This window comes from Panthera leo, chromosome C2 (genome assembly GCF_018350215.1).
Source record: "Panthera leo isolate Ple1 chromosome C2, P.leo_Ple1_pat1.1, whole genome shotgun sequence".
Taxonomy (NCBI): Eukaryota; Metazoa; Chordata; class Mammalia; order Carnivora; family Felidae; genus Panthera; species Panthera leo.
The window spans coordinates 89185778-89474135 of NC_056687.1; the positions used below are offsets into that span (position 1 = coordinate 89185778).

Genomic DNA, 288358 nt, shown 5'->3' on the forward strand with positions numbered 1-288358 from the left:
AGTGGGGTGACTTTTCAATTCCTTGTGTCATCAGCTGGGCTCACTTGATTACATGCAGCTGACAGATAAACTGGGCTAGAGTTTCCAACACAGATTTATTCACATGCCTGCTGCGGGTGGCCAGAGGAATGGACTTAGCTGGAATTGTCCAACAGAACACCTACAAGTTGCCTCTTAACATGGCAGCTTCAGAGTAGTAAAACTTCCTATAGGATGGCTGGCTTCCCCAGAGCAAAGATTCCAAGAAACCCCAGTGAAAGAGTCTTAGGACCTAGAATTTCCTTGGAAATCCAAACACTATCATGCTGCCCACATTCTAATGGTCAAGCATAACTAAGGCCACACCAGACTCAAAGGTGGAGAATGAGGGCCCACCTCTCATTGAGAGGAATAGCAAAGAATTTGTGACCATGTTCAATCTGTCACAGGCAGATAGTTTCCACTTATGGCCAGGATGAAATATATGCAAGGTCAATATACAAAATCCACTTGCATTTCTATTAGCAACAAATAAGGAAATGAAATGTAAATAACACCATTTAAGGTAGCATCAAGACACACAAAAATACTTAATGAAGTATATGCAAGACTTATATTTTGAAAACTATGAAACTGCTAAGAGAAATTAGAGAAATCCTAAATAAATGGCCAGATACACGATGTTCATGGCTTGCAAGACTAAATACCATTATGACGTAAATTCTTCCTAAAATCATTTACAGATATAATGTAGTCTCAGTCAAAATTTTAGCAGATTTTTTTGCATAAATTGATATACTGATTCTAAACTTACATGGAAATGCAAAAGACCAAGAATAATCACAGCTATTTTGAAAAATAAAATTGGAGGACATACACCACCTGATTTCAAGACTTACTATAAAGCAAAAGTATGATATTGGCATGAAGATAGATGTAAAGATCAACAAAACAAAATTGGAAGTCCAGAAATAGACTTAAACCTATATGGTCAGTTCAATTTTTACAAAGGTGCCAAAGCAATTCAATAGGGAAAGAATAGTCTTTTCAACAAATTTGCTGAAGTAATATTTCCAACTGGGAAAAAAAAAAAAGAACCTTGAATGATTCCTTGCATCATACACAAAAAGCACCAACCATCAAAGAAAAAAATTATAAATACTTCATGGAAGTTAAAATTTTCTATTCTTCAAAAGACAGTGCTTTTCAAAAAACACTAAAAACTAAGAAAATAAAATAGTTAAGCCACAGATAGGGAAAAGCTATCTGCAACACGTATAAAGGTCTTATAACCAGAATCTTTAGAAATCAATAAGAAGACAAATGAGTCCATTTAAAAATGGACAAAAAGGTTTGAACAGGTATCCCAAGGAAGACATATGAATGTCCACAAAGCACACAGAAAGATACATGACATCATTACACATTTAGGAAATGCATGTTTAAACCATAATGAAATACATGCCTATAGGTAAAGTTTAAAAGCCTGAAAATAATAAATGTTGACAAGGATGTAGAGCAAATGTAACACTCATACATTGCTGGTATGAATGAGAAATAGTAGAGCTACTTTGGAGTACCATTTGGCAGAATCTTATAAAGTTAAACATGTATTTACCATACAACCTAGCAATTTCACCCCTTGGTATTTACCTAAGAGACATAAAAGCATATATCCACAAAAAGACTTGCAAGTGAATGTTCATAGTAGCTTCATTCATAATAACCCCAAACAGGAAACAACCCAAGCGCCCATCAAATGATAAGGTGATAAAGAAATTGTGACACATTCATGTGATGGAATACTACTCAGAAATAAAAAGGAACTAACTACTACTATATGCAACAATACGGATGAATCACACAGACATTATGAATAGCAAAAAAAAAAAAAAAAAAAAAAAAAAAAAGCTAGAGGGATGCCTGGGTGGCTCAGTTGGTTAATCGTCCCACTCTTTGATTTTGGTTCAGGTTGTGATCTCACAGTCATGAGATCAAGTCCCACATCAGGCAGTCCCTACTTAAGATTCTTCCTCTCCCTTTTCCTCTACCCCTCCCTTGTTCACTCACTCACACACACACACACACACACACACACACACACTCTCTCTCTCTCTCTCTCTCTCTCTCTTAAAAAAAAGCTAGATATAAAAGACTACATAGTGTATGATTCTACTTATGTAAAGTTCTAGAACATGAAAAATGAACATGTATTGATAAATTGCAGATAAATGGTTGCCTGGTATGAGGAGAATGGGGGAGTATTGACTGCACCAAGGAACAAGGAAACTTGGAAGTGATGGAAATGTTCTATATCTCAATTGGAGTAGTATATATCCTATACACATGAATGTATGTTTGTCAAAACCCATCTGCTTAAAATACGACTGTTTTGTTGTATGTACGTCATACCTCTATAAAGTTGAGTTTTAAAAAACAAAAACCTTTATTTTCTAAATAAGAAAAGTGTATCTTGGGGCACCTGGGTGGCTCAGTCGGTTAAGCGTCCGACTTCAGCTCAGATCACGATCTCGCGGTCCGTGAGTTCGAGCCCCGCGTCGGGCTCCGGGCTGATGGCTCGGAGCCTGGAGCCTGCTTCCAATTCTGTGTTTCCCTCTCTCTCTGCCCCTTCTCCATTCATGCTCTGTCTCTGTCTCAAAAATAAATAAACGTTAAAAAATTTAAAAAAAAAAAAGAAAAAAGAAAAGTGTATCTCTGAAATTAAAAGTTCAATAGGGGAGATAAATATGGAATATAGACTCAATCGAAGGTCAAATCAGTGAAATAAAAGATCGAAATGCTTATTAGCCCAAAAGTTCATGGAAATCTCAAATATTATAGAGTAGCAGGATATTTTGGAAAACTAAAAGTTTCCAGCAGTCATCAACAGAAGTTCTATAAAGAGAAAATAGGAATAATTTTTTTTGAAGAAAAATACCATTTCCCAGGGCTGAAGAAAGTTAAGAGGCTTCACACTATAAGTACCACTGGCTGTGGAGAAATCAGGACAAAGGAAAAAAAAATATTTTTTAATTCCAACATAAATACTGGTGAAATTTTAGGATTCTCAGGAAAACAGGTAAATTCCAAAAGCTTTTAGACACAAAACAACCTACAAAGGAACACAGATTGATGGGAATCAGATTTCACACTGGCGACACTGACTGTTAGAAGACAACAGTATTCTGGGGGAAAAAAATGATTTGTAGTCTAAAATTTCGAACTAAGTCAAACCAGCATCCACTTAGGAGGATAGACTAAAGATATTTTCAGACACACAAGAACTCAGAAAAGTCACCCTCCTGAGGCTTTTGCTGAGTATCTCAGATCTTTCCACTTATTTCCATTTCCCCTTGATTTATTGCTGCCTAGTCTCTCTGCCTCTGGTCCTGGCCCATCCCATACCTTTTTCACTTTGTAGCTGAGATGATGTTTTTAAAAGGCAAATTTCATCATTTACTCCCCTAATAAAACCCTTCACTTAATTTCTTCTCCACACTCATCTCCATCCCCTCTCCTTTTTCTCCAACTACTTTTGATCTCCTGGGAGCCCTTTCTTTTCCCCAGTTCTCTCTGAGCTATAGTCCCTGAGTCTCTAGAATGTACCATGTACCTTTGATTACCTTTGCTGGGGAATGCTCTTCCCCTGCCTCATTCCTCATCTTTCTTCAGGTCTTTCGTGGTCTTGAAATTAGAAAAGGGTTCATGTGCTCCATTTTCTCAGAAAAGTCTTCCATGCACCCTCACTCCCATCTCTGCCCCTCCAGCAGATTACATAGTGATCCTAATAGCACCTGTACTTTTACTCATGATCATATTAATTATATAATATAGCTATAACTAAATATGTATTTGTATAATTATTTAATGTCTTTTTTTCTCCCAATAGACAGTAAGCTCTACTGACGTAGTCTCATTTTCCTATAGTTCTATGGGTGAGGATGCTGTCTGTCCCTAATACTCATTCTTCCTTCACTAGGAACAGACTAGATTTTTCAGCCTCCCTTGGCTATGTGCCTACATTCTGCCTAATGGGATATGAGCCCAGCCTGTGGGTTGTACACTTAAAGGATACAGGTTTGATCTTCACTTCCCCATTTCTCCTTTCTGCTTGCTAGTAAACCATCATAAACCTGACTAAGGTCAAAATCTTGGGGACAGATAATCAACAAGGCAGGAACAAGTATCCCTGACTCTGAGGGTCACCTTGTACCAATCCTGGAATGATAGTCCTAGACTGTTACATGAATGAAAAAATAAAAATACTTGACTAGATTGCCAGACCCCAGTCTGAAAAGTACCACTCCTTTTCCCAAACAAAAAAACTCTAGAATTGCCTCTCGTTTCACTTATGATTTCTTATACACTTTCTCCTCTCACTCATGAGTACCATAAATATTTATTATATTCAATGATCTATTTATATAATCTCTCAATTTTTTATTATCCAGTTATCTAGATGCCCTCTATAAGACCCACTGCTTCCACATTATCAATCTTAAATTATAATGGGGAAAGAGGATGTAACAGCAAAATACCTTCTTATAAGTTAGATTTGGAGTCCTAAATGTGTCCTCACCTCAATGAGAGATAGGCTAGCCATGCCAAAACAAGAAAATTTGAAGTCAGTATAGAAAGGTCTTGGGGTGCCTGGGTGGCTCAGTTGGTTAAGCGGCCGACTTCAGCTCAGGTCATGATCGCGCGGTCCGTGAGTTCGAGACCTGCATTGGGCTCTGTGATGAGAGCTCAGAGCCTGGAGCCTGCTTTGTATTCTGTATCTCCCTCTGTCTCTGCTCCTCGCCTGCTTGTGCTCTATCCCTCTCTGTTCCTCCCCTGCTTGTGCTCTATCTCTCTCTGTCCCTCAAAAATAAATAAATGTTAAAAATTTTTTAAAAATGTCTTAGCTGTATCTTGAGTTTCAAAGGACATTGGCAAGGACACACTCACACATAGATGTGGCAGTTGTTTAAGTGTAGATATCCATGGAGGATTGTACTAGTTCCTTAAGTGATCTACCTACTTCCACAATGAACACTTCATATCTGTATGCCAAAATGATCTTTCTAACTGAAAATTTGATCATGTCACTTACCCTGCTCAAAATCCTTCACTGGATTTCCATTGCTCTTGGGATAAACACCAAGACCCTCAGTGTGGTTTGCCAGTCTCTGTAGGATCGTCTCTCTGCTTCTCTGATCTTCATGCCTCCTTCTCCCTTGCTCTCTGAGTGACAGCCACATTTGCCTTCTTCAGTTCCCTCCAAAGCATCAAATCCTTCCCCCTGAAAAGCAAAAAGTTATTCCTTTTGCTTGAAATGTTTTTCTCCCTTGTGCCTCCCTCCACTGATTTAACTCCTACTTAGCTTACTTAACTCAAATGCCACATTTTTAGGAAAGCAAGCCTTGCATAAGTCTTGAGTTACTCACATTCCCCCATACTTTTCATAGAACTTATAGAATTTGGATTATCTACTCATAAGCATATTTGATTCAGGTATTTCTCCTTTATTGGCCACAAGACTCATGAATGCAAAGGCCATGTCTATTTGCATACCATTGTATCTCATGGCTTATGAGGGGATTTAATCAATATTGGTTGAATAAACTGAACAAATATGTGATTTGTAAGGTAAGGGTAAAGGCAGTCCTGCCTATCTTTTCCATCAGCCTACTATTAGGGCCTAGAATTCTCTCCATTGTTTTAATATAATCTAACATGCATTAAGGGTTTCTGAAATTTAACTATTAAGACTGAAATACATGCTTCTAAGTCTCTGTTTCCACCTGTAACTGCCAACAAGAAATAATGTGAAAGAGCAATGCCCTTGGAAATTTTAAGCAAACCCCTACTTGCATACATAATGCTCTCGGGTGCAAACTCAAATGTGGAAAGGGGAAGGAGAGGCTTACAAGAGGAGAAGGTACCATGGGGCGATGGTTATGAGCTCAGACTCTGCAGCTAGACTCTTTGGTTTTGAATTTCTGTCCCATGGCTTATGAGCTACTAGTCGTAGGCAGTTTTCTGTCCTCATTGTGCCTCAGTTTTCTCAGTTGTAGAATGGAGCTAAATATTATGTGCCTTGTAGGCTTATGAGGATTCACTGAACTAGTATTAATAAATTTCTTGGTACAGTGTCTGACAGAGGGTAAGTGTTATATAAGTGTTTGTAGGCAAAGCATATTACATGAGAGATTCTGCTCTCAGAGTAAAGGTAAAGACACAGTGCTAGTCACAACAATCAGGTGCAACTTCAGAGGATATAGGTCAGGTCTACCCACTTCTCACCATCCTCAACATGTTGCTTTGGGTGAAAGAGTTGAGTCATGTAGGCATTTTTTATTATACACAGATGTCTTACAGGAACTATAAATGGAGAACTATTTTACCACAGCCAGTCTTCTTAGCAAGGTCCAAGTACAAGGCATAGGAGGATATACTTTAATAAACAGGGGTTGGAGAGAAGTAGTTAATTTAATGCAGCAAGTATTTACTGAGAATGGCAGAGACTAGCTAGTTGTTGCCCACCACCCATGTTCTTGCTGTCCTTGGCACAGTGCTGGCCTGCATGGCCCAGGCCCATTGCAGCTAGGAAGGGAATGAAGAGTTTTCTTCAGTGGATTGTGAGCAAAGCAATGAGTGGTACTTTAAAACCATGATGGTTAAAAGTAGGTGTCCCACTCACCTTTCCCCAAATCTGAGAATCTTCTGGAAGACTCCAATATACTGCCTGGAGTAGAGCAGCTCCTCCAATTCCAATGCAATGTTTCTCTTTGTTATGTGAGTTTAAGATAGAGCCTAGGAGTTATTTCAAGACAGCTTCATTACTGAGAAGCTTGATGAGTGGCTTTATATTTAAAAACTATAGCTTACACTACAGATTCATATTAGACTATTATGGGAGCAAGAGATAAATTTTTATTGTTAAACCACTGAGACTGGGGGCCATTAGTCACGGCAGTTAGTGTACTCCAATACCCAAGGAATAGGCCAGGTACTCCAATCCATTTATGTAACTTAGTTTCAACTAAGGTTTCCATGACCATTATAATCCAGACATGCTATTCAAGTCTCAAGTGTTCCCCCAAGATTTCTGGGATATCTGTGAAGGTGTAGTCTTTTTTTTTTAAGTAGGCTTCATGCCCAGTGCAGAGCCCAACATGGTGCTTGAACTCAAGATCCTGAGTTCAAGACCTGAGATGAGATCAAGAGTTGGACGCTTAACCAACGGAGCCACCCAGGCAACCCTGAGAAGGTATATTCTTATGCTCACCTCTGGCACTGATCTCTTGGTTCTGCAGATTTAGAACTTATTCTGGCCATTTCTCAAGTGCTTTCTTTATTCTCAGTAGTGTCTAACATAAAATTCAACCTCTACTTAATGTCCACCTCCCTCCCCTTGCAAATTCCACTCTCATGATACTTTCATATCCAGCTGACTTTACTGAATATGGGAGAACAGTGAGGTAGTACAGGCATTTACCTTGTACTATCCACAGAGCTTCAAACAGAACAGCAGACATTCTGTTTGACATTCTCTTGAGCTCTACTCCACCCAATGAAACTACGAGAGATAATCCTCAAACTCACTAGAACCTTTTTATTTCTTAACACTGCCTTTGACTGCCCCAATTGTGAGAACATCAATTTTTTTTCCCCTGGAGTATGTACTTCAGCAGTTTTAATTTCATGAAATTCATTTCTAAAGTCTCTCAGGCCCATCTTTGCAATGCCAAATTCATTAAGAATTCAAATTCTCACTGCAAGAAGATTCTTTGTGTTTCAAGATCCTTTGCACAGAAACACCAAAAATACATAATCACTCCCACAGGAGGTTTATGGTCTCATGGAAAAGAAAAACACAAATAATTATAAATCAGAGTATATGATTACACTTCACAACCAGGCTACTTTGTTCATACCCCACAGGATTCTGGGAGGAAGGAGCAAAGCTACCATGGCTCCTCTCCACTCTGTTCACTAACATAGATCTCTGAGCTTTGGGGGAATTAAAAATCATTTCCCTTCACAAAAGGAGAAGGACCTTTGGCCTACAGCTTTTTAACTTCATGACAGTCTTCCCTCTCCCCATGGAAAAAGAATTAAATTGTAACTCTCCACTGTGACTCCTCAAATAGTAAATTGAGGCTATAAAGACAATTCCATTCAAGGTTTCTTTTTGTAATGTGAGCTTAAATTGGAGCCCTGGAGTTATCTTAATGATACTTTCTTTGCTGAACAGTATTGTGAATGGTTTTATATTTAATACTAGCTTTGTTATTGAAGTGATAGATAAATGACTCTCAGTAATAGTAACCTTCGGTGCTTCAGTTCTGGTATCGTACATTTTAAGTAAAGTGCAATGCAGAAAACAACTCAGCACCGTAATAGTTTGATTTCAGTGTATTGCTGATTCTGGGCCAAATGGTTTAGTGCATCACATGACATAAATTAGAGTCAGAGTGCAGAAGAGAATATTGAGCACTTATAATCACCCATTATAGGGCTGATAGTTGATAAAAAGCATTAATTCATTTTCATTGTAAGTAGCCCCTGAAAATGCTATCACATCATAGGAGTATGATATAGATACTATCATAGTAATGTGATCTCTGAATGAAAGGTTCATATTTTTATTAGAATGTCATGGCTAAACATGTCTTAATTGATAAATTGAAATAATAAGGCTTTTTCCACTTAAGATGATATATTTTTAGGTCTCAAATGCCTTGTTTTCTCTTTTATCCTTTAAAATTAATAGATAAAATCTTCATTTTACTGTAGTCATAAAGAAAAGTTAAATTCTATTAGTATTTACTTTTAAAATAGAACATAGACTCTAAGTTTTCTCTCTGATTCACTGGCTTTATTTCTTTTAAGTGGAAGATGTAAAGATTTAATACAAAACTGAGGTGAGTTAGAAATATTTTATCAGCACTAATATTTAAGGATGAAAAATGAAAATACTACATATGCTTTCTCAGCCTTCTATATTAGCCTCATTGAATTGATATTCAAAAACAGCTGAAAACAGATCTTAGATGAACTGTGTGTACTAAATTATTATTGGTTGACAGTACCTTTGAATCAGTATATTATGTTTTACTCTCCCTGAAAGAGCTGAATTCCAATAAACTTTTTATGTTAGCATATTCCCCATAGAGTTAGAGAGCTGGACCTGCCAACAGTGTGGATATTTTTCTAGCATCTATAAGACTATCTGGAATAAAATCATAGATTTTCAGAACCACAAGTGACTTTGGACTTCAGTTATTACTTAAACAGCCCACTTGCCATTTGCCAGATGGCATCTGTTTGGACACCAAGAAAAATTTTAATCAGGCTTTGAAAAAGAATAAAATGGAATTTTTAAGCCAACATTTTGATAAATTAAACAATAGGTAAGTCAATAAGAAGCAGCAGAAGTGAGATTATTTTATTATCTTGGTTTAAATATGCTTTTTAAAAATGATTCAAGAACCCTTGTTTTTTAACTTACTGAATTGCCCAGTTTTTCTTGTTATTACGCACAAACTGCCTAGATGCCGAAGCAACTGCATTGGGACCCCAGGGAGATAAGGAGGGGAAAAAGGATGAAGTACCTCCAGCAGAGGAGAACACTTGAAAGGTAACCTGGTTTAGTGGGTTCCAGTTTGCAATGCATCGGAAATACTCAGAGAGTTTCTGAAATGCAGATTCCCAAGTCTTGCTCTGAAGATCTAGATTCAAAAGTTCCAAATCAAGACCCAAAATATATATTAAATTTCTCAGGTAACTCATGATAACTTGACTTGTTGCACCTCATCTTAGTCCAGTTCCCCATTTTAGAGTATCTGAAAATGGTTTTTATACAGTAATTAAAGTTGTAATTAAACTCTCTCTATCCCACGGATAATAATTATTCTAACTAGCAACCAGAATTGAGATTGAAATCCATATACCATGGATTCTCACATCCATGTTCCTTTGATGTTATTGTGCTTAAAGAAGAGAGGAATGAAGGTATCATGGGCTAAACACCAAGCACAGATGTCCCAGCTACATGTTTGACCCTTGGATAGTCCTAATATCTGCTCTGGAGGATTTGATTCAGCCACTAGGATTAATGAAAACAGTGGCAAATTGGAAACATATTAATTAACAAACAACAGGATATTTGTCACATAAATTATAGTACAAAGTTATGGTACGAGGGAAAATATGTATCTTTAACAAAGATAATGTAGATGCATACTTGGCACATAAAAATATATTTACAAAATATATGCATACACAGAAAAAATCTGAAGGGTATACCTAAAAATATTGACAGTGATTTTCTCTGAGTGGTTTTCTCAATCAGTGGTAGTAAAATCATGGAATTTTTTCTAGAATTTGCTAATCATAGTTCACATATTTTGACAACAATCACATATTGATTGTAATCAATGTACACACAAATACAAATCCAGAGGTTTTATGGCTTTAAAGGCAACATGTCATAGTTCAGTGATTCTGTTGAATCAAAGTTCAGTCCAACAAGAATAAAGATGATGAAGAGGTTGCAGATTTTTTCCACTTTTCTGTGGGCTGTTTTGTGTATGTGTCCTGTAAAAGTGAAATAAAATTATGCATAATGTATATATTTAAATTAATCGTGTATTTGTTGAGAGTCTGTGTTTATGTGAAGACTGTTTCACAGTTCCTAACATATAAATGTTAGCATCACAATAAATATTAGTTTCCCTTTCCCTTAGGGATTTGCTCGGTGGTTTAGAAGGGGCTATAATGTTACAAATGTATAGCAGTTTTTTATAGGAGGAAAGGAGAGAGATTCTGTAATTGACCTAATATTAGATCTACAGTTCTACCGAAGACCTTGCCTTCTACTGTGTTTATTAATAATTTAGCTATCATGGTGTACAAAGGAAGTGGAGTGTATTTACAGAGAAAATATTGAAACCTCCGTTGAAGATAAGGTTATACAGTCTAGCAATAAAAACGTGTGCATGTGTAATATATTACTATCTTTTCCGTGTTGATTGCAGCTCTAGTAAGTCGAAGGTGGCTATTTCTTCCATAAAACAGGGTGTGATGGAAAGAGCATTTGCTGATTTCATGATTCTTGTCTCTGCTACCGACTAGTTCTGTGATCTTGGGTAACAGATAAATGTTAAGTTCAGAGTTCAAAACAAATCTAACACCCTCCATAGGAAGTGCCACATTTAAATGTATGTGTTTCTACACAGTTGCAAGTATATGTTTACGTATGCAGTATGTATCCATAAGCTAAACACACAAAGTTCTTATAACACGTTCTTTGATGTTTGTTTTATTTCAGTAACATCTACACCTAACATGGGGCTCGAACTCATGACCCTGAGACCAAGAATCGCATGCTCTTCTGATTGAGCCAGCCAGGCGCCCCTCTTTTAACATATTCTTAAACTGAGAATTTCAGAGCCCATAAACTAGACTTAGCGCTCTTTTATAGGCCATCTAAAAATAGATCATTATCTTTGGTTAAGTCAGATGCCCTGGAACATTAAAAATTAAACATTAAGACTAGAGGGATGACAGCACAAGGTGCTTTTCATAATCCCTACTTCTTATTGCTTTAGGCCTTTTCCGCTAGTTTTCTGATGGTAAGTACACCATGCTGAGGCATGAGGCAAATTGCTAGGTTGGGGCTGTGATGTAGTGGTGTGGGTTCCATATTCTGAGGGTAGAGCTTTAGATACCCCAAGGCACCTGGGTGTATTCCAGGCCCACGGTCCCAGTGGTGATAATAACTAATATTTATTGAGTGCTTATTGTTTGTCGAATCCTGTGCTAAATATTTTATATGAATTAACACATTTACTCTTAATTTTCTTGATGAGAAAATGAGGCAGTAAAAAGTTAATTAAACTGCCTAAGTTTACTCAGCTAATGAGAGGCAGAGCCAGGATTCTACCTTAGGGCACCTGAGTCTAGAACCATACCCTTAACAGTTTCCTGCACAGCCTCTTCCGTGCACTTTTTTATTTTTTAATCTTTTTTAACATTTATTTATTATTGAGAGACAGACAGAGACAGAGCATGAGCAGGGGAGGGGCCGAGAGATGGAGAGACACAGAATCTGAAGCGGGCTCCAGTCTCTGAGCTGCCAGCACAGAGCCTGATGTGGGGCTCGAACTCACAAGGAGTGAGATCATGACCTGAGCCGGAAGTCAGACGCTTAACCGACTGAGCCACCCAGGCGCCCCACTTTTTTTTTTTTAAGTAAGCTCTAGGCCCAGTGTGGGGCTTGACCTCATGACCCTGAGATCAAGAGTTGCACATGCTACTGACTAAGCCAGCCAAGCGCCCCCCGCTGCACAGTTTCTTCTGATATTACTGCCAAGCTCCAAAGGCCGGCTCTTATATTCTCATTTTATTCACAAAATCTGCTTCTGGATATGTACTCAACAAATACACCTAAATAATGAATAAATGATGTCAGTGTTTCTCAAATCAGTTGCAAGGTATTTTGCAAATGATTTGTTTCAAATGATAAAGTACCAAAGTTTCAAACTGTCAAAAAATAAAATAGAGCAGAATCAAGGTTGAATGGGGAAAAAAATGTTGTCATTCTTTACTGATTTGCCTTTTGATGTCATAATAAACAAACCCAAATGTCTTGTGGCTTAACACGTAAGAGTTTGTATCTCACAACATGTCCAATGTCTAGTTGAGCAAGTCAGCAGGGCATCTGTCCTCCATACAGGGCCTCACAACACACACCGCACAGGCTGCTTCCACACGGCCCCACCAGCCCAATGTAGGACTCAGAAGAAAAGCTGCTAGGTCAAGCAGGGCTTTACACCTCAGCCTGAAGTGACATCTAAATGATATGCCACTTCCACTCAGAAGTTATTGGCCAGAAATAGTTACACAGCCCCAACTATCTACATGAGGTCTGATAAGTACAGTCTTCTGTGTACCCAGGAGAGAACTGGATACAGGTGAGCCCAATAATGTCTTCCATAGAGAGAAAGGAATGGGTATTGAATAGGTGCTGGGATTGCTCATAACCTTAGAAAGGCCTGTTGAAATGGGTCACACTGACCAGTGTTGCCTTAGTGGTAAGAGAGAATAAAGAGTGGGGAGACATAACTAAAAAGGCACATAATTAAAAAGGGGAGAGGATGTAATCATGTCTTCTGAGTTGGAGAATTTGTACATAATTTGTCCTACATACATACAGAATGAAGAAAATTAACCTCACTGTATACAAACAAGACATTTTCGATGGGTTAAAGAGCTAAATGTAAAAAGAAATCTATACAAGTAGTTGCAAACATACAAAAACATAGAAATGTTTCCTTAGGCTAGAAAAGCCTATCTTAAGCAAAACAGGGTACAAAACCTATAGAGGAAAAAGACTGGTTTTTAATCACATGAAAATTAAAACTTCTCTTTGACGGAAGATACTGCCAAGTTGAAAGAAAATTGATATACAGGAAGAATATATTTTTTTCAACCTGTACAACAGAAAAAAGAATTAATGATCAAATTACACAAGAAATCCTAAACACAAAAAAGACCACTAACAACACCACCATTGGAGAGGAAATGCCAAGTGCCATTAAACTTATAAAAAGATACTTTACTTTAATAATAATCAAGAAAAACAAATTAAAACAGCAGTGTGATATGTTAAACTAATCAGATTGGCAAAAATCAACATGATTAGTAAGAGTCTAGAAACATTGTACAGAATTATACCTTTCTGTATAATGTTAGTGGAATGTAGATGGCAGTACCTTTCTGAAGGCTACCACTAGTAGTCATTGAAATGTACTGTCCCGGGTGCCTGGGTGGCTCAGTCGGTTAAGCATCCAACTCTTGGTTTTGGCTCAGGTCATGATCTCATGGTTTATGGGTTCCAGCCCGGTGTGGGGCTCTGGGCTGATAGCTCAGAGCCTGGAGCCTGTTTCAGATTCTGTGTCTCTCTCTCTGTTACTCTAACCCCCTTCTCTTTCTTTCTCTTTGTCTCAAAAATAAACATTAAAAATATTTTTTTTTTTAATGTACTGTCCTTTAACCCAGAGGTTCTACCTCTAGATTTTTATCCTTTACAACTTTGCATGTACACAATGCTGCACAGGCAAAATATTCATTCAAGCATTATATATAGTAAGAAAAAAAATGAAAACAACTTAAATGTTGAGCAATATGGGAACAGGAGATATATTATAGTGCATCTCTGTCATAGACTATCACACATAGCAGTGAAAAAGAGTGAGATAAAGGCAAATAGAAACACCAAGAAAAATAAAACAGAACTCCACAAGAAAAGGTCTGACGCTAATATTTTTAAATGTGGCATGATTTTGAGCAGTTGGTAGACTAGACTAGGGAGAATTCAACTGTAATATTCTGTCACCAGTGTTGTGACATTGGAATAGTAGAGAAGGAAATACATAACATTGTTTATCTCTGCAGTGAACAATATTTACAGTCATGATAATGTAAGCCCTGTTTGTTACTTTTCATCTCTCAGAATCACCCTTTGAAGCCTTAAACACTTCATTAAGGTTTTAAGAGATTTAAAAAGTTACCAACAAAAATTGTTACTAACCATAACACTATTACATTAAAAGTAACACTGGCATAACGTGGTTGGTGGAAGTGGCTAGAAGCAAGAGGATGGCAAGTGTCAGGCAGGTAATGTCCTCTCTCTCAGAGGAGAAACACTGTCAGAAGGACTTTTGCTTGGTCTGTATTTTCAAATTTTTGTAATGTGAATGTATCATATATTCTTCTGTACTTAATAATAAAATTAAAATTTTTAATTTCAGTTTTTAAGAAAAAGAAAACAAAATGTGGGAATAATTTCTTGAAAGCCCTCAAAGACCTATTTAAATATCTAGATATATCTGCGAGTGTATTTTTTATCTAATTATTTGGAAAATTCTTTCTATTTTCCACATTAGAGTACAATCATTGTTGAAATCCAAAGCTTTTTAAATGTCTCCTAATATATACATATAAAGAATCCAAAGTATCATCTTTAATTTTCCTATTTAGATCAATGTGTATTAAGTAACACACTTGAAATTCCTATCATATTAATAGCAAATGAAAAAACTGAACAGAATCACCCTAAGATGATTTTAAAAGCATTTAAGGGGCACCTGGGTGGCTTAGTCAGTTGAGCGTCCAACTTTGGCTTGGGTCATGATCTCCTGGTTTGTGAGTTTGAGCCCCAAATTGGGTTCTGTGCTGACAGCTCAGAGCCTGGAACCTGCTTCAGATTCAGTGTCTCCCTCTCTCTCTGTCCCATCCCCGCTCATGCTCTGTCTCTCTCTCTCTCTCAAAAATGAATAAACTTTAAAAAAAAATTTTTTTACTAAATAAATAAAAGCATTTAATTATCCAATATAATTACCTTTTAAGCCCCAATTATAATATATTATATATTATTATGTAACACATTATATAATAATATGTTACATTATATATTACAATGTATTATAATATATTATTATGTAATTATGTTTATTATTTAAAAAAATTTTTTTTACATTTATTTATTTTTGAGAAACAGAGTGAGACAAAGCGTGAGCGGGAGAGGGGCAGAGAGAGAAGGAGACACAGAATCTGAAGCAGGCTCTAGGCTCTGAGCAACCGGTCAGCACAGAGCCTGATGCGGGGCTCCAACCCACGAACTGTGAGATCATTTCCTGAGACCAGGTCGGACGCTCAACCGACTAAGCCACTTAGGTGCCTCTGTTTATTATTTTTATATTTATAAATATATTTATATTACAAAGTGGTAATTATCAAGACAGTATGGTAGCGGCACAAAAACAGACAATTAGACCAATAGAATAGAATAGAGAACCCAGAATTGGACCTAAAAACATATGGCCAACTAATCTTTGACATAGCAGGAAAGAATATCCAAGTCTCTTTAGCAAATGGTGCTGGGAGAACTGGATCAGCGACGCGAAGAATGAAACTAGACCACTTTCTTACACCACACACAAAAATAAACTCAAAATGGATAAAAGACCTAAATGTGTTATAGGAAACCATCAAAACCCTAGAGGAGAAAACAGGCAACAACCTCTGTGACCTCAGCCACAGCAATTTCTTGCTCCACATGCCTCCAAAGGCAAGGGAATTAACAGCGAAAATGAACTATTGGGACCTCATCAAGATAAAAAGCTTCTGCACTGCAAAGGAAACAATCAACAAAACTAAAAGGCAACTGACGGAATGGGAAAAGATATTTGTAAATGACATATCAGAAAAAGGGTTAGTATCCAAAATCTATAAAGAACTTACCAAACTCAATACCCAAAAACAAATAATCCAGTGAAGAGATGGGCAGAAGACATGAATAGACACTTTTCCAAAGAAGACATCCAGATGGCCAACAGACACATGAAAAGATGCTCAACATTGCTCATCATCAGGGAAATACAAATCAAAACCACAATGAGATACCACCTCACACCGGTCAGAGTGGCTAAAATTAACAATTCAGGAAACAACAGGTGCTAGAGAGAATATGGAGAAAGGGGAACCCTCTTGCACTGTTGGTGGGAATGCAAACTGGTGCAGCTGCTCTGGAAAATGATGTGGAGGTTCCTCAAAAAATTAAAAATAGAATATGTATAAATTAAAAATTGAATAGTAGAGAGAAGACTGATGCTAGTTGGACAGAGGTGGGGAGGGGCAAGGAAAGGTAGAGAAAGCCAGACCTAAATATGGAATGAGTTAAATGGATATTTACTAGAGATCTATTATGGCCCTTAACCAGAAAGTTACATCATTAAAGCAGTCCTTTAGGAGAGTGATATCACTGATGTGATAGAAAAGACTTTGCGTTAGCGTGTTATGGGAGTGGAAAGCAAAGAGGAAGCTAGAGACTTGAAGTAGGGAAACCTTTTAAAAGACAATTTCAGGAAATCACCAGTAGGTTTAGAGAAGTTGTGGATTAGGATAAAAGTGGCAAGAATGGAGACAACAGGGCACATGTGAGAGATATGGCCCTTGGGTCCAGAAAGAGAATCTAGTCCCCAAGAATATTCTAGTGTTCACAGCAGCAGCACACCACCTGACTCATCTGTGCCTCTAACCGCTGTTCCCTGGTGGTGCCGCTGGCTGACGGAAGAGTCTGCCCTCAGCAACCTCACAGCCTTACCAACCAGTCCATCAGTACATCGCCCTTTTCTAAGAAGGATCCATGTTTGCTTTTGCAATTTTTATCTCCTTTCCCAATTTCTTTGGAGTAGTTAGACTAAATATGGAAATGAAATAAGATGAGCTGAGGAGTTGCATAATGTTTCTTCTCTCTCCCATTGTCTAAAAAAGACTCCAATCTCTCTTGTCTCAAATCCAACATTCTTACAACCAACTAACTGTATTTTCTATTCCAATGTCATTGGAACACTGCTTCTGTCAGGCTGACCTTACCATTCATTCATTCACATGCTCTTCGGTCAACAAATATTTACTGAGTAGCTACTCTGGGCTAGGCCCCACTAAAAATTTAAAAGTTAAAACAACAACAACAAAATCTCTGCATCATGGATCACATAGTCTAGCAGGGAGAAGTCAACAAGTAAAGTACTGCATATGTTAAAAGGTCAGTGCAAGGAAGACAATAGAGCAATGACCACCTTCATGGAATTTTTTTTTCCCCGCCTTTCTAAATCCAGCCTACTTTCCAACATTCAGAGCAAATTTTCTTTCTACTCTGTGCCTTCCATAACCCCTTCAGCCCACAACAATCTCATCTCACTCAGTGTGTCGTATTGTCTGTCTCATGTCTTTGTGTACTATTCATGCATACAACATTTCCCACTTCTGAAAAGCGCTATATAGAATAGATGTGATTACATGTAAATGCAGGAGCTTGAGAATTTTTCTTTCAAATGTTCAGTGAGATCACATAATCTCTATAGCAGGGTGATAATGTTTTATGAGAGTTTGATTGATGTGTCTGAAGTAACAAAGTAAAACTTGAAAGAAAAATACATAATGACCTGTATTGGAAATTGAGGTTAGGCAATAAAAGGGAGGGATGGGGTCAAGGCTGGACTGGGATAGGTTTATTTATTTTTATTTATTTTATTTAAGTTACTATAAATTTATTTAATAAAATGTATTTTCCTTACTTTCATTTAATCAAAATTACAAAATATGTTTTAAGAACAAGTGCCCTCCTCAATGCCCATCACCCATTTTCCCTCTCCTCCCCCATCACCCCTCAGTTTGTTCTCTGTATTTAAGAGTCTGTTATGCTTTGCCTCCCTCTCTGTTTGAAATTTTTTTCCCTTCCTTTTCCCCATGGTCTTCTGTTAAGTTTCTCAAGTTCCACATTGAGTGAAAACATATGGTATCTGTTTTTCTCTGACTGACTTATTTCACTTAGCATATACCCTCCATTTCCATCCACGTTGTTGCAAATGGAAAGATTTCATTCTTTCTCATTGCTGAGTAGTATTCCATTGTATATATACACCACATCTTCTGTACCCAATCATCAGTTGATGGACATTTGGACTCTTTCCATAATTTGGCTATTGTTGAAAGGGCTGATATAAACATTGGGGTACATGTGCCCATATGAATTAGCATTCCTGTATCCTTTGGATAAATTCCTAGTAGTGCTTTTGCGGGGTTGTAGGGTAGTTCTATTTTTAATTTTTTGAGGAACTTCCACATCATTTTCCAGAGCAGCTGCACCAGTTTGCATTCCCACCAACAGTGCAAGAGGGTTCCCCTTTCTCCATATTCTCTCCAATATCTGTTGTTTCCTGAATTGTTAATTTTAGCCACTCTGACCGGTGTGAGGTGGTATCTCAATGGGGTTTTGATTTGTATTTCCTTGATGATGAGCAATGTTGAGCATCTTTTCATGTGTCTGTTGGCCATCTGGATGTCTTCTTTGGAAAAGTGTCTATTCATGTCTTCTGCCCATCTCTTCACTGGATTATTTGTTTTTGGGTGTTGAGTTTGGTAAGTTCTTTATAGATTTTGATACTAACCCTTTATCTGGTATGTCATTTACAAAATCTTTTCCCATTCCATCAGTTGCCTTTTAATTTTGTTGATTGTTTCCTGGGATAGGTTTAAAAGAGATGAAGAGGTCCTTGCAATGAACTCATGGAGACAGAGGAAACAGGGTAAAAGGAATTTATCTAGCACAGAACATTTTGAGAAGAACATTATGAGAGGCATATGTAAAAGAAAGAATATGAGGACATATAACTCTGTTAATATAACTCTGTTCATGACAATGTCCTAAGAAGCTGAATATTTATAAGCAGAGCAAGAATAATCAGAGATATCCTTTGGATCATCAAATTTGTTTGACAAGAAAAATCTACTGGTGTACGAGTATGTGTATGTTTTAATATAAATTCCTGACTCTATCTCCAGACCAACTAAATTAGACTTCTGGGGAAAACCCAAGGAATTCTGTTTAATATATATTATAAGTGATTCTTTTGATTTGCTAAGTTTGGAAAACACAGGTTGAAAAAGCCCATGACAGTGGGTATCAGATTTTGCTATCTACAATACTTTCTGGTTGTCATTAGCTTTGAGAGGAACCATACATAATAATAGTCTAGGTCCAGGAAAATGTTGGCAAAGCTGGTATGCCAAATCTTACTACTTCACACTGGAAAGTTGCAGTAAATGCTGATGGTTGGCTAACCAAGAGTCATCCCAAGCTCCCTTGCCATTTTCACTAAATACCCACCTTCCCAAATACTCTTGGTGCTAGACATGTCCATGTGACACATGCTGTCAATTAGATCTAAATTGAGGTTTCCTGGGGTTTCTAGGAATGCTTTTGTTTTCTTGGTCTGAAAGACAGACATGACTGGTACCACCCCATGCTTTCTTCCTGGCCTGAAATCAGATATGATGCCTCTCTAACCACAGCAGCCATTGTGGGATTGAAGAGAACTAGCACAAAGGACAAGTCAAGAGAGACAATGACCCTAATATTGTGGTTCTCGATTGCTTGTTGTGAAGAAGAAGGAGGAAGAGAAGGGGGAGAGAGGGGGGGAGTTGGAACTCATTTTCTCAGGAGCCGAGAAGAAAGAAGAAGAAGGGGAAGGAGGAGAGTGAGAAGAATAAAAGAAGATTTCTATTTTTAAAAGCCATTTTTAAAGTTGGTTTTCGGTTACTTGCAACTGAAATCATTCCTAACTGAATGAAAGGAAAAGTGCAGTAAGCCCAGGCCTGCCTCAAGAAAGGAACCCCCTCATCTTTAGAAAGATGCTTGAGGTAAAGAGTAGGCTCACTTTCTCATTCGGGCTGGATGAGCACAAGAGTACAAGGATTTTGAACCCTGGAATCTGAGGGACAATTCCAGAAAGGGAATAATAGAACAGAGAAAGTTGATACTTTATGCCTATGGTATCTCAATAACAGGATATTTGCCCAGGATAAGGCAAAATTTGCCTTGACAGAATAGATATTGTAGCTTCACATTCCTTCAACAACATGCAAATCTGGCCCAAGCAGGGTATATTGCAAGAAAGGGGGCTTCAGCTCTCAAGCCATCTTTGGGAGGGTCTCACTGCTAAAAGCAAAGCATCTGATAAATTAGCAACATGTTTTTCTGAAAATTTCACCTCTACCAGGGTAAAGGAAGCAACCAGATGAATTGCTACTTTGTATTTAATTCTAACCAAAAAAGAGATAGAGAAAAACAAGTTGTAGACTGGATGTAGAGTCAGCGAAGAAAGTGCCCAGGTCACCCTAGGTTCTGTGATTTCAACTCTCCATAATTCTTATGCTCAAGGAATTTATACTCTGTGGATGGAGGAAAACGAGGCAAGGACTCAAATGCACAGCTACCATTTATTGAACATCTACTGTGAAGAACAATATGATTAATAATTTATATATAATATTTAAAATATTTACAAATGCTCTGCAAGGTAGATATTATCCTCAGTTAACAAATAGACTAAATGTTTATAGTGGTTAAGTAAATTATTCAAAGCCACACAACTCATGAGGAAACAAGCTCCAGTCCTACTCCTCTTGCATTTACTGGATCAGCTTGATTCCAGGATCTAGTAAGGAAAAAGGAGGCTTTGCTCTTTCTGCTTTCTCCCATGTATGTTCAAGAACACCAAGAGTTCCTCTGTATGGATTTGGCCCCTAAAACTAGCAACTTTTTTAATGTTTGTTTATTTATTTTGAGAGCTAGAGAGAGTGTACACATGTGTGCATGCACAACCCGGGAGGGGCAGAGAAAGAGAGAGAGAGAGAGAGAGAGAATCTCAAGCAGTCTTCAAGCTATCAGCACACAGCCCAATACCAGGCTCATTCTCACAAACTGTGAGATCATGACCTGAGCTAAAATCAAGAGCCGGGCATTTAACAAATTGAGCCACATGGGTGCTCCTAAAACTAGCAACTTTAAAAAAAAATTTTAATGTTAATTTTTTTTTTTTTTGAGAGAGAGAGAAAGAGAGAGAGAAAGAGAGACATAGCATGAGCAGGGGAGGGGTAGAAAGGGAGGGAGACACAGAATCCAAAGCAGGCTCCAGGCTCTGAGCCATCAGCACAGACCCTAATGCAGGGCTTGAACTCACAAACCACAAGATCATGACCTGAGCCAAAGTTGGACACGTAACTGACTGAGCCACCCAGGTGCCCCTGTAACTAGCAACTTTTAACAACTGACTACAGAGGAGCAAAATTAGTTCCACCTTTGAAAAAGAAATATCTGCTAAACTTCTGGTAGAACCAATTCCTTGAATGAATGACCATTATCAGTCCTTCTATGTTTTAAAAATATTTCTCCTAAATTGTCAGGAGCATTAAAATAGAACTCCTTGGTGACAGAATATGTAAACAAGCTTTATCTTAACATTCTAAGAGAACTTAACATGTTAAAAAAATAGATCAACTCTTTAATGTTGAAAATAATTTAGTTGTGCAATGTGTTTAAAGCCTAAAATGTTCAGTAGATAAAATTATAACTTAAGTTTTACTTTAAACATTTAATGAATTATATCATAGATTAAATGGCTGACTAAATAATGCTGAAGACTTGACCAATTATATGCTGATCAGTTTGGGCATATATATTTTTTTTCCAGTTTCAGTGAAACTAGCTGAATACCCACTTTCTTCTCTTATAGCAGTTAATCCTTGATCAAATTATTTACACTCCACATTTATTTACCTATGTAAATTCAACTTACACGTTTTAGTTACAAATAATAAAGCCAGTGAAATCATTAGATGTAAGTAGTCTAAGAAACACGTCTTGAGGTTGACAGACTTTGGTTAAGGTACCAGCAACAAGAGGTAGTTTCAACCAAAGATCCTCACTAGATTCAAAGAGACATATAACTATCCACACCCTATTTCCTGTATATTCCTAAAAGGGGAAAATGTCCAATAAACCGAATGTGGAGATTACATTACAACATTTAACGTACACGACACCAGCTCTCCTGAAAATTGAGGGAAAAGTTGTCGATGCTTTTCTTTTTAGTGGCAAAAAAGGATTATGTTCAGAAATAAATAATCATAAGATCTGAGCCATTCACATTTCTCTATATGCACAGAAATTAGAGAAAAATCACAAGGCACTTTGAATCAGTTATTTGCTTTGTACAGAGACACACATATATAGAATATTTCACAATCTTCTCACTGCCTGTCAGGCTGCTGTGTTTTTGGGTAGGGCCCAGCTCAAGTAGCAGGACTGGTGGTTAACACATAGCTTGCCCCTCTGGCCACACCCTGTACCCTAGCACAGTGCTAGGTTCCAGCAGAGGATGGTGTATGCAGTTCTAATTGGTCCACCCAGAGGGAGCACAAAGGACCTGCATATGCTGGCTGGGTCCCTCAGTGACCCTGCTCTCATGAATGAGAAGGACCAAAGAGGTAGCCCAGAAAGACTTTCCTATGGGGCATGAGAATGAAGGTATAAATGTGACTTCAATGTGGCCCTTATGGGCTCTGGGTATTCTGGACAGCACAGATCTGAAACTGCAGAGTACAGGGCCACATCCTTGGCACTTTGGTAAAGGGAGTGGGATGGACCTATGCCTGCACATAAATGTGCACTTCTCAGACAGAGGGCATTCATATGATCCTGCTGGTTCTCCTTATTTGTCTGCTGAAAATCTGATCTCAAATAGACCCGTGGCCAATATTATTTTATGGCTCTGATGGAAAATATTCAACAATTTGCTCTCTTCCTACCGCCTTATAGTTTCTTTTTTCCCCTTGACCCTAATTACTCCTTGACCTAGAATCCCAGGGTGTTAGAAAGTGAAGAATCCTTTGAGATCAAACCCAGCAGCCTCTTGCTTTCTGCATGATAGAACTGAGGCCACTTTGTGCTTTCTGCCCCACTTAATTCTTCTGATATCTGCTCACATTCTGCATCATTCACAAGCTCCTGGAAAATATGAGCTAGAAAAATATGCTCACTGCAAATCTTGTCTGCCTAGTCCCAAGCCAAAACTAAGGAGCATAAGAAGAAAAGGAAGGAAAACAAGAAACCTGCATGCTTTGAAATTTAAAGAACTGTTCACTTTCATTATATTATTTGTACCCCATATAAAGTTTTTATTTCATTAATTAAAAACTTCTTTGAGAGTAGGGGCTGTGTCTCTTAAAGTATCTTCTAATATATATGGAGTCTAGCACAGTATCATGAATGCCCAAGAGTTTAATAAGTATTGCTTGTTCCTGATGACCTGGTCTATCCCCTTAACCAACTAGCAGTGTCCCACATAATCGTCCCAGACAGGTGAGAATCCATCCTGCTTTTAAAGACCTCCAGGGAGTGAGAATCTAAACCATCTTCCATAACTTATTTCAGTGTCTAATAAGGCTTAGAGTCCACTGGAAAATTCTTCCCAAGAAGGTGGCATTTGGGAATGTTGCATAGTAAATGCTGGATTCCCCCTGGAAGGCACTGGATCAGTCACTTGAAAAGGAACTTTCCTGGGGGATCAGGTTAGGGATCCTGGGTGGTTGTTGGAGGGGAAGGTAGTCATATGAGGAGAAAAAAGGGCAGAGATTAGGTTTCTTTCCTGTTCAGAGGAAGTGGCATTGTTCATACTTGTTATTAGAACTGCCCAGTGTTAAAGGGATTTGGAATGGGTAGAAGTGAGGAAGTTGGGGATGTAGGGAGAGCTCTAAGGATGATGGTGGAAGACAAGTCTGCCTTTGGCTACCTAGCTTTTTACATCTCTCCCTAGAGCTGTCTGTGAGGATAAAATTGCCATTACAATTCCATGGACATCAGTGTTAGGTCCTGTTCATAGAAAAGAAATCTTCATAGCTGTGCTACAAATGATCTGAATATTACCTCTGCAGTATGATTGTGTGTGCGTGCACACACGCACACACGGATATAAATGGAGGGGCTTGTGGAGGCAAAGGGCTGGAGATAGAGGTGAATGAAGAAAAGGTTAATAGGAACCTAGTACCCTCTCAGCCAAAATTGGACTCAGGCAAGTGGCCCAAGTCTGGGCTGAAAATGCAAGCTGATGCTCAAACAGAGGAACTGCAAATTTGGTAAAAACCTGGAAGGGGAAAAGGGAAGGCAGAATTAGAGGGAGAATAAAGACAGAAGGGAGGCAGTGCAGATCAGAGAAAGTAGGTCTGCTGAGATACCTGCCCTGGAAGGGATGAAATAGAGCTGTGCCTCCAGGAAAATGGGTTGGCAAGATGCAGTTGAGAAATAAGTTTCAGCCTAACAGTTGGGGTACATGTCAGGGCTTCCATCCACCCTGTGCCCATGTGCTGGACTGGTGGGAGGGCAGTAGGAGTGCTGTGATCCAAAGACCTAGGCAGGAGGAAGGCAGACTGGTGGCCTGGCTTCTCTGCCCGGGGCTTGGAATGAAATGCAACCGGATGAAGAGGAAATATTCAGATCGGGAAAAATCAAGACAAATTTCAAATCCTGTTTTGCTCTGATTGTTTGAAGGGGAGAACATGGCCTGTGCCTAGCTAGAAGCTTGCTTTGAGGTGGCTGAGACCAGGCGAGGTTGGGGCACACAAGGCCAGCAGAGGGAATTGGTACATCAATGGTGACCAAGTAATTAGTCACTTAGGAGAATCTAGGTCAATTTGGGTGACAAATGGTTTGATTCACCATGTCTTAGCCAGCCTTTCTAAGGGTCCTCACAAACAGAGAAGGTAGTTGCTTGGAGAATGGTAGGAGGCGGTGGAATTAAAAACCTGAGCTAACACAAGAAGCCCTACGTGGTATTAAGAGCATAGAGAGGAAGTGTGGGTGGAAGGGAATGAGTCACAAACAGTGGCTTAGAAGCCTTCTAAGGACTGTCAACCCCTTGGAACAGAACAAAGTCTCCGTGCACTTGTTCCATTCCCTATTTCTTATTAGCCCCCACGAGTCATTTTCCATAGCTCTGTGGGAACCTGATGTTAGTTTGTTCAAATTGTAAATGATTTATTTTATGAATGCTGAATCACAGGACCCTGGTTAAAGAGAATCATCTCCACACATAAGAAAAGAATCCCTAATCTATTCCCTAAACCCCTAAACTCTTTTCCTCCTCACTTGTGTGTGTGTCTACGTGTGTGTGTGTGTGTGTGTGTGTGTGTGTGTGTGTGTTGATTGGGATGTCTGTTCCAGATTTCAGCCTTGTCCTTAAAGCACAAGTTTTGAAGAGCTTTCAGGTCAAAACACTGGAATTTAGATCCAAAGCTGGCAGAGCCCTAAATACCAGTCCTGCTTTTCTTGGCATTTTCCAATTTCTCTGGCACACATCCATGAAAAATAATGAAATACCACTTATTAAATTTTTTGGTTATAGTGGGCCTTTTATACACTTTTGCTTATGTGTTATTATGTACCTGTTTTACATCAAATCAAGCCAGGCAGCTCATTTAATGTGTTTACTAAATGTAAGCCTGATCTGTCTATGATAATACTAGGATTTCTACAACAGTCTATTATAAATTGGGGAGGTATTTATATATGTAAAGCTGAAACTATGCACCTTAGAAGACAATGTTTTACCACATTCTGATTTAGGCTTAAGAAATTGTGAGGGTGTGGCATGGATCTTGCTTATTACTAATATTCCAATCTTGCATTTTAATAAGATTAGAGAAAAAGGGATCCTGTGTCCATATTTAGGATGTATTTTAGAATCCTCTCTTTTAAGCACTTGTTAACATTCCCACTATGCTACACTTAATGGTGCAACTCGTGCCCCTATAGGCTGGTCAAGGTGAGAAATGCGGGGTGGGGTTGTCTGAAGAACATGCCCTAAACGCTCTGCCCACAGTTCAAAGGTCTTTAATATCTCTTTGTCATGCTATAAAAATGCCCCCCACAGTACCCCATGAATAAATTAACCCTTCAGAACAGCATACCACATTTATCTAATAGCTTTGTGTTTCTGTTTACTTATCAGACTGAGTACTTCAGCACCATGCTTAGGCATTGGTTAATTTGTGTGTGTGTCAATTTTGTAAGTAGTAAACTTGTAGATAGCATCCCCAAACACTCCAAACGAAATGTTGACCTACTGTTCCAGATGTATGTAATGATAGCTCACCTTGAATGCTTACTCTGTGCCTTGTACACTACTAAATAAAACAAGCCTAATCTTTGGCATCAAGAAGCTCATGGTCTAGTGGATGAGACAGACTGTAAATCAAATAATCAGACAGATACATATACAATGGCCACCGTGTTAAGCACTGTAAAGGAGAAGTCTGTTGTAAACAGATCATCTGAATAACAGGGAGATTTGATCTTGTCCAGGGGTTAGGAAAGTTTTCCCAGGAAAGTGATGCTTGAACTGAGATCTGAAGGAGGAGTAAAAGTACAGAGTTCATTAAGGAGAGGGAATGAGGTATGGGGAGAAGTGAGGGGTTGGGTCCCAAAACTTTGTGGTAGGAGGGAGCATACCACATGTGATAAACTGGAAGAAGCTCAATGTGGCTGAAACCCAGGGCCCAGGGCCAGAAGGGTGCATGTAAATGGAGCTTCACAGAAGTTTGGGCAGTCACGGTTTTTCTAGTTTTGCTTTTGTTTTTGTTTTTGGTTTTCGTTTTTTGTAAGTTTACTTATTTATTTTGAGAGAGACAGAGACACTGTGAGTGGGGAGGGGCAGAGAGAGAGGGAGACAGAGAATCCCAAGCAGGCGCCACACTGTCAGCACAGAGACCTCTATGCAGGGCTCAATCCCACGAACTGAACCATGAGATAATGACCTGAGCCAAAACCAAGAGTGGGATGTTTAACCAGCTGAGCCACCCAGGTGCCCCAGGCATTCAAGGTTTTTAAGCCAGTTTGTGGGAACATTTTGGAGGAAAGCAGAAAGGAAGCAGAGAGTTAGGAGGTTATGGCAGATGAAAGATACTGCTAGTTGGCCTAGGTTTCTCTATTTATGGATTTTAAATCAATTCATAGAATTTAAAGAGACCTCTAAGATAAAATTTATATCAAAGCGTCCAAGCATTAATTTCCCCAGACCACTCCAAGGAGATAATTGTTTATAAGTTTAAACCTCTGCAGAACAAGTTCTTGAAATTTGTTGTGGGGCAATTCTAACTGTTTCTTGGTTAATACGTAGTCTAGTTGGCCTGCCTTGGTCAATGCAGGAACCCTTATCAGGGAGATCTCAATGGGCTGCGCAGGCCAAAAAGTGTTTTAGAAGTTCCCTCCCCTTTCCCTACCTTCCTGCTTTAAAACCAAGGCTTTGTTGTTAATTTAGAATAGATTTAGGGGCACTTGGGTGGCTCAGTCGGTTAAGCTGTTAAGCGTCTGACTCTTGATTTCAGCTCAGGTCATGATCTCATGGTTAGTGAGTGTGAGCCCTTCATCTGGCTCTGTGCTGGCCGCCCAGAGCCTACTTGGGTTTCTCTTTCTCTCCCTCTCTCTGCCTCTCCTCTGCACATGCAGGCTCTCTCTCCTTATCTCTCTCTCAAAATAAATAAACTTATAAAAAAAATTTAAAAAAAAGAGGGGCACCTGGGTGGCTCAGTCGGTTAAACATCCAACTTTGTCTCGGGTTGTGATCTCCTGGTTCGTGGGTTTGAGCCCCGTGTCAGGCTCTATGATGACAGCTCAGAGCCTGGAGCCTGCTTCGGATTCTGTGTCTCCCTCCATCCCTCCCTCTTTCTCTCAAAAATAAACATAAAAAATTTTTTTTAAAGTTAAAAAAATTTAAAAAGAATATAGTTTCAGTGGCTTGCAGTTCGAGTTCAAAATAAGGAGAGAAGGCTGTTTTGTGTCAGATAGTTTTGGACAGATGGGAGGACAATGAGCTATCATTCTAATAACAAAATATATAAAGCTGCTTGTTTTATAGGTGAGCTTCCTTATTGTATAGCTAGTCTCTAAGGGATACATTATAACTGAGAGTCATGTTTATTAAAGAGTACACTTTCTTGGGGCGCCTCACTGGCTCAGTTGGTAGAGCATGTGATTCTTGATCTTGGGGTTGTGAGTTCAAGCCTCACTCTGGGTGTAGAGATTGCTTTAAAAAAAGGTCCAGTTTCTTCCTGCTGAGGGCAGGCTTTTCCCAAAGACATTGAGATATTCCATTTTGGGGTACTGAGTGGGAAAGGTTGCTACTCCATTTTCCCTGAAATAGAGTAACACTGAGGTCCATTGCTTTGCAATATTGTCTTGGGCATAAGTTCCCAAATGGAATGTGGCATGAAACAGAATTCTTGCATAGTTGCTCATGTGTGCAGCTGTGCATGGCATAAAAATCCCCAGAGCAAACCTTCAGATTGCCAAAAAGAGTTAGTCCTGAACCTCCTCAGTGGAACATACTTCAGATTTCACAAAGCAACTCTAGAATCAGAACTGCATGCCTTTTCCTCACCATAGCATCTCTCCAACTCCTTGGGGCCCTGATTCAGGGTAAATGGCCAATGCTGGAGAGGAGCACAGGGTCAGATTCAGGTAAAATGGTGAGGTTTACAGACTATTTCTTTAAAAAAATTTTTTTTAAATGTGTATTTTTGAGAGAGAGAGAGCATGAGTAGGGAGGTGCAGAGAGAGAAGGGGAGAGAAGGATATGAAGCGGGCTCTTTGCTGACAGCCTGCTGTGGGGCTCGAACTCAAGAACCGTGAGATCATGACCTGAGCTGAAGTTGGAGGCTTAACTGACTGAGCCACCCAGGAGCACCACAGATGATTTCTTTAGAGCAGGAGTTGGCAAAACTATACCTCGCAGCCAAATTCAGCCACAGCCTGGAGGTACGAATGGTAAAGACATTTTTAAAGATATGGAGGAAAAAAATGACAATGACGACAAAGAAGAATATGGTCCACAAAGCCTATAAAAATTATCTAGCCCTTTACTGGAAAAGTTTGCCTACCCAGTTTCAGAGCTCTCCCATCTCCCTTTCTCTGCCCTCCTCTTTGATGCCTAGCCCGCAGCTCCAGGTTTATTTACTCAGCAATGAGAGCTGATCCTCCCACCCAAAGGCAAACCTGTTGAACTGACCGCCTTTTCCCAGCTGGAGGAAGACTTGCTCCCCAACTTCTTCCTCTCCTTTTCCTCCTTCTCATTTCCCCTGGCTTCCACCATATGCTGTGGAAGGGAGGTGCCCCTCCTCAGGCTGCGGGCACAGGTTTCTCTGCTAGCTGGCCAAAAGTAGAGCACTCCCATGAAATCCTTCATAAACCAAAGTGGCATAAAGCAAAGAAACAATCACCATCAATTCATATGGAAAAAGTTTTGAACATTTCCAGACCCTCCCCCCAAAAACACCTTTCTTAGGTTCTTTAGGGCATGTTAGGTACGTGAAGGCACATCTTACTAACGGATTCACAAAATAAATCGAGATAGAGCCCAGGTGCTCACCAACACAGTGCGACATGGCAGCTTGATGCTGAAATGCTAAGTGTAATTCCCGGGGAAGGAGCTTGGTGGGGCCGCTCTTCCTGCTCAGGATATGAACGGCCTCCACAACAACTTGCTGCAAAACAAATGGTGAACGCTGTTTCTGCTTTTTGCCTTTGTTGTAAAAACGAAAATTCTCTTTGGATTTCTTTTGGATAACCAAACATTGTTTGGTTAGTGAAGACAGGTATGAATGTAGGTGTTTTGTAAAAGCAAAGAGATGTAACATGAACTTTTGAAAAGTGAAAGATACCTCTACCCCAGTTCTTAATGCATGGAGGCAAGCATTCTTGCCAGCCAGTAGCTTCTGGAGACCGAGGGTCCTGTGTATCCTCTGGAAAAACAGTGAAGAGGTCTGCTCCTTGGGACTCCCTTGAGTTATAAAACCTGTGGTCCTAAGAGAAGCTTCCTAGGAACTCTGAGCTCAGTTTGTGACCCATAATGCTCTCTGGCGGCCAGCCTTTCAGCGCTTTGCTCCCTTGCCAGTCTCAGATCTGTTTGCTATATGTAGTGGTGGTTAAGAGCATGAACTCATCCACCTACATGAAAATGAAACTGATACGTACCAGCTAGGAAACCTCAGGCAAGTCACTTAATCAGCCTGTGATTCAGTTTCCTCATCTGTGGACAGGAGATAATAATGGTTCCTCTCTCATGTGTCTGTGACTAGGATTAAGAGTTAATCTGTGTAAAATTGTTTTGAACAAGGCCTAAACACATGGTAAGTACTCAATAAAGTGCTAGCTCTTACTAGTATTTGGTATTTTGAGGTTAAGCTGTGTCATGGGCTGGTCTGGGCTCAGGTCTCCACTTTCTCAGGCTGTTGCTCAAAGTGCTGTCTGCTCTCAAACTTAGTTGGTCCACGCCCCGGGAGGGTATGCAAGACTGTTAAACAGGTGACACGTGTTTAAGAGTCTTCCCATCTCCCTTATTTATATCTTTATTATATAAGATAATAACAACTAAAAATACCTTGCTTTTGTATGGAGGTTATGATCTGCTTTCACAAACCTATTTAAATTAGATGCATGCAACAGCCCTGTGAAATTGCTGGCACATGGTGGGCACCTCTAAATGTTGACTGAGTGAAGGAGGTGAGCTATGAGGCTGACAGTTAGCAGAATGATCTGGCATGGCTGATGGGTCAGTGGCCATGTAGAACTGGTTGATAAGTAACTTGAATATCCACTCTGGGGCAATGGTGTCAACGTGGTCCTTACTTTATCAGCGAAGATGGGAGTTTCTGAGCTGGTTGACGTCTTGTCTAATGTTACACAGTAATGTGAGTTAGAGCTGCATCTAGAACCAGGTTCCTTGGGCCTCCAAACTAGCCCTGCAGCTGTTATACCTGTCACTAAATATGTGTAAAATCAAATTTGTCTTATTTGATTCCAATAATAACCTGGTTACTGTGTTGCACAGCCTTCCTGGTTTGTTGCTCAAAGAGGATTGCAATATCAGAAGGTTGTATAAGGGAGGGGAGCTCCCAGGCCCCAAGGGAGAGGTCTCTGCAGGGCTTTTCCCCCAAAGGACAGGTGTGGGAAGGAAGTGAGCACAAGGTACTCAGCGACTTCCTCTGTCTTTTTGGAGGGGACTTGCCACAGGACACAGTTTCTCTCAACCCTTTACCCCCTGGGTGTGCAGTAGTTTCCCCTGCAGGGAAGGGCTGCAACTGTTCAGTTCTGTCTGTGGCTGGGTTGGGCAAGTTTAGGGGAAGAAAAACATTAGGAAGCCCATTTGGTTGTATATCTGAGCTTTGATCTCCAAGAAGTAAAAAATAAAACCTCAAGAAAGAAAATAAAAACATTATACCAAATATGAATACAATTTATCAGCGTTTAATAGAATGCTAGCTTTGCCAAATTTGAAAACATACATCTTTTAAAAAGAGATTCATTGGGCTTACAAGATTTTCATGCTGCAAGGTTTATCAGTCTTTAATATGCTAATGGACATTGCAAATCTCTAGAAGATGGATTTAACATGTGAGATATCCCAAACTTCCTTAATATTGGAACCTTTTACTCCCCAAAGAAAAGGAAATGTGCCCATAATGAATGGAACACAGTTTAAGAAATCTTGACATAAGGAAATGATAGCAGCTATTTTTTAAAAAGAAAAAAAAAAAAGGCTGTACCTGTCGCAAGGCATTTGGGGCATTCTGCTTGTAAAGCCACATCTGCTCACTTTCCAATGGCTGTAATAAGGTGGTGTGTGTGGGGGGCGCCAGGGGGCTTGGTGAGTTAAGCATCTAACTCTTGATTTCAGCTCTGGGCAAGATTTCACAGTTTGTGAGTTCAAGCCCCACATTTGGCTCCATGCTGCTGGTACAGAGCCTGCTTGGGATTCTCTCTCTCTCTCTCTCTCTCTGCCCCTCCCCTGCTTGTGCATGCACATTCTCTCTCTCTCTCTCTCTCTCTCTCTCAAGATAAGTCAACTTGAAAAAAAAAATCCCTATGAATAAATAAATAAATAAATAAAATAAATAAAGGTGTGTGTGTGTGTGTGTGTGTGTGTGTGTGTGTGTTTGGAACTGCAGAGCAAGGCACAGACATGAATGTGAGCACAGCTAATTTCTATAAGAATTGTAGCCCTGCCAGAAAAGAAAATGAAAACAATTCAGAATAAAATGAAGTGGTAAATTGTTTGACTCCAACTGTGTGTGTCAGCAATTTAAGAGTAGGGTTACAGATTTCAATTGTTTAGAAGAAATGAGCATAGTCAGGATCTGTGGACATGAACTATGGCAAGACCACTCATTTGAGAGCAAGAACTTGGAGTTCGCACTTAAGGAGGGTTCAGCATGTCTCTCATAAGTTGTGAATAAGCCACTCAGCCCAGTGGAAAGACATCCCAACTCCCCTGGGCCAGAATTATTTATTTAAAGCATAACAACTTTCTTTTAGCTCCAGGAAAGCTTCAAGAGATAAAGTAAACTCATAATACTATTATTTTTATTTTATGTTTGGAAATAATTTCTGAATATTTGTGTTTGGTATTTTCAATATTTGTTATGTTTAAGATAATTTGAGAATTTAGAATGGCCAGCACGTTATTCACGTGATGCCAATGCAAAACATCTACATGGGATCTGTACTTGACTTAGATTTGTGATTTCAAGTGAAAAGATATGAGAATTTCATTAAATCAGTAAACATTTTCACAATGTTCAACAGAACTTAAGATGCATCATATCTTATAATTAGTTTATCATATTTATAAGTATTACTTACTTGTGATTCTTTTGTTTCTTGAGTAACTAAAGTATTTTAAAAAGAAAATTGAATACATTAAGTGTATAAATGCAGCTTAATAATTCAAGGGAATTTAATTAATCAAATTGTAAACATTTCCTTAAAAGGAAAGTTAGACATAAAACGTGCAATTCAAAGCTTAAAGGAAAAGTCGGTTTTCAAATTCAAAATAAATGAAATTGAATTCTTGTATGTTGTCTTCCTCACCCACAAAACCTGTCTTCAAGAACATTCCAGACCCAAGTTGCCCTGTGGTGTGGGGATGCTAGGGGTGGTGATGAGAGGTAGGGAGTGAGTGGGACAAAGATCTTTCCTGTGAAATCAGTAGATACATTAATGGTATCAAAGAGTGAATCCAATTGATTACAACCACATCTACATTCAATAAACATTTTTTGAGATTCTGATCTAGGAAATGGTGCGTCATATAAATATGGTAAGACATGGTTCCTATCCTCAAGTAGTTTCTCCTTCTCACTTTGCATTTCTCTGTTCTCCTCACCTATTGAAGGATTTTTCAGCAAACACTTGCACTTTCTGGCCTTGATCTGCCTCATTTCACTTAGTGGAACAATAGACGTTGCAATCAGCGTTGAATTCAAATCTTTGTTTTGCCAATTGCAGCATAATGCAAGCTCTTTGGTCTCATTTGATTTCCTCATGTATCAAACTGAGATAATATTATTTACTGTTTCAAGTTGTTGAGAAATTTGGAGACGACAAACATTACACTGCTTGGCAACAAGCTCAATAAATGATACCAATTAATATCATCTATGGTTTCCATCAACATCCTTGCATAGATAGAATGTCACCTTACATTCACCTAAAATATTTAGGTTTCTGACCCTATTAAGAGCAGAGAAGCATTGATAATAAGAGAAAATATTTGGGACAAGAGCCAATTGAAGGCAATAGAGAACTCTTCTTTACCAATAGTCACCCTCAAGCCAATGATATCTAGGTTTATGATTTAAAATATCATTACTTTACTGACAAGTCCCAAAATTATATTTCCAGCTTTGATACTGAATACCAGATTTGTATATCTAGCTGCCTAGTCAATATTTTCACTGAGGTGTCTGATAGCCACATCAAACTCCAAAACAAAACTCTTGATTTTTCCCATGAGCTTTCTCTTCTCCCAGCCTCTTCCATCTCAATAAATGGCAATTCCATTCTTCCACTTGATTGGTCTAAAATCTTGGGATCACTGTGGACTCTTTGTTTCTCTAACATGTCACAAAATATACCCAGATTCTCTTGTTTAAAATGTACACAGAGTTTAGCTTCTTTCACCTGTTCCTGCCACCATCACCCACATTACCATCCCCCCACTAGGACTTCTGGACTGGCCCCCAACTAGGTGTCCTCTTTCCACTGTTGCACTGTTGCAGTTGATCTTCTGCACAGTAGTCTTTTTAAAACATCTAATGTGATGGCAGGAACTAGAAATGCATTCTTAGATCACTAGGTAGAAGATGTGTGTTGAGACAGCAGAGGTATCTGGGTCCTTGATACTTCATCAGCTCTGGAATGCTTACATTTGAATGGATACTGAAGAGAATAAAACGATCATCTTGGTTAAGGCATTTTTATATTATCTTTGTTATAGAAGTCAAACTATAGCCTAATACAATGTTCTTTGAGCATCTGTCTGTCTTTCCAACCCCTACCTGACTCAAGATTGGCATGTAAATTCCATTAGAGTAGGGGCTGTGTTTAGCTCACTGTAAATAGCTTCTTGAACAGTGTCTGGCACACTAAACATTCAATAAGTGTTTGTTGAATGAATGAAAATAGCAAAACCATCAACATAATGCAGGGCCTTGTTTAGTGCTGCCCTGAGGAAGCTGGTCAGTATAAGTAAGTGATGGGTACAGCAATATGCTCTGTGTGTGGTTGGTTTTCTATTCTGACTGAATCACAAAGGCAGGATACAACCTGCTATTCCCATTATCTGAGAAGCATAAATACTTGTAAGATGGCTGTGTGTTGCTTTTGTAATTTAAATGAAAACTCCCAAGTAAAGTTCATTGTTGTAATGAAATCAGGTCACAGAGTCATGGAAAACTGTGACAAGGTTCACAGTGATGAGGAAAGGTCACAAGTCTCATGCTAAGCACAGATGGAGAGAAGAAGCTTGTATGCTGAGATCTTGAGATGTGTGGCTGAGATGTGCATCAGTTCGGATGGCAAAAGCTGATAGCTGGAAGAACCACAGACAAAGAATTGCACAAACTGAGTCAAAATGAAACAGAAACGTATCACAGGGTATCGGTAAGATGCTTGGGGGTAAATGCTGCAGACAGAAAGCCACTGAGTTCCCGGGTGAGTAAGAATATAAAGAGTTATAGTTACCAGGATAATATTTTTGGTATCAAATATCTTTTTTTATGCTATTGTGTTTTGATCACTTTAATTACACAGATCAACTAACGCAAAAAATATATAAACATATATAGTAATGAGATACTGTAGACCTGGGATTAAACCACCTTAATTTAGAAATGTTCTATTTCCTGAGTGATGGAAGTTGCAAAGATTAGGCTATCTTGCCATACAACACCCCCTTGGGTGTGATATTACTGAAATAAAACAAGTCAAGATTTGTTTAGTCATTTTATAATATATATGTAACTTCTGGTAATAGTTACTGGTATGAGGTTTCTCTTTGTTGAATAATTAGCTAGAGAGTTCAAGGGAACTTTCTTAATAATTTGTCTCTTTGCTTTAAAATTTCTCAGTAACCATAATTTCTCCTTTCTAGAAACATACTAACATTTATATTCAAAGCACAAGGGACAGCTTTAAGATTAGGACAAAGCACTGAAAATTAGTAACAACAGTTACTTCTCTGTCTTGTGCCTAACTATTGCTTGAATTTTGGTGAGGCCTCTGGTCATGTGTACTAGCTATGTTGGAATGACTGGAGGGTGGGGTGACAATACATGTGACCTTTTTACGGTGGCTCACTTATCTGAACATTTCATGTTGAGGCCACACTATCATTTCAGATAGGTTCCAGGATGTATTTCAAAGGGATCAGAATATGGTCTCATAAAACTCCTTCCCTAGGGGAAATCAAGGCTTTTCCCATTTAGCACTTTTTTTTTTTTTTTTTTTTGTCCAAAGGTACTTTAAGTAAAGACTATGGCACAGGTCCCACCTTTGGTGAATTTTATCATGTTCAAATAAAGTAATTTATGCACAGAAATAAATACCTCGTAAACTACAAAAATGTAAAGAAACATACAGATTATTGTGATAATAACTTCATTAGAAAAGGAGGCAGCTTGGTGTAGGGTATAAGAATTTCAGGCTGGGGGCGCCTGGGTGGCTCCGTTGGTCTCTTGGTTTCAGCTCAGGTTGTGATCTTGGCTCTGAGCTGAAGGGTGTGGAGTCTGTTTGGGATTCTTTTTCATTCGGCCCTCTCTCCCCCTCCCCCGTACTTGCACTATGCGCTCTCTCGCTCTCTCTCGCTCTCTTGCACACACTCTCTCTCAAAATAAATAAACAAACAAACAAAAAAAGAATTTCAGGTTGGGGTGGGTAGGGAGGCCTGGCTGGCTCAGTGGGAAGAGCCCATGACTCTTGGCCTCCGGGTTGTGAGTTCAAACGCCATGTTGGGTGTAGAGATTACTTAAAAAAATAGATAAACTTTGGGGCGCCTAAGTGGCTCAGCTGGTTAAGCATCAGACTTCCTGCTCAGGTAGCCATCAAATGATTTGTGAGTTCAACCCTGCATCTGCAGTCAGCACGGAACCTGCCTCAAATCCTGTCCCCCTCTCTCTTTCTGCCCCTCCCCCGCTCACTCTTTCTCTCAAAAATACACATTAAAAAAATTAAAAACACAGATAAACTTAAAAAAAAAAAGAATTTCAGGCTGGAAGTCATGGACCCTATTATTACATTAAGAAGAAGGGTGGGCCCTTCCCTGGAGAGGGAAGGATAGAGGTCATTTTGAGGGAGGATAAACCAGAGGCTCCAGGTATGGAGATGAGTATTAAAAATCAGCATAGTTGGGAGGTTTCATTCCCTGGAAGAGTGGTTTGATTTTATAATAACTGCTGCCTAGAGAAGATCCATGCATGGTGGCACGAAGTGAAACTTCAAAAACAAGCTAGGACTATACATTTGTTTCATTGGGTGGCTCAGATAAAGAACCCTAATTGTACTGGGTTTACTTACTGAAGAGAGGATTATGCTTAGTGAAATACATATGTCATTAATCAAAGCTTAAAAATATTAAAATAAAAAAGGAAGATACTATACTCTCATCATTTCTGAAATAGAGTCTTTGCCAAGGTGTCAGTACTGCAGAAAATAAACCTCAGCTTAGAATCTTCCTGAAATGCAAAGCGTGCTTTCTTTGTGCTGTTTCCCTGTACACTCAACACAGTGTTTTGGAAAACTTCAGTTATCTAAATTCCCATCAGGTGACATTGTTTAATCTAACATTCCCTCTTTCGTATACGAAAACAGCTCTAAGGACAAACCGCAGAGATGCTTTGAACTCTCTCTCTTCTGGTGGTTGGGAGGGAATTTCCAATCTCACTCTCTTTCCTTTGCCTTCCCAACCCCTCCCCCTCCCCGCACCCCCTACCACAAGTAGGTGAGGAAAGGCTTCTGGCTGCTTTCCTCCAACCCACCCCCGCACTCCCTACCACAAGTAAGGGCTCACCAGGGGAAAGAACCTTTGACCTTGGTCAAGAAAAGTACCTGTCTAATCAGTGAGCTTATTAGGCCACCAGGAGTCCACATGTGTAAAAGTTAGTTGGAATGAACTTTTTTTCTTTGGTGTGAAAATTTAGGTCTCTGGTATTGGGAGGGAAAAAAAAGACTGCTTTAGAATAATACACCTATTTCAAATATTGTCATGAAAGCATAAAAACAGAACCCTTCTTAAAAAGGCTGCAGAAAATATGATTTTACTTTCAAGACAGCAATAACTGAAAAAAACAAAAAGGTTTCTTTCAGGTCAAATCTTAAAAAGGTCCTAGGCTTATACAAACGTCTAAGACCCCAACCCCTGCTTTCAGAGGGCCTTAGAAAGATTAACACATTTGTTTTAAAAGCTGGTGCCCCTCTTTTCAAAAAACAATCCGTTGCACTCCTCTCCTCATATTGTCACATTATCACTCATCTAAGTTATACTTTATAAACTGCTTTGATGTGGTACACACATGCAAAAAGTATACAAATTTGATAAACTTCTACTGTCAATGCTGCTGTAGAGGTATATATTTAGTAAACATTTAGTTACATTATTTTATTTTTGTGAAATGAGAACTGATCGACCAAACCTTTCAAACAGACCCACCAGACGATAAATACCACCATATGTTTGATTCACAGTACATTTGGGCATAAACACTTCAATTACAGCTTTGTGTTTAGTATCAAAAACCTTTTCTTGTGTGCGTGTGTTTTCTCTACAGATCCCGTGCTCTGGATTACATTTTGAAAATCGCTTATTACAGATAAAGCCCCTTTCCAGGTACGTTTCCGAGAAACATATGTATTTATGCACACAAAGGTGTGTGCAGATCTTTTCACAAACAAATGTCCATATGATGCCTGAGCCGCGCTCCCCTGCACATGCCCACCGCGTGGTGTGCCCAGCCGGCCACCCCGCGCAGCCGGGGTGCCCACAGGGACAAGCTGCCCCCGAACACGCGGAAGCCCCGCGGGGCCTCCCCAGGAAAGTTAACCGGCGTTTTCACACCAGCTGCGGCGCGAGCCTCCCCGCCCCCACCGGGCCTCGGGCTGCCGGGCCAACACCCAGGCCTCCCCGCACCCGGCAGCGTGCGGCGGTGGGGGCGGGGCGGCCAGTGCCCCGGTGGCGCCTCGCAGCGCCTGCGGGTCTTTATTTTTAAAAGACTGCGCCGCACTCGTACAGCCCCCAGCGCCGCCAGGGCGGGCGGGAGCGAGAGGAGCGAGGCCGGCGGAGGCCCCCCCGCCGCGCCGCCGCCGCCTCCTCCCCCGCCCCCCCCAGTCCGCGGCGCCCCTCCCCCGCCGGCCCCTCCCCCGCGCGCCCGCCCGGCGCAGGCCGCTCGGGTTTGTTTTGCTGCGCGGCCGCCGCCGCCGCGGGCCTCGCGAGCTCATTTGTGCCTGGCTGGTCCCCATTCCTCTCTCCCCAGTGTTGAGTGTCTGAGCCGTTGGCTGCTCCGAACCGTTTGGCTCTTTCCCTTAGTAACAGCTTTTACCTTCTGCCTCAATTCCTCTCCCCGCTCGCGCCCTTCCCCCGCGCGCCGCCTCCCCCCGCCGCCGGCCGCGTGCGCCCCCGCCCCTCCCCCCGCGGCGGGAGCACCTCCGCTCGCCACCTGGGGACCCGCGCCGCGCTCCCCGCCCCCGCCCGCCCGGCGCCCATCCCCCGCGCCCTCCGCTCGCCGGGGTTATAATTGCCTCTCACCCCCCGGAGGGGTTATTTTGGGGGTGGTTGGAGGCGGCGGCGGCGGCGGCGGCGAGGAGGGGAATTTCCTTGTGCCTCCATTCCCGGGAGGGGGGAGCGGCGTCGGAGGCCACCGTTTCCAGGTAAGCGCTGGGGGCCGGACCCCGGGGTGGGGGCGGCCGCGGGCCGGGGCGGGGGGCGCGGGCGGCGCGGGCTGAGGCGGCTGGGGGGCGCTGGGCCGCGGGGGGATGGGCACAAGTGGAACATGCATTTTTCAACTTGGCCCTTTGGCGAGCTGGGGTTTTGGTGGGGGAGGGGAAGGCAGGGAAGGCATTTAGGGTGCCCCATCCCCCCTTTTTCCTCTCAGGCTTCTTTGAAATGCTCACGTGCCTGCCCACCCCCTACCCTTTCCTGATCTCGGGGATCCTCACCCTTATTATGTTGTTGTCCCCGAAAATGTGCGCCTCGGCCTTCTCCCTCGCTTCCACCCTTCGTGCATTTACACCCCCTTTTTGTGTGTGTGTGTGTGTGTGTGTGTGTGTGTGTATGTGTGTATGTATGTGGGGGGAGGCTTTCAGGAAAGAATTTGCAGCAAATTGAATCAAGGAGCCATCATGAGGCCGACTCTTTTATAGCCTATTTTTAGCAGAGGAGAGGGATCTTTTCGGTGCACGTTATTCTGTTGGCAATGGAAATCTGCTCCCCTCCCCAGGCGCGTCCCCGGTGCAGGCGCGGCGACCCGGGTTGGCGTGCTAGGGGCTGCGGGCGGCTGTTGGGGCCGCGCGTCCCGGGCGGGGGCGCCGGAGGGGGAGGGGCGCGCGGCCGCGGGGCCGCACTCCCGGACGTGTTTATTTGTAACTTAGTGCCTTTTATCGTCTTAAGGAGGTATTTGCTAGAGCCTCTTTGAAGTTGGGTTCAGAAGTGTAGAATTGGCAAAGTTATTGCCAGCTTCCTGGTAAGTTTTGGGTGGCACAAAGTCACATTATTTTCTGACAGTGTAAAGGCCACGTTGTGAGGGTGGTTTCTCGGTAACTTCCTCTTTGCAACCGATGTCATTTTTTTTTTTTTTTAAACAAGCCGACTTTTATTCAAGTGAAATTATTAATCTTAAATGGCAGCTCGAGGGAAACCATGCATGTGTTAACATGTTCAGTATTTTTGGAAGTTCCTAATTTGCCGAAAGAGGCATCACTTTGCAGTGGCAACCGAGATTAAATTTAGGTTGTGAAAATGGTGTTTCATGTAAAATTTCGGTTGAAATGGCTCTTAAAGAATGCTCCTGTTACTAAGTTACCTCATAACATTCTCTAAAATAATTTGGTGATTACAAATGACAAGTGCTGAGACCTAGTTAAAAGCTATATTTTTCTCAGTGTCTGGAGTTTACTTAGAATCTTGGACTGTGCACCAAGGTGAAGAGTTTTAGTACCTATGTCATTTACGGTTGACTTAGGGAAGTTTACTGTTGGCTTCCTTGTTTTCCATACAAGAACCTTATGCTGATCTAAATAAGCTTGTTAGTAAAATGTGGTGGGTGAAATGATGGGTGATTTCTAGTCTGAATTGCCTGACCTCCCCTCCCCCCATGTAATTAAGTAATGGTTTTTCTCCTCCATTTTTCCCAAAGACTCCTTTATCAGATTGCATAGTATAAGGCCCCTGTGGTGTTTTCATCTACTTACTAAACCAAATTATAAAAAATATAGTAATTACACATTGAAGATACAGTGAGTGACTTTTTGGCTTTCTCAGTTTAGTTCATTTTCATTTTTGTTAAATAAGACCTGTGCTACATTGGTGTTTGTTAGTAATCCTTATTTCCTGAGACTGTATGTTCTCACCATTTTAAGAAGTTTGTAGTCTAGGGAAATAGGGCAGCTTTGTCTCCATGAAAACAGTGTGTTTGTTGGGGTGTATCATGGGAGTTCATGGCAAGCAAGCTTGAGAAATCATCATTGAGGGTTCTAGAAATAGTTAGCATTTACCTGTGAAGGAAGGGTGGCAGAAAGAAAATATGCCTACGAGTGGTTAGGCGTGAGATGTGTGTTTATACTTTTTGCTCTGAAATTGTGGTTTTTCTGCCTGTTTGGAATATGATGTTTTTTTCCCTGTGTTGCTATAATGCATTGTGTGATCTATGTAACCACAACCATTAAATCCACAAATAACTACTCTTTTTTGCTATTTGAATAGTTAGAATGAGATCTATAGGGCAAAATGGTACACTGTATGGAGGATGAAAACCATATGTAAGTGGGAAAAGTTTCCCTTACTGTTACAGAACTTAATGGACTTGTTAATGACTTAAAAATTGTTGCAAAGCTCACCATCAGTTTATAAAATGCTTTTCTTGCATATACCAACTTTAGTTATTAATTTGGGAGATGTGGTATATGTGGAGTGGCCCCTTGTGGAGGTTGTATTTTTGCATTGGTTGTCTCAAAGAAGTGTTAGACATTTTAATAACTTTTTGCGTGTCCATGAATTTTTTTGTTACTTGTGTTTTCAACATCTAATTAAGGTTTATCATGATTATCATGATACGTGCCTACCAGGAAAATAAGTAACTACTTCCTGAGAGCCTTTCAAGCTAATAAGCGGAAAGGGCAAAAGCTTAATATAAATATAGGGGTTACTGATAAAAAGAGATGTGACTAATGAACCTTTGTAATGACAACTTGTTGAATAAATACATGTGTTCCTACATAGCGATGATGTTTAAGTACAACCTGGTCAGCTGAGTAGCTGACACAGGAGTTCTATGATTTACTCCAACTGTATTACTACAGAGAATTTCTGACTTAATGTATTTTGATGAAGTTAGTAGAAATAATTTGTTGGGTTTACTCAGTTCCTGTGTCTTTTATATAAGAATTGAGAGGAAGGGTGCCTGGGTGGCTCAGTCAGCAACCGACTTCGACTCAGGTCATGATCTCACAGTTCATGGGTTCGAGCCCTGTGTCAGGCTCTGTTGCTGAATGCTTGCTCGGAGCCTGGAGCCTGCTTCGGATTCTGTGTGTCCTTCTCTTCTACACCTCCTACACTTGTGCTCTGTCTCACTCTGTCTCTCAAAAATAAATAAATGTAAAAAGAAAATTAGAAAAAAAAAGAATTGTAAAGAATGTGAGTGACAGTAAGTCAGGGGAGAGAGATGGCAGAAATATTGGCACTGTGGGACTGTATTTTTCTAGTATATGCGAATTTGACTTATTTCACAAATAACATTTGTGGTTTGTCACTGAAATACAAAAATCAGCTAACAGAGCCATTTATACATCCCCATAGTATAGAGGGGTTAGGACCCTGGGCTGTGTAGTAGACAGTTAGTAAGAGTATGGTCCAGTTTGGAGACCATCATGGTGGTATCGCCTGTTCTATCACCAACAGAAACTTGAATTAAAAAAAAAAAAGCTGATGCTGGAGAGGTTTACTCTCCACCACCTGCAGGATTAGACTCTGTAAGAGTACAATTAATTGCCCTGTTATGAAGAGCCAGAGGAAAGAGACTTTGCTTGGGTTATGATCTAGGAAAGGTGTGAGGTGCTTTCTCTGTCATGTATACCTCAGGCTAATCTTATGAAGTGGGTAGTACTGGATCTGTGGATGATGAAACAGAGGTGCAGGGTTAATTCCCTTGTCCTAGGCCACAGAATGATCAAATGATGCATTAGGGTTCTAATGTAGGTAGGTCTAAGTCCTAGTCTGTGCTCGTTCTGGATGAGTGTAGCTGTGCCAGATTTTTCCAGCTGTTTTGTCAGATGTCCTTGGAAAAAATTAGCGTTTATAATTCTGTAGTTGGGCATCTCTATTAACTGGGTCAAGTAATTGCATGGATAAATGAAATTCATAGGAGTCCTACCTACATCATTGTCTTTAACTCTCTAGAACCATTTAATAAGATGCAATCCTCTTGCCAACTGCTCTGTTTCCTACCTTTAAGATGGACAGCAGTGAAGTAGCCTTTCCAAGTACTACCAGTAGAAAAAAGAAAATATGGTTCCATGCCTGAAATTAAGAAGGAAAAGCAAGTAAGAGTATGTTTAACTATCCTCATCCTCAGAGTATGTATTCCTCAAAACTTGTGTAAGAACGTCACGTTAAGTCTTTTTGTGTAGCATAGTGTTCCATTGGGGGTCTTTGAGGCAAACTGCCTGGGTTCAAACTCCAGCTCCATTCCTTACTGCTTATGCAACCTTAAGGGGAGTAACTCCCTCTTTGTTTCCTCTTCTGCATGATGTGGACTGTCAGCTTCTAGAGTTGAAAAGATTGAGAGAATTGTATGTGTAAGGTGCTGAGAATAATACTTGACATACAAGTATCATGGAAATGTAAGCTGTTAAACATGATGATGTTGGGTTTGGATTTGAAGTTTGCTTCTTTGTATTACATTTTATTTGTTCTTTATTTTAGTGGGGCCGTGTTATAGAAAATATTTAGTAGTTTTATTTCCTGAGTTTCCTGGGTAAAATATTTGAAATAAACTTAATGTATTTGCTCTTGAAGTTGTGATTGAAGACTTAACCTTGAAGAATTAGATTTGATTTTAAAACTAGGAACAATATCAAGCATTGTATAGTGACAGTGCTAGTGCTGGGTCTTTTGCCTTTTTTTTTTTTTTTTTTTTTTTGAGAATGAGGGTATGTGCCTGAGCACCCACCCAAGTTAGGGAGGGGTAGAGAGAGGGAGGGAGAGAATCCTAAGCAGTCTCCACAGCCATTGACAAGGGGACTAGGGGCTCCATCTCATGACCCTGGTATTATGACCTGAGCTGAAATCAAGAGCTGGATGTTTGGGGTATGGAGGCGCCCCCAGTGTTGGGTCTTTTGCCTGACTTTTATTGCTGTTCTTTTGTTACTTGGACTTGGACTTTTTAAATCTCCCACCATTTGGAACATTTTCTAACTCTTTAAATAAAGGAATTTTGTTTTTCAGGGCTGGATCTGGCAAGTACCTAGGATCTCCTTTTTAGATTGGAGTGATGACTTTAAGTGGATCATTGTTTTCTGTAGCCTTGACCTTTCACCTGTGTTCTTGTTCCATATTTTCAGCTGCTGTCAAGACAGTTCTACTTGGAAGTTCTGTTGCTCTGATACATCTCTAAGCATTGTCTTATTTTCACTTCCCATTTTTACTATTAATTCAGCAGTGATGTTAACTACTAATAGAATTTATGTGTCAGGACCACACAGCTGCTTTGACAGGGACTTGGACAATCTGAGTGGCTGATACCTTGATTTTAAGAGTGAGGAAGCCAAGGCTCAGTAGTAAGGGGCGCACAGAGGGGTTTAGGCCCCGTGTGTCTGATTCTAGGCCAGTGTTTTTAGCTAGCAGTCTACTGCTTCACAGTGAATGAACGGAAGACAGAATGAATGGTTTTAGGTCTGGATTATTGCATTAATTTTCTAGTAGGTTGCTCTGAGCAGGCTTTCTTCTCCATTCTGTCTTCTGTAACTGCTTGGCAGTGTAATTTATTTAAAATACTGATTTCATCGTGTCAGTTCCTTTGCTGTGGAGAACCCATAATGGCTTCCCTTTGCCAACTGGATAGGGTTCATAAGCTTCAGTCTGGCTTTTTAAGGCTCTATTTTACCTATTCAGCTATAGTTCCCTCTCTTCTCCCAAACTGTGATTCTGGCCTGCCTATCAGATACTGCAGTTTTGACATACACGTTACTCTTCTGCTTTTCACTCATGCTTGTCCTTCCCTTTGTCTTTTTTATAGTCTAGTTTCAGTCCACCTTCCCTGAAGCTGTTTCTGGCTATCTCGACTCAGGATATTTCTTCACTGAGATACCATCGTGTTTAATGACTATCACAACCTCCATAATTATTATTTCATGGGTTTGTTTATCCTAGCCCCAACTGCATGTTACATTTCTTGAAGGAAAGGGCCTTTTTTCTTCTGGTATTAGCAGAATTTTTGATTTTTGTACCATACTGTCTTCATATTACAATGGATTGTTTCTTTCTACAAGTGCCCATGGTAAAATAAGTGGTGATGGGTCCTGTACTACTGTTGATGTGGCCGAAGCTTCTGTTGGACTTAGGCCTTCAAAGTTGTGGTGTGCTGTAGCAGCACTTAACTGTTAATTTGAAAAAAATCTTGATCCTGGAATTGTAGCCATGATTTTGGTGAGGAACCTAGTCTAGTTGGGAATCCTGTCACCCTAAGTTGGCTTTATTTGGTTGTATTTGTGGCAGTTATAATGAAACTTAGGATTTTGTACTTATTTTCTTAACCTCTCTGGCTTTTTTGCTCATTATTTTCTCTGTAGTGTGCCTAAATAAGATTGTGTTTTTAGCATCTTGACCACATTGGAATCTCATTTGAGTCATTACTGTGAGGGTATTAACATTCAGTGTAGAGTGTGTCTATTTTATGGTGTAGGTGGGTTCAGTCTACCAGAAGAAAGTTATCATAACCGTCTCTTCAGTAGGTTTTTATGGTAAGGCTGGGTGCCATATTAGTTCTTCACAACCTGGGTAATTTATTCTAAAGCAACTAATTTGGTATTATATCCTGTTGAATTTTTTAATATTTAAATAGGTTCTCAGCATGATTTTATTTGCATCAAACAAAATGAGCTGCTTGTCCCCCTGCTTTCTAAGAGCTTACACTTTTTTATTTTTTTAATTTCTTGAGAGAGAGAGACAGAGCACCAGTGGGGGAGGGGCAGAGAGAGAGGGAGGCACAGAACCCGAAGCAGGCTCCAGGCCCTGAGCTGTGTCAGCACAGAGCCCCACGCGGGGTTCAAACCACAAGATCATGACCTGAGCTGAAGTTGACACTTAACTGACTGATCCATCCACGCACCCCTCTTAGAGCTTATGTTAATTTAGAATTAATACAAACTGTATAGGTCGTGTTGAAAGATCAACAATTAAATTTCAGTAAATATACAGAGTATCCAGATTAAAGAATGTGAGATGAATACTTTGAATGAGGAAGAATAGGTAGTGAATGTTTAAACTGAGGAGTTTGCCATCTGTTTTCCTCTTAAGCAATTGTAAGTTTTTTTCAGGTGGTAGAACAGAGGAGAACATGGAAAGCAAGGGTCAGAGATGGTGCTTCCAGTCTCTTAATAGAATAATTCTTTTTCATATAAAATTGTACTCTGGACTCTCAAACATTTTTTTTTTTTTTTTTTAATGAGACATTTAAAATTTTAAATACCTTAAAAGTAGTGAATAATTTTTACTTTTTAGGAACTAGATACCAGTGTACTTCTTGATATCTAGTTTGTCCGAGTTCAAAGGTGGTAATTAGTTCTTTTCTTTCATTTTTTTTCATTGTGTCCTTTCCAGCACATTGTGTGATAGGACATTGTAATGACATAGATAATCAGTTAAGTGGATGTTTGCTGCTTTGTTGTTACTGTTATCCACTTAAATGGTGGCTAGTATTTTAATATGGATTCAGTATTAAGCAAATAAATTTTTATCATTTTTTGCAAAGCCATAGTTACAAGGGTAAATCATTTAGTTTTTAGAAATGCAACTGAAGAGGTTCAAATGAAGTGTTATGTAAAGCTAGTTCATCCTTTCAAGGAATACTTGTATAGTCAATTCCTGTGTTAAAATTTGGAGATTCTGTCATTTATGTAATTTTTTTGAGGGAGATCTACATGGAAAATATGCTTAATGGCTAAAAATCTATAACCTTACATAGAATAATAGAAAGCATTTGGCATTAGCATAAGCAAACACCTCCAGAGAATTTATAGTAATGGTATAATTTTGCTAGTTACCTTCAACTGCTAGTAGAATACAGCTTATGGGTTAGTGAGAGGTGTTTTATGCTTTCCTCTTAATTTGAACAAGCTAATTGGGTAGAATGTATACTGATTTTGTTCCATTTCTATTTTTTGGCTATCAGATGTCATTAACTCTCAGTATAAGGCAATTGGGTCATCTGCTTTGGGTTTCTGAAATAAGGTAATGGAAATAGATAATGAATGAATTTCCTTAATGTCTTTTTTTCCCTGTGTAATTGTTCTTTTATGGAATAGAATTTATCATACATGTGTGAATTTTTAGATGCTATATGTAGCTTTAGTATAGTTCTTAGGCACCTTTTATACTTAAGTTTTCTCCCACTAAAGTAATGGGTTTTCTTTAAATCACCTTTCTCTGTTTTCTTTAGTAAACAGTGTATCTTTGTGAGATCCTAGACTGAGTTTAGGATTGCAGTCTGTTAACTGTGTCAGGGAAGTAGTTTTCCTATTCTGTGAGAACTAACAGGCCCTCATGGTTGGGGGATTACTTCTTTGACCTTGGCTTTCCTTTTATCCTGCTAGCAGAGGTCACCAGTTTTAACATCTGTTGAGAGTTGTTTTGTGTGAAGTGTTCCTTTACAGATTTGTTTAGAATTAATGTTTATAACTTTCTTGTTAGTATTTATAGGTTCTCAAAGATACATTTAAGTGAAAAAACAGGCAGAGGATGTTGTAGTCTGCTGCCATTTTAGCTTGCAAAAGGGGAGAAGGGCAGTGAGGAGGACACAGACATGATGGGAGAGTGTATGAGTTGTGTGTATGTATGTTTGTTTTACGTGTTTAGGATGACTACAGAAAGATACACAAGAGACTAGTAACAGTGATTTTAGGGGGTGAGGTTGGGATGGGGAGATCATGTGGTCAGATGTGGGAGAAACTTATTCTCATGTATAACCTTTTGAACTGTTTGAATCTTGCTATGTCAGTATTACCATTTTAAAAAAAGTATTGATTGTGAAAAATCAAGGCATCCGGTTAAGAATTCTTAATATTTCTATTTCTTTAATTTGGACAGTCAGAAGAAGAGAGAAAACTTAATTTTTCCTATGCTTCTCAGACAGTTCTTGAAGAGCTGGAATTGTGTATATTTCTGCAAACACTTAATTTGTCAGATTTGTTGGGAAAATTAGAGCCACTGAGTATGATTAAAAAGTGTTGGTCTGTTCCATGATTGGGTCAGCAGACCACTTGAACTATTTAGTAATAGTGACTTGGTGATTTTCAAGTCCTATCCAAGGTCCATAATTAGAAATTCAGTGCAAATATTAGAAGGAGATACTGGTTGTACAGATGTATGTAGGTGTTGTCTGATTTCAAAGGTGTTTTGCCAAGGGTTTGGAAATCAGGTGAAAATTGTATTTCTCATAGTTTAGTAGTTGATTTTTAATAATTGTGATAGTTTTTGGTATAATGGGATTTGTAGAACTGGGTTTTGATACTACACAATCCCTGACTTGGGAATTTACATGTATGTATAAGTTGGCGTCACTTGTAATTGTTCACTGAATGTTTAGTTTATTCTAAAGGGTGTTCTAGTTGTGCTCCTCATTTTCAACTTAAGCTGGAAAGTCTCAGAGAAAGGTAGCATCTGTTTTTGTGCCTTTAATTCTGCTTCACTGTGACTTGACAGTGTGACCTGCCTCCCTGGGAGCAGTGCTTCTCTCTTTAGTGATAAGAGAGCTAGGCAGGGTAGGTGTCTGATCTTAGGCAGTTAACTCTTACTGTAGTATGTTGCTGTGGCGAAGAGCTCGGTGTCTGGAGTCGGGCATGGCTGGTTTGTCACCCCTACTTATTAGTTGTATGACTCTGGAAAATTAGGTAATTCCAGTTTCCACTCTGAAAAATGGAAATAAGGAGTAATTAATACATGCGTCATAGAACACTTGTGAGGATTCAAGTGTGAATATGTGTAAAGCAGTTACCATAGGCCTGGCACATGGGAAGTAATGCTTGCTACTACTTGGTGGCTTTGTTAAGTGCAGCAGTAACAGCTGTAGGGAGAGGCAGAAAAGTGACACTCCCCCTTGTGAACCTGTCAGGGCTTCCTGTGGCAACAGCAGAGAACTGGATGGCCAGAATTCCCAGTTCTGTATTTTGTGACTGAGCTTTTGTTGCTCACTCTTCTTTTTCTTTTTTTAATCTGGAAGCTATTTTATTTATTTAATTTTATTTTTTATTTTTTAAATTTACATCCGAATTAGTTAGCATATAGTGTGACAATGATTTCAGGAGTAGATTCCTTAGTGCCCCTTACCCATTTAGCTCATCCCCCCCTCCCACAACCCCTCCAGCAACCCTCAGTTTGTTCTCCATATTTATGAGTCTCCTCTGTTTTGTCCCCCTCCCTGTTTTTATATTATTTTTGTTTCCCTTCCTTTATGTTCATCTGTTTTGTTTCTTAAAGTCCTCATATGAGTGAAGTCCTATTATTTTTGTCTTTCTTTGACTCACTAATTTCACTTAGCATAATACCCTCCAGTTCCATCCATGTAGTTGCAAATGGCAAGATTTCATTTTTTTGATTGCCAAGTAATGCTCCATTTTGTGTGTGTGTGTGTGTGTGTGTGTGTGTGTGTGTGTGTATGTGTATATATATACACACCACATCTTCTTTATCCATTCATCCATCTATGGACATTTGGGCTCTTTCCATAATTTGGCTATTGTGGATAGTGCTGCTATAAACATGGGGGTGCAGGTGTCCCTTCGAAACAGCACACCTGTATCCCGTGGATAAATGCCTAGTAGTGCAATTGCTGGGTTGTAGGGTAGTTCTATTTTTAGTTTTTTGAGGAACCTCCATACTGTTTTCCAGAGTGACTGCACCAGCTTGCATTCCCATGTTGCTCACTCTAAAATGAGAACTTGGGGGCGCCTGGCTGGCTCAGTCAGAGGAGCATGCGAATCTTGATGTGAGGGTCTTGATGTTGGGTGTAGAGATTGCTTAAATAAAAATAAAACTTAAAAAAATAAAAAGAGAATGTGTACTGTGTGCCTTTGTTATGTCTCTAGTACATATATATATATTTTAAGTTTATTTATTTGGAGAGAGAGAGCACAGTGGGGAAAGGGTAGAGAGAGAGGGAGAGAGAATACCAAGAAGCAGGCTCTGTGCTGTCAGAGCAGAGCCCAATATGGCGCTTGAACTCACAGAATTGTGAGATCATGACCTGAGCTGAAACCAAGAGTTGGACGCTCAACTGATCGAGCCACCCAGGCATCCATCTGTATATGTTGTTTTACAGTAATTTTTAAATATTTTTGGTCACCTCTTGATACTTAGAGAAAAAAAAAGTTACTGCTTTTCCTAAAAAAAAAATAGTCTTTTTACTTTCTGGAATGGACTCTCCACTCCTTTTCTGTTCTCTGGCAAATGAAACACTCCTCTCTGGCTCCCCAGTGGATGTTGCTTGTATGGATCAGTTATTTCAAATATGCATGTTGCATGTTATGCAGACTTGGACTTTCACTGAGAAGTATATAAGACATAACAGGATATGTATATGTGCAAAAATACTGAAGTTTTGCTTTAATAGCTAGTATAGGCATTTTCTATAATCTTTCATTTAAAAACATGCTTCTATAAATTTATGAATTGAAAATGATTTTATTTACCAAATTTAAAAAATACTGGTTTAAAGTAATGTAGAATTATAATTCTCTAAGTTTTATGGATTTAGAATCAGTACTAAAAATTAGAATCAAATTGTCGTTGTGAATGATAGAGCATAGGTAAGTCACATTTATTGGTGCTGATTTTTTTAGGTAGTTTTCTGAGGCTCTATTAGGATTCTGAAGTTCTAATCCCCCAAAGTGTGCACTCAAAGTAAGATACGAAGAATAAAGACATTTGATTGCTAATAAATGTGAATATAAGATTTTTGGGAGGATTAATCTGCCAGCATCTCTGGATTAAGAATCCTGACTGCTTTTCATAAAGAATAGTAACAAAATAATAACCATTATAGTAAGATTTTTCTATTTCGTTAGAGAAGAAGTTTGTATAAGATTGTCTTATAGTGTTTAAAAACTGACATACCACAACATTTTGGCTGAATGAAGTTACACCATCGGATTGAAGGTTAAACTTCTTTCTGTGACAGTCTTAAGTTGACGTCCTGGCCTGTGACCACTAATCATCTGCTTCTAGCACAGATCTCCCTTTGAGTTACTTGTTGAGTCCTGTCTCACTAGGCAAAAGCCTTCTTTGGGAACAGTTGTGTTTCACCCATCTTTATCCTTAGCATCTGGTAGGTACAATGCTTGACACAGTATTTCAATGATATTTTAATAAATATTTGTATTTATAAATGTTTTAAAATTCATCAACAGATTTAAAAAGTTACCAAGGTGGTGCATTTAAAAGATAGTAATTTTACTTTTCTCTGAATGTTGTTGAAACAGGCAAGGTATTATGAAATGAAAAGAACAGAGAATTTACTTTAGAAGCTTTTGTGTTTTTTACCCTTTGTCTACTCATTTGTAGGAGAGTATTTTTTAAGTAGATAACAATCTTTTGTATCCATGGACCCTCTGCTTCTTGAATGTGGGTATGTTTTCTAATTTGGTGCTTCTCTACTTGCTTTGTTGCCTGTTTTTGGGTCCTATACTCATGAATAGCTGACTGTCTTTATTTCATCTAGTCTCGTTTGCCCTTCTTGCATTTTATTCTAGATGACTCATGTATGTTCTGTAGTAGATAATATTGGTTGGTTCATTTGGTCTGACAAATCAACGTAGAGGTGATTTCCTACAAGTGAGAACTGGTAGTAACAGGAAAAGTGACTTTTTTTTTTTTTGATTGTAACAGCATACTAATGACCTTTGATAAGTATGATTAAGTGCATACAGTATAATTTACACAAATGCATCTGTTGTTTTGTAGCATACGTGGTGGAAACATTCTTATATGCTGTTTACTTTGGCACTATGAAAGATGCTCACTAAATGTCAGTTTTCTTCCCTATACCCTATCCTGTGGGTTTTTCTTCACACTCAGGGTGAAATCCAAAAGTCCTTCCTTAGCTTGTGAGGAACCCCCCACCACATAATCTGCTCTGTGACCACCTCACAAACCTTCTCCTGTTTCACATTGCCTGTCTTCCCCTCGTTCACTGTGCCTAGCCATACCAGCTCCATTCCCACTGAACAAGCTTGTTCCTGTCTCAGTGCCTTAATTGCTTTGCTCTCTGCCTCAGGCTTTGCCCTGAGATTGTCATATGGCTAATTTTTTTATGTCATTCAGATTTCACTTCCAGTGCCACCACCTGAGAGGTCACACTGAAATAGCTGCTCACTCCTTAGCCTTTTTCAGTTGCAGGACCCTCGTATTTTCCTCATAACATTTAGTCTCTCTGAAATAGCCTTGATCATTGTTTCTTTTTGTTTGTTTTATTCACCTCTGGAATTTACACTCCATGAGAACAGGGATGGGTTCTGTCTTGTCACTCCAGGACAAAACAGGACTGGTAGGTGTTCAGTAAATATTTGAGTGAATTGTTTGCTCAGAAATGCTTTTGTAACCAGCTGATAGCTTTAACTTGTTTCCTCCTTACAGTAGAATACTGGAAATAATTCATTAAAAATCAGCATTTAGGGGAGGGTCAAAAGAGGCTTATTTATTGCATTTACTGTTTGGAATCCCAGGGATGTATATGTGAGTGCTGTATGCTTTTCTTGGAGGAACTACTACAGATGGTATTTGAATCAATCTGGAAAAAACAGGTAAATGGATAATTGATGAGCAAATTTGAATATGTGCTTCTGTTACCATAAAATGTTAGATTTTAAGAAGTTAACACTTTCGTTTTAAAATACATATTTCATTCAAGTTATGTGATGAGAGCTAGATATTCCTATTTATGTTTTTTACAGGTTAAAGAGATTCTTTAATTTGCTTTTAATTCCATTTACCTGTGCTATTCTGTTGCGATTAATCTAGGCTAACTTCACCAAGTTGGTATATGAATTAGAACTCGTAGGTGTACAATAGACAGTTCAAGTTAGCTTAAGCCAAAGAGAGGGATTCCTTGGCAATAGAATCCCAAAATGGATTGAACTGTGGGAAGAGCATGGGCTCTGCAAGGCTTTAGGCACAGCAAGAACTAGAGCCATTTGAATATCACCAGAAATCTCTGTTGACAGAATATATGTGTGTGTGTGTGTGTGTGTGTGTGTGTGTGTGTGTGTGTGTGTGTTCTGGTAGGTTAGTTTCATTCTTTGAGAAGATTAACTTTCTTCACACAGTGGAAAATGTCAGTGCCAGAGTTTTTATCCGTTGTTTTCCCCTGCTGTAGAGGAGGGACTACCTATTTATCTCATCAGGAAAGATCTTGAAGTAGTGATGAGCTTGGTTTGGGAAGGTGCCCATCATGGCCAGAGGCCATTTAGAAACAATGGCTGCCACTTTCCAGTAGAGCAGTGGGAATGACATTTGAGTAAACCAGGGAGCCGCTGGACAGACAGCCTCTCTTCCCCTCCCCCCACACCAAAATGTGCATCCATTTATAGTTGGGAAGGTTGTGCATTTAATCCATGATGGACTGTGCCCATAAAATTCTCTTTCAACCAGAACTGGCATATATTTTGTTGTTCTCAATGTTTTAAATATGTATTGTTTTTTAAAATGAAAAGTTGGGATTCCTCATGTGGTAGTATTTATAATTTTATGTACGCTGTCTATAACTAATATGGGTGTTCAAATGAATTTATCTTCTCAAAACGAGTTACATACTAAAAAAAATTGATGTTATTTATTTTGGTTTTGTTTTTCACATTATTTCTGCTAATTTTACAGGTAACAGAAGCCCAAATTTGAGGGCAAGCATTAGAAAATTATCAACGGGTTAATTATATATTTTTAGGGGATATTTTAAACCTTGAAGAAGATAACTACCCTTGTTTGTCCTAACCAGATACTCAAATTTAGCATATAGCAAAATTAATGAGTTGTATATTCTGAAGTTATTTTGAGCAATACTTCATCAGTTCACTTAAAATAAAAATTGTTAGCCTTGTAGACAAAGCTTTTTTGTGACCTAATAGAAATTAATTTTCGTGGACTTCAGTTGCTTCATCTTGAGAACATTGAATTGGGTCTCTGAAGTCTCTTCTGCATCTAATATTCTTTGATCATATGATTGCACATATAATTTAAAAATTAAGCTAGGGGCCTGGGTGGCTCAGTCGGTTAAGCCTCCGACGTTGGCTCAGATCATGATTTCCTGGTTTGTGAGTTCCAGCCCTGCGTTAGGTTCTCTGCTGTCAGCGCAGAGCCTGCTTCTGATCCTCTGCCTCCTTCTCTCTGCCCCTCCCTGCTCATGTGTCCATTCTCTCTCTGTCACTCAAAAACAAACATTCAAAAATAAAAATTAAGTTAGTGTTCAGTCAAATTAAATGGGAAATGTACAGTGCTGATTTTTTCAGGTTATTTATTACCTGAATTGGCTTTTTCTAATAACATTTACATTTCTCTGATGTCTTCTCAGTTTTGAACAGATTATTCTCAGAGAAAATATTTTTTAGATATCTGAAGAAGAAACGTCTGTTTTTATCCATTAATCAGAGTTCAGGTGCATTTGTTACATCCCATTTCACTGTAGTGAAAACTAAAAGGAATAGCAACAAACATGTTTACGGCAGTTTTTTTCTTTAATGCCCTTATTTTAATTGTATGATTTCTGAATGTTCCAGTCAGTAAATTTTTCAGCAATTTAGGTTTTATCTTTGTGTGCTGTACATTTTTGAAATCGTACTAAAGATACACGTCTCTGAAGTGCAATGAGAAAATGCTGTATTTTGAGTAATTTTTTTAACTACTGAAATACGTTTCAAGTGTCGCCCATATTAACTACTAATTGAGACGCTGTGTATGTTAAAAAAAATTTACAGCGAGGGGCATCTGGGTGGCTTAGTCGGTTAAATGTCTGGGCTTCAGCTCAGGTCATGATCTCGCGGTTTGTGAGTTCGAGCCCTGTGTTGGGCTCTGTGCTGACAGCTCAGAGCCTGGAGCCTACTTCTGATTCTGTCTCCCTATATGCTCCTCCCCTGTTCACGCTCTGTCTGTCTGTCTCCCTCTCTCTCTCTCTCTCTCTCTCTCTCTCTCTTTCTCTCTTTCTCTCTTTCTCAAAAATAAATAAACATTAAAAAAATTAAAAAAAAAACTTACAGCAAAAAACAGATATGTGAGTGGTATGACAGGAGGGCATTAAAGATGCCAAACAAGTTGTTTTTTTTCTGGAAAAGTTTTGTTTATGTGTAGCATATGGTTTGTAACTCGTAGAGTGGTGAGAACAAACAGGAAAGGCAAGCAGGGGTCGTATCATTAAGTGACATGTTTGCTGTGTTAAGGGGTTTGGACATTTCTTCTGTGACAGGAAACTTGTGAAGGACTTTAAGGAGAACAGCAGAATTATGTTTTAGCCTCAGATGATATAGAGCATGAAGGGTGAGATGATGGTTTGAGAGGGAAAGGGGCTGAGCTCTGGTTGGGAGAAAGTTGAGCTGATAGTATGATGGGTGAGAATGACACCACATAATTCCGAGAGTATTGAAAACTGGACTGCATTTGTGAATTCTGAAAGGAAGCATTTGGAAATTCAGGAGAGAGTCAAAAGAGCTAAGCATCCAAATTTTTTTCTCTCTGGCTTGCTCCTCCTCTTGTGGAGAACCGGGGTATGAAGAATGGGGGTCTGTGGAGATGGGGAATTAATTTGACAATCCAAATAGCTAATGGACAAAAGCTTGAGGGCAACACAAGGAGGGAGAAATTGCTGCATGGGAATGGGAAATCCCCTTGTCATGATATCTTAACCAAATGGTAATTAAATTAGATGCTTATTTGAGAATAGTCACAAGAAAAATGGATTGTTATAGTGTAACTAGTTCATTGGGTGTAATTTTTATGGAGTTTTAGGTTAATCACTTTATTTCATAATCACTTTATATATAAAAACTTTCCTAAGGATTTTATGTTAATATAAAAGTCATAAGAATCTTGGTTTGATAACTTTAGAAAGCTGATCTGAAGTACTGTTTAGTTACAATTACATAAATAGTTTTTCAAAAAATTAGCTATTTTAAAATAATTTTAGATTTATGGAAGAGTTGCAAAGATAGTACAAAATTGCTGTGTGTACCCTTCACTCTTAAAATCTTACATAATAAGATTACATATGGTACATTTATTAGCAAATTTAAGAAATTAACATTGGTATAATATTAAACTAAACTACAAACTTTATTTGGATATTCCCAACTTTTCCCATTAATGTTTTTTCTGTTCAGTATCCAATCCAGGATCCCATATTGCATTTAGTTGTTTCATTAATCTCCTCCGATCTATGACAGTTCATCAATCTTTCTTGTTTTTCATGACCTTGAAGAATACTGGTTTGTATATTTTTAATGATGGACTGAAGTTATGGATACTTGGCAGAATAATGCCGCACAGGTGATGTAGGTCCCTGTCTCATAGCATCCAGGGGTACATACCAGTATTTACATATAATAATACTGTCAATTATTACTGGTGGTGTTAATCTTCATCACTTACTTACGTCGTGTCTGGTAGATTCCTTTACGATGAAATTACTTTTTCTATTTTCCATATTCTTTTCATTAGAAGTGAGTCAATAATTTCAACCCTTATTCAAGGGAGGGACATTAAGTTCCATCTCCTAGATGGAAATGTATCCGAGAGTTTGTGGACATATGTTAAAGTTACCACAGTAATAAGAAATTTTGGGGAGGGATGTCTGGGTGGCTCAGTCAGTTAAGCATTTGACCCTTGATTTCAACTCCGGTCATGATCTCACCACTCAGCCCCCTAAGGATTCTCTCTGTTTCCCTCTCTCTACCCCTCTCCCTGGGTGTGTGTGTGTGTGTGTGTTTGTGTACGCATTTGCACGTGCTCTTATGCGCACTCTCTCAAATAAATAAACTTTAAAAAAAATCGTAAAAAAATACTTTGGGGAGATACTCTGAGGCTGTGTAGGTTTCACTCAGTAATTTTAGCATTCATTAGTGGGATCTTGTTTGCAGTAGTGATCACTGTGGTGGTGGTGGTCTAATGGGGATTTTCTAGTTCCTTCATGTCTTCTACATGTATTAATTGAACTTTTTTCCATGCAGATTTGTTCCTTTCCTTCATTTAATTTTTCAATTATTTATGTTAATTGTGGACTTGTGGATTTTTATTTTGTTCTTGCTCAGGGTGTTCCACCATTGGCCACTGGGAGCTCATTCAGTGGGCCACTGGGAGCTCTTGTGTCCTTCTGACATGACCCATCCTGTGTATTTGTAATCATGTTCTTTCTGATACACAGAATGCTCCAGACTCCTCTTGCATGTTCCCTCTCCTAGCCTTGGCATAAGCCACTTCTCCAAGAAGCCCTCGCTTCCTGTTATTAAAATCACAACAACATTTTTTTTCTAGTGTGGAAAGTAACGTCTTAAGAAATTTTTTTTAATGTTTATTTGTGAGAGAGAGCGAGAGAGAGAGCGTGAGCGGGAGAAGAGCAGAGAGACAGGGAAACACAGAATCCGAATAGGCTTCAGGCTCTGAGCTGTCACCACAGAGCCTGACGTGGTGCTTGAACTCACAAACTGTGAGATAATGACTTGAGCTGAAGTCAGATGCTTAACCGACTGGGTCACCCAGGTGCCCTGGTAGTAATGTCTTCGTATTTTACAAAGTATCCATATTGGCTTGTGGTTCTGCAACAAAAATTTCTTAAGGATTCTGAACCCCATGTATTCATTTAGCAAACTTTTAAAGGTGTGTATGTGTCAGCATTCTTAGACACATAAGAAGACCTTTTGATACCAAGGAGTCTCGATAGATATAAGAAAGACAGATTTCTCCTCACTCCCAACATACTTTATTGAGTGCTTATTATATGCCAAGTACTGTGCACAGGTCAACAGGGAATAATAAGAACACAATCAAGATTACACAGGTTTTTTTAAGGAACATATGGGAGGGAGTACTTAACCCACTGTTGGGCCAGGTAGAGTATAGAGTGAGTCTTGAAAAATGACTACATCTTAGCTAGATAGGGGGTTGAGTGGGGAGGTAGAGGAAAGGTAGGAGGAGGGGAAGCCGTTCCATGAAGAGAAATAGCAGTGAAAAGACTACTAGGGTTGATAATTTATGAATTAGATCTATAGGTAAACACCTGACTATGCGGGGTGGTGGTGGAGGGGATGGGAGGAAGTGGTGGCAGGATCAATATCATGAGAGTCTTGTGGGTAAGCTAAGGCTTTGGAGAGTTGAGGGACCTTTTGAAGGAATTTGAGTTGGAAGGTAATGTAATCAAGCCATCCTGACAGCACCTTGGAGGGTATGTTGACTTCCAAGAGGCTATTGCTACGACAGAGTTGAGAAGCGAAAGTCTTAATTAAGAACTGTGACCGTGGTTCTCAGACTTTATGTGGATCACCAGGAGAGCTTATTAACATGTTTTAACATTGCTCAACTCCACCCCCAGAGCTTCTGATTCATTAGATCTGAGTTGGAGCCTGAGAATTTGCATTCCTAGTAGATTCCTAGGTGATACTGATGCTGATATTGCTGGTTTGGTGACCACACTTGGCATTCACTGCGCTGTCAAAGAGAATGAAGGGAAGTGATAGGGGGAGGGATTTGAGGAGGTGATCACTGGATACTTACACCTCCTGATCTTTCTGTTCATCGCTCATTCGCAATCTTGATCTTAGTCTCTTACATCTTTTAGAGCTGCTGGCTTTTTTGACTAGTGAGGAAAGGGCCGGGATTAGTTTTTGGAAACATACATGCAAATACAGGTTCTGTATTTTGCCAACTGAAAAATTGTATGCTCACTCCATTACTGGAAATGTGTGTCTTTCTCTGTTGACATCCAGTTACAACAGCTCCTGGTTTTACAGTGGTGCTGGCTAGCGTATGTGCAGCGCGTAGTTTCCAAGATGTGTTAATGTGGGAGAATTGTTCTGTTACAGTTGTTTATTCAGCCTATGTGCACGACTCTTTAGGTTTGGCTCTTTAATGATATTTCTTGGAGAAATGTAACTGAAAGGTGAATTTGATTTTTTTTTAATAACTTAATTTTGAACACATCAAAATAGAGTTGTTTTTTTTAAAGCATGAATAGTTAAGATTTAGAGATTTAGCTATTTTTTGGTTGTAGGGTGGATGTAATTATTTTTTCTTTAGACTGATGATTATACAAGGTATAACTAGATTTAAAGTCTTTAAGGAAATTACTATCCATAAGATTCAGTCCTTACTGATGTTTGTACATACTGAAGTGGTAAATCTCCATTTTTTTCTCTATCGACTAATGATCAGTATTATCCAAGAAAATAATAAAATGTAAATACCATCACTGCATTAACAACTGAAGTGAAGTTTTCATTTTTTTAAAGGACATATATAATGTGTATATATGTAAACATGCATTTGAATTTCAGGGATTCAAGAATACCAAAATTAATAAGGGAAAGTAAATTGTCAGGGGACAGAATGATTAAAAGCTAATTGCTTAATTTAAGATGAGTAACTGGTTATGGGGATAGTTGGGTATTTTTTTTTTTTTTTAATTTTTTTTTAATGTTTATTTATTTTTGAGACAGAGAGAGACAGAGCATGAACGAGGGAGGGTCAGAGAGAGAGGGAGACACAGAATCTGAAGCAGGCTCCAGGCTCTGAGCTGTCAGCACAGAGCCCAATGTGGGGCTCGAACTCACGGACTGTGAGATCATGACCTGAGCCGAAGTCGGCCGCTTAACCGACTGAGCCACCCAGGCACCCCTAGTTGGGTATGTTTTTAGAGGTTTATGTCTTAACACGTATATGTCTTTTTCAGGCTTGGACAAAGTGCTGAATATTTACTGTTCAGTTGTAATCACTTCAGACTATTGATACTTTTTAAAAGTTTTTTTTTTTTAATTTTTTTTTTAATGTTTATTATTTTTGAGAGAGAGAGAGAGAGAGAGAGAGAGAGAGAGCGCGCTCAAGTGGAGGAGGGGCAGAGAGGGGGAGACAGAATCTGAAGCACGCTCCAGGCTCTGAGCTGTCTCGGGACTCGAACACATGAGCGGTGAGATTGTGACCTGAGCTGAAGCCAGACGCTTAACCGACTGAGCCACCCACGCTCCCCAGACTGTTGATACTTTTTAAGGATTAAAAATATAACAACAAAATAACTTGAATCTAGATTTAGGTACTTTTTTGGGAGAATCTATGATCATTATACATTTTGCACTTTTATACAAGTATGTCTTTGTGTGTATAACAAGTGATTGATACATGGGAAGTGAAGCTGATAACTGCTTCAAAGATGATTTGACTAGGTAATACATTCACATTGTTAAAAAAAAAAAAGTCAAAAGTATTTTTTCTCCTTTTGTTCCCCCAGTCCCCCTAACTATTCAGTTATTTTCCTGGAGTCATTCGGTGTTACTAGTTTCCTCTGTGTCTTTCCAGAGAAATACTGTATACTATGTAGAAAGCCAGTAAGTATTTATTTCATACCCTCTTCTCAATATTGTTTTAAACACAAATGGTAGGATACCAGTCACTCTGTTCTATCTTCCTTTTTTTTTCTTTTTTTTACTAGTTACTGTGTATTTTAAGTCAACACATAAAGAGCCTTCCTCCCCCCCCCCCCCCCACTCCCACCCCTGCTTGTTTTAAAATGGTGGCAAGGTATTTTATTGTATGGATATACCATATTTTTTTAAAATCTTTTTTTAATGTTTATTTAATTTTGAGGAAGAGAGATGAGTGTGAGTGGGGGAGGGGCAGAGAGAGAGGGAGAGACAGAATCTGAAGCAGGTTCCAGGCTCTGAGCTGTCAGCACAGAGCCCGACGTGGGGCTTAAACTTATGAACTCTGAGATCATGACCTGAGCCTAAGTTGGACGCTCAACTGACTGAGCCACCCAGGCGCCCCTGTATGGATATACCATAATTGAGCTGGTTCTCCTAGTTGATGGATATTCAGGTTCTTAAGACTGTTGCTGTTACAAACAGTGTTGCAGTGAGTCACCTTGGTACATTTATCATTGTGTATGCATGCAAGGATATCTGATGATAAATCACAAGAAGTGGAACTGCTGGATCAAAGGATGTGTATGTTTGCACGTAGGATAACTACTGCCAGACGGACTTCACAGAGGCTGCCCCAGTTTATACTCCTGCTCCCAGCTCAAGTCTTTTGCCCACACTCTTGCCAACATAGTGTTGCCAAATGTTTTGATCTTCCCTAATCTGATAGTAAAGATGATATTTTAGCATCTTTCTAAAATTATTTTTTAAGTAAACTCCGTGCCTGACTTGGGGCTTAGAACTTAACAACCCTGGGGTTAGCAGTTGCATGCTGAGCCAGCATGCTCAGCCAGCTCTGACTGGCTGAGCCAGCCAGGCGCCCCTGGTTTTCTATTTTGAGTGAGATTGAGCATCTTTTATATATTTGAGTCATTTCTTCTATTGAACTATTTTTTGGATTCTTCTACCATTTTTTATTGTGGCATAAGTTACATAAGGTAAAGTACATACATTTTAAATGTATAACTCTGTAAACTTTCTTTTAGGTGAAGTATAATTTACTCTCAATAGAAAGATTTTAAGCGTACCGTTTTGGTGAATTTTGACAGCTTTATATGACGATATAATTCATCCCAGTCAAAATTTAGAGCGTTTCCATCACCCAGAAAGAAGTTCCTTCAGGCCCCCCCTCCATTCAATTTTCCTTTCTCCCCACTTCAGGTAATCACTTTTCTGATTTCTCTTACCATAAATTGGTCATGTCCATGAATTTTTGTTGGAGTATACATACACACATGTACCTACCATGAAGATCAAGATACAGAACATTACCTGCCATCTGGCAGACACCTTTGTACTCTTCTTCCAGTCTCTCTCCCACCAAAAGGAACCAATCTGCTGACCTGTATTCACCGTACAGAGTTTCATAAAGCTGTGAGCCATCATCTCTGTGGTGTCAAGCAGTAGCCTCCCCCCACCCCCCAATTGCTATCTGTATGGATATAACACTGTTATTTTTTTGTGGTGTGTGTGTGGAAGGACAGACATTTGGGTTTTTCACCTTTGAGCTGTTTTGAATAAAACTGCAGTTGATATTCCTGTGTATGTGTTTTGGAAGATTTGAGTACCTGTGTCTTTTTTGGTATATTAGAAATGGAATCGATGGGCTATAGGGTATAGGTATATGTCAAACTTTAGTAGATACTGAAAAACAGTTCCCCAAAGTGATTGTATGACTCTGTACTTCTACTAGCAGTGTTTGAGACTTGCAGTTGCTCTGTATCTTTGCTATCACTTCGTATCTGTCAGTCCTTTTAGTTTTAGCCATTCTGGCAGGAGTGTAGTGGTATGTCATTGTGGTTATAATTTGAATTTTCTTGGTGACTAAATGAAGTTGAGTGCCTTGTCATGAGTTTACTGTTGATACATATTCTTTAACTGGGTGATGGATCTTAGCATGATCTGTAGGAGCTTTTTTTTAAATGTTTATTTTGAGAGAGAGAGAGAGAGAGAGCCCTCATGCACATATGAGAGCAGGTAAGGACATTGCAGGGGATGGAGAGAGAGAATCTCAACCACGCTCTGCACCAGCAGCGTGGAGCCTGATGCAGGGCTTGAACTCAGGAACCGTGAGACCACGTCCTTAGCTGAAACCAAGATGCTGACTGGGTCACCGAGGTGTCCCAGGAACTTTTTTGTTTTTAAATATATTTTGATAACACCTATTGTGATAAGAGTTTGCAGTTTTGTTTAAGGTTTTAAGTAATCCCTATACCCAACGCAGGGCTCAAATCTGTAACCCCAAGATTAGGAGTTGCCTGCTTTACTGACTGAGCCAGCCAGGTGCCCTCCGGATGTTTATTGACTTGCTATATGTCTTTTGATGTCCTGGCAAAAATTCAAATAAACCGACTTTATTATTTTTTATGTTTGTTTACTTTGAGAGAGAACGAGCGAGCATGTGCATGCATCTGCAGGGGAGGGGCAGAAAAAGAGAGCAAGGGAGAGAGAAAATCCCAGGCAGGTTCTGAGGTGTCAGTGCAGAGCCCGATGTGGTGCTCAGTCTCACGAACTGAGATCATAACTTGAGCTGAAATCAAGATGCAGACACTTAACTGATGGTGCCACCCAGGTGCCCCCACATAAGCATACTTGAAAGGAAAATTTTTGATCAAAATTTCTGTTGTTTCCAAATTGTTTTCGAGTTTTGTGGTGTACTTTGAAAGGTCTTGCTTGTTCATTCTGAGGTTACCATATTTCAGTGAATCTAATGTGCCACCAAATGTAAGATATTCTGTTACTTTGTGTACTCCCACAAAATAGGAAAAATATTGTGAAACTGACATGAGGTTTTTTTTTTTTTTTTTACCACTTAGAATCTTTATCTTAAACTTACAGCTTTAGTTTTTTCTAATATATACTATACTTCCAGATAAATGAGTAGGAAAATATAGATGAAATAAATCAAGTATTTCCCCTAAGTTTCCACATTTCGAATAGGACTCCTGGGTCACTTTTTGACTTCTTAGTGTGTTTTTCTGTTGTCTTCTTTGCCTGAAGAATGTTAGTGGGGAACATTTTTTTTAAGTTTTTATTTAAATTCCAGTTCATTAATGTACAGTGTAATATTAGTTTTAGGTATGCAATATAGTGAGTGATTTAACACATCCAAGTGGCACCTGGCACCGGTGCTCATCACAGCAAGTGCCTTTCCTTAATCCCCATCACTTGTTTTATGCATCTCCCCACCCACCTCCTTTTGGTCACCATCAGTTTGTTCTCTGTAGTTAAGAGTCTGTTTCTTGGTTTGCCTTTCTCTCTCATTTTTCTTTATTTCTTTGCTCATTTGTTCTGTTTCTTAAATTCTGCATATGAGTGAAATCATATGGTATTTGTCTTTCTCTGATTCATTTCGCTTAGCATAGTACTCTAGCTCCATCCATGTCATTGCAAGATTTCATTCTTTTTTTATGGCGAATAAGCTGAATAATACTCCATGGTGTGTGTGTGTCTGTGTGTATGTGTGTGTGTATGTGTGTGTGTGTACACCTATACACCATATCTTTATGTATTTATCAATCACTGGACACTTGGGGCTATTTACAAATTTGGCTGTTGTAAATGATTCTGCTATAAACATTGGGTGCATGTATCCCTTTGGATTAGTATTTTTGTATTATTTGGGTAAATACCCTGTAGTGTGATTGCTGATCATAGGGTAGTTCTATTTTTAACTTTTTAAGGAACCTCCATACTGTTTTTCTTAGTGGCTGTACCAATTTGCATATGGTCGGGAACATTTCTTAAAAGAATCCAGAGAAGAACTAAAAGCCATTGGTGCTATGCTCTTAAACTGACTTTGCAATTAGGTTGACCAGCTTATTTTTTTTTCTTTATAGCTTAGAGTTTAAAAGAGTGACCTTATTGTTTCAAGGTTTTTCTAAGTTGCTGGATTTGGTATATAAGGTTTAAAAGAGTGGCTAACTATTGTTTCAGGGTTTTTCTCCCAAGTGGCTGACTGCCAGTCTACAAATATTGATGCTGGTTGCATACATACAAGCTCGGACAGATCCGCCATGATGCTAGCTGGCCAACACTAATGATAAGACAAATCCTGGTTTTACACTGTGTCTTCAATCTAATGAATACAGTATGAAATCAAAGAAATGCATTTTTTCTAGGTTGATCTGTTTGCATTCTTCCCCTAATTTAAATAAATCAGCATATTTTCCCTGTTAAATAACTGTAGTGTGTGTGTGTGTGTGTGTGTGTGTGTGTGTGTGTGTGTGTGTGTGTGTCTGTCTACATGTATGTGTAAAATTTAGTTCCCAGAGAGGGGAACATAGAGGCACCTGGGTGGCTCAGTTGGTTAAGCATTGGACTCTTGGTTTGGCTCAGGTTATGATCTCATGGTTCTTGAGTTCCAGCCCCACATTCAGGCTCTGGGCTGATGATGTGGAGCCTGCTTGGGATTTTCTCTCTCTTTCCCCGTCTCCCCCTCTTTCCTCCTCTCCCTCTCTCCCTTTTTCTCCCTCTCCCTCTTTCTCCCCCTCCCCCCCCTTCCCTGCTTGTGCTCACTCTCTCTCAAAACAAACAAAAAAACAACTTAAAAAGAGGGGAAAATAAACTGCTGTATATGTTGCTTGAACTGTTGACTGCCTTTTGGATATTCATGGCCTTGGCCAGTGGAGCTTGGGGGAATCAATCTGGTGTTGTCATTTTACAATAATTATCTTTTATGAATGCATATAGATGCTTACTACTGAATTCAAAGTCTTTGACTTGTATTTTATTAATTGAAAATGGAATTAACCTAACATGTTCATAAGGTACATGTGAAGTAGATGCAGGAAATAATGTTTGCCCATTGGTAGTAGAAATCTCTCTCCAGCGAGGGTTTTGGGGAAAAGAAAACCTAAAGGGCACATAGACTAGCTAAGATAACCACATGAAAAAGAAAGGCAAGAACTGGTTTTGGGTTATCGAGATAATAGGAAGACAGAACAGAAAAGCAGTAAAGCATAACTTAGAATATAGCAAATGGAAAATTATGGTGTTAAATAAACATTTATCAAATTAAAAAAAAAATCCCTAGATGGGTTTGTGTATATGTATGTATATAAGATGTATGTAAGATTGTCGTTTAACCGTCTTTATTTGGTACTTAATTATACATTTATAATTTTATTAAGGATTCTAGAATGTTGCAGACTTTAGACTTGTTTGACCTAGGACTCTTGAGTTTTAAATAAAACGCAGTACTTGAGAGGTTGATGAAAAGGAGAATTTATTGGAAAGTGTCTCATGAAACTTGGTGCAGGGTTATAGCCTGGAATTAGAGACACAGTGGGAACTAGGGACTCAGTGGAGATTATGCCAGATGTTATTTCATTCTCCTTTTCTCTCTGCAGACCAGATAATCCTCACCTAGTCCACAAATCATTAAAACAAGTCTTCCAGCAACTCTTTAATTTATGTTATTTGTGTAAGCTCCTAGAGAAAAGCACTGTTTTTGTTCCTCCCCTCTTCATATTTTTTATCTTTCTCAGATTAAGTAATGTACTCAAGGATCACATGCAAATATGGCTCTCTAGCCAGTTCTTAACCACTACTTAGTATTCTTAAGTTAACTTAGATCTAAACTGTGAGGTTAGATATGTGAACCCTTGGGGTAATATCAATGACCTTGACTACTGGTAAAGAGATACACATGCTAAATTTTACTGAAACAGAATATTGAGTCCTTATGAAGATGTATAACTAGTGTCTTTGAAACTCAGCAGCATAGCCAACTGAGTTTGGGGCAGCATAGTCTGTAAAAGCTTGAATGGTCATCATCCGTCTGTGCCAAGCCCTCTACCCCAAGGTGGCTGCAGGAGTGTTAATTGGTTAGAGAGGACTTTTTTGGTATCACAGGAGCTGGTACTTTTTCTTATATTTACCACTGATTGTAATTCTGCGTTTACAGGGGTGACTTTTTTTCTCCTTTTCCCACTAGAATGTTAAGGACTAACGTAGCTTTGTGCTCAGAAGGAGTGTTATAAATGTTTACTTTAAGAAAGTAGAGAATGGATGTAAGAATTCATGCTGTTAAAATGTGATGAGAATTTTATGTCTTCGTGTTTTCAAGAAGTTATTTTGATCAGACTTGTCATTTATATGTGTGTAAATTATATATATTGACTTTATATAGTTTTTCTTCTTAATAAATCATGCAATTCTCATAACAGCATTGAATGTGCTCTATTTTAAAATAGAGGGTCCTTATTTTCATAAATTGGTGCTCTAAATTGTACTGTGAGTGGTAAATTACTTACCATTTTAGAGGGAATCTTTTTAGCATTAGAGAATTGATATAATTTCAAGAAGCTTGTTCATTCAGTTTTGGAAGTGAGCTGTTTACTTTCCTCAGTAGCAGGAATCAGGCCTAGCATTTTAAACCCATGATGGAAACGGATTTCTCTTTTTTTTTTTCCCTTTGAGAAAATCCAACTGAGTGCTGCATAAGTAAAATCATCCTTGTCACTACAGGAATTAAAAAAGAATTTTTCCTGTTTTTACATTTTAGAACAGGGGATCTAAAGCTCTAATAGGATATCTCCACATTGAGGCTTTTTGAATGTTAATGATTTTAGAGACGATTTTGTGTTTTTATAGCTCTTACAGTTTTGGAGTTAGGAAGGTAAGTCCTTTCAGTGGTCTCAGTAGTTTAAGTGTGGCCCATAGGGTGGATGTTCTGTTCATGACTTACACTGAGTTATGTGTAGAAGAATAATATTTGGTATTAAGTTACATTATTTTGGGGGTTGACATAACCTGGAGGTTGTTAGTGGTTGTCTAATTTTCTTTAAACTAGTGGTGTTCCACCAAAGTGTTTGAAGTGCTGCAGATGACTTCCTAATCACACCTGCACACAGGTTAGTTGGCTTCTTAGCCCGTTAGTTACTGCTTCTGAACTGTCTCTTAAAAGCAACACCATAGCAACACACAGGATTCTGAGTCCTCAATCTATACCAGGTAATTTAGGAATTTATCACTGCCATAGTTGTGGCCTTGTTATAAATTCCCATATTTGAAATGTAATTTGCAACAGGTTTTTCTTGAGAAATAACATATAAAAAGTGTTTAGTTCTCTAGTGGTAAACATTGTTTCTTCCCTAGTCATATAGAGTATTTTACTGAACGTGCCATGGTGGGAACTTAAGGTATATGAGAAAGAAAGGTTGGAGAATTGAGGTTATGGGCAAACCTGTTAAAGCCTTGCGGGGGGGGGGGGGGGGGGGGGAGGGGGGGGAGGGAGGGTGGGAACGTAATGAAAGTAAAATACCTTGTATGCCATATTATTTATGGCTTTTGGAATAAACTGTGTTGAGGTATACTTTATATACAGTAGCATATACTAATTTGAAATGGTTAATTCACTGAGTTCTGATAAATATACATACCTGTACAACCACCACAATTCAAGGCAAGGCACATGTTTGTTACAGAAAAATGTTTCCTTGTTCCCAGCTGCAGTCATTTCCACTCTTCACCCTCATCCCAGGCAACCACTGATCTGCTTTTCAATGCTCCATATTAGTTGTGCTTCTTTTAAAGTTTTGTATAAATGGAATTCCATTCCATTTTATAGTAGGCAGAATAAAAGCCCCTCAAGGGTATCCATACTCTAATCCCCAGAATCTGTGAATATTTTACTTTACATGGCCAAAAGGGATTTTGCAGATATGATTAAGGGCTTTGAGATGGGGGAGATTATCCAGGTGGGTCCAGTCTAATTATTTGAGTCCTTAAAAACCATGGTCTGAGAGAGGAATGCTGAAGAATGGTCAGAGGGATGGGTTAGCAAAAAAGTAAGGCTGCCTCTGTTAGCTAGAAGGATCAAAGTAAACCTCCAAAGAGGAATAGGGTCCTGCTCTTACACGTTTTGGTCCAGTGAGACCTGTGCCATACTTCTGCAGAATTTGGCATAATACATTTGTGTTGTTTTAAGCCACTCACTTTGTGGTAATTTGTTGCAGCAGCCATAAAAAGTAATATTCTATGCTGTTTGCTTTTGTGCCTTTTGTTTTTAAAGATTCATTATGCTTTTGCCTATGTTAGTAATTAGTTTTTTATCAGTATAGTCCCTTGTATGGATATATCATACTTTTTTTTTTTTTTTTTAAATGTATGCAACTACTGATGGAGGTTTGGATTGTTTCCAATTTTGAGCTATTAGAAATGAAGCTGCTTGTGAATATTTCTGTTTGGGTCTTTGTATGGACATGATGTTTTCACTTCTTTTTACCTTGGAGTGGGATTGCTAGGTCAAGTGGTAAGTATACATTCAGTTTTATAAGAAACTGCCAAACTGTTTTCCAGGTACCAATTTACATTCCCACCAATAGTTTCTCCACCCTAGAATTCTTAGCCTTTTATTAGTTTAGTTTTGTTTTGTGTTAGAGCATGCAAGGGGTGGGGGAGAGTTTCAGTGGGGGGTGGAAGAGAGAGAATTTTAAGCAGGTTCCACACCCACCTTAGCCACCCAGGTGCACCCATTTAGCCTTTTTAAATCTTAGCCATTGTAATGTGTGTGTAGTATATTCCTGTATTTTAATTTTCGTTTCGTTGATGATGACATTCATGTATCTTCTGTGAATCGTTTAAATATTTAGCTCATTTATTTGGGTTGTATGTCTTTATGTAATTGTGGGGCTTTCTTTGTATATTCTGGAGACAAGTACTTTGTCAGAACTGCAGAGAATGTTTTGTTGTTGTTGTTTTTTCCCCCAGCATATAGCTTGCTTTTTCATTCCTTTCATGCTTTATTTTTTGTAGAGTAGAAGTTTTAAATTTGATCAAGTCTAGATTACACATTTTCTTCTTTCATGATCTGTGCTTTTTGTGTCCTAAGGAAATTTATCCTGTGTTGTCTTTTAGAAGTTTTGGGATTTTAGCTTTTACTTCTAGGTCTGTGAACATTAAAACACTTTGATTTAATTTTTGTGTATGGCATGAGATAAGTTCATTTCTCTTTCCATGTGAATACCCAGTTGTTTCAGTACTACTTGTTGAAGAAGAATATCCTTTCACAATTAATGACCTTATTAGCACCTTTGTCAAAAATCAGGTTTTTGGTGGTTAAGGGGTAGATTTCTTATGGTCTTCTGTGTATGTGATCATGTTACTGTGAATAAAGATGATTTATTCTTCTTTTTGATCTGTATGCCTTTCTTTCTTTCTTTTTTTAACGTTTATTCACCTTTGAGAGACAGGGACAGAACACGAGCTGGGAAGGGGTAGAGAGAGAGGGAGACACAGAATCCAAAGCAGGCTTCAGGCTCTGAGCTGTCAGCTCAGAGCCCAACATAGGGCTCAAACTCATGAACCGTGAGTTCATGACCTGAGCCAAAGTCATACGCTCAACTGACTGAGCCACCCAGGTGCCCCTGCCTTTGTTTCTTTATTTCAATTGGGTAGGGCCTCCAGGACAGTGTTGCATAGGTGTTGGTGATAATAGGACATTCATGCCTTGTTCTCAGTTTTAAGGGCAAAGCATTCTTTCACCATCAATTATGTTAGCTGCAGGTTTTTCATAGATACTCTTTATCACATTGACGATGTTTTTCTTCTATTCCTACCTTGCTTAGAATTTTTAATGGGAATGTGTATTGGATTTTGTCAGGTTTTTGCTGCATCTTCTGATATAATCATATGTTTTTCTCTGTTTTGTTAATATAATGGATAATATTGATTTAACATTTGAAATTTTCCTTGCTTGTATTCCAGAGTCATGATGTACTATCCTTTCTTATATATGGTTAATTTGGTTTTCTAATATTTTATTATGAGGGATTGATTTGTGGTTGTGTTTCTTTGGGGTTTTTTTTGGCTAGTTTTTGGTTTTAGCATTGGGGTAATGCTAATTTAAGGATATGAGAAATGTTTGCCTTCTGTATTTTTTCAAAGTGTTTATATAGATTTTTTTTTTTCTTTAAATGTTTGATACAATTCACCAGAAAAGTCATCTGGACCTGGAGTTTTCTTTATGGGAAGGTTTTTAATAACATATCAGATTTCTTTTATAGATACAAGACAGTGTAGATTTTCTCTCTTTTCTTGGGTCTTTTTGGTAATTTGTGTATTTCAAGATTTTTTTTCATTTTAATTTCAGAGCTGATTAGCTTAATATCCTTGCTCTTTCAATGAATATGGAATCTGGTTAAGTAACCTTTCTCATTGTTCATGATTAGCAGTATGTGTCTTAATCAGTGTAGGGAGATTGATTTATTCAAACACGTGTTTCACTGGTCTTCCTCTATAGTATGTCCATTTTCTTTTACATTGATTTCCACTTTATTTCCTTCCATCTACTGAATTTAATTTGTTCTCCCTGCTTCTTAAGATTAGATCTGTGATACCAAATGCCAGCTCTTTTGTAATACAAAGTATTTAGTGCTGTAAATTTCCCTTCAAAGTGGTGTTTTAGCTGCATCCCACATTTTCATTTAATTATGAGTTCTAATTTTGTGATTTTTTTAGAGCTCTTTGACAAATACGTTTTAGTTTTTAAAAAAAAATTTTAATGTTTATTTTTGAGAGAGAGAGAGAGAGAGAGAGCGAGCATGAGCAAGGAGAGGCAGAAAGAGAGGGAGACACAGAATCCAAAGGAGGCTCCAGGCTCTGAGCTGTCAGCAGAGTCTGATGCAGGGCTAGAACTCCCAAACTGAGATCATGAACTGAGCCAAAATTGGATTCTCAACCAGCTGAGTCACCCAGGTGCCCCTCTTTGTGATTTTTTTTCTCTTTGACCCGTTAGTTATTTTATGCATATGCTTTTGTTTTCCAAATATTTGGGAACTTTGTACATGTCTTTTCTTTATGGTTAGTGAAAATACTCTGTGATTTAAGTCTTCTAGATTTGTATCTCTTTTGTAGCACTGTATGTGTCTATTTTGGTCATGTTAACTGTTTGCATTTTGTTCTGTTTCTGTTGGGTGGTGTTTTTTATAAATATCAGTTCAAGTTGGCTAGGTGTTCAGATCTTCTGTATTCTTGTGATTTTTATGTTTGTTTTTATTATTTATGGAGTGAAGAGTGTTAATCTACAACTCCAAATGTGATTTATCTGTTTCTCCTTTAAGTTCTCTCAGCTTTCATATATTTCCAAGTTGTGTTGCTAGGTGTACCCATTTAAGATTTATATGTCCTTCTGATGGATTAACCACTTTCTCATTATGAAACATTCCTTACTCCTTTTCATTAAAGTACTTGTTTGATATTACTGTAACCACCATAGCTTCCTTATACCTAATGTTTGCATGTTATGTTTTTTCCAATTTTTTTTACCTTTAATTTGTATATTTTTATAGTTACAGTGGATTTTTTTTAAAGCAGCATGTAACTGGTCTTTTTTTTTTTTTAAAGTATGTTGACGATTTGTCTTTGAATTGGATTTAGATCATTTACATTTAATGTAACATTTAATGTGATAGAATTTAAGTATGCTACCTTGCTATTTGTCTCTTTTTTTTTTTTTTTTACTTGTTGATTTAGTAGTTTTTAATGTTTCATTTTGTTTCCATACCTCTTTGTTTACTTAGTGGTTACTCTGCAGTTTATTTTTTGCATACTTTCAGTTTGTCTTCAAGTAAAATTATAGCACTCCACATACAATGTTACAATAATCTGCTTTTCTCCATTTTTTTCACTCATACTCTACGTTTTATTTTCAGAGGTGTTACAAATTTGAGGATATATTATTTTTGCATTGAACAGTTTACATTAAAGAAAATTTTTTTTTTTTTACATTCCATGTGCAAGCGTGCTTGTGGGGGAGGGGCAGAGGGAGAGAGAATCTTAAGCAGGCTTCACACCCAGCTTGGAGCCCAAGGGCTTGATCTCATGACTGTAAGATTATGACCTGAGGGGCGCCTGGGTGGCTCAGTCGGTTGAGCAGCCAACTTCAGCTCAGGTCATGATCTCGCGGTCCGTGAGTTCGAGCCCCGCGTCGCGCTCTGTGCTGACAGCTCAGAGCCTGGAGCCTGTTTCAGATTCTGTGTCTCCCTCTCTCTGACCCTCCCCTGTTCATGCTCTGTCTCTCTCTGTCTCAAAAATAAATAAACATTAAAAAAAATTTAAAAAAACAAAAAGAAAAAAAAAGAAAAAAAAAAAAAAAAGATTATGACCTGAGCTGAAATCAAGGGTTGGACACTTCACCATCTGAGCCATCCAGGTGCCCCTGAATAGTTTACATTTTAGAGGAAACTTTAAAAAAGAAAAATTCTTTATGTTTGCATGCCTATTTATCAGTTCTGGCATTTGTCATTTTTTTGGGTAGATCAAAGTGTTAACCTGTGTTCTCTCTGTTTAGGAACTTTTTCAGCATTTCTGCTGTCAGATCTGTTGGTAAGGAATTCTGTCAACTTTAGTTGTATTTCATATTCATTTTTGAAGAATATTTTCACTGAAAATAGAGTTATGTGTTGTCATATTTTTTATTAGAGCTCTTTAAAGACATCTTTCCATTATCTTCTTCCTTGCATACTTTCTGATGAGAAGTCTTCAGTTCTTCCTGTGTATTTAAAATTTTTTTTTCTTTCTGACTGCTTTTATGGTATTTCTTTTCAACACTGATTTTCAACAATTTGATAATAGTGTGTATAGCTTTCTGTGTGTAATAATAATTGTGTAGTTTTCTCTTTATTTTGCTTGGGTTTATTTGAGCTTTTTAGATCTGTGGATTTATACTTTAATTAGAATTTCAAAAATCTTTGAGATTTTTCTTTTCCACCTTACCTCTGCAACTCCACTTACATGTGTGTTTGACTGCTTGTTATTATCACACAGATTACTATAGCTTCACCCCCCCATTGAAAAAATATGTAACTTCTTTTCAAAATCAATTTAAATCTTGCAAAATTGTGGCTTCTGATAGATGCTTGGTATCACTGTTTTCTCCTCAAATTTAAAATATTATGTGTTGTGTTTGAGAGTTCACTCTGGCATTCTAGTGTGCTTTAGTGGTCTAATTGGGAACGATGAGCCTGTATCTGTGTTCAGAAATTTTATTTTCCTTATTTTCTTTATTTTTTTTATTATTTTTTAATTTTTTATTTAAAAAACTTTTTTTTAACGTTTATTTATTTTTGAGACAGAGAGAGAGAGAGCATGAACGGGGGAGGGTCAGAGAGAGAGGGAGACACAGAATCTGAAACAGGCTCCAGGCTCTGAGCAGTCAGCACAGAGCCCAACGCGGGGCTTGAACTCATGGACTGCGAGATCATGACCTGAGCCGAAGTCGGACGCTTAACCAACCGAGCCACCCAGGCGCCCCATGTGTTCAGAAATTTTATAAAGGTGTTGAGGTCTACTACTCACGTGTGTGAAGGACCTCTTATATATAAATTTTATATTATTGAAGATGCGGTTCATTATGTACCAGTGTCCTTTCTATAAGGATTTATGACAGAAATGTCCTTAAGGTTTTAGGAACAGGAAATTGATATATACTCTTCTTGTGGCTGTGAACTTTTGAACCTTTTAGTACATGTAGATTCTTCTGCTAGAAAACTTGTTTTTTGTAGTAAAATAAATGATATAAAATTTACCAATTTAACAAGTTTTAAGTATACAATTCATGGCATTCCGTAAAATCACTGTGTTGTGAATTATGACCTGTATCCATCTCCAGAACTGGTTCATCACCCTAAACTGAAACTATGTATCCATTAAAGAATAATTCCTATTCTCTTTACCCCCAGCCCTAGATAACCTTTATTATACTTTCTGTCCCTAAGAATTTGCCTATTCTAGGTACTTTACATAAATGGAATCCTAATATTTTTCTTTTTGTGTCTGGCTTATTTCACTTAGTATAACATCCTCATGGTTCATCTTAAATCTTGTAGCACGTATTAGAATTTCATTGCTCTAGTTTTTTAAAAAAAAATTTCCCCCAGCTTCATTGATATATAATTGACTTAATATTGTATTAGTATAGGATGTGCAACATAATGGATCAGTATGTATATGTAATACATATATATACATAATATAGTAAAATTATTACTACAGTAAGTTAATGTCCATCACCTCACATAGTTACAAACGTTTTTTTTTTCCTTGTGGTGAGAACTTTTAAGGTCTACTTTAACAGTTTTCAAATCTACAATTCAGTATTGTCATTTATAGTCATCATGTTGTATGTTTCATCCCCAGAACTTATTTATCTTACAACTGGAAGCTTATTGATCATCAATGAAAAAAGTACTTCATTTCTTCTTATGATTGAATAATTCTCCATTGTATGTGTATATACCACATTTTGTGTATCCATTCATTTGCTGATAAACACGTGTTATTTTCACCATTTGGTTATTGGGAATAATGCTTCTCTCAAAATTGGTGTGCAAATATGTTTGAGTCCCTGTTTTCAAATTTTTTTTTTTTTTTTTTTTTTTTTTTGTCTTCAGTTGTTTTGAGTATATACCCGGAATTGCTGGATCAAATGAGAATTCAATATATCTATATGTTTTCCACAGTTCGTATACTGTTTTGCATTTCAGTGCAGAAAGGTTCCATTTGATCCACATCTTCACCAACACTTGGTATTTTCTGTTTGTTTTTTTTTTTTTATAACTTAAAATTATTTTTGTTACAGTAAAATGTCAAATTCACCATGTGTACTTTTTAAGTATACCTTTTAGTCATGTTAAGTAAATTTACATGGTTGTGCAGTCTACAGAACTCTTTTCATCTGCAGAATTGAAACTCTATATCCATTAAATAACAATTCCTTATTTCCCTCTCCCTCTAGTCCCTGGCAACCACTCTTATAGTTTGTTTCTATGAATTTTGAGTACTCTAGATACCTCATAAGTGGCATTACATAGTCTTTTTGTGACTGGCTTCTTTCATTTAGTATGATCTTATTCAAGGTTCATCTTTGTTGTAGCACGTGTCAGAATTTTTTTTTTTAAGGCTGAATAGCATTCTGCTGTATGTATACAGTATGTTTTGTTTATCCATTCGTCCTTTGATGGACACTTGGGTTACTTCCACCTTTTGGCTACTGTGAATAATGCTGTCGTGAACCTGACTGTACGGATGCCTCTTAAAGTCCCTGCTTTCAGTTCTTTCTATTGCTGGAACAAATAGTTCTATTTTAAATTTTTTGTGGAACCCATATACTGTTTTCCATAGAGACTGCACCATTTTACATACTCACCAATACTGCACAAAGGTTTCAGTTTGTCCATCTCTTTGCCAACATGTTGTTGTTATTATTTGATAATAGACATCCAGATGGATGTGAAGTGATAATGTGGTTTTGACGTATAATTGCCTAATGATTAGTGATGTTGAATCTTTCTATATGCATATTTTTCATTTATCATATTTGTAGAAATATCTTCAAGTCTTTTGTCCATTTAAAAACAAGATTATTTGTGTTTTGTTGTTATTGAGTTGTAGGAGTTCTTTATTACGGATGTCGATCTCTTATCAGATATGAGTTGCAAATATTTTCTCCCATTCCCTATGTTGCCTTTTCACTCTGTTGATGGTATAATTTGATGCACAGATTTTTTTTTTTTTTTTTTTTTTTTTTTTTTTTTGTTTAATAACAGCCACCCTAACAGGTGTGAGGTGGTATTTCACTGTGGTTTTGATTTACAGTTTTCTAATGATATATATCTTTTTTGGGAAAGCTTAAGATTTGAGCAAGTGTTTGTGCACCAGCTTCATTCCTGCTTCCGTTTACTTTTCTGTTTCCATTTGTATTATTCATTAGTTTAAAATTTTTATTTGTTTAATATTCTATTCTTACATCTAAATTATTTTGAAACCATGCTGATATAATTATTGGTAAGATGAATTCTTGGTTGATGAAGAATTACACAATATTAGATCTTGATCTTGCCATTGATCAAATATGAGGCACTGGGCAGGTCAGTGTACTTTTCTCTGGGTCCATAAAAGGCAGTAATGATACAGGTCTTGATTGCAAACCAAGTCTTCAAGCAGTGTGGTTCTGCAGGGTAGCTTCAGCTGAATAGGAATGTGAGAGTGGGAATTGTAAACAGCAAGAGTTGAACAGACTTCTAGGAAAGATGTATGGAAAACAGAGGGAGATGGAAGCAATAGTAGTTCGATTGGGGACTAATCAAGAACAATAAATGGGATGTTCAGCTCTGAGCATAAATGATGACTATAAATGATGATTACAGAGATCTGTATAGGAAATATAGAAATATATAGAACCAGGGTCAACATTGCCTGACTGGGTGAGGGAAATTAAATATGGATAAGCTTTCTAAGTTTTCTGGAAAAATTTAGAGTAGAATGGGGCTCAAATTAATTAATCATTTGGCTCTGGAGAAACCGGAGAGAGGAGGGATCGTGGCCTAGAAGTGAGAAGTAAGGTGTATTCATCCAGAGTGAGTATAGCAACTTAAGTTTTGTAGACTGGGAAAGAAGGATGACAGCTGGGAGCATCTTTGGAAGAAATTTTGCAGCACAGGCTAACTGAAGTGAGTTAACCTATAAGTAAAAATAAACTTTTATCTGCTATAATTGTATTTTTATTCCTGCAATTTCCTCATACTGTTAGCTATTTGAATCAACTTGGAACAAATTGTATTTAGCAATATTTAGGAGAAAGAAGTACTGTATTTAATGGGAAAACTCCTTTTAGGTGGTGAAAAATTATTCTGAGATTTCACCATACCTGAAACTGGGAATATATACCACAGGTGTTCTGGAGTATAGTTGGTTTCATGCTCAGCCAATTTATTACTTTATGCAAACCTTTAGTTAAGAGAATATAATGCAGTTTTTTAAATACTGTTTCTGAGACCCAAAGTTAAGCTATATTGAGACATATGTACTTAAAAAATATTTCATAAGTAGAGATAGTGTAGTCTGAAAATGCATGGTTTTAAGACTCCTTGCTTTGATTTTAAATAGCTGGGCAAGTGACCTAATTTTCTCTTCACCAGACTTGCATGAGCTATAAAGTAAAGGAGTTGAGCAGCATCTTTAATCAGTGCATCTGATTCTGTGATCCTATTTTGTTTGTGTTATTATTTTTATTAATGTTGTTATTCTTCTCCTTGTCATCATTGGCTTTTCTGAGCTACCTTAGGAACAAGTACATTATGTATAACCTTATTTCTAGGACAGAATGAGTTTTAAGTTCTGCACAACCAACTCACATTCCAAATCTTTCTTCAGTGGTGGACTTATATGGTGAGGTCAAATCTGGATTTTCACAAGTTCTTTCAATTTTGTGTCCTAATTTTTAAAATCAAGGTAAAATGTGACAGCTTTGAGTGTTTCTCCTTATTTATTAATACCTTTCTCTACTCCATTGTCAGCCTACTATAACTAAGATTATCTCAAAGAATCCTTACACAATTACTTTGTTGGTTGCTTTCCTCATGGCACTTGAACAAAGACTTTTATATGGCTTACACTTTTCCACACAGAACCAGTCATTTTCGGGGTTCTGGATATCAGAGCTGGGAATACTACCAGTAAATGGGAAAATTTTTTCCTCAAACATTGTTAAGCTGTACGACAGGGAAAGACAGTGTCTGCTGAATCTGAGTACTTCTGAGGGTCAGATGACTTTTTTTTTCATGCTAGGTAACTATAGTTGCTGAAAAAGGAAGAAAGAATCGGGGACTGGTCAGTTTTCAATTTTAGCAACTTAGTGACTTGAACTCTGGATTTTGGTATGCAGAAAAGGCACCCTGCTATGATCATTTCTTGACAGATGCATGTTCCAGTCCTTTATCTGTGTGTTTCCTCTTCCGTTGGCTCATTTTGCCAAGTTTTAAGGAATTGAGGACTTTTTAGCCTCTGCTTAAAATGTCCTCTCCTTTGACACTACACTTTTTTCTCCTTTTCTGAATTATCTCAACCTGCTCCCCCTAAAAAGAACGCTCAATTGTTTTTTAAAAAAATCTCCCTGTTGCAGGCTCCCCCTCCCTGCCCAACTTCTAAAGGAGATGAATAGTCGGGCACATTGGCTCTTGGTTACCTGCTTGTCCTGAAAATAGCCTTTGTGAACTAACTTTAGTCTCATGTTTTCCCTTGCAATGGAAGAGGTAGGTGAAAAAAAAATGGGATTTTCCTGTTTAACTTTAATTATGGGGTAAATTGTGCAGTGCTTCATGTCTCATGTTCTCAAAGTAGGTAATCAAAGATGATAGAAGTGCATATATACCTATTTTAAGATTTGTCTACATTGGTATTTCCTCAGTTATTTAGAATAATTTTATAGCAGAAGTTGGCATGCTGTTTCTGTAAAGGATCAGCTAGTAAATATTCTGGGTAACTACTCAAGTCCACTTCTTTGCATTGCCATAGATATATATAAATGAATGGACAGTAAAATTTTACTTATGATAGACACTGAAATTTGAAGTTCATATAATTTTTCCATTCTTCTCCTTCTCCACCATTTAAAAATGTAAAAACTATTCTTAGCTTGTGGATTGTAAAAAAAGGAGGTTTGATTTGGCTCTTGGGCCATGGTTTGATAAGTCATGTTTTAGAAGAATGATGTTTGTTTCAGTTCATATCCTGTACTATTTAAATAATTGTAAAATTAGTATAGTATGAAATTAGCAAAATAAGCTTTCAAATCTAAGAAATCTGTTACCAGTGTATTACCTACTCATCTTAAGCCTTAGTTTCCATATATATAAAATGGGAATAATATGAGTGTTATAAATTACAGTTCTTATAAACAATGGCCCACCCTGGCTGTTGTTAGCAGAGTAGGGAATTACTAAAGAATATTAGGTAGCTCCCAGAGTCATTGGGGAATGCCAGAGGTACAGACTTGAGTCCAAGCTTCTGGGAATTTTTCTAAACCCGTACAGCAGAACGAGGGTTGAGAGTCACTGATGGTGAGCAGTAAATGTTAGGTACTCAACTTGATGACAGATGCTATTACTGTTGGCTCTGATGCTTTTTCAGTGACAGGAACTCTTATGTTGTATGTAACCAGATGGAAATGGTTGACTTGCTGCTGCCACCATCAAAAACCAAGTGCTCACGCTTTGGTCATGAGCAAAAATGGAAGTTCTGTGCATTGCTTACTTGTAAGTCAAAGTTTTTTGGAGATTAGATATTAGAGAGAGAATAATATACTATGTCTCTTTGGGAATTGTAAATTCTAAGTACTGCATTAGAAATTGAATTAGTAAATTAGAAATTACATGAGTTCAATAGATGGTAGACCATAAAATGTAGAAATATACACAAATTAAAAATCTGTTTAAACTTTTAGTATTGATGAATATGGTGGATGTCCACAACAGTAGGTACTTCAACTGTCCCCCATTAGCATGTACATATACCTCCATTTGTACTTAAACTTCAAAAAACTGTAATAAGCTCTTTGCTAAAAACTATAATTTATGAAAGGTTTGTCTTCTAAGTTGGTGTGTGAGTTGGTTATGTAGAGCCTAAAACCTATTTTCCCTTCAAAACAAGAAGGTTCTAGATAATGGACTTGTTTCCAGTGACTATTTTCCTGAGTGTTGTCAGCTTGCTACTACTAGGTGGCTATTTGTCTGTTGTGAAATAAAGTACTCGTTGGTGTGGAGGTAAGAGGCACTGAGTTACTGCTTGTGGTAGGTTGTATTATTCCAACACATTTTCTTCTCTTTTCTTTAGTGGGCTTCTCTCTGCAGAGTTCCTACCTGACAGAAGGAGTACATCTTCACATTGACACCAGGCTTAGCCTTGGGACTTGGCTTTGGTTAATGGAAGATGAGAAGGGAGATTTGCTGTGTTTAAGTAGAAGCTTTAGGAGCCATTTTGTGTGTTGATTTTTGTTTATTTTCCTCTGCCATAAGAAAAACACATGCCAGATAAAGGCTGTTTCTTTTGCCAGGATCCCAGGATGAAAAAGATACCTGTAGCCAAACCAAAGCCAACAGAACAAAATTGAGAAACACATTTTTGTTCTAGTAAAAACAGTACTTCTCAAAGTCTATTGAACCCAAGACCTTTAAATACTAAATTTTAATAATACTAGGCATCTTTTTAACTGTGCTGACATTGCATTATGGTTAAGTGATAGTGGGGAAAACTGGTGCCTTAGGAAAGATCAATAGTTGCTTCAAACCGTACCTTTTATCTCCACATTTTTATAGTAAACAGAGTTTTACCTAATGTCTTCAATGAAGCAGTAAAAGTTATTAATAAAAAAACTTTAATCCTGAGTATGCGCCTTTTTACAAGTCTGTGTGCTTAAACAGGAAATGAACCTGAAGCACTTGTGCATGCTGAAGTATGCTGGTTGTCACAGAGAAAAGCACTTGTGCAGTTGAGTTGGGAGCCGGGATAGCCTCTGATGGAGTATCATGTACCCCTGAGACATTGCTTCACTAAGGTTATTCTAACATGAGCATTTGACAGATGTTTTCTCAGGTGAACAAAATGAACCTTTTACTTTGAGGAGGAGAACTGGCAGTCTCTGTTGCCAGTAATAAAAACTGAAATTTCACGTGAAAATTAGAATTTTGGAAAATTCTCAGATAATGTGAGCTTTAGAGCCCCCAGGTGCTTAGACTTTTTCTGATGAGCTTGGTAGTGATAGTAGTGAATATAACTTTTAAAAAAATTTGGTAATGTATAATTAAGTGCCAACATTTGAGAGATCTGCCTAACTCAGTGGACCAATATTTTATGATTGATGAATGATGTTACAAAATTATGCATGGATAAATGATCCATTCATGTTGCCAAACCAGTGGATTTTAATGTTACAATATTGAAAAATTCATTGATAGGGTTGAAGATTCCACACTTCAGTGAATTTTCGGGGCCCTATCACTTGTTGAGTTTTGGTGTAGAATCAAATAATATTCATAACTTTGATTGTACACCACAGCTCATTTGAAAAAGTCGTGAAATACTCCTTTTTCAGCTGCATATCCATGTGAGAGTGAGGTTGGATTTTCTTCATACATTTCAGTCAAAATGACATTGCTGCTGATTGGATACAGAAGCATGTGTGATAACTGGTATGTTTTCTTAAGGTAGACCTTAAAGAGATTTGTAAAAGTTAATGCTTCTCTTAGAATTTTGTTACTTCTTTTGGAAAATGTCATTGATTTTAAATTAATGTTAACACAAATTTTAAAAGTTATTCATTTTAATTTCTGACATAGTATATGTAGCTAAATTTTTTTGAGATCTTCCATTTTTAATAGTAGAAAGAAGTTACAAGTCCAAAACATTTATGAACTAATGTTGTAAATGATTAAGATTTGTAGGGATTGTTTGGTACATCATAACCTGGTACATTGGCAGTATGGTTAGGTCGGTCTTACTGAGAAATACAAGTTGGTACAATTTGTTGACATTCTGTTTTGTTACTATGGCTGTTTTTTTGTTTTTTTTTTTTTTTTAATTTTGAATTGGTTTCTGATCTTTATTTTTTCCTCCTGTTTAAAAAAAATTTTTTTTAATGTTTATTCATTTTTGAGAGGGACAGCACGAGTGGGGGAGGGGCAGAGAGAGAGGGAGACACAGAATTGAAAACAGGCTCCAGCCTCTGAGCCATCCGGATGCCCCTTAAATTTTTTTTTTTTTAAGTGTTTGTTTAATTTTGAGAGAGGCAGAGCTTGAGCCCAATGTGGGGCTCGAACTCCTCCTGAGCTGTGAGATCATGACCTGAGCTGAAGTCAGACACTTAACCAACTGAGCCACCCTGGCGCCCCTACTATGGCTGTTTTTTTCCTGAGACCATTGATTAGGCATTGATGTTGCTGGGGAAAAGATTTGATTGACTTCCAAAAAATGGGTTGTACTATCTTACATAATTCCACATGATTATGGAAGTCTTCTCTACAACAAGGACTTGTGGGGAGACTTCACATGGGACAGAAATATTTTCACATTTGGTCAGTCCATCCATACAGCTCTTCATTAAATTATTCTGCCTACCTGTTTCTTGTGAGGACCTGACCTGGAAATCTAGGCATATGAAAACTCTTCATTTAATAGTTGGTATGAATCTCACTGTTTCCCTTTCTTGACAATGCAGACAATGAGATGTGTTACCCAGTGGGTGGATTTCTCTTTTTAACTTTCCATAAGAACTACTTCAGATGGTTGAAAGAATCCATTTCTGAGTGATAACCAGCATATAATGCAAAGTCATGTGTAATCCAGGCTTATATATTTTTTTCTCTCAATTAGCTAGTCCTAGAGAATCTCCTGTGTAGTGGATAGACCTTGTTTGAGGAAGAAATAGCAGTGAATGAGGAGTTAGTCATACAGAATATGAACCATCTGCTCATGCTTTGCAAGCATCCTGAATCTTGTTCGGAATGTACTACAACCACTTGATGATAGAGTATTTCTGTCACATCAGCTTTGACTTTGTGGATCAGATGATGATAATTATTGATGGGTAGCTCAGGTTTCATAGTTACCTGTGGCTCGATGTTAATTCTCTACCAGTATAAAAAGTACAGGAATTATTTTCAAAAGAGAATCTTGGTTTGATGAAGAAGGTATGTTTTTGCCCTAAAAACTCCTAAGAGGTTTCCGCTCTGATTCTCTTAGAGGGGTTTGCCAGTAGCTTCTTATGACATTGGTCTGTTGACACTCTGAGCACCATTGCAATCAGAGTTTCATTATGGTCAAGTGGCAGAGTTACTTGTACTTGCATCCTGGATTGGCTAGAGAATTTTTCTCTTCCTTGGGGCCATACTTAAAACTGCTGCTTTTCAGATCACTCAGTAAACAGCGGTGCACATATATTGGTATATATTGTTTCCAATGAGGCCCACCAAGCTTTCTGCTTCTTTGTTGTGGAAGTATAGGGTTTCATTTTGGAGGGAATATTTTGCCTTGCTGCACTCCATTGGCTCCTGGAACTAAATTGTGGTGGCAGGACCCTGTTTTTCCTTGGGACTTTTTTTATTGATCTTTTGGTATATGTGTTTTGTTAGGACATCTAGAGTAATGCTATTTCTACCTCACAAGGTCTTATTGACTTGATTTTATCAGTGTAGTGGACCAGCGTGATGTGTAGTGGTGTGGTGAAATAATTAAGGTCATATGAAAGCTAGAAACTTGACTTAGCTTGAGGTAATATAGTGACTGTGTATTACTGTCCCACCCAAATGATAACAAATTACTTCTGGAGTTCTTCTGTTTGTAGAAGTAGAGAAACCATTTGCCAGAACTATAGCTGCAGCTATAACAGGAACTGCAGGTACTGCGCTAAAGAGATCAAATTTGGATTACCAGCTGTATTTCTAGTCATTACATTTAAAATACACTCATTCTCTATGAACATTTGTGTGTTCTGTGTTAGCCAAACGGTTGTATTAAATGATTATCTGCTAGGGATTGCAACCCTTGCATCTTTTAATTCTTTGATAATTTGCACACCACTCCCCTCCCACCCTACCCCCCCACCCCAGGGCAATATTTTGTTTGGAGGGAGTGCTCCAGGGGTCTATATCTGAACTTTCCTGACCCAGTATAGCCCCATTACTCCATTTGTCATAGCATCATTGTAGGATTTTGTTACTTGGTAGTCCACTGGAACTACGTTTTTCAGCTACATATTCAGCACCTGGGGAAATACCTATAGGTTGGGGGATTGATCCACTCTGTATAAATGGGCTTGGCCCAAAACTTAATATATTATTTGAATGCTATAATCCTTTTTCCTGACACATACGTCATGGTTGGTGTTATGTAAGAAGTCCTCAGGGATTAGTTTAAGAGTTAGATTTTTATAGTCCCAAAAATTTGGGTCAGGGTATTTCCCTCTCCCAAGTACATAGTTGCCCTGTTAAGTGGCTGTTGTTCTTCCATGGAAAATAACAGTACTTGTGATATAATCATAGGGTCTTGTTTGAAGGATTCTTTGCTTCATTCTAGAGGCTCTAGGTCTAGGGACTTTGAGAGGCTGTGATTTTCTATGTGGTGGCTTATGTCTCCTCTGTCAACCTCTGTGTGTCATACCTAGAGTTGTTTATTTGTGTAGGTTTAGGGATCAGCAAACTTTTTCTTTTTTCAGCCCACGTATTAAATGTTTCAGGGTTTGTGTGCTATGGTCTTCAAAAAATCCATCCAACTCAGCCATCATAGTGTTGACGCATACATAGATAATATATAAATAAATGGGCATCTCTGTGTTTCCATAAAACTTCATTTTCAAAAACACTGTGGGTCATATTTAGACTGCACGTTGTAATATCTGTACCTCTAGTATAGATCTTATAGGATTATGGTGGGATGTCCTAATATTACGATTTTAGGGATTTTCCACAATTCTTGCAGACAAACCAATTCGATAACCACTAGGTTCCTGTTTCTTTAACCTTGTTTGGTACTACTTGATGTTATAATTAAACAGCCAGCAAAATCTAGAGTGTGCATTTTGGTCATAACAGCTCTAGAGCAGGAGTTGGAAAACCATAGCCTACAGGCCAAATGTGGCCTGCACTTGTTTTTGTTGACCCACAAGCTAAAAATGTTTTTCACGTTTTTAATTGATTGAAAAAAATAAAGGATAGTGTTCTGTAAGTGAAAATTCTATGAAATTCAAATTTTCATATCATGTATAAGGATTTACTGGAACACAGCCACATTAGCTTGTTTACATATAGTTTATGGCTGCCCTCTCTTCACAGCAAGAGTTGGGTAGTTGTGACAGAGACATTGTGGCCTTAAAATAATGTCCTATCTGGCCCTTTAGAGAAAAAAAAACACCCCAAAACAACAACAACAACAACAACAAAAACATTTGCTGATCCCTGCTCTAAGATTGGAGAAAAACTCTTTTGTGTCACGATCAGTAACGGACTTGTTGTTTGTCAGTGCTTTGACTCAAGAATTTACATTGTGAATATGTTGCTCTCTATATTTGAATTCTCCAGTTAGAAGCTATGTCCTACTCTACTGTCCTTGTGTATCCACCTCATGTCTTCACAGCTTCACACTACTGTCTCCGCTTGGTCCCCAGAGCCTTGTTTTAAAGCACTTTATTACAGATGACCGCAGTTGGTAATTTAATTTTGCCATAGTCTGAGTATAAACTATCAGAGACCCATCTTATGTGATTGTTGCCTTACCCCAACTAGATTGGATAACATCCTCAGCTTCCCATTACCTTGAAGGTTCTCCCAGATTCTCATCACCTCAGTGATTTCAGAATTTAATGATATAAATAATATTAGCCAATGTTTTATTCAACTTTTACTGTAGGCATGCATTGAGCTAAGCACTTTTCACACAGAAGTGCTTACTTAGTATAGTGTCTGCCACATAAGTATTCAAAAAAGGTTAGCTGACATTTACTTATTTTTTCATTTAGATATAAATATCCCTCCCCCCCATACTTCACGTGTGATTAAAAAAAAAAAAACCTCCTGGGCCATTAAAATTTTAAAAATCACGTTAAGTTTAAATTAGAGTGAATGACGTAAATTAACATTTTTTGCCTATAATATTTTTCCGTTTTAAAAATTTATAGGTAAATACAGTAGGTTCTCATTCACAGTAGTTATGTTTATAAGGTTGTTGTGAACACTGAATTAGCACATAATGAACCATTGCTTCTGGGGGAAATGCAGGATTAGATTCCTGTGAACCTCTGGTCACATTTTCATCAAGTGATCAATAATAACCTTGTTTTCTGTGTTTCTGTTTAAAGACCACCCCTTATTTTATATATATTGTTGATTCATTAACATTTCATTAATGGCTGACAGCATCATAACTCCCTAAATGAATTAAGCCCATCTATCACACATGTTTTCCATAAGGCGTGTCACAGGAACACTAGACAAAACTTCAGCACTATGCTTGGTGCTATTTTAAATAGTGAAATCACCAAAAATACAAAATACAAAAATTTGGCACTAAATGTACCATACAAAGGATATTTGTTTATAGAATGAAAGTTGAAACAAGAAGGCAGAATGCTACATTATTGGCTGGGGGTATACAACAAGCACCTCAAGTTTTTCACTGTTCTGTACAGGACTGAGGATTACAAAGGCACTACAAGTATTGATGTTGGGATTACATATAAATTTTAGCAAGTAGGCAGATTTCACAAATATGGGATCCATGAATACTGAGGATTGGCACTATCTCCTCAGATGCCACAGTTTTTGATTTTAATTTTTCTTTTATATTTTAATGTTTTCACTTATTTATTTTTAAGTTGTGTTAAAATACATATAAGCTTATAGTTGAGTTGTGTTAACTATATTTACATGGTTGTGCCACCAATCTCCAGAACTCTTTATACTCGTGAAACAACTCCCTGTTTCTCTCTCCCTCTATTCCCTGGCAACTACCGTTGTACTTCTGTTTTTATGAATTTAAGTACACTAGATAAGTGGCACTATAGTATTTGTCTGTGACTGGCTTCTTTCACTTAGTATTATATCCTCAAAGTTTGTCTATGTTATAGTGTGTGTCAAGACTTTGCTTTTTAAGGCTGAATAATAATCCATTGTACGTATAGACCCCATTTTGTTCATTCATCCTTTGATGGACGCTTGGGTTGCTTCTACCATTTGGCTCTTGTAAATATTGCTGCTATAAACACAGGTGTGCAGATATCTCTTTGAGACATTGCTTTTTTTTAACAATGGTTTATCTTTTATATGTTACACATATATATTGCAAAAATGAATGAGCTAACAACAGGTGTTTATTACAAAGCAACAGGTAAAAGTTGTCAGTTTGACTTCGCCCCATTCACCAGTGACAGCTGTTATTTACAGTTTGGTGTGTATTCTTTCATATGTACACAATTCAAGCATATATATAAAATATGTGAAGACTACTGAATATGACTTATTAACATGTATAGTATAGTAGCAGTTGGGATCATATGAGTACTGTTCTATATATTGTTGATATTTCATGTAAATATGTATATATCTTAGTCTTAAATACTATCTACTATTCTAATTTCTGTCGCATACTTTTGAAAAATCAAAATCAGGTTTTAAATTTAAAAGTAATGCATACATATGGTAGAAAACTCTAAACAGTACAGAATGGTGTGAAGAAAACTAAGAATATCTGGTCTTCCTTTATTTTTTCTTATTCCCTCCCAATCTTACTTCCTGGAGGCAGGCACTGTTTGCTATAGTAACTTTAAATAATAAATTATACCAAAGATTCTTATTTCTTGATATATTAACCGTGAGCCACATCTAATATGAAGGTTTTGAGGAAATTAGTGCATTTACTCTTCTTTACACTTCCTTTTTCCAACTTTCTGAATATTATTGCAGAGTACAGAGTAGAGCTTGCAACTACTTAGTTCTATACCTCCTTTTTTGCTGTATGTTTTAGAAACTGAAAAAGGAGTAATTTTTAATGATAATTACTATGTAATATTTATGAGAAAGAAACCTAATACTGTGTTATTAAATTTCTGTTCAGCGAGAATCTCCCACTGTCAGTGATGAGTATCCTTTTTTGTTTTTGTATTTGTTATTTGTAGGTCCGTCATACTTAGCTGCCACTGTTTTTTCTATCTCACATTGTGTTTCATCGGGTTCCTTTTTTCTTTTGTTCCTGTACCTTTTCAGTTTTGCCATACAAGTAAAATTTAAAGTTTTTATTTTGACTCTTGATGGAAAATCTGACTAGTGAGAGCAGTGCTTTTATGTCATGATATGTATATAGAAAATGATACTATTTGGTGGGTGGAGCTGCCTGCAGCAGAGGCCTCTGGTAACCCATTTATTTGTAGCATATGTGCTGGGGAAACCCTGGGTTATAATAGGAATCCAGTTTCTACATATTTTTCTCCTAGAACTTGGAGGACACTGGTCTGCTGTCTTCTGTCATCCAGTATTTCTGATAAGAAGATGAATATTTCTCGATTGTCTTTGACGGCTTTCTTTGTATTCTGGAATTTTACCAGCGTGAGTCTGTCTAGTCATGGGTCTTATTTCATTTGTTGTGTTGTTTTTGTTTTGTTGAGTCTTTTCACTTTGAAGATTGAATCTTTGTCTCTTGGAAAGCTTATGATGTGTTCCCCTCAACCCATCACCTGCTTTTGAGAATTAATTTTACTTCACCTCTGTTTTCCACTTTGGGATGTTTTGTGTAAACAGATCTTGGACCCCCTAGATCTTAATTCATTTTTAATTTTTTTCTTAGAGATTCACCTTTGTGTTTTGGGGGTTTGTTTTTCTTTTTTAAAGTTTATTTATTTTGAGAGAGAGCGAGAGCGTGCACGCCTGTGTGTGCAGTGTGGGGAGAGGGGGTGCGGTCGGAGTGAGAATCTGAAGCAGGCTCCATGCTCTCAGTGTGGAGCCTGACGTGGGGCTCCATCCACGAACAGTGAGATCATGACTTGAGACGAAGTCGGACGCTTAACCAACTGAGCCACCCAGGCACCCTTAAATAATTTGGTATTTAATCATGACCGTTTTCTCCTGGATTTTGGTTTTCTCTGTTAACAGTTCTGTTTATCTTGTTCTTCTTTCATGCTGTTAGGTTTCCCCATGTGGTTAGTGGATCTTGGTTAGTATTGGCAGTTGAAGTGTGTCTGCTCTAGTATGTAGTTCTTTACTAGGGCCTCTATCTTGAATGGTAGTTTTGGTGTGGTAGGTTCTGTGAAGTTGGATTAGGTGTGGGCCAGCAGACCAGGCCTCCTTCCAGGGAGGATGTATGTGTGGGTGAAGTGGCACCATTCTAACTTAGGTTAATTGTGGTGTCTTCAAACATTGCAGGTGGGGAGCGTTTTGGTATATTTCACTTGGCTAGTATTAAGAAACTGATCCCTTTCTCCCTGTTTTTCCCTGCTCAACCCTCCCCCTTTATTTCACTCTTTGTGTTAGAAGTCTGATGTGCCCCGCCAACTTCCTGCTCTGCTTTTTTGTCAAGCCTGGCTACTCTCACAGTAAGGCTAACCTAGGCAGAAATGCCTACTTCATAGAGATCAGCTCTTTGGCTTTATCTTAAAGGCAAAAGCTGCCACCACCATTGCTCTGATTACCAGTCAGAGGAGGAGGGGTCATCTATCCAGAGTAAGGTAATGCAGCACCCTTATGAAGCACCTTAGTTGTTTCCTCCTGCTTGTAGTTGTGATTAGTTTGATTGATATTTAGAACTTCTCTAGCATGTCCTTGAAAAGATTTTGGTGCCTTAATGTGATTTCCTCTATTAATCCAGTCTTTCCTACTTTCTATCTGCCCATGTTTCTTTAAAATTTATGATTGGTCAGTGACATCTTTTCTTGTTTTGCAACAGTGCTGTCAACTCATTTTAATATAAATCTTTTCCCTGCCATTTCAGGGGGGACCTTGGGAAGGAGGGGGGAGAGAGAGACAGAGACAGAGACTGAGAGAAATTTATTTTGTCTGCTACCTTAAGCTATAATTGACTAATTTGTGACTGATAAAAGGTATATAAGTTCTCAAACACCTTTTTCTTCTTTCGTGCCTGAGAAGAATTGTTAAATCATCTTCTTTTCCCCCTAGTAACAACATTTTAATCTTCAGTCTATGCCATATAATGCTGACTGCTGTTCCTGGGCATATGGCTCTTTGTGGAAGAGAGCATGCATAACCATAGTGATGCTGCCGGTCATCCCCTTCTGGGTGGATCTTGTATGTATATGGTTACATGTGTGAGTGAAGTCACCGTTTTTAAGAAACACTATATACTGGATAATAATTTATTCAGTCACTCATGAACATGGTCAGAAGACTGATAAAATTGTGTTGTTACCTCTAGTGAAGCATAGCAAAGCAGAGAAACGTTTTTGAAAATGATTTAGTAAAAGCCTGGGGGAAGAGAGTGAAAGAGCAGCTAGCTCATCTTTGTGCTTTACGATCTTCTGTGGATGTGCAGGGTAGTTTTAGCACAAACTTTGCTGGAGGGGGGGAAATATGGCACTTTTGTCCCAAATACCTTTTCACTTAACCACCTTGTAGACCTTGTTTGTTTTGTTTTTGTAATGTCCTGAGGATATTAGGTGAAGGGTTTTACTGCCTAAATGTTTTTAAACTTTAGGCCTTTGAGGAAAAATTGAGAAGATATGTCAGTGCATACAACTGTAATAAAGACAGGTGTTTATATGTACGTGGCTTTCAGACTTTTTTGGTCTGTAGTCCACAGTAAGACATGCATTTACATTGCTGCCTTGTTACATGTGTGTACATGACACCGAAATTAGAGTTCCGTGGAATAGTATTTGCCTTTCATAGGATATACTTGTATTGTCTCTATTTCATTAGAAGAAAAGGTATGATCCACTAACTTTATAATCCACTAATAGGTTGTGACCTGCTGTTTAAAAACCCCTGATTTAAATCCTGATCTGTTAGAGTACTGAGAAAAGGGAAGGATTTGGATTCAGGAGACCTAGGTGGTTCTAGCTAGCTTTATGGCCTTGGGTAATTTCCTTCTTTGCGTTTGTTTTTACAAGTGAAAAATGGGAATAATAATGTCTTGTTAACTTGATAATGAGGATTAAAAATAAATGCAAAGTGCCTAGCAGTGCTAGGGATAATGTAGATATTTAAAAATCAGAAGGTTTTTATTATCTTCATTAGTTTTACTGTATGCCACCTGTCATGTTGAGTAGGCACTGAGATGAGATTCAAACGTTCTTACTTTTAGGGAGGCAGGTACAGAGACGTGTAGACATAACTGCCTTACTGGTGAACAGGATGTAAGTTGAGTATATAAGAGGAATAGTAACCTAATAGAGGAAGTTAGAGTTGGGCAAGTACAGGGGTGCCTTTTTTTTGTTTTAAAGTTTCAGGGAACAGGGTCCCTCAAATTACCTCTAGCTAAATGGGGTTTTACTTTAAGGCTACATAAGGGAGGTAAGGAAAAACAGCAGTTATTTAAAGCTGCAGAAATAGATGTTTCAGAGAATTGCAGTACTGTTTTGACCATAACTAATTGTTTTCATTGTCTGACTTCATGGATAATTGGCACATCTTGTGGAATATAACAGAATTCTCATGTGTTTCCTTCAGTAGCAGCAATACTAGGTACAGAATTCTGTCATCATAACTCATTTCTGTCTCTCACTAGCTCACGTTCTACTCTTCTTTGCTTTATGATTTCTGTTGGTGTGTGATTTCTGCTGACCCCTGTCACACTCTTGGTTTTTTTGACTCCTGGTATTTTGGTTGCAAGCAACAGAAGTAGATTATAGATAGCTGAAGCTACACAGAGGAAAGATGTGGTGGTTCAAAGAAAAAAAATTATCAACAGATCTAGGACATAGAAATCAGTGAGCTGACTTGACAGTGGTTAATAATCAGTTCAAATTATTTTCCTCTATGGTTTTTCTCTTTATATTCCGATATCTAGGATGGAGTCTGATTTCCGGAGCTTGAGTTACGTTTCTGTCCTTTGGCCAGGGGTGGAGAGGACACTCGCTTAAATTCCAGCCAGAAGTCTGCAGTAGAAGCTGTGTAGAGTGTTGCTCCAGAAGGGACACTGGGTACTGGCAGCCAACGGTGTGTCCAGTTGCAGTGTGACTGTATGTTGTGTTTGTAGAGGGGGGGGGTGTGTGTTTTACTCAAACTGCAGAAAGCCAATATGTCTGGTCCTTAATCATTACCCTGTGTAGAGTGTGTTAGTGGACACACATCTGGTTTAAAAAGTGAAAGAACTTAGGAACAGTATGTGACTAGGGCTTAGGGCACATATTTTGAAATTATGTGATATGAGAAGAGAGAGATAATAAAGATAATGTCATCCCAGGGATTTCTGATTCATTTATTTTAAGCTGTGAAATTATATGACCATATTTATCTTTTAGAAAGTTTACTCTAGAGGCATAAAAAGGCTGAAGTTAGGGCGAATGGCTGTGTGAGCAGATAGAGGCAGCAAGGCCAGTAGGAAAGCTGTCGAATTAGTTGAAATCCAGATTTATAAGGCCCTTTCTGATCTGTTCCCATTTACTGCTGTGATTTAATTTTCTGCCATTTGTCCCTTGCTTACCACTCCCTGGCCATACTTCTCTTTTGATCCAGTCAAACTTGTTCTCTCCTCAGAGCCTGTATACTTGATTGGAATTCTCTAATCTCTGGTTGGCAACTCGCTTGGGTTCTCCTCATATATACCTCAGTTCATAAAGTCCCTTCCTTCTTTCCTGGCTATGTTCTCTGATCCCATTGCCTATATATTTTTTCACTTTCAGATTATTCTGTTTTATATTCTCCATAGCAGTTACTTAAATTTTTTTTCCCACTAGTTCTGCTAACAGTGGTAGGGACCCTACGATTTGGTTGCTAAAGGAGACTCCTAGGATCCCCAAATACAGTGCTAGTCAGTCTGATTTATTGCTGAAAAAGGATGCCGTACAGCAAGTGCCTTGAAGTAAGGTTATGCATCACAACCAAAGGTTGCCTCCCAGCAGCGGACCTGAAGAGGTTGAATGTGAACTCCATTTGTCTTCCCTCTGTAGGGTCATACTGGACATGTTTCCTCTCTCTGACCATGATCACTGATGTGTGCAAGAAGCACCTTGCTGAGAGCCCACAGTGAAGTCTCGCCTCTTATATTCTGCAGGGCACATAGGCTTTTGATAGAGACCTCTGGGGGTCTCACCACAACCAGGTGCAAACCATCAGTCACTGTTAATAATAAACAGTGCTGACAAGCTGGTACAAACAGCCCAGACTCATTGGACCCATGGTTTCAAAGCAACATTATTAATTAGCATGTTTGGGTTTTTTGTTTGTTTGTTGTTAAAGTTAATTTATTTTGAGAGAGACAGAGACAGCATGAGGGGAGGGGGAGAGAGAGAGAGAGAGAGAGAGAGAGGGAGGGAGGGAGGGAGGGAGGGGGGGAGGGGAGACAGAGAATCCCAAGCAGGCTCCATGCTGCTAGTAGAGAGCCTGATGTGGGGCTCAAACTCAAAAAACCACGAGATCATGACCTGAGCTGAAACCAAGAATCGGACACTTAACTGACTTAGCTACCCAGGCGCCCCCGTTAATCAGCATGTTTTGTGCTTTGACTAGGTATCCATATGTGCCATGAAGGTGGTACTTTTATTTCAGTGCTTGACTCAGGCCATTTTCAGGCCTGCTGGAATTTCTGTCAGAGTGCTTTTTGCTTAATGTGTTTATCTTTGTCTTCCACTAGAATGTAAATGTCAGTAGAGCAGGAATCTTGTCTGTGTTGGAAGATATCAACGATTTTGTTAATGTATGTGAGATTTAACAGTGGATATTCAGAATGACCAAAAGTATCTTTCCTATTTAGAGGTGGGTTTTTTTTTCCCTCTCTCCCTCTTTCCTTCCTTCCTTCCTTCTTTCCTCCCTCCCTTCCTTCTTTCCTCCCTCCCTTCCTTCTTTCCTCCCTCCCTCCCTTCCTTCTTTCCTTCCTCCCTCCCTTCCTTCTTTCCTTCCTCCCTCCCTTCCTTCTTTCCTTCCTTCCTTCCTTCCTTCCTTCCTTCCTTCCTTCCTTCCCTCCCTCCCTCCCTTCCACTTTTAGGTTTGAAAGGACCAGGTACTTTATGCAGTGTTGAGGTCAGGAGGCAGTGAATGTTCCCCTTCTTGTTATTCCTTCATCTTTTCTTGATTCCCCTGTAAGGGTCTTTATAATTAGGCAAATGAGGTAGTTTCCCTTTTTTTTTATGTTGCTATGTGTCTTTGAGGAGTTACACATACAAAAAATTCTCTCTGAACTTTCTCCTATAAAAAAAAACTAAGAGTATTTTTATAAGCAGGTGAGGCAATAATAGCTACCTTTTTTGGGTGTCTTTATTCACCAAACATTGTGCTAAGTTTTTTTTTTTTTTTTTTTTTAACATACACTATTTGTAATCCTTATGAGGACAATACAAGGTGGACACTAATATCCCTATTTTAAAGAAATATAATCTGAGGCTTAAAATAAAGTACTATGCTTAAGGCTGTTCTTGGTAATAACTTGGAAGAGGTAGATGTGGACCAAGGTCATTAGAGTTCCAAAACCAGAGTACTTCTCATTATACCATGTAGTAGAAGTAGAAGATGACAAGAACCTTACAGTGAATGCTAGTGACATAACTTTGCAACATATGGTAGCAATGAAGATGAGAAAAAGTCAAAGTTCTGCCCCTTACAGCTTGCTGATTCCATGTTAACCATAACTTCTGGTGCTTTGTCTTGTCTGTTTCTGTTTCCGTTTTTACTTACGTATTTAGAACTCTCTCATCTCTTTTATTGGATTCATGTGAAATAGATATCTTGAAATGGATGCCCCTGATGTGCCAAATAAGTTCTGCCTATTATATTCTCTGAAACGTAGTTTTCTGTTGATACTGAGTTACTGATCACACAGTAAGCCTCAGTAATTTAACTGCTTTTACAGAATATCCAAATCCCAAATATTTTGGCCTTTTAAAACATTTCTAGATTGTCCTTCTCTGAGAGATTGTAAGCATTTTTATAAATCTAGGATCTGATCACCTCTTTATGGGTCTCTAATTTTGCTTTCCTTTCAGGTGATTATTTTTTTAACTCATTATTTTGAACATTTGAACATCTTAGCATGGCTCAAGCTTAAAATGTTACAAAAGTATATACTTGAAAAATCTTCTCCTATCTGCCCCCTACTCTGTTGGTTCTTCTCCTTGCAGCATTCAGTGTTATCTTTTTTTCTTCTGTATCCTTCCAGAGATATTACTGTATGCAAACAAATAATGTTTTCTCTCAAATTCCCCCCCCCCCCCCAATATTATACATTAAACATACTGTTTTGCCTTTTCCTCCCCTTTGTACTTTTAACCTAACAGTATATCATGGTGATCATGCCCTTATCAGTACCTGAAGAGTTTATTATTCTCTTTTTTCGACTGGATAATATGTCACTATTATAGGCTCCTATTGATGGACAGTAGTTTGTTTCATTCCTTTTGGGAATGCTGCAAGAATATCTTTGTATGTAAGTTATTTTGCATGTATGCAAGTGTATTTTGAAAAATAAATTCTCCACAGTGGAATTTTAGGAACAAAGGATATAAGCATTTTTACATTTCATTGCCAGATTGTTTCCATGGAGGTTGTAGTAATGGACACTCCTACCAGTAGTGTTTGAGTAACACCATGAAGTGTTACAGCACTCTTTATTTATTTATTTATTTATTTATTTATTTATTTAATTTATTTTTAGTACTTTTTATCTTTACCAAACTAGTAGATGAAAAATGCTATCTTGTGTTTTTAAAAATTAAAAAAAAAATTTTACTTATTTATTTATTTTGAGAGAGAACATGCATAGGAGGGGCAGAGAAGAGAGAATCCCAAGCAGGGTTCATGCTGTCAGCGCAGAGCCTGACATGGGGCTCCATCTCACAAACTGTGAGATCCTGACCAGAGTCTAAATCAACTATCTTGTATTTTTTAAAGGTTTCATTGTAGTATAAGGTTTCATTGTAATAAAGGTTTCATTGTAATATAACAGATAAAAATACATAAAAAATCACAAAATATAGCTTGATGAGTTTCATAAATTGAACACACCTGTGTAACCACGCCCCCAGTCATTGTACAGTCCCCAACTTCTGGAAAGATAACCATTATCCTTACTTAGATCATTGATTATTTATTTTTGTACTTCATATAAATCATAACAGTATATGTCCTTATTTATGGCTTCTTTGCTTAGCATCGTATCTAACAAGTTGTATTGGAAATTCTCAGTGAAATATTAAATTTGCACACTTCTAAGGAGAATCTTTTCATGTTTCAAGCCTTAAAATTTTTATTTTCTGTAAACTGTTTTTCTGTATCCATGGGTGGATGATCATTCTTATGGATCTCTTTATATAAAGGAGGTTAATCCTTTACATGGGATATGAGTTGTACCTGTTTTCTAAAGTTAGTCATGCCTTGGGGCGCCTGGGTGGCTCAGTTGGTTAAGCGTCCGACTTCGGCTCAGGTCATGATCTTGCGGTTCGTGGGTTTGAGCCCCGCTTCAGGCTCTGTGCTGACAGCTCAGAGCCTGGAGCCTGTTTCGGATTCTGTGTCTCCCTCCCTCTCTCTGACCCTCCCCCGTTCATGTTCTGTCTCTCTCTGTCTCAAAAATAAATAAACGTTAAAAAAAAAATTAAAAAAAAAAAAAAAGTTAGTCATGCCTTTTGATTTGGCATATAATGGTTCTTACATGAAGATTTTTTTAAATTAAGTAATTTTTTATGGCCATTAAATTTTTTTCTCCCCATTGTATTATTTTCCTCAATAGGTCTACTGTTTTCTGATCATCCAATAACTTTTGTTCAAGCACACTTTAATGTCAGTGAAGATGAAAGTATAATAAGTGAAAATCGATAATGCTGACCATGGTATTTGAATTAAATGTGAATGAGGTATAAGAAAAGGTGCCTGTAAGAAGATATTGCCACTGTCCAGGAGACTCTAGGTATATGCAGCGAAAGAAGTATAACAAACTTTATGGGCAAAATGAAGAAAGTGGTTGTGGTGAAAAGGATGATGTTCCACAGGAAGTGATGCTGGCAAAAAATTTCCCACTAAAGGAACTTTCTGAGATATTCCATGACCTTGAAAATGTAAGAGTTAAAATGTTAGAAGCTCTATGACAGTTCCCTGTGGTGTATGAAATCTAAAAGATGCTCTGTACTCTTAAGTTATACCATGAGAGAAGACAAACGTCAAACTACTTGTAAGTTATTTACAAAGAAATAAAGTACTTTAATTCATAGTGGTTCTCATTTTAAAAATTATTAAAAAATATTATTGTATTTTTTATTATAACATTTAATATGGTATATTAGAAAATATTAGTTTTACTGTATTTTTATTATAGAACAGTTTTTAATGTTTTGATAATTTTAAACGTCACAGAACAGGTCCCACTGAAGAAGGTCACTTCGCTTGGTTTCATCTTCCATTATCATTTCTATGACCACACTACCATACAAAATGGGGACTGCCTGTGTGTGTGTTTGAACTAACAACTGCCCCCCCCCCGCCCCCAGCTCCTTAAATTGACCTAATAGTTTTAGAAAATGATCTCTTCATCGTCTGTTCTGACCTGGGAGTCCATCATAGATTAGGTACAACTGAGAAAATGGTATGTTTTTCACGTACTTAAGGACTTGAATTTTTGGAGGTGCTCTGGATTTCGTTTCTTCCCCAAATTGCCAAGTGTGGATCTTAACAGTCTCATGAGCTTTATGAAGACGAGTATGCAAGGTCATCAAGGACAACAGTGGTTTTGTGTGTGTATTCAGAACCTGTTCTGTACTAGGCACTGTGTAAAGGATGTACAGATAGATAAGAGGTAACATATTGGAGTTGTGTATAAATATAGAAGAATTAAAGTTCATGATACTGAAACATGTTTAATACTTTTATAGTGTTGTTGAATTCTTTGCTGTGTTCTGTGATGTTGGTGATGCCACAAGAGTGATTGTTGTTTTCAAGGAAATTGGTGGGAACCAGATTGAGCATCTTTATATAGGTCAGAAGGCAACATGTCTAACTCATGCCATAAAACAGATATTTTAATGTTAATAATACATTGTCTTATTGGTGATACAGGTGAGGACTTAAGTTCAAAGGAGTAAGAAGTTATTTCCAGCTAGGGTATTCAGAGCAGGCTTCATGGATGCAGTACAGCTTTTCAAGGGCTTGAAAGATACCTTGTGGGCATGTTTATTTATTTGTTTATTTAAAATTATTAATGCTTATTTTTGAAACAGAGCATGAGTAGGGGAGGGGCAGAGAGAGAGAGAGAGGGAGACACAGACCTGAAGCAGGCTCCAGGGTCTGAGCTGACAGCACAGAGCCTGATGCGGGCTTGAACTCCCAGACTGTGAGATCATGACCTGAGCTGAAGATGGACACTTAGCCAGCTGAGCCACCCAGGCGCCCCTGGGCATGTTTATTTTTTTAAGTTATTTTTAAATTTTTATTTGTTCTTTTTTTTTGTTTTAATGTTTATTTTTGAGAGAGCACAAGAGGAGCGGGGGAGGGGCAGAGAGCGAGGGAGACAGGACTCAAAGTGGGCTCTGTGCTGATAGCAGAGAGCCTGATGTGGGGCTCGAACTCAGGAACCATGAGATCATGACCTGAGCTGAACGAAGTTGGAGGCTTAACCTACTATGCCACGCAGGTGCCCCACTCCTGGGCATGTTAACAGAAGCATGTACCAATTGGAGCAGACAATGCTGGGAAAGTCCTAAAGATAAAAACCCTTGTCTGATTTGTCTTAATTTTATTACATAACCCATTTTGGTTAATGATGTTTGACTGCTGATTGTTGGATTATTAATATTACTGATTTTTGTTCTCAAAAGAATGTTGCTGTATGATTCAGGATTGTATAGTGTAGTAGGTCTCAAGGTGTGGTCTCTTTGTAACCTGTTAGCATTGCAAATCCTTGAATCCACCCCAGACCTAGCAGTTGGAATGGAAAGAACAGGGGTGGGACCCAGCAATCTGCTTTAACAAGTCCTACCTTGTTTTGAGAGGACTAGGCATTTATTGTTCATTGTTACCCTTTGAAAAAATCTGTATCATTTTTATTTGATAGAGCATTTTTTTTTTTTTTTTTTTTTTTTTTTTTTTTTTTTTTTTTTTTTTTTTACATAATCTTTCCTAGAAGCTAGTAATGATTAATCACCCATTTGGTAACTTTGATTAAAAGTCATTGCTTGGGCACCTGGGTGGCTTAGTCAGTTGAGCATCGGACTCTTGATTTCAACTCAGCTCATCATCCCAGGGTTGTGGGATCGAGCCCCATGTCGGGCTCACAAGCATGCACATGTGTACTTTCTCTCACTCTCTCTCTCTCTTTTTTTAAAGTCATTGCTCTGCAACTTAAAATCTGGAAATTATTTAGGGGGCTGTTTTAATTGTGAGTAGTAATTATAAAGAAAATTGCTAGTACATCTCCTTGGCACATCAAGTATACTTGCTGTTTTATTGTCACCCAGAATTTAAAACTGAGGTATTGTGGCCATTGGGTATGTAGAAAGGAAACATGTTCTAATACTGTTTTTGACTTTTATGAAATCTTTTAATGATACCTGTCAGTTTTTATACTAATTTGTTTTGGAATTGTAATAATTCATTATTTCTAATTAAATTCTAATAATTGAGGGACTGTTAGGCTTTTCCAAAGGGGCTGGACTGCACTTTACATTCTGATCAGCAGTGTTTGAGGGTTCCAATTTGTCTGTATCCTCAACAACCATTATTACTGTCCTTTTGTTTTGATAGCCTTCCTTGTGGATGTGAAGTGGTATCTCATTGTGATTTTGATTTGCATTTCCCTGATGGCTAATGATGTTGAAGGTATTTTCATGTGCTTATTGGCCATTTGTGTGTTGTCTTTGGAATATCTGTTCAGATAATTGGCCCATTTTAAAATTATATTGTTTGTCTCCTTATTATTGAGTTGTACTATTCATATATTCTAGACACAAGTCTCTTATGTTTTGCAAAAATTTCCTTCCATTTTGTGGGTTTTCTCTTCTTTGATGGTGTGTCCTTTGAAGGGAAAGAGTTTTAAATTTTGAGGATGGCAGTTTGTTTTTTCTTTTGTTGCTTGTACTTTAGGTATCCTAGCTAACCATTGCCTAATCCAGAGTTACTTAGGTCTTTGATCCATTTTAATTTTTTTTATATGGTATGAAGTACGGTTCCATTTTCATTCTTTTGCATGTGGATATCCATTTGTCCCAGCACCCATTTCTTATAGTGACAGATTTTTGTGAATTTTTATCTATACTTCCTAGGTCTTTTTTTGTGCTTGAAGAGATTTTGAGTTTTACTGTCTACACCCACCCCATTGTCCAAGAAAGAATAAATTTACTAACTGTTGAAAAGACGCTGTGAATAAAGCACTGTGTACTGTTTTAGGAGTCCTAATTTTAGAAGGACATAAAGTGGAGCAGATTTTTGTTAATTGTTAGGTCACAAATTTTTAAAATGGGAAATAGAACACTTGGGAGTAAGAGACTGGAAGAAAGTCCTTCCAGTTGCTAACTAGTTTCATTTAAAGTAGAGTTAGACTTGTTTTGTATAGTTCAAGAAGCTCTGAGTAGGAATTACAGGTAAATACATTTGAATCCTAGAGAAGAAAGAACTTTGAAAACAATTAGAGCTGTCTAATAATTTACTAAAAAAGCACCTTTATGCAAAAGCACTCAACATTGGAGAAGCTCAAGCAGAGGTTGAATGATGGGTCATTTTGTCATTAAAATTACAAAATGAGGGGCTCCTGGATGGCTCAGTTGGTTGTGTCTGACTTCAGCTCAGGTCAGGTCATGATCTCCTGGTTTGTGAGTTCCAGCCCCACATCGGGCTCTCAACTGTCAGTATGGAGCCGCTTCAGATCCTCTGTCCTTCTCTCTCTTTCTTTTTCAAAAATAAAACCATTAAAAAATTTTTTTCTTTAATGGTTTTATTTATTTTTTTGAGAGAGAAAGTGAGTGGGAGAGGGGCAGAGAGAGAGGGAGACACAGAATCAGAAGGAGGCTCCAGGCTCTGAGCTGTCAGCACAGAGCCCAGTGAGGGGCTTGAACTCAGGAACTGCGAAATCATGACTTGAGCCAAGGTGGGCGTCCAACTGACTGAGCCACCCAGGCGCCCCCAAAATAAAACATTTAAAAAAGCGTTTTAAAAAAAATTACAGAATGGGTTTCTCCATGGAATGAAGTTTGTTGAAGGTTTTCTATTTCCTATTGTTTTCTTTCACAGTTGTGAAGGGTTTTCTCTTCAGGGTTCATCCTATTCCACACTTTTGTCAAGTAGGAGAATGAGGGTGAGTGAAAATGGGCTATTGTCTTGAAGGCTTAAATAATAGAAGTAATCCAGTTTTTGATTAGCTAACATTGTTGTGCATTATCCTGAATATTAGCTCACCGCATGAGTAAAGGTGTGTTTTTGTATATGTATGTGCACTCCTCCCCCCCACGTAAACACACACACACACACACACACACACACACGCACACACATGTCTCTAACCTTGTTGTAACACATAGTGAACAGTGGGGATGAGGCACTGTAGCAAGAGGGAAAATTGGGATGAAAACTAGTATTAGTCTAAGGTCAAATTTAGGCATGGTTGTGGATTGTTCAATGAAGAAAAGCTGGCATAAATGCAGGGAAATGTAAATTGTGATAGTATAAATTTTCCTTTCGGGAAATGACCCTTCCTGATTCAGGGAATTTTGCTCTTTATAAATGATCTCTTAGAAGAGTACATACTGTTAAAAGGAGAAAATGTGCTAGTGTAGATTTATCCTTTTGTGATAGGTGTATTTGAATCATATGTTTTAAGGTTTGAAAAAAACCCTGATCATTATATAAGCTGATTGAGACACATGAATTTGAATACCTGGCCTTAGGCAAAATAATTTAAGGACACTTAGTGATAAGATTCATACTATATGCTTAAATTAGAATTGGGAACATGAAAAAATCCGATGCCTTCATTTCTTTGAAGTGAGATTTTGGAATGAGCTTTATAGAAAAATTTCTGAGCTTAGCCTGTTCCATGTATTAAACATTTATCTTGTTTGCTCAATTTTAGGGGTGTTTGTCTATTTCTCTCTTTTTGTCTTGCCTTGCCTTTCCTTTCCTTTCCTTTCCTTTCCTTTCCTTTCCTTTCCTTTCCTTTCCTTTCCTTTCCTTTTCTTTTCTACACCCAACATGGGGTTTGAACTCACACCCTAAGATCAAGAGTCACATGATCTACTGACTGACCCAGCCAGGTACCCCATTATTTCTCACTTTGAGTATACCCTGGAATCCTGGTTGGGAATGATTGGCTTCAAACAGAAGCTTTTTTTCCCCCCTTTTCTGTGATGTGGTATAGTTATGCCTTAACGAGCAATTGGTATAAATATATTAAAATAAACATGTCTTTCTGTAATTGTAGCTTTTTAAGGCTTGAATTTAAAATGTTTGTTAATGTGTGTATTCTTTTATGCTTAAGAATGTAAAAAGTGTTTTTAGTGTATATGAGTTTTCCTTCTAAGTTACTATACATTAAAAAAAGCATATTAAAGTATACTGTCAAGATTTTCTTTTCTTTTGCCTGTTTTTGAATGTACCACCTAAAGATTGCTAATGTTTAGGTTTCTTTCCATGATCCTATCAGAAGTTAGTAAAGCACTTCACTTCCTTTCTCAATTAATAGATACAAGACATGTATGAAGAAACAAAACAGATGAACATAGGGGAAGGGAAGGAAAAATAAAAGATAAAAAAATGAGATGGAGGCAAGCCATAAGAGACTCTTAAATATAGAATACAAATTGAGGGTTGATGGAGGGGACGTGGGGAAGGAGATGGGCTCAATGGGTAATAGGCACTAAGGAGGGCACTTGCTGGGATGAGCACTGGGTGTTATATCTAAGTGATGAATCACTAAATTCTACTCCTGAAACCAGCACCAACTACACTGTATGTTAACTAACTCAAATCTAAAAAAAAAAAAAAAAAAAAAAAAGTATATGCAGTACTGGATAGAATGTGGGGGAAAATATTGCACAAGATGGTATTTTCCTATGGCTGACTTTTGCTTATAATGTTTAATAGCCTTATTTAAATTTAGGGAGAGAGTCCTTGTATTAAAGAGTACCCCACATTCGACTAGTATAAGCTATAGAGTAATTTAAAAAATGCTATTGGAGTTGGAAGATGAAGAAAAACATTGTTTATGCTAATTATTTGGTATTTGAATGAGCCTGAAAAGACTCCTTTGTGACCACCAGTCCTTATACCACATATGTGATAATCTGTGCTTTGATGTGCAGCTATCCCCACTATTTAAAGAACCTGTTGCCCTGTGCCTTTGCCTTTTTTAGCTCTGTCAGCCAGAATCTGTCATTGATTCAAGAGCTCTGCTTTTCTTTAAACTTGACCATAATAGCTGTATGAAAGCTGTTCTAGCAAATTTGAATTTCCAAGAGTGTGCCTTCCCTGTTGGTGGACTTGCAGTGTTTTAGCTGCAGTATTTTAGGTCAGAGATTTTGCACAAGAGTTCAAATCAGTATTTATAGAGCCAAATTTGACATTAGTGCTTGCAGCAGATGTTATGACAATATTAAGGACTTTGGGTCAATTCTTGGCAATTTTCAGGTTATGTGCTAAACTTTCGATGCTATCCTCTCTGTTCTTTCATCTCACTTCTTCTGTTACCCCACACTGGAGTGACACTGCATTTCTAGATGCTTTGACACAGGCTTACAGTGTTCAGCACATCTATCTTGTATAGCAGTTCTGTGTCTTCAGATGTCTTATTTTAGAGGAGGAAGTATTTGAATTGTAACCTGTAGCACCAAAGAGAACAAATTTCACTTAGTAGACACGGTATTGTGGAATAAGTAAATTTGACAGTTGTGCCCAGAAGCAGAATTTTGGTGAATTTGTCAACACAAATGTATTGTGATTTAAGTATATCTTCTATTAATAGGAAAAAACTTAGTTTATTAATATTGCTTTAATTTTTAACGCACTTCACAATTTTGACTTCATATCAATTAATGAGAATTAAATGGAATGTTGGGATTACCTGCATTTCTTCTGTGAGATTGGGGTTGAGGTTGTTTTTATAATTCCTTCAAGCCCTATATTCTACGTTTCCAGTAATCTGTGACTCTTCAGCTTCCATGGATTTTACTTGTTTAGCTACAAAAAAAAAATCTTATGAAATCTAAAGTTAAATTAGATACGATGTCAGCTTTACCAAGCTTTACAGGCTTGCCTTCCTTATATCTCACAAGAAATAAGCTCAGTGACGTTGTGGGAGTTTCATTTCTCTCAGTTCCAAATGCCAAAGAGAGACTTGAATTCAGAGCCAATGATAAGAGGTGTTGCATAATCTTGTTAGGCCACCAAATTTATGTTAATCACCAGATAAGACCCTTTCCCTCAGGGAGTTAAGAGTTTAAAGAGAAAGTTAAATGCATGTGGCCTGTACGAATTTAGTCTGGTTGAAAAACCTGCACATTGTTTGGAAGTAAAAGATAACGGTTGAAAGAAGGATGTGTAAAAGTCAAATTGGGACTTTTTCTGGAGGAGATAGGCTATGAAGTGAAGAAAGAGATTTCTAAGCGAAGTTTTATTTTTAAACTCTTTTTATGAAAAATTTCAAGATACATAAAAGAGAGTAATGTAATAAATTCTCACGTTCCTGTTGCTTAACTTCCAGTGTTAAGCAGGTCATGGTCAATCTTTTTTATCTGTATCAAGGGTCATTAGACTAAGGCCAGGTTTTGGTAAATAAAGTGTTTTGGAACATACCAAGTCCATTCATTATATTACTGTCTACAGGCTGTCTTTGTGCTACAGTGGCAGCATTGAGTAGATGGGATAGACTGTAAGGCCCCCCCCACCCCAAACCTACAATATTTACTTCCTGCCTCTTTGTAAAAAATGTTTGCCAGTCCCTGATCTATATGCCTACCCATTCCTTTCAATGGTGTATTTTTTTTCCTTTTCTGTAAATTTGACCTCTCACATACCTTTCAAATAGATTTTTCAGTTTTGGTATTTTTCACATTTGCTTTATATTATTAATCATTTCTTGTCATTTTATTTATCTCATTATTTTAGTTGAGCCATTTAAGAATAAGTTGTACACATTATGGTCATTTACCTCTAAATACTTGGGTGTACCCTGAAGAACAAGGATATTCTCTTACATAACAGTGCAGTGGTCACATTTACGGATATTTAACATTGATACAGTATTGATACAATATAGTATTTAACATATTCCATATTAAAATTCTGCCAGTTATCCTATTGATCTTGTTAGCCATTGGTTTGCCCTAACTCAGGATCCAATCCAAGATCACACATTGAGTAATCTTTAACCTGGCATATTCCTCAGCCTTTCTTTGTGTTTTATTACTTTGACATTGACAGTTTTAAAGAACGTTCTTGAGTTTGAGTTCATTTCCTCAGGAACAGATTCAGATTATACTAACTGTGGTTTTAAAGGAATGAAAAGCATGGAGTAACATAACAAGAAGAAGCTGTAGGTTATAATTTAATTCTAGGCCAAGTATCAAGAATGAGTCCTGAATTCTGGTTATTGGAAAATAATTGTTCGTTATCTCCACATAGTTTCCATTGTGTGTGTTAAGCAAAAAAAGTACGCAATGCTATATTTAAAGAGCATGGGCTTTGAAGGTGGTTGGCATAGTTTTAAATCTCAACTCTATTGTGAATTAATTGTAAAAAGGGAAGCAAATTAACATCTTAGGGCCCTTTGTAAAAAATATGGCTAATTTCTGCCTTTTCAAGATGTTTGGAGGAGTAAGTGAGATAATGCATGCAAAGTAGAAGGATGCCAGGCTGTGTGTTATTTATTACAATATAGTAAAATTTGAAAAGGAGGAAAATCACTATGAGAACTGTCAAAAAAGAAATTTGAGTGGAGAATGCACTTTACCTGTGATTTGAAGGATGGGTTGGCTTTGGATAAACTAGGTGTGAAGAATCCATTGGAAAGTTTCGTGTGTGAGGGGATATGTTCAGATTAGGAAGTAATGTTAGAGTGAGGAATTGGTAAAAACATAAACCTTGGCGTTTGAGTTTGAAGGTCTGCATTATAGTCCAGCCTTTGCCACTGGCTGTTGGGGTGCATTATTTCATAGGTCTGGACTGTGTTTTCCAGCACTATAAAATGACATATTACCAGCAATTTTCATAAAGGAGAATCATCCTTGATAGGTTGGAGTAGTGGGGGAAGGCTTTCAGCAGGAAAGCGTTAAGATGAGTCTTGAAAAATAGGTAGGCTCTGGATAGAAGGAAAGGGAAAGCCATTAGACCAGCATGTTAAATTATAAAGAAGGCACTATTGGAAATAAGCCTGTTGTATCACAGGTTAAGGAGTGATGCATGTTGGAAAGTAATGAGAAATTAAGGTTATCAGTTCTGAGCCCTATAAGTAGGGTCTTTATGTATAGCATTTAGAGTTGGAGTAAAAAAATGACCCTCTTAAGTTATTTAAATAAAGGTTGGCGAGACGCATATTGGAGTAGAACTAAATTCACTTCATGCAATTTTGAGGGACGACAGTTTTTGTGTACTTTGTTTAGGGAGCCTGAGGAAGATACCTCAAACTCTCTTCTGCCAGAAATTTAATATGAAAAATACTAAGACTTAGTGGAAATAGAGGGCAACTATAGTGCTGTAATAAAATGACCTTTAAGAAAACGGGTGAGGTTGAAATATAGACCAGTGATTGAGTTATAGGCCTGAAGAGTCTTTGGAATGTTTCTGCATGTCAGTTGACTCTGGAGCTTCTGCAGACCCAGTCATCCAAGTATGGCAGTTGATCTTGGAGGAAAGTGGAAGTGTAAACTGAAACAATTTGCAACATTGGTAGTTAGTGCTGCTGCCTGGGCCAGGATCTAGGCCAACAGCATGTCACAGTGTAGCAGAATCTGGACCATTGTCTGTTCAGAGTAAATTTCAACAATCCTGTCATGTGGCAGTAAAGACAGACAGTATACAGATAACTGTTCTTTGTTCTCCCTGCCTCCGGGTTAATAACCTTCCTTCTGGTAGTCATCATATCTATTTGCCTATCTATAAATAGCATCAAGGGAAGTCCTAATTATATATGAGTCCAGCTACTCCTTGGAGAAATGAGCGAGTTGGGACCATATATGACCACAAATTGTTGAAAGAGGTTCTGGGAACCAACTTAATTGGGTGGAGTAGGTATATTCTTGATCCATAGAACTGGTGTTGTTTCTTTCTTTGAAAACCTTTTGGTTCAGGTTTTTCTGAACTAATGCTTTCAGTAAGTCCTGTTTTCTGGAGTTGCTTTTTAGTGTTTGCAGTCAGTGAACCTGAATGGTTATAGTGCTAAAACCTGAGTCCCTCTTGGTTTTATACAAGCTAAGTTAAGAAATTGAGATAAGGCAGCCCCCATTTATTAGAATGTACTCATTTTGTTTATCTGTCCTCCCCCACTAGAAAATAAATTTCAAGGAGTTTCCTTACTGCTCTGTCCTTATTAGCATTGGAAATGATGTAAGTTTTCCTAAAGTTTTTACTCTTACTCCCTTTCTCCTTCCCCCATGTTTATGGGCTTTGTTTCAATCAGTGAAAGGAGTCAGTATGACAAGGTACATTTGAATTTTGTGTAGGATACTTAGTTGTGCCTTTGGGTGACCATACCATGGCCAGATTTTCAGCCTTAATTGGAAAGGACACTTAACACTCTTAACAGGATAAAGCCAGCAGTTTTAAAATTTGTTTTGTACTAGTGATTATTTTTTAATCTTACTTGATAAAATCCCATACTTAAAGAATTACTACCTAAAAGTTATATTAAATCTTATTAAATTACCAAAGAAACACTTGAGTGATGGGGGTGTGCAAAAGGTAGAGTTTGTTATCTGCGTAAAGGAAATTTCTTTCCTGGCCCTAGGTGACCTAGAAAATCAGAAATTTCAGTACTTTTTTCTTTTTTTTAATACCACAGAAGTAGTGAATACATATAATAAAATGAAAAAAAAATGAGGCTTCTTTACTAGGCCTATCCTCAGGAGACAGCAGTGTTTAAGAACTTGTATTTTGGTTCTTTTGTTATCATTACACGTTTGTTTATGTCTTTCTTTATCTGTTAGCTTGAGACACAATTTATTTTCTATCTTCAACTCCTAAATAAAGTGTCCTTGATAATGTCTTAGTGAAATAGGTGTTCTTAGAATAATGTCTGGGGAGAGAAGATTGTTTTAGAATGACATAAAACGTGAGAGTGCAATAAGAGGTTTATTGGGTAGGAGAAATATTGGGAACTGTCAGGAAAAACATTCCTGTGTTTTCCTTTACTCACACACATAATACTTCTGACACTTTTGATCACCAAACGTGTGGTAATTTTTTTCACATCAAGCAATTCTCTTCAACGCCAGCTGGGTGTCCTGTAATTCAACTCAGTTCTGACACTGTCTGCCTGGAGTTAGCATCAGATCCCACAGGGTAGGGGCTCAATGCCACAAGACTGCCTCCAGTTCAGATGCTAGTCGCATGTCCCAGGTTGTTGCTTCTGACTGACTGGCAGTGAGTTGGAGTCTTCTGACCCCCCGTGGGTTTCATAATTTGCTAGAGTGGCACATAAAACTCAGGGCCCGCTTAACATTTACCAGTTGATTATAGAACGACATGATGAATGAACAGACATTTAGGTAGAAGAGGTAGGTGTGGCAAGGTATGGGCCCATGCTTTAGCTTTTGACGTGTATACTACCCTCACAGTACCTCCGTGTGTTCAGCAATCTGGAAGCTCTCCGAATTTCGTACTTTTGAGATTTTTATGGAGGGTTCATCATGTAGGGTGAGATCAATCATGAGCTCAGTCACCATTGTTCCCCTTCCTGAAGGATCAGGGGCTGAAAGTTCCAAGCTCTGATGAATCATGGCTTGGTCTTTTTGGTGATCAACTCTCATACTGAAGTAGAGTCCTTATCACCCAGCAAATTCCAAGGCATTTAGGAGCTCTGTGTGAGAAATCAGGGTCAAAGACCAAATATTAGCACAAAAGATATTTCTGGTGTTCTTGTCATTAGGAAATTACAAGTTTTAGGAGCTCTTTGCTAGGTACTAGGGTCAAAGACATATGCATATATACATGTATATTTTCCCCCCTATTTATTTCACAGCAACAAATGGATCAAGTTAGTATTCTAGATAGACTTTGAGAAAAAGTCTAGTATTTCTTTGTGTCCTCCTTGTATACTTAGTTTTAGTCTAGGAATACATCTCTGACTACAGTTGGACTTCAAGGAGATTTAGCCTCTGCCATGTTGTTTTCCATTCAGAGAATTCCTTGGGGACTTGGAGTTTGAAGAAATTCTAGAAGTTTGTTTTTGCATGTGTAGCATGGTTATAACTAAGCTGTTCTTTCCCCCTTTATGTGTAAAGTCCGTGGTCCTTGAATAGGCTCTGAATGAATGAATGACCATTCAAGAGCAGTTCAAAGTTTGAAAAGATTGAGTGGTTTTGGAAGAACAGGACTTCTATATTCAGTTTCTTAGAATGTAGCTTAATAGTAGTCCTTGCTTGAACATTCTACAGTTACGTCCCGAGGTTCTGGCTGAGAACATGGATAAAATAAGGGAGGGGGAAAAATTAAAAATTTATATACTGTGTAGTAAGAAATGTATAAAAGGCCATTGACCCTAGACTTCTGGTTTCTGACTGCTTAATTCTTTGCACAGTATGAAAAATAGCAAATTGATGGGTTCAGTGGTCTTGGTTGATAATTCACCTTAGGGTGATCCCATTCCGCTCTTCAGTACTTCTTCTCTGCCCTTTTGAATGAAATAGCTAGTTTTACTTTATATTTCTCCCAATCAATGACATGGAAATAAAGTGGAATTTATTAAAGCTCCAGGTGGGATTTGCTGACTTCTTTCAAATTAGAAAATTAGTCACTGTACTAGTGGAATTTGAAGTTAGACTGACTCATTGTTAACCTCTTTATTATTATACTAGAGAAGATGTGTATTAATAGAACTTATAGAGCATGTTGAATTGTCTGGGGTAGGAAACATCAGGGAGAACCGAGAGCTTACATTGCCTAAAAGGAATTTCCTGGAATGGGAAACTGCAAGTTATTTCCTATTAATGTTTTAAAATTATTTTGATATTCTTTCTGGAAGGAAAATGATTTCCAGACTACACAGGTATTCAATAGTTTATATGACATTCAAAACCAAAATAAAAGTACTATTTTTAAATACTGTGTAATTATGTAGAAGGCTTAATGAAAGCCTTATTAAATTTACCCTTTATTTGCTATCACTGTAAGTATCCATTCCAGGAATTCAGTGCTGCTCTTTAGGCACTAGTTTTATAGCTTCTCAGCTATTTTTAGAAGCCAGAGTATAGGAATAATAATATCACACTAATATTTCTTTAAAACATGGACATTTCAGGGGTGCCTGGGTGGCTTAGTCGGTTAAATGTCTGACTTTGATCCAGTCGTGATCTCACACAGTTCATGGGTTCAAGCCCTGCATCAGGCTCTGTGCTGACAGCTCAGAGCCAGGAGCCTGCTTCGGATTCTGTGTCTCCCTCTCTTTCTGCCCCTCCCCGGCTCGTGCTGTTTCTTGCTCTGTCTCAAAAATAAACAAACATTAAAAAATTTAAAAAACATGGAGATTTGATTAATCCAGGACCCATTATAGATGATTGGTTGTGGTGTTAATTAAAACATGAGTATTGTTTTTTTTAGAGACCAAAATCGACTCACTCCTGCTTCCATGACGGGTAATCCTCTTTTTTCTTATTTTATATCCAATATTTAATCCAGAAATGATACATTATTTTCAGGATGCTAGTAGCAGTCTGTTTAAAAACAAAGTTGCATTTTTGTTTTATGTAATAAATTGTTCATTAACATTCATGAAAACACAAAGCATTCTGGACATTTAGATTGGGTATACTGAATGATAAGTTTATTTAATCAAGGCTGTGGTTCTATTAAAGGACAGCTCAGTGTGTCCCGTCACTCACTAAATCTGGTAGAATAATGACTGCCAGTTATTAAGTGCTTTTTATATTTCAGGTAAGATTATATGCCTGATATGCATTCCCTTATTTAATTCTTAGAATAGTAGCCCTCTGGGTAGCTAGTGCTAAAATCCTCGTTTTACAGATGAGGAAACAGGTTAAGAGAGATTAAATAAGCACCATTGCCTCTCATGCTCAGTAAGGGGTAGGAGTCACAGTACTGTTGCCTTTGGTTCTGTTCTGGTTCTATGTGTAATTTCTTCTACCTTAATTCTTAGAATTTTGTAAAGAATGGATGAAGCTTTGGAATGGAAAGGCAGTGTAAATATTTACTGAATAAGTGAATTGAATGAATTGAGTGAATACTAATATAATTAATTGTAAAGAACCAGACATTTGTTTGTGACTATTGTATTTTGTGATGTTTTCAAATGAAATGTCCTGGCACAGCGTTATTGAATAAATGTGGGAAGGAGTAGAAGATTTGGTGTGGTTAGAGGAGAACAAGGACATGAAATATTCAGGTTGTTAGAGGGGGAAAAAGCAAAAAGTAACTATGATAGGAGGTATGAGATAGGGATATAATTTCAAAGTAGCCACCAGTAAATCTAGAAGATCTGAAAATGCAGAAAAACTTCATTATAGTGAACACGTAAGGGACATATATCACTATTCTTTCAGATGTTATTTCCTCCAGTGTTAGAATGCCAGTAGAGCAAATTTTTCCATCTTTCTGGTCTTTCTTCCCAGGACCTTGGGGTCAGAAACTAACGATGAAAGGCATCCCTGCCTATTGTAAGTTGATCTCTTGGAGTAGTCTTTCCAGTTTTTTGTCTGTATAACAATGAAGGAGAAGTAACAAACCTTAAACCTTTCTCAGTGAACTTAACTTTAGCTGTTGATACTTTTTTCTCTTCATTCAGTTCTCTTTTGCCTTCCTGGTTCCTCTCCTCTGGCCTAAAGTAATTAACGGGATTAGAATCAAACTGTGTACTCTAAAAAAAGCAAAACTTAAGCCTTTTAAGAGCAACTACTGTTTTTTAATTTGTGCATTTTATTTTTTTATTTTAAAAAAAAATTTTTTTTAACGTTTTTATTTATTTTTGAGACAGAGAGAGACAGAGCATGAAGGGGGGAGGGGCAGAGAGAGAAGGAGACACAGAATCGGAAGCAGGCTCCAGGCCCTGAGCCATCAGCCCAGAGCCCGACGCGGGGCTCGAACTCACGGACCGTGAGATCGTGACCTGAGCCGAAGTCGGACGCTTAACCGACTGCGCCACCCAGGTGCCCCTGAATGTGCATTTTAAAAAGAGTAGTACAGCATTAAAATGTTGCACCAGGATGTGATAATTATAATAAAGTGTTTAGGTTTCTAGTGAAGGGGGATGGACATATAAAATAAATATCTGCAGTGGTGATAGAGCTTTCGTGGGGTATGGGTGATCTAAAATTTAGCTAGAGGACATAGCATATCCAAAGTCATGAAGGCATAAGGAACTAAAAATGTACTTGTGAAATAACACCCTAGAGATAGAAAGCAATGGTGTTTGATGATAGGTAGGTAGGTAGGTAGATAGATAGGTAGGTAGGTGTGGGAGATACGAGAGGAGAAAGAACCGTATTTCTAGCGTGGGTGACTGGATGTTGGAGCCATACAAAGAAGTAGAGAATATAGGAGGAGGAACAAGTTTGGGATGGGAGAGGAATTAAGTATATACATAGTAAGTTTGAAATGCTTTGGGGACCTCTCTGGGGAGAATGATGTCCAGTTGGCTTCAAGTAACTCAAAACACTATTTTAAACAAATCTACTGGCAGGAAATCGCTATTTTTTTATTCCGTTGTCCTCAGTGTAAGGAAGTCCATCAGGCGTATTGCCTTGGTTGAAAAATGGCTACTGCTTCAGGAGGCATCAGGTTTAAACATCTGCATCTGTTCTCCATTTTTAGGAAAATAAAAGATTCCCTAGCTGCCTCTCTTGCTGTGATGGCTGGGAGCCCCTTCACCCACCCCTATTTCTGCTTAGATCTTATTAACCAGGCTATTTCACATGGCTACCTCTAGCTGCAAGAAAGGCTGAGAAAGTATTATGTGGATATGTTGCTACTTTGAACAAAATTGGCATTACCTTAGCAGGGAGGCTGAAGGCAACTAATAGTTGTTACGTAAATAAACAGTGACCCAACAGAGAAATCCATTATTGCCTCTTTCACTTCAAAATTACAAAACCCACAAACAAACAATAACAACAAAAACAAAGAAAAACAAATCTGAATTTTCACATAATCAAGTGCTGTTCAATTGTAAATTTTGGGGTGCATGCCTATTAAAAATAATTTTTTTGCTTTGGATTTTATCAAAGTTGATGGGGAAGCAGATTGAGCTACGAAGAATGGGTGGTAGGATTCAAGGAACCAGTAGACATAGATATATTTAGGAAAGAGAATTGATTAAATTTAGTGATTGATATGGCTGACAAAGGAGACAGGGAAGAGTCAAGGATAACTTTCAGGCTTTTGTTTTGGGTAATGAATACTAAGCCAAAAGCAACACAGTATTTGCTGCAGAAATGGCTATAGTGTTTTTGTGCCTTCCAGGACTTTTGATAAACTTCCAAAAGTAGGAGGATTATGCATTTTAAAATTCCATGCTCCCTAAGGAATTCTGATATATAAATAAATATAACCTAACTCTCATCAGTGAAATTCCTGATTTCCGTTATGTATCTGTTTTTAAACAATTAAACCTACACAGTGTTTCAAGAACTAGTTGGTTGTATGAAACACTCGAAGTTCAGAGTATTTGGAAGCTGGGTAATGATAGGTGACGAAAAGTAGTATTTATTGGTGGGTGGATGTAAGCTGTCTTCAGGTGGCTGCCTGTGATCCTTGCTGTGCTGATTGTGCCCTCCCTGTGGCAGTAAGAGAACATGGCTATAGATCTCTTTCTCCTAAGTGATACTTTCAACTTTCATTAAAAGATCTTTATCGTGTTGTTGTAAAGGAAAATTATTGGAAACAAAAGCTTCGAAAAGAGATTCAAGAGACATAGAAGAGGAGAGTGGTTAAGAATTTAACCTGGCATCTGATGTCCGCTTACTTGGCCTTACTGTTGATCTTGGTCTAGGAACTGCTCTGAGCCTTAGTTAACCTGTTTTTGAAATAGATGCAATACTTACTATACAGCTTGTTATGATATTTAAATGATACTGAGTGTGCAAGCAGTGCAGAGTTTAATATTTCACTACTTCTTGTAAGAATATTTAACTTCTGGGCCTCAATTTCCTTTTGAACTACACTGCTTTTCGTTAGCATTGTTTAGCCTTCATATCATCAAAAGAGATTTTCTATGTTGTTTGTAAGATATCTTGTAGCGTGTTAGTTTGGTTTTCTGTCTGTATTGCCATATTCAAGCCAGTCGTTGCTTATAGGAGGTGAATTGCTCCTAGAAGCTTTAAGTTACAGGTCCAAGACCACTGACAACCTAGAGGCAGAGTAGAGATGAGGACCCACATGTGTTGTAAGACAAGGAGTCACCAAACCTTTTCTCTTTCTGTGGATAAATAACCTTGGTTCAGTTTTGGTTGTGTTTCATTTAAAAAATAAAAGTGGAACGTCCAGCAGTATTACCAGCCAACAAGGGGGCATGGCAGAGTGGTCCCTGACTTGTGAACTGCATCTGGACTGGGAGTACATATGTGGAGGGAAGGTGGGGTACATTCTTACAATGGAGCATATGCTTTGATGGGTTGGATCCGCAGGAAGCTAGGCCCATGAAAATCTTACCCTTTGCGGAGTTTGTGGTTTTTAACCCAAAGTAGCTTCCATGTCCTTTCGTGAATTCTTGCTCCCTTGTACCTGAGCAGTGAAGTGCCGGTGGTGGGACGGAGAGTTGTGAAGACTATAGCTCCTGGATTGCGTGTTCTGCTGACACGCCTGGCTTGAAGCTCTCGGATAGTCTTTTCCTGTCCTATATCCTTCCAAGTAAACTCAGTGGCCTTCTTTGTTTTTTTGTGAGTTCATCTAATCCAATCTGAGTCATCAGAATGCTCTTTATCTGATTGATTAGCCTTGACTTGAAATCAAGAGGCCAGTGAGCAGTCCTATGCAACAGATTTTCATCCTCTTTGTGGCAAAGATAGTTTCCTCATAGTATTCTTTAAACAATTTCTGGCTTATATTCCTTCTTAAGGAGAAGAGATTGAGATTTAGTTGCCATTCCCCTATCTGCACAGATCCTTACCAGCCCCTTGTCATTTAATACTCATTGGAACCCAGAATTCCGTTTTAGGTATGATAGTAGGCACAGTTATCGAGATAACTTAATTTTTTTCTAGGAATTTACAGTTGGAGGTATTGAAATAAATTCAGCTAACCTTTTTAATTCTAGCTTTGTGCATTTTCATAAACTAGTCTCACTATTTTTGTTCTCAAGAATATTGGACACAGTGAGGGGGGTAAATGACCAACAGGTTCTTTAAAAAAAAAAAATTTTTTTTTTAAGTTTATTTTAAAAAAAGTAAAGAGCATGAGCAGGGGAGGGGCAGAGAGAGAGGAAGTGAGCAAGAGAATCCCAAGCAGGCCCCACACTGCCAGTGTGGAGCCCGATGCGAGGCTCAAACGCATGAACTGTGAGATCATGACCTGAGCTGAAATCAGATGCTCAACCAACTGAGCCGCCCAAGATCCCCAAGACCAAGAGTTCTTAATAAGAATTTGAGGAAGCCTTGGTCTATATCCCACATTTGGGTTTTGTTACTTTTACCTTGTTCAGTATTTTAAAGTAGTGATGGCAGGTAAATACATGCAGTATCAGGTACAATGTAAACCTTTGCTGGATATTTAAAAATTGAGCCTGTGTCTAAACTGTAGTAGAACTTAAAGTGACTAGACATTCCATTTCACTGGCATATTTTTCTGTTTTATTTTCTGGGTTTTGTTTTGTTTTTGTATTTTGTGTCTTGAAAAAGTTAGAAGCTTTTTAATGTTAACTGTGCAAGAATGCTTGTGTGAAAAATAATTTGATTAAACAGACTCTGGGCAATTACAAAAGTTTTTAAAAATATAACGTATCTTCTTTCTCATTTGATAACATTTATGATGGGCTCCATAATATTATAGTGCTAAATATTTATTTATAAAATTATTTTTAAAAATATTTTAAAAGTAATCTCTGTGCCCAGCATGAGGTTTGAAGTCAACCCCGAGATCAAGAGTTTTCCTGCTGTACTAAGTCAGCCAGCCAGGTGCCCCTATAATGCTAAAATATTTAGGTAAACCTATCATTTTATAAAGCCTAATATCTACCCTAGAATTGTAGCTTTATAATACACAGCAAATGTAGGCAAGAACAGGTAGCTCAGAGGAAAAATTAGAGTAATTGAAACATAAATGAACTGTTTGGTAAATATACATGTTCCAGGTATGGCTTCCAACAAACATGAACATGATCCTATGGTCACAGCATTAAGGTAAAGCACGTCCTTGTATATGATTGTCTGCATACAGAACATAGAATACGCAGGAGCTTCTTATCTTGCCTGCGCTCACTTGAAATACAGACTGGTTCTGACCATCCTACATACTACTGTTTCAACCTGGGGGCACCACCTCCTCCTCACAGAAAACTCCAGAACCCCTGACCTTCCTGGTAGTTTTTCTTTTTTCATAGCTTGTCATCTCCTACATAACACTTAATCCTAAATTATGTTGGAGTTTAAACTCTCTCAGGGCAAGGATCTTTATTTATTGATGTACTTTACATTGTCAGTAAAGGGCTAACTTTTAAAATTAACAGTGTTTAGGAGCGAGGTTAATAAAATTTTTCTTCCTCTTTGCTTTCTCCTCAGAGTTCTATTGTCTATAGCCAGATAACTCTTTTAACAGTCAGTACAGACAACAGCCCAACAATGACAATTCTACCATCTAACGTGGCTGAAAGATGAAACATTGGCATTAAATTCTGTTGCTTCCTAATCTCCTGAAGGAAAATCTGGCCTCTTAGTTTCTGTTTTCTCGAGTGACTGATGCATCACTAATGGAGAGAGTTCATTTATAGTATGTAGGTCCTTTGTTGTTGAGGGAATCTCTGGTTGCTTTGATATTAGAGAACTGGGAAAAGATCAGAAAATTGACATTTTGTTTTATTTATTTATTTTAATTTTTAGCATTTATTTATTTTCTTTGAGAGACAGAGACAGAGCGTGAGCAGGGGAGGGGCAGAGAGAGAGCAAGACGTAGAATCCGAAGCAGGCTCCAGTCTCTGAGCTGTCAGCACAGAGCCTGACGTGGGGCTTGAACTCATGAACTCTGAGATCACGACCTGAGCCGAAGTTGGACGCTCAACTGACTGAGCCACCCAGGCACTCCTGACATTTTGTTTTAAATGCAATTCTGTCTATAGATAGTTTAATGAAGTTGATTTAAAAAATAATTGCAAATCTACAGTTTACTTGTTTTCCATATTTGTAAGTTGTATTATGACTTAGGGTTGTTAAAAAAAATGTAAAAAACATCTTTTGCAATAACATTTTAGTTCACCTTATACAAGTGATTTTTGGTGTCCACTTGTTAAACCATGTCAAAGCTAAAATACAAGCTCATTTTCTCTTAATTTAAAATATGCATAACTCATTTCTTCTCACCCACTACTTAAAATTTTTTTAATGTTTATTTTTGAGAGCGAGAGAGACAGAGCATGAGCGGGGGAGGGGCACAGAGAGGGGGAGACACAGAATCCAAAGAAGGTTCCAAGCTCGCAGCTGTTAGCACAGAGCCTGACGCGGGCCTCAAACCCATGAACTATTAGATCATGACCTGAGCCAAAATTGGACTCTCAACCAATTGAGCCACCCAGGCGTCCCAACTTCTCACCATCTACTTGATGAACATTAGCTAGTTTTGGCAAAACTTAGGGCTAACATGTTTTCCTGCTTGCATTTGCTGTGGTGAAGAGAGTTCATTTCCAGGACCGGTCTGTTACTCTCTGCCTTCATTGTTCTTTATTTGCTTGTTTACTTTTAATACGTCTAGTTGCTATTTTTATAATCTCATGGTTAAGTCATAAACAGGTTTGTTTTGTTTTTTGTTCTTTTGCTTAGAACCTGAAGTTTTTTTCTTTTAATACTATTCCTAACCCTGTTGTGGACTTTTATACTAAGCAGTTAACAATTAGCTGCTAGTATTTATTAGTATACTGTGTGAAAACATCTTTAGGAACTTAGTAGGATTGGTGCCCTTATTTTTATTATTTAAAACAATTTTTTTTTAATGTTTATTTTTGAGAGAGGGAGTACAAGCAGGGGAGGGGCAGAGAGAGAGGGAGGCACAGAATCAGAAGAAGGCTCCAGGCTCTGAGCTGTCAGCACAGAGCCTGACGCGGGGCTTGAACTCAGGAACTGCAAGATCATGACCTGAACTGAAGTTGGATGTTTAACCGACTGAGCCACCCAGGCACCCCTATTTTTATAGTTTACTTTGAGAGAGAGAAAGCATGTGCACACATGAGCGTGGGAGGGGCAGAGAGAAAGGGAGAGCCAGAATCCCAAGCAGGCTCCGTGCTGTCATGACAGTGCAGAGCCGGATGTGGTGGGGCTTGGTCTCACAATCTGTGAGATCATGACCTGAGCTGTAGTGAAGAATGGAGGCTTACTGACTGAGCCACCTTGGCACCCCAGTGTGCTCTTGTTTTTGAATCATTGCTTTTTATTTATTTTTTAAACAATAAACTGAACTCTGTTCATACTTGTTGGGCTATCAAATACACTCTGCAGAGTATAGCATTATACAGTAGCCTCATTTTACACATGAGGACATGCTTATGGTTATATGGATATGATATGAAGGGGTTAAACTTGTAAACAGTAGTTCTTTCCATTCTACATCTGTCTTCTAAGTGTCTGAAGATCACAGAGAAATACTGAAGTTTTAATCCTTTTTTAATCAAACTTCATTGTTCCATGTGGTGCCACATAAGACAGTGTTTGAATGCCTTAGAAAATTTCTTTCCCACTAAATGGCTATAGTTTTAGTGGAGAATGCTTGAATAATTTTTTTTAGGTTTATTTATTTATTTTGAGAGAGGGAGAAAGAGAACAAGTGGGGAAGGAACAGAGGGAAGGAGGAAGAATCCCAAGTAGGCTCCTCACTGTCATTTCAGAGCCTGATGCAAGGCTTGAATCACAAACCATGAGATCATGACCTGAGCTGAAATCAAGAGTTGGATGCTTAACTGAGTCACCAGGTGCCCCTTGAGTAATTTTTTTTTACTTTATCTGTTAGTTTGATTTTTTTAAATATGTCTTTTTAAAAAATGTTTATTTATTTTTGAGAGAGAGAGGGAGAGAGAGAATCCCAAGCACACTCCAGACTGTCAGCCCAGAGTCTCATGTGGGGCTCAAAGTCATAACCATGAGATCATGACTGAGTCGGTATCAAGAGTCAGACGCTTAACTGACTGAGCCACCCAGGTGCCCCTATATCTATCTTTTTTTTAAAAAAAAAAAAATGTTTGTTTGTTTGTTTGACAGAGAGAGAGTGCAGGCAGGGGAGGGACGGCGGGGGGTGGGGCGGTGAACAGAGAATCAGAAGCATGCTCCATGCTGACAGGCCAACAGCAGTGATGCTGATGCAAGGCTAGAATTCACAAACTGCGAGATCATGATCTGAGCTGACTGAGCCACCCAGGCATCCCTTTATATCTTTAGGTTATTTGTCCTAATAGGTTTATGCTCCATCCTGGATCAGTAGAATTTTGGGTGGTCTTGGGAATTACTTCAGTACCAACATAGTGTATTGCCTGATGCCCGTGTGTGTCAGAGAGAGAGAGAGAGAGAGAGAGAGAGAGAATGTGTATGTATGAATAGTTTCATTGGAAAAAGTAATACCCATTCCTTCATGTATTGTATTTGGCTGCTTTGCAATATAATAACAGAGTTGAGTAGTTGTGACAGAGACCGTGTGGCTTGCAAAACCCAAAATACTTAACTTTCTGGCCATAATTTGCCAACCTCTAGACCATTGCTTAGCAGTGCCTAAAAACTAAGATGAAGCAGTTGTAGTATTCATTTAGTCTCAGTCTGTACTTTATTATAACTTGAGTGGTAGTCAGGGAGCGGAAAGTGGTGTTTTGTATTGAAGTAAATAAATTGAATTAAGAAAGTGGATCTTCTTTTCATGACCCCTAGAGAGAAAAGAGAAAGAGAGAGGTAAGGGTGTGTGTGTGTGTGTGTGTGTGTGTGTGTGTGTGTGTGTCCCGTCCTCGTCCCCCATCCTCGTTTTTGTGTGTCCTGAGTGGGTCAGGCAGACAACATAGCTTGTATTTGCTTGTTTAAATGTTTCATTTTAAATATGGTGGAAACCAATTTAGCAAACCAACATCAGATGAGAATTTGACATTTTTTAGAATTATAAATATGTCATTTATTTTGCCAGAAGACAGGATAGCCCTTATTTTTTTCAAAAAAATATTATTTTAATGTTTATTTATCTTTGAGAGACTGAGAGAGCATGAGCAGAGGAGGGACAAAAAGAGAGTGAGACACAGAATATGAAGCAGGCTCCAGGCTCTGAGCTATCAGCACAGATCCTGACACGGGGCTCAAACCCGTGAACAGTGAGATCATGACCAGAGCCGAAGTTGGATGCTCAATTGACTGAGCCACCCAGGTACCCCAGGATAGCCCTGATATCTTAAAGGACTGTGTTTCTTTTTCTTTTTTTTTTTTTTTTTTGATAGAAACATGGTAGTTAAATGAGCTTGTTTTAATTCACTGAAGGCAAAGCATTTGTTGGTACTGTCTAGATTATACCAATTTTAGAAATATGAATTCAGAGTAAGCAGTTTCTGAGTTTTTTCGTGTGAAAATCTGTAAGGAAATACTCTTAGTAAAGACACACAAGAATGACTTTTACATCCTTCAGCAGTAGATAGAAATAAAACATTTTAAAATTCTGAACCCAGTATCTATTTTAACATAAATGCATTTTTTCTCTTTGTGCTCAGAAGACTTCAGAATGACAATTTTCATTTAAGTAATTATCTGCTGGCATGTTCTTAATTTTTTAAAAAGTTAAGCGTATCCTTTTACAAAGTGAAAGTCGAAGATTTAGTTTTCAAGTGTGATGGAGAAACTCTGCTTCACTGAGAGGGTCAAGTGTGTCATTTTGTCACTGTGTTGTCACAGTAAGGTGTGTGCATTGTCACTGGTCACACAGGACAACTGCCATGTTCGGGCACACTCCACATCTGTTCTAATTTAAAAGTTTTACCAATGATTAATTATTTTGAGTAGTAATGCTGTTAAATGAACTTCTGAAAGACCTAGTGTAACTGGACTCTTGAGTCATGGTAGCACATAGCACAGCAGAATACGAATGGGCAGTTTGTGTCCTGCATAGAAGTGCACGGCCAAGGGGACAAGTGGATGCTGACATCCAGGCCACACTGTCAGCAAGCCATTTCTCTCGTGTGGGACGGTGTCCTTTCAGAGGGAAGGGCTCCTTTTTCTTACATACGTTATTTAAAAATGATTGCATGTGACTCCTATGCCAGGCACTGTTGAGCACTTTATAAATACCAAGTTATTCAACTCTTACAACAATTTATTTTCCATATGAGAAAACTGAGGCACCAGGAGTTTAAGTAACTTGTCTTAGATGGGCTAGCATTCTAAATTCCGTAGCTCTGAGTCAAGTCTAATCTCTGTGGCTCCGCAGTACAGGCTTACCTCCCTGTACCATAGTATGGCCTTTTTATTTTTCTAATTTGTCCTGCTAGGGTGTCGTTTGCACAGAGGTGCCACAGAGGCTGCTGATGGCCCTGATAGCACATTTGAATGCCAAGTTGAAAGGAATTGGACAGGGGGCTCATACGACAACCGCCCCCACCATCATGTGGCAAGTAACTTTCTTGCTGAGTGATACATCCAGGTTTTGTTTAACTTGTGTGACTTTGTTTAACTTTTGTTTGACTTCAATTGACTTGTGTGACAGTTTTCCATTATATTGAGCAGAAAAAAATACCCTTCTATAATTTCTCCCTATTAAGTTTTGTCACATGTAGCTGAGTCTCAGGCTTTATGTGCCTTTTTATCTAAATGTGGGTATCAGCATTGCTCCTTTTGTGCTTTTTGTATGATAACGCCCTTGTTTTGTGTTCTTTTTCTGGGTTTCTTTCTAAGGTGTTCTCACTATTATCCTCCCTTTTCTAATTCACTTTTGGGGAGAAGGGTGGCGTTTATCTTTTGTTCCTTACTGTTACTCTTGAAATCAAATTAATAAAACTTTTACTTGATAGTGTGATTCCCACTCTAATTCTGAGAACTACTCACTTTGCAGTGCTAATAGTTGAAAGAAGTGATCTCTCCATGCTCCCCCAAGATAGATTATTTATTAAACTCTGACTAGTCCCCATCGTGCCCTTTCCTGCCACAAAGTCCAGTGGTTTTTAACCCCCCACTTAGAATCACTTGGGGGAGCTTTTCATGCAGCTGATGTGCATATCGTTACTCTAGACCAATTAAATCTGAATGAGGGACCCACTTTGTCTCACAATTAGGTTAGAATCTGGAAGGGCATTTCTGTAGGACACAGAAAGACCCAATATCCCTGGCATGACCATTTCATTTCTGCTGGGAATGTATTGTTCAGCAGAATGATTTTTGTGTTGTCTTAATTAGCTGTTCAAGTTCTTGGTATCTTGAATCAAATATTCAACCCTTGGGAAGAGTGAGAAACCTAATAAAATGTAGGAATTCTATCAGTTTTTTCTTCTAACTTGTTAAGTGCTGGGGTACCTACCTACCTACATGTGTGATCATAGGCAAAGTCTCGTTTTTCTTTTCATCCTGTTACTTATTAGACCCTGATGATTTTCCTGTTGCTTTTCATCCTCCCTCTACTTGTTTCTTTCTCCTTAAAAAATAAAAAGTTGAGCTGTTATCAGCTTTGTATGATCTGTCAGATTTGTCATATTTCTTTTTTTTTTTCTTTTAAGTTTATTTATTTTGCAAAAGAGAGCGAGTGCACAAGTGGAGGAGGAACGGGGTGAGGGAGAGAGAATCCCAAACAGGTTCCATATTCCATGATCATGACCTGAACTAAAATCAAGAGTTGGACGTTTAACTGACTGAGCCAGCCAGGCATCCTCACATTTGTCATATTTCTAAGATACCATGAATTATAAATTGCACCATTTATTTAGTAATAGTTTTTTAGAAAAGGAAATTATAGTTACTTTGTTGATATATTCACTTTTATTTTTCATGGAGCTGACAATAATGTGTATTTATCTATACATTTTGATATCACCTTTCGAGTATCATAACTCAAGTTTGAGTCTAAGCCTCTTCTCATGTTCAGCTTCTCTTAACATTTTGGAAGTTAGTGAACTGGAAACTTTTGATGGGCAGATTGTAGTGCCTAAAAAATAAATTTGACTTTCAGTAACACTTGAAACTGCCAACCAAACTTTAATTTTAAAAACACTGTGGTTTACTATAAAGAGAATTTCTGGTTTTTATTGTCTTTAATTACATTGCTTATTCTCTAACGGGCAGATCTCAGGGTACTTGATAGCTCTTTGTCTAATTCTTCCACAGTAATTTTTTTTCATATAAATTTAATGTACAATTCAACCACATGTGTTGCTACCAATGAAATTAACTGAAGTGTAATAGTAGCATGATTAGATACCAGTGCATGTTTAAATTGTTATTGATGTGGGTTTGTGGTACTGAGTATATCTAATTTTTAGGAAATAGGGATCATAATACACAGCTTTTAAATCCTTTTTTTCTGAGTCACCTAAATAACAAAGAGAAGTGGAAAATTAGAGCCAGTGATGGCAGAGCTGTTTGATCTGACCATTCTGCCTTTCAGTCTCCTCTCAGGGTTGGTTTCTTTAGGATATTCCTCCTGTTACAGCTCCTTCCCCTTCCCCCTTCTTAATTGTCTGGCTGCCTCAAATATTACCGTGTATGTGATAGGGTGGGAAATGAGATGGGGAGAGGAGAGGTCCAGACATCTAGATGCTTGGAGGCCTTGATTAATGCTTAGTATGTTACTAGAAATTGGCATGTGAAGGAAGACAACTAATTAAGTCTTTTGTGAAATGGATCAGTGGAATTGAGAAGATTCAGTTGAAACACTTTGCTTTACAAATGTATTGCTTTTTCTATGGTTCCAGTTGCGGGTAATCACCATTTATTTGTTGTTTTCAGTCATGTACTGAACAATTTAATTTGGACTTTATCTGTGACTTTTGTTAAGAAGTTCATTTAATAAAAATCTTTCTGGGGACTTTGGCTCAGGTCATGATCTTGTTTGTGAGTTTGAGCCCTGCATCAGGCTCTGCATTGTTAGTGGGATTTGGGATTCTCCCTGCCACCCCTCCCCCCAACTTGTGCTCTTTCCTTCACTCAAAAGGAATAAACTTAAAATCTTTCTAAGCAGATTGATTGTTATGTTTTTCTCTTAATTCTTGGGATGATTCTTCCAAATTCTGCAAAATTATAAATTCATTTGTAATTTCTATTTGTTAAGGATACCAGGTACAGTTTCTTGAATTTATTTCTGGCTACGAGGTAATAGATTCGATTCTGTTGCTACTTTAAATTATAAGCAAGTTTTTGTTTTGCTTGTACCTTTCCCTGGGGAGAGAACCCATAATCCATTAGCTTTTTAAGAAATCTGTAAATCAAGTAAATTTACTTGTAGAGACTGGAGGGCAGTAATTTTGAAGATCAGTCAAAATATACTGTTGTGCTGTTTTAAAAGATTTTTGTATCTTAAAAAAATTCTAATTATATCTAGGTGGTAGATTTTAGGAGAGGTCTACTGAGTTACCAGTGTCCATTTTTTTTTCTTTTTTTGATGTTTATTTATTTTTGAGAGAGAGAGAGACAGAGCACAAGTGAGGGAGTGGCAGAGGGAGACACAGAATCCGAAGCAGGCTCCAGGCTCTGAGCTGTTAGCACAGAGCCCGAGGTGGGGCTCAAACCCAGGAACCCAGGAACCATGAGATCATAACCTGAACCAAAGTCAGACGCTCAACTGACTGAGCCACCCAGGCGCCCGTGATGTTTATTTCTTTTGAGAGAGAGAGAGAGAGAGAGAGAGCGAGCGAGCGTGAGTGGGGAAGAGGCAGACAGAGGAGAGAGAACGAGAATCCTAAGCAGGCTCCATGATCAGTACAGAGCCCGACATGCGGCTCTATTCCATGACCCTGAGATCATGACCTGAGCCAAAGTCAAGAGTCGGAGGCTAAACAAAGTGAGCCATCCAGGTGCCCTAGCAGTGTCTATTTTTGTGCTGAAAGCCTTTTCTAAAATTAATACTTCAGTTATTTCAGGCAAAATGTTATGAAATATAGATTGTAAGAGCAAAGCTTTTTATTTGGATACAAAACCAAACATTTGGCAAACATTTATTTCATCGTAAGAGGTAAAGCAAATGGGTTATAGTTTATGTAGTATACAAAGTAGTTGGTAGGTTTACACTAATTTTATAACGTGATTGATCACATGCTCTTGAGTCATCTTTAAATGGCAAAATAATCAGCATTTATGTGCCACTTCCTGGAAATGGTACTGAAATTACTGGTTATATATAGCCAGGATCTCCTAGACATCTTTAGAATAAAAATCCACAGTTAAGTTCTTTCTTACCAATATGATTTATTTGTGCTGTAATACAGTTTCTACAGTTTTATTTTCAAATATGTATCTACCTATTCCCACATTATATTATGGATAATATGATACATCATTATGGATCTTAAATACTGTGTGTGTTCTGTGCGCTATTCTTTGTTCTTTTGTGGGACAGTAAGGTGACAGATAATTCCCTGGTCTCAAGAAGTCTGGCAGGGGAGGCTTGATAGTAAGCAGTAACACGGTTGTAATAAAGGAGGCTCATTTTTGTGTCCTTGGGTAGTGGGATGAATAATCAAGAGGGGAAGCTGATTTGGGCTGAACCTTGGAAGAAATGGACTCGGTTAGTGGCCAAAACCACATAGTAGAAGGAAGTTCCTGGTACAGGATGAGTAATGTCATGGCAGCCAAAGTGTGCAGAGAACAGAGACACTGGTGATGTGCTGGTGAGAGTAGAGGATGTTGGGCAAGTGTGGTTATATGTTTATTTTTGAGAATGAGTGAGCCGGGGGAGGGGGGGGGTGGGAGAGAGAGGAAGAGAGAGGATCTCAAGCAGGCTCCACACTATCAGTACAGAGCCCAGCGTGGGGCTCAAACTCAGAAACTGTGAGATCATGACCAGAGCAGAAACCAAGAGTTGGACACTTAACGGACTGAGCCACCTAAGCATTCCGGGCAAGTGTGATTACTAAGGCAGGTGTAAAGGATACACATTTTGGGATTTCTGGACAACTTGAGTTACTTTAGTACAAATAGTTTTAATATACATTCTGTCAGATTATCTTAAATATGCATTAGATTTTTGTAATTCTTTGGTAGAGTATATAATTATATCTTTTAAAATTCAGATAATTCATTTTATAAACTTAAGAATTATGTGATATATATGTTTTATATATGCCCTCCAAAATGGCCAGGACATGGCTAAATAAGTTGACTAGGAAAACAGCTAATGTAGGGACTTCCTAAATTTTTCAGATTGTATTATATGTGCAAATGGGCATACCTGTTGACATACCATTTTCCACAGATTTATTCACTCTTGAAATCCTAGAATCAAATATTTATTTCACTATTTAAATATTTATGAAATTACTATTAGGACTCTTTCCCTTAAGGAAATATAGTCTAAAAGGAAAAGCTAAATGAGTCGATGAAGAAAACAAAAGTAGAGAAAAACTAATTAGAGAAAACTGAGATTAGAGACATCTATGAGTGTGATGGAAGAAAGACTCAGTAATCACAGAAAAGGAAGAGAAGAGAAGCAGGCAGAGGAGGAACAAGAAAGACTAGCAACTGGAATGATCTAATTTAGTATTTTCCAAAGGTGGATAGATTTGTGTGAGTTTGTGCATGGTATGTGTGTACACACCCTGGTAGTGAAAAACAAGTATCCATTGGGGTACAGGACTCTATTAGTCTATTTATGTTTGTTTTAAATTTTAAAAATTAAGTGTTACTAATATCTGATAGATGGGTTAAATTTGCACCCTCATTCCGGCCTTATGTCAGAAAGTTCTATCTAAAGTGGTACATAAAGGGATTGAGGAGTGGGGAGCTCCACAAGGCAGCTGTGGCAATCCCAGTCATTCACTTCTTTTCTGGGAGTTGCCACGAGTCTGAGCTTACTATTCTAAGTTTACTTGTGTTTGATAACGTAGACTTATGGAGTAATTTCAACCGAACCCTGCAGAACAGACAAATAATTTAAAGATTCATGCAAAAGAAACTGACTGTGAGAAATGTGAATAAGAATAGTAAAGAAGCAAATGGTAGAGCTGATACTTAAACTACTAGAATGAGCTTTTTTACCTATTATGATTTAATTATTTTAGAAGATGGCTAAGCATATAAGAGATTATCAAAAAAGATATTTGACATGTAGGAATACATCTTTGTTCCTTCAGTTTTCTATGTTTTAAAATACATGTAATTTAGGGGCACCTGGGTGGCTCAGTCGTTTAAGCATCCTACTCTTGATCTTGGCTCAGGTCATGATCTCACTGTTGTGAGATCAAGCCCCGCATTGGGCTCTGTGCTTGAATAGCACAGAGACTGCTTGGGATTCTCTCCGTCCCTCTGTCTCTGCCCCTCCACTGCTCACTTGCCAAGTGTGCACACACACACATACACACACACACACACACACACACACACACACACACACACGCTCCCTCCCTCCCTCCCTCCCTCTCTTTCTCTCTCAAAATAAATAAACATTAAAAACAAGTAAAATGTATGTAATTCAGTAACACATGTTAATTATTTATAAATAACTAGAATGGATGTATGCCCAAACTTTTCTCTGTTAAGGGTGCTTGGTCAGTTTTTGGATAACAAGTAGCCCTATATAGCTTATAGCTCAAAAACTCATGAAAACTCTGATAAAACAATTGATGTTCATAGCAAATGACCCTGAGGTAAACAGTTCTAGCTGTAATCTAGTTTTTGTTTTGACTCACTTATGATGTCTGTAGAACATTTGTCCAGTAGGTCTACAAAGGATCTACCAACTGGTTCACAAGTGTCTTGTGCCAAAAGACCTTGGTGCCTGCAGAGGCTGATATGATACTATATGTTGATGTAACTGTGTATAATTTCAGTAAGTGTGTGCCATGTTTAATAAATGTTATTTTAATTCCTAGATATTATAACTTAACTACCCGAAAGTTATTTAGTAGCCCTGAAGTTGTTTAGATTGGCCATGGAGTTGGCAGCACAAATGAGAGTTCTAGTTAATTAAAGATAAGATCAGAGAGGAGCCAACTTAAAGGGATTATATTCTTTCTACAGTTATTCAGTGTATTTGCTTAGTTATCTTTTTAGTGTTTACTGACTTAATTCACTGGTTTGGTGGAGGAGGTAAAGCTCCTGCATTCCTTTCTGTGGCATCAGCTTGCCCTGTTACATAAAATTGTACTCTAGCACGTGGTGGAATCTGCACTGGTCAGCGTTAGACCGGAGAGCCACCACTTTGACAGGGTGTCTGAAAAACAACTTGTATATTTTACACAGAAGGACACAGAAAATAATGTGCTATGACTTAGCAATTGAGATGATGGGGTAAACTCTGTAAAATGTAGACTCTGAAGAGATTAAACTTTAATAAGTTTTGATTGAAATTGTTTCAAAACCAATCATGCATTTGTTTTTATTATTAAACAGAATATATAGAAGATAAGTTCATACCAGTCCTTGTGGCTCATGATCATAGATTATGAACATGCTATACTGGGCCCTATCGCAGTAATATTTGCACCAGTTAAGTTGAATGGGGTGAGTGTACACTTTGTGCAAATCCATCTTTTCCAGTCTCCCTTTTGTTCATTGTGTCAACCTTTTAGGAGTGTTGTAAAGATTCAGTGCCTGCCACTTACTACCCCAAAAGTTGCTGCTGTTGCTTATATAAGATAATAGTTGTTTGGGGGGGGGGGGGGGGAAGGATAATCGTTGGTGGCGGGGACCTTACAGAGGTAAATAAAAATAATTTGATAACATGGAAACTTGTTGTGGGAAATCTCTTAAGCTGAATTTGTTTTAGGGCACACTGAATATTGTACTTTCCTTTTTCTCAGCAGCAGCAACTTGTGATTGGCGGTACCGGATATTCAATTGCACATCCCCACATCAATGCACTGCCAATGGTAAGAATTCCTCCCACTCCGAATGGTGGAGTGTTTTAATTGGTCTTTTTATTATTCTCTTACTTGGGAGTGTCTCTTAAGAATTTTTAAGTTTGTCATAGGTTGACAAAATATATCTGTATTCCCAGAGTAAAGAAATGTTTTAAAAAATATATGTAAGGTAAGGCACTTAAAGTAATTTTTGATTATTTAGTTAAAAAAGAAAAGGGCGAACCCTTACTTTGGAGAGTTCCATCATCTATAGATTGTATAACCACTTGGCTGTAGTTATCAGGATGAAAACTATTATTATATAGCGATCATCTTGTATTTTAACAGGTGGGCTATATTTTATGAATAGAATTTTCTTGTTAAATAGTCTTTTTGCATATTGCATTTATCTTAATATTTATAGTTAATGGGCAGTTAAATGTCTAAAATTCTACCTGTTTTTAGTGAGTGAATGATTTCCAAGAGAACCATCCTTAATATTTAAAAAGATCATTTAGAAACCTTTCTCTGTGGAATAAACATCTGTGAACTGTGTTATACAGCAGAAAAGCCAATCTGTAAGAGCTGAGATAGCTCTCTTTTCTGTATATGTCTTGGATAACTTTTGGCAAGAACTGTTCAGCAATTAAATGATAGAATTGGGCTAAATTTCTAAAGTTTATTCTAACTGTAGGCTGAGTGATCTCATTACTGTTAACTAAAATCAGAATGACTCTCCCTTACAAAAAGTAATTCTTTACCTAAGTGGTATTGGTATGTATTTTAGAGTTCAATAAATAGGACAATTAATTACTTAACAATAATCAATTTCAAAATGTTTTCTGTAGTACATTATTAAAACTTTTTTTTACTTAATCAAATTTTTTATTTTAAACATTAAATCAAACAGCTATAGAAACTGAAAAAGACTTCTAGAACTTGGTGGGAAATAGTAGATGTATCAGTCTGAAATAAAAGCTACTAAAAATTAACTAGAATCAGAATAAGTGGGTGAGATGAGTTATCTGTGAACAAATTCCTAGGAAATGATTCATTTTAAAGACGGGCTGGTCAGTATGTTGATAAGAGGAAAATTTCTTCTCTCTTTCCCCCCTCTTATTTTCTTCAACATTCCCCATTAACTGCTGAGAGAGAATGTTTTGTGTGGCCTTACTTGACACAATGACATGGTTCTTCATTAGTTTATGAGACGCTTGCTGGGTTCTTTAGGGTGCTTGGGTGACTCATTAACCATTGTTAAAATCTGCTGTTTTCTTCTGAAGCATTATAGTTTCTCATGTAAGAAACAGCTCTCTGGTAAATCAGCATCATCATTTGGATTACCTGCCTTTGGCTTTATGTTTGAAGTTCACATTTGAAACCTGTTGGTTTTCTTGATAGTCTTAACTATTTGTGGCATGTCCCCCTTAAGAATCCATTGTGCAGGCCTGTTGGGTATGTGAGGTACAGGTGCTGTGTAACTGGCTACCTCTTCTAAGTACCTATCTTCAAGTGAGTTTTTGAATGTGTCCCTCACAGACTGTATGTTGTTTTGTTTTTGGAACAGCTCTTAGACTGTATTTCAAATCAGGTTATTTCCAACACATTTACCAATTTTGTTGAGAATTCCTTAAATCATTTTTGAGTCATGATCACAGAAATTTATGTTAGTTCTAAAAATGTGTTAGTGTTAGAGATGAAAAAGGCCAGGATTACAACAAACTTGCTTATAGTCTAGCTGAGGACACGACAGCCATTTGTACATACTTGCATGATGTGCTAATAAATTTATAGGTATTGGTTCACAGTGGTGGTTTTCTCATGAACCTGAGAAATGCCTGTGTTTTGAGTTAAACCTGTGCTATGTAGTATCTTACATTCTTTCCCTGAAAATGCCATAAAGGAATGCTTTGTGGGAACACTTACCTTACCTCTACCACCCCACCCCCACCCTCAACTTTGTTTTTGATATAAATAAGCATGAGGGATTCATAATATTCTTTTTTGCTTATTCTTCACTTGGCTAGGTACAATTTATTTTAACTCTAATTGTACCTTACACCATCATGCTTTACAGCTACTTTCCTAAATAAATGTGGATCCCATTGTATTAATATAATCTATTGGCCTACAAGTGTATATTATTATTTTAACTTTTTATTGTGCACATTTTCAGACATACACTGAAGAAGACAGAATAGCGTAATGAACTCAGCTGCAGTGGTCAGGAATTTTGTTTCATCTTTAACCACCTTGTTTCCATGTCCCCCCCGCCCCCCGTTATTTTGGAGCCAATATATGTATCATATGATTTCATTCATACATATTTTATTTAGTATGTAGCTACGTAAGATATGGACTATTAAAATTATATATATATACACATATATATATACACACACACACACATACACAATACCATTAATCACACTTGAAAAAGTGGTAATTTTTTTATTTGAAAAGGGATTTAAATATACTTTTGAAAAATTATAGTGAAAACCAAAATTGGTCATCTTAAACATTTTTAAGTGTGTAGTTAGTACACTTAAGTGTAGTGTTAACTCTATTCACATTGTTGTACAACAGATCTCTAGAACTTTCTCGTCTTGCAAAACTCAAACAGATTGAAACTGATATCCGTTAAACAGAAAAATGCCCATTTCTTCCTCTTACCGGCAGCTGGCAACAAACATTTTCCTTTTCGGTTTTATGAGTTTGACTACTTTAGATACTTTATATTTAGTATAAGTGGAATCATACAGTATTTGTCTTCTGTGATTGGCTTACTTAGCATAATGTCCTTTGGTCTCATCAGTCTTGTAGCATGTAGCATGTGACAGGATTTCCTTCTTTTTAAAGGTTGATATTCCATTGTATGCATATATCATATTTTCTTTATTCATTCATTAGTGTATGCTTAGGTTGCTTCCATCTTTGGCTGTTGTGAATGATGCTGCAGTGAACATGGGTGTGCAAATAATCTCTTCAAGATCCTGCTTTCACTTCTGGGTACATACCCAGAAATGAGATTGCTGGATCATATGGAAACCTCCATAGTGTTTTCCAGAGTGGCTGCACCATTTTCTATTCCCACCAAAAGTGCACAAGTATTCTGATTTCTCTTTGTCTACATTCTCTACATTCTGTCCAACACTTGTTATTTTCTGTGGTGTTCTTTTATTTTTTTGATAGTGGACATTCTAATGCATGAGATGATGACAATAATTTCTTAATATCAGTAAGGAGCTGTTTAGTTTAAATGTTCCTCATTTGCTCATAAATAATGTTTCTACAGAGTCACTACAAAATCCATACATTACATTTGGATGGTATATACACCTTAACTCTTCTACCTTCTTTATTATATTTTTTCCCTTTTAACTTACTTGCCATGTAAATTTCCTCATTCTGTGTTGTTTATTATTATTATTATTATTATTATTATTAATTTTTAATGTTTATTTACTTTTGAGAGAGAGACAGAGACAGAGTGTGAGTGGGGAGGGGCAGAGAGCAAAGGAGACACAGAATCCAAAGCAGGCTCCAGGCTCTGAGCTGTCAGCAGAGAGCCCATTGTGGAACTCAAACTCACAGACTGTGAGATCATGACCTGAGCTGAAGTCGGATGCCTAACTGACTGAACCACCCAGGCGCCCCTATTTTTTAAATTGCATCCCTGTAGTAAAAAGCTTCTCTTTCCCTTGTACTTTTTTGTAAATCAGTAGTTATATCAAAGAGCTTAATCTAATTCAGGTTTTTCTTGCTTTATTTTGTGGTGTTAGGGTGACAGAATATTTCATAAGGAGGTGCTAAGTACTCCAAGAAGAAATAGCTGTTTAATTGTCTCTGTTTGTGAGATTAGGTTACTGTTGATCACTGCCTAGATCTCTTATTTCTATGCAAACATTCAAAATGTTGATATCCTAATTATATCAAGGCTTCATATATGATCTGTAATATCTCTGTAAAAGAAACTTCCCTCATCAGATGCTTGGTTACTCTGTGGCACAGTTTGCACAGGAAAGGCATACTAATTACTTGATTCTTTCCTTTATTTACCAACTTTCAAAGTATTTGAGTTGTTTCCTAGAATCTTGGAAAAGTAGACCAGTGAGGATTTTTTTCTTTTTTTTGAAGTGTCATTGAGCTTGTAGATTGAAATAGTTTATGTTTATTGCATTGTAGTTTTTATTTTGATGATGATGATGCTCATTGTCTTGGCCAGACAAGGCTTTTTAAGTTGGCTTTTACATAAACTTCTTTTTCTTTCATATATGTAAAATATTAGGTATTATTAAATATAAATGTAATATAACATTAAAATATAAAATATAGAATATATATGTGAAATATGTCAGATATAAATAAATATATAAAATACATATAGAAGTATTACATAGGATTTTTTGTCTTAATATATGTTTATATATCTAAACCAGTACCACCAACATGATTACTAAAAACTGCTTTTTTGGCCTTTGTCCTGCTGGGGTTTACAGTGTTAAGTATTCTGTTTTATAGTACTTGAAGTACATTCACCTGTATGATTTTTCTGCCATCTTGTTATATAGTCAGGTCCGTTTGTTTCATTTTATTTTTAGTGTTTAGCATTTAAGTGTTTTGATTTAGTTTTGTTTTATAATTATATATAAATCATTCATGTTAATTATAAATAAGGTACATTTTTATTTCTCCCCTTATAGGTAACCGGTTTTAACTATATTGCTATTTAAAAAATATATATACATAAGCAAACCCACGTGTATACGTAAACTAGAGATCATCTTAAAGCACTGTATAGAGCTAGCCTGCCTTCCTTTTAATAACTGTGTAGTAGTCCATTACATGGATGTACCTAACTTGTTTCAAGAATGGGAGTTTTATGTGTGACCATAAATATGCATATTATTTTTTTAGGCAATTTGCCAAATTCCCTTAGACATTTTGGCATCTTCTGTTTTTTTTTTTCCCCCCACTTACAAACAGTATATAGTCAGAACTTATATATATATAGTCTGAAAGTTGAGAAATCGTATCTCACTATAGTTCTAATTTGCATCTTTTCATATTTTTTAGAACTATTTGTGTGTCTTTTTCTTTGAACTGTTGAAAAGATAGATTCTTATTTTCAAGAAAATCTGTCAACTTTTTTGATCCGTCCCTCAGACCTCCTATTTTCTCTTGTTCTGAGTCTGTAGTCATGTCACAACTTCTAAAAATTAATTTGGTTTAACAGTAATATTTTTCTGCTAAGAAAACAACTAAGCTGACTGGCTGTCTTATGTTTGATTTCAGGGGAATTGGACCCTTGATATAACCATTTTATTTGGAAAATGAACCCAGAAAGTTCCTGTGGGTGTGATGGAGTAGTGGGGAAGTAAGAAAAGATAGAGGCCAGTAAGGATGCCTTAAACAGTAGATTACTGTTGTGGGCAGTTGAGGCTCAAATCATGTAGGGACCTCTGGGAGACTGAATAGAACATGCCTCTGAGTTATTTCACTCAAGGGGCATTGAAGTGGGAGTAATTTGTCTACCAACTCCCTTTCCATATTGGTGGAGTTACGCTTTCAGGGTGGGCAGGTCCTCAGCAACTTCTCCCTGACCTAAACCTGTGGCCAGAGATGACCCGTAGGTGTTAGTGTAAAAAAGCTGCCTCGTTCCTAAGAAAAGTTGAGCGGTAAGCGGATGTGGGCTGGGCACTGCCAGCTCTGTTGCATCAGTGAATGTTCCAGTTTGCAGTTACATTCTCAGTGTAAATTAGTAAATCATTCTTCTCATTCATAAATTGCTCTAGTGTATTTTGTTAACATTTATTCTCTCAGAACTATATTATCCTAAGAGAACTGATAAAAGTAAGTTGTAGCTTGCTAGACTGAGGATAAGGCTCCAAAGAGTTGTGACCCTTCCTAGAGGTAGGATCATTGAGGTGGTGCATATTGAGAAACCAATGATCTGTTCCCTTTTACTATCTACTTTTTTTTTTTTAAGTTTATCTATTTATTTTGAGAGAGAGAGAACATTCCAGACAAGCTCCACACTGTCAGCACAAAGCCCAACTCAGGGTTGCAACTCACAAACTGAGATCGTGACCTGAGCCGAAACCAAGAGTCAGACGGACAGTTAACCACCTGAGCCAGCCAGGCGCCCCTACTACCTACTTTTTAATTATATCATCTGTGAATTAACTTGTTCTATTCATTGTAGAAAACTTCATTGTCATTATTTATCATCTTTTGTTGTCATGTGATTTTGAAGTGGTGTTAGTAAATGTGAAGAATGAATGGCATTACTATATAGATGGCATTGTATATTCATATTCATTTGGTTGTGAATTTACGCCTCTGGAGAATTAATTTTCAAATCAGTAGTAAAATGCATGTTGGACTTCTATTAATCCCCTGTATCTTACCACTGGATGATTGTTCTTTGATGTGAGGCTTCTGTAACTAAAATGGAACCTGAAAGATTGTGTTATCTATCATTTGAAAGTCAAAGAAAGCTTGAATTCTTACATAGATTTAAGCCTTACCTTAAATGTAATAGTAGAACTTGTTATGGTGGGTTGCTGTTGTTATTTAAAAATTGATCTTCATGCTTCACATAATTTTGGCATCTGTTCCCTAGGTTTTAATATGGACACCATGCAACTAGAAACAAAATGTAGCTCTCTTCTTATCTCAAGGAACCCAGAATAGAATGAGAGCAAGAATTTAAAACTCACATAGAGGTAGAGAATGGGTGTTAAATGGAAAAATGTTAGGGGCCCCTGGGTGGCTTAGTCGGTTAAATGTCCGACTTTGGCTCAGGTCATGATCTCATGGTCCGTGGGTTCAAGCCCCACATCTGGCTCTGTGCTGACAGCTCAGAGCCTGGAGCCTGCTTCGGATTCTGTGTCTCCCTCTCTCTCTGCCCGTCCCCCACTCATGCTCTGTCTCTCTGTCTCTCTCTCTCTCTCTCTCTGTCAAAAATAAATAGACATTAAAAAAAGCGACTTAAAAAATAAATAAAATGAAAAGTGTCCTTGGGGCACCTGGGTGGCTCAGTTGGTTGAACTTCCAACTCTTGATTTAGGCTCACGTCATGATCCCAGGGTCATGGGATCGAGCCGCATATCCCCCCTCTTTTGGGTGCTTGGGTGCTTTGGGTGCTTGGTTAAAAAAGGCGGGGGTGGGGCGTCCTATCTTCACTTGTTTTCTGGCCTTATTTTTAAGTATTTCAAACTTTTCAAACGGTCTGTACTATGTTAAATTCAGTTTTACTAGTAGGTTCTAACACATTTCAGGGGTGGGCTACGTGATTTAGTATTAGCAGTACAGCCATAACATTTGAAACTACAGGCCGTTGCAAATTTCTTGAATGTATTGAAGCCATTAGGAGTCTCTATTTTTTACCATTCTTCCTTTTATCAATCCATCCATCTTTCCAGTGGATAGTAATGCATTTTTTTTGTTATTTAAGTTTTAATTTTTTGCTCCGAAAGGAAATTAACATAGTAAAGTTTGGTATGTAAAAGACAGGAGTTTCTGATTTTAATATGTACTATTTATTCTCTTGTGCATGTTCTGCCAGTTACTGCCTTTTTAAGCCAGTTACTTTCAGTCATATCTTTTGATTGTTTTCCTCTGGTTCATTGGAACAGAGATCCTTCACAATGACTAGTTTCTCTCCTTCCTGTGATTGCCATTTTCTCCTATAAGCAGGATCGTTAAAAAAAAAGATGCTAATGCTCTTATTTCACTATATTATTTATTTCTAGTCGGATGTTTAATGGGATCATTGTATTATAATTTGACCCTTTTAAAAAATGACTTAGAACACAAGGGTTTGCGAATTTAGAGTAGATTACATAGAAATACTTCAAATGTGAAGTATTTGGAGACACCAAAAGACATTTGATTAATTTAAAAGTTCTTTGATGAATGATAAAGTAAATAAAAATCCGACCAGAAATGGAAGGATGAATGAATGTTCTGTGATAGAGTGTAAATATCTTATTTAAACAAGTCTCTGTAACTTTGTGAGGTTTTTAATATCTCTGTTTTATAGATGAGGAAACACTTATTCCTGTTTATAATCACCTAGATGATAAATTGTAGAGATAGCTCTGAACTAGGTTTTGTTTCCACAGTTCTGTCCTTTCCTGAGAGTTGTCTGCACTACTGTTCCAATACAGAGATGGGAACCATGGTGAAATGGGACTGGGGTGGGACCATAGGTTCTCACAAAGATCACTTCTCCTTTATTTTCCATGAGAAACAGTTAAGGAATAAAATTGTTATACTGTCCTTCAAAACAAAAGAAATTATATCCATTTAAAAAATATAGAGGTTTCAGTGTTCATAAATTTATTCAAAAAATTAAGGTTTTTTGTTATTTTCATTCAAAGGAGAGATTTGATAAATTAGCTGAAATTTCAGAAACTAAGTCACAGTAAAGCATTTGATTTGAAAATTGTGAACTTTTGAAGTATATTTTGTGTTTCCTTCACTAATCTTTAAAATCATTTAATTGTTTTATAATGCTATTTAATATATTCCCTACATGATTGTAGTTCCCTACAACTGTGGATAGAATAAAATAAACAGTGGCTTTCATAAAAGTAAATAGTTTATTATTATTTTTAATGTTTATTATTTTTGGGAGAGAGAGAGAGAGACAGAGTATGAGCAGGGAAGGGGCAGAGAGAGAGGGAGGCACAGAGCCTGACGCGGGGCTCGATCTCATAGACCACGGAATCATGACATGCACCATAGTAGGATGCTTAACCGACTGAGCCACCCAGGTGACCCAAAATAAATACTTTAAGTTCACGTATTTGGAAATGATATGTAAGCCATTTATCTACCTGTTTTTTTTCTTTTATAGTGGGTACTCCCCATAGTAGAGATGGAAATTTATTTCAAAAACAAACTTTCTCTGATCTATCTGCCACGTGGGGATGACGTTTTTACCATCACCAATAAGTTTGTGTGTGTGTGTGTGTGTGTGTGTGTGTGTGTGTGTGTGTGTGAGAGAGAGAGAGAGAGAGAGAGAGAGAGAGAGAGACAGACAGAGAGACAGAGAGAGGTGACTCATTGAGACACCTTGGCCCTTGGCCCTTGTTTGCCATTGTGTCCTCCTCCCCTTTCCACCTCCACATCTGGACCCTCAGTCTATAGTTGTGGTAGCCACTAGTGATATGTGGCTGTTGAGCACTTGAAATATGACTAGTCATGGTTGAGATCTGCTATAAATATAAAATGTATTCTGGGTTTTAAAGATAAAGAAAAATCTTGATTTTAAAATACTGATTATAAGAAATGATCACATTTGGGTTATATATTGAGTTAAATATATTAGTAGAAAAATTGCCACCTGTTTCTCCTTAAAATTTTCATGTGGCTACCAGAAAATTTAGAATTACATAATGTGGTTTGCATTGTGGCTTGCCTTTTATATCTGTTAATAGTGTTGCCCTAGACCTTGCCAGTCACAGCTACCTGACCATAGTTTCTCCTTATTTGTCAGAAACAAGTAATGAGAGCAGTGAAGAACTTGGCTAATGCTAAGATCTGGGGAAACAGGAGTGACCCTCAAAGCATTCCTAAAATTAGTTCATGGTGTTGCCAGGTGAACTGGGGGAGACCTAGCCTGTCCCATAGGTGTCATCAAAAGTTCTTGGTCTTGTCACAAGAAAGAGTTCAAGGACAGACATGTGACACTGTGACACAAGTGAGGAAGTTTATTAAAGTGAAAATACAGTCTGGGGATGTGAGCTAGGGTGAGAGAAGCTGGAGCACCTGGGGTTTGTTGGGTCTCTATCTTTTATTGAGAGCTGTTAACTAGGGGGTGGAATATTCATTACCTGGACATGGATGCAAGGTGTTAGGAGTTTTCTTCCTTATTTGGTCAGGGTTTCCTGTCGTCTCATCTGCTATTTTGAGCCTGTCCAGTTTGATGAGGTTTGATGTGGTTTGATGTAGAGTGCTGCCGCCAGGCCTCTGACTTTCCCCATAGCCAGCAATGACTTCCTTGTTGCTGGCCTCCAGGTATTCTGTTAGAACCTAACTAACTGCCTACTCTAACAATGGGTCTATGTTATAAAGGTAAGTAAGTTGTCATCACTCACTAAGTAGGTCCTAATTTTACAAATAGGAATTAGGGCCTAGAGAAGTGATGTCACTTTACGTATTTTGTCATGGTTACAGAACCGAGACTTGAATCAGATGTCCTCACTTGTAGTCCAGCGTTCTTAAAAATTGTATATCCTACAAATTCATAGAATCAGAATATTTTTCAAAGGTGAATCATGAGAGCTTTCAGAGGGGCTCAAGAGGAGACAGAATAAGGATTAAAGCATTTTAGTTAGAGATGTCTAGGTTTTGTGTTGATGTTTTTTTACCCTCCATTACTATTCAGTGCTAAAGATGCAAAATGTCAGGAAAATTTTCTTTTATTAAGATGAGATTTTTTTTTTCTTATCTATTTGTGTTATTTTCTTATTTGGAAGATCGGTTATTCAGTGCTTGCTTTCCTTTGTCTACACTTGTCAAATCATTTTTTCCCTAAATTTTTCCCAGTTGTGAAGTTTCCATTTGGTTCTTTTTACTTTGTACTTCTGAGAACTTCTGTGTTTCCTGTCATTATAAGTGTATGCTTTTACCCTGGGGAGGATGGATGAAAATAGCTGCCTTAACATTTTTGTTTGATAATTCTCATATCTGGGTAATCTCAAGATTGGCATCTTTTCTGGTCTTTTTCTTTGAGAATTGGTCAGATTTTCCTGATTCTGTGTATGAAAAATAAATTTGTGTTGTGTCTTGTCAGGAGAATGTTGACTTTTTTTTTTTTTTTTTTTTTTTTTAATTAAAACAGGTGATGAGCATGGTTAGGTTCATGAGAACTGCACGTTCTCAGTGTTTGTGGCCTGGGCGTTGTCAGTCTCTAGCGCCAGTTCAGTTTTCAAAGGCTTTGCCCTGCTGCTTTTGGTCTCCTTCTTGCATGCACCACTCAGGGTTAGTGTGGTACCTGAAGAGTGGCTTCTATCAGAAGGTCTCAAAACCTTAGCTTCTTTGGGTGTGTTCTTCATACATGTGTTGGGATGCCTTTGGGACTTGTATTGGTTCATGTACAGAGTTACAGGATTCCCTCCTCCAGCTCTCAATCTGTGGCTCCCAGAGGCCTTTTCTTGGTTTAGTTTGGCTTTTCAGATAGAAAGAGACTGAATCAGTCAAGCTCCTGAGGAGAAAAAAGCCAAAAAGAGATTTATCAATTATAGCTTTTTTGAAGTGGAAAAATAGGGAGTTATAATTTTAAGAATGAAGTTGAGATCCTACTGAACAAATTCTCCCACAAATTGTGACTACAGTCTCTGGCCAACATATAAAAAAACATGAGGACACTATAGGGCAAACACAAACAAGTAGAAACTGGACTGGAGTGGTTTCTTAAAAAAAGGGAATGGCCTTGGGTGAGTTTCTCATCTTGATGGTGTTTTGCTTCAGGCAGACTCCTCTTGGGTTGTTTGCAGTCTTACTGGCTTGAGGAATGAGATCAAATTCACAAATACCACAGCAGCTGTAGAGTGATGGCAGTCTAGCAGGAGGAAGAGGGAAGAAATTCCGGAAAAGAAAGAACCACAGTGGTGGAATACCAGATTCTATGTATAAACTCTGCCAAATATGTGGCTGACCCCTAAACTGGAAACAGTTCAGATGTCTGTCAACAAGAAAATAGATAAACTGCTGTGTATATATAACACGGTACTACTGAGTAATAGGAAGAGAGTATTGATACTTGCACCAACCTGGATTAATCTCTGAAACATCATGCTGAGTGAACGTAGCCTTACAGAAAACTAGGACATGATTATGATTCCATTTCTGTGATGTCCCCCAAACATGCAAACTTACATATTTCTGTATTGGGGTAGGGCAAACAAAACTAATGTTGGGAAAAAAAAGTGATTAGAGGGCTTAGAAATGGATGCATGGGTGTTGGAGACAAGGATTAAGTGGGAATGGGCATGTGGGAATTTTCTAGGGTGGTGGTAATACCCTATATCCTGTTAGGGATTTGCATTAGTTAAGTATATCATTGAATGGTAAGTCTAATATCTATCCATTTTATTTGTGTAAATTTTTTCTTTGAGAGAAACACTGTATTAAACACTATACTATAATTAATGACAGAGAAACTGAAGTATATATGGGGAAAGTGTACTGATCTGCAACTTATTTTGAAATGGTTCAGAAGTTAAGATCAATTGAGAGGATGGTAAGACAAATAGAAGGAAATGTTAATTCTAAAGGCTTGGTGGTGGCTATGTGAATATTTTCTATACAGTCTTAAATTTTTTTTCTGTATGTTTGAAAATTTTCACAATAAAATGTTTTAAAACTACTAGTGGGTAGTATTTTTCTAAATCACTTTCCTGTTTAATAGGTTGTTAGTCGCTTTCATCAAAATTGATATTTTTTAAATTTGAAAATACTTTAAAATTTTATGAGTGACATTTTTCTGCCTTCTGAATTCTGAACTTTAAAGGATGCAGTAAGATACAGAAATATAAAGAATAAAAGTAAGGCAAAACATAACCCCACATAAATAATTTGATTACTTCAAAGTGATACAGCAAAGGCTTATTAAGATCATTTATAATACATAAATTCTGAGGGGATGGATACATAATTAGAGTATGCTCAGAGTCAAGTATGATGAATGGGATATGGAATCCCTGGGTTTGCTTATTTTGAATATGTTTTTGAAAATACTATTAGAGGCAATTATTAGATTCTCTTTCCATTTTTTAAATTGACCAGTTGTCATTTATGAAGTTTGACTTAGAACACATTCTTTTATGTGCATTGTATTTATTTATCAAGAGGAATGTTGCATGATTTTTATGCTAGAATTATTAGGCTAAATTAATTTGTTTTTTAAAAATCTGTATTTTAGGAATATAGTGATAGTATGTTAATGAGTTGGTAGGTTAAAAAGCATATGATCATTTTTGCAAAATTTTATGGTTCTTTTGTAAAGTTTTGGGAGAGAAGTATAGTGCTAATAAAAATATAAATTTTTAATTATATTTATAATATATTTAGTATATATTATTTATATAATATATAAATATATATAATATTAAATATATAAATATATATTTAATATTATATTATATTTATTATATTTATATATAATATAATATAATATAATATAATATACCCAGGGGGCTCCTGGGTAGCTCAGTCGGTTAAGCATCCGACTTTGGCTCAGGTCATGATCTCACAGTTCATAGGATTCTGTGTCTCCCTCTCTGTCTCTCTCCCCTCCCCTGCTTGTGCTCTGTCTCTCAAAAATAAAAAATGAAATAATGTAATATCCAATATTAAGTATAATGTTTATAAAATACTAATTCATTTCTTATCCTCCATTTATTTACTGTTAGGAAATCTATTCTGAAAGGCTTGATTTTCAAAATGTATATATCAGAATAAATTTTAAGCAGGTGAGGATGAGAGAAAAGTAAAACCTTAATATTAAAATATAAAATGTAATAATGAGATGTGAGATTTAAAAAAATTTTTTAATATTTTTACTTATATTTGAGAGCGAGGCACACACAACAGAGTGCAAGTGGGGGAGGGGCAGAGAGTGGGGGAGACACAGAATCCGAAGCAGGCTCTAGACTCTGAGCTGTCAGCACAGAACCCAACAGGAGGCTCAAACCCATGAGCAGTGAGATCATGACCTGAGCTGAAGTCAGATGCTTAACCGACTGAGTCACCCAGGCACCCCAAGATGTGGGATTTTTAGCAATTAATTTGATCATCTTAGTTTCTTTTTTATTGGCATTTTTTTCTTACCCAGTCATAAAAGGAGACTTTCCAACAAAACTCAGCAGTTATTAGATATATTTTAGAAAATAAAAAGTTATATGAAATTGTGTTATATATGAAATTATGTTACAGAGTTTCCTATTTTCTTAGTGATCAAAATAGATTTGGACTTATTTTTGGTCTTTTGTCTTTTTCTCTCCAATTGTATTGCAATAATATAAAGAGAATTACCATTTCTAGATAGTAGAACTTTTTCAAAGCTATAGCCATTTATATTCCATGAATTCTGTATTATTGATATGTAAATGAAGTATTTTGGTCTTTGAGCAAATTGTACCGTGTGCTGACTTCTCTAAGTAGGGGAAAGAATTAACAAATGTTTTTATGTTCTACGGAGAAATTTAGTGAGGAACAATCCAGTGGGCTTCATGTGATATACCAACTAGTTATTTAAATTCCAAGTTCTCCTTTAGCTGCTGATCTTGGTGCCAACCCTTCTTGGAGGAGAATATCTTAGGACAGTGGTTCAGTCAGTCCTGAGTTTTTGCAGGAGACAATTTACATCTGTATAATACTGGCTAAAACCAATATGGCTTGTAGTATTTTATCATTAGTAATAATATTATTGTCAAGTTTAATGTTTTAAGTCTCTGGAAGAGTCTTGGGGGTCGGTAAGGTAGATGGAGAAAATTGCTGAAAACAGCTTATGCTCAAAATAGAACCCTAACCCTAAAGTATGCTTTGCATATCCATCCTGATTTCTGTTGTTTGCCATTAAGTGTAAGGTTATTTTAATCAGCTCATTAGGATTGTAAATCAAAATACCTAAATTAAAACGGAAAGTAAATTCAATGTAAAGGAAAATTTTGTTTCACAGATTTTTATCTCAGACACATGAATATCACCACCATTTTAAGACTAGCCAAGAACAAATTTCATTATCATCAAGACTGCTTTATTTTTGCCTTTGTTTCTGCCAACCAGAGAGAAATTTTATTAGTGATTCTGAATAACTTATTAGGCAATATATTGCCAAGGTGAAATGCTCAAAATGAATAATTAATGGAATTGGGTGTAATTTTATAGTCACTTTAAGTAATTTGCATAAAAACAAGCTTTAAAAAGCAAGTTTTTTTTTTCACTGAATGTTTCATCCTGTCTTTACATCCTTTAAAAGACACAGATTACATTCTTTAAAAGAGATTACATCCTGTAAAAGAGTAGAGTTTTGATAGATTCTTGATTACAGTGGTATGTTTATTGGTTCTGCTGTCCCTGGAGTTTTAAGTCTGCCAGGTAAGAACATAAGCAAAAAATAAAGTAGAATGTCACCTGATCTATGAACTTAAAATTTAGTATTATGTTTGTTAGACCCAGGAGGATTTACTAGGACCAGGCAGTTAATGTTATGTAGGTGATTGCAGTTAGAAAACCCCTCATTTTTTGAGGCACCAGAGCCTTTCTATTATTTGTTACTGGTAGTAGCTTGATTTCCTTCAGTGTAGAAAACTTAAAGACACTCTTTAAATGTTTCTGTGTGTCACTGGGGAAAAAAATGGTTTATTTCATTTAGCTTTGTCAAAAGAAGCCATGTTCTATTTTGAGAGCTAGTCAGAAAAAAAATAAATATTATGCTTAGGGAAAATATACGCATTAATACAGAAGGATATCACAAGCAAAATTATTGTGTTTTATTACATGTTAAAATTCGGTGTTTATTTTACTTTAATCATTTTCCTTGTCATCTTTTTGTTCAGTTACTTAATTAGGGACACTTATGAGGCACTTTTATCACTTAGCGTAATCATTAGCCCAAATGTGTTTCTGCACTGTTTTTAGATTTACTTGGGCAATCTGACTGGCCAAAGGTGAATTGGTTTTTTTCAGGTCATAATTTGGTCACTCATTACTAATCTAGTTTAGATGATTATGCTCCTAAGGCAGGTATATTATAAAAACCTTTCTAGCAGTTATAAATTTATAATTGCTATTTGAAGTTTAAAATTCTATGAAAATTGTTTTTGTCTCTGTTCCCACCTGCTGTTTCCACTGTTAACAGTTTAATTCCACTGTTAACAAAAACTCTACATTTTATTGCTTCTTTCGGAGTTTGTCCACAGAATCCCTCAGTGTGAAAGCTAGAGGAGCCCTCTCAGATATCTAATTCAGAACCCTCATTTTACAGATGAGGAACTGAGGCCTTGGACTAGAACAGAGGTCCCCTCACTCAGTCCAGGACTCTTTCTATTACATCATGCTGCCTGATGTTTGTTTATGGAACTCGGCAACATCACATACAGGGTGAGCTTTTTTTTTTTTTTTCTTTTAAACACACAAAGTGATTTCCTGCTCTAATCAACTGCTATTCATCATTCCTGTCTAACCCATTCTCCTTTTTTACCCATACCTGTCTTAGTCCATAATGTAGCCCAGTTACTTTGTTTTGCTGCTACTACTTCTTGGCACTCAACGGTCATTTTTAAGAGTTAAACTCTTAGTAAGGTTTCTTATCAGTAACCACTGTAGCTTTACCAGGCACGATAGCAACAGTAAGTTAAAATTTATGACAGGGATGATTTTGTAGAGTTTTAAATTTAGATTTAAAAAATGAATTACAAGTATGTACAAGAGCATAGATACTACATCTAAGAGCAGATGTGATACGAGATATGAAAAAAATTTTTTATGAAATAATAAAATGCCAAAAAATATTAGCCAGTGGTGTTACATAATTATAACAGTGGTTTATCCTGTGAACTCACGGATTTAGATAAGCATATTTGCATTTTAGATTCTTGAGTTTTTTTTGTATTGATACTCAGATTGACCCATTTTTGGCTAGTGAGTGCTTGTTCAAGTTGATTTCTTGTGTCCTTTAGACAAGACTTTACTACTTTGGTAGCTTTCTTGTTTTCTGGTTTAAGATAACATGGCTTTCACGGGTACCTCAAGGACTTTCAAGTTCTCATAGTAAGTTTATGATTTACAGGTTTCTGTAGGACCAAAGTGCTGTTTCTACTCCACTTTCCATATTATTTTGAATTTTTATGAACATTGGCCAACATTAATTTTGCTTTTGTGAAAGAGGAGGAAAAAACCAAAATCTTTCAGCTTAATGAAAATTAACCTGTTTCTCTTGTATATTTATTTTTTTTAATCTGTTGTCTTATGTCACTGGAACAACCATGATATCAACCTTTACAATTTTCGGGCAAACTAAAGCACTAATGCTCATCTATGAATGCTGGTTAAATTTGTTGGAATGGACAGGATACCACAACACAGTCACACGGATACTTTACAGCACTTAACATATATATTTTAAAGGTTTTGGCATTCTTTGACTAGTTATTTATCAGCCATTTTAAAGGACCCCTGTCCACCAGCCAGATAACTAATTGGATTTCAGGTGAACTACATCAGAGGTCTAGAAATGTCATGTGACAGTAGTTTTCCTGAAAACGTATCTGTGGGGAGAAGGGTTGTGGATTTTTTGTTTAATCAGTGTATAATTATATATAAATTGTGTGTGGATTATATTTCTTATGCTGGAGTGGGAGAGCTGTATTTTATGACATGAAGTATTTTTAAAAAATACATTTGAATAGCTACTATGTGTTAGGTGCTAGATATGAAGTATAGACTGTCTTTTAAATATTTATAATTTCTAGGGGTGCCTGTCTGTCTTAAGTCAGTTAAACATCTGACTCTTGATTTCAGCACAGGTCATGTTCACATAGTTCATGAGTTCAAGCCCCACATTGGGCTCTGTGCTAACAGTGTGGAACCTGCTTCTAATTCTCTCTCTCCCTTTCTTTCTCTCTCCCAACCCTGGTAGCACTCAATCCCTTTCTCTCTCAAAATGAACCAATAAACTTTAAAAAAATAAATATTTATAATTTGTGGTCGAGGAAACAAATATGTGTAACAAAACGTAATATAATGACAGCATTAGCACTTAAATTATAATTGGTTTTCCATACATTCTTACCTACCTGTGAGGTATGTAGGTTAATTTTATTTGTATTTTACAGAACAAGAAACAGGCTCAGGGGTTTGATTTAATGTCCGAATGTCAAAAGCAATAGCATTTGAAAGAAGGCATCAACATTCTGATTTCTAGTCTAGTAATCTTATACTACTGCCAGGTTTTCACAAGAGTCAAAACAAAACAAAAAACAACACAACTATGATGTTGGTATTTGAACAGGCTTTCATGAGGAGATGACATTTGTAGAATAGAAGAATTTCAGCACGTGTACTTGGAACAAAGAACTAAAAATGCAAGGGTTTTAAATGATACACCTGAATATATGCACCTTATGGGTAAAGTACGTTCAAAAAAGATATTGTATGGCTGGGTAGGTACTTTGAAATCATCGAATGAGAAACTTAAATGGCTGGCTAATCAGTTTAGAGTAAGATGTGGAAGTTACTAGGTAGCAGTAAATATATATGATATAATCAGTTATGTTTGATGCCTTGGTATCAGAAGATAATAGGAAGAGACCTAGGAGACTCTGAGGCTGTTGTAATACAGATGACAAGTACTGTAAGAAGAAAGGCTTGGCTGAACATGGTGCTGTACAGGTAATAGAAGATAGAATCTCTAAGATTGCAGGTAAAAGCAGAGATAGGAAGTTATATCCAACATGATACTAAAGTTTGTTTATTTTAGAGAGAATGAGTTACGGAGGGGGACAGCGGGAGAAAGAAAATCTTAAGCAGGCTCCATGCTCAGTGTAAAGCCTGACATGTGGGTCGATCCCACGACCTTGGGATCATTACCTGAGCCAAAATCAAGAGTTGCATGCTCAACCAACCGAGCCACCCACACACCCCTCATACTAAGGTTTAAAGTGCAGTGAATGGTAGAATCAGTGATAGTTATGAGCAAGAGGAGAAACAAATCTTGGAGAAAAGGATATAAATTGCCTTGGGTGATACTGAATTAATGAGATTCTGAAAGGCATATAAATAGATTTGTGCATTAGTCAGCTGGAATTAGAATGCTTGAGTGGGAAAGATCTGGATATGTGGAGTGGCACATAATAGGAGAAGTTGGTAGCTTTCTAAGTCTTTAGAGTGGCTGAGATCCTTAGCTGGGAGAGTAGACTGAAGACCAGAAGGCTAAAAAGTCCACTGTACACATGTTAGGGCAGAAAGAAGAATCAGCGAGAGAGGGGAGAGGGCAGAGTCAGGAAGCCAACTATTGGAAGTTCAAAGACTGTTCTCATTTTATTCTTAAATGCTGAAAAATGGCCAGGAGTGGAGATCAAGGAGCATGAAAACCCATTGCATTTGGAGGTTATTCGTAGCAAAGTGTTTTAAGTTGAAAAGGTCAAAAGTAAACTTTAACAATAACAAAAATATTTTTCTTCTTTTATACATTATATTTAAACGTGTAAATGTTATTTACATTTTGTGCCAAAGAGTATACTCTTTCCTTTTGTTCTTCCATCAGTTAATTATTTTTCATGACTGTATAGTCCGTGAATATTATTAATGTACCAGTCTTATTTTGGTACCCCTTTTTAATGGACGTTTACTTTATTTGTTTTTCTTCTTTCGCCACAATGTTCCTAAAATATCCTTAGGAACTTATGCTTTATTTCTCTAGGTTATGAGGCATCTGGGTGGCGGTTAAGTATCTGACTTCGGCTCAGGTTGTGATTGCGCAGTTTGTGGTTCAAGCCCCACATCAGGCTCTCTATTGTCCGCGTGGAGCCTGCTTCACAGCCTCTGTCTCCCTCTCTATCTGAGCGCCCCCCCCCACCCCCCAATAAATAAACATTAAAAAATCTCCTTATTTCTCTAGGTTGTAAAGTACATGTATTTGTTGAACTTAATGACTGACCATTTTAAAAACAACAACAAAAAAAGTCAAATTCTTACAGTTCCTGCTACTTTTACTTGTAATAGAGGTTGATGATTGTTTTCCAAAAGGCTTCTTCTCATTTCCACTTGCAGTATAGGTGAAAAACCTTTCCCGACATTACTGTCTGAAATAGGCAACTAGATCTTTTAAATATCTACCAATTTTAGCGAGTGTAATTTTACTCCTTGTTACTTTGATATGTGTTTCCTTGATAACTAGTAAATCTTTATGTACTCAGATATAGCTGTTTTTCTTGTATAGTTTTTGAGATTCCAGTTTTGGTTAAAAAGATTTTATTCTCTCTAGATTGGTTATGTAGCCTCATTGTTTTGTTAAGAGGTATGTATGTGTAAGTGCATGCATACACACATTTATTTAAAATATCTAAGTACGGGGACGCCTGGGTGCCTTGGTCGGTTGAGCGCCTGACTCTTGGTTTCGGCTCAGGTCATGATGTCACAGTTTGTGAGATGGAGCCCTGTCATCGGGCTTCATGCTGACAGCATGGAGCCTGCCTGGGATCCTCTCTTTGGTGCACGCGCGCGCTCTCTCTCTCTCTCTCTCGCTCTCTCTCTCTCTTTTTCTCTCTGCCCTCCCCAGCTTGCTCGTGCGCATGTATGCGTGCACTCTCAAAAGAAATTAAAAAAAAATTAAAATATATAAGTATTATATCTGCCTGGAGTTCATGTTTTATCTATTGTAAAACACGCGTGCCCACTTTTATTTCCTTTCAGAGGAATAGTCACTTGTGGCAACACAGATGTCTACACTCCATCCTTTTCCTTTGCTCAGACCTTTGTGTCTTTCGATAGAATACTATGTTTAGTTGTATAAATTCAGTAAAATTTAAAATAGTTTTATTTGGTCTTGGGATATTTATTTTTCTTACCTGTTTTTATAGGTGCTTATTATTGGAGCAGGGAAAAGCTACTGTATTAAAACTCCGTAAGCAAAGGCTAGTAGGGACGCCTGGGTGCCTGAGTTGGTTAAGCATCCAGTTCAGCACAGAGCCTGCTTGGTATTCTCTCTTCCTCCCTTCCTCTCTCACTCTCTTTCTCTCTCTCTCCTCCCCACCTCCCTTCCTCACCACCTCTTACATGCACACTCGTGCTTTCTCTCTCAAAATAAATTAATAAATGTTAAACAAAAAATGTCTAGTAATGTTGCTAATGATATGATAGGGTATCATAGAAGACCCAACAGATTCTATGATAAAATTTTTCTCTTTTGTATCTTTTTTTTTTTTTTTTTTTTTGCTGCTTCAGAAAGTGCAAGTAATAAAGGTTTTGAAGTAAAAAGTTGAGGAGGCACTCATAAGTTTTACTGAAGTCACCTAAGATGTGAGGGGTTTTTGGTGAGATGGGGTCTTTGAGGGAAGTTTAAAATTCTTTAAAATCCATGATGGAAAAATTGATAAGGAAATTCAAAACCTAATAAAACGATTGCCAAATGGCTCAGAGGGGCAAAATGATGTTAGATACCATTATGGTTTGGAGTTTAGATAAGTGATAGGGCTTGAGTGGGAATTGGCAAGACTACTTGAGCTTAATGTCAGGATTATAATAGCATTTGTTGTTGAAATGTCAGATCAGGATATTTGCATCAAAATGGAGAAAAAATATATGTGATCCAGGAGGTATGATGATGGATTGAAGGATGCTGAGAAGTATGAGTAATTTGAGATGACCATGAAAATCTGTTCAGTTAGTAAGTGAGTAGATCACAGATTTAAGGAGTTTATAGTAAAAGAGAGGGTGTGTGTATTTGTGTTTGTGTGTGTGTTACAGTTATGGGATGTAAAGGTAGAGAAGTTTTTGAAGTATGTGCATGACGTACAAGTCATGGTTGGCATGACTGAGAAATGTGTTAAAATATACATGCCTGGGATGTACCTCTGATTTGCTAAAACTTAAGACTTTTCAGGGTTGTCATGAAGTTTATGACATTACTTTGAAAGAGCTGCCACAGGTGAATTTGATACACCATATTAAGCAAGAACCACTGGTGGGCTGGAAATGAGTGTGGCGGGCCTTTTTCTTTCTTCATATTCAGTGTTTGGCCAAAAAGAAATGGAGATACAAGTTACTGAATTGGTGGAGGTAATGGAGATCAAACTGGGAATGGATGAGAAGGAACAATGAATCTTAGTCATTGAAGAAGATCTTTCTGGTCTTCTAAAACACTGTTGACTAGAAGAAAGAAAGAGCTTTATTCACTGTTTTCAACAAATAATAATTGAGTGCCTTTTGTGAATCGGGCTGTATTCCAGGCACAACCATAATGAATAACAAGGATCAAGTATCCACGTTCATGTAGCTTGCATTTTTTTTTAATGAACATAAGTTGTCATTCCTAGAATATTTGTTGAGTCACCAGTGTTTGAAAAATCTTAACCTGTACCACATATTGTACGATCCAGTATTTCTTTAGAGTAGTGTTCTATATAAACAAAAACATTAATTTTGAAATGAATGCTTTCATTTGTTGTTGCCTCTGACTACTTTTTGCTTGTTGGTAAGTATTTCCTTGAAACTTTCCTTTACCACCAATAAAAGCAGCAACAAAAAAAAGGTGAACCCATTTCTATCACATAATGGGAAAAAAGGAACATTCTTTTACTTCTGGCAGTCTTCAGTTTCAGCACAATATGCTTTCTATTTTTTTTTTTTCATGTTTTTTAAAAAAATGTTTTTTGAAAGAGAGTGGTGGAGGGGCAGAGAAAATCCCAAGCAGGCTCCGCGTTGTCAGTGCAGAGCCCAATGCGGGGCCTGATCCCGAGAATTGTGAGATCATGACCTGAGCTGAAATTAAGAATCAAACACTTAACTGACTCAGCCACCCAGGCCCCCCACTACTAATTTCTTACTATTTTTGGAGTAAGTCAAACTGATTCTGAAGTTGATGTCTATGGATGTATTCAGTTTCCTCTTTTCTCTTTAAATGCCTTTCCTTCTCCAAGAAGGAGGTGAAGTTGAGAGCAAAGGAGAAGAAAAGCATTCTTTCACTCTCATTGTTTTGCCTTAGAGTTTTGTTTCTTTAAAACTACTTATTTGAGCACCTAGTATATATACATTTGCATTATATTGAAGGAAGGAAGCCATGTAGTACCTATACTTGAGAAACACTAAATTGATCAGCAGTTTGATGGTAAATATTTCTGATGAAAACCCTTGAATTATGTCTAGATGAACTACTACAGAGTCATCTTCTTTGGAGTTACTTTCCAGAACAGAGTCAAACCCACATAATATTTTCAAATGAGGATCTTAATCTTTAAACAAAGTAAGGATTAGAAGACTACTAGGATACATGTTGAGTATGCAGTAACAGCCATTGTATTGTCTCTGTACTCACTGCCCTCGTTGTTAGTTTCCCCTGCCCTTTCCATTAATATAGGGAAAAGGTTAGGCTTCATCATGTATTACAGTGGTCCAGAAAAAATACAAGCCTTATGAGAAACTGGAAGAGGTAAAGAGAATTAATTTTTTCTTTTATCTCCCAAATGACCTTTCAGATGGTTAGTTTTAGTCAGAATCCAAATATGGTCTACATATTGCTTTTGGTTTGCTAAATTTAAGTCTTCCGCTTATTGGTAGAGGAAAGCGATTCATTTGTCTTGTTGAATTTCCTATATTCTGAATTTGGCTCTGTATCCTTGTGGTAGTGCTAACATATTTCACTGTTATCCTGTATTTCTTTAAAGTAGTAGCTAGAGACCTTATTAAATTCACTTTTAATTCTTTGATCATGATATCTTCTTTTTCCTTCCATTCGTATCACACCACGTGAGGCAAAAACCATCTGGTTGTCTCACTTTCAGTGATGCTGATATTGATTAGTTAGTTCAGTTGTTGTTAGCCTAATCCACCCAATTTGCACATCAGACTTTTCCCTCATGGGCTTAGCACTGTTCAGTATTGTTGTTTAGATTCATCATTTTCTTAGGGATAGAAAATGATTATTTTCCAATTATATCATTGTTTTTGCATTGATTCGGCTGGAATTCTGTGAAGGACTGTTCCTAGTCAAGTATTGGGATATTCTGAAATAGATCTGTCACAAGAAAGACAGAGTATGTGCCTGAATGTTTTAGTTATCAGTTTTTAGAGTAATTACTTGGTGGCACTCCAGTAAGGTCTCAAGGTGACCATTGATGTGAATTTTATATTTAACTTTTATAATCTATTTTTGAGGTGGTTTAATTCACTGGTTGTCTACTTTTGCTATGATGCCAGTGGTCTTTGGTCTCCTTGTTTTCTTGCATGACAGGATGTCCCGGGCTTCCTGCTTTAGCCTTGAAATTGGCCATTCCTATAGGGGGTTCTGAGTCCTTGTAGTGGACAGTGTTTATTTAGGGACTGTAATCAAAGTATAGAGTGCTTTTTAGTTCGAGGTTGTCGTTAATGGCTTTTTTAGAACTAGCAAACGTATTTTAGTAAGAGTAAAACAAATTTTGAGTTCCTAGTTCTATTTTAATTCATATGTAAGAGTATAGGTTTTTAAAGCTTGTATTGTGAATTTTACTGAAAAAATATCTGTGTATTATAAACATTAAAATAATTTTAGGGGCACCCGGGTGGCTCAGTTGGTTAATACACAAGCGTCCAACTTCGGCTTAGGTAATGATCTCATGGCTTGCAGGTTCAAGCCCCATGTCAGGCTCTGTGCTGACAGCTCAGAGCCTGGAGCCTGCTTCGGATTCTGTGTCTTCCTCTCTCTCTGCCCCTCCCCTGCTTGAGCTCTTGTCTTCTCTCTCTCTCTCTCTCTCTCTCTCTCTCTCTCTCTTTTAAAAATAATAAAAAAAATTAAAATGTTTAACAGTAAAAATTAAGAAAATTTAGTTGTATTCAGTTCTATCAAATACGAGTTTTGTAATAAAAGTAAAATGGTCAAACTTATTTGCCATCAAGAAAAATTGTGTTCTTGGATAATGTGATGCATTTACCTTCTCACTTTTTCTCCCTAGCATGTTGCTGTATATCCTCCAGGGGTAGCCAACTTGAGCACAATACTATATCATGAAGAGAAGACAAAACAGTTTTTACTGCTTCTCTATTTGTATATCTTTTTTCTTTATGAAAATTTTGGTTTGAAGACTAGTGAGAACAGTTTAAAGTTTCTTTGTGATTCTTTTTTGTCTCTAGGGGTATATGCAGTCAAAATATTGCTCTAAAGTGTATTACTTATCTTTATGACAACAAATAATTTCACTAGTTTTAAAAAGTATTTATGTTCAGGATGCTTGTGTGACTTAGTCAGTTAAGCATCTGACCCTTGATTTCAGCTCGGGTCATGATCTCACGGTTTCTGTGTTTGAGCCCAGCATCAGGCTCCGAGCTGACAGTGTGGAGCCAGCTTCTGATTCTTTCCCCCTTCTTCCCCTCTCCTTCTGCCCCTTCACTGCTTGCATGCTATCTCCTCTCAAGATAAATAAACTTAAAAACATTTTTTTCTGTATATCTTAAATGTAGATAATATTGGTTGGCCGTGCCTCTGTTCTTGGTCTTTTTTTTATTTTTATTTTTTTTAACGTTTATTCATTTTTGAGAGATGGAGACAGAGCATGAGTGGGGGAGGGGCAGAGAACGAGGGAGACTCAGAATCTGAAGCAGGCTCCAGGTTCTGAGCTGTCAGCACAGAGCCAAAGAGGGGCTTGAACCCACAAACAATGAGATCATGACATGAGCCGAAGTCAGGATGCCCAACTGACTGAGCTACCCAGGTGCCCCTCTTCTTGGTCTTCTTATTTGGGGATCCAGGCTCTCAGAGCAGGCTGGTATGTAGGACATGCTCATTTTTGTGGCAATAGAGCTTGCAGACACTTATAATACCTCTAAAATTGTGATTGATTGGATGTGCTATGTGTCACATATACTCAGTTTCCATTGGCCAAAGCATGTCACATGGCCAAGGTCCAGATTTTTGGACTAGGGATGAATAACTCAATTGCGGGAAGAAAAGAGTGATTTGAATTCTTAACAGCAATACACTTGGCCACATAGTCACTTAAGTCGATTCCTGTATGTTGATGCCATCATAGTCCCCATAATTAGTATTGTTTTGAATTCTATTTTTTTTTTTTTTTAATGTTTTAGTTTTGACAGAGAGAGAGAGAGAGCGAGCTAACAGGGGAGGGGCAGAGAGAGAGGGAGAGAGAGAATCCCAAGCAGGCTCCGTATGTCAGCACAGAGTCCAATATGGGGCTTGAACTCATGAACCCTGAGATCATGACCTGAGCTGAAATCGAGTTGGACGCTTAACTGACTGAGCCACCCAGGCACCCCTAAATTCTGTTTTAAAGGAATTGTCTAGAAATAAATGGATTATCTATCTGAAGGAGTATGCTAGGGAGATAACTGATAAGGTCTGGGGAGAAGAGGCTTTCGTTAACCCTAATCTACCTGCCATCTGTGCTTTTGGAGGGTTAAAATGATGGCATGTGTATTTATTAATCTTGGTCTTTCTCAGCTTAATGACTGTTACAGGTTGAATTGTGTCCTCCAAAATTCATAATGCTGAAGTCCAAACTTCTGGTAACTCAGAATATAAATTCATTTGGAAATAGGGTCTTTATAGAGGTAATTAAGTTAAAATGAGATCATTAGGGTAGGCTCTACTCCTGTATGTCTAAGAGCCTTAGTGGGAGACATGGTGAGGTGGCTAGAGTAACACATCCATAAGCCAAAGAAGCTAGGAGGAAGTCCTGGTACAGATCCTTTCTTAGCACCTTCAGGAGCATGGCCCTGCCAGCACCTTGATTTTGGACCTCTGACTTCCAGAACTATGAGGCAATAAATTTTTGTTGTAAATCACCTAGTTTGTGGTTCTTTATTAATGGCAGGCTCTTTTGTTGATGTCCTGAGACTCCATTTTAACATGGGGTGGGGTTCCTCTCCTCCCTTCCCCCACCAGCTAACAATTTTCAGATACCAGTAGGGTATCTGAGAATTTGGTTTTGCTACTGTCTACCAGAGGTAGTAGTATCAGATTCCACAGGTTAAGGGTTCAGTCCTAGCAAGATTGCCCCCATCTTCTTCGGATGCCAGTTGCAAGCCTGGGTTGTTACCTGTGCTTCTGACCAGCTGACTGTAAATCTGCTGGCTTCCTCTTTGGGTTCAGTTAATTTGCTAGGGCAGCTTCTGAAACTCAACACATTTTACATACTAGATCACTGGTTTATTATGAAAGGTTATAACTCAGGAACAGCCAGAAGAAAGAGATGCATAAGGGCAACAAGTGGGGAAAGGCCAGATCTTCCTTGTCCTCTCCAGGTGGGCCAGCTTCCCCCCCCCCCCCCCCCCCCCAATCTCCACGTGTTCACCAACCTGGAAGCTCTCTGAACTCTATCTTTTGGGTTTTTATGGAGGCTTCATTACACAGGCATGATTAAATTCTTGGTGATTGATTGAGGCTCCAGGCCCTCTCCTTTCCCCAGAATTGGGCAAGTATGGAACTGAAAAGTCCCAGCCCTCTAATCACAAGGTTAGTTCTTGGCTGGCAACCAGTCCCCATCCTTAGGTGTGCTCCCAAAGTCACCTCATCAACATAACAGAAGACACCTTTGTCACTCTCAACATGTGTGAAGTTTCAAGGGTTTGGGGAACTGTGAGTCAGGAACCTAGGACTAAGATCAAATATATATGAGAAATCTACATTTGGTCATTTGAATGACTGTGTGTGTGTGTACATATATGTATATATACGTACACATATATGTATATGTATGTATATGTGTATATATGTATCTATTTTCTCTTGTGAATTGCAATATCGGAAGCTAATCCAGTGACACAGTTTCACAGTACAGTCAGGTTTGTAAGCGTGTGGGAAGGAATATAAGGTAGAACTGTAGGTTGCTATATTGGAAGGAACTTTATTGCTAGACTGAAGAATTTTGGACTTTGCTAAAAGAGCATCTTGGAATAGAAGTTTGGCAGCCAGGGCAAGAAGAAACTAGCTCAAGGGTAGTTTGTTTATTTATTTATTTTAACCTTTACTGTTTAATAATGGAGTAGTCTAGCTGCTGAGGGGATACCAGAAGATGGATCCTCTCTTTAGAGTACCTTCAAATCTGATGTCCTTTTAGGCTCTGAAAAGGTGCAGCATACTTCAGTTGGTTCTAAGCTGGAATTCTGTATTAAACCATGTAACACTAAGTTTTATATTTGATTAGTGGGAGAGTCTTAAGAGTTAGGTATTATGGATTGAATTATGTTCCCCAAAAGATATGTTGAGATTGTAACCCCTGGTATCTGTGACTGTGACCGTATTTGGAGATAAGATGGTTGTAGATGTGATTAAGTTAATATAAGGTCATTAGGTACACCCTATTCCAGTGTGACTGGTGTCCTCATAAGAAGGAAATTTGGACACAGACACACACAGTGGAGAACGCCATGTGAAGCCACAGGCACAGAAGGAGGACTGCCATGTGGGGATGGAAGCAGAGACTGGTGTTATGTTGCTGCAAACCAGGGAACACCTAGAGGTACCAGAAGCTTCAGGAGACAAGGAAGGATTCTCCCCACTGAGGCTTTGGTGGGAGTGTGGCCCTGCCACTAGGTTGATTTCAGGCTTGTAGCCTCCAGAATGGAGACCATACTTTTCTGTTTTAACCCACCTGGTTTGTGGTACATTGTTATGGCAAGAAACCGATATGGAGGTCATAAGGATTTTGAAAAGTATTTAGTGATCTGAAGAGCTCTTTCTCTTAACACATTTTGCAGGTTATCAGAATGCTTTGTGTTGGATAAACAGGAGGTTCCCAAACTTTGCTGTGCATTGTATTTACCTGAAGAATCTTTAAAAAAAATGCTGACATCTGGCTCTGACCTCTGCAAATTCTGGTGTAATTAGTGTGGGATGTAAGTAACATGGACATCAGGATTTTTCAAAGCTCCCCAGGTGATTTAATGTGCAACACATTTTGAAGAACCACTGGGTGAACCTTCTAGCTTAAGTATTTTCCCACCCCTCGCTACACATACAGTTTTGTGTTCATTTAGCTTTTATCAGCCTGTGGGTAATATATTCCCCCTAGCTCTCTATCCCCTGCTAAGCTCATTTGTGCCTTGGCTTATTATGATTCTTAAAAAATTATTATATTTTGTTCTTCTCTGTTCTTGCCAACCTGGCTAGACATGTGATTATATTCAGATCATCCATATGGCCACTTTGTAGCAAAGTAAAGCTATTTGTGTTTATTTCAATACTGTAGTTTACATCAGACATCAAACACCTTGGAACTGATTTTTTAAAATTTTCGAAGGCACTTGATATTACTCAAATATGAGAAACTTGAGTTAAGGAGATATACTTGTGCCTTTGTTGTATATAAATTCCTTAGAAAGCAGAACACTAAGCAGTTGTTATTTATTAACATTTTGTTCTGTCAGTCTGTTAAGCTTTTCATCTACCTGGCTTTAAGTGATGAAATATTTGTTGGTGGTGAGGGTTGAGGAGTTAATGTAGAAAACCTAGCTTATAAATAAATACTGTTTGAGGAGAGCAAAGGGCTCAGTTGGTTTGGGAGTGTAGGGGTCAGAGGTGGGGTTCGGAGGAAGATGGAAAAAGTTGTCAAGGCAGAGAGTTTCATTCGTAGAATAGTGTTAAGTATTGTTGTGCTTAGTCCGGGGAAAAGAATGATAGATTTTAGGGAAGCTGTATTTACACAGCAATTCTGCCTAGGCCTGGGTTTCCCTACCTGGCAAAAGGGTGACAATGGGACGTATACAAGAATGTCAAAAAGAAGAGAAGCCCTATTATCTTATGTTTTGGATTTATTTTAATGTATTCACAGCAACTATTGATACAGTTACAAGTAGCAAAGAGAGTGTGGACTATTTACTTGCCATTACAAGTCACAGATGGGCTTGTACTCCCTAGATTTCCTTTATTCTCTACATTCCCTCTGCTTTTTTCTTTTGTGTCCTCAGAGTGCAGGGGCAGGCACGGAAATTGTACCAGGTATCCTGGAAATCTGACCATAAAGAATTTTCAAATTTGTTGCTCAGCTAGCCATCTCTCTTTATTTCTTGTCTAGCTAATAGAGTCTATGATTGGATTGATTCTGTACTGACAAAGTTTTACATTATTTGTTTCCATGTATATGGTAGAGGAGGCTGCCATTACTTATAGTCTTGAATGTATTCTCTTTGGGATATAACGGTTACAAAATGAGACCACCTTCATGTTTGACCAACTTCATGTTTTAGTTGGTGGGAAAGGGATTGCAGCATTCTGGAACCTCACCACTGGACACAAGTGATGGGTCTGAACAGACATGCAGGCCTGTGAGAATCCACCCTGAGAAGGAAATGTGTTGTGGTAGTACTGCTGCTACCACACCTTTCCTCAGCTGTTTAGAATTTGGTAGGAAATGGGATGCAATCTGCAGCTTGGCCGTGGAGCCTGTTTTTCATAATATCATGCTTTATGTTAATGGATTTCTATTTTATTACAGTGTTCAGGGCCTAGAACAATGCCAAACATGTATTAGCACTCAGTAAGTATTTGTTGAATGAATGATGGAGAGACTAAATTTAAATAAAATTACTGAATCAAGTGATTGTATCTGGACCAAAGTCCGTTTACAGAGGTGTAGTCTCAGAAAATGTGTAATTATTACTCTTACATGTTTTATTTAGTACATTTCCATATGTTTTATCCAAAGTAGTGCTTTTGCATGAGGGTTTTTATGACTTCTTAGGTAACTTTTTTGTTTATTAGGTGTAAATTTGCTGGGTACCTATGTGTATTTCATCATGAACATAACAGAAAACAAGATTTATATCCTGGTACAGTCTGAACATAGTCATGGCTTAAGAGGTCTTTTTCTCCAAATGATTGCCAAAAAGATTAGCACAAATATTGCCAAGAAGGAATCAGTTTTTATACTAGCAATATTTGCTGCACCAGAAATTAAAATTGTGAAGTTTTATGTTACCAATGCATTTTAATATAAACCCATCTATAACATGTGAACACAAATGGTATTTTATGAAAAATGTGTACTTTCCGAATTTCCAAAAATTTTTCATGAGAAGAAGGACGGTGATTTACTTCTTTGCAAATTTCTGTTCGTCTCTGGCTTACTACAATATAGCTGGGTTCTCAAACATCCTTCTGCATTCTCATGGTGAGGTATGTTCTCGGAGTTGAAATCTATGAAAAAACATCTGGCCTTACAAAGATGTGTAATTAGGGGCACCTGAGTGGCTCAGTTGAGTGTTGAGTGTCTGACTTCGACTCACATCATGATCTCATGGTCTGTGAGTTCGAGCCCCATGTTGGGCTCTGTGCTGACAGCTCAGAGCCTGGAGGAGCCTGCTTCAGATTCTGTCTCCCTCTCTCTCTGCTCCTCCCCCACTCATGCTCTGTCTCTCTCCCTCTCAAAAATAAACAAACATTAAAAAATTAAAAAATAAAACAGATGTATAATTATAACTTCTTCAAATCAAAATACAATTTTATTTTTCATATGAATTTGGATATTTTCTTTGATACTACTAAATCTCAAGTGGATAGTTTTTTGTTTTTGTTTTTGTTTTTGTTTTTAATGTTTGCTTGTTTATTTTGCGGGGAAGAACAACAGAGAGGGGAAAGACAACCCCAAGCAGGCTCCATGCTGTCAGCGCAGATCCCGATGCAGGGCTTCATCTCACAAACCATAAGAGCACGCATGACCTGAGCTGAAATCAAGAGTCAGATGCTTAGCCAGGTGAGCCACCCAGGCACCTCAAGTGCAAAGCTTCTTAACGATTAGTTGCAATGCAGGATTTGAAATGTTATCCGTGAACTTTTTGTATTGTTAGATAAAATCCTTTAGTCTCTCTTGAACTTAGAATACTTCATTTCTCCATGCATAATTATGTATTGGTCATTGGGAAAACATTTGTTCACTGAGTTATGTAGACCTTCCATATGTTCATTCTACAGTATGCAGAAAAAGAGTGATTCATCATCACTGATCTCATCAGAAAAGTTTTTGAAAATTGGGAACCGTTTAATAATCATGGTGGCTGATATTTTCCAAATCCTAATTTTCTCTTAAAAGCTTAAGTTTTATTCTTGTCAACAAATATTGCTATTTGTTTTCTTTAAAGTGACAGTTTCACTTTGTTTATTTGCAAAAAAATGTCTGCCAAATTCTCAATATGAAAAGCCATACTTTGTCAGTTGATCTTGGGAGTAAAAATGGTGTTCCATGAGGAAAACTTGCAATTCAACAATTGCACAGTGGTTTTCTTTGAGACCCCCACCTCCATCATTTTAGTGTGCGGTGGAAGTGCTTTATCAAGTACTTAATGTTTTATTATGTAGGATATCAAACAGATGTGTTTTTGAGGATTAACATTTTAATAAAATTAAGCATTTTTGCTACTTTCAAGGGAATTCTTCAGTGAAGAATTTTTGTGGGTTTTGTTTTTGTTTTTTGAGTGCATGATAATTAAGAATATAATGACTGCTAATATAGGAAGATGTAACCGCCTTGATTCGCGTTACGATATGAGCAGTTTCACTCACTATTACTCTGTAACATCAGTGTATGGAAGTCAGTTCCGTGAGAAAGTCAAGTAATGTCTTAGTACTACAAAATTTTTGACCTGAGGACCCCTTAAAAATGTCTTGGGAACCCCAGGGGTCTACAGGACTCACTTTGAGACTTAATTTGTATACTAAATAAAAAATCGATGAAACTTTGTCATGGGCAGGACAAAGATAACAAATCTGATTTTTAGATTTGAGCACTTTGAACAGCATTAGCATTGAAGTACATTTACAATGAAATGGAAAGAAATATATTTTACTAAGATGGTATTAAAAATAAATATTTTTAAGACTTTTTAATAAGATAGTATTGATAAGATTTTTTAATAAGATGGTATTTGCAGTTAGTCTGTAGCCTGACTGGGTTGAGTACTTAACAAAGGATGGACACTGCAGGGCCTCAGTGTCGTTGTTCCTCTGTGAGCATGTTTGTTTGGTTTTGGGGAACCAAACTGTCCTCTTACAGGACTGTCCTCTTACAGGACAGTACTGTCAACTGTTTTCTTTCACCCTGTGAAATTGACCTCTGACACTTTCATGGTGGATTTCCCCAGTTTTCAGTAAAACTTCAGAGCCTATCTCAGTTCATATCTATCATCAATTTCTACTCCATTTTCTTTTGCCTTTTGTCTTCCAAGGTTTACTCATAGCTGGCTCGTGGAGTGTATGTGCGTGCGTGTGTGTGTGCGTGTGTGTGTGTGTGTATGCAGGTGTGTACCAGTCTGTTATCTGAGTATTAAATTTGGTTTAAGTTGTCTTCACTTGATTTGAACAAGCATTTATTACCAATTGGGATGAATGTTGATCTCATCTTATACCTTTTTTTTTTTTTTTACCCATACTTGGATGTTTGATCCATATTAATCATGTTATTTCTGCCATTAGAACAGTCTTCTGCCTGTTTTTACTTTTGCTCTTCCAAATGATTTACCAAATAAAGCCAGTCTCAGGACTTGTTCTGATTCACTTATGGCTCCGTAGTCTTAGTTTTGTCTTAGTTCCCTGCCTGCCCTCTTTAGGAACCAAAGAATACCTAATCCTTGTCTAATAAATTGTTTCACATATACTATTATAAGTAGTATTTATTTATAACTCTGAATTCATTATACCTAGTACCTCTTTTCTCTCTTTACCTATAATACCTCATTTTTAAGCAAAGTTTCCATCCATTCATGTGATTGTCTTTTTAAACTTTTAGCTATGGTTTAGTCTTTCATGTCCTCATTTCATGTCTGTTCCAAAGCTAGAATATAAGATAGTAAGTTGGTTTGACTTAATTGAGAAAATTTTGTTACCTTTCTTATACTGGTTCCCATTCAGAGCTTTTCTTGCTAGTTGGAAGGGGACTAGTGTCTTGATTTTCATTTTCATACTTAACTTTCATTTCCAGACTTTTCTTTTCCAGACTGACAATGGTTTGCCTTAAGTTGTCCTATGACTGATTACTTCTCAGTAATTGGAAAAGATGTACCAAAAATTTGGCCTATTGGGACACCTGGCTGGCTCGGTGGATAGAACATGAGACTTTTGATCTTGGGGTTGTGACTTTGAGACCCATGTTGGGTGTAGAGATTCCTTGAAAATAAAATCTTTAAAAAAATATTTTCCCTTAGTGTTTTAATTTCTTGTCCTCTTCACTCCTCTGTCAGTATACTTTGGCTGTCATTCATTTATTATTTATTGAGCCCATCCTGAAGTCATATAGTTTTATATTTTAAAGGGATGTTAGAAGACATCTATGTAAACTATTTTTTTTACGTATATGGCAAGTTAAAGTGCACATCTAGGGACTGTGAGGCAGCTCATCAGAGGTCTTTTGGGTATAAAAAGAAATGGGGCTGTAGTTAATGTCAATTTAACTTAAATCAGAGTTGACTCATTACCTAATTGATGCTATTTTACTGTTTTCTGTCTAGAGAGCTTTGCTGAGACTTAATATTGCTTAATTGGGATTCAAAATTAGTGTTCCCTATCGCTAAATCAATGGCAAATGTTCTGTTAAAAAAATGTTCTGTAAAAACCATTCTGTGTTTTGTAAAAACCACAAGGTATTATGGGTGGTACAAAAATAGGTGATAGGTTGTATTTGACACACAGGCCATAGTTTTCAGACCCCTGGTATAGATCACAGTTGAAATAAATGATTGACATTAGAAGTCTCAATTACTAATGAATAATGGGTTTGGTATACCATTTGCCTATGTCTTTATATAAATCAGTGTTATAAAGCAGTGTTGGCCTGATAAGCATTGGGCGTAATACTTAAATGTTTCTTAATGAGGTGGGGTTGTTTGTTTTCTCTTTCCCTAATTTCTGGAAGTGTCCATCTGACATCTGACTGTTTTTAAAAATCTATTAAAAATGATTTATGAAAAAACACTGCATGATCTGGTGACTCTTTGCTGTAAGATTCATACATAAATACCCTATGTACTTGTACTGACTCTAGTCGTTAAAAGTTTAAAAGTGAGACATCTAATGTTTCCTCATAAAGAAACAGAGGCCCAGAAGATCTAAAATTATAGAGGCTACCTGAGATCTTATTTCTTGGTCATGTTATCTTTAATTTATATCTGAGGGCTCTAGATTCTAATGAAAAAAAAAGAAGAAGGAAAAGAAAGGTAACTTAGAGGCATCTGCCTTCTAAGTTATTATCACCATACTTTAATTTCTTAAGATTCACAAACTTTGGAACGTCAGTGACCATTAAATCTGACAAAAAACAAACAAAGCAACAAGAATCAAAAGAAGAAAATGTTCACGGCGCAAAAATCGCCTTTAACTATTAAAAAGAATGTAGCCTTTACACTCTTACAAAAATTACTGGAAGATGCTCATGTGCCAAAATTAGAAGGTAAAATGCCTTCACAAACTATCTTGTTTACCTATTTAAAAAATTTAAGCTGCATTTTTTTTTCTCTTGAGGATGCTGTTGTCTTTTTACTGGTACTTTATATTCAAATTATCAAAGATAGCCCTCCCCCCAAAAAACAAAAAACAGTCTTACATAAAACAAATGAAATACAGAGTTTATATTTTAAAAGGTGATTTTTCTCCTTTTTGGTGGAAATGCAAATTGGTGCAGCTACTGTGGAAAAGTGTGGAGTTTCCTCAAATATCCAAAGATAGAAATACCATATGATCTGGTACTTCCAGTACTGGGTATTTGCTCAAGGAAAACAAAAATACTAATTTGAAAAGATAATATGCACCTCTGTGTTTATTGTAGCCTTATTTGCCAATAGCCATGATATGAAAGCAACCCAAGTGCCCATCGATAGGTGAATGAATGAAGATTTTATATATGTGTGTGTACACACACACACAGAGACACAATGGAATATTACTTGGCCATAAAAAAATGAGTTCTTGCTATTTGCAACAACATGGGTGGACCTAGAGGGTATAATGCTTAGTGAAATAGGTCCAAGAAAGACAAATACCATATGACTTCATTCATGTAGAATTTAAGAAACAAAACAAATGAGCAAATGAAAAAGACTTGTAAATACAGAGAGCAGCCTCTGGTGATTGCTAGAGGGGAGGTTGGTGGGGGAGATGGGTGAAATAGGTGAAGGGGGGCGGATTAGGAGTACACTTCTCGTGATGAGTACTGAGTAATGTATAGAAATGTTGAATCATATTGTATGCTTGAAACTAATATAATACTGTATATTAATTATACTTAAATTTATAAAAAGATATTCTCTTCTTTTTAATAGTGTGAATAAAAATTATCTCCTGAGATCGGGTCTTTAAAAATACAGTTTAAACTTAACATTTATCCTAATGTGAAGAGTGGTAGAATTTTTTTTCTTTGGAAACATACTTCTTTGCTTTTTTTGGACTTAATATTACAGGTAGCCTTAAAAAGATGTCCTTAAAACGTTTGATAATTAAGCTGTAGTTGTAGTTCAGGGCTAATACACAAAAAAGTAAATATGCTGTTGTTTGACATTAATGCTTTAATCAGCCAGATGATTTGATTTTGTTAATGGGTTTTGTTTTTGTTTTAGTTTGGTTAGTATTAAAATAAGCTGAAGTATTTCGTTTAGAACTTGGTGTTTTTTCTGAAATTATCAGATTATTTCTAAATCCTAATGTTGCACTTTATTTTTTTTTTTTTAACATCTTATTTTATTTTTTGAGAGAGAGAGCACACAAGTAGGGGAGGGGCAGAGAGAGAGGGAGACACAGAATCTGAAGCAGGCTCTAGGTTGCTGTCAGCACAGAGCCCGATGTGGGGCCCAAACCCATGAACGCAATATCATGACCTGAGCTGAAGTCGGACTCTCAACCTACTGAACCACCCAGGCACCCCCCTAATGTTGTGCTGTATAGTTCACAAAAGTAATTTGGAAAACATGATTACATTTAGTCTAAAAAAATTTTGTGACACCTTATAAGATTTAGCATGGCAAAAGTACATTCTCAAATGTGCTTTATACGTATTTTAAGCTATATTATCAACTACTTCAAAGTTAAATCTTAAGAGATACCTTCCTTCATTGTACCATGTTTTATACACACAACAGTGTTATTGCCTAACATTGGTAGAATTTTAATTATTTTTAATGAGGCAGGAAATGAAGGGTAATGCATTTTTCAGTGCTGTTCCTGAGAGTGTTTCATGGTGGGGGAGAGGGAGCAGTTCAAGGAGAAGGGCATTGCGGGGCAGATGATTATAAAATGTTAATGTATCCTGTTAATCTCAATGTCTTTGAACAGGATGGGTTCCTAAAAATAGCGGCAAATTTTCAAAAAGGTAGGTCCTAGCCATTGTGAGTTTAACATCAGTTATTTTAAAGCCTCCCGATGAATGATCACAGTTTTTAAGAATTTGTAATAATGGGTGTATATCAGTTTTCTAGGGCTGCCATGACAAAATCCACAGACTAGATGGCTTAAACAACAGAAAATTATTTTCTCCATAGTTCTGGATGATGGAATTCCAAGATCAAGGTGTGTCGGCAGGATTACTTATTAAAGGCCTCCTTGGCTTGCAGCCAGCCACCTTCTTTCTCACTGTGACCTCACATAGTCTGTCTTTGTGCATGCATTCCTAGTATCTTTCTCCTCATATAAAGACACCAGTTATATTGGATCAGGGTTTACCCTAATGGTCTTGTTTTAACTTTATCACCTCTTTAAATAAAGACTCTGTCTCCAAATAAAGTAACATTCTGAGATACTGCTGGGGTTGGGTCTTCAACATAAGAATTCTACAGGGACATTTCAGCTCATAAGATGGTCGTAACCACCATCACTTTGCTAATGAGTAAATTGATTTAATTTTTCTCCTCTGGTTCATTTGCCTCCCCACATACACTTTGTGTTTGTTTTTTTTCTTATTGTTAGTTATGATGATGTATTTTTGCAGTGTGTTTTGGTGTTAGCAAGACAATTCGACAAGAGTTTCCTGCAATAACTCAGTGAGTAATATGGCAGCAGTGGTTTACTTTGCTGAAATAAACTATGGTCTACTTTGCTTCACAGCAGATTGAGAACTTACACCCAACAAATTAGTTTTGATAAATGATTCTGTGTGAGTTTAGAGACTGTTATTTAGCAGGATATTGTAATCATCTGTTTGTGACTGCTGCAGTGGCTGGCTGACCAGGTTAGGACTGCCATTCCCAGCATAGTCCATGTAAGCTGAGCGCTGATAGCCTGCACTGTACATGGAGCCTTGGCAATGTATGTCATGGTTTGGAATTAGCAACTTCTTAGGACCTTCCAGTACTAAGAATTTTGATTCTTCATAGTCATTAAATTATTTTATGTTATAAATTCCATACTCTTTTTCCTGTGTGTGTTTTATGTCCTGAGGAAAGTAGTTTAGTATTTTAATAACATGTTAGTATTTTAATAATATATAGAAATATAGTTCTTATATGTCTCTGCTCTGACATTAAAATGAGGAAGTTAAATACTGAAGAAGAAATTAAATAATGTGTAGAATGCCTAACCCCGTACATAGCATGCAGGAGCTTCTCAATAAATGCAAATATTCTTCTGCTTCATTTTCCTTAACATTCAAATGAATGAGAAGCAGTGTGCACACACATGGGAGCAGAGATAACTTGGTACATTCCAAACATTTTAAAAAGAAAATTAGTTCTTCTAATACTTACAGAAACCTGTAAGCCACTTGCATTTTACGTCCTTTGCTTACCTATACCCTCAGCCTTGAGGTTTGTGCTTCCATAATTTTCTGTATCTTTTCTTATCCAAGTTGCAATTAGTTGTTTTCTTCACAACACCTTGTAAAGTCACAAGGTCTGGCCTTAGTCTCCTTTGTTTAGCCACATCTCCAGTACCTGTCTGGAATGATGGTACATTAGAAGTGTTTAACCGAAGTTTTGACTGAGTGAATAAAATATATTGGTCAGAAAATAGTGCTTTAATGCATTTTTCCCCTCTTAGGTTTTGTTAATTAATTTCATGACCATTGTAGTGTTTACTTTTCATTTGTCACTACCCCACCCCCACAATTGTAGCTCATCTGCATTTGTTTGGATTGGTTTATCACCCCAAAGTAATACAACTAGAGATTGGCTTTCCTGTATGAGGGGAACAGAATGAGAGATACCACTTTCCATAAGACGTGAGCTGTAATATTATAACTACGCTAGAGCATTTCTGCTGGAATGTCCTGTTTTACCTCTAGTTCAACATACATAAAGTGTGACTCCCCAGAGAACTGTGCTTTCTAGGCACCCCATATATATGAGTAATTTTTTATACTTTCTGGTCTAGAAACTGAAAAAATGTGACTCCCCCCTGCTTTTTATTTCTCCAGGTATGGTCAATCACGAATTTTATAGTCATTTTCTTGTTTTAAAACATAATTCCCCCGATTTGTCTGCCTTTTTTGGGTTGCAACTGACAAATCTAATTGGCTTAGGTAATAAAATTAATTTTTGATTTCTTTAACTGAATTACAGTGGTAAATTAGCTTCAGATAGTACTTAATCCAGTTGCTTAATAGATAACCTGATGTCATTAATAACAGTTTCTCTTGTCTCTTTGCTGTGCTTTTCTGTTTCTCTCTCATCTCTGCTCTAACCTCAGTGATTATGTACATAGTGTCCTTGCTATCTGCCCACTCCTTTCTGAAAGGAGGAGGTTGTCTTTCCTTGAAACCAGCAAAAGTCTTCTAGCATTCATTCACCAGGAGTGATTGAGTTGGATCAGAGGGGAGGGAGGTAATGTGTATCTGTGGGGGTGGGACGTCAGCCCTTCCTGAAGATAAAATATGCTGATTGACTAAGTGCCTTCCTTTCAACCAGGAAGTCCATCCCATTTAAACCACAGGGCTGAGAATGGAGTAGTTGTCCAAATCTGGAAGGCAGGAATAGTGGTGTGTTTTGTCAGACACTGGCAATAGAAGCTGTAAGAGGCAAGCCACCCTTTTCTTCATCTTGCTAATTATAGTCACTCCATGTCTCAGCTGCTGAGTTCCAGAGAAGCCTAAGTTATCCTTCTTGTTAAGTGGACTCCCAGCACCATACCATCCCTGGCATAACAATCACCTTGAGACCCTGTGGGTCATTGATACTTATTTGGAAAGGTAACCCCAAGTGTCCAAGGTGGTGTTGACAGTTACTTGCCAGTAATAAAACAGTTCTTATTTAAAAAAAAATGTTTAACCTTTATTTATTTTTGAGAGAGAGCAAAAGACAGTGCAAGTGGGGGAAGGAACAGAGAGAGAGGGATACATAGAACCAGAAGCAGGCTTCAAGCTCTGAGCTGTTAGCACAGAGCCCAACGCGGGGCTCGAACTCACAAACCACGAATAATAGCTGTGGCAGATATTTGTAGATATATTTAAAGATAAATTTTCTGTTTTGTCACAATCTTGATAATGTTGAGTATTATTTTTAAATCTTTGCTAGTGTTATGGCCAAATGTTTTTATGTTTATTATTGGTGAAATTGAACGTTTTCCTGTTTCATCTAGAGGGGTCTTGTTATGGAATAAGTGAATCATGAGGTTAAAAGGTACAACAAGAGGAGTGTAGCCGGTAGTATTCTAATAGCATTGTGTGGTGACAGATGGTAGCCACACTTGTGATGAGCACAGTATAATGTACACCATGTTGTACTTCTGAAACTTAATATAACATTGTGTGTTGACCAGGCCTTAGTTAAAAAAAAAAAAAAAATTGGAATAACCATTTATTTATTTCATTTGGTCCAGTCATTTACTTGTAGAGACTTTTCCTGATCCTGAGAAATATTCATTAATATTTGGCACACCTGCCAAAAAGAAATGAAAGAAAACTGCTTTAAGCATAAATATCCTGATGGCAGTTTTAGAATAATGAAAGATTAGGATCATCCAAATGGTCGAGCAGCACAAAAATTTTCTGTTATGAGATAATATGCCACCACTATACATTTTGTAAGATAAAGTAATTTCAATTAAACATTTGATTCTGTGTCATGCAAAGGGTTTCCAGATCTCTTAACAGTGTGTGGTCGGCAGGACATTTAAGAAAATCTTCCTGGTTTCTTTATTTCTACCCATGACTTTCACTTTTTTTTCATTCTTTTAAATTTAAAATAATGTGATTTAGGTTCATAATTAGGCACTGGCTTGCTCCAGGAATGAAATCAGAAGAGAGTATCCATCTTTCTCTGAGGGGGATCTAGATGATTAAATGTGTGGGGCAGTTATTGTTCAGTATGTGTATGCTGAACTCAGTTTTGTGATGCTGAAAATGCTGTACATATTCAGTTGAGTGAATCATAGCTGAATTGTCTCAACAGTCCTGTTTTTATAATATTTATTAAATTATTCTCTATAAAGTCTTAAAGTAAAATACTTCATACTGAACATTTAAAATACTAAATATACTTTTAATATAAATGCTTTGGCTAAATATTAGTTAAGATTGATTTTTATGGGCTGTCTGGGTGGCTCAGTTGGTTAAGTGTCTGACTCTTGATTTTGGCTCACTCAGATCATGATCTCACAGTCATGAGATTGAGTCCCACTTTGCGGTTGACAGCACGGAGCCTGCTTGGAATTCTCTGTCTGCCCTCTACCCCCCCCCCCCCCCCCGCCAGCATATTCATTCTCCCTCCCTCCCCCCCCACCTCAAAATAAATACTTCCTTTAAAAAGTCTAACTTTAGGGGTGCTTGTATGGCTCAGTCAGTTAAGTGTCCAACTTTGGCTCAGGTCATGATCTCACAGTTCTTGAGTCTGAGCCCCGCATCAGGCCTGGAGCCTGCTTCGGATTCTGTGCCTCCCTCTCTGTCTGCCCCTTCCCTGCTCACTCTGTGTCTCTTTCTGTCTCTCAAAAATGAATAAACGTTTGAAAAAAGTTTATTAAAAAAAGACTTTTATATTTACTTTTGACTATTTTAATATAGCTATGGATCTGATTAAATAACTGATTGCCTATGACTGATGCGAGTTTCAAATAACAGATTTTATGAGTTTATAGGCTGTTCCTGAGAGTTAGGATGGAGAAGTACACTGGCATTTATTCATTCATTCATTAGAACTCAGTCATTTACTATTTAAGGATAAATAAGTATGATGAAGTAGAATATACAAAAAATTGCTTTGTGACTTCAGGAAGGGTTAGTTTATTTTGAGTATCTTATTTATTTAATAGTCCATCAGCTCCTTATTTTACACATAATAATCTGTAGCAGGCCTGACACTTGGATGGTGTAGGATAAAGATTGGATGAGTTTCTCACTGCTGTTTTGTGACCTTATTTAATTTTGTTGTCCAATACCCTGTTTCTTTTCAGGTGTCTTTTTGAGGTTACAATTTAAAAGGATCAGTTTCATAATGAACCGTATTCTAGAATTGAGTATCTTTGAAAGTGGACAGACTCAAGTCTGTAGACTCTATGTAGTTTTATTACAACTGTGATGGAAACCTCTAAAGCAGGATTGCATTAAATTTACAATTTTTTTTTTAAATGATACGTTTGTTTGTATGTTTCTCTTCATTGAAAAACTGAGTTCTGTAAGGCGTGAGCCAACTTTTACTTCATTCCTACTCTCAGCACAGCGCTTTGTCTGCTTTAGGAATACACTTGGCATAAGGGTGACAATAAGGTTCTTTCTGAGGATGTAAAAGAGCTAGCTGAAGTAGGATGACAGCTGGAATAATACTTTTTAAAATTTGAATAATTCATCCTTTTCCCTTAAAAAAATGTTACCCTTGATTCCAGAAATTGACATAGCACTATGATCAGTGGAATACACCAGTTCATAGTAATTTGAACAGATAAGAACTTTTTTGCTCTGCGTGTTTGGTGTTCTTTGTGATGACTTTTTAAAGTGTATCAGCAATATGTACTTAGTATTAGAACTTTTATATGCAATAATTTATATCAGTTTGGTTCGTATTTTTCTTTGCCCCGGAATATACTAGGTGATGCTGAAACACCACTGATCACTGGTTTAAATTGTGATATTGATGGCCTTAGCTTATCGGACCCAAGCATTAATTGAAAACCTTTGCATCTTAGGTCTTTGAGTGCCAGTGTTTATTATTTGAGTGTCAAACTGAATGATAAAGGGAAAAGAATAGTTATTCTGTTTTCTTTGTTTCACTTGGATTCTACCTAGCACATCTCATTTTGGGAAATTATCCTGTTAATGAAATAGTTATGAATTATTCCCCTTACAAACAGATATCCACGACTGGTCAAATTACGATTCAATTTCACATAATTTTATAATGGTATGGGATTGGTTGTTTTGTCTTTTACAATCATTTGGTTCAACATGCTTTAAAAATTGGCTATTTAATATCCACTGTGTGTACCAGACGCATTGCAATACATTACTTTGGGTCAAGATTATTTTAGCAAGATACCCTCCAGAGCATAAATCACCTAATGTACCATAGTAACATCTAGACAAGATGTCTTGAGCCGAAATAATCAAAGGAGTATTTATCTTTATCATTTGAAACATTCAGGCTGTTAATTGTACTCTGAGTTAATTTTGGGGGAGAATATCTTTTTCTCTATATGAAGATAATTGCTACTCTTCTTCCATAGTTTCTCATCTCAGTAAGTGGAAGTATTGCTGATCCAGATTTCCTAAAAGAAACCTTTGATTCTTCGTTTTTCCTCTTTCTGTGTCCTGTTGGTCACATTTTGGAACCCCTGTACTTCTCTCTGGCTTCAGTGCCACAGCCCAGGTTTCATTTGTCCACTAGATTACTGCAGCATCCTCCTATTACAGTCCCTTCCAGTCTCTTCCTCATCTCAGAGCCAGGATGATCTTTTTGTAGTGTAAGTCTCTTCATTCCGCTACCCTGCTTAAAACCTTTCCGTGTATTTTCTCTAAGTGATGCTGTCAGGGTCCTTCAGAACATGGTTTTTGTTTGTGTTTCAAGGCTTACTTCAGTGTTTTGTTTTTCTTTGTTCATCCAGCCTTTCCACGACTGTTACTGCTCACTAGATTCCTTACGTTCCCTGCCTTCCTCCCTAAAACATTTGTGTTTTCACTCTCCCCATCCATCCTCGCAGGTCTAAACACCAGTGATGCTTTCTTCAAGATGTATTCCCATACTGCTGAATTTGGTTAGGGTTTCCTCTGTGTGTGTCACTGGAAAATTGTTATTACTTCCTTGTTTGTCTTTGTTCTTTTCTGCGACAGAAGCTTGATATGCTTAGTCACCACTTTTTCCACAACTTAGGGCAGTAATGGTTCCTGTCACATGGCAGCCTGCTTAGGTGTTTGTTAATTTGTGACTTTTAAATATACTGTGACCGCTGCATCATAAAGAGACCCATGATGTGGCAGGACAATCAACATAGGCACATGATGTTAGATACACCTTTATACTGAAGAAATGTCAGTATATCCTTTTTAAATAAAGACCAAGAAAGTACACAGTCTAGGTCAAATCTGGCCCACTAGCCTTTTATGTGAACCACAAGCTAAGAAAGGGTTTTTTTTTTTTTTAAGTGCTTAAAAAGAAGTTAAAAGGAAAATATTTTATGTTACAACTTTGTCATATGAAATTCATATTTCACTGTCCATAAATAAAAGTTTAATTGGAACATGGCCAGACTCATTTGTCTACATCTTGTTAGTTGCTGCTTTTGTACTATAACAGAGATGAGTGGTTTTAACAGAAACCGTATGGGTGGCAAAGCCTAATATATTTACTGTCTGACTCTGCAAAAAATGTTGACTTCTTTTAAAATAATTTCCATGACATGAGAACATATAAATATAATTAGGGCATAATTAAGTTAGTTGTCTGTTTCCTTTTTTCCCTCCCTCTGATTTCAGGGCTTAAGTATGTCCATTAAGAGAATATCATTTGAGTTCTGGAAACTATATTCCCACCTCTCTGCTTTATATATACCTAGATCTTTTTGAAACTTGAACATTGCAGATTAGATATTGAGAAAATGGGGACTTCAAATTCTACCAGATTATGTAGACAAAACCAGCATAGATGTCTTGTCCCACATCCAACTTTCTAAAATCATTCTTTTCCTAAATAGTATTGAGTCCTAAAATGTTCTGTTTTTTTACAGTTAAGGATAAAGAGGAAATAACTTTTTATGCTATTGGATACAGTCAAATAAAATAGGATGCTACAGCCCTTTTATAAATTTTGAATCCTTTTTTGCAAATATGTTATCCTGCAGAAAAATAGACCCAGCCATGTTTTGGTTGTGTAATCTATTACTAACTATTGGAAAAACTTTGTTAGGGTTTATTATTAGGCAATATAGAACCTTCATTTTACATCATTTAATAAAATCAAATGGTTTTTACAACATTGTTTACATTTTGTTTAAAAATATTTTATTGAGAAAATACTTAATTAACTTTGTTTTATTTTTAGGGTTATATCCTGTGTTGTGACCTCATGGTTTAAGTGGGAATAAAGATGAGTATAAGCAGTGATGAGGTCAACTTCTTGGTATATAGATACTTGCAAGAGTCAGGTGAGTACTTTCATAAAGTAAATAGGCCTCAAATTATTTTAATATTCTCAAAATAACCTTTTATGCATTTGAAATTTGTATCAGTCCAAACTGTTGAACTTTGTATGTTTCCTTAATGTCTGGACTGCCATTTTAAAGCTATGTGTTACTGCATGGTTTAACTCTCTGACTCTTTCAAATATGTTGGAATCATGTCAGGCAAATATTTGTTAACAAATGGTTTGGCTTTCAGTGTTCAAAGACCATTTTTATAAGTTGTTACGAAGTGAGATTGCACACGGTTAGTAGGAACATATAAACTCTCAGGTACCATCAGTTTGATAATGTATATTTACAGTCCTCCGCTAAATGTTACTGATCCTAATTGCAGTAACTAAATTAACAGTAATTTTTCAGAATGCTTTCATAATCATTATCCCAATTGATTTAGATTATCCTTGACCTGAATTCTACTAACGTGTTTATTGGCAGGTGATTAATAAATATAAATCATTGGAAGCCTTTTATAATAAATATTAAATAAATCAGTGATCATTTTAAAACAGATTAAGAGGCATTATTATAAAACAGAAGGAAGACTACAAAGGAAAATGTGGGATGAATTAAGCAAAAATTGTAAAAGTAGAAGAGAAAAAAATCTTGAGGGTGGATAGGGCACAGGACGTGGGAAAGATTGACGTCAGTGGTGAGTTCAGATTGTTAGTATGAGATGGAACTATTTGGTAGTTGAAAATACACTGGAGAGGTTGAATTTTAGAAATCATAAAGTTGGAATGTTGTAATTGTAAGGTGAGGCACAGTGTATAAAAAAGTAACTATGGTAGTGGCGTGTGAGGGAGGACAGGAAGGCATAGAGTAGGAATTAAGCCCTCAGTTTTGGTTTTGAAACTACAGTTAATTCTTCTTACAGGGCTTAGTAATTGTCCTGTTTCATACGAGGAATGCAAACATGGCTTTAGATCTTAGACCCCACTGCTTGCTGAGCTGTTCTCAGCTGCACTCTAGTTCTGAGCTTTGTTCTCCGGTGGAGGTTTTCTATTCGCAGGCACGGTCACTGCTTCTCTCTGGCCTGAAACAGCTGAGAAAATGATGTCTAATGAGGGCCAGAAAGGGAAAAAGAGAGAAGAGACTAAAAGTAACCAACTAAGGCAGAATAATTTGTTGTGAAGCTTTGAAATGGAAAGATCTTGTTTTGTTTTCTTTTTCAACTGGCAAGCTGGTATTGAAGGCAGATCCAAAGACAATATCCACTGAATATTTTGAGGACGATTAAAATGATTAACGAAGTGGAAAAAGTAGTGACCCGACCTGGTGATTATTACATATATAACACATATGCCTTGATACAACGCACGTGCCTTGATACTATTATTTAGTACCTTTGTCCAAAATTGGAAGAATTGTTAGGTCAAAACAAACTCCTGCTTTTTCTGTCTTTGAATCTGACCACATTTAAGCCAGAGCTTTTGAGGCTTTGGACACTAAAGGAGAAAACATTGTGAAGGATCAGTGGATGAGGAATGTATGCAGTGGTTCATTAAGTGTTTTGTAAAGGCAATTGCTCCGGTTGAATCTTAAGGAACTGCTGTTTTGGGAGATGAGCTCAGTCACATCCTGTGATGAGATGAAATAGGTCAAGGTGGAGTTAGACATGTTAATGAACACTCAGATTTTATTTGCAAACAGAAGCCCACAAAGTGATAATACTCTGAATTAATTTCTGAAAGAGTATCCAACGGTTAAATATTATCAAAAGTCTTCTTAAAGTTGCCTGTGTTCTCAGAGAAAACCCTTTGAAATTTCATGTTTTAAGGTGTTTTATGTTGCAGTAAAAATAAAGCAGGAATTACATTTTAAAAAACAACCTCATGTGGTAGACTGCTGTTTATCATATTAAGTCCTTCATAATTGTTTACTGTGTTCTTAGTTGTGCTTTGTGTATTTAGAAAGGTTTATACTTAACAGTGTACTGGTAATGAAGTGTGATGTTAAGCCACATCTCTCGACATGTAAACACCAGTCCCTTTATTAAATTTGTAACTTCCTATTTACATTATGATTTATAGGAGAAAATCAGATTCAACTAATGACATTTTGACTTATGGCAGTTTTTCTAGGAATGCAACTTGCCATAAATTTAAGAACCGCCTATACCAGAGTTCTAAAGTTTGATCCTCTGACCACCTGCATCAGGATCACTTAGAGAACGGCGAGTGGGGCCCAGGAATCTGCATTTTACAAATGCCCCAGGTGATTCTTAGGCATAATAAAGTTTGAAAGCCACTGGTCCATATTAGGTGTAGGACAATTAGAACTTGACAAGAAAGTTGACAACAGGTATGTAGCATGTTCACAATATCTTGAAAGAAAAATTATATTTAGTAATTATTCAAGATAAAATAGAAAGCATGAAATGTACACATTGAGATTTGGAGTGTGAGAATATCTCCTAAACAGGGAGCTGCCACTAAAAGTGGTGTATTTCTATTTATAGGCAAGATTTTGCAGGAATGAGGAGGCATGTTTATATCATGAGGATACCATGAGACATTCATTTGAAGTTACTTCCGGAAGTAGGAAATGGGAAAGAGTTTAAGAAATTTATAGTTCTGTCAGCTCAGATCAGGTTTCAGATGGAGCTCAGAATCTAACTCGTCTTAGCACTTGAGACTTACTCCAAAGCTGTTTCTTGGTTCTGATCTCTAATTAGACATAGAAATGGCCATTTTTGCAATTGATTCAATTTTGGAATCCAGTAACTCCTTTTCTGGGTGGTTTTAGGTGTATTTCCATGTACTTATCACTGTTAACTTATAAGAGATAATTACTGAGGGTCAGTCATTAAATATCTAAGAAATATGCAAGTTACTTTAAGGCCATAAGAATTTCTCTTCAATGATTTAAAGCAATACAGAAGGAACTAGAATCTTAATATTGCTACTTTCCCTATAAAAGAGTACTGTATTGGATTAGGAGATAGGAAGAAAAGAAATAATCATGACAAAGGAAGTGTCTGTGAAAAGACCTTCAAAGGACTGGTTTGTAAAGACTACCCACTAAGGAAAGTAAAATTCTTTTCTTGCTTGTCTCATTACTTGGAAGCTCTCAGTCAGAAAGTCCAAAAAACACCTTATGAAAGTTTGTGCTGTTTTGATAGGTATATAATTTAGAATAATGTTTTTCAATAAGAACTTCTAATATTTGCTTTCTATAAACAGTGTTTAATGTTGACTGGACTGTGGTATCCATCCCCAGAGAGGATAAAACCCCTTAAATTGTTTTCATCTTAAATACTTTTACTATGTGATGATCATCCTATTATGACTATTATCAGCTCTAGAAGATATTATCTATTAAAAGCCCTTCTCCTCTTCTCAAATTATGTAACTTTTGATTTTTTTCCCCTTCATCTGTAAACACTTGTTGAAAAGGGATTATATTGTGATATTCAGCCGCATATGTTTTATAGGCTTTTGTTTGAAATAAATCATCCTCCTCTACTCATTAAAACTAATTAAGAGGAAAGTATATTTATTGTAGGATATTTGTATTAAGTATTGGAACTTTTTTTTTTTTTTTTTTTAATTCTGTCTCCAGGAAGTTCACCCTAAGCAAATTACTTTGGTATCCATTTTGTACTTTTGTGAACTAGACTTAGGCTTTCATATTCAATAAAAATTTCCTAGGGAATAAAATTTTTTCTCTTTTGAGATGAAAATTGAGTGTATTTGACAGTGTAGTACCGTAAGTAATGATTGACTTGATTATGCAGTATGCCCCATTTAATTAGCCTTCGCCCAAGGGCATTAATAATTTGATTGCCCTAATAACTCACATCTAGCAACCATATGCAGAATAAGCACAAAGAGGTACATGCTAAGTGTGTGGAACAGAACTTGATGCGTTGTTAACTTTAGAAGATTTAAGGTGGTTTGGACCTTTTAAATTTCCCTCTCCCCCTTTTTTCCCTTTTCCTCTTGTACATCACCTTTGACTCTCGTGTAGTTATTTGCGTGTTTATTTTTTTCCTAGAGAAATTGTACCTGGCAGTCACTTGTGACCGTTGTGCTACTGTTTTTCTTGTTGCTCTGTATAAGATGTAATTTTATTTTGCGTAAATTGTGTATTTGGTTTGGGGGAGAATTCTTGATTCTAGATAAAGCTGTCATCTATTTCAGGTTTAAGAGCTCAATGACATTTCTGTTCGTGGTGTACTTGATATTTTGGACACTGTGAAACAGTTGCATTTTGTGATTGAAGACTAACTGGAAAATGCAAAAGCAATATGTCCTTACCACTGAGCTATTTTTTAGATTGTGATTCTGAATGTTACAATTTTTTTTAAATCCTCATGTTTTTAGAACTGAGGTTCATCTTGCCATATAGTCTCCATTTATGAGAAGGTGATGATATATGTAAGCTCAGAGTATTTGATTCATGAAACATCATCTTGTCTTTCCCAGCCCCCTGCTCCACTGTTCACTAACTTTTTCAAGTCTCTCTAGATAGAGAGGCTTTGTACCATACCACTTTTTCTGAGATGATGCTTCCGTGAGATGTTCTAGTATTTGTTTATAAGATCATACACACTTAATTTAGACATCTAAACATAGTAGGCACAAGCTAACCAGAATGTTTATGTATAACATTAAGGTTCTGATCTATAATACCAAAGAGCCTGTTTGTTGGTTCTTTTCATTTTAATGATTTTGTGTTAACCCCTACGATGGCTAAGAAAATGTTAGCAAATGACAGTGTAGTTTCTTTTGATTCAGATAAAAGTAAATGAGCTATACAAACATTCCTTCCTCCATATCCTCCTTCTGGTGCCACTTTATAAACAGACTTTAACAACAAGGCTGAATGGAGTCAGGTTAAACTGGCTATCAGTGCCACTAGCTGTGAAGGCCTGGAGTGAGCAGAGCTCAGGATTGGGTATGTCCACTTTTACTCTTCTCATTTTTATGAGTAAATGGCCGGCTGCAGAAGTGCAAGTTAGGTATATATAATTTTGCTTTGTAATCAAATCAAATATGCAGTAACATTGATTTGTCACATAGAATTATTGTACACATGACTAATTAACAACAAAAAAAATAAAAACAGCAGGTTGTCAAAAATAGTGGTAAATTGTATACTTTGAAATCACTTTTTCTCTTTTATAAGCTGAATGACTATTTTTTGCTGATAGAAGAAATTCCTATTTACACATCAGTACTGACATACTTGTTAAAAGATAAATGTCCTTTAATAGTTGCCAGAGAACTATTCAATTTTAATAGTAATCTTGTGGGGTTTTTTTTTTTTGTTTGTTTGTTTTTTTTTTTTTTTAGGATAGCCTAGCATAGTGGAAGGTATAGGGAAACATAAATTGCTGATGGCATTGTAGATTTGTACAATTTGGGGGCAAAACAGTTGAGCGATTGTGAAAACTTCCTATAAAATGTTCATGTTCCCCTCAACTTTTGAGGGGAATTCATTCTAAGGAGAAAAAAGTATATACATGGCAAAATCCTATACACGTAGATATTTGAGGAGAGATTCCTAAGTAGTAAGCATTTGGAAAGTCCAAATACCCATCGATGGGATGAATAATTTACTACCTGAGTACATTTATTGTCTGAATAGTATGATAATATTAAAATTATTTCAGAAAATACAATTTATATGGGATGTTCATGTTTTTATATATATATATATATATATATATATATATATATATATATATATAGACAAAATTAGGGCACAGAATTGTGTAGCTTGATGTGTTATATTGTGATGGGAGGAAAACAGTGTATAAAGGAAAAAAGGAAATATAAAATATTAACAGTTGCATTTGAGTTTGCTATTGTAATTTTTTTTTCTTCTCCACGTTGTCCTTTATTTTTAAAGTGCTGTATCTCAGTCTTCAACATGCAAGATCCTCTATAGCATTTTCCCCCCTAATTCTTTACACCTTTGTAAAATCTTTAAGCATTTAAGTATGGAACTTTTGAATAAACAGAAGTCTGGGTCTGTAGGGGACAGTTGGAAGTGAATTTGGGGGCAAGGAAGTGTATGGTGATGGGAACAAGGATATAAGTTTCTAGGTTTTTCTTACCTGAAGTTTAAATAGGATCTTGGATAAATTAGATTTTCGTTCTGGACTGTGTTATGATAACAGTTAAGCTTTGTTTGTTGGTTTAGACAGTCCATACCATAGCCATAATGTCCAAGGCCCATTTTCACATTCCTATTTGCAAAGTACAGTTGGCATGCTCTGGAGGACTAACATGTCTTTGAGATTACGATCCCTGTCATCCCAAGGGAAAGCACTCCTTGTAACAAGCACTGTATAGCAAACAGTTGTTTTGTGATCTTGTTTCTTATGTGGGAACCATGTGTAGTCTCATGAGTGACCATGCCTCCCTCACTCTGGCCACTGCTTGTCTTCATTCCTGAGTTACTGTATACTGAACCTAATGGTTTTTAGCCTTATTCCCTTCTGGAGTCTCTTCTGCCTCCCAAATCTTAATCACCGTAGCAAATTTGTAGAGTACTTGATTACAGAGGTATTATTTATATCAGATTTGTTCTCACTCCTGAAAAGAAGGGATGCTATTTTAAGCAGTCAAGCCAGACTTCCAGCATCTCACAGATTTAGGTAGACCCTCTTTGCCTTCTATTCTGTAAATCAAAAGTTGCCCGTGGAAAAGTATTTCCTGCGTATATATTTACAGATAAACGGAAATCTTTTTTGGCATAACCCAGTTCAAGTTTTAGTTTTACTTAAGTCCTATGCTTTTTTTCTTGGATTCATAGATATTCTGATGTGCCAAAATACATTATAGTAGAATTGCATTCTGATTTAACAAATGTCTATTGAGCTAATGCTCAATAAATTAGGTAACATTCTAGATGTTAAATTAGGTAACATTCTAGATTTCTAGGTTCTAGTTCTAGGTTCTAATAGTCGTTCCTAGGAGACTAGGCCCTAGTAAATGAAAAGATTTACTAGGCATAAACTCTTCAAGCTGCCCAGTCTAGTAGTTGCACACATGCATACAGTCCTGCACACACACAGGATAACCATTCAGTGTGGTAAATACCATACATACACAAATTTTAGGATTAGCATAGAAGAGAATGATCCACCCCTCTGGGGTAGTGAAAGGAAGGACTTTACCTCCATTCAGATAGGAGAAAAGGACTTTGGAACATACAAGGTACAAAAGTATGAGATAGCATTAATGTATTCACAGTGTTACCTGTAACTGGCAAATACTTGAATTTAATGTGCAATGGGCAAAAGGGTGGGGGTGTGGAATTGGGAAGATGAGTTGGGAGAGATAGATAGGGTCAGATTACAAAGGTAACTGTGTGTCATACTTAGTTTGGTCCTTATTAGGAAGGTCAAAGGGATCATTGAAAATGCCCACATAAGGAGTGATATGATTGGTTTTGTTTCACAGGTAATACTCTAGTTGTAGTGTGACAGATGGGCTGAGCTGGAGAACAAGGAAAGGAACTTAGGGCAGTAACTGTAGGCAAAAGATGATGGGGACTAAACTCCAGGTTCTAGCAGAAAAGGAAAGCTGATGACAGAGACCAGAGAGGTAGGATTGATAGAATTTTGTGAATGGTGGAACATCAGGAGCCCAGGTAAAACTTAGGATGACTTTGAAGTGTAATAAAGTAAGGTCAAATTTCTAAGGAAAAACAAGTTTTAAGGAGAGGAATAAGAAAAGTAGTTGTGTGGGGCACCTGAGTGTCCCGATGCATTGGGCTTTGTGGTGACAGCTCAGAGCCTGGAGCCTGCTTCGGATTCTGTGTCTCCCACTCTCTCTGCCCCTCCTCTGCTCATTCTCTCTCTCTCTCTCTCAAAAATAAACACTAAGAAATTTTTTTTAATAAGTAGTCTTGAACATAATTTTAAGGTGCCATATAATGCTATGACTAGAAATAATAAAAACTACGGTTCAATTCCACATTTATTGAAGCAGAGGGTTTTTAATTATGGACCATTTTTAGGGTAGACATTAATGAGAAGTGTCAAAACAGTGCTAATAACCCCTTCAGAGTTATTTTCTTACTATTTGAGAACATTGTGAGCACAATGTGTGATAACTAGAGATGGATGTAAGGACCTTTGATAGTTTCTCTCCTGGTCTGACAGAACAAATTCAGGATATATGCAATATTTCAGCCGAAAATTGACATTGTTCCACCTGCAACTCTTCAAGCTTGGACATAAGCTTGAACTCTAATTTAAACGGGGTGTAAATATGATGATTTTGATGGTTTAAATTGTACTCGTGAATTAGAGAGTACAAATGTCATGGACTTTGCTAAAATTTTGTGAGGCTTATGAAAATCACAACACTTTAAAAATGTTGTGAATGAGATGTCTTAATGTTTCATGCAGTACTAACACCACTTTCTAGCACCCTGAGTTGAAACCGAACAATGATGTAATCCTTTATTTTCCATTAGTAAACAGGAGCTCACTCTGTCTTCGCTTTATCTTTGACTACATTCTAACTTAATTGTTCCATAGGAGCAGCAGAATGTAGTAGTTACCTCCATCGTCTCTGAATGGATTTAAATCCTTATCCTCTTAAAGAACATGTGATCTATCTATCTATCTATCTATCTATCTATGCGTGTGTGTGTGTACATACACACACATACACACACAATGAAATATACTCAGACATAAAAAATGAAATCTTGCCATTTGCAACAATATGGGTGGAGCTAGACAGTATTGTGCTAAGCTAACTCAGAGAAAGACAAATACCTAATATGATCTCAGTTGTGTGTGGAATTTAAGAAATAAAACAAATGGGGAAAAAGGAGAAGCAAACCAAGAAACAGACTCTTAACTATAGAGAACACACTGATGGTTATCAGGGGAGGTGGATGGGTAAAGTAGATGATGAGGATTAAGGAGTGCACTTGTGATGAGCACCAGGTGTTGTACTGAAGTGTGGAATCACTGTATTGTACACCTGAAACTAATATTACACTGTATGGTAACTAACTGGAATTTAAATAAAAACTTAAAAATAAATCCTTATCCTCTTATGGCTGTTTTCCTATCTGCTGACTCAGATTATAAAATAATAAAACTATATATGTGTGCATGGTATAGAGCCTCCATACATGGTATTGTCCATCTTGAAGTCTTGTTAAATCTTTAAGCCACTGGGCTGTTTAGCTCCCCCTGTTTACGACTTACTGCAGAATTTAAGGAGGAGTGTGTATAATTAAAAACAGGACTCTCCAACCTCACTGCCTTATCTTTTACCATCTCTTTCCATCCTTCCCGGCCTTTATTCTTAGCCTTCTACCCTGGAAGCCTGGAATCTACTTATATTCAGGTAGTTCTGAGTTTCCTAATAGGGACAATGCAGAATGATGCTCGCTTTCATTGATATGTTTCTTAGTTTCATTGCTGTGTTTCTTAGCCATCTCTGTGAGCTCAAATTAAGCTAAAAATGTGGTTAATAATGATCTTGCCTATGGGTAAAATCATGAGTTAAAGTCTCAAGTAATCTTTTTTCACTTCTCACTGTGGGTTGCAGGAATGGAATGGCTAGGTGTTTCAAAGAGGGAAGGAAGGAGCCAGGAGGACAACTTTAGGTATACCTTGTCTACTGACCAATTAAAATATTTCTTAGCCACATGCTTTTTGTGAGTCCAGAGTATTTTATTATACACTGTTCATAAGTGCCACAAGAAGCCTAAAAGTGGAAGCACAAAATGCAAAAAGACAAAGAATAGGCACTAAAAAAAACTAGGGTAGGCTAGGCAACAGTTAATTACATAGGTTAAATCAGTTTAAGACACAAGTAAGCCCATATGCATTTAGTTTACTTAGTATGAAAGTTTCTTAACATTTCATATAATGTAATTGAATTGTTTAAAATACATTAATGACATTTGATGATGGGGTCTGAAGGATGTTTTAGTAAAGAGAATAACCTCACTTGGGTCTGTGATTTTACTAGAATTTTATGTTTGAGTTTGGACTTGACTTTCATAAAAAGCAAGACCAACATATAGAGATTTTTATTATGTGTTTTGGGTTTAAGTATTTCAAATTAAACTTAGAATTTCTGGTGGAAACTGGATTTTTACTTGCCAACTTTCATTTCCTAAAGCTTTCATTTAGATGGGTTATTACTAAGTGGCAAAGAATTAGTTAAGTGTTTTGGCACTTAACTCATGCATACAGTGAGATTTAAGCATAAAAATTATCTTCATTTTTTATATTAATTTTAATTGGCTTTTTATTTCCTAAGTTTGAAAAACTGCAAAATATTGGATTTATATGGTGTTTGACAATTTGTATGTAGAAATTTAAATATACTACAGAAATATTAAATGTCACCTTAATTTATCTTGACCTAATTATCTCGAGTGAAGCAATAGACTCCCATGATTTCCAAAGACTTTTTCCCCTGACTTTAAAGTTTGATGCTATTTTTTTGAGGAAAATTATGTGCCATGGCTCAATTTTATATGCACTATAAGTTTTAAATAGTATTTTATGTAATTAAGGCAAAAAGGTATTTTATGTAATTAAGGCAAAAAAGGGAAATACATAAAAGTTCCTATGTTTGGATTTTGGTACTTCTTTTGTGTAAAAACATATTTAATCTTAGCTAACAGTTTGGGATTTCAAATGGATGGATTATGATTTTGAAAGATTACAGAGGTCATTCACTTGTGTCCTATAGCATGTTGCTACTGAGAGAATAAATTCTTATACCTTTCCTTTTGCTTTTAGGATTTTCTCATTCAGCATTTACCTTTGGTATAGAAAGCCATATCAGTCAGTCTAACATAAATGGTGCCCTCGTCCCACCTGCTGCATTGATTTCTATCATCCAGAAAGGTCTACAGTATGTAGAGGCAGAAGTTAGTATTAATGAGGTAAGGAAATATTATTTCAAATACTAACTCTTAAATATGTCCTTAAGTCTGATATCTTGTTTGTTCATTCATTATCTGACTTTAGCTTTACTAGGTTGACACAATTGAAGGGTGTTGTTCTTTATGTCACAGTCAGGTTGAACAGGCAAGGCATGTTGGCTCCCAACTGTAAGAACCATCATCTCTGGCTTATTTCCCTGTCTATGGTTTCATAAGTAAATAGTAAGAAATAATTTTCTTCAAAGCAGCTACATTTTGCTGTGGAATGCTGACACCATAATTGATGGTCTGAAGAATTACAAAACCTCAGGTTATTTGCTTATACCTGATTTTGGAAGGCAGTTTATAATTAAAGCCATGTCTTGATACTATTGCCTAAGGCCCATATATAGGTGGTTTAATTTAGGTGTCAGCCAATTATGACCCATGAGCCAAATCCTGCCTGCTTGCCTGTTTTTGTAAGTTTGATTGGAACACAGCCACACTCATTCACTTAAATATTATCTTAGCTACTTTTGTGCTACAGTGGCATAATTGAATCATTGTGACAGAGACCTTATGCTCTGCAAAGCCTAAGATATTTACTGTTTGGCCTTTCACAGAAAAAGTTTTGAAATCCTGGTCTATTTAGCTGAAAATTTTCATACATGGTCAGGATTTATAATATGTGGAGCTCTTCATCGTATTTTCATGTTTGCAGAGATTAACATGCTCCCCCTTCCCTTTCACAAGTATTTTTAAAACAAGCATCCATGGTTTCTATATCAATATTCATTAGTATAATTATGTGGTATACTAATATTGATTTCATTATTTTTGTTTCCTAATCTGTATAACTGAAAAATCCACTAATACTAAATTAAGTGTGTCCTCATTATCTTTTAGTAGTTTCCGTCCCAAAGTGTCCTGTATTGTGGAGGGTAATAAACAATTTCCACCAGTGGCCAGGGATAAAGTCTCATTTTATCTGAAAAATAAATGTTTTGTAGATTGTAATATAGTACTCTACAATGTATCTTCATTGGAATTAATATTTTTAAGTTACTTAAATTAAAATAAATTCTCCTACTCCTCAGATACTCCATTATAAGTGACAGCTCAGAAAGAGGTGCTGTGTTTTGTAACTCCTAGCACCCCATCACACCACTGTAGATTGTCGGTTAGTGCATGTTCACCAGCTTACGTGAGTCAGGCCTTACATACACATATTCCCAGCTAATTTGCCCAGTTTCTATTTCTGACTTGTTCTGTGTCTCTTCTTGTGCCCGCTGGAGAACTTTTTTTTTTTTTTTTAATTTTTTTTAATGTTTATTTTTGAAAGAGAAAGGGAGCGAGAGCTGGGGCAGGGCAGAGATAGAGAGGGAGACAGGATCAGAAGCGGGCTCTGTGCTGAGAGCAGAGAGGCACATAAGGGCTTCAAACTTACGAACCGTGAGATAATGACCAGAGCTGAAGTGGGACACTTAACTGACCGAGCCAGGTGCCCCTGCTGGAGAACTTTTTATTAATTGTGAGCTACCTAATATCAGTGAGAGGAGCTTTAGAAAATTATAGCAACTCCATAAAATTACAGAGCACCAGTCTCAGAGTTAAATGATGGTATTTCTCAAATGTTAGTGTTCATAAGACGACCCTAGAGAGCTTGGTAAAACCACGGCTTCCTGAGCCCTTTAGAGATTTTGATTCTGTACATTCGAATCTACATTTACAACAAGCTGCCTGGTGTGATGGTAGTGTCATTGTTCCTTGGATCACACTTCGAATAGCACCAGTTAAGAGATCTCGGTTGCCATTGACTAGCTGTGTAACTTCAACAAGTCTTTTAAACCTTATTGTGCTTCCATTTCAACATTAGTAAAATGAGATACGGCCAAATATCTGAAGTCTATTTCTTGTCTAATATTTGAATCAAATCACAGGAAGCTTTCGAGTCCAACAAAACTATTTTAAAAGTTTTTAGTTTTAAGGATCCATTCTCCTGTGGCACCAAGTCTCTTACCATTGTATGAACTATTTCATATTGGTCATTACTTTTCGCTAACGGAATTTTGGAATCTAATTAATAAACATTTTATCATCTGGGCCTACTTTTTATTCTTTCATTATCTCCGCTTTATCTGACAGCATTTAACAGTATGAACTAGAGGAGGAGGAAGATTTAAACACCTATTTGCAGTTGCTTCACCCTAAATGTGTTGTCTTTCATATTTCTTTTCTCACAATTTTCCAAATCCAGGATGGTACCTTGTTTGATGGTCGACCAATAGAGTCTCTGTCACTGATAGATGCCGTAATGCCTGATGTAGTACAAACAAGACAACAAGCTTACAGAGATAAGCTTGCACAGCAACAAGCGGCAGCCACCGCAGCTGCCACAGCTGCCACAAATCAACAGGGATCTGCAAAAAATGGCGAAAACACAGCGAATGGGGAGGAGAATGGAGCACACACTATAGCAAGTGAGCTGAAATCAGAATTTAAAAAGTTCCCTTTCAGAAGAAGTATCTGGCTTTTATGTGGATGTCTCATCTTCTAAACTGAAGTAACATCATCTGTTTCGTTTATGCCAACTGTTTCCCTAACTTATATCACAATTCAGATTTCTGTTCCTAAAGCTCCAGAAAGATAGATTTACTTACATGGATTTTTTTTTTTTTTAAATATTTAGAAACCATTTTCTACTGTTAGGTAAATTTTCTCGGCTTTTGATTTCTAAAGAAAATTTGTAATGCAGTCTTTAACACACACAGTAAAACTCTGACGTGGAGATAGAAAGGCACCTCTCATGTTATATGAATGATATCAGCAACCCCTACTGGCAGAAACTCAGAATAGTGTTGGCGTGGATTATATTTAGCTCAGATCATTTTGTCATTTTAGCCATGTTTGGCTCTAACCTTGTTGCAGCCTTTCTCCCTGCCTCTCCCCCACCCCAAACACACACTCATCTTTATCTTTTAAAAATAGTATGGTCATACTTAACTAAAGATATACTTAACTTGTCCTCATGTGACAAGTGCTATGTAAGCATTTTCACCATTACCTGACAGTTAAAAAACAATTTAAAAGTTACATATTATAAAGGAGGTATTTGCTGGTTAAGAATTATTTTTCCTCCTCAGGATGTTGTAATATTACCTAACTGGTATTTTCCACTTATTTCTGCTGACATAGATAATCATACTGATATGATGGAAGTGGATGGGGATGTTGAAATCCCCCCTAATAAAGCAGTTGTGTTACGGGGCCATGAATCTGAAGTTTTCATCTGTGCCTGGAACCCTGTTAGTGATCTCTTGGCATCAGGGTATGTTTCTCAAAGTGAAACTAAATGTATTTTTAAAAATATTGTACTGAACTATTACACACTTTATAAAAGCATTACTTACGTTTCCAGGTTTTTGTTGCTTCTTTGTGGTCCTTTTGCCTTTGTAAATCGTTATTTCTTCGTAAAGAATCTTAGAAGTTTAAATCTTTGAAGTAATCTTAGAAATTTTAATTAAGCTTACTGCTTAAGAAGGTGGCCTAGGGCCCCCAAAATGGAGACTAAGAATACTCCTGGAGATGGAAATCTCTAAGACTCTAGTTTTTATTTGTCTTATTAATAATAGCATATAAATATGTTGCTTTGGTTCTGGGATACTTGAGAATGTCATGAGATCGTAAATAATCTGTTGCATACTTTATAGGTCTGGAGACTCAACAGCAAGAATATGGAATCTTAGTGAAAATAGCACTAGTGGCTCCACGCAGTTAGTACTTAGACATTGTATACGAGAAGGGGGGCAAGATGTCCCAAGCAACAAGGATGTGACATCCCTAGATTGGAATGTGAGTATCACTGTTAACCACGATGAATGTAGTTACTAATGTACTTAACCTCTCTGAACCTCAGACTAATGGCAGCTTGTGTCCATTTGTCCACATGTTTTTGAATTTCACTAATAAGAACAACAAACTAGGACTCCCCATTCTGAAGTGTGGTGTTAAAAAAAACAAAGACTGGCCCTCCAGCAGTCAGACCGAGGTTCAGCTTGCAGCTCTTCAGTTTGTCTTGCAGCAGAACCTTTGTAAAACTGGTGGTGGCCCGCTCTGCATCATCTTCCTCACGTGGAAGGTACAAGTGGGATAATGGTACCTGTATAAACGAGTCAATAGATGAAAGTCAACAATAGGCACGTACTAAATCCTTAACTACGAAGTCCTTTGCTGGGGGATGAGAGAAATTTACATTAAAAAAGCATGTTCTTGTTTTTCTCATTTGCTATATCAACTGATGAAAACTTGATTGCCTGCCTTTTAGGGGCCATTAGTCTAGGTCACTTCCAGGCTTCATTCAACTGTAGCGGTCTTACACTTCTCTGATTCTGTTTGTCATTCCACATCTTTCAGAGATAACTTGACTGTTCTGACTTAACCAGAAAGTTTGAGCTCCTAGTTGATAAAGCTTCACCCTTTCATTTTCACATACGTGATTAGCAGCTTCATTTGTTTCATGCCCATGATTAATTTGTGAAAAGTTAGCATTTTTACAGTTCTGTATCTTTTCCATGTTGCCTTTTTCTTTCTGCATCCATTTTTTACCTACCCTCCCTATTCTAAGAAACATCTTGGACTATTTCAGTATTACCAAGCATTTAATGGGGTTCGTGGCCCTTTCCTCAGCAAATGAACACCCTTTCCTCCTCTGGCCTCTGTTTGACAGCTTTTTGTGCAGCTTTCCAAAGTATCTTCCAAATCTCATTCCAATGAATGAGGTCTGTCTTTAAAAATGATTGCTCCAGCTAAAGTTTTCAGTTTCTTTGAAATTCTCCCAAAACTCATAGCTACCTTTCTTTAGTGTTGTCTTCCAAAATTTCCAGCAATATATTTACCCTTTCCCTCCTATGAAGTTAACAATTACAAAAATGAAAAGAGGTTTAGCATGTCACAGTATTGTTTGGTTGTAGGGTCAGGACTAAGAATTATCTTCTCAAATGGGACCTTATTTTTATATCTTAGGTCAGAGGCCTTATCGCCTTGATAATGTTATTTGGTTCAGAGGCCATATGTTAATGAAATTTACAGGTTATACTAAGGATGGTTAACAAATGGTTTGTTGAGCTTGGTGATTCTGAACTGCAAGTTACTGTTTTTAAAAGTGTGGACTTTTCAAACATGCATTATTCACTATGAACTTGAATCTTCCACTAAAAGGGGAAAATGTTATCCTTTAAAGTATACTTTTCCTACTGTAGTGGTCCATGAGCTAAGACATTTGGGCACCAGTAGTTTAAAAGAAACTTCCCATTGTGTGGAGTCTGGAAATAAGCTTTTGCTATTGGTTTCAACATGCTCCTTCTTCCTCAGATAGAACCATAGAGCCAATTCCTGGCAGGACTGAGTCTACAACCTCTAGAACCAGCATCTGTTTGTTTCTCACTTACCTGTACGTAACGTATGGTTTGAGAGGTCTGAAAAAAGGTGATTCTTGCTTTCAATTCCCTTTCCAAACACCATCAAGAAAGCACTTGAGTAAGGCAGGATTTCATTCTGTGTCTTCAGTAGTGTTTACTAATCCCAGTAATAGTCTGTTTCATGCACTCTGTAACTTGCACTTCCGTAGATCTGTCCTTCTGTTGTACCATTCATCAAGGTCAGACACAGCGAGGGAATATAAGATTAGAGAAATTGGTATGGATTTCTCCTTGTGGTAAAGTAGTTCCAGGCAATTGTACTCACTTCATTAACTATAAAGTCAGCCTATGCTCTTTTCTGGCTTTTTTTTTTCTTGTATTTATTTATTTATTTTTTTAATAGGATCTCATATTGGGAAAGAATTAACAAAGGAAAGAAACATTCAGTGATATTTAAGTATCTGGTCATCTGAAACAGCAGTGTTGTTTGGCTCACACACAATACAAGCTTCATTTAGACAGTAAAAGGTTTAGAGGGAGGGCCATATAAAAACTTCTACTTATAACAAAATGTTTTAGCCAATTTTGCTTTTTACTGTTAAATCATTATTATATGATTTTGATGTCCTTCCCAGTCTACCACCCTACTCCCATCTTTCATCATGTGCACCTATGAGAATACTGGAGACCCTAGCACGCATAAAGGTAGTGATGGTCCTGCCTCAGAGTGCTTCCTGTCATTCTTAAGATTTGGATATAAGGCTCACACACTGACTGAATGCTGATTAAATAAATACTAGCTTCACAGCAATAAAGGGTGTTTTGTAGGTCTTTGGTAACATTCCCAAATAGGCAGTTTGGGAATTGGCAAACAGAAATTTTGAGGCAGAGAATGTCAAGGATCTGCTATTCCTAAGGTTTAAATATGAAATAGTCTAATAATTAAATGCAGTTTTTGGATTATATAATTGAAGGAAATGTGTTTCTCTGACAGAGTGAAGGTACACTTCTAGCAACTGGTTCATATGATGGATTTGCCAGAATATGGACTAAAGATGGTAAATGAAGCATTTGTCTTTTCATATATTGTTGTTGATCTAAGTTTAAAGCTTGAAGTAATTTTAATGGGTTTTTTTGTTTGTTTGTTTTTTAAATATTAGGTAACCTTGCTAGCACCTTGGGGCAGCATAAAGGCCCTATATTTGCATTGAAGTGGAATAAGAAAGGAAATTTCATCCTAAGTGCTGGAGTAGACAAGGTAAAAGAACATTAAACTAAGTTTTATAAAGGTTAATGTGTTACAGAGTATAACCTAAAGTATTTTCTTCTGCTAATCATATAAACAACAAAACATTCATATATGGGAAATTCAGGTATGAATTTATGATGATAATAGAAATGCTCTTAGATTTTCTATCCACTTATTCCTGAATTTACTCATAAAAATGCCATTTGTTTTATTTTTTTATCTTTGTGACCATGCCTCGGTTTTGGTGGAATTTGTGGGAATAATGAATGTCATACCTCCCATACTCTGCTTCCCTTCTCTTGTTTCTAGTTTATCTCAGCTATGAAAATAGCTCCGGAGTGATTCCATGAGAAATCTTAGAGCCAGTCTGTTAGCTGAACTGCGGGTGTTTAATTGAAAATGTAAGAAATGCAGGATCTTTCCAGCTTTTTTCACCTAGCTAGGCTGGAAAATATGGATAGGTTGAAAATACAGCCTTCTTGCTTTCATTTTCCTAGGTCAGCCCCTTTACCATACCTCCCAAGGTGAATAGAGGTTTAAGATTATTTTAATCCAGGGGCACTTGGGTGGCTCAGTAGGTTAAGCATCTGACTTCTTTCAGCTCAGGTCTGAACTCACTGTGAGTTCAACCCCCACGTTGGGCTCTTATGCTGACAGTTCAGAGTCTGGAGCCCACTTTGGATTCTGTGTCTCCCTGGCTCTCTGACCCTCCCCCACTCGTGCTCGCTCGCTGTCTCTCTCTCTCTCTCTCTCTCTCTCTCTCTCTCTCTCTCTGTCTCTCTGTCTCAAAAAAAAATAAAAGATTATTTTAATCCAGGAAAGTATATGATCATAGTTAACTGAATGAGTTGTCAGAAGTAGAGAGAAAAAAAAAAAAAAAGGGAAGGAAAGTAAAGGAGGCCAGGAATAGGAGGGAAAAGTTCCATTAATAACCATTGCCACTGTATGATGCTTTACATCCCCAGAGTTACACTAGTAATGGGAGGGTGTTTAAAGGAGTTCTGAATATATATCCACTCAGATTTATTTGTCATACTTGCATATACTATACAAGACGTTGTCTTCAATCTTGTCAAAATTCAAGCTGCCGTAATGTGTAAATGTGAGCTTTAAAAATCTTAGTATTGAGAATTGGCTGATGACTTTATCAACCAAGAATTTGCCTCCTAATAGCTAAAAAGGTAGAAAAATTTTTTACACTAAATACGCTATTGCAATTGAGTTTCTAAAGCATTGTAATATAATGTCTGGTATTTTGTAGACAGATAATAATTATTTGAAGTAAGTTGACTGATGAAAAATCACCAGGGGAAACTGAAACTACTTAATAGTCATTTTCCCCCCACCAAAAAATGAAATATACTCTCGTACTATTGGGGATAAAGTAAATGTTAAAAATTAAATTCACTTTGACATTTCCCATTGTTTTAACATAGTTAGGCATCTTATGTATGCATCTGTCATAAACACCTTTTAACATTACTCTTAATATATTTTCCTTTTCTTTTCTATCTTAGACTACAATTATTTGGGATGCACATACTGGTGAGGCCAAGCAGCAGTTTCCTTTTCATTCAGGTAAATCTTCACAATTTCCATGAGAACTGGAGCTTTCTTCTGTTTTTCTAATTAAACATATAAAGGGATATAATTTACTTAAAATCTTGAAATATCAAATATCAATCTTGTTACTAGTCCTTTGAAGAGTTGATGTTCCATGACTTTCAGATTGTTAATTGTCAGGGGATCATCAAACGTCTTCTGTGAAATGTACTGTTAAAAAAGCGTTTGCAGCCTAGTGCAATTAGATCGGTATTATTTAATGGTGAAAACATAGATTTTTTAATCAGGCGGTCTAAGTTTGAATGGCAGTTCCACCCCCACTTAACAAGCTTTAAGACTGAGGAAGTCATTTAAACTTTCTGAGCCTCATTTTCTCTATAAATGAAGGATTATAATTATACTTATTTGTTATGAGGATAAAACTAAATAATGTTTAGGAAAATAATGTATAAACTCATACAAATTAAGGTGTTGTCATTTCTCATTTTGGACTCGTTTCTAAATCGGTCCTCCTGTGTACATGAAATTAAAAAAAAATAGGTTTTCCAAGCATTGTTGGAACTTTGGTACTTTGGATGGATTTCTCTTCTAAAAAATAATTTGACACTTAAATACAGTAACTCTGAGCTGACCTCTCCCACCCCCCACCCCCACCCCACCAACATTCTGTGCTCCTACCTCCTTGATACATAGCCATGCACCAGGTATACAACTTGATGAGTGGACACGGCTGGATTTTAGTACCAGCTCTCCCTGGCTTTGTGCTTTTCTCAGGGAGTTTCCTGATGATAATTACTAATATTAAACAAGATGCCTAATAACTACAGTTGACCCTTGTTAACAACACAGGTTTGAACTGTGCAGGTCCACTTATATACGTGTTTTTTTTTTTTTTTTTTTCCAGTAAATACAGTTGCAATACTGTAAATTTATTTTCTTTTTTATTATTATTTTCTTAGCATTTTCTTCTCTCTAGCTTTTTATTCTAAGAATACAGTATAAAATTCATACAACATACAAAATATGTGTTAATTGACTGTTTATATTAATTGATAAGGCCTTTGGTCAACAATTAGGCTATTAGTAGTTAAGTTTTGGAAAAGTCAAAAGTTACATGAGGATTTTCAACCGCATGTGGAGGGGGTAGGTCAGGCCCCTAACCCTTGTGTGGTTCAAGGGTCAGCTGTATTAGAACAGTAGTGTTACTATTTTACTTGATTTAACTGCTGCTTTGATGATTTTGTTGTGATTGGGAAGAGTTTTGTTTTGAAAGGTAACTGAAGGTAACTGGTTATTTTCAAATCTTTGGTGACATCCTTTTCACACATAGCCAGTAGCACAGCATCACCTTTAAAATTAAAACAGCTTCTGACATTTTGGCTTTTTGTCTTTTCTATTTAGTGTGACTAAACAAGCCAAATAAGGTACAAAAATGACTGTTCTGTAGTACCTAGGTAACATAATTTTGCAAGCATCATTTTAAACAATTCAGCTTGATTAAAGCTTACCACATTTACACATCAGTTTTTGTTTACCTGTTTTACTTCCTTTTCAACCTTTGTTTCTAATCTTCACCCAGATAGATTTCTCTTAGGCCTCTGGCTCTTCCACTTAAAAGTTTCTCCTGCCTCCTAAGAGTGATGAAAAGTTGAAATAAGTTAAGTGTTTGGTACTGTTACTAGCTACTATGTAACCTAAACCACCTTTGTGTTAGAGATGGTGCCCTTAGTAGTATACATGATTCCCTTCAGTCCTGGCTACAAGCTGATGAGGTAGGTGGCATTGAAGTCATTTTACAAGTTAAATAGGCTTTTTACCCATGATATTCTTTCTTGCCATGCATTTTTGTCTTTTTAAACAGCTTTATTGAAGTATAATTGTCATAAAATGAGCTATACACAGTTAAATTGTGCAATTTGGTATGTTTTGACATATGCATATACCATTGAAACCATCACCACACTTCAGATAATGAATACACCTGTTAGTTTCAGAAGTTTCCTCCTGCACCTTTGTGATCTCTCCCCTCTATGCCCAGACAAAGCCACTCATGGCCTTTCTTCACTACATGTTCGTTTACATTATGTAAACGGAATCACACCGTATGTATTCTCTTTTCATCTGGCTTCTTTCCCTCTGTATAATTGTTTTGCATTCCCTTCAGTTGATGATTGATATTCCATTGTATGGATACACCACAGTGTATCCATTTACCTGTTGAAGCAAATTTGGGTTGTTTCCAATTTTTTGGGCTACATAAATAAAACTGGTATCAATATTCATGTGCAGGTCTTATGTGGACTCATGCTTTCATTTGTTCCATGTAAATATCTAAGAATAGAAAAGCTAGATCATACAGGAAGTTATATGTTTAACTTGTTAATAAACAGCTGAACTGGTTTTCCAAAATTTACATTTTCCAAACTGGTTTACATTTGCACCAGAGGTGGATATTCTAGTCCCTCCATGTCCTTGCAGTACTTGATAAGTGGTCAGTGTCATTAATTGGAGCCACTCTAATCAGTGGGTATTGGTATTCCACTGTGGCTTAGTTTGCATTTTCTAACGACTAATGATGTTGAGCATCTTGTCATGTACTGTTTACCATCTGTAGATCTTATTTGGTGAAGTGTCTGTTCAAATCTTTGGACCTTTAATTTATTGTTTTCTTATTACTGAGTGTTGTGAGTTCTTTATTCTGGGAACAAGTTTATCAGGTATTTACAAATGCTGTCTTGGAGTCTGTGGCTTCATTTTGCATTGTTTTACCAGTGTGCCTCTGTGCCAACTCTACTTCAAACAAAACCAAACCAAACAAAATGTCCCTCGAAGATCAGGAGTTATTAATGTTGATGAATTTCATAAATTATTTATTCTTTTATGTATCATGCTTTCAGTGTCTATCTAATTTGCTTTTTGTTTGCTTGATGTGGAAGTTAAGGTCACTGATTTGAGACCTTTCTGCTTTTCTGATATGGATATTTAGTGCTATAAATTTACTTCTAACTACTAATTAGTGACATCTCTGTCTGCATAGCTCTCTCTTCCAGTAATGTCCTATGAATTCCAGCTATCTTGGTCTCCCCAGATTCTCAGCTTTATCTTCAGCTCAGGAATTGCATTGATCTCTGCCTAGAGAGATTCCTCTTTCCTTTGCCAAGACTTGGACACCCCCCCCCCTCCCCGACCCCATCCCGAATTTATGAGCTTGGGCAATTTTTTAAGAGCACATTGGTGGTTGGTTTCCATTTTGTCAGGAACCACTGTCTTTCATTGCTTGAAGTCTGGTGTCTTAAATTGTTATTTCACATTTTTGTTCTGGTCGTTGGGCAGGAGGTAAATTTTGTCACTATTACTCCATCTTGACCAGAAATAGAAGTCTACGATGCTTTTTAAGTTACCATATTTTAATTGCTGTGCTAAATTTTCTCAATATACACTTTTGCATAAAACATAAATCATGATTACAGATGAGTTGCAATGAGTGACCATTTCATACCCATTAATATGGCTATAAAAAGTAATAATGTTCATGAGGGGGTGGAGAAATTAAGGCCCTGATACTTTACTAGTAGGTTTGTAAAATGGTCACTGTGGCAAGCAGTACAACAGTTCCTCAAAAAACTAAACATACAATTACCGTGTTATGATCCAGCAATTCTGCACCTAGGTATATCTCCAAAAGAATTGAAAGCAGGGACTTGAACAGATTCTTGTATGTCAGTGTTCATAGCAGTATAGCAATAGTAGCCAATAGGTTGAAACAACCCAATGTCCAACAGATGAATGGGTAAACAAAATATGCATACAATGGGTTATTATTCAGCCATAAAAAGGAAAGAAATTCTGAAACATGCTGCATTAGTGAATCTCACACATGTGCTCAGTGAAATAAAGCAGACACATAGGGTCAAATCATATGATTGTGCTTATAGTAAATATCTAGAATAGAAAAATGCAGAGACAAAAAGTAAAAGATTAGAAGTTCTCAGTGGTGGGAGGGAGAAATAGGGAATTATTGCTTGATGGCTACAGAGTTTCTGTTTGGGATGATGAAAAAGTTTTGGAAATAGTGGTGATGGTTGCACAACCTTGTGAATGTAATACTACTGATTGTACACTTAATAAATGACAAATTTTATGTTAAATATGACCACAATATATCAAAATTAATAATAAAATATACCAAAACTCATTGAATTGTACACTTTAAATGGATAAATTTTATGGTATGTGATTTATATATTAATAACTGTTTCTAAAAAATGCAAATGAATAATAAAAGCCTTTCTCTCCTTACTGCATAGGTTTGGGTCATTCATTACATTTTTAAATTACAAAGGATTGAGGGAGTAACAAAAATATATCAAATTGCAGAAGACGAAAATTAGAATCTTAGCTCCAAGATTTTAAAGGGTTGTGTAACCCTAGTCAAATTAATTAACTTTTCTTTATCCCTTTTATCATACATAAAATGAGACCAGTATTAGCAAACACACCTCTCACATATCACTTACAGAAAAATGCATTTTATTAGAGTTGCATTTGTTTTTTTTTTTTTTTTTTTTAATTTCTTTATTAGTTTCTATACCCAACATGGGGCTCAAACTCATGACCCCAAGATCAAGAATTGTATGCTCCTCCGACTAAGCCAGCCAGGAGCCCAGTAGAGATGCATTTCTATCCTAAAGAATTGGCATTACCTAGACTCATTTTAGGAATAAATACAAAGTAAGGAACTATGTGTTCTTAGATTACACCCAATTTTGTAACTATTGTATTCTGTGAGCTAGGCATATCACAAAGCATAAATACTACAACTCACGTCGTCGCAGCATTCCCCAGCTTCCCCCAATTACCTTCACCTGGCCATACAGTTTCTTTTTGTTTTGTTCTGAACCTAATGGTATACTTATTTGAATGCCACTTCTTATTTTGTCAGCCTCCTATCTCCTGTTTTGCAGATGGCTTTGCATAGAAATAACATCCTGGTGCATCATGACAGATACTTGGCATTCTTTATAGAATTTTATTATACTTTTAATTGTTTTCTAAGTTTATTAGACTTTTCAGGCCCTTTTTCCCCTATCACTCAACATTAGGACAAATTCTTTATCAAAGAAGCAGTTTGTTAAAATTATTTTTCAAATGATATCTTCTGTAATAATATTTAGTGTCAAAATGAAAGTGTAGTAGGTACTGAGTCAAATTCCTGACCGGAAAACAGAGTCTAAACCAGATACCAAGAAGGGGAATTTAATACAAGGAAATAGTTGAAAGGTGTTGGAAGAGTGAAAAACAGGAATGTTTAGTAACTCAGAGTGTAACAACTGCAGAAAACCTAAGACTATAGAGAAGGCAGGATCTCACTGCCCAGTGGGAATTAGAACTGTTAAAAAAACAAAAGAAAACAAAACAAAACAACGATCTGGCAAGACTAGGCACCTTGGAGTGAGTAATCGTTGCCACTGCCAGAGACCCAGCCTTGAAAGAGAGAGAACAAAATTGTCTGTCTTCTCTGTCTTGACCGTGATCTCTTGACTGTGTCCTCCACCGTATGAACCCATCTGGAAACCAGTAGGCACAGGAGTCTGGGATATGTAATTTGGAAGAGTCCCCCTCTGCGTGTAGAGTATAGCAGGACAGAGTGTGTTAGGAATGGCCCTGAGAGTAAGCAGACAACGACCAGGACAGTCATCCACATGCTCTAAGATGATGTGATGCATACAGACTAGCAGCAGAGCTCATACGTAGTGCTGATCAAAGTTGGATATACTTTGGATCATAGTACTGATCAAAGTATTTTTTGTTGCTGGCTGATTTAAGTTGGATTCTCCTGGAAGCAGACCTTGAGCAAGGGATTTGAGTGAAGTGCTTTATTAAGGAAAACACTCTCAGGAGAAACAAGTGAGGAATTATAGAGAATAGAATGGGAAAGCAGGAGGGAACCACGGAAGAAGGGAGCATTTTCTGGAAAAGAGGGCCTGGCCTTAGCCTAATCCAGGCCAGGCTTTGAATTGTTTGTTACACCTTGGAGTTTTCCATCTTGAACCATATACTAGATTTTTGAATCTCCCTCTTTCTCCCCCAAACTCAACTATATACCACCAGCCATCTTGTGGGGTAGGAGGATGGAGACAGCAGCAGAACAAGGTGGTTCTCTGAAGGAATTTGCCACTGGGAACCCATAGCACCTAAACATGCAGAAGCTAAAAATTCAACACATAGTTCGGGTAAAGAGGGTATGCAAGGGAGGGGAATAGCAGACACCTCTATAGTCATGTTCCCTTATGATGGTAACAGAATATAGCTCTGCACTTCACTCCGCTCACCAGTGCTAAAATTATGTGTGACTTTGTTATTTTTCATTAATTTGGGGGGAATGTTCATAATTTGAAAATTTTGTACAAAAGGTGAATTTATGTTCGTATTTTTATATGCCCACTATATTTTTCATAAGGTTGCTTTGGGAGAGGATTAAATATGATAATTCCAAATAGTCTCAAATTCCATACCCCCTTCCATAGCAAGTTTCTATTAAACTGTTCTATTTCTTTCTTGCCTGTATTATTTTCCTTTACTGACTCAATCCAAGTAATATCCTGATTCTTGGTTTTTCATTGTAGAAATATACCCAAACCTAATGGTTCTACATTGTCTGGTCATATTATTACCATTAGCTTCCTTTATATTCTGGATTTTAGTTTTTCAGTCCATTTCACTATTGCCTGTTGTCCTTTTTTTTTTTTTTTTAAATGTCTTGTAGTTGCTCAAAATTCTCCATTTTGAGTCATAAATGCTTTAATTCTTCTTTTTGCTGTTCTTTTCCATAGTTGTAAGCTCTTACACATGATGTATTCCTTGGCCTATCAGTCTAACAGTGCTCAAAACACCTATTTATAATATGCTCAGTATAAAAATAGCCATTTACTATTATGCGTAGATACATACAATGAGGAAGTGGCTTTCGCCCCCCCCCCCCCCCATAGGTACCAGTTTTGACCTACTTTATTAAATTCTTTATGTCTCCAGTAATGGGCATACACAGCTTAACTTCAACTTTCCTATTTTTCTCCTTGTCTCTGAGTGCTTGCTCTAAATGGTAAACTTGTTCTGTGAAGGGCAAGAAAGGAACTTTTTTAGGCTTTATAAGCTGTTGAATTTCTGTTGCAGCCAGTTGAGTCTGCCCTTGTAGTGCAAAACAGCCATGGGTCATAAGTAACCAAATGAACTTAGCTAGATTTTAATAAAATTTTATTATAAGGACACTAAAATCTGAGTTTTCTACGATTTTTATATTCATAGGTCTTCTTTTGATCATGTGTCACCTTTTAATCTCTACACCCAGCCAAATGAAATGTAAAAACTACTCTTGGTTAATGGCCATAGTCTGTCCCTACTGCTGTAAATCCATTGTTTTTTGTATGCTCCTATTGTTTAACCCTGTTACTTGCTATCATTACCTTAATCTGCATTACTAATTGTAGAGAACCTTTGCACCTTGGAGCAGGGAGAAATGAAAAGAACGAATCTCCAATCACACAGAGCTAAAATAAGTATTAATAGCTGGCCAGCTTTGGGGCATCTGAGGTTTTAAATTCAATGATAACCATTTTAAGCAGTATTTGACAAGAATCACTTAGAATAAAATGTTTTTGCAATCGTGTGCAATATTCCACTTATCAGTTGAGTGGATAATGGAAATTATTCAGTATAACATTTGTCTAACTTGTAATTTACAAAGTACTTTTCACACACATCATCTCACTTGATTCTCACAGTTTCCTTGTGTACTAAACTTAAAAGGCTTTATCCCCTTTTTTCAGATGAGGAAAATAGCATGAAAGCTTAATAAGTGACTTGCTTAGGGTGCAACGGTTAGAGATTGGCAGAACCAAGCCTCCTTGTCCAGTGAAGACTCCAGAGAATTTTAGAAATAAAAGGAAGTAATGACATCACTTTTAATTTTTTACCAATGAGATCCCAAGAATCCAGGGCTAGTAGTTTATAGAGCAAGCTCTCAGGAATCCTAATCTGGTTACCAGGTCAGTGTACTTGCTGTTAGGTTGGGTCTCACATCAAGACAACTAAACTGAAATTTATTAATATTTATGATACTTAGATACCATAATTTTTAAAAATATTATCTTGAAAACTATAGAATAAAATGTTTAAGCTCCTATTAGCATGCTTAATGTCCAACCATGTTTAAGAGTAAAGCTCCTAGATTTCACTGCTTGTGGAATGAATGCAAACCTAGCCCTTTTTCCTTTTCAGCACCAGCACTGGATGTTGATTGGCAGAGCAACAACACCTTTGCTTCTTGTAGTACAGATATGTGCATTCATGTCTGTAAATTAGGACAAGACAGACCTATTAAAACATTCCAGGGACACACGGTGAGTAACCATTTTTTCCCCCTTTAAAGTGGTTATGATGAATAAGTAATATTACAGAGTGGTTTTGAAATATGTTTAATATCCAAAGAGCAACCCAGTCCATAAAATGAAAATGTGAATATTTACTGTTATTTTTAGAATGAAGTAAATGCTATCAAATGGGACCCAACTGGCAATCTTCTGGCCTCCTGTTCTGATGACATGACTTTGAAGGTAATTCAGATAGTGGGGAGAAATGCACTGGGGGTGCCATGCAGCGTGGCTGCTCTGGGCATGGTAAGGTTGTTGAAGATGTCTCTCTTACAGTTCATTGAATGCTTAAACCTGGGTCAGGACTTACTCTTCTTTTTAATAGTTAATCACTGTTTTTTATTTTATTTTGTGTGAAATGCTTTAAGTGTTTAAATATGGCAAATAAATTCTATTTAAAATAATGTGTGAGGGCTCATGGGTGGCTCAGTGGATTAAGCCTCCGACTCTTGATTTCAGCTCGGTAAGTGAGCCTAGTTGACATGGCCAACATCTGCAGCTTGACATGAATTTATGTTTTTCTTGTCAATGTGACTAAAAGCAAAACTATCACCTTGCAGCTATGCACAGTCACATTTAGAGAAAAAAAGCATTTTGAGATAAAGAACAACCTAATACTAATCTCCAATATTAATGAAACTTTGAGCCCTTTCCTACAAAATACTAACTCTTGTGAAAATAAATTTATCTTTAACTTTGTAATGTCAATGGCTACAGGCGTGATGACCCTTACAGATGGGATAATCATGAAGGAAAACTGCTTTTCCTCCTGTGAACAGACTAAATGTAACCTTGGTAACCTGGTGGGTTTTTTTCGTTAAGTACCTGCTGTGTTTTTAGTTACACAATTTTTCTCAAGCCTGGGCTCCCTTGCAAACATTGCTAGTAAAAAGGCTTTTCTTAATGCTCTCGTCTCTGTGAACAGAGTATGGCGCATAAGTGGAAATGAAAGAAGGCCAGTGGCTGGAGAGCCTACTGAGTTGCAGTTAGGAGTTTGAACTAGAAAGTGTTGGAGAGGTTTTTGTCCTAACAATAATAAAAGGTCAGAATTTTAAAGCAGAAACGAAATGGATCAATATTGTGTAGTAGAGCCAAATTCTGAGAACAAGGCACATGAGTTAGAATATCATGCAAAGCCTGAACAGTGATTTGAGCCGTGCAGATGGAGGTGGCAGGTGGGTCTTACGCTCAGAGAAGAACTTCAACCTTGATATAAAAATTCGGGAATTTTCTGCAGATGGGTGGTCATTCAAATCCAAGACTTGGATGAAGCTGTGTAGTTAGTATAGAGTAAGAAAACAGGGAAACCTTAAAAACAAAAAGTCTTAAACTCCAATAATTACCCTCTCAAGAAGAATGAGCTTCTAGAAGGAAAAAAAAAGAAGGAATGACCCAAATGGAAAGAGAGTGTTTAAAGAAGAATGTTGCAAGGGAGTGTGATGGATGGGAGTGGTTAACAGTAGCAATGCCATTGAAAGGTCAAATAGAATTAAGTTTTAAAACATTTGTGGGGTTTATTTACATGGAGTTGTAAATATCTAGAATATAAAAACGTTTATGATTTTGCTTTGTTATCTCTTACTAGTTACATGGCAGACATGTGAAGTGCACCTAATTTTTGTATGTTGTTGTCGTTGTTGTTGTTGTTGGCAGTTGGGTTTGGTGTTGGTGTTTGGCAAGATGTTACCCCCCACCCAAGCCTTTATTGAATGATTTTGCCAGAAATGCTCTCAGTGTAGGTTTCTCTTAATTTTTGCTCAGTGCTAATATAACTTTTAAATCTATATACGTGTATGTTTTCAACTTAAGAAAGCCTCATTCTCACGATTTTAAATTTATTGCTTTGTTAACCTTTCATGGTTTGTTCTGTAGGAGTCATTTTCTAAACTTATGTTTTATTATGGTAAGAAAACTTAACATGAGATATTTTTTTTAACAGATTTTGAGCATACGGTACAGTATTGTGCAGTGGATCTGTAGAGCTGAAATTTTATGCTTGTTAGTTAGCCATCCTTTTCCCCTCAGCCTTTAGCATGGTTCCCCTCAGAACCATTCTTTTCTTTGCTTCTGTTGAGTTTGACTTTTTTAGATACCTCGTATAAATGGAATCATGCAGTATTTGTCCTTACAGTTCATCCATATTGTTGTGTATTGCAGGATTTCCTTTTTTTTTTTTTTTTTAAGGCTGAATGACAAATACTCCATTGTATGTATATACCACTTTTTATTTAACCATTCATCTATTGATGGACACTTAGGTTGTTTCCTTAGCTTGGCTTTTTAATATTGCAATGAACAGCAAGTACAGATGTATTTTTGAGATCCTGATATCAGTTCTTTTGGATAAATACCCAGAGGTAGGATCACTGGATTGTATGGTAGTTCTATTTTTATTTTTTTAAAGAATCATCATACTTTTTTTCATAGTGGCTGTAACATTTTGCATTCCCACCAACAGTGTAACAGGGGATCTCATTTCTCCACATCTGTGATAATTTATTACCTTTTTTATTTTATGATAGCCATCCTAACAGGTGTGAAATGATATCTCATTGTTTTGATTTGCATTTCCCTTATGGCTAGTGACATTAAACATCTTTTCTTATACCTTTTGGCCATTTGTATATCTTCTTGGAAGAAATGTCTACTCCAGTCATTTGCCCACTTTTAAATTGGATTGTTACAGTTTTTGCTGTTGAGTTATAGAAATTCCTTATATATTTTAAAAATTACCCTTTATCAGATATTTTTTCTACAGTTTTTGCTGTTGAGTTATAGAAATTCCTTATATATTTTAAAAATTACCCTTTATCAGATATTTTTTCTCCCATTCTGTCAGTTTCCTTTTTACTTTATTGTTTCCGTTATTGCACAGAAGCTTTTTAATTTTGTATTTCCATTTGGCTTTTTGTTTTTGTTGCCTGTGCTTTGGTGTCATACATGAACCGTATTATTTGCAAGTTCTCTTTGCCCTTCTCTGTTACAAAGCATTTTCTGATTCTAAATTCTACGAGGAATTTATAATGTAGATCATTTATTTAAGGAACAGTGTTAAAACTAATGCCGTAAACATTTAGGATAATTGCCCAAGGGACTTACTCAGTGTTGAAGTTTGTACTATCTGAAGTTCTCAGTTAATCTCTAGAACTACAGTTAATTCATTCTTGAAGCCTCACAGTAGTGAACATTTGGAAAGGACTTTAAGCTAATTTGTTATTTTTAAAAGAGTGATAAATACTACATTTTAATTTCTTTGCAAATATTCCCTTGAGCTCTAATCGTTGTTCTGGTTACACTATTTATAGTTTGGATTGGCAAAGTAGTATTATTGTAAATGTACCCTTTGTATGGGAAAATATAATTATATATTTTTTTCTTTTTTACTTAGATATGGAGTATGAAACAAGACAATTGTGTCCATGATTTGCAAGCACATAATAAAGAAATTTATACTATCAAATGGAGTCCAACAGGGCCAGGGACAAATAATCCAAATGCCAACCTTATGTTAGCAAGGTAATATTTCTGTTTTACTCCTCCTTTTATGAGTCTGCCACAAAAAAAGCTTCTAATACATATGACAAAGTTAGGAAAGAGTTCATGAAATGGGATCGTATCCTGCAGGAATAATTTTTTGATGGAAACCTTTAAACCCAGAGTTTTATTCTTATTTCAGACCATAATGGATTTTAATATCTGGAGTTATCAAATATTTATTGATGATAATTAAGTATTAATTAAAACCCAAGTAATTGAGGTATAGTACAATAACATTTCTTCAGCATAAAAAAAAGATAAAGTTAAAAATATTGTCAATACATTGTTCAGAACCATGGATGAATCAATGTAATTATTTAAAGAGGAAGAGGAAGGGAAAAAAAAGGAAAAAAATTAGTAAAAAAAAAAAAAAAAAGTGCTTGTGCAGCTCAGTCGGTTAGCTCAGGTCTTAATCTCAGGATTGTGGGTTGAAGCCCCACATTGAACTCCATGGTGGGCATGGAGCCTACGTAAAAAAAGAGAGAGAGAGAGGAAAGGAAAGGAATATGGTGAATTTAGCTCATTTTGTTTTTCAGTTTAGAGACTTGGAGATGCCCGTAAGCTGCCTTTTCTCCTATTGTAGCTTTGCTTCCGCAACACTTTCTTCCTAATAGCCAATCTGGTCTCATAAAGAATTTGTGTCTAGCTGCTAGGAATGACTGTGGATTTGTGTCTAGCTACTAGGAATGATTCTAGATTGTGGGTGGGACTTGGGTATATTTCATTATTTTTAAAATTGTTTTGTTTCCTCCTTTGTCAGTGCATCCTTCGATTCTACTGTTAGATTATGGGACGTAGACCGAGGAATTTGCATCCATACATTGACAAAACACCAAGAGCCTGTGTACAGTGTGGCTTTCAGTCCTGATGGCAGGTACCTGGCAAGCGGTTCTTTTGATAAATGTGTGCACATCTGGAACACACAGGTATGTCTCAGTGATTGAAATCATCACATTGTTTCATAGGTACTAATAAGCATTTGCCTATATACTCTTCTCTCCTTTGGTTGTCATTCCTTTTGTGACATTAGTTCAATTCTTAGTTTCTAGATGAGTACCTTTTTTGAATTTACAAAGACTAAAATCAGTTGAAGTTATATTTTCCTGATACAGACCAGAATTTAGAAATAAATTTAGATTGTATTATTTTTTCCTCAACAGGTTGCAGACATAAAATGTGAGAGTTTAAGATACGTGTTTATATAAGTGATATAATTTATTTATTTTCATAATGTTTTAAAATGTTTCATTTTTGAGAGAGCATGTGCACCTGTGGGTGGGCAGAGAGAGGGACACCGAGGATCCAGGGCAGGCTCCACTCTGACAGCAGAGAGCCAGACGCGGGGCTGGAACTCACCAACTGTGAGATCATGACCTGAGCTGAAGTCTTGACATTTAACTGACTAAACCACCCAGGCACCCTAATTTCTTTATTTTCTAAAAGAGTTGTCTTTGAAGGAGCTATATATGAGCAGTTAATAAAATGTATTAAAGGATAAGATTGTATGGCTCAACACAATGACTTATCAGAAATAAATTTAAAACTATAGTATCTTTGGGTACCTGGATAACTTGAGTTGAACATCAGACTCTTGATTTTAGCTCAGTTCATGATCCTAGGATCGTGGGATCAAGCCCTACATTGGGTTTGCACTGGGGGGTGGGTTGTGCTGGGTGTGGAGCCTGGTTGAGATTTTCTCTCTCTCCCTCTCCCCCACTTTTGTGTGCGCGCGCGCTCTCGCTCTCTCTCTCTCTCTCTCTCTCTCTCTCTTTCTCTCTTTCTCTCTTTTAAAAACAACAACAGAAAACTAGGCTACCTTTGTAGGGACAGTACTTTATAGAGATCCTTTCCTAAAAATGGAGAAAACAGCCAGTTGCTCTAATTTTTTCATTTTCTCACCTTTTTAGTGTTTATGCTCCATGTACTGTTTTATTTATTTATTTATTTATTTATTTATTTATTTAATATATGAAATTTATTGTCAAATTGGTTTCCATACAACACCCAGTGCTCATCCCAAAAGGTGCCCGCCTCAATACCCATCACCCACCCTCCCCTCCCTCCCACCCCCCATCAACCCTCAGTTTGTTCTCAGTTTTTAACAGTCTCTTATGCTCTTATGCTCTTTTTTTTTCCTTCCTCTCCCCCAAGGGTTTCTGTTAAGTTTCTCAGGATCCACATAAGAGTGAAACCATATGGTATCTGTCTTTCTCTGTATGGCTTATTTCACTTAGCATCACACTCTCCAGTTCCATCCACGTTGCTACAAAAGGCCATATTTCATTCTTTCTCATTGCCACGTAGTATTCCATTGTGTATATAAACCACAATTTCTTTATCCATTCATCAGTTGATGGACATTTAGGCTCTTTCCATAATTTGGCTATTGTTGAGAGTGCTGCTATAAACATTGGGGTACAGGTGCCCCTATGCATCAGCACTCCTGTATCCCTTGGGTAAATTCCTACCAGTGCTATTGCTGGGTCATAGGGTAGGTCTATTTTTAACTTTCTGAGGAACCTCCACACTGCTTTCCAGAGCGGCTGCACCAATTTGCATTCCCACCAACAGTGCAAGAGGGTTCCCGTTTCTCCACATCCTCTCCAGCATCTATAGTCTCCTGATTTGTTCATTTTGGCCACTCTGACTGGCGTGAGGTGATATCTGAGTGTGGTTTTGATTTGTATTTCCCTGATAAGGAGCGACGTTGAACATCTTTTCATGTGCCTGTTGGCCATCCGGATGTCTTCTTTAGAGAAGTGTACTGTTTTTTTTAATAGCAGTCACTTGACTCTCTCCCCCACCCTCCCACCTTCTTCCCTGCCAATCAGCGATCACCTCTTAAATGGTCATAGCACACCGTAGTAAGTTATTGTGGGCTGTGCTCTTTGTGTAGCTGATCATCATAGTTGGTCAAACTATTTTTGCATAAATCATCAATTTCAAGTATCATTTTTAATTAAGTTATACATTCACATGGTTCCCTCAAAACACTAAAAAGGTATACATTGCAAAGTCTTGCTCCCATTTTCTTCTTGATCCCGTATAAGTAACTTCCTGAATTTGTTTGGGAATAAAAGTGTGGATTCCTTCATTTTTATGCTCTATTTTTTCATTTGGATTTTTAACTGCCTTGGAATTGATTTTTATATGTATGATGTGAGGTAGAGATCTAGTTTTAATATCTAATGGATAACCAGTTGTCTCAATACTGTTTAACCCTTTGCTATCTCATAATGCCATTTCTTTTCATATACCAAGTTCTCATTGTGGTTTGTTTATAGATTCTCCACTGATAGACATTTGTATTCGTATATACCTGCATCATTAGCATACTTTTAATAAGTAACTTTATAAATTTCCTCTCATTAAGTCTTTTTTCCCATCATTAAGGTCTTATAATTTGTTTATGAAGATCATCTTTTTTCTTAATTTATTCTGAAGTGCCTTGTGGATATTATTATTAACCATGAATGGCATCTTTTTAAAAATATGTTCCTTTTACTTACTGGTTGTTGCTTGTGTTTGGAACATTAGGACTTTTGACACATTGAGACTGAATTCATCCACTTCTCTGCACTCTCTTGTTAGTTCTAATTGTTTCCCCTTGGTTTTTGCAGCATGTTAGTATTTTTGTTGTGATTGAATAGCAGAGACTTTCTAAAAGTAATCCATAGGTAATTTGCCTGTTGTATACATTTTCGGTCCCTTATTTACTCTATTATGAGAAAATCAGTTTAAATGAAATTTGGGTATGGAAGTATATGATTCTAATGGAAGATACTGATAGGCTCTTAGGGGGTTTGAGCAGCTGTCCATACTATTTTAGATGTATCACAACTGCATATCAAAAAATGTCAGTTTACTTTTTTCTTTTTAGTTTGAAAATAGTAAAATGCATCTAGTAAGTTTTTAGTGCAGGAGAAAGTCATCCTCTTGTCATAAATAAATCAAGGTTTTTTCTTTCCTCATTTGGATTATCATCCATATGATCTGTTACCTAAGCATTTCACAGATAAATTATTGAAGTCTGGTTTGAACATATATACAGATTTGAGTAGTGCTAATGATCCATTGGTCTTTGTGAATATTAAAGCTCTAGCTTGTTGACTGTGCTGTTTTGGTTCAGTTATAGCTTACTCTGAGCTTAGAGATTGGGAAGTGCTTTTGAAAGAAAGCTGTTTTTTTTTTAAACCCCAAATTTACTGTCCTATAGGTTTTACTTTCTCTTCATCAAAAGATTTTAGATTTTGTTGGTGCCACTCCTTTCTCCTAATTAACCATGGAAGTAAGCTCAAGACTTACTATGCTTACACTTGTTCATTAATCTTTTAAATTTTGAGAAACTTTAAGTAGGGGTAAAGAGAACAGTTGAACCTTCCAAATATGATCAGCTGTAGCAGTGCACCTGTGGTTACTTTAATATTAGCAGACGGACTTTGAAGAGGAAAACAAAGGAAAACAGTCTCAATGATTAAGTTAGGGTTGGCTGCCTGAGAAGGTATTTTCAAGGCCTTGCTGCCATGTTGTTTTTATTTAGATCTGCTGCCTTTAGTTTGACCTTTTTTGGTTATCATAAAACTGAGAGATGCTTTTCTGCTTTGTCAGGGCAGAACATCAGAACCATAGTTTTCATTGTTTTCCAATTTCTCACAGCAGAACCTCTGTCTTTGCCTTGGTTAATGACTGGTTTCCTAGGAGAATAGATTTTTTTTACTGAGTTTTAAGTATTCAGTGGGGCAGCTGCATGATTTTGGTTTCTTTCTTTCTTTTTTTTTTTTTCCTTAAATTTCTAACCTCTTTCAGGAGTAATGGATGTGTATTCCTTCAGCTTCTTTTATATCTCCCCTGGCTTAGGGGCTACTCAGTAAATATGGAGTAACAGACTTATACTGGAATTGTCTTTACCGGCTTATTTTACTTTCTCTTTAGGATGTTTTGTCAAAGAAATTCTGACTTAATTTTGTCTCTCTACATGTTGGCCAAGCTCATGCATCCTTCAACAACAATAATTTGTTGTTGAAGCCGTATATTGAGTGTTTACTTCTAGCTATTAACTGTGTCAAAGAGGCCAAACATACCTTAGTTAAGAATGATTATCAATACTGGAGAAACTGAGTGTGTGTGTGTGTGTGTGTGTGTGTGTGTGTGTGTGAGAGAGAGAGAGAGAGAGAGAGAGAGAGAGAGAGAGGGAGAGAGAGGGACAGACAGATAGACATGTTGAGAGCAGGCAAGTGTTATCATTTTATAGGAAGATCCTCATATCACATTGCTAGTGTTTCAAAACTTGTATTTATTTTGGAGTCAAAGCTAAATTCTATTTCCGATTGCTAGAAGTAAAGCCATGTAATAGTAATATTTGTACCTCAATATTTGGATTTATAATAATATATGCTCTCATTTTTAAGAATCTGTTTTTCATTTTTTTAGACAGGTGCTCTAGTTCACAGCTATAGGGGAACAGGTGGAATTTTTGAAGTTTGCTGGAATGCAGCAGGAGACAAAGTTGGAGCCAGTGCATCAGATGGTTCAGTAAGTATAATGAAGTGTTTGCACGGGAATGGGTGTGTAAGCATAGTAAATAAATGTGGCTTATTGTGGTTGTGACTACAAAAGTCTTCTTTTCATAATGAATCTTGTGATAATGGTTTTGGTCCTTTTTACTGAAGGCTGTATATTTTTCATGTTTATTTCATTCAAATAATGTAAACAGAATTTAGGCTATGTTTGCCGAAAGAGTATCTTCATAATCAAGAAATGGACAGTTATTTTTAATGTAAACCTTCGTTAGCAAAATTGAGCATAGAAGAATACCACTCTGAGAGAGATTTGAATTTTTAATGCCTATTTCTACCTTGTCTTCCTTGCAGAAGAGTGTTGGTGGCCCAGGGAAGGGGGAGTAGAGGCAGTTGAGTCCTGCATTGAGGAATGTGTGATACTGAGAGACTTTCAGGATGAGGTTGGCCAACTCTTTATAGAAATATTAGTTGTGGCTTCGAAAGCTCTGAAAGCAAAAGGAAGATACAGACGATATTAGCCATTAGCTGCTTTCTGAAGCTATAGCTTGATATAACCTAAGGTATCTTTCATTCATGTCCAAGAGATAGGAAATGGTCTGTTTTGAGCGTATTTTTTCTACTTTTTAATTAATAGTAGATCTTCAAAATTTAAGCCACGTTCTTTCTTGGTAGTAGTAGCCCATGGTTGTTGCCTCCATCTACTTAGACGATTTATCTGATTTCTGTTGGTTAAGTGCCCAGTGCCATGATTACTGTTGCTTTACCAGTTTCGTGAACTAGGAAGTAAAACTAGATTTCAAACTGTACTATTGAAACATTAAACTAAAACTGTACAATGAAATTCTTAACACACTGGTTGATTATTTTAATTTCTTACAGGTTTGTGTATTAGACCTTCGGAAATAGCGCTACTAGTTGGAAGCCATGGACCGACTATGAATGTGTACATAGCCAAAATGACTGTCCCTGACCCATGTACTGCTATAGTCCCACTTGAACCATGGCCAGTCCACTACAGCCAAATCTAAAAGAAATATATACATACAGTGTATATAAACAAAATTGCACCCTGAAGATGACAGAATTTTGTCACAGCTTGTGAATTCTGTTCACCAAGTGCTGGAATCTAATCTGCTGTGCCCCTAAAATAGCATTTAGAAGTTTTGGATATGAAAAACAGAAGAGAAAGAAATATGCGTTATAAAAGCAGCCCATATGTGTACCAGTTTTTGGATACTAATGACAGCCTTGTTTCTCCCCTTTGAATCAGAAGACACCATGGATTATATTCTTTTTTCCCTTCAGTAGTTGAGCAGTTTGTATGTACAGAGAAAATGGACTTACAAAAACTTGCAGCAGTAGTTTGTTCTTGCTTTTAAACTTTGTTTTCGGTTTAGTTTATGGATGCATGAAGTAAGGGAGTGAATCAGTTTCTTGTTTATATTTTTTTCACCTTTTAAACAAAAAATTCTTAAAAATATTTTAATGCATTCTTTTGAAGAGATAGATGTTTGGTACATTTTATGGCTCCCAGAGCATATATTCAATTGGTGCATGTTGTGGAAGGGGGAATTGGAAAGTGAATGAAAATATATGACTTTTGGTCATGTCAATCTGTAAGACACATCAGTAAAAGGATATTATGCTCTGTTGTTTTTTTTTTTTGTTTGTTTGTTTTGTTTTGTTTTTGTTCTTTTTTTGGTGATGTGGCTTAAATGCAATAGTTTCTTTTTTGGGACATATTTCTGCCAATTAAAGACTAGAAGGGCACAATTTTTTTTAATACCATAGAGAAGATGCATAAAAAAAATCTTCTGATGTTTTGTAGCCATAACTAAATTATGGTTAAAATGTGCACTATTGTGAAAAGGAGCAAAGTAGGTTTGGGGTTTTTTTTTTGTTGTTGTTTGTTTATTTGTTTGTTTTGCTTTGTTTTTTAAGAGATTAAAATGTTTCTGGATAAGGATTAGCTTCTCAAAGTGTCCATCATTCTGTGTAGAAGCTGAAAAATGTAATGTAACCAAACTCCAGTATTAAAAATCTCTCATGTTGTTTTTCTTTATACAAAGCAAGATAACGGCATATAACACTGCCATTACATGGCAAAATGTTTGCTACCTTAGTTTAAAAACAATCTTTAAAACAAAAGACTTGCTTCAAGGTGTTTTTAAATAGCAGTGATTCAGAATTTAAAAAAGAAAAAAAAGTATAATTGCACTAACCTCCCTGCTGCTCCGATTCTGCATTCGTGGTACTTGTGACTACATTTTTTTCAAATACGGATAGATTTAAGCTGCTATTTTTTTTTTTTGTTTGTTTTTCAGTAATCACTACTATATCATGTCTTCTACTCTGTTTATAATATCAAGTATTTTCTTAAAGATATAGGTATCAGAGCAAACCTCTTCTTACGCTCATGCAACTAAAAGCTAAAATACACAGAATTTGCAAATGAGAGCATTTGTTTATATGTGTGATCAACAGGGTTTGTCATGATTAATGTAAGTATCCACAAGTGTCAGTTTTGAAGAGAATAGTTGTCAAATTTGTATCTCAAAAGATTATAATTAAGGAGTTGCTTATTATTAAGCTTAGCAAATTTATAACACTATTTCTGTCACTAATTATTTTGAGGCCTTTACTACTAAAATTTTAATCTATGTTTTAAGTAGAAACTGATTTAACCCAAGTAATGCAGCTTTGATTTTTAGCATTTGTTGTTTTGCTATTTTTACAAAACAGCATTGATTGAAGCAAGTCTTGGTTTTACTAAGGTAGGATAGCATTTGCTATTGGTAAAGAGAATAAATACACTTAATTTCACAATACATTGTTATATGTACCCCAATTATTGTTAGTGGGGACTATGATACTGTAATAATATTTTTTAAAATTTACATCCAGAGAGGCAGTCATTCATGATGGTTTTGTGCCAGCTGTTTTTAGGGTTTTGGATCACATTATAGATATTTAGAACTATAACCCTGTGACTTATGTAGGAAACCTAATATGCTGAGTATCTGGCACTTGAAATCCTGCTTTTATTGCTAGAGGTCCACATCTGTGGTTAACCTCTGTTGTTGTTTTAAAAAAATAAATAAAAATTTAAAAATCTGTGCAATAATTTTTAAATGTGCTCCCAGGAATAGACACAAATGTTTTGAGTAGGTTTAAGCTGCATTTTCCTTTAGCGATGCATCTGTCAATTGCACTGAATTTAAATCTGAAAGTCAGAGGTGATTATTGATAGTACTTTTGTATTTTGATATGGACAATTTATTCATTTGCATACAGTTATTGACTTTTTTCCCCCAGCTGATTAAAAGTGATAGTCAAGAAGTTCTGCAATATAGCTGCCAAAATAGACAGCTACATTTTTATGGTATTGTCATCTTTTCTTTTTTCTTTTTTTTTTTTTTTCTTAATCTTTAGGTATTTTACTTAAGCATAATAGCCACAATAGGACATATTAAAAGATTATAAATACAGAGCTTTATTATCCTGAAGTCTTGGGTCTTTTAAGTATAAACTTTATCTGAAAGGTATCCATTTTGTAGGCTTGGGTTCTTTATGAGCATACAGTTGTTTATTTTTGCTGCTGTTCTCAACATCATCATTGCCTGCTGATGTGCCACCATGCTGCTCCAATAGACAAAAGTAAGATTGCCTTGAATTTGAGCAGTAACTTGATTGTAGGAGACCAAGTTTCACAGCCTGCAAAATTCTGTATTTGAGGTTCTTGGCTCATTTTTCCTTCCTTTTTTTTCTGAGAACTTACTCCTGAAGATCAACTGATTCCAATAGATTTTCTATCGGTATTCATTATATATCATTGTTGTATAAGCTACTGTAAGAAATGTATAAGGAAAAATAGAAAGGAAAACTTGAATGAATAGAATACTCATTGATTGAAGTAGAATAAAGAAAGAGCAGCTGTCACTCTTAAACTTCATAAAGGAATATCATTTTTCTTCTCCATGTAGGAAATCTGATACGTGCTTATATTTGTTCCAATCCCCATTTCTGTCATTGATCAGGTACCATCATTGACTTTAAATGACTTTTAGAAGTGGTAACTTTTCATTTCCTAATAGATATTAGAGTATATTGAATTCTGTTTTAATGAATAATTCTCTAGGTAAGTATGTTTTAGGATTAAACACCTTTTACAGATACTGAAAGTGCCTCCTTTTGTGGTGTAAAAAAACAAATTATGGTGCAAAAAGTAATTATTAGATTGAATTACATGAAGGTTTTTTGCTTTTTGACATAAAAATGTCAAGAGAAAGGCCAAAGATTTGTACTTTTTCACTTATAAAGCACTCCTTTTTTCCTTAAACTTCTTTCTGTCAAATTAGATTTAATGAGAGAGTACTATTTTTAAGGAGCTATCTGTTTATGTAGAATGATTTTGTTAAGAGTAATGTAAACTATTAACGCATAGAGGCCTGAAGAGGGGTATGCATTTTTGCTATTTAAAGGAATCACGAATGACTGTCCTTATGTGAGCAAAAATGTTCAATTTTACTAAGTAAGCAGAAAAACAAATCTCAAATGCAGTGCTGTTTACTCTTTTCAAAACCGTTTTCATTTTCTTGAGCACATTGTACATTTCTATAGAACCTGCATTTATTCTCACATGCTAAGGGTGGTACTTGCATTTGGTGAATTACTGTTGATTGTTTCCACAGAAATTCTATTTCAGTGGACCAACATTGTGGCATGGCAGCAAATGCCAACATTTTGGGGAATAGCAGCAAATCTACAAGAGACCCTGGTTGGTTTTTTTTTGTTTGTTTGTTTTTGTTTGTTTTTCCTTCTGAATCAGCAGGGATGGAAGGAGGGTAGGGAAGTTATGAATTACTCCTTCCGGTAGTAGCTCTGAAGTGTCACATTCAATATCAATTTTTTTTTAACATGATTCTAGTTAAATGTAGAAGAGAGAGAAAAAGAGGAAGTGTTCACTTTTTTTAATACACTGATTTAGAAATTTGATGTCTTATATCAGTAGTTCTGAAGTATTAATAGCATTCTTTGTTTCTGCCTTTACGTTGACAATGTTGAAGCAGGGTGAATAACTAGGGCATATTTTTTTTTTTTTCTAGTAAGCTGTTTCACAATGTTTTCTTTGGCGTTTCTGGATAAGTTCAAGAAAACATTCTGCATGTTGTATCTAGTCTGATGTACTTATCCATCTCATTAAAAACAAACACAGACTGCATTCTGTAGCTCTGTAATCCCTAAATACAGAAGTAATTCTCTTCTTTCCTGACTTTGACATTGTAGCTATAATGTTCTAATTTTGATTTTTACAAATCCTTTGGGTCTAATTCTGTGAGCCTACCTATAGCACTGGATTAAAATGTCTGCATCATTTCTTTAGTTATCCAGTTAACTTTAAAACTGTTGTAAAAGTGTAAACCAGCCCATGACAGTTTTTTGTACATGTTAAAGAACTTTATTGTTCAGTTTTCATGATTATTGTGTAAGGAAGACTGATATAGATGTTCTATGCTGTCCTGGACCATGTTAATTACACTTCTGATGTATTTTGGTTCCACATCACAATGATTTGTCCCCAATGATCCTTTTATCCTTTCTAGGCACATTTTTTTTTGTTGTTGTTGTTGTTGCAGTTTCCCTTTGCATTGTATTGCTTTGACAACTGTAATTTGAATCAGATCTGAAAGAGGTCCAGAATAAAATATATTTTGATATTATGTTGGCTGTGTACATATATAAAACCTTTGATACCTATGTAGTTTGTATAGACTGTTTACTAGTCAAGTAAAGAGAGGGATGCTATTTCTTGTTTACAATTTCTTGTTTACATTTTAATTGCATTTACTCCTCCAATGTTCTATTGTAGAATAAACTTTTTTTGCTTTGAGTTAGCCTTCCTAACATATAACATGTCTATTCTTCCCAAGCTGTTGTTATCAGTTGTAACAACTGCCATCAGAACCCAAACCACTGTTTTTCACAACTGTATTGTTTTCTAAGCTATATGTTTTAAGCCCATAGATAAAATTACAAATTTTACTATTTTATTACCTCTCACAGGAGATGAAATTTTTTAAATGAAGGGATTATTTACTATTTTTATTAAAGAATAATAGAGCATTTAATCAGCTAAGAAATAAACAATTGCTTTGAATTATTTTCAAAAATAATACTGTATTGAAAGGACATCGTTTCACATAAACTAAAAGAAACCTCAGATTCATTTGCTTAGTGTACAGTTGAGCACAAAACCGTGTGTATATGTTGCTGAAGATTTTAGGGCCGGGTTCTCAACTTCCATAATGGCATTTTTGTCTCATATAAACCTAACTTAAATAATTTTCTTCCTTAGTTGCTTAAGTTGCTAACGAACCTTACAATCTTTGAGGAATGGTACCAGGCACCTTCCAGTTTCAATTAGTCCTAGCTCTTGAGTACTTAGAGACTTTTTAAAAGAATCATTGAGCACATTTTTTGTTTTCCTTTGTTTTTTAAAAACTTACATTCCTCAGGTCTTCTACTTTTCCATTTCATTTCCTTAAGCAGAAACTAACACAGGCATAGACTTGTCATGTTTTATTAAATGATAAGCTTTTGCCGTTGCTAGAACTTTCTGACAGTCTTTCATTTTCAAAGGGTTAACTTTTATTGCATGGCATAGATTAATAATAGTCTGCATTTTACACTTTGAAAAAGTGTTGGACTACTAAGGATTATAATCCATCTAAGCTTAAGGTAAAACAAATCAGTCTGAGTAGTCATGGCAGGGGTTATTTTTAATTTCATAGGTCTTCTAGTCTACAATAGACCAAATTTCTAACCTGTTATACATAGCAGATGAAAGCTTACTGTTTCCCCAATACATTCATTTGCAAAATGCAGTGGAGGAAAAGACACTACGGACAGTAGTTTTATGGTGCTTTTCTCTGCTGTACCAAAGCTCTCTGTCAACAATGAAATGTTAACCCTATGCTCCTTTTTCTGCATGTTCCTTCTTAAATGTCATATCTCAATGCTTATTTGTCCTAACTTGTAATATTTTTGTATTAAATTTTTTAGGAGTTCCTTGTAATTTCTTTATAATTTAAAATATATTAAACACAAAGTGTTTAGTAAAGTACAGAAGACAATTATTAATGTTTCTTGGTTGTGGGGTTTGTATGATCAATTATGCTAACAATTCACGTTTTAAGAACTAGGATCAGTGGGATGGAATCTACACGGAAAAAAATAATACAATTCTATTTTTTTTTAAGTATGTTATATTAATCCACTGTCAGAATGGCTGCTTTAAGAGATTCTGCACTGCTGGGGCACCTGCGTGGCTCAGTTGGTTGGGCGGCTGATTTTGGCTCAGGTTATGATCTCGCGGTCCGTGAGTTCGAGCCCCGTGTCAGGCTCTGTGCTGACAGCTCAGAGCCTGGAGCCTGCTTTAGATTCTGTGTTACCCAGCCCCCCCCCACCCCCCGCCCCTCTCCCACTCGTGCTCTGTCTTGCTCTCAAAAATAAATGTTAAAAAAAATTTTTTTTAAATGCTGCACTGCCAGAAATATCAGAGGCATATGTTGGAGGGCCACTGGGCAGGACTCCTATAGATGCACTGAATGGATACCTCAAGTAGTCAAACTCTTGGCATTAAAAATCCAGTCACACTGAACTCAGTCTAAGATACCAGACATTTGAAAACATCAGCTTTCAGAATCTCATACATTCAAATTAAGGGATTCTGAGAAATCTACACATTGTCAGGTCCTCTTCCACATAAGCATTTATTGGCTTAATTTATACACTGTACTTCACCAGGTTAATTATGATTTTCCAACTTGGGTACCTGAGGAGCAGTATACTCGGTAGAGGATAAGGAATAGCTAAGACTCCTGGCCGAAATGGCCCATTTGACGTGGATATCATAATAGAGGCCTGAGGTCATCAAATAATTCAAATTAAGTTTAATATGACATAAAAATGTAGCTATGTAGTATGTTTAAAATGTTTCCATTTAAGTGGTTGAAACAGTATATGGAAATAAACTTAAGTATGACGTTGTACAAGTGTGGTGTTGAAGTAAATGACGTCTTGTGATGAATCCGGTCTAAACTAGAGGTAAGTAAACTTTACTTTTTAACAATGTTGGTTAACCTAGAGTCCATTAAGACCCTTTTTAAAATAAAATACTTGGCCCTACACTGAACATGATAGCACTAGGGCTGTGTACATTTTTTTGTGCTTGTTTGTGTGCCATAGATGATGGCGGGGGGGGGGGGTGGGAGGGAAAGAAGGGGTTTGTGTAACTGGCATACTGTATATTTATTATAAAACGCATGCTTGTAAATTCCCATTTCCAGACTCCCAACCAGTTTCCTCAGTTCCACTGTTAATATCTTGCGAATATTTTTAATACATATCCAAAAATAAAAAAGGAAAACATAAATGCAATTGTAGATTTTCTTGATTTCAGAAACTAGCTTTTTCATTAAAATAGTCACAGACTTCTGTCTCACCAATGTAGGTACTTCCCTATGCTGGAGATGTGGAGTATGCAATAAAGGTTTGTAAGAGGATGAATTCTGCCTCATGGCCTGGTTGAATCCCAACTCCACTATGTAACCATTTGACCTAAGGAGCGATTTTCTTCATTTCCCCATCTATAAAATGTGATAGTACCTACCTCATAGATTGGTTATGAAGATTAAAATTGTTACCATACCTAAGCCCTTAGAGAATAGTGCCCAGTTGTATAAACTACACTAGATGCTGCCATTATTTTGATTTTTAATGGTTGCATTATACCCCATAATTTCTCCCCCTATCATGTATACATGTGATGTTTGGCATCAGGTACTACTCGTATTGCAAGACATGGCTCATTTATTAAGTTAAAATGTATTAGAAATGTTTGCTCATCTTGTGGAACACTCGCAAAACAAGTTACTCGCAATCCAAGGTTTTACTGTATTTTTTTCAGTGTTTCCTATTAGAAACAATGGTGCAATAAATATTTGCATATCTGTGAGGCAAATTCAGCAGTTGATACTGATGGACGCCACTGGTTAACAGACATGAAGAATCTATAAAACTCGCCATCCACCAATTTTCTGCCTTAACTAAATCTTATTTCAAAAGGAGTCACTTAGGAATTTGTAAAAGGAAGATTTCTTGGGAAATGTCATTTGTATATTTACTCAATGTGCATACAGAAACGAGAATAATTTAGACCAATAAATGACAATCGTGGCAGGAGCTGGCAGAAAACTAATTTTTAAGACTATCTTACTAGTCATTAAATAGTGAATTATGACTAAGATTTTGTTAAACATGGAATATTTCTGCCATAGAGTTAACTGTATAAATTCAATTATGAATTTCATGGAACTACCAGCGTATTTAACGATATGTACCAATATTGCTGGGTGCTAAATTCCTAGTCCACATGCTAGAATAGCAGGTATTCACTTTTTTTTCTAGGATTTTTTTAAATGCAATTTTTATACATTTTACCTTCTTGAGCCTTGGTTCCTCTCTTATTTTCTTCAGGATATATGTTTGTTAAATATCTAGAGTATGTCCCAGGAAGTGTGTTTACCACTAGATATACAATAGTGAGCAAGAAAAAAAATAGAATCTGCTCCTGTGAAGTGTTAGGGAATTAGGTTGAAGAAGCACCTGAAATTGTTTTTCAAAGTCGAAAACTGCTAAATACCGGCAGTTTCAGAGGGTTCAACATAATGGAAGGCAGTGTGTTTTTAATGGCAGGGAGTACCTAACAGTTTGGACTGTTGACCCCTTAGACTAGGAGAGCTTGCTGGGCTATGTTTGTCCCAGGACACCCAATATGGCCTTCCCCGTGATCGACTTGGCCCCTGTAACTACTTGTTTTTTGTCATTTCAAACAATCTGGATTAACACCTCCACTTACTACTTTAAAACATTGTCCATTCTTACTATGAAAAGCAGAGAAATTAAGCACTTTAGTCCTCCTTATCTTGAGAGGTTTGTTATAATTTTCACTTGTTAAGATGTTAGGCATATTTTTGCTGTCCTTCCATCACCAACCAGGAACCTCCTAAGGGTTGGAAACTTGTGCCAATCACTATGTGTCTCTCTCCTCAAACCTCGCCCCTTCTTGGTTTCCAAAGGCAGTTATCACACATAAAGAAATAGTATTTGAATCAAAGTACATCTTCCTCAATAGCTACACGATAGCTCCTACCATTCAATTAGCTCTCACGAGAAGCTAGTTTGGAGTTTGCGGTTTAGGGCTTTGCTACTCACTGTAGTCAATCAACCTCACCTGGAAACTTAAGTCAGTTCAACGTTCCACCCTGGATTCTCATGAATCAGCAGCTGCAACTTAACAGGATCCCCTAGGTAAATTATATGCATATAAAAGTTTGCGAAGAATTACTTTATCCTGAATTCCTTGACATTAGCAATGTATCTTGAGACCCCATAACACAGTTGTTGGTCATGGTAGGGGTAGAGGAAAGGAGGAAGGGTTCCCCAAAAGGTACTCTGACACAGCTTACTGATTAAGACAGAGTAGTAGAATGCTAGGATACTAAGGGGTTCTCCTAGTAATCCTACCCATCTTAAAAATGTCAAAGTCAGTATCCTAGGCTCTGACAAAATTAAGTGGGTGAGCGTGACAAGGTTACCCACTCTCTACCTGTATCCTTAGGTTGAAGCAAGAATAACAATTACCTGCCTTAGGTTGGAAGAATTGAAGGAGATGATGCACATATTTTATAGCACCATGCCCAGCACATAATTAGGCATGAGAAAAAGCATAACCAGGATTGCTTCCCGGGGGTGATGCTGCAGGAGGGTGCTAGGATGCAGAAGTTCCCATCCCCTTGTGTTGCCATTTATGTCATCTACACTGTCTTCTATAACCACGGCTGTTCATGCTCAGTTTTCTATTGAGGTCCATACTCAATTTGAGATCATGGTTCTTCATTCCTGAGTTCTTTATTTGGATCTGTCCTTTCATTGGATGGATTTTTATCTGCAAATATGGCTAGTGAGTTTTCTCTCTCTTGAATCCTTGCATATGTGAGGCTCTTGTGCTGTCTTATGCCCACAAAATGAATACCTGATCTATTTTATCACATTTTCTCCTATCTCCGTTGATCAGAGTTAATGTGTAAGTCAAGAACTCCCAGCTTGAGAACAAGTGGTATTCCACCCAAGACGTACTAAATCAGGTCACATGCAGAGTGGGTGTCCGCTGTCTGCATTTTACGCCAGCTCTCCGGAAACTGCTAATTTCCACTAAAACTAGAGAACCGCTGTTGTGGTGCTCCACCATCTCCTAGCAACCGCTGCTGCAGTGCTGAAGGCCAAGGCCAACATGGTTTTTTGCCTTTTTATAGGTCATGTTTTCATACCCGGATTTCTAAGGATTTCTTTGTCCTTGAAACTCAGTGACTGCTCACAATATGCCTCGGTGTTAGTCACTTCTGAATCTGTCCTAGAATGTGGCAAGCCATAGTAAATGCAGTAGCCACACATTCACATTTTCCTTTACTTAAAAAAACAACAACAACTTAACTATACTTTTGAATATGTCTCCTATTCATATTTTGTGGAGCCTTGCTGCAGGCCCAGCTGAACTATGGAAACATGACTTTCCAGTGGCACCAATCTATGCCATTGTGTGATTTTTCTCCACTAGTTCTCAGTAGGCCCAGGGAAGATGGATGTCTTAGGTGGTGATCAGACTAACAGCATCAAGGAGCATTTAACAGTCTACATTTTGCTACAGGATCAGCACTCACAAGTACTTACAGAACATGGGGCCCTCGAGTCAGGAAACACCTGGGACAGGTGTGGATAACACTGGTAAGGAAGTTCAGGTTTCTGGTATCTGAGAAGGTTTCTGTGCGTCTGGAAGGAACCATTGTGGCCTCCCTTGAAGGCAAGAGTAGCTGAATTAAGTGTGCCTGGCATGTAGGCTTCCGGGGAGAGCTTCGAAGCTCTGCTACAATGAGGGGGCCTGCCAAACAGGTGATAAAGTTATGGTTGCTCAGAGTTGTCAGAATTTGTGGCAATGCCTAGGGGGAGGCAGGCTGTGGAATAGAGGCTAAGTGGCAGGACACTGGGGTGTTCTGATTAGCAGTTGTGAATTTAAGGGGCTGAGGAAGATTTGTCTCCTGCATTCAATCACATTCTTGTCATCCTCAAACAAATGCAAATCCCTTCTGTAGGGTTTCTTCTCCCCTTGATGCATGTAATTGCCTCTCCCTGGATGCTTTCTCCCCTTTCTCATTTGTCCAATTCTTGTTAGATTCCACCAAGCCAAGTGCTTCTGGGAAGACAAGCCTCCCACCTGCTCATCACTCACTTCCTTCCTTTTGCCTTTGCCCCCACTCTGAAGGGGTTAGGTGCCCCTTCAGCTTTCTCAGTGTCCTCTACATAGCTCTGGCTTTAGAATTGCTTCCTATGCTGCTTCTTATATTGAGTTCCTGAAAGACACTGCTCTGTGGATACCCAGAGCCCAGAACAGTGCCTGGAAAACAGTAGCTGTTGGATTAATTTACTCCTGGTAAGTAAATCATAAAAATGAAAAGGTGACATGCTAGAATGAAAAAAGCACCACACTTTTCTTACAGATATTAGTGAGCTTCAACAGGTTACTTTACATCTGAACGTCATTTTGTTACCTTTAAGAAACATGTATATAAGATATCCCGCTTTCAAGATTGTTCTAAGGATTAGCAGTCATATAAATCATAGCACAGTGACTGGCATAGGTTGGGCTTTCATACGTGGCATGATTATTGTTACTATCTTTCCTGTTAGAAACATGCCAGAAAAAACATTTGTCAGACAGGATAATTTGTTGAAAATAATTGGTTGTAATTAGATTTACAAAGCACTGCTATTAGGGACATGAATGTGGAAGTAGTTTATTGAACAAACTGTTATTTACAGTTGTATTTTGTTATGATGGAATTCTTAAAACATGTCATTGTTTTTTGCATGAAACCTGGTTGGATGATAACGGTGATGCGTGTGTCTGTAATCAGTTCCCTTATGTTACTTTATCAGCATTCTTTTATGTCTTGTCCTTAGTCTCTACTACATTTTTCTTTTTTTGCATTGCCAAGAATTGGAAAATGCACTTTTAAAAGCAAGTCTGTGCCAAGTATCCATTTTGCGATCTATTATTTATAGAAAAACATCAGAAATGCATCAATATTAAGAACCAAGTTTCTAAAGACGTAGCATTTCACATTGCACTTTCTTTTGGCTTCTATTTCAATTATCTCACTTAGACTTCAATTTTGAAACATTAATCAAGGTCAAAATAGCACTTCTCTTTTGTGTGTTTGGTCACATTTGTCTTTCAGACATAGACCTTTCGTTCTATGTAATTTCTTTCCCCTTATGCTAGTAATACATGTTCATTTTAGAAAATTTTAAAGTAAAAAATGCTGGGGTGTGTGTAAATAAAGAGAAAATCACAGGTGTAAGTTTTATCTAGCTTTGAGCAGGATTCCTGAGTATTGCTAAATGTAGGCCTTCAAGCCGTTTTGGTGAGGAAGCAGGTATCCTGGTAACCTACACAGGGCATGCAGCATGAGTAAGAAAGAAAATTGTTGCATCAAGTCGCTGGGATTTTGGAGTTGTTAGTGTAGCATACTCACTTTCTACCCCTACCTGTGACTCACCTGGGCATTCTCTGTCACAGTAGGTTCTGTCAATTACATGATATTCTAGACACTTTTTGATGCATTTATAAGCAAAAACCAAGGCGTTTTGCTTTAATGCCAAGAGAATTATGCTGTACTTGTTTTTATGTGACTTGATTTTATTATTTTTTTAAATATTTTGAAACATCTTTTCATCTCATTCTTTTTTTTTAATGTTTTTATTTATTTTTGAAGGAAAGAGAGAGAGAGAGAGAGAGAGAGAGAGAGAGACAGAGCATGAGCGGGGAGGGTCAGGGAGAGAGGGAGACACAGAATCCGAAGCAGGCTCCAGGCTCTGAGATGTCAGCACAGAGCCCGACGCGCAGCTCAAACCCACGAACCATGAGATCATGACCTAAGCCGAAGTCAGACGCTTAACCGACTGAGCCACCTAGGTGCCCCTCATCTCATTCTTTTTAAAAACAGCTTTATTGAGCTCTACTTGACATAAAGTACATACTTAAATTATACAAGCCCATGTGTTTTGACCTATGTACATACCTGTGAAACAATTACACTTACAAAATGAACCTACCTATCACCTTCCAAAGTTTCTCTTGCCCTTTAGAAATCTCTTGGTCCTGGGGTGTCTGGGTGGCTGAGTCGGTTAAGCATCTGACCTGATATCAGCTCAGGTCACAATCTCATGGTTCATGGGATTGAGCCTCAAGTCGGGCTCTGTGCTGGCACCACAGAGCCTGCTTACTATTCTTAGACAATCACTGATTTGTTTTCTGTCACTGATAATTGGTTTGCATTTTCTAGGATTTGATAAAAATGGAATCATTATTCATTTTAGGGGTAGGGATAGTCTAGCTTTCACTCAGCATAATTATTTTTCATTTATGGTTCATTATTTTTTATTGCTAAGCAGTATTCTATTGTATGGATATACCTTAAATCACTTAACCAATAACCTCTTGAACGTTTGGGTTGTTTACACTTTTTGACTATTACTAATAATGTTGCTATGAAGGTTCATGTATAGGACTTATTCATGGGGGCTCCTGGGTGGCTCAGTTAGTTAAGCATCTGACTCTTGATTTTGGCTCAGGTCATGATCTCACAGTTGTGAGATCCAGCCCTGTGTCAGGCTCCGTCCACACTGGGTGTGGAGCCTGCTTAAGATTTTCTCTCTCCCTCTCTTTCTGCCTCTCCCCTGTTCCCTTGTTCTCTCCCTCCCACCCAACCCCCCCCCCCCTCAAAAAACAAACCAAACCAAACAAAAACATTTATTTCCCTTGGGTAAATACCTATGAATGCAATGGATGGGAAATTTTTATTTTCCTAAGAGACTGTCAAACTATTTAAATTGGGTGTGTTGTTGGGGAGCCTGGGTGGCTCAGTCAGTTAAGCGGCCGGCTTCGGTTCAGGTCATGATCTCGCGGTCCATGAGTTTGAGCCCCGCGTCGGGCTCTGTGCTGACAGCTCAGAGCCTGGAGCCTGTTTCAGATTCTGTGTCTCCCTCTCTCTGACCCTCCCCCGTTCATGCTCTGTCTCTCTCTGTCTCAAAAATAAACGTTAGGGGCGCCTGGGTGGCGCAGTCGGTTAAGCGTCCGACTTCAGCCAGGTCACGATCTCGCGGTCCGTGAGTTCGAGCCCCGCGTCAGGCTCTGGGCTGATGGCTCGGAGCCTGGAGCCTGTTTCTGATTCTGTGTCTCCCTCTCTCTCTGCCCCTCCCCTGTTCATGCTCTGTCTCTCTCTGTCCCAAAAATAAATAAAAAACATTGAAAAAAAAAAAAATCAAAAATAAACGTTAAAAAAAAATTAAAAAAAATAAGTTGGGTGTATTGTTTACTGTTTTAACATCTCAACCAGCAGTGTTTGAGAGTTCTAGTTCCTCTACACATCCTCACCCACTTGGTATGATCAGTCTTAAAAGAAAAAAATTGTCTTTTGAATAATTTAAAATTTACAGAAGAGTTACAAAGATAGTATAGTAAGTCCCAGAGTTACAAAGATAGTACAAGTCCTCTGTATCTTTTAGCCAGCTTTCCCTGGCTATTTGATACGCTAAGTGAAATAAGTCAGAGAAAGACAGATACCATATGTTTTCACTCATATGTTTACCTTGAGAAACTTAACAGAAGAACATGGGGGAGGGGAAGGGGAAAAAAGTTACAAACAGGCAAACCATAAGAGACTCTTAAATACAGAGAACAAACTGAGGGTTGATGGGGGGGGGGGGGTGTTGGGGAGAGGGGAAAGTGGGTGATGGGCATTAAGGAAGGCACTTGGGATGAGCACTGGGTATTGTATGGAAGCCAACTTGACAATTATATAAAAAACTAAGAAATTCATATTGTCATGAAACTTTGAACAAAAACTAGAATTTATTCAGATTTCAGCAACTTCTCTACCAATGTCCTTTTTCTGTTCCAGGATCCAGCCCGGCACACCACGTTGCACTGAGTCACAGTGGTCTCCTCCAATCGGTAGCACTGTTTCAGTCTGCCTGTTTTTCCCATCCCTGCCACATTTTAAGAAGTCTCGGCAAATACTTCATAGAATGCCTCTCAAGCTGGGTCTTTTGTATATTTTCTCATGATCAGAGTGGCATTATGGATTTGGGGAGAGCAGACAACAAAGTTCAAATCTCCTTGTACTCACATCATTACAAGGGGTAGCCCATATCAACATGTTTTATTATTGGTGATGTGAATTATGATCATTTGTTAAAGATAGTGTTTACAAGTTTTCTCTGCTGTAAGGTTAATACTTTTCTTTTTCATATTTTATTCATTAGAAATGAATTACTAATTACAGCACACGTTCAAGGGAGAGAGAGAAATTAAACTCCACCTCTTGGAGGAAAAAGTATCAAATAGTCTGAGGACATATGCTGAAACCACTACAGTGATTAATATATATTTGGGAGGATATTTTAAGGTTATGCAAATATCCTGTTTCTCCAAATGTTGCCCCCTGAATTTTCACATTCATCAGTGAATCTTGCCTGTGTCAGTTATTACAGTAGTATTTTAACAGGGATTTTCTATTTCCCTTGTCCCTTTTATGTTTATTATTTGGAATTCTGCAAGGAAGATTTGTCCCTTCTCTCATACCTTGTTTGTTTAATAACTTCTCATATCAGTGCAAAATTTGGTAATCCCTAAGACCACCCTCTCTTCTGACATCAACTGCAAACTTGGGGTGGTCCTCAAGACAAACTTCAGGCTCAATATTTCACTAGAAGGACTCCCAGAATTCAGCAAAACCATTTCGCTCAGTTTTATTATAGCAAATTAAAATCAGCCGAGGGAAAGAAGTGCATAGGACAGGGTCCAGGAGACACCAGGTGCAGAATTTCCAGTTACACTTTCCCAATGGAGTCATGCTGACAGCATCTTCTTCCCCCAGTGTTAACAACCAGAGAAGCGTGCCCAAACCTTGGTGTCCAGTTTTCTTGGGGCTGGCCACGTATACTGTCTGGCCCAAAGTCCCTACGCCCAAAATCACGTTGTTAGTATAGATTATCTGGTACAGGCCAAGGCCTCCAGATAAATGAAGACATTCTCATTATTCAGGATACCCAAGGGTTAGAAGTTACTTCCTAGGAATTGGAGGCAAAAGCCAAAGCTCTCTACAGGCAAGGTTAATCCTTACTGAGAAATTAGTATCAAATTGTAGGTATTTATTTTGTTCTTTAGATTCGAACCCAATTCTATCATTTTTTTGCTCACATATTCCTTATTTAGCCATTGAGAGGTCTTTCAGGTTGGCTTCTGTGCCCTTTCAACATGCCTCATTGTTTCTTTAAAAAAATGCACTTTGCTATTTTTTGACATTGAAAGATACTCCAAGCATATCTAGAATTTTCCCTTCCCCAGCTATAGAAAAAGCCATTTCTTCAAAGAGCTCTGTTTCCTTTTACTGGAGAATGGCATTTAGAAAACAAGATCTGGGAGTTAAGTGTGTTCCTTACTACCAGGCTCCTTTACTGAGTAGAGCTTGTATACAAATACACACATGTGTATTATCTCATGTATACTAAACATTTTTATTTCATTATCTTTATATATATTAAAATAAACATGGGTTCACACTGATATCTCTGACTCTATTCCAGTACCGCTTGGGTTCAGTTTAGCCTTTTCCCCTTGCTTACATGTCACTTCTCTCTTGTAACCTGGCTCTCATTATCTTAATTTGTTTACTTATTTGCCCCACCTTAGTATACATGGAAAATAGTTTCATAATTAACTGTGCCCCTGTGCAAAACAAAACTTATGAACTATAATACAGTGTTTTCTTGTACATTTGTTTAAAATAAATTTTTAAATTTATTTTAGAGGGAAAGCAGGGGACAGGGGCAGAGGAGGAGAGAGAGAGAATCTTAACAAAAGCAGGGCTTGATCACATGACCCAGGAATCATGACCTGAGCTGAAATAAAAGATGGTCAACCAACTGAGCCACCCAGGCGCTTTTGGTGCAGTTTTTTTTTTTTCTTCCTCCCCTCGCCTCCCCTTCCCTCCTCCCCCCATTTTTTTTGTCTTATATCACATAATCATGCCCATCATTTTCCACCTTCACAAAGGATTCCCTAATCACTCTTAGCTAGAATTCATCTTCCACTAAGCCTTCTTTTTTTTTAAATTTTGAGAGAGCACATGAGAGGGGGAGGGACACACACACACACACTCAGAGAGAGAGCGAGGGAGGGAGACAGACAATCCCAAGCAGGCTCCTCGCTATCAGTGTAGCGCCCCACATAGGACTGGATCTCGCACCCTGGGATCATGACCTGAGCCGAAATGAAGTCAGAGGCTTAACTGACTGGGCCACCCAGGCCCCTATATAGTTCCTTACAATATCTAGTGAAAGCAGGGGTTCCCAAAGTTGCTTAGAGCTTCCAGTCCAAGAGGGTGACATAGGAAGACTCTGAACTCACCTCCACGGGCACACCAAATTTATACCTATTGTATTTATACCTGTTTATACCAAATGTACATCTGTTTATAGAGCAATTCCTCCTGAGGGAGAGCTTAGGGCTGACTGAACAGCTTCTGCACAACAAAAGATGGAGAAAAGAGCAAGGGAGAAGCCCCCGGGGCAAGGTGGTCCCAGTAATGATGGGAACCCCATTTTCCATGTTGCGAACGCCGTGGGGACCGGCAAGACCGAGGGACGGGGAGCAGATTCTGTGGCCCTGGGGCTCAGAAGAAAAGCTGCGGTTTAAAGGCAACTAGGGTAGAAATAAATCAGCACTAGAACCCAGCCAAGCTGTGGCCGGAGGAGTTGGGACTCTGTCAGGGTTGGAGGGCTGCAGCCGTCTGGCTTTACTCTGGGTTTACGCGGGGTTACCTGGGTTTACGTTGGGTTTACGCTGGGTTTACGCTGGGTTTGCGCTCCCTCGGTCTTGATCTTGAGCGCAGCCGCGAGCACCTTCCAAGCCCTCCACATCGCCCGGGCTTCAGAAGCCCCAGCCGTCCTGACCCCCAACCCCCACTCCTGCCTTGGGACATAGGACAAACTTGCGGTATAAAAGAGCAACTGGCACAGTAAACATCCAGCCCTAGAACACTCCACCAAAGTGCGGGAGAGCGGCTAGAACCCTCTTCCGGTTGGAGGAGCCAGTGAGCACCACGGTTTCTGTTCCAAAGTTACTTGGGTAAGTTCCTTTTACTTCCCACTCCTTCAGTGACGTCGTGCTGTTACAGGAGGGTGGGACAGACGCTGGTCCTTGTCTCATGGAGTCCAAGAATGAATCTCGCAGACAACGGAGTGAGGAAAGCGATAGAGTTTATTGAAAGAAAGTATAAAACGCTCAAGAGTGAGAGGGGTCCCGACTGGGTAGCCGCTGAGGAATTTTGTCCCTGACTTTTAATTGGGACCTTATCAGAAAACTTGAGACTCCATGCATGGCACCTAGCCCAGGTGGCTCTGGAATACCTTCATCCTTTTTTTTTTTTTTACCCCCCAAACCCACCGCTTCTTCAGCCTCCCACTTGCAGCTGCAGTCTGCCTCACCGAAGGTCCCCTATGTCTCCCTGCCTGATGTGAACCCTTTCCCTATTCAGTGTCACACATTTGTAATATAGTTGGATTTATTTGCCAGCCTGGATTTCATCTTGACATACTAGTTGAATTATTTTTAATTTCCACGCAGTAAAATTCACTCTTTGTAGTATATAAATGTATGAATTTGACAAATGCATAGTCATGTATATACTAAACCACCAAAATACCACAGAGAAACCGTTGCATTACCCTCAAAATTCCCAGGTACAACCACTTTGTAGTCAACTCCTCTCCCTCCTTCAACACTCAAACACTCACTGATGTATTTTCCATTCCTGTAGTTTTGCCTTTTCCAGGTTGTCATCTAAAGAAAATAACAGATGTAGCCTTTTAAGTCTGCCTTCTTTCAATTTCTTAAACGCATTTATGATTTGTCCTTTTTGTTAGGTGAATCAGTAGTTCATTCCTTTTTATTGCCAATTACTATTCCATTGTGTAGATGTTCCCTAGCTTTTTTATCCATTTGCCTGTTGAAGGACATTTTGATTGTTCTCAGTTTTTGGCGATTATGAATAAAGCTGCTGTAAACCCTTCTGTACAGGTTTTTATGTGAGCAGGTTTCAATTCATTTGGGTAACTGTATAGTAGTGGGAAGAAAAATTGTTTAACAAAGTGGTTGTACCATTTTTTTTGTTTTGTTTTGTTACCACAGCACAATTGATTGAGAGTTTTTGCTCTATATCCAGGTCAGCATCTGTTATTGGTGGTCTTTTTAAACACCATCCTAATAATTGTGTTGTAGTATCTCAGTGGCTTTAATTTGCATTCCCCTAATGACTAATAAAGTTCAGTCTTTTCATGTACTTATTTGCCGCCATATGTCTTCCATGGCAGTGTGTGTTCAAAACTTTTGCTCATTTTTCAATTAAGATGTTTGTTTCCTTTTTATTGAGTTTTGGTAGTTTTTTATATTATGAATATGAGTCTTTTATTAGATACTTTTTACATTTTAACAGTGTTTTTCTAAGGCAGAAGTTTTAAATTTTGAATTATTTTTAAAGCAATCATCACTTGGTGTTATATCAAAGAGTGTCATATAGTTGGAATCATATAGTATGTAGCATCTTCAGATTGACTTCTTTCTCTTAGTAATATGTATTTAAGTTTCCTCCACATCTTTTCATGCCTTGATCGCTCATTTCTTTTTAGTGCCGAAGAAAATTCAGTTGTGTCTCTACCACTGCTTATCCATTCTTCTACTGAAAGCCCTCTTGGTTGCTTTCAGGTTTGGGGAATTATTAATAGGCTGCTGTAAACATCCAGGTACAGGTTTTTGCAGGGATATACATTTTCAACTCCTTTAGGTAAATACCAAAGAGCACAATTAATGGATCGTATGGCAAGAATATATTTAGTTTTATGAGAAACTAAATTGGAAGGCAGTTAGGAAGTGACTTCCAAAGTGGCTGTACCATGTGAGCATGAGAAGAATGTGACTCTGCTGTTGGATGAAGTTGTCTATAGCTGTCAGTTACATCCAGTTGATTGATGGTGTTGTTGAGTTCAGCTATGACCTTACTGATTTTCTGCCTGCTAAATCTGTTCATGTCTGATAGCAAAAGTCTCCCACTATGATAATGGGTTCATCTGCTTCTCCTATTTCTATTAGTTTTTGCCTCATGTAGTTTGATGCTCTATTGTTAGGCACATACTCATTAAAGATTGTTATGGCTTCTTGGAGAACTGACCCCTTTATCACCATGTAATGCCTTTCATTATCCCTGATAACATTCCTTGCTTTGAAGTCTGCTTTGTCTGAAATAAATGTAGTTGCTCTTGCTTTCTTTTCATTAGGATTAGCATGGTATATTTCTCTCCATCCATTCTTTGCACCTATGTATGTCTTTATATTTAAAGTGGGTTTCTTGTAGACAACATATAGCTAGTTCTTATCTTTTGATCCACTCTGACAATCTCTGTCTCTTCCCCCCTCCCCCATAATACCTTTATCGAAGTATTATTGACAAAGAAAAATTGTACATTTTTGGGGTGTACATGATGTTTTGATATACATGCACATTGTGAAATGGTTACCACGTTTAAGCTAATTAATATATCCATTACCTCACATAGTTACCTATTTCTGAGTGTGTGATGAGAACTACTCTTTTAGCACATTTCAGGTACAGAATACAGTATGATTAACTATAGTCACCATGCTGTACATTGGGTCTCCAGAACTTATTCATCTTAAAACTGGAAGTTTGCTCCCTTGACCAGCATATCCCCCTCCCCCCCACTCCCCAGCCCTTGGTAAACACCATTTCATTCTTTGTTACTATGAGTTAGACTTTTTTTAAAATATATATTCTACATATAAGTGAGATTATACAGTATCTGTCTTTCTGTGACTAGCTTAGCTTACTTCATTTAGCATAATATTCTCCAGTTTCATCCAAATTTCCCATCACAAATGACAGGATTTCCTTCTGTTTCTAAGGCTAAATAATATTCCATTGTGTGTGTGTGTGTGTGTGTGTGTGTGTGTGTGTGTGTGTGATCACATTTTCTGTATTCATTCATCTGTTGACAAACATTTAAGTTCTTTGTATATCTTCACTACTATGATGACACTGTAATGAACATGGGAGCGCAAATAACTTTTTCAGATAGTGATTTTATTTACCTTGGATATATGCCCCAAAGTGGAATTGCTAGATCATATGATACTTTTATTTTTAATCTTTTGAGAGCCTTCATACTGTTTTCCAGAATGGCTGTACTAATTTATATTCTCACCAACAGTGTACAGGGTTCTTTTATTTCTATATCCTTGACAAAGCTTATGTTTTGACTTTCTGGTAATAGCTATGTATCCTAACCAGTGCAAAGTGATATCTCATTGAGGTTTTGATTTTCACTTCCCTGATTAGTGAGGTTGAACATCATTTCTTATACCCATTGACCATTGTATGTTTTCCTTGGAGAAATGTCTATTTAAATCCTTTACCCATTTTTAAATTGGTTTGCTTGTCTTTTTGCTGTCAAGTTAAAAGAATTTCTTATATATTTTTGCAATTAATACCTCATATGATTTGCACATATTTTCTCTCATTCCGTAGGTTGCCTTTTCATCTTGTTTATTGGTTCATTTGCTGTGCGGAATTTTTTTAGTCTGAATAGCCCCACATATTTATTTTTCATTTGCTTCTTATGTAAATTCTCTGTCTTTTAAAGTCTTATTTATGTGATCTCTTTACCCCATATGGGACTCAAAATAATGACCTCAAGATCAAGAGTCACATGCTCTGCTGACTGAGCCAGCCAAGTGCCCCCAAATCTCTTTTAATTGTTTCATTTAGATCATGAAGTGTCAAAGTGATTATTCATATAGTTGGATTACTATCTTCCATATTCATTATTGTTTTTTACTTGTTGGCTTTGGTTTTTTTTGTTCCTATTTTCGTCTTCCATTTTTTTTCCTGCCTTTTGTGGTTTTAACTGACCATTTGATATGGTTTAATTTTCTTTTCTTTCTTAGCATATTAGTTATACTTCTTTCTTTTATTTTTTTCTTTTTTACCTATTTCAGTGGTTGCCCTAGAGTTTGCAATATACATTTACAATGAATTCATGCTGCCATATATATATATATATATATATATATATATATATATATACATATACTTATATATATATGTAATAAATACCATACTGCTTCACAGGTAGTGTGAATACCTTATAATAACAAAGTAATCCTGATTCCTCGTTCCCATCCTTTGTATCATTGCTGTCATTCATTTCACTTATATATAATCATATGTATATACATAGTCATATATACATATCAAATACACACACAATCACACACACAGAGGATATATTAAAGTGTGTAAAATTGAGTATGTTGTTGCTGTTATTATTTTTAACAAACTCTTATCTGTTAGATCAATTAAAAATAAGAAAAATGTAAGTTTTTATTTTACCTCACTTATTTCTTCTCTGATGTTCTTCCTTTATGTAGATATGAGTATCTGACCTACATCATTTTCCTTCTGTCTAAATAACTTCTTTTAACATTTCTTGCAGGGCAGGTGTACTGGCAACAAAGTCTCTCAATTTTTGTTAGGCCAAGTCTTTAACTTTACATTTCAAGGATTATTTCACAGGGTACAGAATTCTAGGTTGGTGGTTTTTTCTTTCTTAACAGTTTAAATATTTAGGTCTACTCTCTTTTTGCTTGCATGGTTTTCTGAGAAGTTGGATGTATTTTTTGTCTTTGTTTATCTATAGATAAGGTGTTTTTCCTTCTGACATTTTCCTAGGGTTTTTCTTTATCTTTTTAATTCTGCTGTTTGAAAATGATGTGCCTTGGTGTATTTGTTTTGTTTTGTTGTTGAGTTTGTTTGTTTATTTTGGCATTTATCCTTCTTGGTATTCTCTGAGCTTCCTGGAGAAGCTGATGTTTTCTGACATTAATTCAGAGGGAATCTTGTCATTATTGTTTCAAATATTTCTTCCGTTTCTTTCTTGCTTCTCCTTCTGATATTTCTATTACATATATTATACTTTTTATAGTTGTCCTTGTATATACTATTTTGATTTTATTCAGTCTTTGTTTTCTTTGCTTTTTAGTTTTGGTGGTTTCTACTGGGATTTTTTTTTTTTTTTTTTTTTTTTTTTTTTTTTTTGAGAGAGAGAGAGAGCATGAGCAGGGGAGAGGGAGAGGGAGAGAGAGAGAGAATTAATCTCAAGCAGGTTCCATGCTCAGTGCAGAGCCTGATGCAGGGCTCAGTCCCATGACCCTAGGATCACAATCTGAGCTCAGATCAGATCTTGATCTGAAATCAAGAGTCCGACTCAGTCAGTGACTGAGCCACCCAAATGCCCTGACTCCTGAGATATTCTTGAGCTCAGAGATTCTTTCCTCAGCCATGTCCAGTGTACTAATAAACCTATCAAAGACATGCTTCATTTCTGTTAGTGTTTTCAGTCTCCACCATTTCTTTTTGTTCTTTTTTAGAATTTCCATCATATCTACTTATATTGTCCATATATTCTTGCATCTTACATACTTTATGCATTAGAGCCTTTAGCATATTAATAGTAGTTGTTTTAAATTCTCAGTTTGATAGTTCTTTTTTTTAGTGTTTATTTATTTTGAGAGAGATGGAGAGAAAGAGAGAGAGGGAGGGCATGAGTGGGGGAGGGGCAGAGAGAGAGGGAAACCAAGAGAGAATCCCAAGCAGACTCCGTGCTGCCAGTGCAGAGCTGACACGGGGCTCCATCATATGAACCATGAGATCATGACCTGAGCCAAAACTGTGAGTCGGACGCTTAACCAACTGAGCCACTCAGGCACCACCTCAGTCTGATAGTTCTAATAGCTAGGTCATGTCTGATTTGATGCTTACATTATCTTCAAATTATGTTTTTTTCCTTTTAGTATGTCCTATAACTTTTCTTTGATAGCCAGACATGATGCACTGGGTGAAAGGAACTGCTCTAAATAGGCCTTTAGTAATGCAGTGGTAAGTGTGGGGGGAGGAAAAGCATCCTGTAGTCTTAGGATTAAGTTTGTTTTTCTTTTTGTTTTTTTAATGTTTATTTATTTTTGAGAGAAAGAGAGAGAGAGAGTTGGGGGAGGGGCACAGAGAGAGAGAGGCAGGCAGAGGATCTGAAGCAGGCTCTGTGCTGACAGCAGAGAACCTGATGTGGAGCTCGAACCCATGAGCACAAGAACACGACCTGAGCCGAAGTCAGATCTTAACCAACTGAGCCACCAGGAGCCCCAGAATTAGGTCTGCCTTTTAATGAGCCTGTGCCTTAGAACTGTGAACTTGTAAGTGTTTTTCATTTTTTTTCCCCTCCCCCTTTTAGGTAGGGCAGGATGGCTACAGCTGACTGGAGTTGGGTATTTCCCTTTCCTCGGGTCAGTTGGGTTCTGATAATACCCCAGCAGATTAGTCTCTGGTTAACTAGTTTCTTTGACAACGGGCCTTGTTGAAAAGAACAGAGTGCTCTGATGTATTCAAAATGGTTCTTTTTTTCTCCTCCCTCTTCCAGAAGCACCAGGAAATTTTTGTCTTGATTTTTCACTGTGAACCTAGTTGAGCTCTTGTAGGTAAAACTCATAAAATGTGGGGGCCTCCCTATGACTGGGTCTCCCTGGAGTTTTTAGTTGTCAGGCTCTCTGAGCCTCCAGCAGTTCATCAGTTAGAGTGTGGGTTTTCCTGGCCTGGTGCTGAATCCCACAGCTGTTTACGCTTTTGAGTTTCTGCTTCTATAAATCATGACTCTGTACTCACACTGGTTCTTGATCTTGGACGTAGACATGGTTTCACCCTCTCTTATAGATCTAAGAAGAGTTGTTGATTGATTTAGTTTTAAAATTTCAGTCTGTTCAGCCTTTTACTCATGAGGGCCAAGCAGTACCTTTCAAGTTCCTTACATGTGGGACTGGAAACCAGAAATTTTAAGTTAAATGTACTTTGGATCTACTTGAGTAATCCTGGGTAATCTCTATTTTAAGGTCAGCTGATAAACAGCTTTAATTCTGTCTACAACCTGAATTCCTCTTTGCCACGTAGCATATCATATTCACAGATTCTGAGGTTTCAGATGTAGATGGATGTCTTGGTGTCGTTATTCTGCTATCACGCCCTGCTATCTCTCTCTCTGTCCCCTCCCCCTTTCGTTCTCTCACTTTAAGTCTGTTTTAAAGAAGATAAAATGTTGGGGAATACAGGGTTAGAGATCCCTCCTCCTCCTACTGTTAAGGAGCTGTAGTTATTGCTGAATAATATTTCGAAAGACTGAGCTATGCCCATCCTTCCTTTCATCCAGCAGGTAGCTAGCTTTGTGTTCATTATCTCAGAGAAGGCATATGGCAGAGTAGGAAACATGAATATTCTCCAAGTCTTTCTGAGTTTTGTTACTCAGAAGCTCAAGTCCTCAGGAAAACTTATGGTTTTTCGTCATAATAAGACTAACAAAGAAACATGAAAGGAGAGTGATTTTCTCTAAATTACAGTTAGTGGCAGGAAACTAGGGGCTGGGGGGCACTGGAGGAGAGAGAGAGAAAGCGAGGGAGGGAGGGAGAGGGAGGAGAGAGTGAAAGAGAGAGAAAGAGAAGAATGGAAGGTTTGGGTTCCAAGAGCAGAGAAGACCATTTTCTGCTTCTAGACTGTACTGTCATGAAGTCCACAAAATTTGGAGAGAATAGCTCCACGTTGTGTCTAGGCAGATGGGACCTGTGCAGCCAAGCAAAAGATTTCCATGTTCCAAGAAGAACATAGAGGTAGCAGAGAATCTCCAATTCTAAAGGGGCCATAAACTTGAGAAAAATGTGCTCATCTCTTGCACTGATAAAGGATTATCTGAAAAACACATCCCTCCCATGTTTTGGCGTAGCAGAAGGCCCCAAGACTATAGTACTACCCAGAGAAGGTGGGTGGTGGGAAGTTTATGAAGTACTAGGGTATTTTTTCTCTAACCTTGTGGAATAGGAAAGACCGGAGGCTGGCTCAGAGTCAGAAATTAAGTTTTATTTAAAAAACAAAAACAAGAACAAATTCTGTTTCTTTAACACTTTGTTGAATGGCATTCATGCCTGGTGCTTTGTAGTTAATTTACTTGAAAGTCATTCATGCTGCGTTTGTAAATAAACTGCATGTTCAACTATGTTGAGAGAGAGTAAGAATAAGATTTATTTTTTATGTACATCTCTCTTAGCAATCCTGTGACAGATGAAACCTACTTAAAAATCTTGAACTGAAAAAAGTCCAAATGTGAATTATACTTTGTTAATCAGTTGGTTCTGACACATTCTGGTAAACAGTTATAGTCAGAAAGATTCAGTGAGGTTGTAATCTCAACCTGCTTAAAAAATTTTCCCCTCTAAAGTCTACTATTGTAAGTTGATAACATTTTTACAGATTTCTTGCTTTCCTTTAAAAGAAATTCTCCAAAATTGCTTCTTGACAAGTAATGACAGCAGTTAAGACAAACAGCCTGAAATGATGTTGCTTCATTTTCAGTACTGTGTTCCAAAATGAAATTAGCGTTCTTTAGAATGAAGATTATTTCTTGAATTCTCAAATTTAACTGAAAGGAAATAGAAAACCTCTCACTCAATCTGAGCAGAGCAATTTGAGACTTGCATCATCATCCCTCAGTGCTAGGGAAGTAAGTCGCCGAAGAAGGCCCCCCTGGAGGAAAGTCCTTCTAAATGATATGTGTGATACCTGTTCATTACAAATATCAAACTGACTGCTGTAAGAGGGGCCGTGTAGAAACCACAAGGTCCTCCCTAGAAGGGACCATTCTTTTTCAGTTTAGATTACCAGAACGTGCCATGTAAGTGTTTTGAATGAATGACTGCCCAGGTTAACTGCCTGATGGACTGAATTGGACTGATTTATTTTGTATCACCTGTATAGGAGAGTACCTGGCACATGGTTGGTACTCAGAAGACTTTTTAGGTTTAATGAAGGAAAAAAGTAAATAAATGAACTAAATATGGCAACTTATGATTAGTCAGTAAGGCCTGGTGTTTTGCTATCTTCACAGGGTATAAAGATCGCTCTATGATCAGTACAGCTGTTCATACCTGCACCAGCGGTGGCCGTGGGCTTGGCCAACTCTCCACCAGTTTACTGTGCTGTGGTCGTTGAGTGGCGTAGAGAGGAAGGAACATCTGGGTTTGAGTGAGTAGAGTTTTATGCATTTCACCTAACCTCACAGAAACTGCCCTCTCATTTGTGACGTGAGATCCACAATGCAAATTTAACAGGGTTTCTCTGGGGATTAGCCAAAATCATACAAGGTTATGACATGCTCTGTAGATGTTAAATATTGTTACTTATTGGGGAAAGGCAAAGGTTCTGAGATTATGGCATGCTTATCTTTTTAGAAAAAAAGGTATGAAAGTCTCTACTGGTTGTGTTCTTAAAACTGATGTTTAATTAATTTGGATCCGTTGATTTATTTACTAGGTTATTCTTTCAGGGGTTACTGTTATGCAAATTCAGTAGAATTACATGTTCTTATAACCAAACTATCAGGCTCCCTTTATTTCTCTTAGGTATCACTTACTGAAAGTCATTTAGCTAGCTTCTTGAAAAGTTTAATAATTGGAAAAAAATGAATCATGGTTATCATCAAGATAGGTTAACCTAATTGCTTAGGGGACTTCAAACTAGTCTCCATTAGTAGCTTCTCTGTGTGTTTACTAAGACAATGAGAACAGTAAATTACAAAATAATGACAATACATTAAGGATGACATTAAAAATACATTTTGCATAAATATTTGAGATTGCAAACCTAAATGAAACATCATGATTGTGAGTTTAAAGAGCTAAGAAGAGTCAGTGTTAAAAAATTGGAAGTGTTGCTGGGAAGGTTAAGATGACAGGTTATGTTCTAATGATCTTGGCACAAAGATTTTAGAATTAGGAGAGAATAAAGAGATAACCTTAAATCTAACTGCTGGTTTTTGTTTGTTTGTTTGTTTTGTTTTGTTTTTTTAGTAGATGGAAAGACTGAGACCAAGAGAGGTTAAGTGAAGGCTATCCATAGTTTAACAAGTGAAAGTAAATAAATATTTAACAGTGTTAATAAATATTGAGTCAGTGGTACAGGAAAAATATGAACTCCAGAGAGTAGGGACTAGAACCTATGGTACATATACTCTTGTTTTGTTACTTCATAAGTTGAATGAGTGAAAAAAGAAACAGATACTAATACTTGTTCCTGGTTAAGATTTTTTCCAATTACTGATTCACTGAAAGCAAGGTAATATTGTGGGAATCTGGCCATGAAAGTAAGAGCTTGAATAACCTTAGGCAAATCTTGTGGTCTTTAAAATTCTGGGTTTTTAAAAAAATTGGATGGTAGAAATAAATCATGTGTATTAACTACCTGTGACCACAAGGTATATACAAAATCATTTAGAAAAGAATAACTTAAATCCAAAATGTAATTTTTCCATTAATATCACTCTACTTAATATTATTTTTAATGTTTATTTTTGAGAGAGAGAGAGCGTGAGTTGGGGAGGGGCAGAGAGGGAGACAGAGGATCTCAAGTGGTCCCTGTGCTGACAGCAGAGAACCCGATGTGGGGCTCGAACCCACAATCCATGAGATCCTGACCTGAGCCAAAGTCGGATGCTCAACTGACCGAGCCACCCAGGTGCCCCGATAACACTCCAGTTATAAGGGTGCTCAAGTATTGGGCCATGCGACCATGGCCTTAAAGGGATACATGTTGCGAGGCATCTTGATGTTTGGCCTTGTGATGAGTTAATGTGGTGGTGGTAGTGCTGGTCATGGCTGTCGGAGGCCCTTCTGCCCATAGCAGGCAGATCCCGATTACTGGGACACCTCTAGCATTTGCTCTCCCTGGGCTCCCCTCAGAAAACCTATACGGTGATCACTAATTTATAGTGACATTTCAGTGGCAACAAAGATGGAGAAGATCAGTCTCGCCTGAATGATTATAAGGAGGATTTGCTTTAAAACATACTGCCTTTGATACCTTGGTAGCAATAAACTCAAAATATTTTACTGTGTCCTTTTGCCTTTTACTAGAGTGGGTCTCAAGAGGAGGAGCTCTTGTCCTTTCCTGGAGCGGAGGACACTCCTGGGGAAAATGTAGGGTGTGGTCACGATGGCTGTGTGACCCTGTGTTTAGGTAGTACTACACCTCATAGGATGCCAGAAGGTCTCCTACAGGGAGGAATGGCCCCTCCCACAGTGTGCTGCACATCTTTCTCTGCAGAAGAGTGTCGTCATGGTCCTGAATCAAAGGCCCACGACTTGTCAGAGTTTCTGCTCTAGGGAGACAGTGTGCTTCAGTACACAGAGCATTTCTGTAATTACCACTGGTTTTGAAATGTAGATTGATGTCTTCCTAGCTGGGCAACCTTCAGCAAGATACTAAATTTCTTTAATGCTCTGCTTTCTCCTGTTTATAAAGTTGGGCTAATACTGCTGATTTTTCAGGGCTGTTGTAAGGGTTAAATGGCACGATGTGTATCTGAAGTGCTTAATGCACATAGGAGTGGCTCGATAAACGGTGGTTTGCTTCCTTCCATGAGGAGAGACGTGCAGTTAATTCCACACAGAAATCTTCTCTACAAAAAGATGGGGAAGTGAATCAACTGATTCTGTAAAACTGCAGAAGTTCATACTGGGCCTCCTTGGTTCTTCCATGTCCGACTGGCTGAAATGCCAATGGCTGTTTTTAGGACAGTAAGGCAGGATCAAGGCCCCCTCATAAATTGAGGTGGTTCACCTGGGTGTGTTTGACAGCAACCTGAAAGGGTCCCTCGCCCACACTTGCAGGCAGTGCCACAGCATATGTGGAGTTCTTGGGCCTCCCTTTTCTGGGGGTGCTGGTGTCAACCCAGTTGTAGGGAGGTTAGAGACCACAGCAAGTAAAGGAAGGTGCCCACAGCCAGGGATGGGCTGGGGGGCAGGGGAGAGGTGGGAGGGGAAGCATGCACAGGCCAGTGAGGTCAGGAACCAGGCTGTCTTTTACTCACATGCCCTAACCCAGGTGACGGTGAGGCCCATGTTCTGAAAAACTCCTGAAATCTGGACTAGTAGATGTCTATTGCAGAAGTAGAGTCTTTCACTGGGCTCAGAAAAATACCCACGCTTCTTCAAATGGCTTTTAGTTGCCCCATGGGGATCTGGCCAGAGTGTGCATCTTCCATATAGACTGTGCTTCATCCCCAGTGAAGGAATTTCTGTCCTTTGATCTGAAGGTTTGTTCTTGGTCCTTTGGACTGTTTTATCCCCCTATGATGCCATCTCTGCTCCCACTTCTGCCTTCACTGCTGTGTCAGGACACATCTTGACAACATTTTCTCAGGAAAGCCACACTCCTCTCTGGGTGTTCTTTCCATGTGCTCTTATTATATTGATTAATTAATCTAATAATTGTTTAGCTTTCATTATGTGGTGACTATGTTTACTAGTCCCCCAACTAAGTACAAAAAGACTTTATTTCCTATTATATAATTTTATATTTGAGTTCCAGTTCCACTGTGCTAGAGGAACAATTTAACCTCAGAACTTTCCCGACCTTTTCTCCAGAACCCATCCCCACCCCAGGGTTAAGCCACAGTTCCAGGATCTAAATCATGAGGAGGGGTGGGTGAGGTGGAGGTGGAGGGCCATGTGGTCCTTGGCACTCAGTGCTCACAGGTTGTCTTCTAGAAGCTGACTGTCCCTTCCTGTATAATCCCTTCAGGACCAGCATCTCCCTGCTGCTCACACACTCTCCAGGGATACAGTAATCTTGCAAGTTAGAATTGGTCTTCTTGGCCTCAACATTCCACGCCTCTGACTCCCTCCCAGCATGGCTAAGGAATGGGGCAAGAATCTCTGCTTCCATCACCAAAGAACTTCCTCTCTATCTCTTTTCCCCTTAAGCCCAGGAGTCTCCCATCATTCTGGAGGGGAGGTCCTAATCCTCTTCCTTCAATATTTCTCCAACACTGTTTACACTTGGACTTTCTAATCCACCTTTTACTTCCTTAGCAAATTCTCTAAATTTTCTAAGAGGCTCAAGCCTTTTGGAAAACAAACAATCTTCCTCCGAGGCAATGAGCACACAGATGACTATCTTATTTGAAGGATGAATGAAAAAAAATACAGTGGGGAGGGAAGTCCTATAATATCCCAAACGTGACCCAACCACAGCTGTCTGCCACTCACTGCTAAACGAATGTAGGGACATAAGCGTAAGTAAATATGAAATTAAAACACACCCTGTGTTTATCCAAATGATGTACCTAATCGCACAATATTAAAATTACTTTTACTCCGGCATTTATTTTTGGGCTGCATGTGTCCCTCGTGACATTCTCCAGGATCCTTTAAATGTCCTGACACCAAGGGGTCCTGGGTGGCTCAGTTAGTTTGACTCTTGATTTCAGCTCAGGTCATGATCTCATGGTTGTGAGATGGAGCCCCATATCAAGCTCTTTGCTGGGTGTGGAGCCTGCTTAAAGATTCTCTCCCTCTCCTTTTTCCCCTCTCCCTAGTTTGTTCTCTCTTTCTCTCTCTCTCTCTAAAAAAAGAAAGAAAGAAAGAAAGAAAGAAAGAAAGAAAGAAAGAAAGAAAGAAAGAAAGAAGGAAGGAAAGTTCTGACACTAAATTTAACTATCTGGACAAAGCTTATATATCCAAATTGGAGTATGAAAAATAACGGAGTGGAGGGAGCCAACCAAAACTGTTCCTCCTTCTTGTCACCTAAAGGATATGCGTAAGTTGATTTACCTTTTACCTTTTCTCTGAAAGATTCTCCCTGTTATAAATGAACGTATGGAATAATTTCAACTTGTATTAGAGGAAAAGGGTGATTTTCATGTTTTTGTTTTTGTTTTTGTTTTTGTTTTTGCTATTATTACTTTACTGTTTTCCAGAAAGGAGGAAATCAACAGCAACGAATACTCATGTGCATTTAAAAGTAGATCTCGTTTCTTCTTAAATCACACATTTTATTGTTTTTAACTATCGAGTTCAGTCTTGCAGCATATAAAGTTCTTTGGTGTTTTTTAACGAAAATATAATAATCTCTTAATGGTCTTCATCTGTCTGTTCGTTCATGCAGTCTTGCTCTGGCAGCTGTCTGAGGCAGAGCACTTCCTCGCGAGGCACTTGTGTCATGTTTCTGTGCATATTAATGAAACTCTACAACTTTCCTATTCTAACTTAAACACTTCGCTGCCACTTCAGCTGATTATGGCCTTGGATAATTGCCACAGTGAATCCCATATTTAGTGGAAACAAAATATATTGATGACAAACATGTTGCCCATCAAAAGCCAGAAAGATGGATCTGAATTCAGATTGTGCAGTAAAAACAAGTATGTAAACTCATTAGATAGACAAGATGTAAATTTACAGAGCATGGGGAGAATGATGAGGACAGCTTCAAATCTGAGGGAAGAGGCGGTGTCAGGCTTCATTATTGAAAAAGCTTGGCTAGAAAATAGATTTTTCAGAGCATGCTTGTGTAGAGGTGATATTAAACCACCTAATTCCCTGGGAGGTGGCAGAACGAGTGCCCGGTGACTGGTGGAGTAGCTAATGGGCCAGAACCACTGCAGTCATGCAGTGTTTGTGTTCCAGTCCTGCCTAATCAGAAGATTGAACCAATAATGTAAGGCAAAGGGTATTCTGAGGGGTAGGTGGCTGTCTAGTCTGTTCAGACTGCTAGAACACTATCAGTTCTGGAGGCTGGGAAGTCCAGGATCAAGGCGCCCGCAGATCCAGTGTCTGGTAAGGGTTCATAGGCAGCTCTCTTCTTGCTCTGACCTCCCTTTGTGGAAGCAGTGAGGGAGCTCTCTGTGTTCTCTTATGTAGGGGTACTAATCCCATGCACGAGGTCTCTACCTTCATGATGTAATTACCTCCCAAAGGCCCTAATTCCAAATACTATCATATTGGGGATTAGATTTCAACATACGAATTACGGAGGGATGCAAATATTCAGTTTATAGCACCAGGCTTACAGTTAAAAAAAATAATTCAGTTTTCATATATTGTGCACCTAACCTCAGATAGATGCACACATGGGTGTCTTAGCTCAAAGCAAGCCTCCAGGACTACAATGAGAGAGAGAGAGAGAGAGAGAGAGAGAGAGAGAGAGCGCGCACACGAGAGAAACAGAGAGAACTGGCTGACTCCTAAATGTCTTTGAAATCCTACCTGAAAAGTGATTTATGTGGTAGGCTAAATAATGACTCCCCGAAAGATACCCCGTCCTAACTCTTGAAACCTGTGGATGTTACCTTACATGACAAAAACAGAACTTTGCAAATGTGATGAAGGTAAGGCTATTGAGATGGGGAGATTATCTTGGATTATCAGGGTGAGTGAAAAATGCCATCACATGCATCCTTATAAGACAGAGACAGAAGGAGCTTTGACACAGACAGCAGAGGGGAAGGCACTGGGCTGTGGAAGGGGATAATGGTGTGATGTGGCCAAAGCCAAGGATTGTGGCAGCAACTGGAAGCTGGAAGAAGCAAGGGAGGGGCTGTCTCCTAGAACCTCTAGATGGAGTATAGCTTTGCTAACACCTTGATTTCAGCTCAGTGAGACTGATTTCAGACTTCCAGATTCCAGACTGTGAGAGAATAAATTTTAGTTGTTACAAGCCACGCAGTCTGTAGTAATTTATTACAGTACCAATAGGAAATGAACCCAACTCTCTGACATCTTACTTGGGGTTGGGTGACTTCTACATGTTTGGCAGCACCAAGTACCTGGAGCATCAGGACCCTACTGGCCCCGCTGAGTAACGTCTTCTTTCAGGGTCTTTGGCCTGCTAAATGGAAGTTCTGTCAGTATGGGGAACCTACTAGTCTTACTCAATTTTGTAGCCCTAGAACCTAGCACCTGGTAGGTACTTACTAAACAATTGAGAAATATAAATTTATTGGCATCATGTTACCTCCAGTATTTAAAAGTTGTCGTTTCAGTTTTCTGGAAGGTGTGTGTGTGTCTCATACTGATTGTAAAGGGCCAAATTCCAGAGTCCCCCAAACAAGTGGAAGCTTAAAAAGAAAAGAAAAAAAGACCCTTTTGTTGGCAATTAGCCTATGTTTATGGAAGAACTGACATTTGGAAAATAATTTTATATTTAAAATTCTGAAGATACTGATAGGGTTCAGGACATACACTCCAAAATATGGCACCCTGGCATTTAAATATTTTAAGCTGAAGGAATTTGAGAAATGTCAGGTGCTGGAAGGCCTCTCTGATCTCTTTTTCCTTCAGGTGGGAGACCTTCCTGGGAGATGTGCCCTCCCTAAACCCACAGGGAAGGAGTATTCTTATCTCCAACATAGGGATGCTCAGAGGAATCCAAACAAGCAGGCTTTGCTGTTTCCCCCAGTTTATCATCTTTGGCTCATACCCTTTTGTCCTATCACACTTTCCTAGGACTTTCCACTCTTCATCAGACCTGGCATAGACGTACTCCGGTTTCACTGCTTACAAGACTTCCTTGTCACATGAAACTTAATATTAAACACATGTATGCTTTTCTCTTGTTAATGGATCTTTGCTTAGAGAGCTCAGTGAGAATCTAGAAGGGTAGAAGGAAAAAGAACATTTTTTTTCTCCCCTTCAGGTAAAGTTTGAGTAGTAGAACTACACATCCTAGTATTATTGAAGTCTCTTATGTTTGGTTTTCTAACTGGTCTCCCTGTCTTATTTTACCTTCCATGTGCCATCACCACAGAGGTAAAGTTTAAACTTGATAGAGGTGCAGTCACTCCAATTTTAGTTTCCTAACCTCATCTCCCACCACTCACTTACACATAAATGTCTCTGTGTGAACCTAAAAAAGTGTCTATCCCAAGGGCCCAGAATGTGGGGTGTTTTTGTTTTTGTTTTTATTTTGCTGCTCCTGATCTTTTTCACAAGTTACTTTCTCTACCTTCAGGGCTATTTTCTCTCATCTCTACCTACCCACACACCCTTTATCCTTCAAGGACCTGATCAAATGCCACTTCTTTGAAGCTTCCCGACTCCACTGTTGAATAATTTATCAGAAATCGGATAACGTTTAGCTTTATCATGTATTTTGATTTCACTAAATGGTGAGAGTCTTTTTGTGTTTGGATTCTATGTCTTCTCATCTAGAATAGAAATGAAGGTAGAAAGTTTGTTCTATTATGTTGCTAGAGATAGATATTCAACAAATATTGTATGATAAATTAGTAATGCCTGGCAACTACTTGCATAATCTAAGATTATTTACTGAAGCCTCAGTAGCTAAATAAAGCATGTTCTATAGTAGTGTAGTTAGACTAAAAAGGTGAGTAGTTGATCTCCTAGGCTGCAGCCTCCACATTCTGATTCCATGAAATTTCCTTTAAAGGTTTTTTGTCTCCCTGAGTCCGACATTGAGCTCCCTTAATAAAATGCTTTTGTAACAAAATGATAATGTATAAGATAAAATAGCTCAGACTTTGGGAAATGTGCCTGTGTCTGGCTGTGTTTTCATATTAGTCTTATTGGTGCCCTAGGGTTCAGACTGCACTGTGCAGGGAGTGGATGTTATCACTATCAGGCATCATGGGCAGAGGTAAATCCTCAGACAGTGAGAGGTGGGCACTGCTGAGGGAAGGACTTCCGTACTTCTTGGGACTAGGAGTGTGTTAACCTGAAGAAGCCTCAAATGGTTTTAGGACTGGGCTATTGTTGGTAGGGTTATACAGCTTTCCTACAGGGCTTAGTCAGCTTTCCTAACCCCACCCTCTGGTACTGATAGCCAGATTATGTCCCTGGCATTTCCTCTTTCTCTCCAGTACTCATACAAGCACTCATTTAGTGGCCACATGATGAAATTTGAACCAGTAGGACAGAAGTAGAATTGATATGTGTAACTTCTAAGTACTTTCTCACTAAAAAAAAAAAAAAAAAAAAAAAAGCTGCTGTCCTTGGTCTTTGTTTCTCCCCTCTCCATAGGCTGCTATATTGATGTAGCGTTGACCCAGCTTCCATCAACGAAAAGCAATGCCCTAGGGTAATGCAGAGTGACAGATGGAAAAGACTTAAGCTCCTGAATGAACTCCTGTAGTTACTCTGCCATATTGACTTACTAGGCTGTTTTTTCATGCCTTTGTTTTTGCCATGTCATTTTTTATTATAGCTACTACAGAAATTGGTATTTAACATTACAAAAAGCCTTAAATATGTGGCATTGCCTTACGTGTTAGGCAGTGGATAATGAAAAAATAGAAATTGCAGATATTGGAAAGCTGATAAACTTTGTAATGTCAAGGCAACATTTGGTAAAATTGTCTTCTGCAATCAAGTGAAGACAAACCCCATGTCTATGTAATCATCAGCCCTAGAGAAAGCAGTTGGAAAGAGCGAGAATTTTTGTGTGTTGGTTGCTCTTTGCTGCTTTTCACAGGATATTGTAAGAAAGAAATGATACCAGGCAGGCACTGGCCAGTTTGTAGGAAAAACTGAAGTGTAATAGAATCCCAAGTACTTTGAGTCCCACAAAGGCAGAAGATAAGTGTTACTAAGAGTGTTCTTCATAGCCCTTGATACTCAACCAAACAAAGGGAGTTAGACCTAGCAACAAAGATTATATTAAGTCTGTTGTGTCAGGCGGCCTCAAGGGAATTGCCATTTAAATGGGGGAGAGGGTGGTAGCTAAACGGAAGCCAGGAAATAAGCACACCGAAGAAATAATGCCCAGGAAAGAGTTCTGAGTGGTTACTGACACATTAAATCAGACCAGAACCAAATAGACCAGAAACCTATCATGTATTTGGGTAAATTTTATTGCCCAAAAGACCACAGGCCTGTGATACTTCAATCCTGATGGGGCTCCTAAAATTGTACTGCTAGGAAGCAGTCTAAAAAGTACTGGGTACCCTCAAAGGAGTGCTCAAGAGAGAAATGTTTTTAAACTCAAATGTGATCATGGGGGACAGTAGACAAGGAAGAGCCACCCAGAGGAAAGACAGCGGGCTCAAGAGACGATGGACAAGGGAATTCCTCCCAGAAACCAGAACCAAGGTCTAACTATAGAAAATACTGCACGGCCAAGGCAAAGCCCTTTAATAATTACTGCTCAGCAAGACTCAATCATTGCTAAGGACCAGTGGCTGCTGTGTATTTTAATTCTTCTCTTTCTGAGAATAAATTTCTATTGTGCACATCTTGTCTTATCCACCATTGTTTATTGAGGATGTTTTGGGTTCAGGGTTGGGTCAGACAGGGGATAGGGAAGAGAATGAACTGTAACTTGTCTATTAGAAGGGGCATCCAGATCTGACAGAGGAGACTGCACATTGTGCAGCTATGATGCATTTAAGTTGGGTGCAGTAGCTGGATGGGACCTGGACCTCTTTTAGGGGAGGGGTGCACCTGTTCTGTGTGAAGGAAGAAAAGGGTCTCCATGGATATTTGGGTGATCAGAAAGGTGGGCTTTGGGAAACTGCCCCTTATCTCCCAGCTTTTTTTCCAGCTAGGTGTGGACATCAGACTAATCTCTGGCTAATAGAAAGTGAGCTGAAGTAGTGTGTACAACTTTGAGATACTTTGCAACTTAAAGACAAGCATGCTTCCCTGGATTTCGGCCTTTTCACTCTTCCCATAGGCTGCAGTGTGGATGTTGGAGCAAATCTAGCTGTAGCAGTGTGGATGAGGACAATCTCTTTGGGGATGGGGGAGCAACAATTAGAAAGAACCTGTGTGCCCAACCTGTGTAAGTCTCTCCAGCTTACTGGACTTACTACTCTTGAGAGAGAAACTTCTATCTTAATTAAGAGATTCTTTGTTATAGCAACTTAATCTTTATCCCTGCTAATATATACTTCCTCTTGCACATCTCAGTAGTTTGCAAGCATAATGGAAACAATCAAGGTGAGATCCCCTTTATTCTTCCAAACCTTCCAAAATGTATCAAACATTAGTGAGAAGATATTACTTAAAATCTTGCATATGCTGGCTGTCTCTGGTTAAAATCCTCTCACAAATGTCTTCCCCATGGGCTCTGCACACTTATAGAATGTGATGTCCATAAACCTGGTCACTAGTAGAGAAATCAGTAAGTTACAGTCTAAAAATAATTCCTTATAACTCTGCACCCACCATACTGTCCTTCTTTGCACCAGAACTGATGGTGGAAATCATAGGGAAGTAGATGGGCTTCCTGCTGGGGAATTACCAAAACACATCCTAGTTTCACTTCTCCTTTAACTTAGAGGGCCTCTAGGACTCATTCTTACCTTTGCTCTTAAGTATGAGAATATGACATTAATTTGTTCGTAGGATGAGACTTTTGAGTTTGTGGTGATGGTGACCTGGAAGGAATGCTAGACTTATCTCAGATCACCTGTTTGTAGGTGACTATAACTTAATAATCTTCACCCTGAGTATGAAAGAAAATCATTAAATATCTAAAAGTGTCTCATTATATTTCTAGTTGTATGTATGTATGTATGTATGTATGTATGTATGTGTGTATGTATGTATGTGTTTAAATTCAAGTTAGTTAACATTGTAGTATTGGTTTCAGGAGTAGAACCCAGTGATTTATCACTTACATATAACACTCAGTGCTTATCCCAACAAGTGCCCTCCTTCATGCCCATCACCCATTTAGCTCATCCCCCCACACCAACCTCCCCTCTACCAACCCCCAGTTTATTCTCTGTATTTAAGAGTCTCTTATGGTTTGACTCCCTCTCTGTTTTTATTTTTCCTTCCCTTCTCCTATGTTCATCTGTTGTGTTTCTTAAATTCCAAGTATGAGTGAAATCCTATAATATTTGTGTTTATTTCCCTGACTTATTTCACTTATTAAAATACACTCTAGTTCCGTCCACATTCTTGCAAATTGCAAGATTTCATTATTTTTCATTGCTGAGTAGTATTCCATTTCATATAGATACCACATCTTCTTTATCCATTTGTCAGTCAATGGATATTTGGGCTCTTTCCATAATTTGGCTACTGTTGATAGCGCTGCTGTAAACATTGGGATGCATGCACCACTTTGAATCAGAATTTTTGTATCCTTTGGACAAATACCTAGTAGTGCAATTGCTAATTTTTAAATCACCTCATGGAATCTTAGAGAGTTTGAAGAAGGTTCCAGCCATCAGATTCCAAAAGCATGACTTGGAATTTAGTGTATTTCTGTCACCTTGGATTTTCCTCTGAGTGGATTTTTAAGATGGGGCTGTCTATTTTCAAATTAAGTCAGACTCCCCATCTCTCCCATGCAGAGTTTAGTTTAGTATTTTACTGATGGTCTCCCAACGTTGACTCCTTGCCCATCCTTGCTTATGTTTTCATCACTCCTATTTTTGGTAACCAAAGGTCCCAATTCCTCATACATTCAAGGGAACACCCCCCTCTGACTTTTCTTTTTTCCTTTCCAAATAAATGTATAACCCATATGATCATTTGGTATTTTTGCTCCTGTCTTTGGGTGACATAATTTAATTTTTTATGCTCACATGCAAATAAGCATTATCCAATAATAAAAAGTGATAGATGTACTTGAATCAAAAGCTTTGATAATTATACAATCTTTAAATTAATTAATGAGCCAAAGGCAGCTAAACATTAGCATTTAGAAAGATCTCTACAGCATTAGCTACTAATGAGTTCATTTAGATCCATGGTACAGCCTGTTTTGGAAGGCACAGACCATATTTAATCATATTCAATCAGATCTAATATTGAAATTATGAACACAAGGCATTGTTGAGTGTGAAATTACCATAGAATTTTAATTGTTAAACACATTTCTTGTTGGTTCTCCTAGATGAATGATAATTTGATGAGGAAGTAGGTAACCTGTATACAGTAGACTGTTTAATAAATAATAAGGAATTCTAAAGTATTCTGATTAGAGTTGATCATTCACATACAAATTTTAAAATTTATTTGCCTCATGCTTTGGAGTTTCTTCTGCCATCAGGCAAGAAGGCTGCACTTTGACCTTTTCCACTGCCCCAATAGGGGGGAATCTTTTCCCTTCTTCCATTCTGGGTTCTTTGCTTGGTCTGATAATTAAATTGATATATATGACAGTTTAACAGGGAAAAATGAATTTAATTTCATACATATGGGAGCCCATAAAGAAATGAGACTCAAAGAAGTGACTGAAGCAGGCAGCTTTTATACCTTTTAGACAAGGAAACAATACATTTGTGAATAATTGACAAGACAAAGGTTTGAACTTAGGGTAGCAAATTATTGAAGCAGTGACAAGGTTTGTTTATGCGGCCTTCTCAGCCTTGAATTCCTATCTGCTGCTAAGATGCCTTTTGCACCCTGGTAGAGGGCTATGTGCCTTTCACATGGGAGATTTATTTCCTGCTTTCACGGGGACAGAGGAGGTCAAAATTGCCCTTCTTGCATCTGCTGTTTTTTAAGTAACTTTAATTCAAAATAAGCAATATACTACTGTGGCATATTTTGAGGGTGGCATATCCTGCTCCCCTTTACCCCCTGGTCTGTAAGTGTTTTTGTTTTTGTTTTTGAGAGGATATAGAAAATTTTAGAAATGTGTTGTTTCAACAATTCTGTTATTAATGCTTTTTAATTGAAATATAGGGGCACTGGGTGGCTCAGTCAGCTGAGTGTCCAACTTCAGCACAGGTCATGATCCCAGGGTCATGGGATTGAGCCCTGTATTGGGCTCCACACTGAGCATGGAGTCTGCTTAAGATTCTTCCTCTCTCTCCCTCCCTGTGTCCTTCTCCTCCACAGGTTCTCGTTCTCTCTCTCTCTCTCAAAAAAAAAAAAAAGAAAGAAAAGAAAAAAGAAATCTAATAACAATACAGAAATACTCCTTGCCTCCATATGGCTTACTTTCAGTGACTACACACACGCTTATCCTGACTTCTGACAACATTGAAGATTTTTGCCTATTTTGATAATTTACAGAAATGGAATCATACTGTATTTTTGGGGAGGGGGGTTCTGGTTTCTTCTACTTAACATTATGTTTACAAGTTTTATTCATATTGTTTCATGTCATAGATCATTTCTTATGCTGTATAATATCCCACTGGATGAATAGCCCACAATTTATTTATCCATTTTACTATTGGAGGATGTTCAGTTAGTCTCCAGTTTCTGGCTATTATGAATTGTGCTGCTCTGAACATTCTAGTACATGTTATGTTTTTTGCTTTTGTATTTAATTTTGGCAAAATATACATACCAGAAAATCTACCATCTCAACCATTTTTAAGTGTGCAGCTCAGTAGTGTTAAGTACATTACATTGTTGTATGACCAGTCGCCAGAACTCTTTTCATGTTACAAAACTGAAATTCTATACCAACTGAAATTTTTTTTTAATGTCTATTTATTTTTGAGAGAGATAGAGTGCAAGCAGGGGAGGCGCAGAGAGAGAGAGGGAGAGGCAGACCCAGAATCTGAAGTAGGCTGTAGGCTCTGAGCTGTCAGCACAGAGCCTGACGTGGGGCTCAAACTCACGAACCATGAGATCATGACCTGAGCTGAAGTCCACCCAGGTGCCCCAAAATTCTCTACCAATTAAACAGCAACTCTCCATTCTTCTCTTCCCCTAGTCTCTGGAACCACCATTCTCCTATCTGTTTTTATGAGTTAGACTACTTTACATACCTCATATAAGTGAAATCACACATTAGTTACCTTTTTGTAACTTTTATTATTTCATTTACCATCATGTCTTCAAGGCTCATCCATCTTGTAGCATGTATCAGAATTTCCTTCCTTTTAAAGACTGAATATTTCATAGTCTGTATAGGCAACATTGCAGTACATGTTTTTGATGGGCATTTGTACACATTGCTCATGGAATTATATGTAGTTAGGCTATAGACTATGCAAAGGTTCGGCTTTAGTAGATTTTGCCAAACACTTTTTCATAGTGGTTGTATTAATATATACTCCACCAGACTTGTGTGAACGAGCTACATTATAATATAGTAAAATTATTGTTTCTTCTAGCTATCCACACTACAACAGCCAGATGCCATTGTAGGAAAGGATACATAGGATTGTATTGAGTAGATTCTCATTTTTATTATTTATTTATTTGTTTTGATGCCATACATCTCTTTATTTTTGTAATTTATTGTTATTTTTATAAATTTTTAATCGCAGTTATTTCTTTAACCTATTACATACTGTCCATTTTTTTGTTCTTACATATTTTTGATTTTATTTTTAAATTAATTGATTACTTTTTAAATTTACACCCAAGTTAGTTAGCATATAGTGCAACAATGATTTCAGGAGTAGATCCTTAATGCCCCTAACCCATTTAGCCCATCCCCCTCTCCCACAACTCCTCTAGCCACCCTCTGTTTGTTCTCTGTATTTAAGAGTCTTTTGTGTTTTGTCCCCCTCCCTATTTTTATATTATTTTTGCTTCCCTTCCCTTATATTCATCTGTTTTGTATTTTAAATTCCTCATATGAGTGAAGTCATATGATATTTGTCTTTCTCTGACCAAATTTGCTTAGCATAATACCCTCTAGTTCCATCCACGTACTTGCAAATGGCAAGATTTCATTCTTTTTGATTGCTGAGTAATACCCCATTGTATATATATACCACATCTTCTTTATCCATTCATCTGTTGATGGACATTTGGGCTCTTTCCATAATTTGGCTATTGTCAATAGCACTGCTATAAACATTGGGGTGCATGTGCCCCTTTGAAACAGCACATCTGTATCCCTTGGATAAATACCTAATGGTACAATTGCTGGGTCATAGAATAGTTTTATTTTTAATTTTTTGAGGAATCTCCATACTGTTTTCCAGAGTAGCTGCACCAGTTTACATTCCCCACCAGCAGTGCAAAAGAGATCTTTTTCTGCATCCTCGCCAACATTTGTTGTTGCCTGAGTTGTTAATGTTAGCCATTCTGATAGGTATGAGGTAGTATGTCATTGTGATTTTGATTAGTATTTCCCTGATAATGAGTTATGTTGAGCATTTTTTCATGTGTCTGTCAGCCATCTTTGGAGAAGTCTTCTTCTGACTTTGGAGAAGTCAGTCTTCTTTGGAGAAGTGTCTATTCATGTCTTTTGCCCATTTCTTCACTGGATTATTTGTTTTGGGTGTTGAGTTTGGTAAGTTCTTTATAGATTTTGGGTACTAACCCTTCATCTGATATGTCAGTTGCAAATGTCTTCTTCTCCGATTCCATCAGTTGCCTTTTAGTTTTGCTGATTATTTCCTTCACTGTGCAGAAGGTTTTTATTTTGATGAGGTCCCAATAGTTCATTTTTGCTTATGTTTCCCTTGTTTCCAGAGACGTGTTGAGTAAAAAGTTGCTGTGGCTGAGGTCAAAGAGGTTTTTGCCTGCTTTCTTCTTTAGGATTTTGATGGCTTCCTGTCTTACATTTACGTCTTTCATCCATTTTGAGTTTATTTCTGTGTATGGTGTAAGAAAGTGGTCCAGGTTCATTTTTCTGCATGTCACTATCCAGTTTTCCCAGAACCATTTGCTGAGGAGACTGTCTTTGGGGCACCTGGGTGGCTCAGTCGGTTAAGCATCTGACTTCATCTCAGGTCATGATCTCGCGGTTTGTGAGTTCAAGCCCTGCGTCAGGTTCTGTGCTGACAATTCAGAGCCTGAAGCCTACTTCAGATTCTGGTCTCCCTCTCTCTCTGCCCCTCCTCCGCTCATGCTCTGTCTCTGTCTCTCAAAAATAAATAAACGTTAAAAATTAAAAAAAAAAATAAAAAAAAGAGACTGTCTTTATTCCATTGGATGTTCTTTCCTGCTTTGTCAAAGATTAGCTGGCCATACGTTTGTGGGTCCATTTCTGGGTTCTCTTTTCTATTCCATTGATCTGAGTGTGTGTTTTTGTGCCAGTACCATACTGTCTTGATGATTACAGCTTTGTAATACATCTTGAAGTCCAAGATTGTGATGGCTCCAGCTTCGGTTATCTTTTTCAAGATTGCTTTGGTTATTCAGGGTCTTTTCTGGTTCCATACAAATTTTAGGACTGTTTGTTCTAGCTCTGTGAAGAATGCTGGTGTTATTTTGATAGGGATTACTAGATTTTAATTTTGAATGCTCATGCTCTAGGTTGAGGTAACAACAGCTTCTGCCATTGATGCAGTTCATTTCTCACTCACTAAATAGTTTGTTCTGGATATTTCCCAGTAAGGCAGTCTCCTCTCCTCTGAGAAGTGATTCAGGGATTCAGACTTATTTTATTTTGTGGCTTCACAGTATTCAGCATGTGACTTCCAATGTCACCCTGATCTTTGATAGCCAGAGGAGAGAGCATGGAGGAAGCACACAGTCTTTTTAACCATCTCATCCAGGACCTGACACATGTCCTTTCTGTTCATATCCCCTTAGTAGGAGTAAGTACATGGCCATGTCTAGATTCAGGGGGTGGGGGTGGGTGTTTCCTGGTTGGGCAGCTGCTTCCTTTAGCAACCCTGCACTCTGGAAAAGGAGCACAGATACTTGTTGGACAGCCAACTGTGTTTGCCACACATGCCTTTGCATTTTTGTGTACCACCCCCTCAGAAACTATATTCTGCTCAGGATCCCTGGCTTGAAGCAGTGATGACAGAGATCAATTGAAGGATCTTAGAAAACTTGCTGGAAGCAGTTTGTCATGGACAAACACAATATGTTGTTAAGACACAGCTTATAGGAGAAATATTTTTAAAAATGCTTATATACAGTTAACGTCTGTGTGGTAACATCTTTTATAATTCCCTCACTTGTTTGAGGTCTTTCTCATAACTTTAAACCATAAGTAAATAAGGAAAGTGAGAGTGATTTGCAGGGAAATTGAGAAGTAAGGCTGCAGAAGGGTATGTTTTAGGACATCTGTCCTGTATGATCTCCTCCAGTGTCATTGGAGATCCCTGACAAGTACCAGACATTTAGTATTTGGAATCCTTACCTGAATCAAAGCCTTGGATTTGAACCTCCTGGAAAAAAGCTTCAGGTCATTCAGATTTCAGCCAGGTCCAACATCTACATATTAAGCGTAAGACAAGCATGCAAATCACAGAAATCCAAGGTAACAAATAGGAGAAAGGTGAGGGGCCCAGCATTAGTTATCTCTTCTGTGATCATAATAATTTTATTTTATAAGATTAAAGGGAATGTACTTTATTACTCAAACCATTAGCATGAGTAAGGAAACTAGCAAAATCTCTTTTCAAGGTAACAAGGAGAGCTGCCTGGCTAAGACCTATTTGGAGTGTCTGTTAATCTTCCATGTGTCTGACCCATAACTGGACTGGCCTGTATACATTACTGTTTGGAGGACCTTCCTTTTTATCTGCTTCCTAAAATGCATTTGTATTTCTCAGTTACGTTGTGAGACTGTTTTTAGTTGAATGAATGTTGAAGTTTTAAAAATGATTAAGTTGCCATGTGGCATTTTAAGTTGTCCGCATAAGGAGTGGTGTTATATAGGAGGAGGATGGAGAAGTCTCCAAAAATGGGTAACAGCTACATGTATTAAATGCGAACAACGTGCATTTACGTTATACTGCACACTTTGTCTGCACTAGTCCCTTTAATTCTCATGTGGAAGAGGAAACTGAGGTTCAAGGAGGTGACCCGCTCATGGTCACTCAGCTAGTAAGAGGAAGAGCCACAATATGAACGCTCTCACTCCTAATTACAGGCTTTACAGCCAAGAGCAAAGAGGTCCTCCTAAAGGGAGATACTGGAGAGATAGCTGTGGGTAGATAATGGAGCATGGGTCCTTCTCATAGACTTGCCTTTAATAAAAGTGGCATTCCCCTTGATAGTGAGGGCTCACTACCATTTGCATTCATCACCAGAACATTTCTCAGTGGTACTTAGAACTACAGTGAAACCTTGCATTGTGAGTAACTTGTTCTGCAAGATGAGCAAACATCTCTAATAAATTTTAACTTAATAAATGAACGATGTCTTACAATACAAATAGTATGTGACGCCTAATGTCACATGATCACAACTGAACCAATGGTTCTTCTTTCTCTCACTCTTTCGCTGTGGGATTGTGGGTGATCATCAATGCAGTGTCACATTTCAGGGAAATCCTCAAAAGGAGGCAAAAGCAAGCATCATTGGATAGGTTTCTTGTTAAAGTTGCACAAAAAGAAAAAGATTGTGTTAAGCCAATAGATAGCAGTGATTCCATTAGTGATAGTGAATGAAGGTTGTCCTGCACAATAACCCTCCTCTCTCTTGTCTCCCTCACAACAGCCACAAAAGTTTTCAAAGATAAATGCAGGTTAATTTGTTTTTCTTTATATTTTGTATTTTCTGTATTATTTTGTATTATATTGCAGTATTGTAATCATTTTTATATGAATATTCTTGGGTTGTGGAACGAATCATGTGAGTTTCCATTATTTCTTTTTTTTATGTTTATTTATTTTTGAGAGAGAGAGAGAGAGAGGTACAGAGAGAGAGGGAGACACAGAATCCAAAGCAGGCTCCAGGCTCTGAGCTGTTGGCACAGAGCCGGATGTGGGGACCAACCCACGAACTGCGAGATCATGACCTGAGTTGAAGTCAGATGCTCAACCTACTGAACCACCCAGGGTCCCCTCCATTATTTCTTATGGGGAAATTTACTTTGATATACAAGTGCTTTGGATTGCAAACATGTTTCTGGAATGAATTATGCTTGCAAACCAACACTGTATTTGTAAAATAAACAGAAGCTGAAAAGCAATCACAGTTTTCTGATGTTGTAATGTCCAAATAGTCGTTTCATTTGTAACTGATTTCTACATGTGATAGTGTGTAAGAGAGCAGTGGGCCATCATCTTCCCTAGCCTTCACAATTAAAGTGTTAATAGCCAAGGAAGGGTATATGCTCCATGTTTTCTTTCACCACTCCACTGGAAGAATAAATGCTTGTTTTCTGGAACTTTAGCATAAACCAAGGGGCACTGGCTTTGCTGACTGTCTTGAGTAATGGTTAGGAGTGACGTTTGGGAGCTACGCCGGTGTGATTTGTTCTGAAAGTGTGCAAACCATCTGAGTTTCACAGCCATAAGAAATATTGGGTTGTTATAACAAATACCACTAAAAGATACATGTGCTCTAGGGAACGAGTGGATTTTTAAATAGGTGGCTTTATGCCTGTATACCTTATGTCAGGTTGCCTCAAAATAATAATTTATTTACCAATAAGAGAGTAGTAAATTAATTCTGTAGTAAAGGAGTATTCAATTTGTTTTTACTAAAATTTTTTAATGTTTACTTATGTTGAGAGAGAGAGCAGGCAGGGGAGAGGGAGAAAGAGGGAGACGGAGAATCCCAAGCAGGTTGCACATCGTCAGTGCAGAGCCCGATATGGGGCTTGAACTCATGAACCATGAGCTCATGGCCTGAGCTGAAACCAAGTCAAACACTTAACTGACTGAGCCATCCAGGCACCCCAAGGGGAGTTCAATTTATAACCTAGTCAGAAGGAAACTGTGAAAATATCAGCTGTTACTATATCAAGAGTTTACGATTTTTTTGTTTTTTGTTTTTTGCCTTATTTTGATTTGCAAAGTATTGGCTACTATTTGACTTCTGCCAAATCAGATTTAGGGAACATTTACATTTTCTGGTTCCTTCCCATATATTTTCAGTCTTAACCCTCAATACTCTATTTGGTGAATTCCATAACAAATTTAAATTGGTTAGAATTACTTTACCAGAGATCTTAGAGTAGGTTGAATTAAAAACTCAATTCCTCAGTTGTCCTAACCATATATCAAGTGTTCACATGTGACTAGAGGATACCATGTGAGATAGTTCCGATGCAGAATACAGAATACATCCATTATCTCAGAAAGTCCACTGGACAGCCTTGTCTTCTTCATCTGCTTGCCAAAAGGGAAAGAAAGTGTGGAGGAGGCGGATTCTCTTCTAAAAAGCCTTGGCCTGGACATGGAACACATCACTTCTGCTCACATTTCATTGGTGGAAGTAAGTCTTTTGAACTTCTGTGCAGTGGGGACTGGTGTCTTAGTTCATTTGGGTTGCTCTAACAGAATACCATGGGCTGTGTGGCATAAACAAAAAACAGTTATTTCTCACTGTTCTGAAGCTTGAGAAGTCCAGCAGCGAGGGGCCAGCATGTTTTGTGTCTGGTGAGGACTCACTTGCAGATTTGTAAATGACTGTCTTCTCACTGTGTCCTCACTTGATGCAAGGGGTAAGGGAGCTCTCTGATGCTCTTTTTTTTTTTTTAAGTTTGTTTATTTATTTTGAGACACACAGAGACAGTCCAAGTGGGGGAGGGGCAGAGAGGGAGGGAGGGAGGGAGGGAGAGAGAGAGAGAGAGAGAGAGAGAGAGAGAGAGAGAGAATCCCAAGCAGGCTCTCTGCTGCCAGAGCAGAGCCTGACATGGGACCCGAACCCACAAAACCATGAGATCATGACCTGAGCCAAAACCAAGAGTTGATGCTTAACTGACCGAACCATCTAGGTGCCCCTCTGATGCTCTTTTATAAGGGCACTAATCCCATTTATGAGGGCGCCATCCCCAGGACCTCATCAACCCCCAAAGGTCCCATCCACCACAACCATCATGATAGGGATTAGATTCTAATATGTAATTTTGGAAGCGGGTACAAATATTCAGTCTATAGTGCCTAGGTAGGTAGATTTTTATACTATGGGCAACAGAGACTGGATTCTAGCAGGCAGATAGCTATTTCCACCACACTAGACAAATTGAATAATGCAAATACGGCCTAGAGGGAAAGCCTTTGGAAGTAGGCTTGGATCCAAATCCTGCGTCTGCCATTTCCAAACTGTTTGGCAGTGGGGAAGTCAGATTCTCTTACTCAGCTTTCTCATTTTTAAAAGGCAGTAATGGTAATATCTAATTTCTAGGATTGTTGTCAGCATTAAATATTAAAATGTGTATAATGCTTTGAAGTTCAAATAATAAACAAATAAAATATTGTGCGGTAGATTGCACTATTGACCCCGATTCTTCATTCCTCCCTGTAGCCTTGCCTTTTGCCATGTGACTTTGTAGTATAGTTTCCTGCCTCCTGAATCTGAGTTGACCTTGTGACTTGTTTTGGCCAATAGGATGAGGCAAAAGTGTCACTGTGCCAGTTCTGAGCCTCCGGTTTAAGAAACCTGTGGGTTTCTGCCATCACAATGAGAAAAACCTGCTTGGGGCAGCTGGTCCCAGGAAGAGGTTGATGGACATATGGAAGAGTGTTACCAGCTGGCTCCTCTTACACTAGCCAACCCTCAGCAGATGCATGTTCTAAATAAATGCTTATTATTATATGGCAGTGAAGTACTGTTGTTGCTTGTTGTACATAATTATTAGAGTGATAGTAAATAATGACAATTAGTTTCTTTGTCTTTATTCACTTGAACAACTTTTAACATTGAAATCAATATAAGTCATCCAAAATAGTAAAAGTCATTAAAGAAAAACCTGACTGGCTTAAATAAATCTGTATTTATTAATATTGGCTGGCACTTTTTTTATGGTGACTCAGGGAGGGCTTAAAAAGAGGTAGTAAACAACAATGACAAATGAGATGAGATAAAACAATGAAGAAATAAATAATTATGTGATGAATGCTTTTAGGTAAAGGGCCAGATAGTAAATATTTTGACTTTGTAACTTCTCAGCTCTGCCTTTGTGGTGTGAAAGAAGCCCTGGACAATATGCAAACAAATGAGTATAATTCTGTTCCAATAAAGCTTTATTTTTACAAACAGAAAACAGGCCAGATTTTGCCCACAAGCCATAATTTCTGGACTCTTGCTCTTAGGCATACTAATTATTGGCATGGAGATAAATACGTTTAGACTCACGCCTCATTCCACTTACTGTAAAAATGTATGAAATTACAAAAAGAATACAAAATTATAAGGTATGAAAAAGGCTTAGTATCCTGGTTGTAAAGGGCAACAAAGTTAGAGCTATTGTTGGGTTGAACGAAGTTATCTAATTTAAGTCTTTAATGCTTAGCACACAGGGTGTGCTCTAGGACTGTGAATTATTAATGTGAGAGCAATATAAAAATGTTATAAACAAAGCTTATAGGTTTAGTTATATAAATACAAAACTCCTCACATTTATGCTCCATAAAAATCAATTAAACTAAGGTAGAAAATCATATAAAAGAGCATATAAGCTCTGTAAATATATCTTACTATTTCTGCTTCACCAGCCCAGGGTACTAATAAGGCCATTATCTCAGTATCAGTTTTTTTCTTTCATCCTTTTTCTTTTTTCTTTTCTTTTCTTTTCTTTTTTTGTTTTTAGTTTATTTGTTTATTTTGAGAGAGAGAGTGTGTGTGCATGAGCAGGGGAGGGGAAGAGAGAGGGAGAGAGAGAATCCCAAGCAGGCTTTGCACTGTCAGTGCAGAACCATATGTGGGGCTCAAACTCACGAACCGTGAGATAGTAACCTGAGTCGAAATAAAGACTCGTATGCTTAACCGACCGAGCCACCCAGGTGTCCCTCTTTAATCCTCTGCGTCCTTTCATCCATGGGTTTATTTAGTCCAAGATATGTCTTCAGTATATTGGCTTCTTGGAAAGAAAACTGAAAAAATCTAACCAGTCTTCAGTAAGACTGATGTTGCTGCTACAGGGGGTCATGTAAGGCACTGGGGATTCTGCTGTTTGCTCTTTAACATATGAATCTGATGTGTCCAGCTACTGCAGTATCGATGGCACCGGAGCTTGGACAAGCTCCATTTGTACTGGCTACCACCCATACTGCCACAGGGCTGCCGCCAACACTGCTGTGGGGAGGAGAAACACTGGGGAGTTTCTGGGAATACTGCCAGTACTAGTCTGCCTCCTGAGGTCATATTCTTTCCTTATCTCCTTATGATTCGCAAAGTCTGTTTGAAGTATGCCCCACTCCTGCTCTTCCTCTTACCATCTTCCTGGTCCTATAGTTTGCTACTCAAGGCTTCTACCAGACATTTGAACAGCCTGACATATGTGGTTTCCCTAGGGTCTGGGCTGTTCAGAGTTATCCATGGTCACTGTGATGGTTAATTTTGTGTGTCAACTTGGATGGGCTAAAAGGTCCCCAGATAGCAGGTACAGCATTATTTCTAGGCGTATCTGTGAGCATGTTCTGGAAGAGATTAGCATTTAATTCAGTAGGTTGAGTAAAGAAGATTGCCCTCACCAATGTTGGCAGGCATCATTCAATCTGTTGAGGGCCTAGACAGAATAAAAGGTGGACGAATGGCAGATTCTCTTTTATTTTGAGTTGGGACATCAATCTTCATTGGAGCTCCTGGTTCTTGAACCTTCAGACTCTGGGACTTACCCTGTACCCCTCCCCTGGACCAGAAGTTGCACCATTGACACCCCTGGCTTCTCAGGCCTACTGACTTGGACTGAAATACACCATCACTTTCCTGGTTCTCCAGAGTGCAGACCACAGATAGTAGGGATCGTGGGTTTCTTGGTCTCTGTAACTGCCTGAGCCAATTCCTATATCTTCTTACATGTATCTATATATATCCTAATGGTTCTGTTTCTCTGGAGAACTCTAATATAATCACATTACTACATAAATACTATGAATAAAGTATTAATATTAATAAAATGTAAAATGAATGGAAATCTATACAAGTAATATTTAAAAGCCACTGAACAAATGATTAAATACAAATTCTAAATCTTGTCCCCTGTGGGAGAGAATGCGGTGTCTAGCCCTAACTCTTTAGCTCTCTCTATGCAGACCTCAATGTTGAGTTTAGGAGAAAGAAGTGAGTTAGTATTCTTACCAAGAGAGGAACTTCGCAAACAGTAGATGCCACAGGCTTGTAGCCAGAGATTGGTTAGCAGTTAAAAACCTTTGACTGAAATGTTCATTTTTAAAAAGAAATTTAACTGGCATTATTTCTAATAAAATCCCAGAGAAATAAGCTTTGATAGATGATATTTATCAAATGGACCGTAAACAGACTGGGGAATATGACTTTGAAAAGCTGTACAAGGTGATAGTTGTACTCAGTGGTTTTAAGAAATAATCATTCTCCCCCCTTTATGTCACTAGTAATAAATTTTCTTTGTATGAAAGAAGAAAATACAAATAAGTGAGAGGTTAAGAGTCTGGACTCTGAAGTCAGACAAACTGAGTTAAATCCCAGCCCTGCCACTTACCAGTGTGACCTTGGGTAAGTATTTTAACCTCTCTAAACCTCAGGTTCCTCATTTGAAAAGAAGGAAAATAGTAGTAGTTCTCTCAGGGGGATTCTGTGAATATTAAATGAGATCATGCTTGTAAAGTGCTTAGCATGCATAGTGAACATTCAATTAATGTCTGTTATCATTTTTATTATTCATGATCCCACCACTTAGAGATCGCTGCTGTTAACATTTTGATGTATAGGGGGTCCTAATTATCTGAATATTTATTACCTGAGTTACAGCGCTACAGAGTTGTTAGAGTATAGCAGCTTAAAAATATTCACTAATTAACTGACCAATTATAAAATATCAGCTCTTAGACATCCCTTCCTGCTTAATCCTTACATCCAGCCACCCAGTGTGTCAACACCCCATGTTCCAATGCAAAAATAAGGCAAAATGAAATGTGAAACTGAATCTTATAAAAGATGTGGGATTTCCTATAAGTAAGACTGGGGGCTTTGAGAAATGAGGGTCTGGAGGAGCTAGACCAGTTAACCACGGAAGAAAGGAAAGTCTGCTGAGGTGATGTCAGAGAGTCCCTTTAAAAGAGAAGGATTTGACTGTCAAAGGACTGTCAAAGGAGAGACTCTTAGGAGAATTGATGAAGCCCTTAAATATTTCTCAAATGAGACTCTTTACCCTTGCTTTGTAGACAGGAGCTAATTTTGCTACCTGCTTTCTCTAGACAGACTGTATCCTGTAGTCTAAGCCCATGACCCTCAAAGTGTGACTATCAGAGTGGGTTCTCTGACATAACAAATCCTGTAAATACTAATTTAGAAGAAATCCAGGTCTGCAGTGACACTTGTCTTCCCCTCTCCTGATCCCAGACAGGAGCTTTATATAACAAAGAGGATTGTTGACTCTGCAGAAACATAATCTGTCTTTTTTTTTTTTTTTTTTAAGGATGAGATCTCTTTGCCTTTTTTCTTTTCTTTTCTTCCTTTCTTTCTTTCTTTCTTTCTTTCTTTCTTTCTTTCTTTCTTTCTTTCTTTCAAGATTTTACTTTTGAGTAATCTCTACACCCAATGTGGAGCTCAAACTCACGACCCCACGATCAAAAGTCATGTGCTCTACCAACTGAGCCAGCCAGGTGCGCTTCTTTGTCTTTTCTAAATTTTTTCAGTCTTTAGAGAGTTTTTGATAGCAGGACTCTGTTTTTGGGAGTAGATCCCATTGAGAAGCTGGTAACAGTTAATTAGGCTCCTCACAGCAAAATGAACATTTGTATCCAGCATAAAAATTTTCATACAATTCGAAGAGAGGCCCAGTGAAATCCATTTACAGATTACAGGCTAAGAAACCACATTTTATTATATTTCAATATCTGAAAGTATTTATGCATTCCTAAACTTAAACTTGAGTGAGCTTTAATTCAATGAGCACGTAATGAACATTTGCCCATTGCCTACACTTGAAGGGGGATAAAGGAGAAACATTGGACATAGCTCCTGAGTTTTAGCTAGACCAAGGGAACACCCAGAGGGTGCAGACAGGATACAGTGCAGTAGGAAGACATTGTCAGTTTATGTAGGCAGAGAGTTACCCAAAAATGTCATCTGTGGGAGGTCTAGGAACCGACCTATAATGTGGGGAGGGGAGGGCTGCAGTCCAGCAAAGTCTCTATGCACTTGCAGATCAGGATATGAAGTGTGCACATAAGAAACACAGATGAGAGAAAAAGGAAGGCGCTTGAGTCCAGGATTTCTTACATGTTCTCCTTCAGGGCTGGACTGCTCTCCGGTTCGTGAAGAACAGGCCTTGTCAGGCAGCCTGCTCCTCTGTTGGCTCAGTTAAGGCACGGGAACAGTGACCGTACCCTTTTAAAAGCACCTGAAAATGTTCTTAACTCTGTAAGGAAAATAACAACTGAGAATGAGTGAGTCTACATCATGAAAAAAACCAAGCTGTTTACTTAAATAGCACACCCAAACCCATATACATTTAGAACTAATTTATAGGTCTAGTTTCTGGCTAGTGTTGGGGTTCCTCACGAATTCCTCCTCACTAGCAGATCACAGAAGCCATCAACCAGGTGGCATGACTTATTTCTGCCCAGCTTCTGGGAGGTGCAGTTCTCCTTACTATAAATTCACCATGCAAAACACTTGCTATAAAATAAATTCTCTCCCGCCCTTCTGTGACTGGTGGGGTCTCATATAAGCCATCGTAGCTTTTAGCAGGAAAATGATTGACTGTTACCTAGAAGATTCCTTCCCTGAGGCTTTATGTCTCCTACCTCTCACTATCTACTAATTACTTTTTCCTCCTCCTTCCCATGGTAGCAGCAAGAGTTAAAAGGATTCAGCTTGCTGCCTTGCCAAAATTTTGCTCTTTAGCTATTGAATCTTCAGTACAAATGGGCTCCACCTGCAGATTAACACAGACACACCTGGCTTGGCAGAAATGAGGAAGACAGAGAGGAACTGGGAGACAAGAGCAACAACATACAATTAGAAGCTAACATAAGATAGTGCATGATGAGATGCTCAATTATGAGATAATTTTATATGAGTGGAATCACGTAGGAAGGCTTTATGATGAAGGAGATGTCAGTGTTGTTTGAAGTCTAGATGATAATCACCTAAATTGGAAGGACAGGCTGGATGTGGGAAGGAGAAGGGAGTGTGGAAGTATCATAGGTTTCCAGGAAGACAATAGGGTGCAGAGCAAAGAGCATGGGGCTTACAATCCATCATTGCACAAGTATTTCCCGGGAGTCTTTGTGCAGACACTGTTCTAGGTCTAGGTAGAGAGCAGTGAACCGAAGTACTTCCCCTCAGAGTGCATACAGGCTGGGGTGAGAGGATATGCTTTTGAACCTGGCTCTACAAATTATTATCTTGTTCATGTGGAGAAAACTATTCAACCTCTTTGGACCCGTGCTTCTTTAGCTATGCAACTGAGTTACATTAATTCCTTCACAGTTGAGTTAGGAATAGAATAAGCAGACAATGCACCTGAACCATGTAATAAGCTCTAAAATTCTATGGCAATTTTAGTCACCATTCCAACGGGTGAATGATAGGGTATATGATTTTTATCTTTTTTTGGGGGGGCATCCTGGCTTCTTAAATATAAATTCTATTTTGAAGTTTATTTATTTTGAGAGACAGAATGAGGAAGGGAGAGGCAGAGAGAAAGGGAGAGAGAGGGAGTCCCAAGCAGGCTCTGTGGTGTCAGTACAGAGCCAGATGCAGGGCTTGAACCCATGACCCATGAGATTATGACCTGAGAGCTGAAATCAAGAGTCAGTCGCTTAATCGACTGAGCTAGCCAGGCACCCCTTAAATATAAACTCTTGAAAAAAGAGAAAGCTATCACCTAGCTGGTGAAGGCTCCAGTAAGATGCCAGCACCGAGTTCACCTGCCTCCCCTCTATTTGAAGGCTGTGTCCAGGACTACAGCTTTAGCTCTGGGGAGGAGCAGTGTGCAAAGTGAAAGGAAATGAACAGCTCAACATAGGCTGACTGCAGATGATGAACGAAACCCTGCAGAGGAGATCGCTGTTTGTACCTGGTTGTATGGGAGGTACACTGATTGGGGAAAGGTGTCCCTAGACTGTGGATTTAAGGATCCGGTGTGCTTTGAGTTCATGGATGAGGTTGAAAACAACGTATTTTTAGAAAGTTCATTAATAGAACTATGTTTCCTGAAGCCCACAGTGGTTAGGATCAACCACAAATACTGTATTTCTTTCTAAGAGCTTAGGCTTGAAAGCTATGGATTTCTTTTCTTTATGTTTTCAAAAATTTCTATATGGTTTATTGGTTGTAGTGACCTAAATACCTTCATCAAGCCGCAATTAAGTCCTTGGGACTGAGCCATGTGCCTCTATGGGAGGTAATTACAAAAGCTGGATTAATTTGCCATTGAATTATTTATGTAAGCATAAATATTGCAGAGGCAATTAAACCTCAGGTATTTCTTAAGGTGCGGATAAATCAATTTACATTGTGTTCCTCCAGTTTATTTCAGAGAAAATGTTTGACAGGAAATAGAAATCTTTGTCAAAAGGCAAAAATACCTTAAGAATCCATCCCTCCATTAATTTTCTTTGCTCTCTAAACATACCCTGTGAAGTAATTTTATGTGTTATTGTAATTCTTTCCAACTGCCAGAGATAATAAGTCAAAAGACATTGAGAGTTCTCTCTTGTCAATACCAGGAAGTCAATCTTCTGTCTATTCTGGTATAATTTAGTGCAGTGAGAATCAACTGATTTCACAGATATTAACTTTATCGAATATACAAACGGAAGTGTTATAGGGAAAATAATTTCTCAGTGAACAGCAGAGATAACTTAGCAATCAGGATATGCAATCTCTTTTTGGTCTCAAAACTTAACTCAAAGCCTGGAGCGTGCCTGGAATCTACTCCCCTTCTCCCCAAAAAGCAGTGATTTATAGAAATGAAACCTGCAGGATACATATTATGCAAACGCTCTGGGGAAGTGAATCATAGCACATCCAAACTAAAATTGATGGAGCTGCAGTGAAAATAAAGTTATTAAATTTGTGGTGAAGGGGAAAATGCAAAAGGTAACACTTTAACGATATCTCGTATATAAAACCAATCAGCTATTTCTGAAGAAGTTGCTACTTGCAGCCACTGTGTCCTCTGCCCTTCTTAGCCCGTCATATACTTCCAGCCTCTGTCTTAACTTTTGGGCTTCTCTCATCATGCCAGTCAAGATTTCAGATTTATTTTACCGAAAAAAAAATTTTTTAATGTTTATTTATTTTTGAGAGACCTAGAGGGGAGGAGCAGAGAGAGAGGGAGACAGAGAATCTGAAGCAGTCTCCAGGCTCTGAGCTATCAGACAGAGCCTGAGGCGGGGCTTGAACTCACGGACCACGAGATCATGACCTGAGCTGAAGTTGGATGCTTAACTGACTGAGCCTCAGTGCCTTGAGATTTTTAAATTTTTATCACGGTTCTAGATTCCAAGCTGCATCTTATATTCTTTTCTTATGTATCAGGCCACCAAAGCCAACTCACAGCTCTCATTCAAAACCATGCTGATTTAATCCAATTCAGGTACTATTTTCCAGAGCAGCTGAACATTTCACAAATCTCATTCATCTTCATCTAGATCTTTCCGATGGTGGACACATTGAGGTATCCTAAGTAGAGAAGTTGAAGGATTCAAGACCTTACCTGACACAAACAAATTCACATGTTCTAGCACATTAAAGTAGAAGCTGTGGGAAGGTAGGGGCTTCTCTTAGTACTGATTCAACAATGAAGATACTTTAGTGCTTTGTGTATTGTCTGCGAACAACAAATGATGCATGAAGTTCCATAGTATTGGTTTGCATTGTGTGGGGGGTATAAGAGGGACAGTAAAATGTGGAGGGGACAAGCTTGAAGAATTTATTTTAATCCAGAATTCTGTGGGAAGCCGAACACAATGTCTTTCCCCAGTCTGGTTCATCCTTTACAAAGTAGAGAGTGGCTTTGCTGAAGTGCAAATCTCATTGGCATTTCTTGGCTTAAGACACATTTTTGGCTTCCCACTGCTCTTGATGTAAGGCACGACATCCTTAATATGGGCTGACAAGGCCCTGCATGGTCCGTCCCTGTCTCCCTTTCCAGATTCATCTAGTTCTGTGTGCTGCTGCCATGCACCTACTTCCTTGAAAACACTGTGCTTTGTTCTGTGCCGAGCACTGCACCTCTGTGTGGATGCTTCCTGCTGCCCAAATCCACTGATTCCTACCCATTCTTCAGATCTCAGCACAAAAGTTCAGGAAGACTTCTGGGTTCTTTGCGATATGGGAGGACAGTTCTCTGTAGATTTCTTTCATTCCTCACTGGTCCAAGCTTTTTGAGCATGTTTGAACAGTAAACAGCCTTGGAAGGTAGAGATAGTGTTTCCCCTGAGAGATCTAGAAACATACCTCCCTGGAGACATCCTGGGTAGTCAAGCCTTCTTCTTCCCCTCCTTGGAGACGTTTGCTTCCCTTCCAGAGCAGTATTGTTGTTTCCCTTCTTCTCTGGAGGAGATTGATTTACATTAATTTCTCTCCAGAGGGTTAAATTGGCAGGTGGACAGTCTTACCAAGAGTCAGTCTCCTAAAATTCGAGGTTCCTTTTTTGTGCTGCATCTTATTGCAGGAGCGGGTAATATCCATTCCTGATCCAGCTGCTCTGTGGAGATTGGGCAGTGAGGGGCCATGCAGAGTACTGTTGTGGCTGCTGTTTTGGTATGAGTAACACTATCTGCATCTCGGACCCAAGAGTCTTGTGTCTTCTGTCATTATAGGTTTATGAACTGCTAGGTTATCTTGTTATAAATTTGTGATCCTTCATAGTTTCTGGTAACCTACAACTGGTCAGATCGCCCTTATCACAGTACCATGAACTACTCATTTATACCATGTATCATAACAGATTTTACATGTATTCATTATTTAATTAATTAAAGTTTCTCTCTCCCAGTGGAAGAACAGCATGTTGTATATATTTTTTTCTTGTTGTACATCTTGCACCTAAAACTGCCCAGCTTTCCTTAGGCACTTAAATATTGGTTGAATATGAAGAGAGAGGTTAATTTTAATTTAGAGGATGAGGAAAGTCTTCATAGAGAAGGAGACATTTGATGTGGGTGAGAATAGAGGACGTGCATGTCTGGCAGGGGGAACAGAGCAGTCAGTACTGGGGATGGAGCAGTGTGGGTCTGTATGAGCAATGGCTTGTGGCTTGGGTGTGGAGCAGTGTATGTGTGGTAATAATAAAAAGAGTCATTTTCTTGGCAAATGTTACTTTATTTCTGAATATAATGAAATGCAAGAAAATTCTGAAGGCCAGTGGAAATGAGAGGCTGAAGTGTTTGTGGAGACTTAATGTCAGCAAGGCTAAATAGAATCAAGAAGGGAAGGACTTAAATATGCTTAGGAATTAGTTTTCTTTCTTTCTTTCTTTCTTTCTTTCTTTCTTTCTTTCTTTCTTTCTTTCTTTCTTTCACAGTGCTAGTGAGGAAGTAGATTTATATCTCAAAAAAAAAAAAGTTTTCCCCTTTGGGGTTGATGGAAGGAGGAAGATGATAGCTGAAGTACACTTCGTGTTTTGAGTTTCTAAGCTGAATTTAGTATCTGTTAATTCCAAGGTATTTCAGGAGCAGGAAAAGCAAGAAAAAATATTGAGGCCCCCAAACAAAACAGAATCATCAACTGTGAAAGACAACACTAACTCTCGTTTGTAAATGAGAAGGTGGAGACTGCGGTGGTTTTGCATTGTGGGCTTTCCCATGGACAGAGCCTGTTGTGTCATGTCCTGGGGAGGGATTCTGGTATGCTCCCCAGGACATGGAGACACAGCTACGCAGGAACTCCTCCAGATCAAAACCCAGGGCAGGCGCTGAGCTGAATTTTAACATTTCTGCCTGAATTAAGAATGTGTTTCTGCTTTCTTTGTTTGTTCCTTTATTTAATTCAAAAATGGAATTGGGAATTAATAAGTTACCTCTCAGGGATTCTTTAAGGGAAGAGTATAAGAATATGCAATCATGTTTGCAAAACCAACAAAATCTTTTCTCAGAGATTGACTTCAGTGATAATATGTACAAAAATTATCTCTGATGGGACTGTCATGAATAAACCTCTATCCCTTTTAGTATTTTAGGGCCCTCATTAATTCTTGAGATCTTCGGAATTCGATTATAATCTCTAGGGTTTTTCGATTCATATAATGCTGCTTGTCTTTTTGGTGAATGGCGAGAGGTAGCTATGCCTCTTGAAAGTAATCGGGTTGACTTTTTCTGGCTTTTCACTTTCTTTCCTCAGATTCTGTTACTATGGGTGTGCCTGGTTTGAATCTAACAGCATTTTCCCCCTTTCTATTCTGTTGTCATCAATCTTCTTTAGAAGGAGAGTCTAGATGAAACAAGCTGGTTAGAGCTGTGTGTAAAGTAAATGTAGACCAACTATGAGTGATGGTCTTGGGAGATGTATCAGTTAGGACCAGGTTGGGCCGCACATAATAGAAAAATCCATAACAACATTGGCTTAAACAAGATAGATGTTTGTTTCTCACATAACATAAAGCTGGAAGTACATAATTCAGAGCTTGCATGGGGTTATGGCAGATTTGATCTTTCAAAGATGGCTATAACAATATCTTCTGCTCTTCTTAAATTGTGATCTTGCCATTCCCCGTCCTCCTCCCCCAGAGGTAAATACGAGATCCTTCTCCTTGAACCTGGGCAAAACTTGTGATTGCTTCAATCAATAGAGAGTCAAAGTGACCCTATATATTTTCTGAGGCTAGGTCACAAATGGCTCTCTAACATTTGCTTGTTTCTGCTGCCATACTGTTGGAAGCCCAGGCCACATTGGGAAGCCACGTGTAGGTGTTCTAGCTTATAGCTGCAATCCGGATCACAGCCAAAACTGAGCATGAACCTTCACACATGAGTGAGGAAGTCCACAGATGAATCCATGAGAAACCTCAGCAAGAACTGCCTAGTTAAGCTTAGTTAACCCTTAGAACCATGAGAGACAATTATAGTAAATAATTGCTGTTGTTTTATGCCACTAAATTATCATTCATCTGTTACTCAGAAATATGATTGGAATAGAGACTCAACAAAGTTTTTGGTGACCCAGGCTCCTTTAAGCTCTCTGCTCTATGATCTCTAGCACATAACTCTCATCCTCATTTTTTTAACGTTTATTTATTTTTAAAAAAAAAAATAAATGTTTTTTATTTATTTTTGAAGGCGAGACAGACAGAGCATGAGCAGGGGAGGAGCAGAGAGAGAGGGAGACATAGAATTTGAAGCAGGCTCCAGGCTCTAAGCTGTCAGCACAGAGCCCAATGTGGGGCTCAAACTCACGAACTGTGAGATCATGACCTGAGCCAAACTCGGACGCTTAACCGACTGAGCCACCCAGGTGCCTCAATGTTTATTCATTTTTTGAGAGACAGAGTGTGATCAGGTGAGGGGCAGAGAGAGAGAGGACACAGAATCCGAAGCAGGCTCCAGGCTTTGAACTGACAGCCCAGAGCCCGATGTGGGGCTCAAACCCACGAACCATGAGATCATGACCTGAGCTGATGTCGGACGCTTAACCAACTGAGCCACCCAGGCGCCCCTCTCATCCTCATGTTTTAAGATGTTGCCAGAGCTCCAGTCACCCCATCTGTTTTCCAGGCAGCAGGATGGAGGTATGGAAGAAGAAGAGTGTACTTCCGCCCTTTTAGGGAAATTCCTGCAAGTCCTATACAGTATTTCTAGGTTTTAGTGGCTGGAATTTTGTTACATGGTCACTCTCAGCAGCAGGGAAAGCTGAAAAAAATGAATCTTTTATTTTGGGTTGTAATGTACAAGCCCTAAAAATTGGGTTGTTTGAGGAGGAAGAACAGAATGGCTGTTGGATTCAACAACTGGTAGTTTTAAGGGCTTTCTCATGAGCCAAGTGCAGGAACTGTAATGCATAGAAGCTGGCACTCTTTTACTGTGTTCTCAGTGACTTTGGCTGATGGTTAGATAACCTATGTGTTTAAGTTTCACTGTAACTGGAACTTTAGTATGCTTATTTTGGTATTTTCTGCATTGGTATGGTAGCTGATAAGCAATACTTGATAAGTATCCTCTAAACTTCCTATTAAAATGTCACAAATAACCACAAAAAAGGTGGCAGCAAAGCTATAAACTGAGGAGGAAGCAAAAATACTTGAATCCAGCTGGACTATTATTCCTGCACATGGTTGGGATTCTATTTTGAAAAGCATTCTATAGCTTCATGTACTCCATCCACCATCTGAACCAGAATATTATGGAGAAAGGAGAACATTTTGATGAAGGTCAGTGATCATCCCTGACTCTGGACTCTGAGTCCTTCCCAGTGAACGAATCAGGTAGCTGTTTTCATTTACATAGGAATCATCTGCTGAACAAGAAATATCTGTGACATGTCCCCCAAATCTCCCACACTTCCCCCAAGACTCCTCCTTTCTTATATCCATTAAGGGGTCCATATGCAGACTACAACTTCCAGAATTCTGAAATATACCTTGTAGGAGATCGTCGAGGATAGGTCATGAATAACTGCATCCTGGGGTATCTCATTGCTTTAGGAAAGGCCCTTATGTAAAGGCAGAGCTGGGAAAAGGAAGAGAGGCCAGAGCACCACCAGTTGGAGTGGGGTGGGCGTGGATCATTATGAACAAGTCTACACTGAAGGACTCAACATTTCTAGATGATTCCCCTAGATGAATGCCCATAGGTTCCATGGCTGGGCAGGAGGCTGGGCACACTATTCTCCCTTCCAGGTCTAAAACGTATCTAGTCCCAAATGCTCAGGGAGGTGATGAGGGAGTCTCTCATCCTCAAGCACTCTGTGTACAGAGAAAGAGCTGATTTCATTCAGAGAGCAGTAAACAAAGCTCCCCTTAACTCAATCAGATAGAGGAAACTCAGAAAATCTTTACCAAACCGATAGCAAGTATTTATGTTTTTAAAGGGCAAAGACAAAACAAAGCCTCTGGGAGTAGCGTAAGGCCATTAAAGATTCTGTCCAATCTGTTGCTGTCCCACAAGTACACCTACAGGCTGTGGGATGAGAACTGATGAGAACCCACAGTCACTGAAAGATTTTCAATCATCAAATATTCAATTATGTTCTCTATGTCCTATTTACTAGAGCGGAGAGGCAGACATTAAAAAAAATGGTTTGCCATAATAGGAATTGGTTTCAGTTTCACAGACTCTGTACTCTCCTAGTTGCATTTGTTTGCTAGTGTAATTTAGCTGTCCACTAGCAAGAAGCACAGACAATACCAGGTACAAGTAGAAAACATTGAACATTTGCTTTTGGGCAACCTGGAGACAGAGTAACATAAAAAGAAAAAAAAAAAAACCACTCCACAATTTCCACTCATTGTCTTATAATCTTCTACCTTACTGTCTGTTATTCTCTCTGTCCATTTGTTGTTACTGTATACTACCTTTTAACATGGGTCAGTGGAGAATAACTGTTATAGAATTTGCTGCATTAGTATTCACTTTATATATGCCATTCAGACATTTTATTATGGATTGAATGTTTGTGTTCTCCCCAAATTCATATGTGGATGCCCTAATCCCCAAAGGCGATATTTGGAGGCCTTTGGGATGCAATTAGGGTTAGAATAGGTCATGATGGTAGTACCTCATGATGGGATTAGTGGACTTATAAGAAGAGGAAGAGAGACAGATCCCTCTCTCTATCTTTGCCATGTGAGGACACAGTAAGAAGGCAGCCACTTGTCAGCCAGGAAGAGAGCTCTCACCAGAAATTGAATTGGCTAGGACCCAGATCTTGAATTTTCTACTCTCCAGATCTGTGGGAAAATACATTTCTGTTGTTTGCCACCCAGTTTATGGTATTTTGTTATGGTTGTCCAACCTAATATAGATTTCTATTTAAAATGGTGATAAGGAGGATGATGATAATGATAGACAACATTTAGATTTGCACCATTTGTTGGACATTGTCTTAGATGGTTTAAGGGCTTTTAATTCCACAGCAACATTATGAGTTAGGTGTTATTAATAGGTCCCAACTGACAGATAAAGAGAGTTTAAAGTCACTGAACCAAGGCCCTATAGTTAGGAAGTAGTAGACCTGGGGCTTGAACCCAAGATTGTCCTTTTCCAATACTGGATATGGTACTTCAGTTCTGAAAATTGTCAGTTGATAATTGTAGCTACTGTGCATATTATGGTTTGTTTTGTAAAGTGTGTATCTATTTGCATCTGCTTCTCACAGCATCCCCAGGAGTAGGTATTCTTGATTTTGGCCTCAAACATAGGTATCCTTGGGTCACATCTAGTGCTCTTTCCATGATGCCTGATTTGCCACTCCACATTGTAGCAGTGACTGTCAGTGCCCACACTGTCCTTTCATGTCTTATCGTGCCATTATAGGTTAACTGCATTCAATTCCCAGAACATATCTCAGTTGCTGAGTACCTTTCCTGGCTGCTGCAGCCAGTCTGCCACATGCCCAGCAGGTCTGAATTCCCAGGTATTAACACCTGTTTTCCCCTCAACCGATGACTGATGAGAGTTGCTACATAATTGCCCTCCCTCCCTCACCCTGGTGGCATAATACTAATGTGTGTCCTTCACAGGCTCTGGATTTTTCTCCCTTAATTGGGGTTGAGCTCCAACTGCTCGTAAGGGTAACTTGCTTGTGGACATGTCCCTTATTGCGTACCTTCTGTCCCTGTCTCCATTCCCATAGTGCTGTTTTCCCCCTCCTGTCAAATAAAGTACTTGCACTTGAGTTCCTTGTCTCAAATCTGGCTTCTGGAGGAGCCAACCTCGGAGAACTCTGCATTGGTGTGTGACAGTCATTATATGCTTTATCTGGCGCTTAAGGTCTTCATTATTTTATCCCGTCTCCCCAACCACATTGTAAACGGTGTGTGAACATACAGTTGTTCCTTCATGACACCTAGACCCTCGTGTGTTTGGGATTCAAGAAGGTTGTTAAGGACACTGAGCAGCCCATTGCATGGCTGCTGTGTGGGGCCTCCCGGGGCAGGGCTGGGCTCGTGATGCAAACTCACTGTGGGCTGCTGTGGTGACTCATATAGTCCTAACTCATTCTGTCTCTCAGTAACATTTTATCTTGAGATGCTTAATAATCTTTTTGAGTCTAGGTTTGTCACCCATTAAAAACAGTGGCTGTCTTGAAAACAGCAGTGGCCTCACCCTGATTTTGAATTTTTCCTGGGGCTGAGTACTCCCAGGGAATTTCCCATAAACTTGTGTTTGGAAGTACATATGCTGTTTTTGACTTATTGGTTATTCCACACATGCTATGTGCTTACCTTTTATATCTGTGTCACAGCTGTTATAGTTGTTTATTACATTAAACAAAGTTCATCTGAACTTCAGTTGCAAGTTTGTGTTAGGATTACATTCAGATCAAAGTTCATCTTTGCGCTACTTACTAGGAAAAAAGAGGGTTTGTTAAGTTTGGTGTAGGTAAAAGTTTGTCTGGGAAATATTTATTTCCCTAAAAGAAGCTTTTCTTTTATTGTTTAAACTACTATTTCGCATATATTTATAAGGCAAACAGAAGCAGAGACTTGGCTTTTTTACGCTAATAACAAGCCATTGTTTATTCACTGCTGCAGAACTTTTATTGAGTGATATTGGTGTTTGAATGAACACATGCTGCACTGGCTAGGGTGCATGAAACATCTCTGGACTCATTTAGGTGTCACACTAGACTGCCCTGCTGGAATTTGGACTGTGGAGTGCCATTTAATCTATGTGTGTTCGCAGGGAGAGGAGAGAATTGGTTAAGCATGAAGCTTCCCATCACATTCATGGGTGGTATGATGGACACTTTTTGAGTGGCGGCTCAGCTCCCAGTAATTCAACATGTTCTGATCCATGGGCATGGACTCCCAGCTGCCATCTGCCATGTCTGGTCCAATATGACCTTGCTTTCTTGGCAATAGCTTATTTTTCTCAGTGGTATCCTCTGAATGTAAATTGGGTCATTTATATTCTCTCTCTTGGAAATTTTAGAATTTTAAACCAAAAACAATGGACCTGAGGTTCATTATGATTGAGTGATGTCAATGCCAGCCTTCCAAAGGAGTAGTTCTCAAGCCTGGCTATACACTGAGATCAGCTGGAGAGTTGTTAAGTATACTTATTCATGGGCCTCAGCTCCAGAGATTCTAATGTAATTTGTTTGAGTAGAGCCTTTGCATTGCTTTTATTTCAAATCTACCCATGTTGGGGAGGAAAACTTCTTATTCTACCCTTGATTCTTTGGCTGGTCTAATAACCAAATTAACATAAGACAAATTAGCAAGAGGAAAACAAATTTAATTCACCACAAAGACAATGAGACTCAAGGACAAACTGGGCAAATGAGGCTTATATGCCATCCTGAGCTAAAGAGTGGGATAGGGGATCTGGTGCTTCAGCGGGGAGGTGGGCGATTCACAAGACCATAAGAAGAACAGATGTTTGGTAATTAGATGTTTGTCCTGCCGTACAGATAGGCCATTCAGTTAAAAAAAAATTATCGTTGGTAATAACTCTTTCTGGTCAGGTCCCCTATCTAAATTCTTCAGCTAGTTTAAGGGAGAGGTAAAGATTTTTCTGGAATCTGCTGGGTCTTGATTGTCTTCAGCTCAAAATAGTCCACATACCAAAGTAACACATTTTGGGAAACTTGTTCTGAACCCCTTCACCCATGTGATTCTATTATGTACTCAAGGTCAAAAATCAATGCGCTATTGGAAATTGCCGAAGAAGTCCCTGGAGAGGCATAAAATCCTTCCGAAGTGTCCTTCTAATAGATATTCTGTCTCTCTCTCTCTCTCTCCCTTCCCCTCCCTCCCTTCTTCCTTGTAGATGTCTCTGAATATAGCCAGTGTTCACATTTATTCCTTACTACTAGAAGTATCATAATTATTATAGATTGAAGGGGAGCAGAATATACCACCCCAGAATGTGTCTCTTTGGCATAAGGATTATTTTTGTCCGATTGTTTTTTAAGAAACAGCAGACGCAGTAGAAGTTACCCTTTTGTAAGAGACGTTTACATGTATAAGGGGAGTCTCCATTTCTAAGGGTGTCTTTCTCTGTACCAGGAAGGTTGACCAAGTGTCTAGAAACTCTTATTGGTGGAGAAGGCTCTGAGGAATCTGCATAACAACTATATCCTTGTTTACTGTGCTCTCCTGGTAACCGCCCCAAAATGGCTCCCTAACCCCCAACATCTTTTGTCTTTATGTGGAGATGTTATTTAAGGTGATGGCCTGGGCCATTTCAGAGATAACTCAGTTTTCCCAGGTATTTCTCCTGTATATAGGAAGCATATTTGTTATTATTCTTGTTATTTTACTTGTTTGGTTTTCTTCTTTTAATCTGTCTTTTTTATTACCAAGGTATCTCAGTCAAGAACCTAGAAGGGTAGAGGACAAATTATTTTTCCTTCCCCACTAGATGATATCAGTGTCAAGATTACCATCTTTGGAATTTTTTGGTTCATAAAAGTATATCAGTTAGCCATATAACTCCCCATTTTGCCATTATGGATCTGGGCTTTTAAAAATCACTATTCTGTGTTTTCCAGTATTTTCCTAAAGGGTCCTTCATATTCCCCTTAAGATACGAATATTTGTTTTTTTTAGGGTTTCAGGCACTAATTCTATTTCCTTATTTTAGCTTCCTATTTTTATGTCTGCATAATTCTTGTCACACTGCCCAGATTGTAACTTTTGGGAGCAAATAATAAAGATAGAATGTTTTGAATTTACATTGGGTGAACTGGAGTTTATATCTTTTCTCTTCACTCTCAGTAGCCCCAATGTGTGTGTATGTGTTACTGCATGTGTGTGAGCACATGTGTGCATGGGTATTTTAGTATATATGCAGTTGCACTCCTCACACTTTAATATATTATAAAATATTTACCTTTCTTCTTTTTCTGGCTGTCCTTCATTTTCCTTATTTGCTCCACATGATTCCAAAGAGATGAGAAACTTAATATGAGCATTTGTGTTGCTTACTGTCAGTCTGAAAAACAATTGCCAATAGACTCTATTGGTTTGTATCATCAAACATACATATAGTCTCTCTCTCCCTCTCTCTCTCTCTCTCTCTCTCTCTCACACACACACACACACACACACACACACACACACACACACAATCAAATTTTAGTGTAACCAAATTGCCGAATATGTCTTTGGCATGGCTGCCTTGTCAGTGACCAGCTGAGACTTCTGATACAGGACTCAGTATGTATATGCTCCCCAGCTGTACGGACCAGCTGGCAGATGGCACCATGCTGGCACAGGGGTACTGTTATCCCCACCAGCATGCCATTCCACCCAGAAATAGAACCAGAGGGTTGATTTCTCCCTCTGCACTGTCAGCAGAAATGTCCTTTCAGAATCACTTAGGATAGTTTTGTGAGTATGAAGGAGATCGATTTATTAGCATAACTTATCTAGTAGCCTTATAGCCTTATTTAAGATTGGGAGAACCCAGCGATTTTTAATTGAAAATACTGGTTGTGAACTGCTATGAGATTTAATAATGTTATTTCTGCCTTAAAATTCCATTACCCAGGATTGAGCCAAAGTGCTTTTGTGAGTCACTTGGATTCATCTCCTGGCCAGCTGCACATTTGATTTTGAATTACTGTGCTGCCTTGGGTCCAAGAAAATGCCCACTGTTCTGACATCCTTTCTAGTTTCTGTTTTAAAGTGAGGAATGATAAACTGGGCTGGGGACCAAGAGATAATCAAAAGATAAATACAATCAAGAGATAAATATTTGGATTACATTTCTACCACAAGAGGTTGCTTGACATCTGATTTAACTATGTTGCGATTTGATGGTAATTCACTGAAAAATTGCTATACCATTCATCACTAAGCCACCCAAAGATATCCAGCCTTTAGGAGTTATCATTCCTTTAATACAAACAAACCAAATATACTCACAGCCCATCTCACCTGTACTTGGGAATCCTTGTATCTCTATGAGGTGGGGGCAGGGAGGTTAAACTTCCCAGAAGGTCTTCCTTTGGTTTCCTGCTTATGCTAAACTCCTACTTGCTGCCCTACATCTGATTTCCTGGCCAGTATCTCCCTTTCTGTTTTTTCATCAATTCCATATATAGGACAATTTTTTTTTTCGTTTTTTTTAATTTTATTTTTGGGACAGAGAGAGACAGAGCATGAACGGGGGAGGGGCAGAGAGAGAGGGAGACACAGAATCAGAAACAGGCTCCAGGCTCCGAGCCATCAGCCCAGAGCCTGACGCGGGGCTCGAACTCACGGACCGCGAGATCGTGACCTGGCTGAAGTCGGACGTTTAACCGACTGCGCCACCCAGGCGCCCCTAGGACAATTTTGCCTTTGATTTTCTACCAATTTTCTCTTACCCAAGACAGTAAAATCTAAGACAGTCTATCTTGTAGACTTCTACTGAAAATTCGGAGGTAAGGAGTATGTGGGGGGCATGTGTGTATTATGGGCTCAATTGTTTCTCCCTCCACATTCATATATTGAAGTCCTAACCTCTGTTACCTTAGAAAGTGACTGTATTGTAGGGTTTTTTCTCTCTTTTTTTTATTTTTTGTAATTTATTTTTTATTTTTTAAAATTTACATCCAAATTAGTATATAGCGAAGCAATGATTTCAGGAGTAGATTCCTTAATACCCCTTACCCATTTAGCCCATCCCCCCTCCCACAACCCCTCCAGCAACCCTCAGTTTGTTCTACATATTTATGAGTCTCTTTTGTCCCCCTCCCTGTTTTTATATTACTTTTGTTTCCCTTTCCCTGTGTTCATCTGTTTTGTGTCTTAAAGTCCTCATATGAGTGAAGTCATATGATTTTTGTCTTTCTCTGACTGACTAATTTCACTTAGAATAATACCCTCCAGTTCCATCCACGTAGTTGCAAATGGCAAGATTTCATTCTTTTTGATTGCCGAGTCATACTCCATTGTATATATATACCACATCTTCTTTATCCATTCATCCATCGATGGACATTTGGGCTCTTTCCATACTTTGGCTATTGTTGATAGTGCTGCTATAAACACGGGGGTGCGTGTGTCCCTTCGAAACAGCACACCTGTATCCCTTGGATAAATGTCGAGTAGTGCAATTGCTGGGTTGTAGGGTAGTTCTAGTTTTAGTTTTTGGAGGAACCTCCATACTGTTTTCCAGAGTGGCTGATCAGCTTGCATTGCCACCAACAACACAAAAAGAGATCCTCTTTCTCCGCATCCTCGCCAACATCTGTTGTTGCTTGAGTTGTTAATGTTAGCCATTCTGACAGGTGTAAGGTGGTATCTCATTGTGGTTTTGATTTGTATTTCCCTGATGATGAGTGATGTTGAACATTTTTTCATGTGTCAGTTGGCCATCTGGATGTCTTCCTTGGAGAAGTGTCTATTCATGTCTTTTGCTCATTTCTTCACTGGATTATTTGTTTTTTGGGTGTTGAGTTGGATGAGTTCTTTGTAGATTTTGGATACTAACCCTTTATCTGATATGTCATTTGCAAATATCTTCTCCCATTCTGTTGGTTGCCTTTTAGTTTTGCTGATTGTTTCCTTCGCTGTGCAGAAGGTTTTAATTTTGATGAGGTCCCAGTAGTTCATTTTTGCTTTTGTTTCCCTTGCCTCCGGAGTCGTGTTGAGTAAGAAATTGCTGAGGGCAAGATCAAAGAGGTTTTTGCCTGCTTTCTCCTCGAGGATTTTGATGGCTTCCTGTCTTACATTGAGGTCTTTCATCCATTTAGAGTTTATTTTTGTGTATGGTGTAAGAAAATGGTCCAGATTCATTCTTCTGCATGTCGCTGTCCAGTTTTCCCAGCACCACTTGCTGAGGAGACTGTCTTTGTTGCATTGGATATTTTTTCCTGCTTTGTCAAATATTAGTTGGCCATATGTTTGTGGGTCCATTTCTGGGTTCTCTATTCTGTTCCATTGATCTGAGTGTCTGTTCTTGTGCCAGTACCATACGGTCTTGATGATTACAGCTTTGTGGTATAGCTTAAAGTCTGGGATTGTGATGCCTCCTGCTTTGGTTTTCTTTTTCAAGATTGCTTTGGCTATTCGGGGTCTTTTCTGGTTCTGTAAAAATTTTAGGATTATTTGTTCTAGCTCTGTGAAGAATGCTGGTGTTACTTTGATAGGGATTGCATTGAATATGTAGATTGCTTTGGGTAGTATCGACATTTTAACAATATTTGTTCTTCATATCCAGGAGCATGGACTCTTTTTCCATTTCTTTGTGTCTTCAGTTTCTTTAATAAGCTTTCTATAGTTTTCATTGTATAAATTTTTCACCTCTTTGCTTAGATTTATTCCTAGGTATTTTATGGTTTTTGTGCAACTGTAAATGGGATCGATTCCTTGATTTTCTGTTGCTTCATTGTTGGTGTATAGGAATGCAACCGATTTCTGTGCATTGATTTTATATCCTGCAGCTTTGCTGAATTCATGAATCAGTTCTAGCAGTTTTTTGGTGGAATCTTTTGGGTTTTCCATATAGAGTATCATGTCATCTGCGAAGAGTGAAAGTTTGACCTCTGAAGGGAGGGTTTTTAAAGAGGTAATTAAGTTTACATGAGATCATTGGTGTGAGCCCTAATCTAGTATGATTGATATCCTTTTTTTTAAAGTCTATTTATTTATTTTGAGAGAGAGAGCAAGTGTGTGTGTGTGAGTAGGGGAGGAGAAGGGGAAGAGAGAGAATTGTAAGCAGCCTCCACACTCAGTGTGAGTTGACACTGGATTCTAAGACTGTGAGATCATGACCTGAGCCTAAATCAAGAATCAGATGCTTAACCAACTGAGCCACCCACGTGCCCCTGAAGAGTAGCCATCTTTAAAGATGTCTTGGCTTCCATCACCACTGAAGATTTCTCGTGGCCATCCTTTCCTCTTATGATATTGTCTTTTTATTTTCATGTTGTCAGTACCTTTCTTTCTCTTTAGACCTCTTTATCTCTTCCTGATTCTACCTCTAAGGAGGAGAAACTCTCAAATTTGTCCAAGAGAATGGAATTCTCAGGGAAGTTCAAGGCTGGGTGGGTACTTGGGGTCCAGAGAGACCTGGCAGCTCTGCCACTTCACACGGTGGGTGTTGGGTTGATTGCTGAGGCTCTCCATTCCTCAGTGTCCGTATCTGTAAATTGGAGATGGTGATGGCACTTACCTTACCAGAGTTCTTTTGATGGTTAAATGTAAAGCACTTAGTGGAGTACTGAGCTCAACAAATACAAGCTATTATTATCACCATTCCATCAAGTGGTACATTAGTAGGTGGAGAAAAAAGATGATAAATTGATGCAGGTGCCCAACCAGACTGTGTATAAATACTAAACAAGGTCACATTTCCTTTGATATACAAATGGGCCAGGCAGATCCTTCTCTTTGAGTTAGTACACCTCTTCCTTTATGAACTCTGCTGTCTTTACTCCTCAATGCTCCTGTTCAGGCACTGTCAGATTCTCTGAGGGCCTGATAGCACTAAAATGGACTCATACAAAGGAGCCACTGAGCAGGTATCTTGCTTGCCTATAGTATAGAGCTCAAGTTGTCCTCCTGGCTCACAGAAGATCCAGCCTAATTCATAGAGTAGGAGAACAAAAAGGAGTTTGGGGCAGGAACCTTAGTTAATAATAATGTCTGCGTGTGTATGTGTGCGTATTTCTTGGGGACACAGAGATCTAACCCTTGTCACCTTTCCTACAACCAATAGAATTGTTGCTGTTAATTGAGGCACAAGTAGAAACAGCATATGCTCTTAAAACTGCTGGCATGAGCTCATTGCAAGATCGGCGAGCCTGCAACGTTGGCACCCCCATGCATGCCTTTGTAACCCAAAAGTGGTTAGAGAGACTGTCTGTAAGAGGCCAGCAGCCAGAGTACCCCCAAAGATGTATAATCCTAGAGAACTGACACTTTAGGCACCCAGTGCAAGAAGATTCCCAAATGACACGAGTGTGTGGCCATTAGGGATACAAGTTGTGCAACAGAGTCAATACATTCTGGCATCAAAACTTGATTTCATCCCCTTTGAAAGCTTTCCCTTTTGTGTGTTGTTAATGAAAGACATTGAGGAGAAAGTACTGTTCAAACCTTGACTTTTTGTCTAATATGAACCCTTACAATTTCTCACACAGAGCTTTTAGGGGGTAGTTATTAATTACACACATTATAGATTATGCAATCAATATGCCTGAATTCCTCTAAATTATCCCATAATTTGATCACAGAGTACCTCAGTTAACAAGGCAGAAATAACTTTTAAATGATGCCTAATTACCACCCTAACCACCAGATGTCAGTTTTTAAATGCAGGTCACAGATCAAAAGGCATTTTTTACAATTGTAGGGGAGGGAACGGTGGCTGGTGAAAGAAGTTCAGCAGTCACGGTACATGACTTCCTGGGGAGTGTGTTTGGGAATTCAGGCAGTGGTGGGAAATTCATTTCCATTTCAACAGTGCTGACTGGATGATGGAGTTTTGTGTGTGTGTTCATGTTATAGAAATGTTACAGGGTGATCCTGACCAGCGTATGCCTGGACCCCAGAAACCATCAGAAGGGCCCCAGATAGATGCTGTGTTGAACCGAATATCCTGTAGTGGTGATGTTTTGTAGGTGACAGAGGTGGATGTGTGGTATATGTGAAGGGTGGGAGGTCAGCGAGGAGTCTCTCTTGATCTCTCCAAGCAGCACATCACATACAGTAGGGAGCAACCCAGGGGCTGCATAACTTTGAATAGAGCCCCTCAATCCAATTTCCAGATAAAAGCCTGCCTCTGTGTTACTACTTCTCAAACGTGCCTGGATATTTACATTTCAGTGGCTAACAAGCAATGCCATTGATTTCATTGTCAAAATTCTATTTAATCAATAGATAATATAAAATTTGAAACTCTGTATCTTTCTCCAACTGAAGATGCCCCTCTCTCTATGAGATCAGTAAAGCTATTTTCATTTGTATGAAAGAAAATGTAGCCTTGCCATAAATGTTTTTGCTTTTCTAAATTGGCCCTCATGTAGAAATTGAGGTACAGCCTGATTTCTTGACTCCTGCCTTTCAGGCTCATGCGGATGCTAAGAGCCACTGCATTTCAAAGAGGCAGGGTAGTGTGGTAAAGGCATTGTGCTCTTTGAACTTACAGGGTATTGTGTTCTAGTCAGAGATTTACTGCCTTTTTTTTTTTTTTTTAAACTTTGAGCAGGGTAAGCTGAAGGTTAAATGTGGTTTATGACACCTCTTTCCTGGAGTTATTGTGAGGATGATATGAAATACTGTAACTTAAGTGCTGGCCCTTGGTAGGTCACGGTAATCTGCAGTTATCACCCCATCAAGCATCATCATCAACGTCGTCCATCATTATAACCGTCTTATCTACTCATAGTTTCATAAACATATGAAACCAATTCCTGACCTGCAGTGTTTGCATATCCGCTCCCCCCACCCCCCACCCCCCGCCCCATTTTGTTCGGTCTTCTAAGTCAGACCTGTTCTCCTAGGTGGGGCTTGAATCTAATATTCCCCTCACCTCACTATTCCTGCTTAGGATACTCCTCCTTTGTTCCATTCTGTGGTTGCTTTGCTACTGTTTGTTGCTGTGTCTTCTAATATTTTCTTATATCTGCCTTTTCTCCCCACTGAAGGTTCTGGAAAGCAAGAACTTACTTCACCTTTGTGTCAGTCTTGTCAGTTCTGTACCAAGTAGAGTCCATACCAAGAGGTCAATACTTACTTGAATTATGAATAAAAACATGCACATTGTTAAGTATATTCACTTGGTCATATCAGTGGATATAGATTAAAACACACAGAATGACATAGCTGGGGAGAAACCTTTGAACTTATCTAGTTCATCTTTTATTTAATAGGTAGGGAAACTAAGATCCAGAGAAGCAATAGGCACTTGTACTCAGAGTTTTAACTTAACTGTGTTCTTGTTGCCTGAACTGTATCATATTCTGAAAGTATATAGGAGTTTTTGGGGTGCCTGGGTGGCTCAGTTGGTTGGGCATCCGACTTCGGCTCCGGTCATGATCTCACAGCTCGTGGGCTGAAGCCCCCTATCAGTCTCTGTGCTGACAGCTCAGAGCCTGGAGCCTGCTTTGGATTCTGTGTCTCCCTCCCTTTCTGCCCTTCCCCCGCTTGTTCTCCCTCCCTCCCTCCCCCCCTCAAATATAAATAAACATTAAAAACCATTTGAGAGTATACAGAAGTTTTATGTCATAATAAACCTAAACATGTAACATTTCTGTGGAAGCATATTGGATTCTTTGTATGTGGACTGCCAGAAAAATGTCTCTTTAAAAAAAAATATATATTTCAAGGATTCTTTTTTTTTTTTTTAAATCAAGAACAATTCAGCATACTGATATTTATGTTCACAGACAGGACCACTATATATCCATGTGCTTATTAGCATGGGAACTTTTAGCTGCCTGCCTCACCTCCATTCTCTCCTTTATTTTTTCTAATAAACATGGACTTTGTGTAGGTCTACTTTCCTCCTTCATGTAGCCCATGGGATTCAGAGGAAGCTGACTCCATTTTGCTCCAGGGAAGGATCATGATTAAGACTTTAAACCAATCAGATTAATCTTGGAGTCAGCCAGTTTAAGAATGGATATGTGGGGGTGCCTGTGTGGCTCAGTCGGTTAAGCGGCCGACTTTGGCTCAGGTCATGATCTCGTGGTCCGTGAGTTCGAGCCCCACTTCGGGCTCTGTGCTGACAGCTCAGAGCCTGGACCCTGTTTCAGATTCTGTGTCTCCCTCTCTCTGACCCTCCCCCGTTCATGCTCTGTCTCTCTCTGTCTCAAAAATAAATAAACGTTAAAAAAAAAAAAAAAGAATGGACGTGTGTTAGTATTTCAACCAATGAGCCAAGAGAAATGGTTTTTCAGAGCTTTATGGGAAAAATCCTTCTCTCCCTCCTAGGATCCTTCTGAGAACCATTCTCTCTCTCCCACTGAATGTGAATAGCATGCCATGTGGCCCAGATTTCTACTGGAAGCATTCTAAAGCTCTAAAAGGAACTAGCCTTGAGATAAAACAACACTGTGGACGACAGGGCATAATGCAACGTGGGCTCTTTGTGATGTTGTCCAGCTGCGAGTCAGCAACCA

General features: G+C 37.9%; 1 protein-coding gene across 13 annotated transcripts; it reads left to right on the plus strand.

The window, feature by feature from the left end:
* Positions 1-39494: 39494 nt before the first annotated feature.
* Positions 39495-217061, plus strand: TBL1XR1 (TBL1X receptor 1). Of its 13 annotated transcripts, XM_042954617.1 has the most exons (19): positions 93911-94032; positions 96995-97319; positions 129084-129194; positions 129494-129562; positions 174626-174728; positions 185503-185648; positions 187885-188107; positions 188823-188955; positions 189338-189479; positions 189598-189765; positions 192039-192102; positions 192205-192302; positions 193811-193871; positions 202134-202255; positions 202394-202468; positions 205674-205801; positions 206583-206748; positions 211253-211354; positions 212221-217061. In XM_042954617.1, the coding sequence occupies exons 5-19, from the start codon at positions 174671-174673 to the stop codon at positions 212245-212247; spliced, it is 1713 nt and encodes a 570-aa protein (XP_042810551.1). In that variant the 5' UTR covers positions 93911-94032; positions 96995-97319; positions 129084-129194; positions 129494-129562; positions 174626-174670; the 3' UTR covers positions 212248-217061. The 13 variants fall into 13 exon arrangements, with proteins under 13 accessions (XP_042810559.1, XP_042810560.1, XP_042810555.1 ...); XM_042954616.1 differs by lacking the exons at positions 93911-94032; positions 96995-97319 and adding an exon at positions 101479-101542; XM_042954620.1 differs by lacking the exons at positions 93911-94032; positions 96995-97319 and adding an exon at positions 119485-119509.
* The last annotated feature ends 71297 nt before the right edge of the window (positions 217062-288358 follow it).

Bases quoted from the DNA above. Each gene is read 5' to 3' on its own strand.
- TBL1XR1 (XM_042954621.1), top strand. From the start codon at position 174,671: ATGAGTATAAGCAGTGATGAGGTCAACTTCTTGGTATATAGATACTTG. The intron at 193,872-202,133 runs GTAAATCTTCAC...TTTCCTTTTCAG, and splicing joins GCAGTTTCCTTTTCATTCAG to CACCAGCACTGGATGTTGAT. The intron at 206,749-211,252 runs GTATGTCTCAGT...TCATTTTTTTAG, and splicing joins TGCACATCTGGAACACACAG to ACAGGTGCTCTAGTTCACAG.